Source organism: Muntiacus reevesi, chromosome 1, assembly GCF_963930625.1.
Source record: "Muntiacus reevesi chromosome 1, mMunRee1.1, whole genome shotgun sequence".
NCBI lineage: Eukaryota > Metazoa > Chordata > Mammalia > Artiodactyla > Cervidae > Muntiacus > Muntiacus reevesi.
In genome coordinates, this window is record NC_089249.1 from 129493835 (window position 1) to 129782177 (window position 288343).

Below are 288343 nucleotides of genomic sequence, written 5' to 3' on the forward strand. Positions count from 1 at the left end.
TGGTTAGAGCATTTAATCCATTTACATTTAATGTAATTATTGACATATATGTTCCTATTGCAATTTTCTTAATTGTTTGGAGTTGATTTTGTAGATCTTTTTTCTTCTTTTGTATTTCTTGACTATACAAGTCCCTTTAACATTTGTTGTAAAGCTGGTTTGGTGGTACTGAATTCTCTTAACTTTTGCTTGTCTGAAAAGCTTTTGAGTTCTCCATCAATTTTGAATGAGATCCTTGTCAGGTACAGTAATCTTGGTTGCAGAGTTTTCCCTTTCATTGCTTTAACTATATCCTGCCTTTCCCTTCTGGACTGCAGAGTTTCTGCTGAAAGATCAGCTGTTAAGTGTATGGGGTTTCCCTTGTATGTTACTTGTTGCTTCTCCCTTGCTGCTTTTAATATTCTTTCTTTTTGTTTAGTTGCATGTTTCTCCTTGAGTTTATCCTGTATGGGACTTTTCATGACTCTTGGACTTGTTTGACTATTTCCTTTTCCATGTTGGGGAAATTTTCAACTATAATCTCTTCACAAATTTTCTCATACCCTTTCTTTTTCTCTTCTTCTTCTGGGGCCTCTATAATTCAAATGTTGGTGCAGTTGACATGGTTCCAGATGTCTCTGAGACTGTCCTCAGCTCCTTTCACTCTTTTTACTTTTTTCTGCTCTTCAGAAGTTATGTCCACCATTTTATCTTCCAGCTTACTGATTCATTCTTGCCTCAGATATTGTACTATTGATTCCTTCTGCTGCTGCTGCTGCTGCTAAGTCGCGTCAGTCGTGTCCAACTCCGTGCGACCCCATAGACAGCAGCCTACCAGGCTCCGCCGTCCCTGGGATTCTCCAGGCAAGAACACTGGCGTGGGTTGCCATTTCCTTCTCCAATGCATGAAAGTGAAAAGTGAAAGTGAAGTTACTCAGTCGTGTCCGACTCCTAGCAACCCCATGGACTGCAGCCTACCGGGCTCCTCCGTCCATGGGATTTTCCAGGCAAGAGTACCGGAGTGGGGTGCCATTGCCTTCTCCAATTGATTCCTTCTAGAGTATTTTTAATTTCAGTAATTGTGTTGTCACTGTATGTTTATTCTTTAATTCTTCTAGGTCTTTCTTAATTGATTCTTGGATTTTCTCCATTTTGTTTTCAAGGTTTTGATCATCTTTACTATCATTATTCTGAATTCTTTTTCAGGTAGTTTGCCTATTTCCTCTTCATTTATTTGGACTCCTGTATTTCTAGTTTTTTCCTTGAAGAAGGTTGAATTCTTTCTTCCTTTTGGTTTCTGCCCTCCTGAGATTGGTCTTTTCACACAAACCAGTGGTTTGTGTGAGCTTTGTGAGATTTATGCTGAGTTTTTGTTTGTTTGTTTTTCCTCCGATGGGCAAGACTGAGTGAGGTGGTAATCCTGTCTGCTGATGATTTGGTTTGAATTTTTGTTCTGTTTGTTGTTTAGATGAGGTGTCCTGCACAGGGTGCTACTGGTGGTTGGGTGATGCCAGGTCTTGTATTCAGGTGGTTTCCTTTGTGCAGGTTATCACTATTTGATGCTCCCTAGGGTTAGTTCTAACTATTTGATACTACCTAGGGTTAGTTCTCTGGTAGGTAGTCTAGGGTCTTGGAATTACTGCTCCTACTCCAAAGGCTCACGGCTTGATCTCTGGTCAGGAACAAAGATTCCACAAGTGGTTTGTTATGGCATTAAGTGAGATTAAAACAAATATCCAAAAATGAGAAACCAAAGATGAACCCCAGACAAATGGCAGTTACAAAATCAGGCAGATAGTAATTTAAATAATGGAATATACATAAGTACATATATACCCATGAGCGAAGTGGAAGCAGTCCAACAAAAATGAAGTACAGTAGATGACCCAATGAACTAAGGAAATAAAAGATTATATTTACCAGTTAAGAACAAAACTAGCACTAACTGGAAAGCAAAACTAAAGCAAGGTGCCAAGTGGGGAATAAAGCAATGAATACAAAACCAACAAATATTTTGAGAGGAAAGGAATGAAAGAAAAGAAAGAATAGATATGCAAAGTTAAATAGAGGTAGATGAAGATTTATATACATTAGAGATTAACTGCAAAGTGAAAAGAACAGTAGGAAAAGCAAACAAAGGAATAAATGTAGAAAAATAATAATAGGTTTAAAAAATTAAAATTAAAAAAAGAGAGAGAAATAAAAAGGATAACTCCACAGAACTGCAAAAGCCTAACGTAGAGGCAGAGGTTTATGACAACAATAAAAAATGTGAATGAGAAAAAAAAAACAAAGAAAGCTCAAAAGCTTAATTGGATTTCTTAGTGCCAATAAAATCGACAGCTACAACAGAATGGAGGAAAAAGGGGGAGGGAAAAAAAAGAGAAAAATCCCAAAGAATCTACAGAACAAGTCAAAAAAATAATAATAAATGTTTTTCTTGAGTCACTGCTGTCAGAGTCCTTTGCCTTTCTGAGAGTCACAGCCACCTCCCCTCCCTAGGAGGCCCTCCAGCACTGTGCTGATCTCTGGACCTGCTGTGGAGGCAAATCAGATTCTAATCTGGCCCTACTCCTGTGTGTTCTTGCCTCCAGTGTCCACAGCTATCAGAGCTAGTGAGTTTTCTTTTGTGGGAGCTCTCAATGGCCTTTTATGTATTCAGTCGACATAGAATATGCTTAGTTGATTGTGTGGATTTAATCTGCAGCTTGTACAGCTGGTGGGAAGGCTTGGGTCTTCTTCCTTAGCCACACTGCCCCTGGGTTTCAATTGTGGTTTTATTTCCACCTCTGCATGTGGGTCGTCCACTGGGGTTTGCTCCTGAGGCTGCCCTGTAGGACTTGGGTTTGCCCCTGTGAGGGCCAGGTGTGGAGGTGGTGCAGTTGTTTGGGTTGCAGGGGTTCTGGCAGCACCAGGTACTCAGGGGGGATTGGCGACCAGGGCAGCAGGAAATATAGTGCTCTAGAAGGGTATGGCAACCAATAATCTTGCCTGGATAACCAACCGCCTATCTGACAGAGAAGTCTGGCAGGCCACAGTCTACAGGGTTGCAAAGAGTCGGACACAATGGAAGCGACCCTGCGTGTATCGACATAAGACTTTTTTTGCCCATGGCAGCTCTGCCCCAGTGAGAGGTGAGCATGAAGGTGGTGCAGCTGCTTGGCTTGCAGGGACCCTAGTGGTGCCAAGTGTGCAGGGACAAGGACTGCTTTTGCCCCAGGAGTTATGGTCCTAGGAGTGTCTTTTTTCAAGCCTCTTGTAGTTCGTGATCAGAAGGCCTATTTGGCCATTCCTTCTCTGTAGCTCTGCCCTTTCAGGCACTTAGAAGGTCCCTTGCCTGGGGTCCTTCTCTATTGTTTGGCTCATCAAGCACAGAGGACACCCCCCACCCCACCCCAGCCCCCACCCCCGCCCCGGCTGGAGTCCTGCTTTGTAGTTGAGTGCGTCAGGCATTTGATGGGCCAGCCTCTCTATTGTTCGGCTGCCCATGCTGGTGTGTGGGGGGAGAGAGGCCGGGTCGATGGCTCCACCCTCTAGGTGTAAATCAGCAGTATCACCCTGCTTCCATGGCTGCTGGCTTTCCTTTACAGGCATTTCCACCACAATTTCCTCCCTCACATCCCCTCAATCCATCACTCCGCAGTCAACAGCAGCCCTTGCCCTGGGATTGCTCCACAGTCTTTAAACTCCAGCTCCCATCCACTGTGCCTTCCAGAGGACCGGTGTCCCTGCCCAGGGTATGTATGACTGCAGCAAGGACTGTCTGATTTTCATCCCATTTAGACTGCCAGAGATCAGCTGTTTCACTCCTGACCTTAAATGTTTCTCCTCTGATTCACTCAGACAATTGCCCCACTGTGGGGATGGGACCCCTGCTTCAGTTCTCCCACCCGCCTAGGGCAGGTCCAGTCCTACTAACACTCCTGTTTTTCCCCCTAGCTCCTTCATCCTACCAAGCTTTGCATGGTTCTATATATTCTTTTCCACTGGTCAGTTACTCCTGCCGCTCCTAGCTGATGTTCTGCATGCATTTCTGTGTCTGAAGGTGTATTCCTGATGTATGTGTGGAGAGATATGTACTCCATGCCCACCTACTCTTCCATCATCTTGTTCCAAATTGATGCTTTTGAACTGTGGTGTTGGAGAAAACACTTGAGAGTCCCTTGGACTGCAAGGAGATCCAACCAGTCAATCCTGAAGGAAATCAGTCCTGAATATTCACTGGAAAGACTGATGCTGAAGCTGAAACTCCAACACTCTGGCCACCTGATGTGAAGAACTGACTCATGGGAAAAGACCCTGATCCTGGGAAAGGTTGAAGGCAGGAGGAGAAGGGGACGACAGAGGATGAGATGGTTGGATGGCATCACCAACTCAATGGACATGAAGTTTTGTAAGCTCCAGGAGTTGGTGATGGACAAGGAAGCCTTACATGCTGCAGTCCTTGGGGTTGCACAGAGTCGGACACGACTGAGCAACTGAACTGAACTGAGCAGAGCTAACTTTCAAACTCAAGTCTTCTCACCAATAGCCTATTATTTTTTTCTGCTGATTTTTTTTTCTGCAAGGAGTAACTCAAGTTATATTTTTATTTTAATGTTCTCTAGAACTGAATACTACTACTCTTTTCTACTCTTAATGCTGCCCTTCTATGAATTTTTAAAAATAGGTCTAATAAAAAATTAAATATATAAAAGTATAAGGGGAAAATTTAAGAGAAAGGAAGAAATCCACACATGGATGACTTCCAGAGTCCAGAGTTTTCACCTTAGGTTAACTAAAATCTGCCATAGTTTAGTTTAGCAGCTAAATTAGATTATCAGAAAGAACTTATCTAATTCGTCTCCTCCTCAGTGTAACTGTGTCTAGACCACCTGGTTCTTACAGTGTTTCATTGCTTTCCTCTGAGCATTCTTCCTTTCTGCCAAGTGTGGTCAATAGGAAGTTCCTTGTGTTGATTATCCTTAGCCAATAAACCAGTGAAACCTCAAACATCTTCCCTTTTTGGGAACAGTCACTGGATATTTCTAAGATACTAACAGAATCAAATGGAGGTAAAAGCATGAGAAAACTACCTGAAGGAAACAGAAAAGAGATGCTGAAACAGAGGTTGGGGTGGGGGCGTGTGGGATGAGGTGGAGGTGTGGGGGGCTGCTTGCTAGGTCTGAGAGATCTGGTTGGTAAGATCCATCCTAGAGCATTCTTGCTTTGCTAGCTTCTGTCCAAGGTGCTGCTGCTAATGTAGGCAGTACAATGTTTTGTTTTTGTAAATATTTGTTTACTTATTTATTGACCCTGGCAGTTCTCAGTTGTGGCAGACAGGATCTTGGTTGGGTCTGTGGAATCTTTCATTTCAGCACAGTTGTGCCGCAGGGCCTCAATTGCTCTGTGGCCTGTGGGATCTTAGTTCCCTGACCAGGGATCAAACCAGCATCCTCTGCATTGCAAGGTGGGTTCTCAAGCACTGGACCTCAAGGGATGTCCTGTCAGTACATTGTTTAATACACAGTGAGGTAGAGCCATGAGATCCGAGATTGAGGACAATAGTGAGCGTGGCACGTTCACATCATTCAGAATGGAGCACTGTTAGTACTTATGGGACCCATGGAGGGGCTGCTACTACTATGCTCTTTACTCTGCTGGAGCAAATGATTAGGACAGACTTTGTGGATCTAAAACGAGTTTCTTAATTAAGTTGGCATGTCTGTCTGACAGCCTTTGGGTCCTGAGAAGATTATCATCTGTGCAGCTTCTGTCTCTTCCACTATGTCTCAGACTCTTGGCTGCTGTCACTGTTCCTTTAAAATGCAATGTTTCTGCAAGTTTATAGACTTCAGGGCTCCGAAGCTTTATTGACCATCTGCCACTTTCACGCAATTAGTTTTGCCCTTTCTCTCTGATTTTAATCGTCCCAGTTTACAAAGTTCTTTACTAGTCATGTCTTTTGTTTTTTAATCAACCAACCCCCAAATGCTTACTGACATTCCTAGTGTGCCTGATGTACTGCTGGACACTTGCAGGGTGCATGCAAAAAAAAAAAAAAAAAAATCCACGGTGCCTCTTGTCCAGGTTGGGCTGCTCTTGCACAATATTTTTCCTCCTTTTTGCTGTGGTTTTCCTGTTACCTTCCACCTGGTTAGTACATTTAGATTTACTTATCTCAACTTTTGGACAAGTTGTGTTTAAAGAGTTGTGAGTTAATAAAGCAAAAGTTTTAACAACTTGGAAAGGAAGCTGAATTGGTATGGAAAAAATGAGCTTATTAATGGGACAGCACTATTATTTTTAATGCTTCCTACCATTGGATGGCTCCTGTTGTTGAGAAATGTGTTTAGTATTTTTTGGGTTGCTTGTTTACTTTGCAAATGAATCATTTATGTTTTTGTTGTTTGCTGAGCTCACTCCATCAGTTCTTCATGTTGTGTCTTCTTTGTAAGAAAGAAACTGTATTGAGATACTGTAACTTAAAATCACCTTTCCTGCAACTTGATGCACAGAATGCATTATCTGAAATGAAACAAAATCCTAGTATTTTTTAAATCTTAATATTTCATATTTCTTCTTAGAGTTCAAACCCCAAGCAAATCTCACAAAACCAGAAACCCATTTTCTACTGACTTGTCCTTCTCACTATCAGTGTAACCAAGACTCTTGTTACTGAGGACTATGCTATTAAAAAGTATGATAATGTATAGAATATTTAACACTATTCTAGGGGAAATTTTCAAAAGCACAGAGTGAGGGTCTCTTTGTTAATCTATTAATGTTCAGCTGTAGACTGAGAGTTGTTAGTTTTACACAGCCAATATGATAATCTTTAGAAGCAAAACAAGGTTCGGCATAGGAGACAGCAAAATAAATTCTCCAGCATCGTTATACAATGAGGTGTGTTAAAAATCTACTGTATTCTGAGAGGTGGTCCTAAACAGTTGCAAAGCCTTATTACTTCCAGAAGTGGAAAGAAAGTGATACATACCAAAGCCAAATTCAAATTCTTCAGGGACATATGGGCTTCCCAGCAAAGCAACACCTTTTCTAACCACTTGATGGTGTCTTTGCAGCTTATACTCTGAACAACACACCATAGGAAACTAATGGTGTTTTAAATGGAAAACAGCAGTTCATTAAGATTGGTTAATCGGTTCTTGGCAAAATTTCAACTTAATGGGTATGCAAGTGTATCTGTGTGTGCTCAGCAAGGCCTGTCCTGGGCTTTCTAATGGTATCACTCAGTATTATAAATGTACTTTGACAGCTAGTAAACAGACAAGTGAGTCCTGAGAACAGGGAGTGTGGAGCCTGTAGCAATTTCCAAAAGAGGAAGACAAATAGAGCCAGGTGTGTGTTAACACAGCAAACATTGAACTTTTCTGCTTCTCCATTCTTTAATGGAATATTAGTAACATAGCAAAATATGGTGCAAAACCTTCATTTAAAAAAAATCCTTAACTGATAAGCTAGGAATTTAGGATTAGGAATAAATTATTAAAATACACATTTTAAGGGAAATAACCCATGGTCAAATAATATTTCAGAGATATTAGCTTTGTTGCTCTGTGTTAGATCAATATTTCTATTGGCTACAGCTGACTTGGTAGAAGATTCATATAACAAGCAGACAGTCATCTTATTTAGTTCTACCAGCCATGGGAAACTACAGTAGGAGATGTTTATATTTCATTGTTTCCTCAGGAGGCTTGACCTTACTAAGCAGTTTGCTAAGTATTGCTTTATGGTGGGTTTATGAAATTGCTATATGTGGGAGAAATTACTATAGGTATTTATTCCATAGAGAGTACTATTGTTTTCTGCTCTCTTTTGGCCTGCCAGAATAATACATCTCACACCAGAGAATTTTTTGTTTCTAATCCTTACAAATTATGCATTTGAGGAAAGAACCAGGTTTTAATGTCAATGAGTGAAAGTAGCTTGAGTCTTGAGAATTTGTAGAGCAGAGAAAGTGGAAGGAACTCCCTGATCCCCTCTTTTTTTTAAAGCACATAAAGGCATCAGGAAGGAAAGAGAGCTGGTTTTCTGTTTAGTCCAAGTCTATAGCAGAAAGCTCTTTCTAGTGGAAAGAGCACTAGACCTAGAGTCAAAATGTAGGACCTAGAATTCCAGTGTAGGATGCTTGTTTGATTGTCTTCCTTCATGTTGAGATTCACGTCACCCTTGCCAGCTAAGGGAACAGATAATGCCTCACTCACAAGCTCAAGGTGTTACACAACTGCCAAGTATTCTAATAGCATCATAACATGTAAAACTTGCTCCACACTCAGAATCTGTTTCCATCCCTCCTATTTCTGTTAGGGGTATCAACATGTTCCCCAGCCAAACATCTCTAATTACTACAGCTGTGTGTAGTATCCCTTCATTTGGGATACTGATGATTTGACTAAAGTTTACTTTCTAAATTTTTATCTAGAAAAACATTTTGAAGTGAAACAAAGTGAGCTTGTCAAAAGGTAACAGTGTTTTCACTGGTTTTTTGTGCATCAATTCACTAAAGGCCTACTAAGTGTAAAACACTGTGCTCTGTATTTTGGGCAGCTGACTGAGGTCATGAACAAAGCCCCCCCTGGCCCTCAAGTGAGCTGACAGCCTTGTGAAGGTTCAGATGTGTTCATACCTAACCCTGATACGAAGCATGGCTCTTAGAACTGTTGGGTCACTCTAACGTGGGAACAACTCATAGCACTATCCATTCCAGAAAGGGCATTCACTTTTCCACATGTTGTCCAAATTTTACATCACATCACTCTGGGTACGAGCCCAGCCTTCTATTTAACACACACACACACACACACACACACATACACACACACACACCACCCCAAATTCTCTTTTGCCAAATGTTTCTTGAATTTAATAACTTTATTGAATACATGAGGAGGTCATAAAGTACCTTTCTTCTTGAATAAGCATTTTCATGATGATACATAATGGATATATCACACTTCAAATGGCTCACCAGAGTTCTTTTTTCCATAAACAAGTAAGTGTTCTTCTGAAGAGGAATTCTGGCAAATAAAATTTTTGCCTTCTTATCTCACAAGATTTTATGAGTTGTAGACAAGTTTTCCTAATAAAAACTTTTTTATACCTATACATTTTTCTTTTTCCTATTATATTTTGGTCACCCTTAGCAAGGCAGCAATGAACTAAGGACATACATGAAATGAATAACCAGCAGTTGGTCCTTCAAGAGCTGTATGCAAAATGGTGATCTTAATGAAAGAAGAGGGAAGCCTTAGTAAATTTCTTAGACCACTAGGGCACAATTGAGAACAGTAGTGAAACAGTGTCTTTATGAAGTCAGCAAAATGAACCACAGCACACCACAGTGCCGTGGCTTCCTATTGAAAGAAAAATTAAAATGAGATGAATAACTGGGCTGTCATCTATTAAGTGTTTGCACATATGGCTAATGGCCTACATTAAAATTCTAACCAATCTGTACACTTCTATAAACAGATTAAAAAGCAGCTCCTTTGTTTCTTTCTCAAGCTTGCAGTCCTTGGGTCAAATAGGATATCTTAAAGATGATGTTTGGATCCATTAAGCACCTGTAGGTTCATGAGTCCTAGGTCACCTGTACATATCATTCTGTCCATGCTAATTAAAATGATATAGAATGATTTTGTAATATTTTACATAGGTATATTTGTATATACTAATAGCATATGGTTCCCATTTTAAAGCTGTTTTACAGCAGGTAGTTGTTGTGTTTTGAAAGAATGATATTTGAAGTGGACCATACTGTGTTTGTTTTTTCTTTAAACATTTTAATGTGTATTGAGTATAGCAGATTAATAAGGTTGAGATAGTTTGGATAGCAAAGGAACTCAACCATACATATACATGTATCCATTTTCCCCCAGGACATGTTTTATTGTTACGAGTGAAATCAAAAGGGTAACACAAAGGCAGTAGGATAACTGAATAGGTAGAAGGTCAGTGAAATATACTAGGCCAATCTCTGACCACTGTTCAAATAAACAGAATAGCACAAGACTCTCTCAAACAAATGTTGCACAAAGAAAGCCTCCTATAAGAAGAACATAGTTTAGATACATTTTGTATGGAATAAGTCCTTTTGCCTAAAATTAAGCCTGAAGTCATCTCTTTTATTCTAATATCAGTTTATAATCTCCCAAGGCTACTGGTAAATTGTAATGCTATAGAGTGAATTAGCATTATAATGGCTAATTGTGAGTGTTTTGTTATGATTTGAAATGGACAGTACTATATTTAATGGCTTCCCTGGTGGCTCAGATGGTAAAGAATCCACCTGTAATGTGGGAGACGGGTTCGATCCCTGGGTTGAGAAGATCCCCTGGAAAAGGGCTGGGCAACCCACTCCAGTATTCTTGCCTGGAGAATCTCCATGGCAGGAGCCTGGTGGGCTACCGTCCACGGGGTCATAAAAAGTCAGACACAACTGAGCGACTAAGCATAGCCCAACACATACTATATTTGAAGGCTTCCCAGGTGGCACCAGTCATAAAAAACCCACCTGCCAATTCAGGAGACATAAGAGATGTGGATTCAATCCCTGGGTCGGGAAGGTCCCCTGGAGAAGGGCATGGCAACCCACTCCAGTATTCTTGCCTGGAGAATCCCGTGGACAGAGGAGCCTGGTGGGCTACATGTAGTCAATAGGGCTGCAAAGAGCTAGATGCGACTGAAGTGACTTAGCACACACACATGCATATTATATTTGAAAACCATCCTGCAAGTAAAATAAAACAACTTCCCTTCTGAAATAATAAAATTACACTAAATTCCAAAGAGATCATTTCCTAGATGTCTAAATGCTTGCTCTTTTCATTTTTGTGAAATCCACAAATTTAATCTGTAACTATTACCTAGTATGGCTTAGAATATGCAAGCTCTGGGTAAGAAACTTCTACGGTTATGGTATTTGGACACTCCAGCTGTGAGGGCTTGTAAAGTCTTCTACTTCATAGAGTATGGTAAATAAAAGCAAAGCTGAGGACAGAAATTTTAACCTTGGATATGCTTGCATTTTGTAGATTCCTTTGTATGCTAGTCTGTATAATTATCGAGATATAGTCACTGTTGAGAAAACAGTGTTTTAATGGTTAAAATTAAAACAGTGTTTAACAGTGTTTAAAAGTGTTTTAAACTTCTTTTAATTTATCAAAAGAAGTATTTCCTTTGATTGAGTAAAGAAAATTGTACACACCACAATAATCTGAAAACCTAGAGGTTCTAATCAAAGCATTCAAAACCTAAGAAATTAAGGAAACTATAGAGAAAATTTAATCAACCCCAGGATTTATATTTCTATGGATAGCCAGTAACTGTGCATTCTCATTTAAATTGACAGTTTCTGTTGTTTAATTAAGGTGTTTAGATGATTTGCTTTAATTACTAATAGCGTTGGGTTTAAACCCAGAATCTTGCTGGTTATTTTTATTTATTTCATCTCTCCTGTGTTCCGTTTTCCTTTTTCTTTCCTTCTTTCCTTTTCTTTATTTTAAATTTTTTATTGAAGGATAGTCAATTTAAAATATTGTGTTTCAGGTGTACAGCAAAATGATTTATAAATTCTTTTTACCATTTTTTAGATTCCATGGATAAGTGATATCATATATTTGTCTGTGTCTGAGGTAGTTCACTCAGTATGATAATCTCTAGATCTCTACTTACTTCTTCAAATGGCATTATTTCGTCCTTTTATTTTATAGCTGAGTAATATTCTATTGTATATAAATGTGTGTATATACACATGCATATACCACATCATCTTTATCAGCTGTTGATGGACATTTGGTTGTTTAGATGTCTTGACTATTATGAATATCGCTTCTGTGAACAGTGGAGCACATGTGTCTCTTTAATTAGAAAGTTTTTGTCTTTTCTGGATATATGCCCAAGGGTGCTGGAGCATATGGTGACTCTATTTTTAGGTTTTAAAGGACCCTCCATACTGTTCTCCATAGTGACTGCACCGATTTACCTTCCCACCAACTATGTAGGAGGGTTTCCTTTTCTCACACCCTTTCCAGCGTTTATTACGTGTTTGTAGACTTTTTACCAATGGCCATTCTGACTGGTGTGAAGTGATACTTTGTTGTAGTTTTAATTGGCATTTCTCTAATAATTAGTGATGTTGAGCATGTTTTCACGTGCTGCTTGGTCATTTGTATGTCTTCCCTGGAGAAATGTCTATTTAGATCTCTTGCCTATTTTTTGATTGGGTTGTTTGTTTGTTTTTTTAATTGAGCTGTATAAGCTGTTTGTGTATTTGGAAATTAAACCCTTGTTGGTCGCATCATTTGCAAATATTTTCTCCCATTCTGTAGGTTGTCTTTTTGTTGAGTTTATGGTTTCCTTTGTTGTGCAAAAGCTTTTAAGTTTAATTAGGTCCCATTTGTTTATTTTTGCTTTTATTTCCATTACTCTAGGAAATGGATCCAAAAAAATATTGTGATTTATGTCAAAGATTGTTCTCTGTTTCCCCCGAGGAGTTTTATAATGTCTAGTCTTACATGTGTCTTTAATTCGTTTTGGATTTAATTTTGTATTTGGTGTTAGAGAATGTTCTGATTTCATTCTTTTATCTGTAGCTATCCACTTTTTTTGGCACCAGTTATTGAAGAGTCTTCCCTTCTTTTGATTATTTTTGATTACTCCATTTTATTTCCAGAAATGATTTAACACTCCTATGTCTGCACCTTTGCCCCTTCCATGCCCTGTCGTGGGCAGCCACTCTAGTATATTTGCTGTAGGTCCTCAAATATGCATGTGTGCCTGGAGAGTCCCAGGGACAGAGGAGCCTGGTGGGCTGCTGTGGGGTCTCAGCGTTGGACACCACTGAAGCGACGCAGCAGCAGCAGCAGTAGCAACCTTGTAAATGAACTTTACATGCTCGTGTTTTTAAATTATGCAAATTACATCCTATAAAATACTTTAATACTTTATACACTTTAACATACTTAAAGTATATTTTATTTTTTTATTTTTTCTTTAAAGTATATTTTAAAAGACTTTAATATACTTCTTTTTTATTTTTAGTGGTTGCTCTAGGATTTACAGTATACATCTTTAACTTATGATAGTCTGCCTTCAGATGATCCTATATTAACACCACTCCATGATGAGTATAGGGATCTTACAGCAGTTTGTTTCCATCACCCTCCTCCTGTTGGTCTTATTGTCGCTAATGTGTTATAAATCCCACAAACACTGCTGTTATTTTTGCTTTAAACAGTCTGTGATCAAAAGATTAAAAATGAGAAAAATTTTTTGTATCTATCTATCTATCTATCTATCTATATATGCACACATATGTTGCTCCTTGTTCCTTTGCATAGATTTATTGTTTTTATCAGATATCATTTTCCTACTGTCTTCTCTAGAACTTCCTTTAACATAACATAAGGATCTGTAAAATGAACTCTTTCGCTTTTTGTTGGTCTGAAGTCTTTATTTCATCTTTATTTTTGAAAGATTTTCTTCTAGATATATAATTTCATGTTAACAGAACTCTTTTCCCTTCAGTGCTTTAAAGATGTTATTCATTGTCTTAGATCTCTGATGAAAAATCTCCTGTCATTCATTCTTATCTTTCATCCTCTGTACATATCTTTCTCTAGCTGTTCTTAAAATATTATTTTCTGTTTTGTTGTTTCTCATCAGTTTGTATATCATATTCTCTGGTGTGGTTTTCATGTTTATCTGCTTATGGTTTGTTGAGGTTCTAACTCTGTGGGCTGAGAGTTTTCATCAAATTTGAAAAAAATTCATTGGTTATTTCTTCAAATACTTTTCTATTCCTCTCTGCCTTAGTGGAACTCTAATTATGCATGTATCAGACTGCTTGATACTGTGGTTTTTTTTTTTTATATTCTGTTCAAAAATTTTATGCATCTCTGCTTTTCAAACTCTGATCTCAGTGGAATCACTGTGCTCCGTTTAGACTTCTTTCTCTAAGGGCTTTCCTGATGGCTCAGTGGTAAAAATCCGCCTGCCGGTGCAGGAGACACAGCTTCAATCCCCGGGTCAGAAAGATCCCCTGGAGAAGGGAACGACAACCCACTACAGTGTTCTTGCCTCAGGAATTCCATGGACAGAAGAGCCTGGCAGGTTACAGTCCATGGGATCACAAAATAGTTGGACTCAACTTAGCGTGTCCAACTAAACAACAACAGCTCTGAGCCGTAGCATGGACCTGTTTCCAAGTGGTGATCTGGAGCAACCGAAAGGCTCACCTGGTTTGTTTGCCTTCACTCAGAGATCAGAGTCCCATGCTCTGAAAACCATTGTTCTTTGATTTTTTGCTTTGTTTTTCCTACTTATATATGGCAAGAAGGCAATTCACACAGCAATTAATCCTTCACAGGCAGAAGTTCCCCCTGCTTTATTTTTGAACAATTCATAAAATTCTTTTAAAAAACTGATTTGTCATAGTAAAAATTAGAATATATGAGTATCATGAACAAACTGTATTGCATTTAGGGTAAAATCCAGCATGCTTTCTCTGACTTGGAGGCCCTGCATGATTTGGCCCCTTCTTTCCATTGTAGGTGTTCCTTTTACTACTCTTTCCTCCACTCAAACCCTCCAATGATACTAGCTTATTTTATCCCTCCAATCTACCATGCATGCTCTGGCAGGCTTCTCCCGATCATCTCTTGAGCACCTCTTTGTCATCATTTACATGCAGGCTTGAATGCCACTTGATCCTTTTTTTCTTTTTTCACACAACTCGTGTGTGTGAAAAAATTAGGTTTTCTTGTTGTATTGTGTCATAGTATCCTCTAGTTTTCCTTTACAGCACTGAACATAATTTTTAGTTATATTTTTATTTGTATGCTTTCCTTTTTATTTGGAGGATAATTGCTTTAAAGTGTTCTGTTGGGTCTGCTACACAACAGTGTGAATCAGCCATAAGTATATATATATATCCCCTTGCTTTTGCGCCTCCCTCCCTCCCACCCTGTATGCTTATTTTGAATTGTCCATCTGGCTGATAGACTGTAAGCTCCAAGAGGGCAGTGAACTGGCTATTCTGGGTATCTGTAGGATGCAGAGCCTGTATCCTATGCTCTGGCATGTAGTAGGTACTCAACAAATAATTGTTGGCTGGCTGTTGTGCAAACTGGGTAAGGGTGAATTCTGTACCATGCAGGATGTGGGATGACAAATAGGCTCATTCCTCTTTAATTCCAGTAAGATACTTAAGTGTCACAGCATCTCTACTTTGTTATTATAATGTCCTAAGAAGCTGGATATGAGGGCTAAAAGCAAAAGGAAATGTCACTTTTTGGTATTTCTGTGCTTTCTATATTTATTACTGTTAGTTACTGTAATCTTATGGTTTTAAAAGTATAGCACAGAAAATCTGCCATAAATGTTCTTTTACCTTTTCTCACTTTAAAATAAAGGCTATTGCTCTTAGTTATTATAAGACATTCTAATTACAGAAAATTTTGAGAGTAAAGAAAAGTTTTCTGAAAGTTTCCTTGTTATCTCTTAGTTTCCTTTGTTGCTTCATCAACCTCTTCCCATCTTTTTTTTTGGTGTGGGCTGAAGATTTTAGCCTTGACTTTCTTCTTCTCATTGGGACTCTTTCCTTAGACCCTTACCCTTGCCCTTAATTTCTCTTTCATATATGTATGTGTGTGTGGGTGGGTGGGGGTGTGTGTGTATATAAAATGTTTTTTTAGTGTGGTAATTGACATATGTGGGCTTCCCTGGTGGCTCAGCTGGTAAAGAATCCACTTAAAATGTGGGAGACCTGGGTTTGATCCCTGGGTTGGGAAGATCCCATGGAGGAGGAAACAGTTACCCACTCCAATATTCTGGCCTGGAGGATTCCACGGACTTCCATGGGGTCACAAAGAGTTGGACACAGCTGAGTGACTTTCACTTTCACTTTCTTTCAATTGACGTATGTACACTGCTGTGTATGAAGTAGATGGCTGGCCAGGGCCTACTGCATAGCACAGAGGAAAACAAGGAAGGTACAATCTGTTTGTAGGACACATATTAAGTTAATTTTAAAAGTTCATTCCAGTATACATTAGGTAAGACAAATGTATATTTTTAATCATAGTTTTTGCTCTAGACTCCAACCTCATGTATCCATTGGCAACTTGAGATCAAACCTGTGTCCAGAAACAAATGCATCATCAGTCTTCTAGACTGATTCCATGTCTATCTCAGTATCTGATGCAACCACCTGCCTTGCTGTCCAGTCTGCAAACATAGACCTTATCACGAGTCCCTCTTTCCCCTTCCTCATAGCTCTATCACTTTAACCAGTTCCGTCACTCTCACCAAATACCTTTGTCTCAGTCTTTGTCTCCATCTCCACTGGCTGAGCTATAATCATCTCTCACCTAGAAAGCTGCTCCAGTCCCTGACTGGTCTCTTTCATCATTCTTATTTCCTTTCTTTCATTCTGCACACTGCATCCAGACAAATCTTTGAAAAATACACATTTTAACCCTGTCCAGAACCGTTCAATGGTTTCTCACTGATGTCACAGTAAAGATAAAAAAAATCCTAGTCTATTAACCACATAAAGCCTCCACCCATTGCTCCTGTGCTTTCTCTTTTGCTCTTTTTATTCTTTGCAATTATGCTAGACTTTTTAAAAATTAATTCTTATTGAAGTATAGTTGACTTACAGTGTTGTGTTAGTTTCTGTTTTGTAACAAAGTGAATCAGTTATACACACACACACACACACACACACACACACACACACACATATAACCACTGTTTTTAGATTCTTTTCCCATATAGGCCATTACACAGTGTTGAGCAAAGTTCCTTGTGCTTACAGTAGGTTCTTACTAGTTACCTGTTTTATAAATGGTGGTGTGTATATGTCAGCACCAATCTTCCAGTTATCCTTCCTGCCCCTCTTTCCCCCTTGGTAACCACAAGTTTGCTTTCTACATCTGTGACTCCTGGTTTGTAAATAAGTTGATTTGTGACATTTTTGTAATAGATTGCACATATAAATGATATATTTCTTTTTCTCTGACTTACTTCACTCAGCATGACAGTCTCTAGGTCCATCCATGTTGCTGCAAATGGCATTATTTCATTCTTTATTATGACTGTAATATTCCATTGTATATGTATAGCACATTTTCTTTATCCTTTCCTCCATCGATGGACATTTAGGTTGCTTCAATGTCCTGGCTATTGTAAATAGTGCTGCAGTGAACATTGGGGTGTATGTATCTAGAATTTTATCAGGTCTTATAATCTGCATGCTCTCTCTTTCCTTATAGGTATTGTATATGCTGTTCCCTCAGCCTTAAACACTCATCCTCCTAAACTTTGGTCTGTTTAATTCCTGTCTATATTTCAGCATCTTAATATAAGCCTTCCTTGACTCTCAAATGGGTTTCCTTATTTCATGCTTTTAAGACACCTCACACCTCTTCTTTATGGCACCTCAAAACAATTGTAACGATTATTAACTTTGAGTTAGTTATGTCCTTCTCTTACTAGAATGTGAGCTTCCTGAAATCAAGGCTGTGCCTATCTTATTCTTCATTAACACTGGTGCCTAACATCCTGTTTTGAATAAAGTAGATAGAAAATATTTTTGGATGCAAAGATCCTTTGAAAAATTTCTGGCAAAAGAATCAGGGTTCCCTTCTAATTGCTGAGCTGTGTTATCTATATTTAAAATGGTGGCTCAATCAATTATCATAGATTGAGGACAAAGGATGCACTAAAACAGACATGGGAAAACTGGCTACATACAGTTGAAAAGTTTAGGAGAGTGTAACTTTGAGTTTATATAGAATGTCAGGGACTCTGTTTATTCCTAGCCATGAATGGTTTTTAGGCATGGGCAAAAGTGTATTACCTGAATCAACCTGCCAACTTGATAATGGAATAGAAATTAATAAAAAACATACCACTGGACATAGGTCACATTAACCTAGAGATCTGGCTAAGAATAAACTTTGTAATTTGCAGGCAGTAGACATTATTATGGGCTGTCTCTGCAGGATTCAGGATAGGCAGAAACTGTCCCAGATACCCATGCTTTGCAGGTTAAGTGTCTATAGTAGGGAGAAAGGAAGTTGTAGGACCTGAGAATTTTGTAACCTAGTTGAGCAATAAATATGTATTGAGTATCTTATATGTGCCAGGTACTAGTGATTCCATGGTGTTCTAGACAGGCATTAAATAAATATACAACATATACATTAAATAAATATACAACATATACAACAGAATATATAAATATTCTGTTTTTGGATAACAGAAAATTTATGTCAAGTGAAAGTCGCTCAGTTGTGTCCTACTCTTTGTGACCCCATGGACTCTACAGTCCATGGAATTCTCCAGGCCAGAATACTGGAGTGGGTAGCCTTTCCCTTCTCCTGGGGATCTTCCCAATCCAGGGGTCAAGCCCAGGTCTCCTGCCTTGCAGGCAGATTCTTTACCAGCTGAGCCACAAAAGAAGCTCAGGAATACTAGAGTGGGTAGCCTATCCCTTCTCAGAGGATCTTCCCAACCCAGGAATCGAACCAGGGTCTCCTGCATTGCAGGTGGATTCTTTACCAACTGAACTATCAGGGAAACCCTATGTTAAGTTTTATAAATATAACAGTCTAAGTGCACAAATTAATATAGCCTATAATAAGGGTATCAACCAAAGCTGTCTTGTGCTGGGTCTGTGGTCTGCTCAAGATTTATAGATGCACATAGTACTGTAAAAGGGGAAGAAGGCAGAATAACATGCTCTAAAATGTATATATTTGTGGATTTGATGATTATCAGGATTGTTAATTTCTATGTTGATACCAGAGGAGAAATTCTAGGAAAACATTTCTTGCTTATGGCTTGTCTGATGGAGACTTCTATTTCAGAGATAAGACTCAGTTTCAGTCTAAATGCCAGCTTTATTTTTTTTTATTCACTTTATTTTTTTTCCATTTATTTTTATTAGTTGGAAGCTAATTACTTTACAATATTGTAGTGGTTTTTGTCATACATTGACATGAATCAGCCATGGATTTACATGTATTCCCCATCCTGATCCCCCCTCCCACCTCCCTCTCCACCTGATCCCTCTGGGTCTTCCCAGTGCACCAGGGCCGAGCACTTGTCTCATGCATCCAGCTTGGGCTGGTGATCTGTTTCACCATAGATAATATACATGTTTCGATGCTGTTCTCTTGAAACATCCCACCCTTGCCTTTTCCCACAGAGTCCAAAGTCTGTTCTGTACATCTGTGTCTCTTTTTCTGTTTTGCATATAGGGTTATCGTTACCATCTTTCTAAATTCCATATATATGTGTTAGTATACTATATCGGTCTTTATCTTTCTGGCTTACTTCACTCTGTATGATGGGCTCGTTTCATCCATCTCATTAGAACTGATTCAAATGAATTCTTTTAATGGCTGAGTAGTATTCCATGGTGTATATGTACCACAGCTGCCTAATCCATTCGTCTGCTGATGGGCATCTAGGTTGCTTCCATGTCCTGGCTATTATAAAAAGTATACTTATCCCATTAGGTGATCTGTTTCACACTTGATAATATACATGTTGGGGAGGGAGGTGGGATGGGGGTTCAGGATGGGGAACACATGTAAATTCATGGCTGATTCATGTCAATGTATGGCAAAAACCACTACAATATTGTAAAATAATTAGGCTCCAACTAATAAAAATAAATGGAAAAAAAAAAAAAAAAAGAAGAATCCTCCTGCAATTTAGGAGAAATGGGTTTGATACCTGGATTGGGAAGATCCCCTGGAGATGCCCTGATCCAGTACTGTGGTCTGGAGAATTCCATGGACTGTATAGTTCATGGGGTTGCAAAGACACAACTGAGTGACTTTTCACCTTCACCTTCACCTATTTTGAACCTCTGTGGCAACAACAGCAACATTAAAGTATATCATTGTGATATGGCAGCTATTCAGAATAAATATGGGAAAATATCGCAGAAAATAAAAGTCCCAGAGTATATCTGTGCATATGTAATAACCTCTCTCTACTTATTTTTGTCTTCATTTTCCTCTTTCCTCTCCTTCCTTCCATTGTCATCCCAGCTGTCACACCAGAGTTTTCTTGTTTTTCACTGAGAATCATGGTTCTTTTCCCTTTTGTATTTGGTGATTGGATTCTGTTATGGGTCAATGACTGTTAAAGAGGGATGCCCTCACTTTCTTCTTTTGTGACTGTTTAATCCTTTTCTTATCTTTAGTCATCTTATACTCGGTAGCATATGCTTATTCAGCTTACACCCTTTTCTTGCACTGAAGAATGCTTGCACTGAAGTATGGCTGTTTTGCTTCTGACCTTTACATTGGGGGATATAATTGGACAGTCTCCAAAGGCAGATGAATCTATGTGAAGTGATCTTTAGACTAACCTTCAAATGTCTCTTGAAGGTTGGGAAATTGACTAGTATATTTTGGCACCAGGAGCATTTTCCTAATCTACTTCATGAGCCATACTGAGCTCTAACTGCTTCATTTGACTTGAGACCCTTTTCTTCTTCAACACTTTCTAAAGATGCTTAAGGTAATGGAATGGAATGAGTTAGGATTGTTGAGTACCATTTCTTTATCTAATTCGCTGTCTTTGTCATGGACCTGGGTAAGAGTCTGACATTGACTGTGCTTCTGGCATTCAGAAATGGGATACACCATTATGCCAGAAGTCCAATTTGAATCCCCCGAGTTACTAACTTCAGTATGCTGTACTTCAAACATCTTTGCCATGTCTTGTAATGGTGGCACCCTTATGTCCTGTTGTTGCTTCAAGAATTATAGAAACTTTTCATTCTCCCTGGACTGCAAACTATCAGGGGATAGAGACAGAGTCTTGCTATTTCTTAGTGACCCCTAATGCCACACTAGTAACATAGAGTAGGTGCTCAAGAAATTTTGGTTGAATGAATAAAAACAATACAAAAATTTTCCAGGCAAGAGTACTAGAGCGGGGTGACTTTGCCTTCTCCAAAAGCTGTTTTAATTTAAAGTAGTGTATAAATGTAACAAGCACCATTTCTAGAACCTCCCTCTCCCAAAACACAGCACAGAAATTTGTAGTCAGTGCTGTCAATTTTCCATAAACTTTTAAGCATCATTTTTGGGCTTGTGATTCTATATGTGGTTATTAGAAGTTGGGCAAAACCCGATTTTTTTTCTCTTACCTGCCCCTCACAGTCATTTGGACCTATTATACAGGCTGATATGGAAGGATATTGCATTTTTGCTCATTCAAAGGGTAGTGTTGATCTGGACAAATGAAGTGAATCCTAGAAGTATTTATTTAGGACGACATTGCTTGAGATGATACCACATAGATCTCGTTCATTCAGTGGATCTTTGTTATTATTTTTTTGAGGAGAAACAAAGGGATTTAAAAAAAAAAAAACATAAATGAGAAGAGACTATAGTAAAAGCTGGGAAACCTGACTTTCCTTATAAGTAGTTATGTGTGTGCACACGCAGGCATGTCTGATTCCTTTGCGGCCCAATAGACTGTAGTTTGCCAGGTTCCTCTGTCTGTGGAATTTTCCAGGAAAGAATACAGGAGCAGGTTGCCATTTCCTTCTCCAGGGAACCTTCCCGACCCAGGGATTGAATCCATGTCTCTTATGCCTCCTGCATTGGCAGGCAGGTTCTTTACCACTAGTACCACCTGGGAAGCCCCATATAGCAGGCAATTAATTGCATAAATGGTTCATAAATGGCATCATTACTGCCAAACCTGGCCTTTTCTTTATTTCCCCTTGTCTGCCATCTATCATCTGGGTATCACAGTTTCTACAAGGAATTTGTACTTTATGTTTTCTCTTAGGAGACATCATCTAAAAATGTAGTTACTATGAATATGGATAAATTACCTGATTTCTTTCTGCAACATGTATCATAACACTAATTCACAGTATAGCATTAAATGCATCTGTTAAGAGGGTTTACATTTTTTTTTTTTTTTTTTTGAGTAGAGTTGTCCTTTTCATTATAGGAGACTGGAATGCAAAAGTAGGAAGTCAAGAAACACTTGGAGTAACAGGCAAATTTGGCCTTGGCATACAGAGTGAAGCAGGGCAAAGGCTAATAGAGTTTTGCCAAGAGAATGCACTGGTCATAGCAAACACCCTCTTCCAACAACACAGGAGAAGACTCTATACATGGACATAACTAAATGGTCAACTCTGAAATCAGATTGATTATGTTCTTTGCAGCCAAAGATGAAGAAGCCCTATACAGTAGCAAAAACAAGACCAGAAGCTGACTATGGCTCAGACCATGAACTACCTATTGCCAAATTCAGACTTAAGTTGAAAAAAGTAGGGAAAACCACTAGACCCTTCAGGTATGACTTAAATCAAATCTCTAACGATTTTACAGTGAAAGTGAGGAATAGACTTAAGGGACTAGATTTGATAGACAGAGTGCCTAATGATCTATGGGCGGAGGTTCGTGACATTGTAGAGGAGATAGGGAGCAAGAAAATTCCCAAGAAAAAGAAATGCAAAAAAGCAAAATGGCTGTCTGAGTAGGCTTACAAATAGCTGTGAAAAGAAGAGAAGTCGAAAGCAAAGTAGAAAAGGAAAGATATACCCATTTGAATGCAAATTCGAAAGAATAGCAAGGAGAGATAAGAAAGCCTCCTTCAGTGATCAATGCAAAGAAATAGAGGAAAACAACAGAATGGGAAAGACTAGAGATATCTTCAAGAAAATTAGATATACCAAGGGAACATTTCATGCAAAGATGGGCTCAATAAAGGACAGACATTGCATGGACCTAACAGAAGCAGAAGATATTAAGAAGAGGTGGCAAGAATAACAGAAGAACTGTACAAAAAAGGTCTTCACAACCCAGATAATCACAATGGTGTGATCACTTACCTAGAGCCAGACATCCTGGAATATGATGTCAAGTAGGCCTTAAGAAACATTACTACTAACAAAGCTAGTGGAGAATGATGGAATACACAGAAGAACCGTACAAAAAAGATCTTCATGACCCAGATAATCATAATGGTGTGATCACTCACCTTGAGCCAGACATCCTGGAATGTGATGTCAAGTGGGCCTTAGGAAGCATCACTATGAACAAAGCTAGTGGAGGTGATGGAATTACCACCTTGAGCTATTTCAGATCCTGGAAGATGATGCTGTGAAAGTGCTGCAGTCAATATGTCAGCAAATTTGGAAAACTCAGCAGTGGCCACAGGATTGGAAAACGTCAGTTTTCATTCCAATCCCTAAGAAAGGCAGTGCCAAAGAATGCTTAAACTACCACACAATTACACTCATCTCACACGCTAGCAAAGTAATACTCAAAATTCTCCAAGCCAGGCTTCAACACTACATGAACTGTGCACTTCCAGATGTTCAAGCTGGATTCAGAAAAGGCAGAGGAACCAGAGATCAAATTGCCAACCTCTGCTGGATCATTGAAAACGTAAGAGAGTTCCAGAAAAACATTTATTTCTGCTTTATTGACTATGCCAAAGCCTTTGACTGTGTGGGTCATAATAAACTGTGGAAAATTCTTTAAGAGGTGGGAATACCAGACTACCCGACCTGCTTCTTGAGAAACCTGTATGCAGGTCAGGAAGCAACAGTTAGAACTGGACATGGAACAACAGACTGGTTCCAAATAGGAAAAGGAGTACGTCAAGGCTGTATATTGTCACCCTGCTTATTTGACTTATATGCAGAGTACATCATGAGAAATGCTGGGCTGTTTGAAGCACAAGCTGGAATCAAGATTGCTGGGAGAAATATCAATAACCTCAGATATGCAGATGATACCACCCTATTGCAGAAACTGAAGAGGAACTAAAAGCCTCTTGATGAAAGTGAAAGAAGACAGTGAAAAAGTTGGCTTAAAACTCACCATTCAGAAAACTAAAATCATGGCATCTGGTCCCATCACTTCATGGCAAATAGCTGGAGAAACATTGGCAGACTTTATTTTTGGGGGGCTCCAAAATCACTGCAGATCGTGACTGCAGCCATGAAATGAAAAGACACTTGCTTCTTGGAAGAAAAGTTATGACCAACCTAGATAGCATATTAAAAAGCAGAGACATTACTTTGTTAACAAGGGTCTGTCTAGTCAAGGATATGGTTTTTCCAGTGGTCATGTATGGATATGAGAGTTGCACTATAAAGAAAGCTGAACACCGAAGAATTGATGCTTTTGAACTGTGGTGTTGGAGAAGACTCTGGAGAGTCCCTTGGACTGCAAGTAGATCCAACCAGTCCATCCTAAAAGAAATCAGTCCTTAATGTTCATTGGAAGGACTGACGCTGACTGAAGCTGAAACTGCAGTACTTTGGCCACCTGATGCAACGAGCTGACATATTTGCAAAGACCCTGATGCTGGGAAATATTGAAGGCGAGAGGAGAAGGGCATGACAGAGGATGAGATGGTTGGGTAGCATCACCTACTCAGTGTACATGAGTTTGAGTAAACTGTGGGAGTTGGTGATGGACACGGAGTGTTGGCGTGCTGTAGGCCATGGGTCACAGAGTCGGAAACGGCTGAGCGACTGAACTGAACTGATAGTTGCTTTACAGTGTTGTGTTATTTGTATATATACTTCCCTCTTTTTTGAATTTCCTTCCCATTTTGGTCATCACAGAGCATTGAGTAGAGTTCCCTGTGCTATACAGTAGGTTCTCATAGCTGTATATTTTATACATAGTAGTGTAGAAAGGTCAATCTCATTCTCCCCATTCATCCCACTCCCCCCACTCCAAAGTGGGGCACATTATACCTGAATATCTGGAACAAGGATGGGTTAATTGAGAGCACTGAGAGATAGGAACAAGTTAAAAAGAAAAGTGAGTTTAAGAGTCTTGGAAAATTTATATTTGTCTGTCTGTATTTATGTGGAGGAACATGTTCAGCCTAGTGGTGAAAACTGGGAGACAATCAAAGTAGGTAAACACTGGAACAGCCTTGGGCCAGAGCTGCCTGGGGCATGATTATTAAAGGAGTGTCAGGGAGACTCCTGCTAGATAGGAATGTCAGTGACCATCTCTTGTGCTCTTGTGGTTTGGAAGGGATACCAGTGAGTATGTTTTGAGGTGCACTTATTTTCTTCATGCTTCAGGCTGTATAAAAAAATATTAGTGATATGCAAAATAATCTCTTGTTTATCAGTCATCTCTTCTTTTCATTCACCTATTTTATTTTCATGTGGCAGCATCTGTCGGAGCTCCTGATTTCTACAAGGAAGGACATTAGCATTCATCACCAAGTATCTGTTATGTGACAGGCACTATGGTGAGCATTTTATTATCACTGTTACTTACTCCTGACAACAACTGTGATGGAGCTTCCTCCCATTGTACAGACAAAAAAATAGACACAGCATGCCTGCCCCAGGCTGTCAAGGGAGTGAGGAGCAGTGTTGGGCTATGTCTGCATGCTGGCCATGCAGAAAGCAGGACTTGATGTAAAATAAAGTGTATTTTTTTTCAGGCTATGAATTTGCAAACTTTCCATCAAAACACCATTTCTAATTTCTAAAATGTAGTATTCATCTTTCTCTTCCTTATAACCATTCTGTAGCCTTTGATTTTGTAGACTTGGTTCATTTCTACCCTCATCCTTTTTTCTCTCTGCGTGATACTGTGTATGTATGGACCACATTTTCTGGCCCTTTCTTTTGACTTTCTCTGGGCCTTCCCTGACTCCACTATATTTTTCTTTAAATTGTGGCTACTTGTTGTAAGTTATTGTTGCTCACTCACTAAGTTGTGTCTGACTCTCTGCGACCCCATGGACTGTGGCCCCCCAAGCACGCCTGTCTTTCACAATGGAGCAATATGAGCAAACTCCTTCCTGAAGTTTGCTCATATTCATGTCCTTTGAGTCAGAGATGCCATCTAACCATCTCATCCTCTGCTGCCTCCTTATCCCTTTGCTTTCAGTGTTTCCCAGCGCCAGAGTCTTTTCCAATATGAGTCGGCTTTTTGCATTAGGTGGCCAAAATATTGGAGCTTCAGCTTCAGTAACTACTACTGTAAAAAAAAAAAAAGTTTACTGATGCACGGGATGATGATCTTTATTTTGTTCTAGTACCTAACCATGATGCCCTGAATACTGTTAACTTTTTGACTTTAGCAGCAGTTCTTTTTTTTGAAAAACATAAAATGTTACACATGATACCCAACAACCTCAGGTCCGCTCAGACCTTGGGTGCTCCAGCATATATTTCTACAAGGGTATAACCACGTGTGTCCATTTGCCCTCCCTTCCTGCTTCTCCAGTCCCAGCTCCTATCACTCAGCCTCTCACCCAATGTTCCCCAGCCATGCTGGCTTTGTTTTAGTTCCTCATAGCTGCCAAATTCCTTCCTATCATAGGCTCTTTGCCCACACTATGCCCTTTGCCAAGACTGCCAACCATCATGCTAGCTCTTACTCATCCTTTAAATTTTAGATTAGATATTGTCCTCACATCTGTACTTCTCCTTCATAGCATCTCTGATACCACATTTGCAAGTAAATTGTTACTGGTGTGTTTATTTGATTAAGGTCTTTCATCCTGAGACTTTACCAAACAACTCCAAGAGGGCAAGGATTCTCTTAGTCACCTAGGCAGCTTCAGTGCCTCGCCTAGTATTTGATACCCAGTGAAAGTGAAGTCTTTCAGTCATGTCCGACTCTTTGTGACCCTATGAACTGACAGGCTCATCCAGTCATGGGATTCTCCAGGCAGGAATACTGGAGTGGGTTGCCATTTCCTTCTCCAGGGGTTCTTCCCAGCACAAGGATCAAAACAGGGTCTCCCACACTGCAGGCAGATTCTTGATTCCCAGTAGGAGGTCAATAAGTGTTTGCTAATAATGAATAAATTAAGGAAGGAAGAGATGGGAATATCAGAACACCTGATCTGCCTCCTGAGAAATCTGTATGCAGGTCAAGAAGCAACAGTTAGAACTGGACGTGGAACAACAGACTGGTTCCAGGTAGGGAAAGGAGTATGTCAAGGCTGTATATTGTCACCCTTCTTGTTTAACTTATATGCAGAGTACATCATGAGAAATGCTGGGCTGGATGAAGCACAAGCTGGAATCAAGATTGCTGAGAGAAAGATCAATAACCTCAGATATGCAGATGACACCACCCTTATGGCAGAAAGTGAAGAACTAAAGAGCCTCTTGATGAAAGTGAAAGAGAGTGAAAAAGTTGGCTTAAAGCTCACCATTCAGAAAACTAAGATCATGGCATCTGGTCCCATCACTTCATGGCAAATAGATGGGGAATTAATGAAAACAGTGTTTAATTTTGGGGAGTTCTGCAGATTGTGACTGCAGTCATGAAATGAAAAGACACTTGCTCCTTGGAAGAAAAGTTATGACCAACCTAGACAGCATATTAAAAAAAAGTTATGACCAACCTAGACAGCATGTTAAAAAGCAGACACATTACTTCGCAAAACAAAGGTCCATCTAGTCAAAGCTCTGGTTTTTCCAGTATCATGTATGGATGTGAGAGTGGGACTATAAAGAAAGCTGAGTGCCAAAGGATTGATGCTTTTGAACTGTAGTGTTGGATGAGATTCTTGAGAGTCCCTTGGACTGCAAAGACATCTAACCAGTTCATCCTAAAGGATGGATATTCAGTCCTGAATATTCATTAGAAGGACTGATGCTGAAGCTGAAACTCCGATACTTTGACTACCTGATATGAAGAACTGACTCATTTTAAAATACCCTGATGCTGGGAAAGATTGAAGGCAGGAGGAGAAGGGGATAACAGAGAATGAGATGGCTGGATGGCATCACTGACTTGATAGACATGAGTTTGAGTAAACTCCAGGAGTTGGTGATAGACAGGGAAGCCTGGTGTGCTGCAGTCTATGGGTTCACAAAGAGTCAGACATGACTGAGCAACTGAGTTGAACTGAAGGAAGGAAGAGATTAATAAGCCTGTGGACATAGTTAGGCCCATACTCTGGGTCCTATGTTCTTTTTCAGCAAGGAGTTTATAGCTAGCCTCTTTTGCAAATGATGTAGGTTTAGCATCACATCCATCTTGGGCTCACAGACTCTCAGCTGTTTTTAGCAGGCTTCAGTGAAGCCAGGAGAGAATGAGAAATGAAATCAGCTACAGAAGCTGGCTCTGCGTGGGCAGCTTCCTGGTCCCTTGCAGTATACTGGGTGTGCTAAGCTCCGGCACAGTTTGGGTAGGCAGCAGGTTCGAGAGTATGTCTGATTTGGCAAGCAGGTCATCACAGTGGCAATTCCAGGCACCAGAAGATGTTGGAAATTCAGAGAAATGGCAACATTGTGGCTCTGGGTGTTCTGTCTGTTCAGACATATCCAAGCCAGGGAGTTAGAGCCCTGCGAGCAGGATTCTGTATTCAGAGCTGGCAGGAGTGAAGCAGGACCTGAGGGTCCCTGCCAGGTACATGAACATCTCCAGGAAAGGAGATGGAGCTCTGGGCAAAGCAACTAAGGCAGAAGCCCAGGTTTTCCCGTTGATTGTGGGAGAGCACAGGCAGCTGCCAGGAGGGCCTACAGTTCAAAGGTTTTCATAAGTGCCTGGATTCCTTCCTGGCATCTGGAGCCATAGGGGTGGACAGAAGGGTGAGTCTTACTGAAAAATGTCAGCCTGTGTGTTTAATTCCTGAGTGTTCTAACTAGTTGTGAATTATAGGTGCTGAAAATGGCCTCTGTGAGAAGGAACATGCACTGCTATTTAAATAGCTTGTTGTTGTTCAGTCATGTCTGACTTTTTGTGAACCCATGAACTGCAGCACGCCAGGCTTCCCTGTTGTTCACTGTCTCCCGGAGTTTGATCATACTCATGTCCATTGAGTCAGTGATGCCATCCAAACATCTTTCTTCTGTTGCTCCCTTCTCCTCCCACCCTCAATCTTTCCCAGCATCAGGGTCTTTTATAATGAGTTGGCTCTTCACATCATGTGGCCAAAGGATTGAAGTTTTAGCTTCAGCATTCATCCTTCCAGTGAATATTAAGGGTTGATTTCCTTTAGGAGTGACTGATTTGATCTCCTTGCTGTCCAAAGGATTCTCAAGAGTCTTCTCCAGCACCAATAGCTAACTCTTCTTTTAATGACAATAATTTTATTACTATCAGTCAGTTCAGTTGCTCAGTCATTTCTGACTCGACTCTTCGCTGCAGTCGAGACCCCATGGACTGAAGCACGCCAGGCCTCCCTGTCCATCACCAATGAATATTCTGAACTGATTTCCTTTAGGATGGACTAGTTGGATCTCCTTGCAGTCCAAGGGACTCTCAAAAGTCTCTTCCAACACCACAGTTCAAAAGCATCAATTTTTTGGTGCTCAACTTTCTTTATAGTTCAACTTTCACATTCATACATGACTACAGGAAAAACCCCAGCTTTGACTAGATGGACCTTTGTTGGCAAAGTAATGTCTCTGCTTTTTAATATGCTGTCTAGGTTGGTCATACCTTTTCTTCCAAGGAGCAAGTGTCTTTTAATTTCATGGCTGCAGTCACCATCTGCAGTGATTTTGGAGCCCCAAGCAATAAAGTCTGCCACTGTTTCCACTGTTTCTCTATCTATTTGCCATGAAGTGATGGGGCCAGATTCCATGATCTTAGTTTTTTGAATGTTGAGTTTTAAGCCAGCTTTTTCACTGTCCTCTTTCACTTTCATCAAGAGGCTCTTTACTACTTCTTCACTTTCTGTCATAAGGGTGGTGTCATCTGCTATTCTACTTATTATTCATCATTATTATCTTTTCCAAGTGAACACAGCTTATACATATTAACTTCCCCTTGACTCTTTATCACAACTCTGACTGTCAATGATTTTTTATTATTAGAACTTAGACCAAGTGTTGTCATTTCTGCCCACCAGGTTTACAGTGGGAATTCTTTTCAACAGCATTCATTAATGGGTTGGCAAATCTGATAAAGCACCAAAGAATGGAGTACTTATCAAAAGTATTTTGTTTAATATGTGTGTGGAATTATTTGAATGTTAAAGCCTTAGTAATGCTATCATTGTTCAAAATAGAGCTTGCTACCTTTTTTTCTTCCCCACAAATAACCCTAAATTTTACCTACCAAATTGAACTGGCTATGCTAATATGTATCATGTAGGACTTTCTGTGAAAGCAAAAGGCCATGTGTAACATGGCTAAAGTGTGGCTGCTAAATTTGAATTACATCTCTTTTCTCTATTCTGCATGTAGTTAATAAATATTTAATGCACATTAAGTTTCCAGGACTAATGTGCCTTCTAAGGAATAAGTATTAGCATAAAATGAAAAACAAAGTGCGTCATTTTTTGGTGCTGAATTTTGCAAGACTGTCTGTATATCATCCAAGGTGTACAAGGCATGGACAAAAATGGAAGAGTTAATAGCTTTATTTCCCACCCCCAAACCTCTTACCTCCAGCATTTTCATGCAGTTAAAAAAATTTTTTTTAACTGAAGTGTAGTTGATTTACAATGCTGTGTTAGTTTCTGGTGTAAAGCAAAGTGATTCAGTTAAATATATGTTATATATATTTTCAGATTCTTTCCCATTACAGGTTCTTACAAGCATGCGGGTTTTTTTACATTCAAAATGTTATTTATAAGATTTGTAGTAATGATTTTAAATTATTACCTATTCTATTTTATATCTAGTAGCTTGTGTCTCTTAATTCCCTTCCCCTACTTCTCCCCTCTTGCCATCCCCTTCCCCTCTGATAACTGCTAGTATGTTCTCTATATCTATGAGTTTCTGTTCTGGTTTGGTTACATTCATTGACATTTGTTTTATTTTTTGGATTTAAGTGAAAAAAATACAGTATGTGTCTTTCTCTGCATGTTTTTTTAATTCAAAATTTAGTGCTCTTTATCAGTGAATTCGGGTATTAAGTATCAGTTCACCAGTCCAACTGACTTTATTTTGTGTATTAAAATTTAAGGACTAGGATTTTTAGGGCAGGGAGAAATAGGTACGATCTCCTGAGACACCAACTGCTAAAAATAAAGATTTGTTTGCCCTTTGTGCTTTTTTCTAGGAGAACAACGACCAGACACTCACGCAGAGGGTGAGAAATATGGTAAGTCAGTCTGAGTGCCAAGTATTAAGTTTGTCTAAGAATACTTTATGACAGTCTATTGCAAATACATGATTCTTTCAAACTCTAGGAATGCCTAATATTTAGTTGATAAAGACTAATTGCTGCTGAAGACTTTTGGGGTTCTTTCATGTGGCTGATTTCTACCTCCTGAAGGAGTTCCCTCTCTTCAGAGTTATAAAAGAATCCCCGAGGAAGAACATCATATATCTACTATGTTTCCTGACCTCAGTTCATCCCATACATGTTGGTTTCTTCTGGTCCTTCTGTCCCAGTTTATGACTTTGACACATGTGTCTTATTTATATCTTTTCCTGATCAAGATCTCCACTATCAATCTTCTTGGATGTTTCATGACACCCTGAGTGTCTTAGCTAATCCTCTTCATTTTGTAACACCTGATTTGCTCTCAGCCCTTGATAGTCAAGTCTTGCTACCCCATGGTTGGACCAACAGCCTGGGTGTTATCACCTGGGAGTTTGTGAGGAATGCAGAATCTCAAGGCCTGCCCAAGACTGAATGAATCAGAATCTGCACTTTCACAGGATCCTCAGTGATTCATACAATTCAAAGTTTGAACCACACAGGCTTTAAGAATTGTTCTTCCTGTATGCACTCCCATTGCCCCTGAGAGCTACAGATAAGCACTTTTCTGCTGTGACTTCCAATATTACTTGGGTTCCAAATCATCAACTAAAAAGATGAGATATATGTACCTTCTTACTTCTATTCTCAAACCCACTTTTTGGACTCTTGTATACTTTAATTTTACCTGTGTAGATTCTATTGTTTATTATACTGTATAGCATTTTATAGTTCTCAAAGTTCCCTCACACAGATTTTATTTGATCACACATGATCCTATAAAGTGGAAAGGTAAGTAATATAATCTTTTGTAGGAACTATATTGTAAATTTCTAGTTATGATTTTCTAACCTTAGGTGGGGAAAAGATCTGTGTCAGCAGATATTTTTTTCCTACCTTACAGAAAAATAGAAGTCAAGCCTTTGGGGGCTACCAGAAATCAGTCAGTTATTCTGACTAAAAGTGTATCATAATTCAAAATCATGTTTTACTGCTCACTATGATCAGTTTGGAGAAACACATGACAACCCACTCCAGTATTCATGCCTGGAGAATCTCCATGGACAGAGGAACTTAGGAGGCTACAGTTCAAAGAGTTGCAGAGTTGGGCATGACTGAGCAACTAATCATGCATGTATGCATGATCAGAGTTACCTTTTCATTTGCAAACCTTGCTTGTGTTCTTAATTAAAATAAAGTAATTTGTGTCCATGCAAAATTTTAATAGAATTTTTAAATAAAAATAATATTCAATTCTTCAACCCTTTTTTATTAAAAATGAAGAAAAAACCCTTTAGGTACGTATTTATGTACCTATCTAGCATTGTTAGTTTTACTTTTCAGGATAATATCTACCTAATCTAATTTTACTTGGGTCAAATTATGTTTCCACAGTGTCAAAATGCCAGGGTTAAAATGTTCTGCTGTACTTTTATTTTATTTTTTTTTTAATTTTATTAGTTGGAGGCCAATCACTTTACAACATTTCAGTGGGTTTTGTCATACATTGACATGAATCAGCCATATAGTTACACGTATTCCCCATCCCGATCCCCCCTCCCACCTCCCTCCCCACCCGACTCCTCAGGGTCCTCCCAGTGCACCAGGCCCGAGCACCTGACTCATGTATCCCACCTGGGCTGGTGGTCCGTTTCACCATAGATAGTATACATGCTGATCTTTCAAAATATCCCACCCTCACATTCTCCCCCAGAGTTCAAAAGTCTGTTCTGTACTTCTGTGTCTCTTTTTCTGTTTTGCATATAGGGTTATCGCCACCATCTATCTAAATTCCGTATATATGTGTTAGTATACTGTAATGTTCTTTATCTTTCTGGCTTACTTCACTCTGTATAATGGGCTCCAGTTTCATCCATCTCATTAGAACTGATTCAAATGAATTCTTTTTAACGGCTGAGTAATATTCCATGGTGTATATGTACCACAGCTTCCTTATCCATTCATCTGCTGATGGGCATCTGGGTTGCTTCCATGTCCTGGCTATTATAAACAGTGCTGCGATGAACATTGGGGTGCACGTGTCTCTTTCAGATCTGGATTCCTCAGTGTGTATGCCCAGAAGTGGTATTGCTGGGTCATATGGCAGTTCTATTTCCAGTTTTTTAAGAAATCTCCACACTGTTTTCCATAGTGGCTGTACTAGTTTGCATTCCCACCAACAGTGTAAGAGGGTTCCCTTTTCTCCACACCCTCTCCAGCATTTATTGCTTGTAGACTTTTGGATAGCAGCCATCCTGACTGGCGTGTAATGGTACCTCATTGTGGTTTTGATTTGCATTTCTCTGATGATGAGTGATGTTGAGCATCTTTTCATGTGTTTGTTAGCCATCTGTATGTCTTCTTTGGAGAAATGTCTGTTTAGTTCTTTGGCCCATTTTTTGATTGGGTCGTTTATTTTTCTGGAATTGAGCTTCAGGAGTTGCTTGTATATTTTTGAGATTAATCCTTTGTCTGTTTCCTCATTTGTTATTATTTTCTCCCAATCTGAGGGCTGTCTTTTCACCTTACTTATAGTTTCCTTTGTTGTGCAAAAGCTTTTAATTTTCATTAGGTCCCATTTGTTTATTTTTGCTTTTATTTCCAATATTCTGGGAGGTGGGTCATAGAAGATCTTGCTGTGATTTATGTCAGAGAGTGTTTTGCCTATGTTCTCCTCTAGGAGTTTTATAGTTTCTGGTCTTACATTTAGATCTTTAATCCATTTTGAGTTGATTTTTGTGTATGGTGTTAGAAAGTGTTCTAGTTTTATTCTTTTACAAGTGGTTGACCAGTTTTCCCAGCACCACTTGTTAAAGAGATTGTCTTTTTTCCATTGTATATCCTTGCCTCCTTTGTCAAAGATGAGGTGTCCATAGGTTCGTGGATTTATCTCTGGGCTTTCTATTCTGTTCCATTGATCTATATTTCTGTCTTTGTGCCAGTACCATACTGTCTTGATGACTGTGGCTTTGTAGTAGAGTCTGAAGTCAGGCAGGTTGATTCCTCCAGTTCCATTCTTCTTTCTCAAGATTACTTTGGCTATTCGAGGTTTTTTGTATTTCCATACAAATTGTGAAATTATTTGTTCTAGTTCTGTGAAAAATACCGTTGGTAGCTTGATAGGGATTGCATTGAATCTATAGATTGCTTTGGGTAGAATAGCCATTTTGACAATATTGATTCTTCCAATCCATGAACACGGTATGTTTCTCCATCTGTTTGTGTCCTCTTTGATTTCTTTCATCAGTGTTTTATAGTTTTCTATGTATAGGTCTTTTGTTTCTTTAGGTAGATATACTCCTAAGTATTTTATTCTTTTTGTTGCAATGGTGAATGGTATTGTTTCCTTAATTTCTCTTTCTGTTTTTTCATTGTTAGTGTATAGGAATGCAAGGGATTTCTGTGTGTTAATTTTATATCCTGCAACTTTACTATATTCATTGATTAGCTCTAGTAATTTTCTGGAAGAGTCTTTAGGGTTTTCTATGTAGAGGATCATGTCATCTGCAAACAGCGAGAGTTTCACTTCTTCTTTTCCTATCTGGATTCCTTTTATGTCTTTTTCTGCTCTGATTGCTGTGGCCAAAACTTCCAACACTATGTTGAATAGTAGTGGTGAGAGTGGGCATCCTTGTCTTGTTCCTGATTTCAGAGGAAATACTTTCAATTTTTCACCATTGAGGGTGATACTTGCTGTGGGTTTGTCATATATAGCTTTTATTATGTTGAGGTATGTTCCTTCTATTCCTGCTTTCTGGAGAGTTTTAATCATAAATGAGTGTTGAATTTTGTCAAAGGCTTTCTCTGCATCTATTGAGATAATCATATGGTTTTTATCTTTCAATTTGTTAATGTGGTGTATTACGTTGATTGATTTGCGGATATTAAAGAATCCTTGCATTCCTGGGATAAAGCCCACTTGGTCATGGTGTATGATTTTTTTAATATGTTGTTGGATTCTGTTTGCTAGAATTTTGTTAAGGATTTTTGCATCTATGTTCATCAGTGATATTGGCCTGTAGTTTTCTTTTTTTGTGGCATCTTTGTCTGGTTTTGGAATTAGGGTGATGGTGGCCTCATAGAATGAGTTTGGAAGTTTACCTTTTGCAATTTTCTGGAAGAGTTTGAGTAAGATAGGTGTTAGCTCTTCTCTAAATTTTTGGTAGAATTCAGCTGTGAAGCCATCTGGTCCTGGGCTTTTGTTTGCTGGAAGATTTCTGATTACAGTTTCGATTTCCTTGCTTGTGATGACTCTGTTAAGATCTTCTATTTCTTCCTGGTTCAGTTTTGGAAAGTTATACTTTTCTAAGAATTTGTCCATTTCATCCAAGTTGTCCATTTTATTGGCATAGAGCTGCTGGTAGTAGTCTCTTATGATCCTTTGTATTTCAGTGTTGTCTGTTGTGATCTCACCCTTTTCATTTCTTATTTTGTTAATTTGGTTCTTCTCTCTTTGTTTCTTAATGAGTCTTGCTAATGGTTTGTCAATTTTGTTTATTTTTTCAAAAAACCAGCTTTTAGCTTTGTTGATTTTTGCTATGGTCTCTTTAGTTTCTTTCGCATTTATTTCTGCCCTAATTTTTAAGATTTCTTTCCTTTTGCTAACCCTGGGGTTCTTCATTTCTTCCTTCTCTAATTGCTTTAGGTGTAGAGTTAGGTTATTTATTTGGCTTTTTTCTTGTTTCTTGATGTGTGCCTGTAATGCTATGAACCTTGCCCTTAGCACTGCTTTTACAGTGTCCCATAGGTTTTGGGTTGTTGTGTTTTCATTTTCATTTATTTCTATACATACTTTGATTTCTTTTTTGATTTCTTCTATGATTTGTTGGTTATTCAGAAGCGTGTTATTTAGCCTCCATATGTTAGAATTTTTAACAATTTTTTTCCTGTAATTGAGATCTAATCTTACTGCACTGTGGTCAGAAAAGATGACTGGAATGATTTCAATTTTTTTGAATTTTCCAAGATCAGATTTATGGCCCAGGATGTGATCTATTCTGGAGAAGGTTCCGTGTGCACTTGAGAAAAAGGTGAAGTTGATTGTTTTGGGGTGAAATGTCCTATAGATATCAGTTAGGTCTAGCTGGTCCATTGTATCATTTAAGGTTTGTGTTTCCTTGTTGATTTTCTGTTTAGTTGATCTATCCATGGTTGTGAGTGGGGTATTAAAGTCTCCCACTATTATTGTGTTACTATTAATTTCCTCTTTCATACTCGTTAGTGTTTGCCGTACATATTGCGGTGCTCCTATGTTGGGTGCATATATATTTATAATTGTTATATCTTCTTCTTGGATTGATCCTTTGATCATTATGTAGTGTCCTTCTTTGTCTCTTTTCACATCCTTTATTTGGAAGTCTATTTTATCTGATATGAGTATTGCGACTCCTGCTTTCTTTTGGTCTCCGTTTGCGTGAAATATTTTTTTCCAGCCCTTCACTTTCAGTCTGTATGTGTCCCTTGTTTTGAGGTGGGTCTCTTGTAGACAGCATATGTAGGGGTCTTGTTTTTGTATCCATTCAGCCAATCTTTGTCTTTTGGTTGGGGCATTCAACCCATTTACATTTAAGGTAATTATTGATAGGTGTGGTCCCGTTGTCATTTACTTTGTTGTTTTGGGTTCACGTTTATACAACCTTTCTGCATTTCCTGTCTAGAGAAGATCCTTTAGCATTTGTTGAAGAGCTGGTTTGGTGGTGCTGAATTCTCTCAGCTTTTGCTTGTCTGTAAAGCTTTTGAATTCTCCTTCATATCTGAATGAGATCCTTGCTGGGTACAGTAATCTAGGTTGTAGGTTATTCTCTTTCATTACTTTCAGTATGTCCTGCCATTCCCTTCTGGCCTGGAGGGTTTCTATTGATAGATCAGCTGTTATCCTTATAGGAATCCCTTTGTGTGTTATTTGTTGTTTCTCCCTTGCTGCTTTTAGTATTTGTTCTTTGTGTTTGATCTTTGTTAATTTGATTAATATGTGTCTTGGGGTGTTTCGCCTTGGGTTTATCCTGTTTGGGACTCTCTGGGTTTCTTGGACTTGGGTGGCTATTTCCTTCCCCATTTTAGGGAAGTTCTCAGCTATTATCTCCTCGAGTATTTTCTCATGGCCTTTCTTTTTGTCTTCTTCTTCTGGGACTCCTATGATTCGAATGTTGGGGCGTTTCACATTGTCCCAGAGGTCCCTGAGGTTGTCCTCATTTCTTTTGATCCTTTTTTCTTTTTTCCTCTCTGCTTCATTTATTTCCACCATTTTATCTTCTACCTCACTTATCCTATCTTCTGTCTCCGTTATTCTACTCTTGGTTCCCTCCAGAGTGTTTTTGATCTCATTCATTGCATTATTCATTTTTAATTGACTCTTTTTTATTTCTTCTAGATCTTTATTAAACATTTCTTGCATCTTTTCAATCTTTGTCTCCAGGCTATTTATCTGTACCTCCATTTTGCTTTCAAGATTTTGGATCATTTTTATTATCATTATTCTAAATTCTTTTTCAGGTAGATTCCCTATCTCCTCCTCTTTTGTTTGACTTGGTGGGCTTTTTTCATGTTCCTTTACCTGTTGGGTATTTCTCTGCCTTTTCATCTTGTTTAGATTGCTGTGTCTGGAGTGGGCTTTCTGTATTCTGCAGGTCTGTGGTTCCTTTTATTGTGGAGGTTTTACCCAGTGGGTGGGGTTAGACGATTGGCTTGTCAAGGTTTCCTGATTAGCGAAGCTTGCGTCAGTGTTCTGGTGTGCGGATCTTGATTTCTTCTCTTTGGATAGCAATAGAGTGCCCAGTAATGAGTTTTGAGATGGGTCTATGTGTTAGGTGTGACCTTGGGCTGTCTGTATGTTGACGTTCAGGGCAATGTTCCTGCGTTGCTGGAGAATTTGCGTGGTATGTCGTGCTCTAAAACTTATTGGCTCTTGGGTGGTGGTTGGTTTCGGTGCAGGTATGGAGGCTTTTGGACGGTCACTTATTACTTAAAGATCCATGTAGTCAGGAGTTTTCTGGTGTTCTCAGGTTTTGGGCTTAAGTCTCCTGCTTCTGGATTTCAGTTTTATTCTTCCTGTAGTCTCAGGACTTCTCCAACTATACAGCACTGATAATAAAACTTCTATGTTAATGGTGGAAAGTTTCTCCCCCGTTAGGGATACCCAGAGAGGTTCACCGAGTTACATGGAGAAGAGGAGAGGGAGGAGGGAGATAGAGATGGGCAGGAGGAGAAAGAGGGGGACTCAAGAGGAGAGAGACAGATCTACGAAGTTGTCTGATCCCAGAGTGTTCTCCGTAGCCCAGATACCCACAAAGATTCACAGAATTGGATTGGGAAGAGAAGGGGAAAGGAGGAAATAGAGGTGTTCTGAGGTAGAAAACAGAGTCAAGATTGGGAGAGAATAATCAACACACTCGTGAATAAAAATGGGAGCTGAATATTGGATTCTTAAATGTTCACAATTTATATCATATACTGAAAAACAAAAATTAAAAATCTAGAGTAGAGGTTAGACTCTTAAAAATACTATATTAAAAATAAAATCTGCTGTACTTTTAATTGCTACATTTTTTTTCCTCAGTCAGGTTATCAGTGTTAGCTAGAGCTGTAACAATGGAAAATTATTGCTAAAGCAAGTTTGACTTCAAGTGGAAATTCCAGAAAGCCTAGAGGCATCTTGCAGGGAGCAAATGTAAATTCAAGGGCAAAGGACACATTTTCTTCAGGCAAAATGTGTCAAATTGACTTCTATCTTCCTGGGAAAGAGTTCTCTCCCTTACCTTGGAACTTTTATTTCACCTGGCAACCCAAGCTGGCTTCCTCTCTCTCCATAGCATTGAGTGCCTTTTGGCACAGAATATTGCAGTTAGCTACTCCACATCTATGTGAACAAGAGCCTTTGGAAGCAGGAACTGATTACAATATATGATTTCCTCACACTATTTAACAGGACACCCTTTATTTTAGTTTTTGATAACTTGGTTTAAGTAACTGAAATGTATATATTTTGCATTATTAATTCTTGAAATGGTTTGGATTTTGCAGGCCTACTCTTCCAAATTATTAATATTAAACATAGATAAAGGTGGCTATTCTGGAATGGCTTTCATTTTATTTCCCAAATGTCTTTTTAGTTTGGCATTTTCTTGAGAATCAGGAAGGCTGAATGTCATGGATTTTAGAATGCTACTTGAGTCTTTTGGCAGGTTGACATGACAACAACAGTAATAATAAAATATTTTCATAGCACTTACTATGTGCTGGATACTGTTCTAATTGCTTTACATATGTGAATTTACTTAATCTAGTCTTTGAGATTGGTTTCATTTCCCCCATTTTACAGTTGGGAAAACTGAGGCATAGAGAAGTTAAGTGACTTGAGAAAACCAGCACAGTAAAAGTCTGATACAAAGTGCATAAAGTTTTCTATTTTAGAAAAGACTTTGTAACTAAAAAAACCTTTTGATTTCCCCACCTTAGGAAATGAGGTGAGCCTGTAATTTTCCATTGACATATCCTTGTTGCCCATAAGTAGATAGAGAAGTTTGAAGTATTTGATAAAAGTGGATCCAACTGGAAAACTGAAGTGATTTCTCCACATGGGACTGAGACCACAGCCTCAGTCCTCTTTCCCAGCAGACTCTTTAGTTCAGGTCTTGTTTATTGCACATGCAGAGTATTCATTCATATAACCAACATAACTGGTCATACTATTAAGGAGTTCATGGGGACAAACTACATTCAGTCAAGATTTGTTAAACACTCTCTTTCTTATTACTTAAACAGGGAAATTACATTTTCCCTCCCATCCCTGTTCCTACCTGTCTCTGTCAGCACTGATTCCTTTCAATAGCTCCCCTCATTCTCACTCAGATCCCATGTCAAAGCTTCTCTTTTGAGTGGTGCTCAGCTTCCTGTTTGATCTCTGCAGGAAACCAAGGTTCATCTCTGAATTTCCGTTGAATGTTCTGACTACAACTGTATGTTGCAACCTCTAGAAGGGTTGCTCTGGTTTGAATGTTATTCCTTCTGTCCCCTCTGTACAGTTTATGAGACTGACTTTGGTTTTCTAGTGGTTCTACATTCTCTCTACTTTGGATCAGAGCAGTGTGGGTAGGCTGTATTCTGCATTTTCAACCTTTTGATTTTTGGCAGTTGTAGGCATTTTTATTCAACAAGCATTTATTCAGGATCCATCCATATGCCAGAGGTTTAGAGGCTGAAGGAGCCTTGAGGATCATCTTCAATATCTTCCTTTTATAGGTGAAGGGTCGAAGTTCAGAGGGTTTAAAGGGCTTCCCTCGGATTGTTAGTGCTGGGCCAGGATTAGACCCAGATCTTGGAATCTGTGCTCTCTCAACACCGTGGTTTTCAGCCTTTACACTTTTAATTTGAGGGATATGGTTATTCCTAGACTTCCATAATATTCTTAAATTTCCCCTAAAAGCTTAAAAATGTTAATAAGTATCTCCTTGCTTTTGTAACCAGATAGCTAGGATGCCTAATAAAGCAAAACTGATTGCAAAATTGGTCCAGATTCCTACCTTATGTTTTCAGAGATTCTTAATATATTTTTGAATATTACCAAGAATTCCCACTCATTTATTTCTCTACTTGTGTAACTTCATGTTTGCATTTTATCCCAGTTTAGTTTACTCTTGTAGGATAAGGTGAGAGCAAAGCGCATTAGCACAAGGACAAGAGGTAAGGAGTACTCACTCTATAAATTGCGTGGAAAAGGGCACCTTTAGGCATTTATAAGCACACATCCTTGAATATTTTTTAATGCTTGAGAATATTCTGATAAATATACTACCTGAGGCTAGTTGAAGAGATGAAAAAAGTAATAAAAGAGGGGAACTGTTTCAAGTAAAAGAAATTCCAATAAACAAATCCTTAAAACGTTATACTCTTCTTTCTAAAATAATGATTTTCAGATGTAGATAGGCATAAGTGTACATTACAGCCTATGCATCCAGAGAGCCCAGAAACTCTTTCCATTCTCCTAAAAATGAAGGAGACCCTACAATGTTCATTTTTGAGCTTGACATTCTTTTCCAGGTGACCAGGCCTGCCTTAACACTAGAGGGTGGAACATTGAGGAATATAATTTTTCCATTCATTGAAGGAAGCTCTTCAGTTAGAACCACCCTTAGCAGAAAAAAAAGCTAAGCTACTCAATTTAAACACAGAATAATAGCATCTTAGCAGCTCAGAACTTGCTGAGAAAACTGGATTGCTTAAATGGGAAAGTACAATTGAGGTTTGAGAATATGAGCTGGAAGCAGGACATGGCTAAGGAACTGGAAATCTTCAGCTGGAAACCTAGTTAACCTGTCCTTAGTGGCTCAGTTGCGCCTGACTCTTTGCAACCCCATGGCCTGTAGCCTGCCATGCTCCTCTGTCCACGGGATTCTCCAGGCCAGAATACTGGAGTGGGTTGCCAGGCCCTCCTCCAGGGGATCTTTCTGACCCAGGAATCAGACCTGGGTTTCCCGCATTCCAGGCGGATTCTTTACCATCTGAACCACCAGAGAAGCCCACGTTAATGTAATACTTATCAGATTATTTATTTTATATCAAAGTATATAAGTGGTAAGAAGACAGAAATGAATCACTCTTGCTTTCTTTGAATATTGTCCATAAAATCATAAGAATAAGAGAGATGCAAGCCGGCAAAGAAAATTTCCATTGAACTATAGTTTAGTATTGCTGACAGATTTTTTTTTCTTTTTTTCTTTTCCCATTTTTTTTTTATTAGTTGGAGGCTAATTATTTTATAATATTGTAGTGGTTTTTGTCATACACTGACATGAATCAGCCATGGATTTACATGTATTCCCCATCCTGATCCCCCTCCCACCTCCTTCTCTACCCGATCCAACTGGAGCCCATTATACAGAGTGAAGTAAGCCAGAAAGATAAAGACCAATACAGTATACTAACGCATATATGTGGAATTTAGAAAGATGGTAACGATAACCCTATATGCAAAACAGAAAAAGAGACACAGATGTACAGAACAGACTTTTGGACTCTGTGGGAGAAGGCAAGGGTGGGATGTTTTGAGAGAACAGCATCGAAACATGTATATTATCTAGGGTGAAACAGATCACCAGCCCAGGTTGGATGCATGAGACAAGTGCTCGGGCCTGTTGCTGACAGATTTTAATGTGTATCTGACTGGTTGGTACACTCCACATTCTGTACATAAACCTCTTTGTTATAGGGTAGATTGTGGGTAGAGTGTGGAAACAGTAAGCACAGGAAATGGTCTTACAGTTGCATATCCCTCAGGAAGCAGAATTCCTTTTAACAATAATAGATAATAATAAAAAATAATAATGAACTTCTTGGAATACATTTTCAGGATATTTGATTTTGAGCATTCAAAATACCAGTCTGTCCTGAATTTGTGAGTGTCGTGTGTGTGTGCATTGGTGTGTATGTGATGGCATGTGAGAAAGGGAGACCCAAAGTCAATTTTGTTATGATATCAAGGTACCTACTTAAAGTAGATTTTACAAACACATCTTCTAGAAAAACTGAGTTGGTGCCACCTAAGTCAGAACTCATTAGGACTACAGAACAAATAATTACTCAAGTCAGTGATTATGATAAGAACCTTGACCTGATTGGTCAGATGATCTTGTTAAATGTGATACTTAGCAGGAGGCCTTTTTAGTTTCTTGGTTACTCTGTAAGATAATTCTCATTAAAGCAACATTGCCTGATAATACTGACATTTTACTCAAATACCTGGGTCAGTGATACACTAGCCTAAATAAATATTCGAAAAATTGTTAGCTATTTGTTAAACTTTTATAAACCTAGTTAAATACTTTTCTGCAAATGTTTAAACCAATGTATTCCTTAAGCACAGGGAACATGATGTCAAGGTGCAATGCAAAAAATTTGGCTTTTTATATAATTAACATCTTAAAAGGAGTCTTAATTTTATGTATACCATTGGCACAGTAATCTCTATCGATACTTTAAATATACTAAATATGACATACATGCTTATACCAGTTTCCTCTTTGCTTCACATATTCACTGCATTTTTTTGTTTTGTTTTTAAAATAATTTACTGAAGTATAATAATTTATTGAAGTATAGTTGATTTACCAATGTGGTGTTGATTTCTGCTGTATGGCAAAATGATTCATATATATATATATATATATATACACACATTTTTTCCCATATTCTTGTCCATTATGGTTTATCACAGGATATTGAATATAGTTCCCTATGCTATACAGTAAGGCTTTGTTGTTTATTTATCCTATATATAATAGTTTGCATCTGCAACCCCAACGTCCCCCTCCACCCCTCCCCATTCCCCTTGGCAACCACAAGTCTATTCTCTATTTCTCTATTTACTGTATCTTGATTTACACCATTTCAAGCATTTTCCCCCCTAAATAATCTTTGGAGAACCTTGACTGCTCAAACTCTTATCTGTTTTCTGTTCTGCTCTTCTCTTTGAATGTTTACTAAGTACTTAAACTGTGAATCGGGTACAGTGTCTCATATGAAATAAAGTAGCTCATAGAGTAAAAAGCTTTCAAGGAAACAATTTAGAATTGTGGGTGGATGCGTGTATGTGTGTGTGTGTTTAAGAAGCAGAGAACTAGAAACGGATGAGTGTAAAAGTCATATTAAAATTTATTTATCTTGGCTGCACGGGCTTTTCTCTAGTTTCAGCAAGCAGGGGCTACTCTTTAGTTTCGCTGCGTGGGTTTCTCATTGCAGTGGCTTCTCTTGTGGGGCAAAGGCGCTAGGGCTCCGGGCTCAGCAGTTGCAGCTCCCTGGCCCTAGACCACAGACTCAGTAGTTATGGCACATGGGCTTAGCTGCTCCACAGCATGTGGGATCTTCCTGGACCAGGGATTGAACCCATGTCTCCTGAATCGGCAGGAGGATTCTTTACCACTGAGCCACCAGGCAAGCTCCAAAGTCATATTAAATTTTAAAGGCAAGTTTGTTTTCCTTAAAACTTCTGAAGTTCTGGAGTGGTTTTCTGGAAACGGTGTGTGACATTACATATTCAACCATACTTGTTGGTTTTTCTAATGAGATTTGAGAACAGAGTTAAATTCAAATTAGTAAGAAAGATAAAACTAGTTGATCTGAATAAATCTCTAAGCTAGCTATCACCATATTTACACAGTGATTCACTATTTCCTCAATACACTGAATTTCTCCATCCCAGATTTTCCTTTCTTTACCCACTGGGCCCAGGCTCTCATCAAATCTAGCTCAAAGGCCAACCCCTTAGTCTGAAGTCTTTCCTGGTATCTTCAGCAGAATGTGAATCGTCCTTCCTTCACTTTCCCAAGGCCTTTGTTATACCAGGCTTTGAGCACTCTTGGTATTGCTCCCGAATTACAGTATTGATGTGTTTCTACTTCTACACTGAGATTTCCTTCACAGAGGGACCTTTGTTTCTTATTCATCTTGAACCCCACAGTGGAAGTGCTCAAGTGAAATAAAATCAATTCTATTCAATACTTGGGCTTCCCAGGTGGCTCAGTGGTAGCGTATCTGCCTGCCAATGAAGGAAACACAAGAAATGTGGGTTCAATCCCTGGGTCAGGAAGATCCTGTGAAGGAGGGCATGGCAACCTCCAGTATTTATGCCTGGAGAATTCCATGGACAGAGGAGCCTGGTGGACTACAGTCCATGGGGCCACAAAGAGTTGGACATGACTGAGTGACTGAGTGCTAATTCAGTAGTCAGAGAAAAATATTCAGAGCTCAAAATCAATTTAAAGGGAAGTGTTTTTTTTTTTTGTCAGGACACATTATATTTTATGAGCACTGGGTCAGTATTCCAGGTTGCCTGAGCCTCCGAGTTCAGGAGGCTTTGGAGCTAAGCTATAAGTCACATTTGGTCATTTGGTGGCTGGAAGGGCACCAGATGCTAAGGCCAAGAGAGGAAGATGTAAAGGTAATCCTTTCCTTTCTCTCAAGTCTCACTAGTTAAGTAAAGGAAGGCAGAGTGAGTGGCATGGATATGGGAATTAAAATTGAGCTGGCCTGTTAGGAGGTCAGTGGGGAAGAAGAAGGACAATTTTTATTGAGGATCTATGATGTGTCAGACATGTTACACGTGGCATTTAAGGTAAAACTGTAATAATCATAATGCTTTCTCACATTTATGGAAATATCTCATACTTCTTATAAATCACTTCACATCATGATCTCACTTGATTTTTCAAGCCATGGCATAGGCAGTGTATCGATTGCATCCTTCCTTTTACAGAAACAAGGTATGAAAAGGCAAAATTTGTTCAAAGTTACTTACTGAGTCAGACGTAGGACTTGAATATAAACTTTGTTTTTCTATTTCTTGTTTGACTCCCTACTACATCTCTTTTATGTTATAAAACCAACAATGTAGTTTTTAATTGCTTTATACAGGTGTCTTTTAAATCAGTTAAGAACTTTTTATTTCTTCATATGCATCAACACTGGTTTTATTTTGGGAAATATTTTATTGTGGGAAATTTTGTTTATAAAACAGAATATCATAATTTAAAAGTTTTAACTAAATATATATTGCTAAATAAATAAGTACTTCTTCCTAATCTCTCACTTGTGACTCTAACCAATAACAGAGTGGGGAGGAATGAACATTAGGAAGTCGATATACCTGTAATAACCTATAATGGAAAAGAACCTGAAATATATATATATACCTGAATCACTTTGCAGTACATTTGTAAGTAACACAGCTTTGTAAATCAACTATACTTCAATAAAAAGAAGTAGGTATGTTTCAGAGGTACTGGGGGAGTATATCTCAGTCTTTGTCTACTGATTTTAAAGTTGGCCTATGTGGAAGAGGGCGTTCCCAGGTGGCTCAGTGGTAAAGAAACTGCCTGCCAGGCAAGAGATGCAGCTTCCATCCCTGGGTTGGGAAGATCCCCTGGGGAAGAAAGTGACCACTGACTCCAGTATTTTTGCTTGGAAATTCCAATAGATTTAGCTTGGCAGTCCGTGGGGTCACAAAAGAGTAGGACATGACTTAACAGCTAAACAACAGAAAAGTGGAAGACAGTAGCAGACTCTCATCATCTTGGCATAGAAAAGATGTCTGTCCAAAATTTCTTTTCACTTGAGAACATAGAGCTATCTAATAGACCTGAGTCAAAAGTAAACGTCTTAGAAATTATAGAGAGTTCCTGGAAGAGAAGACCTAGAAGGTTTTAATTAAGAACTCAAGAGTTGATTGGACCACTGGATGACCAATGGATTTTTTTGAGCTCTCTTAGCTACCAGAGAAGGAAATGGCAGCCTACTCCAGTATTCTTGCCCAGAGAATTCCATGGACAGAGGGGCCTGGCGGGCTATAGTCTATGGGGTCACAGGGAGTTGGACATGACTGAGTGACTAAACAGCTATCTACCTTAAATTAATTATCATTCCATTAATAGTAAAGCTCTGGGGATGATTGGAATTGGACTATAACCTGAGTTATCTTCAAAATGCCTAAAACACCCCCTTATGCACAGCTGTGCTGACCTCTACATGAAGCTGCTCTAAAGGGTGCCACCTCCATCCTCTAAGAGCCTTTTCCGATGGCACTGAGATAATCAGGTGAATTTAATGGCAAGTAGCAACTGCAGTGATTCTGCAGGTAGACTCTATGTATGTTCTTCAGAGGTAGAAACTTTAAAATCTCTCTAAAGTAATTCACTTATTTCAAAAAGTACTAATGGGAGAAAAGTTTGTATATTAATTTACAGGCCTTTGAGGCAAATAAATTGTAAAAGAAGAATCACCCTTAGAAGAGCGTGGCAAATCTTACCCTATATTATTTCTTTTATTTTTATTTTTAAATTGAAATATAATTGCTTTACAGAACTGTGTTGGATTCTGCCAAATATCAACATGAGTCAGCTATAGGTATACATATATCCCCCGCCTCTTGAATCTCCTCCCTTCCACCTTCCTACCCATCCCACCCCTCTTGGTTGTTGGAGAACCCTGGTTTAAATTATTATTTCTTCTTAATGAACCTGAAGCTGGAGTTTGCACCCACCCTTGGCTGCCTCAGCAGTAGGAAATGTCAGTTGGTAGGAATATCACTGAAATAAACCAAGTGACTAGAGAATGCTTGAGAACTGTACACATTCCCCCTGACTTGTGGATTCGTTTTCATTGTCTCCTCTCTAGAAGGCAAGTTTGAAATCTGGCAGGCAGTCAAGCTTTTAAAATCTGAAAGCATAGCACTTCTTAAGTCAGTTTTATGATGCGTTCTGGTCAATAGTTGCATGTGCAGCATTATGAAAAGCTGAACTGGCCTCAGTATATGTTAGAGAGTGGATAAAAAGTAGTGTCACAGAGAACTAAAAAGACAGCTCTAGGTGATATTCCATTATTTGTTCATAACAAATATTTAATCAGCAGCTGCTATGACTCAGAATTGCTGTTCAGAGTGGCAGGGCATATAGTAGTGAATAAAACAAAGCCCTTACCCTCTTAGAGCTTATATTCTAATGGAAAAGACAGACAATAAATAAAACAACTTTCTAAACTTGTCCAAAAGTGGTTCTACCAGTTTTCCTTCTCACTCACAGTGTATGAGATCTCATTATTCCTTGTCTTCTGTCAGCATCATATTATCAAGTTTTTTACTTTTTACAAGTGTTTTGGGGTTATATGGTTCTTTCTTTTTGTGGTTTTTGTTTATATCTGCCTTATTATTAATGAGATGGAATTGTTGTTAAATTGCTCAGTCATGTCCGACTCTTTGTGATCCCAAGGACTTAAGCACATCAGGCTTTCTTGTCCTTCACCATCGCATGGAGATTGCTCAAACTCATGTCCATCGAGTCAGTGATGCCATCCAGCCATCTCATCCTCTGTTATCCCCTCCTCCTCCTCCTTCAATCTTTCCCAGCTTTAGGGTCTTTTCTAATGAGTCAGCAATTTACATCAGGTGGCCAAAGTACTAGAGCTTCAGCATCAGTCCTTCCAATGAATATTCAGGACTGATTTCCTTTAGGATTGACTGACTGGACCTCCTTGCAGTCCAAGGGACTCACAAGAGTCTTCTCCAACACCACAGTTCAAAGGCATCAATCCTTTGGCGTTCAGCATTCCTTATGGTCCAACTCTCACATCCATACATGACCACTGGAAAAACCATAGCTTTGACTAGATGGACCTTTGTTGGCAAAGTAATGTCTCTGCTTTTTAATATGCTGTCTAGGTTTGTCATAGGTTTTTTTCCAAGGAACAAGTGTCTTTTAATTTCATGGCTACAGTCACCATCTGCAGTGATTTTGGAGCCCAAGAAAATAAAGTCTTCACTGTTTCCAGAATACTACTTTATTATTTATTGACCATTTTGATTTCTTCCTCTGAAGTCCCTATCCAAGCCCTTTGCTCACTTTTCCATGAAGTTTTTGGTTGGTCTTTTTCTCTTTGAACCATAGGATTTCTTTACATACTTTGAGTATTAGTAATTCAGTGTTATAGCATCCTCTGTGAATGTCTTATCCCACTTTTTAGTGAGTCTTTTGAAAACAGAATTTCTTACTTTTATTGTAGTTAAATTTATCATTTATTTCCCTTATATCTAGTCCTTTTTTTCCCTATTGTTCAATAAATCTCTCTGAGGCTTTATGATTTTGTCTTTCACTTTAAGTTTTTTCTATCTGGAATCAACTTTCATGTTTGATGTGAGGTAGCAGTCCAAAATGATTATTATTTTTTTCTTTGTGTATACCCATTGTTCTATCACATTTGTTGAAAAGAATGTACATCCATAGGGGTTTTATGACCCGTTTTATCATAGTATTTGATAAAATGCTGAGAAAGCATGTTAAAATATCCTACTATGTGAATTTGTCTTTTTTTTTTTTTTCTGGTAGTTCTACACAAGTACATTTAAAATTTCATTAATTTCATGTAATTGAAACTGTTACGGCATTCTGGTTAATTGAAACTTTTATCATTATGAAGTGACCCTCTTTATGCTAGTAATGCTTTTCACTGTAATTTCTGTTTTCAGAGACTACATACAGCTCCTTTCTTTTGGTTATGATTTATATGCCATATCTTTTTTCATCCTTTTACCTCAACTTTCATATATTCTTATTTTTGGATATGCATATAGCACATAGTTGGACTTTTTTTATCTAGTATGACAATTTTTATTTCTCACAGGCACATCTAGTCCATTTGTATTGAATGTAATTGTCAATATATTTGAGTTTATATATGTCTTTTCTGCTACAACAACATATCAGACTGGGTGGCTTAAACAACAGACATTTTTTTCTCACAATTCTGGTGGCTGGAAAGTCCAAGATCAAGGTGCTGGCTGCTTTGGTTCCTGGTGAGAGCCTTCATTCCGGCTTGACGATGTTTGCCTTCTCATTGTGTCTCCACATGGCAGAGAGAGTTGACTCTGGTCTGTCTTCCTCTTTTTGAATGCGTGCATGTCCAGTTGCTCAGTCATGTCTGACTGCGACCCTTGGACTGTAGCCTGCCAGTTTCCTCTGTCCATGGATTTCTCCAGGAAAGAATGGTGGAGTGGGTTGCCATTTCCTACTCCAGGGGATGTTCCCAACCCAGGGATCAAACCCATGTCTCCTGTGTCTCCTGCATTGGCAGGTGTATTCTTTACCACTGCACCACCTGGGAAGCTCGTTCCTCTTTTATGAGGACATTAATCCCATTGTGGTGGTCCTACCTTCATGGCTTCATCTGAGACCCTTCTTCTTGATATTGAGTGCTGGGACTTCAATATATGAATTTGAAGGAGGACACAAGGATTCAGTCCATTAGCAATATGCATCACCTTATATAGGCATACCCTACTTTTCAAAAGTTCACTTTGCACCTTTTTGCTTTTTATGACAGACCTATATTTGTATCTGTTTTCAGTAACTGAAAGATATAAGAAGATGGTTTTCACTTTTACAAAAAGAGATGAAAAGTGGAAATTCATTCAGCACTTGTCTTGCAGTGCACCTCTTGTAGAGGCAGCAGGCATTCTAGGCAGCAAGACTGGCACACCAGGCTCCTTCCCCAGTGTCTCAGCATCAAACTGCCACAGCTTTAAACTCTGCCTATGAGCATCAGGGCTTGATCTCAATTTATTTTGTGCATCTATTAGCAAGATGTATCCTATGGTAACTGCTTCTTTGCTTAATGCCATTTTGACTTACTAAAATTTTCATAGAAATGCTCTGCTTTTGGATAACAAGGGAAACCTGCATAGTACTTTTTCATTGCCTTAACTGTTCTATAAAGATTTTTTTCTCTTTCTTATCTGATTCTAGATAGGCTAATTTTTCTTATTCCATTTTCCTTCCTATAATATTTTCAAAGTAATGCTTACCAATTCTGCTTTTTAAAATATTATAGCATGCATACTCATTAAAATTTAAAATTCATTAATATTTTACTTCCTATTTACAGAATACAAAAAGTGTGCAATACTTCAAGTCTTGGATTACATTTTATAATTGTCATAATTTTCTCTTGTTTTATATAACCCCACCTACTCTATTATTGTTGCTTTCTATAGCCACTGATTGTTCTCCCTTCTTAGGTGTTTAGATTTCTTCTTTCATCAAAGACCTTCCATCTGATTTACTGTTTCTTCTTTCAGCAATATATATACCTAATATATTTCAGTGAGATGCTGCTAATGGCAAGCCTTCATGCTTTTTTTTCCTAAAAAGTGTCTCTATTTCACCCTTTCTTGGGGAACAGGACATAGGGACACTAGATGTCACAAGATGTAGGCTTCTCTGCTCTTTCATTGTCCCTCTCCATCATTTCTATTCTTTCTTTCTGGAAATCTGATTTGACATACAGTAAAACTTCTCACTCTGTACTCAGTGTATCAACTATACTTTACTGTTTTTTCATCCTTAGTTTCTTTGTGCTACATTCTAAATAATTTATTTTTACTTACTTTCTAGTGTGCCAATTGCCTCTACAGCTGTGTCTAATCTGATGTCAAACTTAGCTAAGTTTTACATTTCATTTACTGTATTTTCACTTCCAGATTTGATTTGACTCATTTTCAAATCTGCAGAATAATTTTGTATACTTTTTCACATTTAATTTCACACTTGTCTTTTTATTTATGAAAAACAGCATAGTTTTATAATCTGGGACTAATGATTTAAATGTTTAAAGACTTTATTAGCCAAATTTTGTTGTGTGTTGATTATCTAGGTTTTTTTTTGTGGTGTCTTGTTTCCTTATATAATTGGCTTTTTTAATTGTGAGGCGCCTGTTTCATTAGAAAATTATTTGTGAGAATTCTTAGAATAAAGATGAATTTGAACAGAAGTCTGTTATTGTCTATCAGTTTCTTAGGAACCCACGCAGATTAACTTCACGTACACTGCTAATTCAAATGAGAGTGTTATCACCCATTTTACTGCCCAGTGTCATGGTAACTTTTGAAGGGTAAGGTCCATTTTATTCTGAGGGTATAGTCCTTTGAAGTTCCAGCTTGGCAGAGGAACGATTTCCTATTTGACTTTCCTGCTCATCTTGAGCAGTCTCTGGCCTGGATCTTCTGTCCCCTCTGCTCCTTGAATTTGCTAAGTTGCTAAGTATCCTTGGGGTTATCATGACTTTAGTGGTATTGTCCTCTCTCAGGGTTCTCACTTTCGCTTTGATTTGAGCCTGGCATTTCTTCATTGTTTTGTCATCTCTCCAGTGCTCTAAAAATATTCTTTAAACTTTATATTCAGAATATTTAGTTGTTTTTATAGAAAGAGAGAAAGGAAAAACAATTGAACCCCTCATGCTTTTGGAATTGAAGCTAACAGACTTTCACTTCTAGATTTAATCTTCACAGTTTCATGTTTCTACTGTCATGGCATGTCGGGGCTCCCTTGGTGGCTCCGATGGTAAAGAATCTGCCTGCAATGTGGGAGAACTAGGGTTCAATCCTTCGGGAAGGGAATGGCTACCCACGCCAGTATTCTTGCCTGGAGAATCCCATGGACAAAGGAGCCTGGTGGGCTACAGTCCATGGGGTGTCAAAGAGTTGGACACAGCTGATTGACTAACACACATACACGATGTCTTGGCAGATTATTTAGTTGAGTTGTTGTCTTTCATGCTAGATTTCCCTTCCCTAGTTTTTTCACTCCCTTCTCTAAATCAGCACGGAATGTAAAAGAAATAATCCCCAAAGTTTTCTTTTGACATTGAACTTAAAATATGTTTACTCTCTTTGTGAGAAATCCATTCTAAGAGGAGAAAAAATTCATGAGCATTTCTGCCTCACATATGTTCTATAGAATTTGCAAGTATAAAAACCAGGCTATTTTATCTTTGACTTGATCCAAGGAGACAAGACTCCAGGAAGGAATGAGATAAGTCCCCAGGCATCCATTTCAAGTGAATATCTTGTTCTGTAACACACCCCCACCCACAGCACTAAGAAGAAAGAACATCAGTCTCTCTCTTTTGCTCTCTCTCTGAGTAGATTTAACAGTTTAGAGTGGATCATGAAGTAGGTTGTGTATCCCTGATGGCTGCTATTTCCCTGATGGTCATTATAAGTGACAAGTGTGACCAACCAGTTGGTTAAAAACCATAGTTTACCACAATTTTTCCTCAGTTGTCTTATAAGTAGAGGCTTCCACGTGATACAGATTCTAATGGTACACTCCATCTGCAGTTTTTATTTGTTGGTCATGATGCTTTGTGGGAAGAAATTATGCACTAAAACATGTCTTCAGCCCTACATTTGAGGCCCAGGAATAGGGATGTTTTTCCAGTGATTATTATCTTACATCTTCTTGAGTTGTAGTAAAAGTCAGAGTTGATAAGCAGTTTAATTTTGTTCTCATAAATAACCTCTGGGTGATATGAGGAAGTAGAAGAGATGTTATCACCAGCTACCAAAATGCTTTATGCACTTGTGATAAATTGACCAATTCTTGGTATTTTTCTTTAGTAGTGTTTATTCTTTAGTTCAACAGAAGTCTTTTACACAGTTATAGCTTTAAAGATAATTTTCTCCTTTTTTGTTTTACAAAAGTTAATGTTCATATTTATATAATGATGAAAACTATCATTTTCCCTAACCTTTATTCATTCACTGTGCTCTTGCCTGAACTCTGTAGATGGAAAGGCCAGATGAAGTCACTTATTTTTATTTTTAGGGTAAGTAAATATGCTCCTTGTTTCCTATCTCTGGTTGTGAAATTGTTCTTAGAGTTTCTTGGAGGTATGGGAATAGGGCTTGGTATGCTAATGAAATATATAACCTATGAAAACTGGAAGAAAATAAGGAGTTGCTTCAGTGTAATTAGAGTATGTTATTGGTCTTTTTTTTTTTAAGTGCCTCATGTTGAGCAATAAAATACAAATATGGCTAGAGAGAAATATTAGAAAACCCAAGCTGATAACCTTCAAACTCAATTCATGTTCTTGTTTGCTTCCAGACTGTTTTTAAATCAATATTGATTCATAATTTTATTTATTCTGAGAAGATGTGTGATTATCCAGTAATTCATGGGTGTTCTATAGCACAAATTCAGAGCTTTGTCACAGTAGTCAAGAAAAATCATTTTTTCAGAAGTACATTTCCATTGCCCCCTAACCGTGCATCTTTCAGCATTGCCTATAAAACTGGTCTATTAGGAAGCAGCCTGAGTGTTTTATGTATGTTTTCTTTTGCTTGCTCAGTGGACATGAGGTTGCTTTTTTTAGGTATTTCTCCTAAGGTTGACATTCAAACTGAATGTTAACAATTTGTGTTCATATAGGGCAGATTATTTCAAATGATGATGCAAGCTATTTAGAAACCAACCCTGTGGATTTAAAGTGAAAGTGAAAAAGTTGCTCAGTCGTGTCCGACTCTTTGCAACCCCATGGACTATACAATCCATGGAATTCTCCAGGCCAGAATACTAGAATGGGTAGCTTTTTCCTTTTCCAGGGGATCTTCCCAACCCATGGATCAAACCCAGGTCTCCCGCATTGCAGGTGGATTCTTTACTAGCTGAGCCCCAAGGGAAGCCCCCTAAAAAGAAATCTTTGAAAAAAAGATTAAAAAAAATTTTAAAGCAAGAGATTTGACATTACAGTGTTTTGTCATTCATGTGTTTAGGAAGTTTTTCAATATGGGGGAAGAACAACCATCAAAAGGCCATGATACCATAGTATTGTTTGGTTTAGATCAGTGCTGAAGAAGTCTTATTTGCATTTCCGTTCATCTTGCCTTGTCCAATGTGGGGTCAAGTTTCTGCTCCAGAGGAGTTTCTGGAAGGCACATCATTTTCTGCAAGGGCCATTGCCATCACGAGGTGGTGAAGCATGGTACTGTGCCCTTTCTTTCTCCCCTACCAACTGTACTCCTCTGCAGAGCTGCTGGAATTGCCTCATGTTCTCTCGTTGCTATAGTCTCAGTCAGGCACCTACCACCATCTTATGTCTGAAATATGACAGCTATCTTCGTGTTGGTTCCTCTGCCTTTGCTTTCTGTTTCCTCCGCATCATGCAGAAGCAGAAACATGTGACTATTGTGTTACTTTCCCGGAAGACTTGGGGGGCTCTGTAAATCCTGCAGCTCCTGGTGGTGTGCGTCATTCCCCTAATGCTCTCATGTTTCTTCCCCCAGATTCTCTCTTTGCTCTGGCTCAGCATGTGCTTTTGACCAGCTTTCCCAGGTGACACAAGATTCTATCCTTTAAGCGTGCTCAAAATTTCTTTCTTTCGAAAAGTGATTTCATAAATGTTACACCCAGCTTAGTCATTGAAAGCATTTAGAATTGTTGGTGTCACTTACAGTCAGGGTGACGATCCACCTAAGGGTGGGTTGCACTAGTTCTGCACAGATTGACTTACATTATAAAGGTGATTTACATATACTTTACTATTTTCCAGTTAGATGGTCATCCTGAAGGAAGAAATTGTTTCCTTCTTTTTTCATTTTGTACTTTTTGCTACTATCTATCACTTTATAAATGACAAAAATGGAACTTCAGAGAGAAAAAAAGCAATCTCTCAAGATCACACAGCTTGTAGTGGCAGAGATGACATTTGATGCCAGGTAATTTGACAGCAATTTTTACTCACCAGTGTGAGGTACTGTCTCTCTTACTTCCTTTGTTAGCTCCTACTGATCTTGACATTACAGAATGATAAATTAGTGTTAGTGATGGGGGAGTCATTTTTTTTTTTTTAATGTAAGTGTGTTTTTAGGAGTCTATTAACGTGCTTTTAATTCAAGTTGAAACCTGTCTAAAATAATTAGCTGTTGACTGTCAAGATTGATTTTCTATTTGTATTTTTATAACCTAAATTAAAATAGTTAGTGTTAGTTTCTCAGTCATGCCCAACTCTGCGACCTCATGGACTGTGGTCCACCAGACTTTTCGGTCCATGGAGTTCTTCATGCAAGTACACTGAAGCGGGTTGCCATTCCCTTCTCCAGGAAATCTTGTGACCCAGGGATTGAACCCAGTTCTCCCGCATTGCAGGCAGATACTTTACCACCTGAGCCACCAGGGAAGAGTTCACAATTACATTGACATTATTTTTAAACTTACTCTGTAGACATTTATTGAATGCCTATTTTGTATACACCAGGTACTGAAGCAGATAATAGCAATAGAGCAATCCCCAAAGCCTAGTTTCTGCCCTAAAGGAGCTATCAATCCAATAGGAAGAATAGTCATGTGGATTAGCTTCCTCTTGATGCTGTATTGACTTAGCACAAATGAGGTGGCTTAAAATCACACAGACTTATAATTCTGGAGGTCAGAAGTCCACAGTAGGTCTCAGTGGACTGAAATCAAGGTGTTGACAGGGCTGCATTATTTCCTAGAGGTTCTATGGGAAAGAAATCAGTCTTCTTAAATTTCCACCTTCTAGAGGTGGCTATGTTCCTTGACTCATCACTCACTTCAGTCTTCAAAGCCAGCAATGGCCAGTCAAGTTTTTCTCTTGTCACATTACTTTGATCTTGTTTCCGCTGTCACATCTCCTTTGACTCTTCTGTCTCCCCTTTCCCTATTTAAGGACTCTTGTGATTATACAAGGCTCAACTAGATAATCCAGGGTAATCTCTACGTCTTGTGATTTTCTACTTAACTAAATCTGCGAAATCCCTTTTGCCATGTAAGGTAACATAGTCACAAGTTTGGGGATTAGGACATGAGCATCTATCTACCACAGCATGTAAACCAACACCTTGTTGGTACAGTATACCATGTGCAACAATACAGTATACTGCGTGCAATAATAGAAATATATGTCTCAGAGATGAATGGAATTAGCTACCATGACGTAGGGACCAGTCAAAGTGGGCTCCACTTACTGGCATAGTGAGCAGTAGAATGTCTTTAGTCCTTGTCCTTCTTGACAATGAATGGGAAATTTGTGAGCAGAACTGTAGACTTCCTCTAACCATTGCCAAGGGAACAAAGAGGGGAAAGTCATATTATTCAGAGAGCACTGTATAAAATACAAGCTTCCGTGGTAGCTCAGCGGATAAAGAATCTGCCTGCAATGCAGGAGATCCCAGCTCAATTCCTGGGTTGGGAAGATCCACTGGAGAAGGGAAAGGCTACCCATCCCAGTATTCTTGGGCTTCCCTGGTGGCTCAGATGGTAAAGAATCCACCGTTCTTCCCCAGCTGAGTCACTTTTGGAGGGGAACCATAGCAGTTCAGAATTGCTAAAAGATCAAGTTTGAAGTGGGGAATGGTAGGAGGTGAGGCAGGTGATTGGGCCAGATTGAGACAGGCCATATGGGCTGTGAAATTTGAACATTGTCCACTAAGAAATGGCAAGGAATATGGCTCTTTGTCCTTCATTGAGACTTAGAGGGAAGGGAACTTTTCCTTTGATTAAATGACAGGGCCTCATTTATAGACACACCATCATACACATATTTGTAAAGTAAAACAAATATTTAATTATTCCCAATTCTCCACTGACTATTGTAGAATACTAAAATAAGACAAATTTGTACCACACTATTTTCCCACCCTTGTTGGAAAGCTATCCAATGTTGCTCATAATAGTTCTAAGTTCTCGGATACTTGTTTGCCCCACGTTAGTTCCCCCTTCACACTCTAAGTCACATTAGTTTCTCTGAAGGAGAACACCTGAAGGAATAACATTAAATGTCTGATTTTTGCTTTAAATAACTGATCAATGGTAGTTATATTGTCATTTTCTTTGAAAAACATTGCTTTTAAGAAAGAAAAGTGTCTGGGCATAATCAGCTGCTTTATCTTGCTGTTTTCATTTGACTGAGTCATGTGCAGTTGGCACCCATAAACTGAATTAATTACCTGGACTGTTTTTCATAATCTTCAGGAATTATTTCTAGTAAGAAAAAATTGCACTGTATGCCTGCAATATAAACTGTTAGCTATAATAACAAATGTGCAACTGTCTATAATGAATAATTTTTAGTGATTCTATTATCACAACAATTTTGGTGATCAGAGAGTCATAAGAACTGATGAAGCTTTTAAAATGATTACCTAATCTTAATTTCTTTTCTTTTCCTTTAAGTGAGAAATATGAATTGCACTTAATAGGCTGAGCTATGTGATAGTGAAGCATTATAGCTCTTTTTGCTTAGCTGGTCCCTCAGTCTGTTTATTCCAGAGCTGCAATTAGAGCACATGAGAGCCTCAGAAAAAGCAATACCCTGTATTGATTTCAGGAAATAAAAAATTTGCATGACAATACAGGTTCTGTCAGCACATGGGGCAGAGTGAAGTTATCACTTTCCAGCTGCTATTACTATATGAAATCAGCTAAATCTTATCATTTGACTGAGGTCTTAGTGTATTTGCAACTGAAATATAAGGCAGCCAGAAATTACAGTCAAAAAGTGTCAGCTTTTCAGAAAATTTGACAATAACATTTCATTTACACCGCAATCCAGTTTTTCACTTTGTAAGGTACAAATCACACAAAAATTGGAAGCCAGCCTAGACACTTTTAAACTAGTTTTGCCCATCTTTTTGAAAAAAGAATAATTACAGGATCAATATAAGTTTCCAACCTCTTTCAATATATTTCCTTCCCCACTCATCTATGAAATTTCTCTAAGGTCACTATTGAGAAATTTACGGCCAGGTAGCTCAGCAGAGGCTTTGGGGTCAGACTGAATGCCACCTCCGCCTCTTGTTAGATGACTGAGCTAGGGCAAATTAGTTGTGACTCAACTTCCTCATTTATAAAATGGAAGGATAACAGTGGCACACATCATAGAACATTGAGAGCATTAAATGACAAAATAAATATGCCAGTGCTATTGTATTGCATGGTTCAAGCAGGTACTATTCACATTGTGTTTGTGTAGAATTGTAAAAAATGATATGTGTGTGTAAAGCTCTTATAGCAGTTCCTGGTACAAAGGAGCATTCACTTAATAATAATATTTCTGTGGAATTTATAATCCTTCTTTCTTGAAATTCTTGAGTTTTCTTGAATGTCACTTTCTGCTTCTCTTCCTGTAGCTGTTATCTCTTACACTTAATTGTGTGTTTCCCAAATCTCATACATATCTAATGATTTGCTTTTCTCTCACTTCATTAGGCTTGGTCTGTTATGTACAGCTAGAATTAAGGACAGTGCATGAATGAAACTGTCATGCAGTTTAGGAGGTTAGGAATAAAATTCAGAATGAAATCAAGTGACCTCAGTTCAGTCGCTCAGTCGTTTGACTGTTTGTGACCTCATGGACTGTAGCACACCAGGCTTCCTTATCTGTCACCAACTCCTGTAGCCTGCTCAAACTCATGTCCATCAAGTCGGTGATGCCATCCAATCATCTCTTCCTCTATTGTCCCCTTCTTTTCCTGCCTTCAATCTTGCCCAGCTTCAGGGTGTTTTCCAATGAGTCAGTTCTTTGCATCAGGTGGCCAAAGTATTGCAGCTTCAGCTTCAGCATCAGTCCCTCCAATGAATATTCAGGACTGATTTCCTTTAGGATGGACTGGTTTGGTCTCCTTGAAGTCCAGGAGACTCTCAAGAGTTTCCTCCAAGAGCAAAGTTCAAAGGCATCAATTCCTTGGTTCTTAGTTTTCTTTATGGTCCAGTTCTCACATCCATACATGACAACTGGAAAAACCATAGCTTTGACTAGATGGATCTTTGTTGGCAAAGTCATATTTCTGCTTTTTACTATGCTGTCTTGGTTTGTCATAGCTTTTCTTCCAAGGAGCGAGCGTCTTTTAATTTCATGGCTGCAGTCACCATCTGCAGTGATTTTGGAGCCCAAGAAAATAAAGTTTCTCACTGTTTTCATTGTTTCCCCATCTATTTGCCATGAAGTGATTGGGACCAGATGCCATGATCTTAGTCTTTTGAATGTTGAGTTTTAAGCCAACTTTTTCACTCTCCTATTTCACTTTCATCAAGAGGCTCTTCAGTTCCTCTTTGCTTCTGCCATAAGGTTTGTGTCATCTGTGTATCTGAGGTTATTGATATTTCTCCCAGTAATCTTGATTCAAGATTGTGCTTCTTCCAGCCTGGCATTTCACATGATGTATTCTGCATATAAGTTAAATAAGCAGGGTGACAATATACAGCCTTGATGTACTCCTTTCCCAATTTGGAACCAGTCTGTTGTTCCATGTCCTGTTCTAACTGCTGCTTCTTGACTTGAATACAGATTTCTTAGGAGGCAGGTGAGGTGGTCTGGTATTCCCATCTCTTTGAAGAATTCTCCACTTTTGTGACCCACACTGTCAAGGCTTTGGTGTAGTCAGTAAAGCAGAAGTAGATGTTTTTCTGGAACTCTCTTGCTCTTTCTATGATCCAGCAGATGTTGGCAATTTGATCTCTTATTCCTCTGCCTTTTCTAAATCCAACTTGAACATCTTAAAGGTCTCAGTTCACATATTATTGAAGCCTGGCTTGGAGAATTTTGAGCATTACTTTGCTGGCGTGTGAGATGAGTGCAATCGTGTTGTAGTTTGATCATTCTTTGGTATTGGCTTTCTTTGGGATTGGAATGAAAACTGACCTTTTCCAGTCCTGTGGCCACTGCTAAATTTTCCAGATTCTCTCAAGTGACCTAGTGGTCTCCAAATCTGATTGTGCATCAGAATTATCTGATAGGACAAGTCTACCCTAGACCTTTGGAACTATAGTATTTGGTGTAGAGGGGCTAGATAAAATGGTTTTGGTATATTTTAGCTATTCAGCCAGTTTGGGGATGGAAATCTTGAACCAGCAAGAATATCAGCACTAGTGTTCATTATCCAAGTCAATGCACAGGGGCCTGAGTACTGGTGGAAAGTAGAGCCCAAGGTCAACCTCAGCCAGGAGGTGGAGAGACCTATCTGTTCATGACCCCCTCCTACTCCATGGCACCCTCTGCACATCTCTATCATGGCTCTTTGACACCAGTGCTGAAATTTTAGTCTTAAGCTTATATTTCTTATTTTCACTTGAGATTTGTGAAAGCAGACTCGGTCTCCAGAATTTTTCCTCAAATCCCTACCAACTTTTTACTGCAAGGATATAATAAATGTTGTTAAAATGAGTTGTTGAAACCTTAAGTCAGGTCAAGAGAGGGAGTGTATTAGTGGTGGTCTTTGGTTGCCTGAAACAGATGTGAACTAGCAAAAAGCAAGATAGAGGACTTCAGTATAAGGATATATAACATATGACACAAAACTCAACCCAGGTCTTGGGTAGGGACTGGAACAGAAAGGTGAAGTCCATGAAGATTTCCATCTTTGCTGCTTCTTATACATTGGCTTCAGTGATTTCTTTCTGAAAGCTTGCTTTCTCTGCTTCTCTGGTCTTCAAGCTTTACATTTTGCAGTTCTGATCTTTCACTGTCTATTTTAATTCTAACCCCTGGGATAGAGTGACCAGAAATGACTGGCCTAGTTTGGGTGTAATATCCAAACCAGATCCAGTCACTGATTGCCGGGAAACAGCTACAAGGGAGAAACTTGGCGGCTAGAGACCATGCCTGTGGATTAGAGAGGAAGTCAGTTCCCAGAGAAATGATGACTGGACACCCTGAAATGTATTTGTTGCCATGAGGCAGAGGCAGAGCAGGCAGTCAGAAAAGGAGAAGCTGACAACAGTGTCAGAACTGAAGTATTTACAGCTCTCTCAAACAGAAAGCGTTCTACTCACTCCCCCCAGAGTAGGAACCCATGCTGGCTTTGCAGGGTATGACCAAAGGCATCTGTTTTGCTTCACTGAGATAGGGCAGTGTGGCTCCCAGGTCCGTTATATACCATGTTGGTGACAGTGGGTACCTTGGCCTCTCTGTGTCTCGGTTTTTGCATATGTACAATGAGGCTAACAATAGTTTCTAATCTAACTAAAGAACACATTTATTTTTCAAAGTAAGCAAAATAATGCATGAGAGCACTTAGAACAGTGCTTAACATTTAATGATGGAAAATGTGTTAAGTATTATTGTTATTGTCATTATAATAACAGATCCTGATGTTCTTTATGGAATTTATTACTTTTAATGTGATAAAGTTATGAATTTCAAGTATTTATCTCAAGATTTGACCCAGACTTCAATTTCTTTTAAAAAACTTTTTATTGAAGTATATTTGATTTACAATGTTCTGTCAACCTCTGCTGTATAGCAAAATAACTCAGTTTTACACATACATACATTCATTTTTAAAATATTCTTTTTCATTATGGTTTATCCCAGGAGATTGGATGTAGTTTCCTGTGCTTTACAGTAGGACCTTGTTGTTAATCCATTCTAAATGTTATATCTTTTATCCCCCATCATCAAATTCCCAATTCATTCCTCTCCTTCTCCATAAGACTTCGGTTTCTTGATTTAAGTTGAACACTAGACTTTCAATTAGATGTCCCCATGAGCTGAATCAGCCTCATGCTCTTTTTCTCATAACAACTTTACAGTTTCTTCCACTTGCTAACGTTCCCAACTGTTTTAATAACATCAACCTTAAACTGAGGTAAAAGACCAAAAGTAACTGAGAATCACAATTTCTAGGTCTGAAATCTCTTTATTTGGACTTTTTTTGACATCTCTCTTTCACACTGTAAGTCTTACCACTCAAGTGCTTTTTATCTTTTTCATGTAATTCTAACTAAGAATAAATATACATAGGGGCTTACTAAGTGTCAACCACTGTTTTAAGCATTGTTACAAGTATTAATTCATTTAATCCTCATAACATCTTTATGGTGTAGATACTATTGTCATCCCCATTTATAGATATATGGGATTTCCTGTTGGCTCAGACAGTAAAGAATCTGCCTGCAACACGGGAGACTTGGGTTCAATCCCTGGGTTGGGAAGATCCCCTGGAGAAGGGAATGGCTACCCATTTCAGTATTCTTGCCTGGAGAATCCCATGGACAAAAGAGCCTGGAGGGCTATAGTCCATGGGGTCGCAAAGAGTTGGATATGACTCAGTGACTAACCCTTTACAGATATGGAAACTGAGACTCAGAGAAGTGGTATGATCTGTCTAGGGTCACAGCTAGTAAGTGACAGAGAATAGGCAGTCTGACTCCAAAACTGTTACTCCTAACCCCTAAGCCTCATGACTGCTCTGTGATGACGGATGAAACTCTCTTTCCGTTACTTCCACCACCATTTGGGGTGGGGCTCACATGACTTCACCTCTGTTATTGCAATAGGTTCCTAGTTGGTCCCCTTGACTTTGCACTTTGTGATAGCACTTATATACTGCCACTAGACTATTCCTTAATTAAGCCCTGCTTCTACCATGTCATTCCTTTGTTGAAAATCCTATGACCCAAGGTCCGTGACTGTCAATACCCAACCTGGAGCCCAAAGACGTGGGATGTAAATGTGCAGAATTTGTATCAGAAAGAGACCTGTCCCATTAAATGACAACTTGAAATAATGAAAGTAAACCTAAGGTTTATTCTAGAAGCTGAGGCCTAGCATTCCCCTATCCTGGGGGATCCCCAAAGTGTGTCCTGTAGCCACTGGCCCTTCTCAACTCTGAGCTCTGGGTATTTCCTCAGACAACTTGTGCTTGTGAACAACTAGCATCTGAAAAGTCAGATTAAAATTGCTACCAACCTTCCAAGTTACAAGAAAAACTCACATGAGATCTGGGAATGAAGTAACATTTAAAATCAGAATGGCTCATCTTCACGTGAGAAAGATGAAACTACTGTTTTTTTGCATTAAGTTATAGTTCTAGACAAAAAAAGAAATCCTTCTATGACTCCCTGTTGGCCTAGGATGTATAAAATACCTTCTGTTCCTCGTTTTTTAGGCTTTCTGTAGTCTGGTTCCATACTATCTATTTAGCTTTATGTTTTCCTCCTTCTGTCCGATTATCTAGGATTCTAATCAGGCTGATCTTTTCACCATCCATGTGCACTTGCTTTTCATTCCTAACTCTATGACGTCATGCTTGTCCATCTCAAGATACCGTGACTCTAGGAACTCTTCCTTAATAATCTCAACTGAATGTGACCTTTCCTTCCTTAGAATGCGCCTAATGCTTTCCTTGTACCCCCTCTAATGGTATCATATTCTGTCTTGTTTTCTATGACTTGTGGTCTTTTCTTATTTCTTTCCCTGCTCACCACTTTGTTAGCCTGTTGAAGAAAGAGGCTGTGTTTCACTAAGCCCTCTATTCCCTGCAGTGCTCCTTTCAATGCAGAGCACATAATGGGCGATCAATATGTAGTTACTGAATTTAACAGAATTCTAGTTTCATCCATTCAGAATGTTTCTCTTTTCCCTTTTATTTTGTTCTAATCTTTCACAAAAATCTCACTTCTTGAATGAAATGCTCTTGACTGCTCTAGTCCTCGATGAAACTTACTTTCTCAGAATTCTTGCAACACTTCAGGCTAGTACCATACAATTTAGTACTTTATTATTTTACACAGTCTATTCATTGCTTGTGTATTATAATACAAGACCTGATATATAAAGATTATCAAGAAATGTTTGTTGAATGAATTAATATGTCAATCTTGCCCACCAACTGTGAGGTCTCCAAGACAGGAAGCATCCTTATATATCTTCTGTATGCCCTCGGAGCTCTCAATGTATAACAGGTGCTTCATGAATACTTGCTGACTGACTGGCTCTTGGATTTCTGTTCCAAGTCTGTCCTCTCCTTCCTGTTGTTCTGCCCTCAGCCTGTGATTACACTGAAGAGGCTTTGGAGCCCTCAGGTCTAATTTCCCCGTTGAGTACAGGCTGAGTCAGATTGCTGACACACAGGCCTCTTTTTTCTAGACCCTTTTGAAATTCTGTCCTTAATTCAGGCCTTTTTATAGAGGAAGGGAGCAGGAATCCTTTGGTTGGGGGAGAAGAGTCAGGGGGTTGAGAATTGCAAAATATAAACCTTTGGCCAGAAATGATTTTACAGAACTTGTTACTGGGTGTACCCAGTACATGTGGGGGAAAAGGCCATTCTGTGTCTACTTTGTATTGTTTAAAGGCAAGGGTATGACAAAACCCACTACAATATTGTAAAGTAATTAGCCTCCAACTAATAAAAATTAGAAAAAAATAAAGGCAAGGGTAATATATGACAATTCATGTTACAACAGTGAATGACTAGGGCATTTCTTCAGATGGTATCAAGTCTGCCAGTAGATCTAAAAAATAATGATAAAAAGCAATAAAAATAACATTTGTATAGTAAAATATAATAATGATTTTTGCATAACATATAGCCAACATGGCAGAGACCCGTGGTGACTGGTATTCCAGTTTCTCAAAGGAAAGCTTCGTGTACTGAGAGGAAAGGGAGAGCTAAGATAAGCAGACATTTCTGTTACTCTGTGTCCCTCACAAGTACACAGCTATACTTGGAAATGGCAGATGGTAGAGTGCATTTTTTGCAGAGTGGAAGGGCTTCATGTTTTGCTCTCTTGGCTGTGATCTATGATGTTGCTGCTCAGAACAGTGAGAGATATGTACACAGTGTGCCTAAGAATGTGGTACTTAACAGCTCTTCCCAGACTTGCTTCTAGCTGGAGAGAGGGAAAATGATTGACAGCTGTATCCAAGGTATAACTGATGTTTCACTGGACCAAAGAATGAGTTCAACACTGCACTAAGCAGTGGACTGGCTAATATGTGAATTTTTCTTTATTCATATTTTATGTATATTTATTTGCCATTTCATTGGCTTACATGCTTAGAAAGTTCTTTATTTTAAATGCAGGTACTCCAAGGCCATATGATCCACATTTCAGAGGACCCGTTGTCAACAGGTAAGCAGTTCTTTTCTCTGGAATGCATATGTTAACAAACACAGAAAGCTATTTTTTAACATCATTTTCCGGTCAACAGAGAATTGTGTCTACTATGAGAAGGAAATGACTTATTTTTAGTGTAAATGTCCCCTTATTAATACAGGGTAAGTACAGGGAATAAATCTTCCCAGGAGTCATGAATATCCTCTCCTATTCAGCAAACTAACTGCATCAATTTATTAGACTGAAGAATTTGTGTTTCTTGAAAAGAGAAGCAAAAAACTGCTTTACAAGATTTAACCAGTTTGTAGAGAAGCAGACACATTCCAGTAGTTGTTTTATGCACCTGTTTACTCTGTGATTCACCACTGTAAATGCAGAGTTGCTATGCCAACTTCTTCCACACAGGGTATTTGTGCCACTCAGCCTCCCAAAGCAGAGAGCTTTCTCAGAGTCATCCATTCACCAATGCCATATGTACGCTTTAGGTTATTTTAAACTGCTCTAGGGAAATATCTGTTTGTCTCAAATGGTGTTTCTCCTGCAAGGTGGCATGGCATTTAAAAATTATCCAATAATTCACAGGCTTCTTTTATTATTATTTTCTACCCTCTATTCTCAGGTTTCCTGCTAATCAAAAAGGGAACTTGCAGGGTAGAATGGCTAAAAATGAAAAGGAGATTATGCTGTGGGTAGTTTTTTTTTTTTTTCTTTCTTAGCATTGACTTTGATTTCCGGCAGTTGCATGTCATAATAAACTGTGATGTGAAATAATGATCAGCGTCCTTATTTGCACTTGCCAGCATGTATATTAGCATTACTGTTATGTCTCTGTAATATCCTAGCTTTAAACAATTGTGTATCTAATTTATTCTAATTCTATAAGAAGCCAAGTCATTTGTTTGAGTCACTCATTCAAAGACGTACGTATGCCCTCTTTAGAGTAAGCCTGAAATCTCTCTCATTCTCTCCATGGTAACACCATGAATACATTTTATTGACCAGTGTACAAACAGCCTCATTTGATATGAAGGTTACTTTTATTGTACTTGCATTCATTTTATAGTAACTAATTTGTATGAATGGCATCTAGTTTATTGACCTCAAGGGACCTCTAGATATAATCCAGATTCAACAGTAGAAACAAAAACAATGATAATAAGGGAGCTATCAAATTTACACAGATGAAATACAGATTAGAGTTAATGCCTTTTCTAGCCATAGAGAAGAAAGCAGAGCTTGGTCTGACTGGCTGTGGGTGTGGGGAAGGAGGTTAAAATCTGTCTTCAGTTATTTAGAATGTACTGGTAGAACCAGGTAGTCCAGGTAAAGTCTAAAGCACTGTGATGATCACTGTGAGGAAAGTAATCTATTTTTACTAAAGGCCTTTTGTGATGTCTTAGCACCAAAAAGCCTTCAAAGGTGAAATAATCATTGTGTATACCTCCCCCTCCCCGTAATTCTCTTTTTTTTTCCTCTAATTCTTTAGTCTAAGAATGGAGAGAAGTATTGTAAAACCATGGGGGCTTAACTATAGAAAGACACAGTTTGCTCATTGGTAACTTTTTAGATACAGAGGTTTATAATGCATTTTCTGGGAAAATAGTTGAGGTGTTTCAAGAGCAAGTGAGAAACCCCACCTTCTTCACATTACCTCTGCATCAAGGCCAGCTTAAATAACATGTTACTTACATAATGTCAGTTTCTTTTTGAGAGATCCCAAGTCTTATCAGATATTCCAGCAGACCTTCACAGCACTGTCTGCTCACCATTCACCATGCTCTGTATACTTCTTCAGTTCACAAGAACATCATTTTGTGCCCAGTGATCACCCAACTGTAGTTGTTTGCAAGAGAAGTGAAGGAATGATGGTAATTCCATAGAAGATATTAGCTTAGTTTCTCATGTGTCCCCACCTACTTAAATAAGAGGGACTTCCTGGCTGACTCAGCGATAAAGAATCCACCTGCCAAGAGAAGAGTTTGATCCTGGGTCAAGAAGATCCCCCGGAGAAGGAAATGGCAACCCACTCTAGTATTCTTGCCTGGGAAATCCCATGGACAGAAGGAGCCTGGCGGGCTACAGTCCAAGGGGTCACCAAGAGTCAAACACGACTTAGTGACTAAACAACATTAACTAAGATAAGAGTTGGGCGTATATGGAAGCTAATGTCCCATAATGTTGACAACAAACAACAATTCTTGAAGAAATATTTATTTGGCTGCATTGATTGTGTTGCAGCACGCAGGCTTAGTTGCTTTGCAGTGTGTGGGATCTTAGTTCCCCAACCAGGTATCAAACCTGAGTCCCTATATTAGAGGGCAGATTCTTAACCACTAGACCTCCAGGGAAGTTCCACAAACAGTGTTTTTGATAGTCCCGTTTGGAAAGGTAGTTAACCAGTGCCTGTGCTTTGTCCCCTATAGTCAATGGAATTTTAGCACTGGAGTGAGGTTCTGAGATTTTTGTAAAAGTTTAAGGGATGTTTAGCAGTATTCTTGGCAGTACATTAGAGGGCAAAAATGAATGCACATAGAAAACAGAAATAAATCTCTTTTACAAGCTGCTACATGAGAAATTTCTCTTACAATTTTACAACTAAGAAAAATTTTCATTTAATGGAAAGTTGGTATACTTTCTTCTGTTATATAAAGAGAGCTGTAAGCTACTGTTTCTCCTTTTGTCCTGACTTGTAGAAAGCCCACTGATAATTTAATTTCAGTGCCAGCAACTACATTAGCCTTTGAGTCGAGCATTTCTTTTCAGGATTTTGAATTTCTATTTTAATAATGCTGTTGCATCCAGTTTTAAGTCATTTCACTAAGTCAGAATATTCATTCTTGAAAGAAGTAGCTTATAGGCAGGCAGGTAAATAGAAATGAAAACCTTGAATGCTCCATAATTGATTTTTTCCCTTCTCTATATACAAAGGAGATGAAAGACCTATGACTCATACTAATCAAATTGATAGGTTTCACAATGCTGAAAATAACCATTGTTATAAATGGTACAAATCTGTCTGGAATGTAATAAGATGTGCTTATTTTTACCTGAGGCACTGGGAAAAGGTTAAATTCACTATCATGAAGGGATTTAAGGAGAGACTGAAGGGCATTTATTATGAATGTTGTGAAGGGGATTCATTCATATAAAGGAGTTGCACTAATTGACCTCTGATTTCTTTCCAACCTTGAAACTCTATGACTCTGTGATTCAATATTTTTTATTATTGTAATTAGCATACAATATTATATTAGTTTCAGGTATACAACATAGTGATTTAATATTTTTATTCATTATGCTAGTTACCATCTGTCACCATGGAAAATTGTTAAAATATTATTGACTCTATTCCCTATGTATATATTATATTCCTGTGACTTATTTACAACTGGAGGTTTGTACCTTGTTAATTCCCTTCACCGTTTCTCTCTCCTCCCATGTCTCTCCCCTCTGGCAACTACCAGTTTGTTCTCTGTATTTATGAATCTGTTTCTGTTTTGTTTGTTCTTTTATTTTGTTTCTTAGATTCCACATATAAATGTAATCATATTGTATTTGTTTTTCTCTAACTTATTTCACTTAGCATAGCACCTTCTATGTCTATAATACTGTCACAAATGGTGAGATTCACTTTTTTATGGCTGAGTAATATTCCATTACACACATACACTATACCACACCATACCACATCTTCTTTATCCATTCATATAATGATGGATACTTAGGTTGATTCCATATCTTGAATATTGTAAATAGTACTGCAATGAACATAGGCTGCATATATCTTTTTGAACTAGTGTTTTCGTTTTTCTCAGATAAATACCTTGAAGTGGAATTGCTGAATCATATGGTACTTCTGTTTTTAGTTTTGTTTTTACATTTACTTCTTTGTTAATTTTTACTTTTGGCTGTGCTGGATCTTTGCTGCACACACACAGGCTTTCCCTAGCTTCAGCCTGAGGGGGCTGTCCTCTAGCTGCGCTGTGCAGGCTACTCATTACGGTGGCGTCTCTTGCTGTGGATCATGGGCTTTAGTAGTTGTGGCACATGGGCTCAGTAGTTGCAGCTTGCGGGCTCTAGAGTACTGGCTCCGTAGTTGTGGCACATGGGCTTAGTTGCCCCATGACATGTGGGATCTTTCGAGACCAGGGATTTAACCCATGTCCCCTCCATTAGCAGTTGAATACTTAACCACTGGGCCATCAGGGAAGCCCTATTTTTAGTTCTTAAAGAAACCTCCATACTATTTTCCAAAGTGCCTGTACTGATTTATATTTCCACTGATAGTTCACCAGGTTTCCCTTTTCTCATACATCCTTGCCAGTTTTTATTGTTTCCTGTCTTTTTGACAAAGCCATCCTGACAGGTGTAAGGTGATATCTCATTGTAGTTTTGATTTGCATTTTCCTGATGACTAATGATGTTGTGTATGTTTTCAGGTGCTTGTTGACCATCTGATTTTTTTGAGAAAATGTCCATTCAGGTCTTCTACTGATTTTTAAGTCAGGTTGTTTATTTTTTGATATTGAATAGTATGAGTTATTTATATATTTTGGATATCACATATATTGTTTGCAAATATCTTCTCCAATTTAGTAGGTGGCATTTTCATTTTGTTGGTGGTTTTCTTCATTGTGCAAAAACTCTTTACTTTGAACTAGTTGTATTACTTTTGCTTTTGTAGCCATGGGATATTTGGAGACATTGCTAAGACCAGCATCAAAGAGGTTACTGCTTATGTTTTCTTCTAGGAGTTTTATGTTTTCACATCTTTCATTTAAATTTTTAATCCATTTGAGTTTACTTTGTTTATGGTGTGAGGAAGTTGTCTAGTTGGATTCTTTTGCAATTAGTTATCTGGTTTTTCCAACACTATTTATTGAAGAGACTGTTTCTTTCCATTGTACATTCTTGCTTCCTTTATTGTAGGTTAATTGACCATATTAGAGTGGGTTTACTTCTGAGCTGTCTATTCTATTCCATTTATCTGTGTTTCAGCTTTTGTGCCAATATCATGCTGTTCTAGTGACTATAGCTTTGTAGTATAGTTTGAAATCAGGGACTGTAATACCTCCAACTTGGTTATTTCTCAAGATTGTTTTGGCTCTTTGGGGTCTTTTGTGATTCCATACAAATTTTAGAATTATTTTTTCTGGTTCTTTAAAAAATGCTATAGGTATTTCAAAACGGATTGCACTGAATCTATGGATTGCTTTGGGTAATATGGACATTTCAGCAATATTAATTCTTACAATCTATGAGCATAGAGTGTCTTTCCATTTATTTGTGTTATCTTCAATTTCTTTTATCAATGTCTTATAGTTCTCAGAGTAAAGATATTTTGCTTCCTATGTTAAATTTATTCCTAGGTATTTTATTTGTTGATGCAACATTGGGTGGATTGTTTTCTTCATTTCTAATATTTCATTCTTAGTATGCAGAAAAGCAACAAATTTCTGTCTATTAAACTTCTATCCTGCAACTTTACTGAACTCTTTAATTAGTTTTGATAGTGTTTTGGTGGAGTCTTAGTGTGTTCTATATGTAGTCATGTTATCTACAGATAGTGATAGTTTCATTGCTTCCCTTCTAATTTGAATGCCCTCTTCCCCTCTTTTAAAGTTTATTTATTTTAAATTGGAAGATAATTGCTTTATAATATTGTGTTGGTTTCTGTCATACATCAACAAAGATCAACCATAGGTGTATATATGTCCCCTCCCTCTTGAACCTCCCTCTCACCTCACACCCCATCCTACCCCTCTAGGTTGTTTTTTATTCCTTTTTCTTGTCTGGCTAGACTCCCCAATGCCATGTTGAATGAAAGTTGTGAATTGGGCATGCTTATCTTGATCTTAGAAGAAAATCTTCCATGCTTTTACTGTTAAGCATAAAGTCGGATGTGGATTTGTCATATGTATCTTCTATTATGTTGAGGTATGTTCCCTCTAGCCACACTTTGTTAAGAGTGTTTGTCATAAATGGATGTTGAATTTTGTCATTTTTTTCTTTCTTTATTAAGATGATCATATGACTTTCATCATTTATTTTGTTAATGTAGTGTCACATTGATTGCAGCTACTTAACCATCCTTCAATTCCTGGAATAAATTCTACTTTAATGCATTGTTGCATTCTGTTTGCTAAATTTTTTTGAGACTTTCTGCTTCTGTGCTCATCAGGGATATTTGTCTGTAATTTTCTCTGTGTTTGTGTGTCTGTCTGATTTTGGTTCAGGGTAACGCTGGATTCATAGAATAAATTCAAAAGTATTCCCTTTTCTTCAATATTCTGGAATAGTTTAAGAAAAATAGATAACTCTTCTTCAAATGTTTTGTAGAATTCCCCCGTGAAGCCATCTAGTACTGTGACCTTTGTTTGTTGAGAGTTACTTTTTAAATTACTGATTCAATATCATTATTAGTGATTGGTCTGTTCAAATTTTCTATTTATTCTGAAGATAGAGTCTTGGAAGTCTTGGAAGATTTTATGTTTCTAGGAATGTGTCTCTTTCTTCTAGGTTATCCGCTTAGATGGCATCTGGCAACTGTTTATAGGGCTTCCCTGGTGGCTCAGACAGTAAAGAATCTGCCTGTTCATAGTATTTTCCTATTGATTTTCTGTATGGATGATCTATTGGTGTAAGTAGAACTGTTATTGTATTCTTGTGTCTTTCTTTATATCTGTTTATATTTTGCTTTACATATTCAGGTGCTCCTTTGTTGGGTGTATAAATGTTATTATATGTTGTTGTTTTGACCCCTTTATCATTATTTAATGCCCATTTTGTTTCTAGTTAAAGTCTTTTATAAAAGTCTATTTCGTCTGATATGGGTATTACTCCCCCAACTTTCTTTTTCTTTCCATTTGCATGGAATATCTTTTTGTATCCCTTCACTTTCACCCTCTTTATGTCTTTAGAGCTGAGTTGAGTCCCCTGTAGCAACATATTAGATGAGTCTTTTTCTTAATGCATTAAGTTACCCTATATCTTTTGACTGGAGAATTTAATTCATTTGCATTTAAAGTAATTATTGGTAGGTATATATTAATTGCCGTTTTGTTAATTGTTTTCTGGTTGTTTTTGTAGTTCTTCTCTGTTCTCATCTTCTTCTCTTGGTTACTTCCCTATGGTTTTATGTATTCTTTTAGTGTTTTGTTTGGATTCCTTTCTCTTTATTGTTGTGTATCATTAAGTTTCTTGTTTAACCATGAGGTTTGTATACACCGACCTGAATACATGGTCATCTATTTTAAGCTGATATTCTTAAGTTTGATGCCATCTAAAAGCATTGCATTTTTACCTCCCCTCACATTTTATGTTTTTGACATCATATTTTAAATCTTTTAATTTTGAGTATCTTTTGGGCTGCTCATTGTGGTTGATTGCACTGCTTTTGCCTTTTAAAGCTAGCTTTTCAAGCAACTGATCTCATACCGTTTCTATATATTTGCCTTTACCAGTGAGGTTCTTTTTTCATATATTTAAACATTTCTATTGTGACCTTTTCCACTTAAAGGAAATCCTTTAGCATTTCTTGTAAGTTTGGTTTGGTGGTGATGAACTTTATTTTAGCTTGACTGGGAAACTCTTTATTTCTCTAATTCCGAATTCTGTAACTTTGCCGGATAGAGTGTTTTGAACTGTAATTATTTTTTCTTTCAGCACTTTACATATATCCTGCCATTCTCTTCTGATCTGTTAAGTGTCTGCTTACAAATCAGCTAATAGAAAAGAGAGTAAAAAAGTTGGCTTAAGGCTCAACATTCAGAAAACTAAGATCATGGCATCTGGTCCCATCACTTCATGTGAAATAGATGGAGAAACAGTGGAAACAGTGTCAGATTTTATTTTTTTGGGTTCTATAATCACTGCAGATGGTGATTGCAGCCATGAAATTGAAGGAGAGTTATGACCAAACTAGACAGCATATTAAAAAGCAGAGACATTACTTTGCCAACAAAGGTCCCTCTAATCAAGGCTATGGTTTTTCCAGTGGTCATGTATGGATGTGAGAGTTGGACTGTGAAGAAAACTGAGCGCCGAAGAATTGATGCTTTTGAATTGTGGTGTTGGAGAAGACTCTTGAGAGTCCCTTGGACTGCAAGGAGATCCAACCAGTCCATCCTAAAGGAGATCAGTCCTGGGTGTTCATTGGAAGGACTGATGCTGAAGCTGAAACTCCAGTCCTTTGGCCACCTCATGCCAAGAGTTGACTCATTTGAAAAGACCCTGATGCTGGAAGGGATTGCGGGCAGGTGGAGAAGGGGATGACAGAGGATGAGATGGCTGGATGGCATCACTGACTCGATGGGCATGAGTTTGAGTAAACTCTGGGAGTTGGTGATGGACAGGGAGGCCTGGCGTGCTGTGATTCATGGGGTCGCAAAGAGTCGGACACGACTGAGCGACTAAACTGAACTGAACTGAACTGAATAGCCTTATGGAATTTTCCTTGTATGGAATTGCTTGTTTTTCTCTTGCTGTCTTTGAGACTCTATCTTTTGCTTCCTGAATTATGATATATCTTGGTGTGAATCATTTTGGGTTCATCTTGTTTAGGACTCTCTAGGTTTCCTATACCTGACTGTCTCTTTCTTTCCCTAGAGTAGGGAAGTTTTTAGCCATTATGTTTTCAAACATATATTCTTCCCCTTTCTCTCTCTTATTTTTCTTGAACCTCTATAATGCAAATGTTAGCATGGTAGATGTTTCTCTAGAAGTCCCTTAAATTCCCTTTATTTAAAGAAAAAATCTTTCTTCTCTTTGCTTTTCTGATAGGATGGTTTCTGCTATTCTCTCTTCCACGTAGCTGATCTTCTCTTTTGTATTAGCTAATCTGCTATTGATTCCCTTTTTCAGTTATTGTATTCATCAGCTCTGATTGGTTCTGTCTTATACTTTCTAAGTCATCATCGAAAATCTCACTGTATTTCTCCATTTCTCTTCTAAGTATACTGAGCATCCTTATGACCATTTCTTTGTATTCTATGTCAGATAAAATATTTACCTCTGTTTCATTAGGATTTTCCCTAGTGTTTTATTTTGTTCTTTCACTGAGAAAATATTTCTCTGTTTCTTCATTTCGTTTGACTCTTGGCATTTGTTTCTATGAATTATGCAAAATAGCCACCTCTCCTCCTCTGAAGGAGTGGCCTTGTATGGGACTGTCTACTATGTAGACTGTTTGCACCTGCTAGCTTTGGCAGGCTCACTGGAGCTGGAGCAGGTGTGAGGTGGGTGAAATCTCAAGGTACATTGTGCCAAGTCTGCCTTGGCAGGTTGGCAGGAGTTAGGGTGGGCATGAGTTGAAGGCAATCCTGAAGCTGCCTTGGTGGAACAGCTAGAATAGGAGTAGGCTCTGGCTGGGAGCAGTCCCTGGGTATGCCATGTTGAGGCTATCTTGGTAGGATGGCGGGAGGTGGGTGGCTGTGGGCCATGGAGAGTTCTGGAGGTGATTCAAACAGTGGCCCTTGCCAGTTCCTCTCATATTAGAGAGAGTTCCAGTAGTTCTCTGCCAGTGTAGCAGGAGCTCTAAGGTTAGTAAATGGATTTCTTTCCATATAATCTAGGTGCCCTTTAAAGTAGTGTGTTTGTTGTTTTTATTTTATATTTTTACTGTGTCTCAGGGTGGAGGAATCTGCACTCAGATCCCTCAATAATATCTGCCCTTGTTGTAGGTCGTGTGGTCAAGGGTGAGATTTCTGTGTATAGTGTTTCTCTGTCTTTCCTACCAATTTCTATGTGGTCCTTCTATTTGTAGAGCTGTTCAATCAACCCTCAGGATGAGTTGCTTTGTATATAGGTGCACATTGGGTGTGTTCATGGGGGGAGATGAGTTCAGGACCTCTCTACTATATTGTCTTAGACCTCTTCCTGTCTTTATGATTCAACTTTTAATGCCAAAGCAGAGAAGGAAGAGTTCAGCTTCTGGGCTTTGTGATATATACATATAGCTCTGCTGATGCTCAACAAAACTTTTGTGATTTCTAAAGTGCCATTATTAGGTAGACAACTTCAATTATCGTGATAGCACAGTGCCCTCTCCTAAGTTTATGCAGTCCTCATGTACTTTTATTCTTTCTGAAGTAATCGGCATGTGTCTTGTCACTGTTGTTGTGGTTAAGTTGCTAAGTAGTGTCCAGCTTCTTTTGTGACGCCCTGGACTGTAGCCCACCAGGCTCCTCTGTCCATGGAATTTCTTAGGAACGAATACTGGAGTGGGTAGCCATTTCCTTCTTCAGGGGATCTTCCCAACCCAGGGATCGAACCTGTGTCTCCCGCGTTGGTAGGCAGATTCTTTACCACTGAGCCACTTGGGAAGCCCTCTTGTCACTGTAGAGGAACTTAAATGTCCTGAAGTGGAGTCCATCATCAAGGAAAAATGTGAGGAAAAGTTTATTGAAAAAAGCACACAAAGGTCAGTAAAAAATGTAGGTCCCAAGTTGTAAAAATGTCAGAGTTTCAGAATCATTTTGATTTATAAAACAGTTTGAAATAAAAACTCTATGTCTTATCACTCCTTTGAAGACTTTCAAGTAGTCTCAAGATGTGGAAGGAAATAAAAACAAATAGTTTCCCTGAATGGCTAATTCTTCAGAATGCAAATGTGAATTGAAGATGTGCTTTGACTTGGCATTTATTTGCCTCATTTTGATTGGAGCAAATGGTCTAATGTGATCAGTTATTTATCATTGTGACTCTAATCCACAGGAAGTTGTGGACTAATAGACATCTTTAAAATTCATGGCCTATCCCTTGTATTTCTCAATAAGTGAATTTGTTCTTTATTAATGTTTTTGCACTTTAAAGAGTCACCACCTACAAATTATTCCTAATAATGAAAATAATCAATCTAAAAGATAATATTAAACCTTGAAATCACTTTTAAATCAAAGGATTTAAAGAAAAGTATTCGTTAACTGTGTGCTTGTTATGTGTCAGGCAATGTACTGGGTGCTAGAAATACAAAGATGAACTGAGCAAAGTTCCTGTTCAACAGAGCTTGCAATCTAGTAGGAGAAGAAGATGATAAAAGGATAAATGTAATGAGTGCAATAACAGAGTTACCGACCCAGGCATGGGAAATGAAGAGTGTCTAGTGTGCTAGGAGTAGGGCGAGGTGAATCTGGAAAAACCTAAGAGGAGAGGTGACCCTTGAGCTGGTTCTTAAAGATATTCCAAGAAAAGTTGGCAGCACACCTCAGCATATAGAAACCTGAGAAAAACTGCCCTGAAAATTGTTTAGTGTATACCCAGTGTATGAAGTATCAGGATGAGGTGGAGAGAAATGATGCTGAAGAGGTAATAATGAGCAAAATCAACAAGCACTTATTCAATGTATCAGTGTGTTTGGTATTTCATTTTATAGACTCAGAAAAGACATTGAAGAATTTTAAGAAATTGACAATGAAATTTGTATTTTTAGAAGCTTTTGTTTAGGAAGCACTAGGAGAACACTGCTGTGTGCAAGATCTATATCCAGAACCAGGGACACAAATCTCCTAGAAATGCTCCTAAACTCTACAGTTTGTTCTTATTCTGTTGCCTATGTTTGTGTCATAGAGTGAGGGGAGAAGAGTGTTGTAATCAAAGCAAAGACTGCAATGTAGAAACATGTAAGTGGTGGTGACAGCTGGAGTCTAAACACTCCTATGATGGTATCTGGGTGCCCTGTGAGAAAAAGGGGGAGGATGCCACTGGGATCATCTTCCTCTTCCATGCCACTGTTGTTCCCTTCTCCTTTACCCTCAGTACCAGACAGTGTTTCTAACTCTTCCCTGCCCTCAATGTCTTACATCACTTCCCAGGAGATGACGTGTATTCTCCAGTGACTTGCTAGCTGGTCAGGTCCTCAGCGTGAATATTTTCTACAGCACCTGGAAAATTGCAGCTGCTGCTGGAGAGTCTAGGGCAAACTGACCACCTTGTATCTTTGAATGCCACCTGCATCTTTGGGATCAGTGGTTTGGAGGCTGGGCTGAGCAGGATGCAATGAATGTCTCAGGCAGCTGGAGGTCAGTGAGCCAGACTTCGTGGCAGAATTTTACCAAGCAGTGGCTGCTACAGCTGGTAAGAACAATAGGCATTAAAAATCAAAGAAGATAGTCAGAGCTAGTGGAGTCATGGCCACAACTTTACTGAGAGAACTTTGGATGTATCACTTAAAGATATGGGAATGGTGTCCATCTGAGCAAATCCAGATCAGCAGTCTGCCTCCTAGCTTACTTCTTTCCAAGAAATGTCAAACCATCAAAAATTTCAAGACTTCTTTTGCAACTATAACCAAAAGGAATCTACACATTATAACTCAAGTCTACTATTGGCCCATGGGATATCAGGGAGTACAAGGTCATGACCTTACTAAAGGTCATGTTTTTATAATTTAGCTGGATTGGGATGGTTGATTTCACTGTCATTACCAAACGTTGGCATAATTATGTGACATCCCCATTACCAACTTTCCTAGTGATGATTTAGTAAAATTATGGAAAAATAAGGAGACAGAGATGTTTGTTCCTCTACACTGATGTTTGTTTGAATCCAACAATACTTTTTCTAAAGTATATGTGAAATCTTTGGAACTGGTAGCAGATGCTCCTATCTTATAAGTGTTCTCTACGACAATTGAAGGGTTTATTTTTTATGTTAAAATAAAGAATGAATTTCGGGAAAGAAAGAATACTGCAGTGTAGTAAGGTAAACACTATGTAGATGTTCAGGTTGCAGTGGAAGCTCTGAGGAGAGAGTAAATCATGTGGAAGGGAGTGGCACTGCTTGCCTGATATGGCCATTCCTGAAGGGGACTGAAGGATGTATAAGAGTTTTTCTTTGTGTAGGAAAGGGCAAGGAGTAACCCAGAGATGTGTGTGGAGGAAGAGACTTTGCTTGACTCATGTTAGAGTATTACAAGTATTTACAGTAGTAGGAGGGAGAGTATGGTTGGGAGATAAATTTACTTAGGTTGCAAGAACCCAGATACTGAAGAGCATTGTATATTTGAAGGCATGGACTTTGACCTTTATTCTAAAGGACGTGAAATGAATGGCAAGCGTCTGCTCTTTTTTTAAAATTTTATTTTATATTGGAGTATAGTTGATTAACAATGCTGTGTTAGTTTCAGGTCAGGGGAGTTGCGTGGTTAGATTTGCTTCACTTGTCTCTATTTGTCATTTCTTGCTTTCTCCCCTTTGTCACATTCTCTCCAGTACAATTTTATTTACAGCTCTCCTCAAACTGATTTTGAAAAGGTCACCAATGACTGCCATCATGCCAAGTATAGTGGGCAACATCTTTTATTTTAATTTCCCAACAGCATTTGACAAAGGTGACTACTCTTGCCACTCTCATTTTTATTTTTTGAAGTATAGTTGATTTATAGTGTTGTGGCAATCTCTGCTGTGACTCAGTTATACATATATAAATACATTTTAAAAATATTTTTTCCATTATGGTTTATCATAGGATATTGAGTATAATTTCCTGTGCTATACATTAGAACTTTATTGTTTATTCATTCTAAATATAATAGTTTGTATCTACCAACCCCAAACTCTCCATTCATCCTCTCCTCTCCCAACACAACTTTGGCAACCACAAGTGTGTTCCCTATGTCTATGAATCTGTTTCTATTTTGCAGGTAGGTTTACTTGTACCATGTTTTAGAATCCACATATAAGTGATATCATATGGTATTTCTTTCTCTTTCTGACTTACTACACTTAGTATGATAATCTCTAGTTGAATCTATGTTGCTGCAATACTTCATTCTTTTTTATGGCTAAGTAGTATTCTGTTATCTATGTACCACATCTTCTTTGTCCATTCATCTGTTGATGGACATTTACATTGTTTTCATGTTTGGCTATCGTGAACAGTGCTGCTATGAAGATAGGGGTACATATATCTTTTTGAATTATAGTTTTTCCAGGTATGTTCTCAGGAGCAGGATTGCTAGATCATATGGTTATTCTATTTTTAGTTTTCTGAGGAACTTCCATACTAACTGCATGGATGATAAGTTGCTTCAGTCATGTCCAACTCTTTGGGACCCCATGGACTGTTTATAGCCTGCCAGCTTCCTCTGTTCATGGAATTCTCTAGGCCAGAATGTTGGAGTGGGTCACCATGGCCTCCTCCAGGAGATCTTCCCGACCCAGGGATCCAATCTACATCTCTTATGTCTTCTTCATTGCAGGAAGGTTCTTTACCTCTAGTGCCACCAGGGAAGCCCCCATATGGCTATACCAACTTGTATTCCCACCAACAATGTAGGAGCGTTCCTTTTTCTCCACACCCTCTCCAGCATTTGTTATTTGTAGACTTTTTAATGATAACCATCCTGACTGGTGTGACCACTCTTTCCTTTTTGAAATAGTCTTTTCTCTTGGTTTCCTTGACATCATATTCGCCTGATGCTTCTTGCACCTCATTGCTACTTCCTTTTTAGTCTCCTTTTCTGTGTCCTCAACCCTTGCTTGATCTCCACATATGAGAGTGCCTTGGTCCTCATCCTTCATTTTTCTCTAGTCTACTTTTACACTAGGTCAATGACTTTAAATATTATTTACATGTCAGTGACTCCCGAGCTTTATATCTCTAGCAATGAATCGTCCGTTGACCTCCATATTTCTTTATTCAACTGTCTATTTGACTTCTGTATTTGAATTCATGGTACTTAATCAAACTTAATTTGGCCAAACAAAACTCTTGTTTCATACTGGCACTTGAAAGCTCTAAAACCTCCTCCTTCAGTCTTTTCCATTTCAGAAAGTGACACCAGTATCCTCACCCTGTTACTCAAGTTACAGGTTCTTGGCTTCTGCTTCCCACCCTCCCCCCATTTCTCAGCAAGTCTTATTGGCTTTAGCTCCAAAATATGTCCCCAAAATACCTACTTCTTTTTTTACAGTCAGCATCATCCACAGCACCGTATATCCTACTTATACTTTAGCACTAGACTCTAGAATGATCTATTTTCTTTCCTTATTTTTCTATAATCCATTCTGCATAAGAAAACCTTAAGTGAGCTTTCAAATCATGAATTAATCATAACTCTTCTCCTTAATACATTTTCAATAGCTTTCCATACTATGTAAATTAAACTCAAACTCATGTCCTACAGGAGTGCCCTCTGTATGAGTCACTTATATCATCCTGTACCACTCTTCCTCCCTCTCATCCTCTTATTGTAGCCATGCTTACCTTCTTATTTCTTAAAGATTTTAAACTTGCAGCCATCCTGGGTGCACTGACTGAAATACTTTGAGCCCAGACCTTTGCATGAATAGCTACCTCTTGTCTTCCAGCTCTTAACTACCATTGCCCTAGAGCCCTTCATGACAACCCAGTCTTCTAGTCACTATTGACAACACCATTTAATTGTACTTTCTTTATAGTATTCATCACTCTTGAAAATTTCTTTATTCATTTTTTCTCACAATTAATATTCTGTCTAAAAGATCAGGTTTGTGAGCAGCAAGAACCTTGAATGTTTTGTTCATCAGTTATTCCCTATGGTTAGAAAAGTCCCTGACATATAATATGTGTCTGGTGAATGACTAAATGAACTATTATCCTAGTTTCCAAGCCAGGGATATCCTGGAGAGAAGAGAAACTAGTTGAAACAAAAGCAGGATACCATTTAGATGAATTTTCAGCTATCTAGCTGAAAAATGATTAAAACCTAGACAGAGGCAGTGGCTCTGGAAAATTAGAAATCTAAGAGGTAATAAGAAGGCAAAAATCTACAAGGCTTTAGGACTGATTGTATGCTGAGGATAGAAGAGAAGCTCTAGCATGACTGTACTAATAACTGGATGGATTACATTATATTCATGAAGGTAGGGAACACATGAGGAAGAGCAGAATGGTTGTGAAAAGCAGAGAAGATAGCTAATTTAGCTTTTGAAATGTTGAGTTTTGAAATGCCTATGGCCTCTCCAGGTAAGAGTATTCAATAGAGAGTCAGAAACTTCATATACTTATGAAGCTCTTTGAAATATTGATATATTTGTTTTATCTAAAAAAGTATCTAAATACAAGGGAAGATAGAAAGAATGTTAAGTCTAATAGAAAAACGTGTAAGTTTTCTCTTCTGAGAAATACTTCCTTATCCTCGTTGCTTTCAGAGTACTCTGTGTGGTTATAACACTGTGTTGTCATCAGTTGTTTGCTTGGCTAGCTCCTCAGTTAAGCCATGAGTTCTGCCAAGTAGAGCTGAATATAACAGATAATACAGGATAAATAGCAGTTTCAGTTATGTTGTTGTTGTTGTTCAGTTGCCAAGTCATGTTTGACTCTTTGCAACCCCATGGACTGCAGCATGCCAGGCTTCCCTGTCCTTCACTATCTCCCAGGGTTGGCTCAAACTCATATCCATTGAGTCAATGATACCATCCAACCATCTCATCCTCTGTCTACCCCTTCTTCTCCTGTCCTCAGTCTTTCCCAGCATCAGGATCTTTTCCAGCAAGTCAGCTCTTCACATCAGGTAGCCAAAGTATTGGAGCTTCAGGTTTAGCATCAGTCCTTCCAAGAATATTCAGAGTTGATTTCCTTTAGATTGACTGTTTTGATCTCCTTGCATGTTACATGCTCCCCCACCACCCTTCAAATTTCACAAATGACTTCCCACTGCCTAAAAGTTAACTCCAAATTCCTTAACATGATACTGAAATCTCGACACAAATTTGTCTTAAGTTACCTGACTAAACTATCTCTGGGGTTTCTAAACTTTTGAATGAACACTCTGTTGAGACAAACTAAGTCATGTGCATTTCTGCAGGGTCTGAAAATTGATTTTATCCGTGTTCTAGAATTGCTATAATTCAGGGATGATGATTAGTATTAACAAAGCTCACAAGAGACTGATGTAGAAAGCCAGAATGTTAATGCAATAATTTACATTGAGAAATTTAATTGCTGAGAAGGCCTGATGTTCCTGTTGGCCTGACCAGCACATTGCTCCCTTTAGGCAAACTACACAAGAAACCTAATTATCAAAAGGTTGCTGGGTGAATGTGTAGTCAGAAAAGGAAATTACATGAGTGGAATGGCTAATGGCACCAGGCTCTTCCAGCCTGACTGTCTATTGACAGAGCAGAATCTTCACATTGGATCCTTATTTCAATTTGTCTTAGTGCCCTGATCTGGAGGGTGCTCAGATGGGCAGACCTGTTTGAGCATCATGTGCAGTTCTCTTTAAATATGTTAATAGAGTCAAGAAGTTTGAAATCAAGGCTTGTTAGATTGGGAGGCTTAGTTTCATTGAGGTGACTGTGTGCATCAATCGTCTGTTGAGTCAGAGTTTAAGTTTCAGAAAACAGTATTATTTTCTCCACACTCACATTTTGGGGAAGTATCTCACTGACACCTCAAGCAGTAGTCTCTCTTGCTCCATGGACCTGCTCAGGACCTCCTCTGCCCTGAAGCCTCAGAATGCCTTCCCTCCACTGAAATCCTGCAGCTTTTACTATGGATGGTACATAATACAGCACTTAATACTTGTGACTGCTTTTTAGCTTTTGGTACTCATGTATTGCCTTATCATCTGATTTGTAATTCCTTGGAGGACAGAGATCTGCATTCAGTATGTGTGTAAGTAGGCAATGATGAGCCTCTTTCCTTTTTTTCTTCTTCTCAATATAGCTCCAGTTAGAGCACCTACTCTTTGGATGGCATTCTTGTACAAGGAAAGGGGTTATTTCTTCCATGGCTGTGCTTAAAAATGTCAAGGTTCTTTAATTTGCATCGTCTTTCAGATGAGTTTCCTGTTAAAAAATTAAACAAACAAATCCTTTCTACATGTCTGAGAAGATAGTGTATGACCTTTATTACACGGTGCCAATTGTAGCAATTTGGACTTTATTTTTTTCCAGACTTGGATCACAGGTCAAGCAAGTGGTCATAACATTTTAATGACTTTTCTCTGACACAAAAATAATAGAATAAACAGAATAAGCTGACTTTTTCCACTGGGACCTGTAAATCTTTGACCTGCTTTGACATAGCATATTCAGATCCACAGTCCATGCTGTGTACAGTGTCATGCCCTCTGTGGATACTTCATAAAAACTAATTGAATTGAAAAATAGTCTTAGATGTATTCCATAAGTTTTAGTAATTCAAATAGCTCAGAGAACTCTGACACTGTCTTCCTGTTACCCAAGCATCTTGTTTAGGAATTTGAACCCCTGTATCACACCAATGTCATCTGAAAATGGTGTAGGATTTGCATAACTTTAAATAGGCTAGAGTATTAATAATGACTTTAAAGTCCTGAAGTTTAAACCTATATGTAATGCTTCACTTCTCTGTAATGATTGGGCTCAAATGCTGTGGTCATTATCCAGCCTCTTGTGAGGGTCACCTTTCTACTTATCCATAGGATCTATGTCACATTTCTTCCTCCACAACCTTATTTTCTTTTATTTCTTCAACAAATATTTGTAATACACCTTACTCTATGATAAGAATTATGCTAGTTGGTAATAATACAAAGATAAGATGTCCTTGTCCTCAAAGAATTAGCATATAGTAGAAGAGATAGGCAGGGAAAAGAGTTTACTTCAATGTGGGAAGTACTGCCATGGAAGAGAGAAGGACCTCTCAGTGGATGCCTTATATGACTGCTCTTCCAAAGATTAATTTTTGTTTATTCTCACTCAGAAGTTATTGACTGATCATCTATTATGTGCCCTCTCTCCTCTGGGTATTAGAAATACAGTGATGAATAAGACAGGCCAGGTGTTGGTTCTCTTGAAAGGGGAAAGAGAAGGGGTAGATAACATCTGAGCAATGAAAATGACAGTTTCATAAGATGATAAGTATGAAGAAGAAAAAAAAGCAGAGGATGTGCTAGTACGTGGCCGGAGTATGAGTGGAAGCATTAATTTAGATTTGGTGGTCAGGGAAGACCTTTCTATGGAGGTGACGATGGAAATGAGACTTGAATGATAAAGAGTAGTCAGCCATGCGCAGATTGAAGACAGTGCATTTCAGACAGAGGAAGAACAAAATAAGGCAGGGATGAGCTTCTGTGCTCAAGGAGTAGAAAGAAGGCCTGTGTGAGCACAGCATGGTGGATGGGGGCAGGGAAGAGGGGAGGGAGTGTGGGTTGGTAGGAGAACCCCAAAAGTGCATTCTACTAAGTGCAATGGAAAAGCTATTTGAGGGTTTAGTAGGAGAGTAAGTTAGTCTAATACATTGTAAAAGCTCATTCTAACTACCGGAGAATGGCTTTTAAGAGTCCTAAAGCAGAAGCAAGATCAATAGGCAGATTTTGCAGTCATTGAAGTGAAGGAGTCAGTGATTGGGCCTAGGCTGGCAGTAGTGGAGATGGAGAGGTGTGAATAGATTCAGATATGTTCTGGTGGCTGTGTTTATTAACGTGAAAGGTGAGGGAAAGAAGTCAAACATAACTGCTGGACTTGTGACTAGCTGAAGCTCCAGTATTTTGGTCACTTGATGTGAAGAGCTGACTCATTGCATAAGACCCTGATGATGGGAAAGATGGAAGACAGGAAGAGAAGGGGATGATAGAGGATGAGATGGTTGGATAAGCATCATTGACTCAATGGACTTGAGTCTGAGCAAAAGGAGACAAAAGGAGACAGGGAGGTCTGGCGTGCTGCAGTCCATGGGGTCGCAAAGGGTCGGACCCAACTTAGTGACTGAACAACAAGATGTGTGACATGAACATTTGGGTGGATGACAATTCCCGTTCCTAAGAATGGAAAGTTTAGAGGAGGTACAGGTGTGTTGGTTCAGAAATCAAGACTTCTGTTTTGGCTCGTAGGTTTTAGGTGCAGAGTAGATATTCATGTAATGATGCTCTATGTGAGTCTGGAGATCAGTGAAGAATAAAATGAGAGTGGGAGGTTGAGAGTTGTTGGTCATAGTCATTTAGATAATATTAATATTTAAAGCCGAGTGTCTGGATAAGATCACTTAGGAGGGTAAAAAAAAGGCCCAAGGACAAAACTCTGGATTTGACAGCATTTGGAGGTCAAGCAGAGATGAAGGAGCAGGCAAAGGAACCCTCAGTGAGTTAGGAAAAGCCTAAAGGATGCAGTGTTGTAGAAATTAAGAGTGTTATAAGAGTTTGTTTTTTATTTACTTATTTTTAAAGTTGCCAACTGTGTTGACAGCTTTGAAAAGTCAGGCAAGATAAAGCCTGAGAAGCCACCACTGGATCTGTCAACATGAACATCATCAGAGACCTCATCCAAAGCAATCTCAGTGATGTCATGGGCACTCAGATCTGGCAAGGGAAAGTAAGTTAGAGACTGTGAGGTGAAAACCTGGAGGGGGCTTCTAGAGACAACTCTTTAAATAAGTTTTATCGGAGGGTGAGTGGAATTTGGGATCAAAGTAGAGTTTCTGAAGAGGAACGATTCTAGGACACAGTGGTGTGTGGAGCTGGAGATGATCCAGGACACTGGTAATGCAAGAGCAAGGGAAACCTTTGGACGTGAAGTCCTGAAGATAGACTCTACCGCAAAACTGGAGAGTCTGACCTTTGGTAGAAACAGGGGTTCCTAGTCCGTAGTACAAGATGGAAAGCAGGGAATAGACTAGAGATATTGAGTGCCAATAGTTTTGGTGATGAAGAGAGATTCTTACTGCTTGCTACAGGCAGGGATGGGCTGGTGTGGTGGTGGCGGTGGCAGGCCCAGGTGTATAAGGACTGAGAGGAGAAAGGATGAAACAATCGTTTTGGAAAGTGGAGAAGTGATCATACATATATGACTAATGCAGAATGTATACATGTATATTACCCATATTGTTGATTGTTGTTCAGTCACTAAGATCTATCTGACTCTTTGCAGCCCCATGGAGCTTCCCTGTCCTTCACTATCTCCCAGAGTTTGCTCAAATTCATATCCATTGAGTTGGCGATGCCATATAGAGAATATTATTCTAGTCTTAGAAAGATTTAAGAGAACCTGAGTATTGTTCTGATGTAGCATAAATATTTTTAGACACAGATACTGAGATAGCTGGAGTTGAGGGGTGGGGTGCCTCACATAGATGGAGGGTCTGCAATAGTATTCTGAAGGAACATGCTGTCAGATGAGACAGGAAAAGCGTGTATCATGCAAAGTGGATTTGGTTAACTAGATCAGAAAGCAGAAGCTAATATAAAATATAGCTGAAAAATAGAAGGGGCTGGATCTGGTGTGTGAAATATTGGCAGGATTTCATTTCAGTTATAATAGAGAGGGGAAAAAAAGAAGAGGTTTAGGCAGATTCTAGATCATACATTAATTTATTCCATCATTCATAACTCTTTTAACTGTTATACACTGTGGGGCATACAGAAATGAATAAGACACAGGTTGTAGTCTCAATACACTTGCAATTTAAACTACTAGCTCCAACAGAAAGCTACTTCTCAATAGAGATGTAAAAGCACAACTCAAGGGGCAGAGTAAAATGAATAATTATTCCTGATTAGAAGGATCAAGGAGTGTTTCTTGAGGGTATTATTTGAACTGGACTTTGCAGGAGTGGAATCAGAGAATGAAGAAGAAAATCAGACTCATGGAGGCATGTTGCAGATAGTTTCCCAGAACCAGATACTGAGATGGAGTTTGGGATCAAGCTATCTGGTGGGGAGTAACACCTGTGAAAAGAAGAGGAAGGAAGTAGAATTACATAGAAGGAGATGTCAAACTGTTATTAGACCCCACAAAACCACAGGCCACATTTTAGGGAACTCTGGAGCAAGGGTTGCCCTGATGAAGGGTCCAGAGTAACTTTGAAATGGCTGCACCTTTATGAGTCCATGTGACTCAGTCCCTGATTTGTGAGCTTCCCAGGAGGAGTGAAGTGGTAGAAGTGGACCCTGAAGATGCTGTCACCTAGAAACTGTCTGCAACCATATCCGCTGTAGCCATTAGCAGCTTCTTCCTTGAAGGGGAACCTGGGTGGTGCATCTTTGTGTGGAATATGGTGTGTAAGTGCATGGTATGTCCCCTCATGGCTCCAGAGGGGTTGGAACAGAGACTAGAGCAAAAGATCCTTGGGAAATAAAACCAGACAGATCGTTTGGGATTATGATTTGAAAGTCATGCATGAGCATTGGAACTTTTTTGCTCCTATGAGGATCTTAGGTCTATGTCATGCTCGAGTGCTCTGCTTTCAGGAACGAACTCCAGGCAGTGGATCTAGGGGAGCAGAACCTCTTAGAAATAATAGTTGCCATAAAGCAAGCTGCCTAATGAATTTGGTGGTGGGAAATGAAGGGTGGGGAAGACCACACACTATGTCCATTTTCATTTGGATCCCTTCTTCTTGGATAACAGTGTTTATGATGGTTCACTCAGCACAAACATCTAACCTTTCCCCTTCAATCACAGCTAAAATGTTTTGAGGGGACCCATATAGCTCCTCTTTTTGAAAAAGCTAAGACATACCTGTGTCAGAAGACTATATCAGCATGTATTTTTCAAGTATTTGGGGCTTTCCTGGTGGCTCATGTGGTAAAGAATCCTCCTGCAATGAAGGATACCTGGGTTCAGTCCCTGGGTTGGGAAGATCTCCTGGAGAAGGGAATGGCTGCCAACTCCAGTATTCTTGCCTGGAGGACTCCATGGACAGAGGAGCCTGGTGGGCTACAGTCCATGGGGTCACAAAGAGTGGGACACAACCGAGTGACTAAGACTCACTTTTCTTTTGTTCTTGTACTTAGGCTGTTTTGGCATTGAATGGATTTGTTTTCCATCCATCTCAGTCCATCATGACTGATAGTGAATTCTTTTGGCAGGGGAGTGGGTAGAGAGAGATTTTTCTATTTAAAAATTAGAGATAGTCTGTGTCCAGAAGGAGCAGGAGACCAATGAATTGGCTCAGTCAGGAAGTCAGGGTGGGTGGAAGGCAGCAGGGAGCTTGCAAGAATTTGGGCCCCAGGGTGTGGTGCCCTCTTGTGACTGGGCTGTAGAATGTGAAATGAGGACTCTGGGGACAATGTTAGTAGCAGCATCCCAATGTTGAATTTCTAAGTCTTTCAGAAACTAGCAGTGAAGCAGGTGACCAAGTCCAAATAGAAGCACAGAGGAAGTGAAAGTATAAAGATAGTATCAAGAAGCAGAAAGGCCAAGCCTGGAAGAATCATATTCATTCCCTAGCATGCCACTTTAACTGCTTCTTAATGTAATGACTGTGCAGGGCTTCACTGCCACAGTTATTTTCTAGTTAGACTCATGGAAAAATTACTGAAGAAATAATATCAGATTTTATCTGGATATTGTTATTTAGTTTAAATCTTTTCCAAGTTGTATATTAGTTTTCAAATGGTTATTTTGCTTGGTTAGTTAAATAAGGAATTATTATATACCTAGTATATGCAACTATCAGAAATGCCATCCTATTTTGGTCATGAAGCCGTCACTCAAGAAAGACCCTTCACTTGATATGAGTTTGCCCAAATTCCATATATAAAGTCTCAGAGAAAAGGAATAAGTTTTTTTTTTTTTTTTTTTTTTTAGGAATAACTTTTTATTGCTAGTCGTATAAACCCAAATGAGCAAACCTCACAGCTCTACATTTTTAAAGTCTAGGCATCATAAAATTAGACTAAAACCTAATAACACACATCTTATTGTCACTTTAAATTTATTTATTAAAAATTTATCAAAGATGTCTTTGTGTTTAATGACTTTTGGTCATATACATCACTTTACATGCTTTTGGTTCTGAATTCGGATCATTATGGAGTTTATTTCAAACTGGAAGTCAATTTATTTGGCCAATGTCTGTAAGAATCAATTTCTTCATGTTGGTAAAGTTGTGGCCCTGCAAATTATTATTTGTCTTATGTTTTTGGTAATTTGTTGTTTTATTCTTCACAGGATGCTTTTTGTCAGACACAGTAAAAAATAAAGTAAAGCTGAAAAATCAAAACAAAATAATATTTGCTAAAAATTTAAAGTAAAAAAATCCACACTAGTGCTTATTTCTTAATGTTTTCTTACTGAAAACACTATGTTGTACTGTACATTAACATTTTATAGGTCCCTCTAAATAGAATGGAAAGTTTGCTCCCTACGGTAGCGAAGGTACTGTTATTTTGCAGTTGTGTCTTTGATATCACAACTTGTTTTTTCAGATTTCAGGTATCAAAGTTACAACTGCATAAGCCATCTCCATATGCATTATCCATAATTTAGTTTTGTACTGTTCAATGAAAGAGGAAATGAATCTCCGTCTCCTCCTTCCTGAAAAATGTTTGATTTCCTGTCTCATTACCATGCATTCCTCCCTGAAACACTGATTTTGATGTTTGTGTGTAATATTTGTGCTGATTTTATGAACTTATTCAATGTTCTTGGTTTCCCTAAACTAGCTTTGATAATGTTGATGTATTATTTATTGATTCTGAGGTCTATTTAGGATTAGTAGACCATGTCTGTTTTCTTAAATGTCTGTGATATCTGTATCATTTACAATTCAGTTGCAGAGTTAATCCTAACACACATAAACTTTAGCGAGTTGTTTGGTACTTAACCATGATGATGATTGTAAGAGCAATAAGATTTCCAGTTATAGAAGAAAGAGCTCAGTTAAATGCTAAATATCAGATTTAATGTATGAGAAAGCTTTTGAAGTACCTGAAAAGATGGGTAAGATGTGAATTTTTAAAAGAAAAGGACAAAGTATTCCAAGTTAAAAAATATCCAGAATAAAGACAAGGAGTCTTTAGTACATGAAATACTGTCCTAATGATAGGGCTTCAGTTCTTCTAGCTTTCCTGAATGAATGTTTATCTGTCTATCTCAATGTGAATGTATTTTCAGTTCAGATCAGTCACTCAGTTGTGTTTGGCTCTTTGTGACCCCAAGGACTGTAGCATGCCAGTCTTCCCTGTCCATTACCAACTCCCGGAGCCTACTCAAACTCATGTCCATTGCATCGGTGATGCCATCCAACCATCTCATCCTCTGTTGTCCCCTTCTCCTCCTGCTTTTAATCTTTCCCAACATCAGGATCTTTTCCAATGAGTAGGTTCTTCTCACCAGGTGGCCAAATTATTGGAGTTTCAGCCTCAGCATCAATCCTTCCAATGAATATTCGGGACTGATTTCCTTTAGGATGGACTGGTTGGATCTCCTTGCAGTCCAAGGGACTCTCAAGAGTCTTCTCCAACACCACAGTTCAAAAGCATCAATTCTTCAATGCTTACCTTTCTTTATAGTTCAACTCTAACATCCATATATGACTACTGGAAAAACCAAAGCTTTGACTAGACGAACCTTTGTTGGCAAAGTAATGTCTCTGCTTCTTAGTATGCTGTCTAGTTTGGTCAGAGTTTTTGTTCCAAGGAACAAGTATCTTTTAATTTCATGGCTATAGTCACTATCTGCAGTGATTTTGGAGCCCAAAAAATAAATTCATTTTTTGGGGGGTTCCATAAATGAATGTATATTACGTATATGAATATATATGCATGTTTGAGCCCATTTGCAGTTAGAAATTGGGCCCAACTATTGATGAAACAACTTGTTTAATTGGGTTGTTCCCCCTTTGCACTGGTCCAGTTCTTCTGCTGGGTTGATCATATTGAATAATTGTCTTCATATTGAGAAGATATAGTTTCAGCATTCTTGATGAGGAACACAGTAATTTCTTCTCAGTATTTCTGATTAACCTTTGTTGCCCAAGTGTGCCAAAACATGAGAAGTCTTTTGGCCACAACCCTTGGCCTGAGACCTAAGTTTTATCATTTTGTTTTTAAATGTGTTTATTTTTAACTGAAAGATAATTGGTTTATAATATTGTGTTGGTTTCTGTCATACGTCAACATGAATCAGCCATAGGTATATATATGCCCCCTCCCTCCCACCCCATTGCATCCTTCTTTGTTGTCGCAGAGCCCCAGTGTAAGTTCCATGAGTCATACGGCAAATTCCCACTGCATATCTCTTTTACATATGGTAGCGTATATGTTTCCACTAAGTTTTAGTTCCCTTAAAAATCAGAAGTCAGTATGACACATGCTGAATGGGTTTGACATCCCTGAGAATGTTTGGAGTAAAATAAAAATATGTTATTTACTAGTTATATTAGCCAGTGTTTTGTTTTAACTAATTTATTCATTTATTTAATTAGGCAATACATGGGGATTGGGTAAATGATTCAAATAGTACAGAAACGGCATAGAGTACGTAGTCCCTCAGAATCCTGCCTTTGAGATTCAAATTGTGTATCCTTTCAAATAAATGCATGCATTGAAATGTATTACATTTGTGTATATATATTAATATGTACACATATATTTGATATCCCTCTTTATAAATAAAAGTAAGCTATAATAGCATTCTATACACACAATATGTTTATAAATCAGTTCATCAGTATATATAGAGCAGTCATAGGAGTTTGAAAAGAGGTCTTGAAAACATATAACTCAAAATTTTATTGTTAGTCATACAATTTGAAGAAATATGTCTTCAATACCCTTCTCTGTCTTCTACTCACATATAAAGGTCGAGGTCACATGTTCCCTTTCTAATTCTTATTCTTAGTTATTCTCTGGCAGAATCTATTTCTCTCTCGTCTGTGTTCTCTAAATAATTTGTATATTATATATACTATGTTTATGACCCTCATAATATTAAAGGTTTTTTGTTTACTTGTTCTATTTTTATCCATGAATAGATAGTGAGTTCCTTTAAACTCTTCTTTTTCTGGATCTTCATTCTCTGGTACAGTCTGGTATGGAATAGGTACTCAATAAATATTTGATTTTTTTTTAAGTGTTAGATCCTTAACTTTCATTGCTGATAGAATCCATATTTTCCCCTCATTGTTGTTGTTCTTTGGTATTTGACTTGAATACTTATCTCCCAGTGATAACTTTCTTAAACCATGGAGCAGGAAAAGAATTAGGTTGAAAAATAAAACAAATATGTCACCTGGAAATATTTATTCAGTACCCCTTTTATAAATTTTTATGAGAAAAATAAATGATCCTTTGCATTCTGTATTAACAATTGCTGAAGAAAGGCTGATAATTGCCAAAATAAATCTATAGCTCTCAGCCTGAAGCAATTACTCGTAGATGTGTTTGCATATACACTTCTTGAACCTGCTCCATGATATATGCACACATTTGTGTTCTGCTCACAAAGATGCTTCATGTCATTACTTCTGAAATCTTCATGTTTGGCTTAGTCAAGCAGACTTCTTTAATAGCATCATGGATTTTGTTGCCATGCTGTAAGACTATAGTGCTATATATTCATTTATCTATGCTCTGTTCATTTATATCATCTTCCCTCGCTTGTAATATTTAATAGAACTTTTGGTGTAAATGCAGATAATTGAAAGCATTATTTTTTATTTGTTCACATTATGGAGCTTTTGGTTCTATTTGAAACATCCTTACTGAACGCATGAGCATTTTTCTTCATTTTGCTTTGAAGATCATTTAAGACTCATCTTTAAACTGCCTCATTATGTCTTTCAGAAATACAGTTCTCGTTTAACAACTAATCAGGAAATTCAAAGTATTTGAAATATGTTAGGAAAAGCAGATGTTTGCTATTTAAAGTACTGCAGATGATTGTTATTTCTTTTTCTAGTCAAAAGACGTTCATATCCACTAAATAAATGTATTGTCTTGAAGTGTGCTTCCTTCTGTGTCACAGTGGAGGGAAGTCTTCACTGCTAGAGTAAGAAATGAAACTGTTCTGCTAATGTTCTGCTTAACTATTCATTTTGCACAGTAGGAAAGCTGGGGTTGGGAAAACATCAGTAAATTTCACTCTTCTCAGCCTAACAGGAAAAATAGACAATGGAAACGGCAGTTGTTGGCTGGTTGCTTTGAAATACTGGCATGCTGAATGAGTTCAATAGTTTTTTTTTTTTTTAATCCAAAATAAGCTTAGCTGATTTTGCAGAAAACTGAACCTTATGCATAAACATAGATGTTAACATGTTAAGCAACTGAGCTAAAGACACCAAATCTAAGGGCGCAGAAGTAAAAGTAGGAAGAATTGTTTAAACATATAATTACACATTGAATTCAACTATAGAATTGAAAAGATTTAGTATCATTTAATAGTTTCATTGAAACAATCATAATAATTATCCATGTACTTTTAGAAAAACTTTAGAGTTTATTTGGTTCAGCATTCTATTTTGGGATTGCAGGCCTGGATACATGGAAAGGCTTATCCAAAATTGCCTGATGATTTGGTGGCACAGTTGGGGTTTGAATCCAGGTCTCCAGGTTATGAGTCTAGAATTCTTCTATATTTCTCTGACATGCAGTAAATATGCTGTTTTTAATTTCATGGCAGTATTTTGCTTGATATTCTGTTTTGGTGGGAGAAGCAAGCTGAGAGAAAGAGGAAAACCATATTTGTGGAAAAAATGAAGGAAGAAGAAAAAGTGAGACTGGCTGGCAAATAAGGAGGAACTTGGGGGTAGCAAAAACATCTATTGGGGAATGTTTTTGGTTTCTGGAATATGGTGTATGGTATGTCTTCTTTTTTGCTTCCCCTGAACTTCTCAGCAAACATCTGTTCCTCAATTCCACTGTAGAGTTGGATCGCTTTTGATGGACTTGACTGAAATGCTGAGGATAACCTCTAAATGGATGAGGTCAAGAGCCCAGACTGTCACGTGGAAGACTGTCACACATTTATTCATGGGATTATGTGACTAAAGTCTCTTCTCTAAACTGTGAACTGTACAAGAATAAGCCATGGATCTCTTGTTCACCATTGTATCTTTAATATAATGTATATGTATATATGTAATATATGCACCATAAAATTTTGCAATCTGTTAGGACACAGAATATGACTTCTTTGCAAAGGATGTATATCAGGCACTTGATCTTCTGGACAGTGTAATCTCAGGCTAACTCTACAAGGTATTTATTCCTAACTGCCAGCATAGATTAGGGAGTTGAAAATTCGGAACAGCATGTCACTATCCAAGGGCACACAACTCATTAGTGACAGTGCTGGCACATTGAAAGAATGTTAGGGCTATCTGACTTCAAATGTCATGGCCAGGGGACAGTTCAAGATGACAGTGTAGGAAGACCCTGGACTCACTCCTCCATAGAAACACTGAAGCTATACCTACCTAGAGCAGTTTCTCCTAGAGAAGAACTGAGGGCTGATTGAACAACTTCTGTGCAACAACAATAAAGGGACCACGTAGAGTTGGATAGGAAAAACAGACATGTCACATTGACAGGAGCGACACACCCAACACAGTGATCTGCAGTAGAGAAGGGTGACACTGAGGGGCCCCATGCGTGTACTTACACCCTCTGGGGCATAGTGAAAAGACATGATTTAAAGGGTGCCTAGACCATTCTTTGGAGGAAATACATTTACTAAGTCTAGAGTGTCTGCCAAATGGGCAGGGAACTGCACAAACCCTCTCCAGGGTTAGAGGTCCTGGAAAGTGTCATTTTTTTTGGTTTGTTTTTTGATTTCTTCATCTTGATTATGAGATGGGAACATGATCTAAGCATTCTGGCCATCTGCCAGGACTGCCCCAGCCCACATCAACTTTATGCTCCCCTCGCCCCACCACCACCCACACCACCAAGGTGGACCCTGCCCCATACTTGTGCTTACCCCAGCTCTAGCTTTCCTGCTAGGTCAGCCCTGGTGCAGAGCACCACGGAACAGCCCCAATGTGTACCTACTCCAAATCCAGCCAGCCTGCCAGTCAAAGCTGCCTGGCATATTGTTTACACAGAAGATTCCCTTATATAAGTCCATGCTAATAAAACCAGGAGAGGTTCCTGTTTTGCCTAATTCATTGAAACAGTCACTGAGAGTCAAACAACATGAGGAGGCAGAGGGATATGTTCTAAACAAAAGAGCAAAATGGAACTCCAGAACAAACATGTTTAAACAGACAAGTAATTTACTTGATAAAGAGTTCAAAGAAATGGTCATAAAGATGCCCACCAAGCTCAGAAGAATGGAGGAACACAGCGAAACTTCAACAAAGAGGTGGAAAATATAAGAAAGAACCAATAATAGTTGAAGAATAAAATAAAAAATACACTTGGTAGAATCATAGCAGATTAGATGATACAGAAGAATGGATCAGCAATTGGGATATCAATACAATTGGGATACACAATTGGGATACAATTGGGATATCACCCAATCAAGACAGCAAAAAGAAAAAAATTTAAGATTAGGATAGTTTAAGGGGCTTCTGTGACAACATCAAGCATTCCAAAATTTGCAGCTCTAGGGTCCCATAAGAAGAGAGCAAGGGACAGAAAATTTATTTGAAGAAGTAGTGGCTGAAAACTTCCCTCATCTGGGGAAGGAAATAGATATCCAGGTCTAGGAAGCATAGAGAGTTCAGAGCAAAATGAATCCAAAGAGATCCACACCAAAACATATTACAATGGAAAAACTTAGAATTTTAGAGATGACAAAAGAAAAAAAGTTACATCAGCTAATACTTCAGCAGAAACTTTGGGGTCCAAAGGCCCACAGATAATATATTCAAAGTGCAGAGAATATTCTGACAAGGCTACTTAGAATTGAAGGAGACATAAAGAGTCTCCCAGGGAAGCAAAACTTAAGAGTTCATCACCACTAAACTGGCCTTACAAGAAATGTTAAAGGTTGTTTTTTGAACAGAAAATAAAGGTCATAACCAGAAATAAGAAAATATGTGAAAGAAAAAACTGTCTCTGGTGAAGGCGGTAAGAAGGTGTCTCTAGTTAAGGCACCAGATCAGCAATTTATAAAGCTAATATGAAGGTACAATCAATTATACCTACAGTAAGTAGTAAAGGGATATGCAAAAAGATGTAATTATGATTAAGAGACATGAAATGTGGGAGGGGTAGTAAAAATGTAGTGCTCTAGGAATTTATTCAAAATGTATTAATTATAGGTTTAAAATAAACTGATGTGTGTGTCTATATGTACACATTTTTAATCTATATAATAGATATTACTCAGCCATATAAAGGAATGAAGACATGCCATTTGTGATAACACGTATAGACCTAGAAGAAGTTACACTAAATGAATGTTATATAGAGAAAGATAGATACTATATACTTTTCACTTATATGTGGAATCTAAAAAATAAAACAAATGACAAAATGTAGCAAAACAGAAGCAGGGTCATAGATATAGAAAATATAATGTGCTTGTGCTTAGTCACCGAGTCGTGTCCGACTCTTTGCGACCCCTTGGACTGTACCCCGCCAGGCTCCTCTGTCCATTAGGGATTCTCCAGGCAAGAATGCTGGAGTGGGTTGCCGAGCCCTCCTCCATGGGATCTTCTCAATCCAGGGATCAAACCCAGGTCTCCCGCATTGCAGGCGGATTCTCTGCTGTCTGAGCCAGCAGGGAAGCCCAGAGAACATAACACTGAGTTCTAATTTTCATTTTCTCCTGTATGTTTATGATATGTTCATATTTCTTTGTCTTTTGCCTTACTTAGCAATTCAACAATGATAAATAAGCATAGTTGCTTAGAATTCCAGCCTCATTTTCGGAAACAAGGTCATGTGTCACTAGCTTATTTGTGTTGCCCCAACCTTTTACCAGAAGGCTCTTAAGGGATTTGTGAATTAAATCTTTGAGCGTATTTGAGAAGCTTGCCTGATAATTGGACAGAAAGAGACCCTCAAGTACAAGGTCACCTAACCCAAACCATTATTTAGGTCACATACAGCTCTAATGTTAAGCAGTTAGGAAGACATTCATATAATTAAATGATCCATAGTATCTAATGAACATCCATTTGTCATTCAAAATATTGCTCCCTTCAGGGGAAGGTGACAACCATTAATATTCAGCCCTTTGAGCTATAACTTAGAGATGACGTTATATCCTTAGGCACATAGAATGGTTTCGACCTCCTTCAGCTTACAAGAAAAAAAGGTATACAATCTTTGACTTTTTCTTTGGTTGTGCTGCCTTTGTTCTTTTCATGCAAATTAATGTCATATTGTATTCAGTCTCTAAAGACTTATCACAGAATTTTGATATTTGCTACAGGGCAAATGAATTATAAAATCATGTTTTTAAAATATCTTTCATTTCTAGGTTTTGCATGAAGAATTCCCTTGTCTTTTATTGTTCATTTTACTTTCTATGGATTTCTTTGATTGCTTTTATGGATTTTTTTTTTTTTTTTTTTGCTAGTCAGATATAGCTTGACAGCATTCTCTGGTATTTTTTCAAAGATAAATTTCTTTTTGAGCGTTCTGGTGGATAGCTTTTACTAAATTTAAATATAAGCATCTATAAACTTTTATAAACCCTATTACACTTGAGACTTAGATGCCATACATTCTTGACTTTCCAGCATATTTGAATTCCAAATAATAAATTTTTGTTTTATGTTTAAAGTAATTATCTTTTCCTTAGACTGGAAGGGTCTAAAACCTTTGAAAAAGATCAGAGTAAAAAGTAGTACAGGGGAGGGAATTTGGGAAGTGGAAGAGAGTATGTTTTCCAACTCAAGTGAAAAAGCCAGGTACTTAACATAGTAACTAGGAAGATGAAATAAGAAAACTTTGAAGTATTTTCTACCTTTAATTAATTTACTTTATCTTCTGTTTCCTTTAAGACTATCTTCTTTCTTTTTCTAGGATACATTATTATTTTTGTTATATTTTATAACAAAGGCTTGTTATATTTTAAAGCCTTCCACTGATCTTCTCGTGACACGTAATGATTTTACCTTCTATTCCCTATGATCCATGCTAATGTAAGAAAGCTAAGATATGCATGATCTAAACAGTTCCAGACGAGACACATTATTAGCGTTAAACATACACACCTTTGTCTCCTTGCCAGAAGGATGATAGCAGGGAGGCATGGTTACACTGGTGGCTGAGCTCTGTTGGGAACTTTAGAATGACCTTCAGGAGAATAAAGCGTAGATTTTAGGTCTTGACCTAAGGCCCTTTTCCCATCCAAGTACTAACCAGGCCTGACCCTGCTTAACACCCGAGATCAGACGAGATCGGGCGCGTTCAGGATGTTATGGCTAAGGTCCTTTTCTTTCACTCCTTTTAGAAGAATTGGCAATGACTTAAATAAATCAATAATAAAAATTTTAATAAGACTAAGGATTTTCTTGACCTCTTAGTATCACCTCTGAGAAAGTAGAGAGGCTCCATGCTGCACATAAAATCAAACTAAAACTGTTTAATAACAAATTTCAAGAAACCTATGAGTCTGGGATTAGGTTTATAAATTTTTCTATCATTTGAGTTGAAATGGCCTCTAGGACAAATGCTATATCCTGTCTGCTACTTTTATATTCGGAGAGGATGTATTTGACTACGGATTGGGAGTAGAGAGGGGAAGGAGAGATTACATTTCCAATTCGTACAAATATTAATGCATCCCAAAGCACACAGAAGTCTCTGCAGAATCATATGGAGCTAAATAAAAATCAACATAATGTACTGTTTACCAGCCTAGCATCTAAATGTCAGCTTGGCTCGATTTTTATGGGGGCCTTCTTATATGATAGTCTTGTGCTTTTGTCAACTGAACACACACCTCTGAAGATTTTCAGATCCAGAAAGGCCTTGAAAATATGAGATGGGGAGATGTGTGTTGGGGGATGAGATTTGGACTGGATACTTGGAATGAAGAATGCTAAACCCAACTTTGGATACTGGTGCTGAAGAATAAGAAGCAGGCTTTTGTCCTTCACTTTATTCTGGTGCTCACCTCTCCATCTCAGACAGCTGCCAAGAATACCAAGGAGACAGTACAATGTGGGAGCCACAGAGACTGATGGTGGCCAAAAAAGCTCTGGACCAAAAATAAAGCTTAGACTAGAATATTCAAGAGACAGCCAAGGGTGATGCTTCTGCATCAAAAGTCAGAGGTCAGCGTACTTAACCTGACATTTGTCTGGCATTCTTTTGTCTCTTCCAGGGTTTTATTTATCTTGAGATTCAAGGACATGAAGCCTCAGGTCACTATATGAAACGCATATGTGCCTGTCATGGAACACCATTTCACTATGACTCATTTATCTGTGGTTTTGAATAAAACAAACCAGGTCATCTTGTTTCAAATTAAATATATACTCACAAAAGTCAAATGTTTAAGCATATATTTTTACCTTTAGTCTATGTGGGAGGTTTAAGTGACCTCCTTTGGCAACATTTTTAGAGAACTTTACGTATAAAAAGTGCTTCCCTAGGAGCTCAGTTGGTAAAGAATCTGCCTGCAATGCAGGAAACCTCAGTTTGATTCCTGAGCCAGGAAGTACCCTAGAGAAGGGATAGGCTACCCACTCCAGTATTCTTCAGCTTACCTGGTGGCTCAGATGGTAAAGAATCCACCTGCAATGCGGGAGACCTGGGTTCAATCCCTGGATTGGGAAGATCTCCTAGAGGAGAGCCTGACAACCCACTCTAGTGTTCTTGCCTGGAGAATCCCTATGGACAGAGGAGCCTGGCGGGCTACAGTCCCTGAAGTCACAAAGAGCTGGACCTGACAGAGCAAGTGAGCACACAGTACAGCATGAATAAAAAGGCTCGCCACACCTAAACTGAGCAGGTTCTATTCTGTCACTTCACTATGAGAAATGCTACTTACCTGTTAATATGGACTAAATGTTTGTGTTTCTCCAAAATGCATATGATGAAGTCCTACCTCCACTATGATATTTGAAGATGTGAGGCCTTTGGAGGTATCAGGTTCAGAGAACATTATTAGGATAAATTCCTCATGATGGGCTTAGGGCCTTTATAAAAAAGGGACAGACCTCTCTCCCTCCTTCTCTTCTCTCTCTCTCTCTCTGCCATGTGAGGATACTGCAAGAAGGCAGCTATCTGCAAGTGAGGGAGAGAGTGCTCACCAGACCCTGACTGTGCTGGAACTATGACTGCAGACTTCCCAGCCTCCAGAATGAGAAGTAAATGCCTGGGGTTTCAATCATGCCAGCTGTCTTATTTTGTTATAGCATCCTGAGCTGAGACACCTGGGATGCTCACTTTGTTCACCAGGATAGTGTTCTTAAGGATAGGTTGTTGTTGTTCACTTGCTAAATCATGCCCTACTCTTTGTGGCCCCATGGACTGTAGCATACCAGGCTTCCCTGTCCTTCACTATCTCCTGGAGTTTGCTCAAATTCCTGTCAATTGAGTCAGTGACGCCATCCAACCATCTCATCCTCTGTTGCCCCCTCCTCCTCCTGCCCTCAATCTTTCCCAGCATCAGGGTGATGGATGCATCTCCCTTGCTTAACAATCTATTCTTAATTGTGTGTGAAAGGCATTTTGTGACAACCATAGAATCATTAGTTGAGAATAAATGACTGAACACAACTAAGGAATTTACTGTGTATAATTTTCCAACTAATTTTTATCAATTTCAGCAACCAGTAATATGTAGGCATCAGAATCATCCCCAGATGCCTGTCACTAACAGGTGGGGGAAGTTGTTGAGGGACAAATCTGTCCTCGTTCTGGTTTGAGTCCTTCTAACGTCTAAGCCCTGCTGTGGCCTTGGTCCCTCCTGGATTTCCCAGTGATCTGCTTATGATCTGAACACCCTGTCTGTATCTAGATTAGTCCAAGCTAAGTAGACATCTTCCTGTTATCAGAGGTGATTGAAAAATTGGAACATTTACAGTCTCTCAGTCTAAAATCATACTTTTTGAATATCTAATATTATAGTCCTATATAAAGTCCAGTATTTAAACTACAAACAGGCTTTATCTCTTATTTCTATTGCTCTTGGGATTTTAATCACTAATTCTACAAACTGGTAAAATTCTGGAGGTGCAACTTCTTTAAACATCAATAGGCTTTGCAAAAATGCCTGCTAAATAAAATGCCTCCTGCACATTTTGCAACTTCTGTAAATGTCCTCCATGCATTTTCAGAGAGAGGTTTCATTGATTCTCATGGGTTTTGGTGGGTAGAAAATAATTTTGGTTTGAATGTTAGAATTTGCTTAAGAATTATTTACCTTGTGGCTGCTGCCTTTGTTAGCTGCTTGTGGAGTTTTGTCAGATGAACATTATACATCTGCTTTCATGTGGGTTACATGTGCATAGCAGGGCTCATAGTGGCCATATGCTCTGGTAGTGTATAATCATTTCTTTCATAGCCATATTAAATCCATCTGGTAAGATAAAATCCACAGTCAGTTGGAAGAAAAGGGGGAAGGTGATATAAGAAGAGGAAAGAGGCATTCTATGATATATTAAATCATAATACCAACATTCCTCCCAAATTTAACCAAAAAAATTTATCAGCTCCTTTGTGTACCAAGTTCAGAGGGAAATTTAGTCTCTCATTCAACAAATATTTATTAACTCCTATTTAGACATTAGGGATTCCCTGGTAGCTCAGATGGTAAAGAATCTACCTGCAATACAGGAGACCCCAGTTTGATTCCTGGGTCAGGAAGATCCCCTGGAGAAGGGTAGGCTACCCACTCCAGTATTCTTGGGCTTCCATGGTGGCTCAGCTGGTAAAGAATTTGCCTGCAATGCTGGAGACCTGGGTTTGATCCCTGGGTTGGGAAGAGCTCCTGGAGAAGGGAATGGCATACTAGAAGTAAAGATACAGAGATACTTAAGTCCTAGGTTCTACTCTCTACTTTCCCATATACCAGTGGCAGAGACAAGTATGTACAAATAATTAAAGCTGTGGCAGAGATGTGACAGCATGGTCCAGGAACACGGTGGAGAGACCAGTTCTTTAACCTACTGTGGTCAATGATTGCTTACCAAAGGAGACAAGGTTTAAGCTGGGTCTTGATATTTTAACAGGTAGTAAGTGGTGAAAAGAGTATTCCTGTCAGAGACAAAAGGAGACAATGTTTAAACTGGATCTTGATGTTTTGACAGGTAGTAAGGGGTGAAAGAGTATTCCTGGCAGAGACAAAAGGCGTTCTTAGTTAAGTTGTATGAAATTGTCATTTTTATGTCAAAATAGTTAAATATCAGCAATTTCATATGGTTCAACCAAATACAAAGCCACTAAGATTTGAGAGAGCAAAGATTATTTGTGGGTGTGAATGGACGGTAGAAAGTAATTTTTAGCAGTTTAGTACGGGCCAGATTATGGAGTTTGGACTTTATTTTGTAAGCAGTTGAGAATCTTAAAAGGTTCTGACCAATGGATTTATATGTCAAATTCTGTATTTTGCAAAGTGTGGGTGATGGGTGAGAGAGAGCACAGTGCTGTTTGGAGTCTGTGGTATCCGTCCAGATAAGAGATAATGAGGCTTCAACCTAGGCAGTGGCAGAGAGATTGTAGAAAAAGAAACAGAACATCGTAGATGGAGAATTTTAGAACTTGTCAATCAAACAGATATGGAGAATGAGAAAGGAGTCGAGAATGGCAGGATTTGTAGTTTTAGTGATAGAGTGGGTGGTAGACAGAAATAGGTAAGGAAAAGAGCAAATTTTTAGACCTCTGGGAGCAATAGATAGTAAATTTGATTTTGGATCATTGAATTTAAAAGTAAGGGGCTAGCATTTGGGAGAAAATTAAGGCTGCTCATTGCTGATGCCTTAGAAACCATGATATAGATGAAATTCCCTCAGATGAGCAGGTAAAATTGAAAGATGAGCTGGATCCCGAGAGAGCCCTGAGATTATGCCAATATTGAGATGAGGGGCTTCCCAAGTGGCTCTAGTGGGTAAAGAACCCACCTGCCAAGCCCCAAGACACAGGTTCAATCCCAGAGTGGGGAAGATCCCTTGGAAAAGGAAATGGCAATCCACTCGTTTTCTTACCTAGACAATCCTATGGACAGAGGAGGCTGGTGGGCTACAGTCCATGGGGTTGCAAAGAGTCAGATGTGACATAGCGACTCAAATAGCAACAACAAAGAGACTTGCCAGATAGACAAGATAGAACCTAGATTCCCAGACTGTGATTCTCAAGGCACTTTGTTGCCTCGTGGAGTAAGCCTAGCCTGAAGACAGACCACATTTTGAGACACTTCCCCTCCGTTTGCAGCATGAGACCAGGAAAATGACTAAAAGCTGCAGGTCAGTTACTTGCTTCTTCTAGAAAAGCTCTTCATGAACACAAACTAAAATGAAGCAATCATATTAATTTGCTGTCTAAGTTTTAGATAAATTTGAAATTCTGAAAAGCTACCATTGAGCCCTATAGAAAGTGATGATCAAGAGTCGGGGATGGTTCAGAGTTATTTGATGATTGCCTTAGATGGTCTTAAGAGTCCCAGTTATCTTTCCAAGTATTTTCATTTGTTAAGGTGAACCCAAGTCCTTTTTGTGTCCAGCACATTTCATTTTAGCCTTTTAAGTCTTTTGGCAATATCTCAGCTGCTGTGATTGCTGCTACTGTAACCCCTGTGTCGATTAAAATCTGAAAACAGGCTGCTTCTCCACACACACTCTGGCACATTTATCCAGTCACTAAAAGATGAAGGAAGAGTGAAACTGAAAATCTTCCAGTTTTTTGAACAATCAACTACTGAACACTGCAGCTTTCACAGCCAAATATGAATGATGATTCTGGCATGCTTGCTGCTATCCAGTGTTAATTGCAGTAGATTGGAGGTTGTCCTAACTGTGACCTTCTGGGACTAGGCTGCACAGACTTGGAGACTTGGTAGATTCGCCAAGTGTGTTAATAGGAGAGACAGAAAGAGACATGTTGGGTCTGTTGAGTGGTTTGTAGGCAGCTGGCAGACAATAGTTGTATTAGAAAGGAAATAACAAGTGTTTTAAGAGGGGAACAATAGATACAAAAAACAGATGTCCTTAAACTTTGTTCCTGTACACAACCTTTATTATTTGACCATTAAAATTGCTTAAACTATAAAGTAAAAGTAGAGACATTAAATTTCAATTAATTTAATAACCACTACTCCTCATTATCTCCTTTCACAGATTATGAAATACTACCTTTATAATTGGATGCGTCTATCTGCTTTATGATTTTCTTCAAAATCAAAGTTTCAGAACTTTCTTATGGATGACCTTTATATATTTTCTTTTCCTTTCCTTATACCACAATGGTTCTTCCTCTGCATTTTTTTCCTTTAAAAAATTGTTCATTTTATTTTTGGATGTACTGGATCTTTTTGGATGCACCCATTGCTCTGTGTGGGCGTTCTCCAGTTGCAGTGAGTGGGGCCTACTCTCTAGTTGCAGTGCATGGGCTTCTTACTGCAGTGGCCTCTCCTGTTGTGGAGCACAGGCTCTAGGCAGATAGGCTCAGGAGTTGCGGTGCATGGGCTTAGTTGCCCCAAGATGTGGAATCTTCCTGGACCAGAGGTTGAACCCATGTCCCCTTCACTTGCTTGCAAACTCTTAAGCACTGGACCACCAGGGAAGTCCTATGCATTTTTATTGATCCTGTTTCTCTGATTTCTTCTCTTTCCTTTTTCGTTTTCATCCTTTACTTTGGTTCTTCTGATTTTAATTAGGGGCCCTACTCCTTCCTCTCCTTTTTTTTCTTCCCTAAATCTCTTTTCATGTTATTTTTCCTCTCGATTTTGTCTTGTCTTCAGTTGTCACTTTTTGCTTCACATCCTTGTCCTTTACCCTGTCTTTGCTCGCTTACACATAGTTGGCAAGAGCTAGAAACAACACGATTCAATAACTTGTCCCATGACTTGTTAATAATCGACATCCACATCTAAAAGCATTCAAGGCCAGCTGTCTCTTGATGTGGCCTTTGGAGGTTAAAACCAACAATAGAGCAACACTTTATGTCCATTACAGAAAAGACAGATGTCACCTAACCACATTCACACCACAAAATGAAAAATAAGATCTTTGGTCTCCCAAAGCTCAGAGAAAATACATTTGTATCAAGTTGATACAATAAAAAAGAGGAACAGAGTGCTTTGAAGACCATAGGAGAGATAAATATAAGGTTTGATGCTCAAAGATTTGTGAGCATCCTTTCTCCCTCTGTGTTCGAAACTGTTAGGGAGAAATTCATTCACATCTATTTCAGTCCATGAAGAATCTTTGTGGAACTGTAAACTCTCTTCATGCTGTGGCATTTATCCTCACAGTATCCTGGCGACCCAGGAAAACAGATGTGCGTGGGAGGCCGGTGATGCTGTGAAGCAGAACTGGCTGTGGTTTCATTCTCTTCTGTCTTGCCACTGCTCTATTTCAGCCCTCGTTTCCCTAACTCTCATCCTTCTGCATTCACCACATACTTTATTCCAATTCATCCTCCATTCTAGTGCCAAATATATGTAACTAAGATTCTGCTTTTGATTTATTAGTCCTCTATTGAAGAACTTTCAGTCAAAAATGAGCTGAAATTGTAGTCAGTAGTTACCTAATTTGTAAAATGATGTGTTAGTAACAGCTCTTGTGTCAACTTTGCAGAGGTGTTTTAATGATCCAAATGAGATAATATATGCCCAAATGAGTCATAAACCATCAAATCCTTAAACATAAGATACTGTAACTGTGGATTTCCCTGATGGATATGTTCAAACTGAGGACTGGTCAGTCATTCTGCTGTACCAACCTCCTCTTGTATTGCTGCTATCTCCCTTTTCCTCTATGTTTTGTTCATACTGACCATCTGTCAGATCACAGGGCAACCCTGGTCTCTCCTGCCCTCAGGATCTTTGCATTTGTTGTTTCTTCTGCTTAATAAATAACTCCCACCACCTCTTTATTTCTTCAGTCCAGCTTTATTGGGATATAATTGATATATGACATTGTCTAAGTTACACTTAAAGGTTATAAAATGATTAGCTAACACTTCCATCCTATCTCGTGATTACAATTTCTTTCTTGTGGTGAGAACATTTAGGACTAGTCTCTTAGAAACTTTGAAGTATATAATACAGTGTTGTTGACTTTAATCCCTAGGCTGTTCATTAGATCTCCAGAACATTTTTATTTTCTAGCTGCAAGTTTATACTTTTTGACCAACATTTCCCTATTCTTTTACCCCCAAACCCTCAGTTGGTTTCTAAGAGTTCACCATTTTTAGATAAATAAGTGATATCATGTAGTATCTGTTGTACACTACCGATAAAGGACAGAAATGGTATGGACCTAACAGAAGCAGAAGATATTAAGAAGATGTGGCAAGAATACACAGAAGAACTGTACAAAAAAGATCTTCATGACCCAGATAATCACGATGGTGTGATCACTCACCGAGAGCAAAACATCCTGGAGTGTGAAGTCAAGTGGGTCTTGGGAAGCATCACTATGAACAAAGCTAGTGGAGGTGATGGAATTCCAGTTGAGACTATTTCAAATCCTGAAAGATGATGCTGTGAAAGTACTGCACTCAATATGCCAGCAAATTTGGAAAACTCAGCAGTGGCCACAGGACTGGAAAAGGTCAGTTTTCATTCCAATCCCAAAGAAAGGCAATGCCAAAGAATGCTCAAACTACTGCACAATTGCACTCAATTCACACACTAGTAAAGTAATGCTCAAAATTCTCCAAGCCAGGCTTCAGCAATACGTGAACCATGAACTTCCAGATGTTCAAGCTGGTTTTAGAAAAGGCAGAGGAACCAGAGATCAAATTGCCAACATCCGCTGGATCATTGAAAAATTAAGAGAGTTCCAGAAAGACATCTATTTCTGCTTTATTGACTATGCCAAAGTCTTTGACTGTGTGGACCACAATAAACTGTGGAAAATTCTGAAAGAGATGGGAATACCAGACCACCTGACCTGCCTCTTGAGAAACCTGTATGCAGGTCAGGAAGCAACAGTTAATACTGGACATGGATAAATTACAAAGTACTCATAGCCTTTAACACAGTACTTAATAAAATAGTCATCAGTAACTTAAAAAAAAAAAAAAAAAAAAAACTGAACATGGAAAAACAGACTGGTTCCAAGTAGGAAAAGGAGTACATCAAGGCTGTATATTGTCACCCTGCTTATTTAACTTCTATGCAGAGTACATCATAAGAAACGCTGGGCTGGAAGAAACACAAGCTGGAATCAAGATTGCTGAGAGAAATATTAATAACCTCAGATATGCAGATGACACCACCCTTATGGCAGAAAGTGAAGACGAACTAAAAAGCCTCTTGATGAAAATGAAAGAGGAGAATGAAAATGTTGGCTTAAGGCTCAACATTCAGAAAACTAAGATCATGGCATCTGGTCCCATCACTTCATGGGAAATATATGGGGAAACAGTGGAAACAGTGGCTGACTTTATTTTTGGGGGGCTCCAAAATCACTGCAGATGGTGATTGCAACCATGAAATTAAAAGACGTTTACTCCTTGTAAGGAAAGTTATGACCAACCTAGACAGCATATTAAAAAACAGAGACATTACTTTGCCAACAAAGGTCTGTCTAGTCAAGGCTATGGTTTTTCCAATAATCATGTATAGATGTGAGAGTTGGACTATAAAGAAAGCTGAGTGCAGAAGAATTGATGCTTTTGAACTGTGGTGTTGGAGAAGACTCTTGAGAGTCCCTTGGAATGCAAGGAGATCCAACCAGTCCATCCTAAAAGAGATCAGTCCTGGGTGTTCATTGGAAACACTGATGTTGACACTGATACTCCAATACGTTGGCCACCTGATGTGAAGAGTTGACTCATTGGAAAAGACGCTGATGCTGGGAGGGGTTGGGGGCAGGAAGAGAAGGGGCCGACAGAGGATGAGATGACTGGATGGCATCACCGACTTGATGGACATGAGTTTGGGTAAACTCCGGGAGTTGGTGATGAACAGGAGGCCTGGCATGCTGCGATTCATGGGTTTGTGCAGAGTCAGACATGACAGAGCAACTGAACTGAACTGAACTGATCTGACAGTATTAGTTCTACACTACTCACTTAGCATGACATCCTCAAGCTCCATCCATTAGGTAACAAATGGCAGGTTTTCCTTCTTTCTAATGGCTGAATATGTTCCACTGTATAAAATTATACCATATCTTCATTCATTTGTCAACAGATAGATTGTTTCCATGTATGAAAACTTCACTACATACATACTTTTCTAGTATGACTGATACTGCAGTGAACTTGGCAGTGCAGATATTTTTTCAAGATCCTGTTTCATTTCCTTTGGATTTATACCCCCAAGTGAGATTGTCAAATCATATGGTAGTTCTATTTTTAATATTTTGAAGAACATCCATACTGTTTTCCACAGTGGCTGTACCAATTTACATCCCCATCAGTAGTGCACAAGGATTCCTTTCCTCCAAATTCTTTTCTTTTTTTTTTTTTCCAAATTCTTGGCAACACTTATATTTTAACTTTTTGACGGTAATCATTCTAATAGGTGTAAGGCGGTAAATTCACTGTGGTTTTGGTTTGCATTTGCTTGACAATTAATAATGTTGAACACTTTTTCACATACATGTTGGCCATCTTTATATCTTCTTTGAAAAAATGTCTACTTAGATCCTCTGCTCATTTTTAATTGGGTTGTTTGGATTCGCTTTTGAATTGTATGAGTTTCTTTATATTTTTTGGATGCCAACCCATGCTTGATGTATGATTTGCAAATATTGTCTCCCATTCTGTATGTTGCCTTTTCACCTTGCTGATGGTTTCACTTGTTGTGGTGAAGCTTTTCAGTGTGATATAGTCCCACTTATTTTTGCCTCTGTTGCTTGTGCTTTTGATGTTATATCTTAAAAATTGTCGCTGAAGCCAAGGTCAAGAAGCCATTTTCCTTATTTCTTTTAGAGTTCTATAATTTCAAGACCTACATTTAAGTTTTTAATCCATTTTGAGTTAATTTTTGTGCGTGGTGTAAGGTAGGGGTCAAATTTTTGTTTGTTTGTGGCTATTTCATTTTCACAACACCATTCATTGAAGAGGCTTTTTTCTCATTGTGTGATATTGGCTCCCTTATCAATTGTTTGTTGACCATTGATTGGGGGTGGTTATTTCTGGGCTCTCAATTATGCTCCGTTTATGTATGTGTCTGTATGCCAGTACCATACTGTTTTGAATACTATAGCTTTATAGTAGCATAGTTTGACATCAGGAAGTAAATTCCTCCAGCTTTGTTCTTTCTCAAGATTGTTTTGGTTATTCAGTCTTTTTTGGTTCCATGTGAATTTTAATCAAAAAGCATGCCACCCAACAATCTTTTCAGAGTTCTTCCTACTCTTTCATAGTGTCCTTATTATACTCTTTTCTAATATCATGTTTATTTCCTTCCTAGCACTTATGTCACTACCATAAATCTGTCATTATCTTATTTGTTGACCTTTACTTATTTATGGCTAGTTTACCATATTAAATTGTAGATTTCATGAGAGAAGGTACTGTATTTGTCTGGTTCACTGTTGTATTTGTAGTATGTACTGTAGTACCTGGTACAGAATAGGTGCCAATAGATATTTTGAAAATAAAATAATGAGTTTATTTCTTTTGAGTCTGTGACATTAACTGATCTTTTTTTAACTTTTTAATATCTTTAATTTTTTTCATTTATTCTTATTAGTTGGAGGCTAATTACTTTACAATATTGATGATCTGTTATAATTTCTACTGAAAAAGAATTCCAACTAACCTGACCTCTTTCTCATTTCCATCAGCCATGCACTTAATTTTGCATCATTGTTCTTGTACTTCCTTTTGCCTAGAATGGACCTCTCTTACCAACCAGTCAAAAATCTCCATAATTAAGAATTTTATTCATCCCTTGTAATTAAAGTGTCTCCTATATTCTAACTCACACTGAGCTTTTTCTACTCTAACCATCTAGATTCTTCCTAATTGTAGTACTTACTTTTACTTCTACATTTTAGACAGTATTTATTTTTAATGTTAATCTTTTAGATGTTTTTTTTCTTTTTTATACCATGAAACTAGAGTATTTAAGGGCTAGAGTCATATTCTTTTTTTTTTGGCTTTATGTCTCCTTCCTCCTCCAACAGTTTTGACTTATGTCCTCATGCTGTACTCCACGCCGCCCCCCCGTCCCCACCCCCGCCATATACACACACATATACATATCTTACCTTAGTAGCAAATAGTAGACACTTAACAAATAGCTATTGGAAAAATTGATAGGGAGGTTTTTGAAACTCTGAGGAAGAAGGACTTATATCAGGGGGAAAATATGGGTCCTCCATTTTTATCTCAGAATGATGGGAAAGAGGATAGTAGTAAGAACTGAGACCCATTATGTATATATTGTAATACTTTGTTATATTAAAAAGACAGTTCCTGGACAGAATTGCCTAATGTCTTCCAGACTTATTATTAAGATACCATTCTGAGTATCTCTTGTTGAAATGAAAGAGACTTATTGGTATAGTTTGTGATATATTTTATGTATAATGATATTTTTAAAATATATTAACTTAACAGAAACATTTATTTCAATATTTAGCTTAGGACAACTGTGAATTCATACATTTACTATGGCTGGATTTAAATTTCAGTCTCCCACTGAACACAACTGTCAAGAATTATTTAATTTATTTAATATAAAATGTAAAATTATTCAGAAATAAGATGTTGTAACTTCCTATTTTACTGTTATCAGTTCTAGAATATGCTAACCTGGGAAATGAATCTCATTTTGACTACTTGAATTCTGTGAGAATATTCAATATTCAGTTTTCATATGTTATTATAAAACATGTTATATAAAACATATATTTTAAAATATGTTCTTATAAAACATTTAATATTTAATATTGATAGTCACAGAGAAAAACATTCTTTGGTGTAATCCATTTGGGTTGTCTAAAAATTATTGGAATAGGAAAGCCTTATTATTTTTATGATTGTTTAAATGAATCTCACTAGCAACCATGGTATATTCTGTAATTTGCCTCCCTGAACATCCATTCCATACCATCCTCTGCCTTGTCTCCTTTACTGTAGAAGTGGAAAAGTCAAACAGTCAATTTTCCTAACCACTTTTCAGGCAGGAATGGTCATGAGACACAGTTCAAGCCTGTGAGCTCAAGGGAAAGTCTTCTAGGAGGGACCTTCTTTTCTAAATAATAAGACAAAGCTTTATTGAAGAGATATACAGGTGTCTTCAGTACAGCAGTCAACTTGTGATATGAGGTACAAACATGATGATAAATCCTTACAAGCTGCAGATGAGAGGGGGCAGAAAAAGGAAATGAGTTCCTTAGGTCGCTAATGGCATCACTGAATGACGAGACACTAGCTCAGGACTTCCAATTGCAGAACTTCTTGTGTGAAACAAATTCTTTGCAATTTAAGCCACTGTTTCTGGCATAAATTTTCTGGTGTTTGCAACTGAACACATTTTAAACTGATACAGTTAGGTTCAGATTTCTTTTGGATTACACATAGACTGTATTTAGTAAGTGCAAAGCAATAAACATTTAGAAAACATTGCTTTATCTTAAACCCTAAAAAGTTTAATGAAGTCCCCTTTAAAATTAATAGCAATCACCCTGTTCTTGGGCTTCCCTGCTGGCTCAGATGGTAAAGAGTCTGCCTTTAGTGTGGGAGACCCAGAATCCATTCCTGAGTCCGGAAGATCCCCTGGAGAAGGAAATAGCAACCCACTCCAGTATACTTGCCTGGAAAATCCCATGGATGGAGAAGCCTGCCAGGTTAAAGTTCATGGGGTTGCAAAGACTCGGACACAACTGAGTGACTTCATTCATTCACTCACTCACTCACCCTATTCTTATTAGTAATGCTGTGTTGTAGAATAAACAGCTTATAGAATAAAATGTACTAGCAGATATTTACAGAAAAGAATGAGCAATTCATGTAGTACTTCAGGCTCTAGATAAATGGTTGGAATTTCCCTTTTTGCTGAATAATTTGAGAACAGAGGGACACAGCAGTTTTATACATTTTAAAAATGTCTACAATGTACTAATGTCTGATGTTCAAGTAACACTTTCACTCATTCATTCACTGGACACATATTGAATATCTGGGCTTCTTTGCTTTGGACATGTAATGAAAACTACCATCTCTTATTATACCATCTCACAAATTGTTAATTTTCTTCCTAAAGTCAGCAGACCTCCCATTTCAAAGTAAAAATTACCAACAACATACTAGTATAGTGATACCAGATATAATTTAAACCCAAGATGTCATGTTGTGTTTGTCTTCCTTTAAAAGCTGAAATTATTGCCAAAACAAATTCTAAGTTAAAAAAAATGCTTATGATGGGAGAAACCTTGTTTTCTACATGTATGATGTAAATCATTAATGGCCAAAATTCAATCTTTCAATCAAGATAAATAGGTAAATTTATATCATAGTTAAGGATTTTACTTGTGGAATGTGTCTAATGACTTTATATCTGTATAGTTTATAGTTTAATTTCTAGTACATTAAGTTTATTTTGTTTCCTACTGTATTAATTTTAATGGTTAATAGTTGATGTTACTTCCCAGGTTATTTCTGTTTCTCAGATATGCCAAATCAATACTCAAATGATTTTCTCTTATAAAAATTGTTTTTGATTAGAGAAATATATATGTTTGATGCACAGTTTAAGTTACAAAAGGGTATGCAGTAAAAATTAGGTCTGCCTCATCTCTTCCCAGACACACAGTCCCCCTTCTTAATGTACCTACTCTTTCCAGCTCCTTGTATCAGTTAGTTCAGTCACTCAGTCGTGTCTGATTCTTTGTGACCCCATGGACTGCAGCACGCCAGGCTTCCCTGTCCATCACCAACTCCTGGAGTTTACTCAAACTCATGTTCATTAGTTGGTGATGCCATCCAACCTGTCATCCTCTGTCATCCCCTTCTCCTGCATTCAATCTTTTCTAGCATCTGTGTCTTTTCCAATGAGTCAGTACTTCGCATCAGGTGGCCAAAATATTGGAGTTTCAGCTTCAGCCTCAGCCCTTCCAATGAATATTCAGGACTGGTTTCCTTTAGGATTGACTGGTTGTATCTCCTTGCAGTCCAAGGGACTCTCAAGAGTCTTATCCAACACCACAGTTAGATTCCTTGATAGTCTTACCTAAAATTATTTAAAATTTATTCTTTTATCTAATGGACACTTGAATGATTATAAATATAAAATGTTTTTTGACTGAGGTAATTGCCTTGCTAAATTAATTTCCAAAACTAAATTTTCATTTCATGTTCCAAAAGCACTAGGGTAACTATAGGACAATCTGCTTAAAATTAGTATAGATAGCTAATAAACTATGTTTTGTAGTAGTGTTCACTTTACATTCTAAGTAGAGGCAAAGCTCTAAGATCACCACTGAATACATATTATTTTAAGGAAAATAAAAAAGGATTTTTATTATCCAGATTTGCTAAATAGATATAAAGAAAATGACAAAAGAGAGACATACCATCAAATCAGAGAGACTTGATGAGTGAAGGTTAAAAGGCCAACTCTGTTTTCACATATGCAGTGATTCAAACAAGAAGCAGGGGTCTGTGTCTTATAAAGTTGGTGAGATGTTCGTTACTACGAAACAAAGGTCTGATCTGTAAGAAGTTTATTGAGGCATTTATGGATGTGAATTTTCAATTCCATTCCCATTTAGAAATGTTTGATCAATAAGAAAGATTAATCAGAAGACAGTCTGTCACAGACTTTTTAGTAACTATTTTTGCTTAAAGGCAATAAAAATATGTTTTGAAATTTAGTCAATAATGATCAAGAAAAAAGTTAAAGAGCAGAAGATCAGTTTTTAAGCTTATTTTGAGGGGATCAGTAAGAAATTTGCATAATAAAATAAGGCAGCAATCTATTTATAATTGTCAAATACAATCTATGTGTCAGATTTTTGTTTCTATTATAAACACAATTTGTGCTCATTATGACAGTTTTGAAAAAAAGAGAAAAAGCAAAGGAAAAAAAAATCACATAAAATCATACCACCTTGAGATAGTGGCTGCTAGCCTTTTATTGTATACTTTTTTATATTATTAAGCATTTACATATATATTTATATATCTATACATATATTACACATATATTTTATAACCTATTTTTCTCAATATGTTATGACCATATTTTCATATAATTATTATTCTAAAAGTTGTTTCCAAATTTTCTTTAAACAGTGTTTTAAATCCTTATAAATTAATTCTTGCTTCTTCGATACATGTTTCCATGCTATAAATTACTAGAAACGAAATTACTAGATCAGAGGGCACATAATTTTCTGACGTGCCCATCATCTGTAGGTATCTTTTTTCATTATTAAAATTTTGGGTGACAAACAGTAATCTTTTCATTTTAAGATGTAGGCCTTTGATTATTAAAAATATTAACTGTTTATCAGGTTATTTAAGGAAGTATGATTTAAAAAATAATTTAATAGCAGAATTTTTGTAGCTATCCCAGTCATGAGAACTTTCAGAAGTTCACTGTTTAAACAAATATTTTTGAGCACCTACTCTGTGTTTCTGTGTAGAAGGATGCTAATCTATTCAAAGAAGATTAAAGAGCATTTTAAATGGATATATGTGCGTTCTCAGTCACTAAGTTGTGTCTGACTCTTTTGTGACCCCATGGACTGTAGCCTGCCAGGCTCCTCTGTCCATGGGGTTTCCCAAACAAGAATACTGGAGTGGGTAGCCATTTCTTCCTCCAGACTGTTACGGAGTCTCCGTAAACTTTTGGACCAATTCCCAAGGCTGTTCTAAGCTGGTTCTCCTAGGACCTCTTTGATGATACCAGTTGTACTGTGGGCAATAACTATGATTTGTGTTCACTTTACTAGTGATTTTCTGAGTGATTTCCTCTCACTGACACATTCTTAACTATAATGCAGGTCTTACAAAGATGATGACTAATATAGTAAGATCAATTTTGTCTGACCTTATTCCATTTTAAACAAAAGAGACATTTATATAGACATCACTTAAGCTTCTGTATTTAAAAATGAAGTTTTATTTCCCCTTTACAGATAGAAAATATAAATTATAACCAGTTAAAGCTACTGTCTAAAGACATTGGAAACCCAAGTGCAAACAATATAGGAGAAATAGAGGATAGGGGAAGCTTTTATCCAAAAGAACTAAATAATGCAGGTACAATACTGAAATATCATCTTAAATATTCTAATCAATTCAAAAGAAATTACCAGTATCATTGTATGATTTCTTAGGGTGTTATGCTATTTGGTATATTTCATTTTCAGCAACAATTTAACATGTACTAAAAAATGATAGTCCCATAAAACTAACACTCTCTTCTCAATGACTGGGTGTCAAAATTATCGTTTAAAGTAAATATAACTGTAAAGTCATTCTTAATTTTTTTTTTAAAAAAATGAAAACGCTGGTATTTAGCTTGAGCACCTGAAAATATGAGTTCATGTGATTAAAAGCTCATTGTGCCTTCCTATTTTCTGATTATGTAACAGTGTAATTCTTCAAGATAATTTTTAACATTTTATCATGCTTGTAGAAATGGCTGGTGTAATTTGCTTATTTCTAAAACCTCAGCTTTCACACACACACCCAAATGGTATATATGGTATTTTCTAAAGCTGTGGGAATAGAACAGTAGAGAAGTTTTAGACAGTATGTCTGGGAAAAAAGAGAAGCCAGAGGGAAAGGGGAAGGTTACAGTTAACTCCTTCAAAGACAACTCTTAGAAAATGCTCTTATCACCAATTACTAGATTCTCCATTAATAGTGAAGAGTGGAAGGATAGAAGAATTTTTTAACTTACACAGAACTGTACCTCACATAGCTTCCCAAATGTTTTGAGTTTGCTGACTAAGCATCATTTAGCTTGATTTAATTCAAGCCACATTTTGCAGTTTGCCAAGTATCTCGGTGGAGCTTAGAGAATGGCCCCCAAATTAACTGTCTTTTAATAAAGCCTCTGGGAAGTGAAGCAACCGTTCAATTTTCTGGAACAGACTTCTGCAGTAAGAAACTGAGAGGTAATGGATGACTTAATGGCATCATGCAGGTGCCAACTGAACCACAGAGGAGAAGTGCTTCTCAACTGTGGATTTTCAATGCAGCCATGTCAGATTTCAGAATTCAGACTGAATTCATGGGCAGTGGACAGTCCCTAACCTGACTCATTAGGCATGAATGGATAATCTGTCAGAGAAAAATGACTTTTAAGACCTCCATTCTTGCTCTAATGCTTGGTATTAATGACCTTTCAGGATGGTTGATATCATTGAAATTTCAGCTGTCACAAAGAAAACTAGTAAATGAATCAGTTTCTGAATGAAGATAGAAAGCTGTCCCTGAAAAAAAGAGGCAGAATGACAGTTGTAGGAAAGAAGAACTAGTGTGGAACTGAAGTGTAAACTTAAGAAACAAAACTCTCTTATTACCTCTGGATTGAATTTAATTTTTTTATGATTTATTTTATTGGAGATTGAAATGTCTAGGTAGCAGACTGAAGCTTAACCCAAAAATTAAATCCTTAGACACATATTCACTATATAGGCCTTATCCCCTTCCAGAAAAGAAGATCTGAAATTTGAAATGCAGCACTTTGAGTTTCACCAGAGCCTGCTTATGATGTATTAGCCTGTCAGTTACAGGTGTGTCTTACTAATCATTTGTAGGACATAGATTGCAATTTGTCTATAACACACAACACTCTGCGCTTAACTGGTGCTGTAAAAGGCCATTATGGCCTAGATCAGAGGTCAGCAAACCTTTTCTATAAAAATCTAGGTAGTAAATTCTAGGCTGTGCAGGCCGGATGGTTTCTGTTGTGACTACTCAGCTATTGTGGCACAAAAGTAGGCATAGATAATATGTGTGTGTGTGTGTGTGTGTGTGTGCATGTAGCTATTTTAAAAAAATCTGTATTTATGGACACTGAGATTTGAATTTTGTATAATTCTTATAACACAAAATACTCTTGATTTTTAAAACTATTTTTTAAAAGTAAAAACCATTCTTAGCTCACAAAAAGCTCTACAAAAGCTGGGAGCAGGTCAGATTTGGCCCATGGGCTGTAGTTTGCACCCCCATCTAGATTATAATTGGCTTCCCTGATGTCTCAGCAGTAAAGAATCCACCTAAAGTGCAGGATATTCAGTGGATGTGGGTTTGATCCCTGGGTTGGGAAGATCCCTTGGAGAAAGAAATGGCTACCCATTCCAGTGTTCTTGTCTGGAGAATTCCTTGGCCAGAGGAGCCTGGCGGACTATAGTCCATGGTGCCACAAAGAGTCAGACATGACTGAGTGAAAGCATGCAGGCACTAGATTATAATAGTTAAAAGATAATTGCCTTAAAGATGTACAAAGTGTGAGTCTACAGAGCTGAGAAGGATCTCTTAGCTGAAAACTGCATGAAGGTGACATTTTAACTTATTTGAAAGTTGGGATTTTAATTTTCTTAGCTGAAACAAATTTTTGCATTTAAAATCACTTATTTAATACCCATATTAAGCTTGTTCATAGCAAAATTTTAAATTCAATAGCACATGACCTTGAACAAATACATTCCTGTATACTGAAACCTTGCAGTGATTATTATGTCTTCCATGCTGTTTTATTTTTCTAATTGTGGTAAGAACACTTAATGTAAGACCTACCCTCTTAACAGAATATTAAGTACCCAATACAGTGATGTTAAAAATATATACACAACGTACTACAGACCTTTGGAACTTACTCGTCTTGCATAATCAAAACATAGAACCATTGAATAAGAACTCCCCATTTGCCCCTCACCCCTGTCCCTGGCAGCCATCATTCTACTTTCTGTTTCTATGAATTTGACTATTTTAGACATCTCAAATTAGTTGGAATTCTACAGTTATTTGTCTCTCAGTGGTTGGCTTATTTCACTTAGCATAAGGTCCTGTCCTCTAGGTTTATTCATGTTGTCCAAAAGAGTTGAAATCAGAACCTCAAATGTGTATCTGCAAGTTCACTGCATGTTGTCCAAAAGAATTGAAATCAGGATCTCAAATAGGTATCTGAATGTTCACTGCAACATAACTCATGACAGACAAGATATGGAAATAATTAAATGTTCATTGACAGATGAACAGGTTAAAAAAGTATGGCATATACATACAATGGAATGTTATTCAGCCCCAGAAAATGAAGAGAATCCTACTAAATGAAGAATGGAATTTTAATAGATGGGGTAGTTCCAGACTGGAGTGCTTTTGATAGTAAAAGTGAGCATTGTTGATTGTTATTCCAGGATAATAGGTATAAATCCTGGCTATTTCATGCAAATTGGGACATATTGTATCCTAGTAGAATGAGTCTTAAAGCAACCATGAGCAGAGAACCCTGATTGTTGTCAAGGGAGAGTTCATTATGTATGCAGTGAATGAAAAAGTCCAAGTTGGTTGAAGCACAGGAGATGAATAGGGGGAGAAAAACTAGAAAGGTAGTCTGGGACTTGAACTAGGATTGGAGTTGTATTTTCTTAAACATAAAGCTAAGACATTTGGAAATCATTAAACAAGCAGTGGAGAAGCGTGGCAATTTTTAAAATAATAAAGTGACTTTGTTTGCTCTCAGTGATGTCAGTGATGTGCAGAATGAATTGGATCAGGCAGAGACTACATGCAGGAGCCCAATAAAGGGACCACAGCAGCAGTTAGAAGAGAGAATGAGAGAACGTGGACTGAATCCAGGCAACAGGAATAGAAAGGAAGGCGTGGATGAAAGACACATCAGAAAGAAGGAGTCAAGAGAACTTATTAATTGAATATAAAAAAAAGATCAGCTAAGAAAAAGAGAAAGTCAAAGGAAATGCCCAAGAGTTTAAGTTGAGGTGACTATAGGCATTCTATACTTGTAGGTTAGAATTAGGAAGGAAAGGGAGGTCTACAAATGAGTATAGAACTGGGATCCTATTCTTAACTGTAATTTGGAAAAATACATATAAGATAGCAATGGTACATTTGTAGTTTAACTTTTGAAAATACTTTTATGCCAGGAGTATTTTGACTAACTCTGAGTGTGAGCAACTTGTTTTGAAAAAGGAGGGTAAGGGAGATGGTTGAGGTATATTTCTCTGTAAAATATTCTTTCTATCTTCTTTCTAGGATTCAGTGGGATGTAACCATTTTTAGATTAGTACACTGGTTCTTAGTTTATACTTACTGTAAAAGTGAACCCAACTGAGGAAAATGTACAGCTATGACAGACCTCTAACTAGAATATGATTCAGAATGATTTTAAACCACGAGCTTGTATCACCCAGTTACCTCAATACCTATCTTAAGAGTCTTCAAAATTATCCGAACTAAGTACTTGGTTTTTTAAAAAAAAAAAAAAGCAACAACTCCTTTTTCACAGAACATTGGGATTGTAAAGATGCCTTGAAATCAAAGAAAGAAACAATGATGACACTTTATAACTTCTAAAATTTGAATTAAGCTTTTGCTGTGTTGCTGACTCCCAAAAATGGTGCCCAAGCAATATTTTATATGTTTTATATTCAATTTTCCAATAATTTTCTAAGCAGTGACTTTTTTCCAGCAGGGAATATGGAGAGAAATAAGAAGTGAAAAGAAATAGATGTCTCTCTCTCTCACACACACACCCCTAATTTTAAAAGAAAAAAAAATTTAAACAACAAAGGAAATGAAATCACTAGAGGAAAATTTCAGAAATAAGGATTTTTAATTTAGAAAAACTTTCCTACTTTTTGAAACTCTTGAATTCTTCAAACTGTTCTACTTTGTTCAATGTTCTTCCGTGTTTAAATACTATGACATTAGCAAGTCTGGCCATGGTGTGTGGTATGGTCTGCTGTTTCTCTAAGGCAGTGGTCCAGAAAAGGAAAGTAGATTTGAATACATTATCTTGCCTGGTCCCAGAATAGAATCCCCAGACATCTCAGGGTGTGAATTACTGAGAAATGTTATTATCCCTCTCTGGTGGAGACTAGACTGCTAGGAGAGTGGATAGAGAGTGTTGTGTGGGTGCACAGTAGCCCCTGGTGCTGGGACATGTTCTTGGTACAAAAAAGAAAGAGAAATCATAGTATAAACCCCCCTTGCTGTTGTTATAAAACCCCCTATAGACCAAAACTGTGATTGATGCCATTCATCAGGACCAGTAGCCAAGCACTGTGGGTTTTATTTCTTAGAAATTTCCTTTTGGGCTCTGCTTCTTTCCTTGTGCCTTATTTTTTTTTTAATTGGTAAGTTTCTTTTACTCATCTTTCTAGTATGTTTACCTCTTCCTGTGCTGACTACATAATATAAATAGAAAACATTATAATGCTATATAATAGTCATTATAAACATGCATTGTAATGTATATTATCTATGATGTAACCATGTAGATACAAACATATCATACATATAATATTACAGAACACTGGCCAACCTGGCTGGTGCTTCTGACTCTCTCCTTGGTAGTTGTGATTACACTCAAGGGCTTTGACAACTTCAAGATTTCTAATGAAAGCTTATCAGTGTTCTAGTTTTCTCTTCCTTCGTTCTTTGCCTGCAGGCGTGCCTTCTTAGGTGTCATAGTATTTAGCAACTGCCCTGAGAGGATGAGAACTGATCTTGAGTAGGATGTGTCAAAATGCAAATAAACCAGATCCTTTCCTCACCCTCTAGCAGGTTTTGCCTTCAATGATTGTTTAACAAAGAAATCTAGATTATCTTTTTTTTTCTCTCTCTCTCTTTTTATTATTCTCGTAGTTCCTGGGTTGAAATTGGATTTAAACAAGTAATGGTTTTTTTCTGAATTGACTACGATTCGCTTTCTCTATGATGGATCCATTTCCTGTTGTGAGGTGGAGTAATAAGGATGTGTGTGGAGTTTTCAATATGGCTAATTGGAGTCTTTCTAGAAAGTTATAATCATATTAGGATAATGACTAAGTGAAAAAGATTGGGCATAGGAGACTTAGATGTTTGTCTGCCTCTGCAACTGCTCTCTCATGGACCTTATATAAGGCAACTTACCTCACTACCCTGAAAATCCCAAAGGTAGGAAACTCACAAACTTGTGTAAGTGAAAGCAGTAAAAGTATAACAGGGCTTTATCAATATACAAGGTAGTACTGTGTCTGTTACTGTACAATTATTATTCATTATTATTGATATTACCACCACTAAAAATAGAATGTAACTTCATCCTGTCTATGCTGAAAGATTGGAACATATCCATCTAACCCCTAGAACAAGAAGTTTTTGCTATGAAAATTCTCATGTGCATCTTTTAATCCTGTCAAAGGCATTGATCTATCTCTTTCCTGATAGAGTCTTCATTAAGTTTCAACAATGATTGTATTTTTTCTTACTTTTAAGACAAGTTTTGACCTTCTAGACCCCTTACATGCTGAACAAAATTTAATATTCGAAATAGGAAATACTTTAGATGAAAACCTGAGTTTCCCTAGTGGATACTGGTTTGACTTGTGATCCTTAGAAAATTACCATGTCTCTCTGAGCCAAATTTTCTCTAAATCTCATTTCACAATATCCAGCTTACAGAATAGCTAGAAAATTACAGTTTAGAGCACTTCATTTCGTAATGCATTATAGACATTGTTGTTTGAATAGTTGCAACTCTGTTCCTCATAGAAAGCTTATGTAGTCAATCCTTTATTTAATCAGAGTACCCTTTATATGTGCACGTAGAAAGATAATGGAGAGAGAGAGGAGTGGAAATGGCTATTTTTTTTTTATTATGTCATGTACTGGGAAGCATGAAGGAGAAAATTATAAAATCAAATAGCTTAAATTATAATTTCAAATAAAAGAATTTTTGATGTTAGTGTACTCTAACTTCTAAAAAATTTTACAAATAAAGAATCAAGAGAATAAATGCTGACAGCTTTGGAGGAACTTCTTTAATCACAGAGCCATAACCACTCTCTGCTGTTTAAGTCTTTGATTGCATAAATACATCTGATCTACCTTTTAGAACTATTAAGTATAAAAAAAGCATATCACTGTTGTTATTATCTTTTGTGTGTTCAGTTACTCAGGTGTGTCTGACTCTTTGCAATCCCATGGACTGTTGTCTGCCTGGCTCCTCTGTCCATGGGACTTTTCAGGCAAGAATAATGGAGTGGGTTGCCATTTCCTTCTCCAGGGAATATTCCCAACCCAGGGATCAAACCCAGGTGATCTGCATTGCAGGCAGATTCTTTACCGTCTAAGCCACCAGGGAAGCCCAATTATTTTTTTATGTCTTCCTATGTATTTTTTTGCAGTAAACATTAGTCATTTTGTATCCCTTTTAATTCTTCCCCTTCCCCCTGCCCGCCTTCTAATACCATCACCTTGGGGATTAGGTTTCAACACAAGGACTTGGGGGAGACACGTTTAGTCCATTAGAGGGAGGAAAACGGATGCTATGTTAGTCTTCTCAGGATCCTTTTAATTCACTGTTCCTCTTCATCTTTAGGAGTTGTACAGATGTGCTGTGCTGCATGATCTTCATGCTGTTCATTATGGCCTACATTCTTTTAGGACTTGCAGGTGAGTAAGAACAGGTATAGAAGATATTTAACTTTTACTATTTACATGACTAAGTCAATGTCACATTTTTAACATTAATCATTCCAAATTCCTTCTTATTATTGATTACTGTCTTTTCTGGTGGGAGTATACCTCACCAGAACTCATTGGGTAGGAGATGCAATGAAAAATAAACACAAAGCAGTTTATTCAAAGACAAGTCTCTAAATTACTTAGATAGATAAAATTATACAAAAGAAAGAAAAACCCTTATAGTTGCTTTTTAATCATTTTTACTTTTGAAATTTTATTAAGCAGCTAATTAGATTCACAATATTATTTACTAATTAGAGTTAGAGACTCTTGATAAAAGTGAAAAAGGAGAGTGAGAAAGCTGGTTTAAAACTCAACATAAAGAAAACTAATATCATGGCATCCAGTCCCATCACTTCATGGCAAGTAGATAGGGAAACAATGAAAACAGTGACAGACTTTATTTTCTTGGGCTCCTAAATCACTTCAGATGGTGACTGCAGCCATGAAATTAAAAGATGCTTGCTCCTTGGAAGAAAAGCTATGACTGACCTAGACTGCATATTAAAAAGCAGAGACATTACTTTGCTGACAAAGGTCCATCTAGTCAAAGCTATGGTTTTTCCAGTAATAATGTATGGATATGAGAGTTGGACTATAAAGAAAGCTGAACACCAAAGAATTGATGCTTTTAAATTGTGGTGTTGGAGAAGACTCTTAAGAGTCCCTTGGACAGCAAGGAGATCAAACCAGTCAATCCTAAAGGAAATCAGTCCTGAATATCCACTGGAAGGACTGATGTTAAAGCTGAAACTCCAATACTTTGGCCACCTGATGTGAAGAACTGACTTGTTTGAAAAGAAAAGACCCTGATGCTGGGAAAGATTGAAGGTAGGAGGAGAAGGGATGACAGAAGATGAGATGGTTGGATGGCATCACCGACTCGATGGACATGAGTTTGAGCAAGCTCTGGGAGTTGGTGATGGACAGGGAGGCCTGGTGTGCTGCAGTCCATGGGGTCACAAAGAGTCAGACACAATTGAGCAACTGAACTGAATAAGGTTCATGTTACTGTTTACCAATTAGAATTAGAACCTAGATAAGTCTAAGTAACATATTACCTTTTCTTTTTATAAGCAAATTATAAAGAAGGAACAATTACTAAGTATTTTACCAAATAGTTTCTTGGCATATAAGAAGTCCTATTGTCTTTGCTTACCAGAAAAAGATAGCCTGGGGTTCATTGTTAGATTAAAGGTTTTGCTATGGAAGTGAAAATAAAGAGGACAAATAAAGTCTTTGTTTAGGTTTATTTTTTTTTTTTATAAAAAAAAAGACTACCAAAAGGGATTAATCAGTATGGCAGAGTAAGAGGACATGAAGCTCACCTCCCCCAACAAACACATCAAAATATATGTACGTGTGGGACAATTTTCACTGGAAACTGGTAGAAAGACTCCAAGGCTGTTAAGATACACACATAATTGGGTAGGAAGGGGGAAAAAAGGCAATCAGGGCAGGTCGTGTGCTCCTGGGAGCGGACCTCAGAGGACAAGAAAGATCACACAGGTGGACACTCCTGTGAAAATGAGCAATGAGGACCACAGATTGAGCACCCCTGTCCTGGGTTTCTATACAGAGGAGACAAGCCCTCTTTGCTGGTTGCAGGACTGCTGGGGTAACAGGATGGCTGTGGGAAGCCTGGACTACAGCTGTGAGGAGCACTCATGCTAGCTTGCCCCTGAGGCAGGGTGGAGAGAGACATGCTCTAGTGGCTACTGGGTTTCCCATAACTTCCTTAGCATGCACACAAGCTGAGCAAAGGCTTTGGTCCTTCTCATTCCACATCACAATGTATCATTGGATCTGGAGCAGCAATGAGTGGGTAGAAGACTCGACTGTGGTGTGCAGAGATGACCTAGTCCCTGGGCATACCCTGGGTGAGAGGGTGGCAGCCACTACTGAGCTTACTCAAGCAATACCATCTCAAGTAGCTCTCAGGTCTCGGACAGCAGTGGCTCCACCACAGCTTATCCTCAATCATGTGCCAAGTGTCCATGTGGCCCAGTGATGTGGTTCAACAAAAGGGTGAGAACGGTGGAGGCTGAGGACAGTGACGTGCTGTGAGGGACAAAGGGGGACTTGCACATCAGGTCGTGTCTGAGCCGAGAAAAGGAAACAGTCGTAGGTGCCTTCACAGGCAGTGTGTCCGAGCTAGCTGGGACCTCCATCTGCAGACAATGTGAGCAGAGAGCCCTCACAAGCCCCACTTGCCTCAGCGCTTCCCCACTCTAGGCCAAAGGTCCCAGTGCAGACAGAGGGGAAGACAGACTGAAAGGGAACAGGACCAGCTTGGCCTCAAGCCTCAGGGTGTCAGCTCCAGCAGCTTGGGCTCAGACCCCACCCCTGATTGGGCATCGATAGCCACTCAGCAGAGAGAAAGTTCTGCCTCACACTGGGCTCCAGCTCTAACCCCTCCATCTCTAGTTTCATGGCTGCAGTCACTATCCATAGTGATTTTGGAGCCCAAGAAAATAAAATCTACCACTGCTTCCACTTTTTCCCCTTTTATTTGCTATGGAGCGATGGGACTGGATCTTAGTTTTTTGAATGTTGAGTTTCAAGCCATCTTTTTCAGTCTTCTCTTTCACCTTCATCAAGAGGCTCTTTAGTTTCTCTTCATTTTCTGCCATTAGAGTGGTATCATCTGCATATGTGAGGTTATAGATATTTCTCCTGGAAATCTTTATTCCAGCTTGTGATTCATCCAGCCCAGCATTTTGCTTGATGTACTCTGTATATAAGTTAAATAAGCAGGGTGACAATAGACAGTCTTGTCGTACTCCTTTCCCAATTTTGAACCAGTCCATTGTTCCACGTCTAGTTCTAACTGTTGCTTCGTAACTCACATACAGGCTTCTTAGGAGACAGGTAAGGTGGTCTGGTATTCCTATCTCTTTAAGAATGTTCCACAGTTTGTTGTGATCCACACAGTCTGTCTTTAGTGTAGTCAATGAAGAAGAAATGCATGTTTTTCTGGAATTCCTTTGCTTTCTGTAGGACCCAATGAATGTTAACAATTTGATCTCTGGTTGTTCTGCCTTTTCTAAACCCATCTGGAAGTTGTCTGGAGCATCTGGAAGTTCTTGTTCACGTACTGTTGGAACCTAGTTTGAAGGATTTTGAGCATAACTTTACTAGCATGTGAAATAAGCATAATTGTAAGATAGTTCGAACATTCTTTGGCATTGCCCTTCTTTGAGACTGGGATGAAAACTGACCTTTTCCAGTCTTGTGGCCACTGCTGAGTTTTCCAAATTTGTTGACATATTGAGCGCAACACTTTAACAGCATCATCTTATAGGATTTGAAATAGTTCAGCTGGAATTCTATCACCTCCACTAGCTTTGTTTCTAGTAATGCTTCCCAAGGCCCACTTGACTTCACACTCCAGGGTGTCTGCCTCTAGATGAGTGACTACACCATCACGGTTATCTGGATCACTGAGGCCTTTCTTGTATAGTTCTTCTATGTATTCTTGACACCACTTTTTAATCTCTTCTGCCTCTGTTAGGTCCTTACTGTTTCTATCCTTTATCATGCCCATCCTTGCATGAAATGTATCCTTAATATCTCCAATTTTCTTGAAAGATCTCTACCTTTCCCATTCTATTGTTTTCTCTTATTTCTTTGCATTGTTCACTTAAGAGGGCCTTCATATTGCTCTTTGCTATTCTCTGGAACTCTGCATGTAGTTGGGTATATCATTCCTTTTCTCCCTTGCTTTTCACTTCTCTTCTTTCCCCACCTATTTGTAAAGCCCTCTCAGACAACCACTTTGCCTTCTTGCATTTCTTTATCTTTGGGATGATTTTGGTCTCCACCTCCTGTACAATGTTACAAACCTCTGTCCATAGTTCTTCAGGCACTCTGTCTATCGGATCTAATCCCTTGAATCTATTTGTAACTACCACTGTATAATCATAAGGGATTTTATTTAGATCATACCTGAATTTCCTAGTGTTTTCCCCTACTTTCTTCAATTTAAACCTGAATTTTGCAATGAGTTGATGATCTGAGCCACTGTTAACTCCAGGTCTTGTTTTTACTGACTGTATAGAGCTTCTCCATCTTTGGCTGCAAAGAACATAATCAATCTAATTTTGGTATTGACCATTTGGTGATGTCCATGTTTAGAGTCTTCTCTTGTGTTGTTGGAAGAGGCTGTTTGCTATGACCAGTGTGTTCTCTTGACAAAACTAAGTTAGCCTTTGTTCTACTTCATTTTGAACTCTAAGTGCAAACTTGCATGTTACTCCAGGTATCTCTTGACTTTCTACTTTTACATTCCAGCATCCTATGATGAAAAGGACAGCTTTTTTTTTTTTTTTTTTTTTTTTTTGGTGTTAGTTCTAGAAGGTCTTGTAGGTTCACAGAACTGGTCAATCAACTTCAGGTTCTTCAGCATCAGTGGTTGGGACATAGACTTGGATTACTGTGATCTTAAATGGTTTGCCTTAGAATGAACTGAGATCATTTTGTCATTTTTGAGATTGCACTCAAGTACTACATTTTGGACTCTTTTGTAGAGGGTCCCAAACATGATGAACCTAAAATAGACCCACATCAAGACATATCATAATTCAAATGACAGAAGTCAAAAGTAAGAGAGAATGTTAAAGGCAGCAACAAAAAACAAACAGTCATATGCAAGGGAATTTAGGCTGTCAGCTGGTTTCTCCACAGAAACTTTTCAGGCCAGAAGGAAGTGGCATGATATGTACAGAATGCTGAAGGGAAAATCCTGCAACATAAAATACTCTAACCAGCAAGATTATCATTTTTAAAAAAGAAATGTTAAAGGCTCTTCTCTAGTGGAAAAGAAGTAAGAATCTTAAAGACAAAAATCTCTCTAGGAAAGGTAAAAAATAATAAAGACTGATGACCAACCACTTACATAAGCCAACAGGAAGTCTAAAAGACAGACAATTCTAAAGCGACTATAACTATTATAAACAGTTAAGAGATAAATTTGACCTTGGAGAACAGAATGAAGCAGGGCAAAGACTAATTGATTTTTGCCAAGAAAACACACTGGTCACAGCAAAGACCCTCTTCCAACAACACAAGAGAAGACTCTACACATGGACATCACCAGATAGTCAACAATGAAATCAGATTGACTATATTCTTTGCTGCCAAAGATGGAGAATCTCTATACAGTCAGCAAAAACAAGACCCAGAGCTGACTGTGGCTCAGATCATGAACTCCTTATTGCTAAATTCAGGCATAAATTGAAGAAAGTAGGGAAAACCCCTAGACCATTCAGGTATGACCTAAATCAAATCTCTTACAATTATATAGAGGAAGTGAGAAATAGATTCAAGGGATCAGATCTGATAGACAGAGAGCCTGAAGAACTATGGACAGAGGTTCGGGACATTGTACAGGAGGCAGTGATCAAGACCATCCCCAAGGAAAAGAAATGCAAAAAGGCAAAATGGTTGTCTGAGGAAGCCTTTCAAATAGCTGAGAAAAGAAGAGAAGCGAAAGGCAAAAGAGAAAAGGAAAGACATACCCATTTGAATGCAGAGTTCCAAAGAATAGCAAGGAGAGATAAGAAAGCCTTCCTCAGTGATCATTGCAAAGATATAGAGGAAAACAATAGAATGGGAAAGACCAGAGATCTCTTCAAGAAAATTAGAGATACCAAGGGAACATTTCATGCAAAGATAGGCACAATAAAGGACAGAAATGGTATGGACCTAACAGAAGCAGAAGATATTAAAAAGAGGTAGCAAGAATACACAGAACTATACAAGAAAGATCTTCATGACCCAGATAGCCAAGATGGTGTGATCACTCACCTAGTGCCAGACATCCTGAAATGCGAAGTCAAGTGGATGCATCACCACGAACAAAGCTAGTGGAATTCCAGTTGAGCTAATTCAAACCCTAAAAGATGATTCTGTGAAAGTGCTGCACTCAATATGCCAGCAAATTTGGAAAACTCAGCAGTGGCCACAAGACTCGCAAAAGTCAGTTTTCCTTTCAATCCCAAAGAAAGGCAATGACAAAGAATATTCAAACTACCTCACAATTGCACTCATCTCACATTCTAGTAAAGAAATGCTCAAAATTCTCCAAGCCAGGCTTCAACAGTACATGAACTGTGAACTTTCTGATGTTAAGGCTGGATTTAGAAAAGGCAGAGGAACCAGAGGGCAAACTGCCAACATCCGCTGGATCATTGAAAAAGCAAGAGAGTTCCAGAAAAACATCTTTTTCTGCTTTATTGACTATGCCAAAGCCTTTGACTGTGTGGATCACCATAAACTGTGGGAAAGTCTTAAAGAGATAGGAATACCAGAACACCTGACCTGCCTCCTGAGAAATCTGTTTGTAGGTCAAGAAGCAACAGTTAGAACTGGACATGGAACAACAGACTGGTTCCAAATAGGAAAAGAAGGCTGTATATTGTAACCCTGCTTATTTAACTTATATGCAGAGTACATCATGTGAAATGCTGGGCTGGGTGAAGCACAAGCTGAAATCAAGATTGCTGGGAGGAAATATCAATAACCTCAGATATGCAGATGACACCACCCTTATGGCAGAAAGTAAAGAAGAACTAGAGAGCCTGTTGATGAAAGTGAAAGAGGAGGGTGAAAAAGTTGGCTTAAAACTCAACATTCAGAAAACGAAGATCATGGCATCTGGTCCCATCATGTCATGGCAAATAGATGGGGGAAAATGTAAACAGTGGCAGACTTTATTTTTTGGGCTCCAAAATCACTGCAGATGGTGACTGCAGCCGTGAAATTAAAAGATGCTTACTCCTTGTAAGAAAAGTTATGACCAATCTAGACAACATATTAAAAAGCAGAGACATTACATTGCTAACAAAGGTACATCTAGTCAAAACTGTGGTTTTTCCAGTAGTCATGTATGGATGTCAGAGTTGGACTATAAAGAAAGCTGAATGCTGAAAAATTGATGTTTTTGCACTGTGGTGTTGGAGAATAGTTTTGAGAGTCCCTTGGACTGCAAGGAGATACAACCAGTCAATCCTAAAGGAGATCAGTCCTGAGTGTTCATTGGAAGGACTGATGCTGAAGCTGAAACTCCAATATTTTGGCTACCTGATGCAAAGAACTGACTCATTTGAAAAGACCCTTATGCTGGGAAAGATTGAAGGCAGGAGGAGAAGGGGACGACAGAGGATGAGATGGCTGGATGGCATCACTGACTCAGTGGACATTAGTTTGAGTAAACTCCGGGAGTTGGTGATGGACAGGGAGGTCTGGCGTGCTGCAGTGCATGGTGTCTCAGAGTTGGACATGACTGAGTGCTGAACTGAACTCAAGAGATAAACATGAAGATGTAAAATATGACATCATAAGCACAAAATGTGGGTGGAGCAGTGAAAAATGTTGATATTTTAGAATGTACTTGATCTTAAATGCCTACCAATTTAAAATAAGTTGATATTATTATAGATCAACATGTATGAACCACATAGTAAGCACAAATCAAAAATCTGTAATAGTTCCACAAAAATTAAAAGGAATGGAACACTCACATACTAATAAAGAAGATCACCAAACCCCAAGAGAAGAAACAAAATGAAGAAATATGAACAGAGAATAACTATAAAAACTGGAGAACAAGTAATAAAATGGCTATATGTACACACCTATCAATAATTACTTTAAATAGGGTTTGGGATGCGGAGGGTGGTGGGAGGGGGGATCAGGATGGGGAACACATGTAAATCCATGGCTGATTCATGTCCATGTAAGGCAAGAACCACTACAATATTGTAAAGTAATTAGCCTCCAACTGATAAAACTAAATGAAAAAAAAAAAAGTCAATTAACTAAGTACTCCCATTAGAAGACACAGGGTGGCTGACTGGATTTTTAAGAAGATCCTTCTGTGCGCTGTCTGTAGGAGATTCGTTTTAGAGACTGAAAGGCCAGCAAGGGAAAAAATATTTCATACAAATAGAAATGGCAAGATAGTGTGGGTAATAATTTTCATACTGGAAAAAATGACTTAGAAACAAAGGCTATATCAAACAACAAAGAAGGGTATTATGTAATGAAAAAAGTCTCAATATAGGAAGAAGATATTGTTAACATATGTGCACCCAACCCAGGAGTGCCTAAATATATAAAGTAAATACTGTCCTGTATAAAAAGAAAAATTGATAATAACAAAATGATAGTAGGAAACTTTAACATCCCACTGATACCAATGGATCATCCAAACAAAAAATAAATAAGGAAGCAATGTCTTAAATGACACAGTAGAGCATCTAGACTTAATTGATATCTAGAGGACATTTCATCCAAAACAGTAGAACATTCTTTGCAAGTGCACACGGAATTTTCCCCAGGATGGATCACATTCTATGCCACAAAACAAGCCTCAACAAATTTAGGAGGATATAAATTATACCAAGCATTTATTTTAACCATAACAGTATGAAATTAGAAATTAATTACATAAATAAAAATGGGAAAAGAACAGATATGTGGAGGCTAAGCAACATGCTACCAAAAAGCCAATGGGTCAATGAAAAAACTCAGAGAGGACATCAGAAAATACCTCGAGACAAATGAAAATGGAAATACAACCTTCAAAAATCTATAGGGTGCAGTTAAAGCAATTCTATGAAGAAAAATCTCAAACAACTTAACCTACCACCTAAAGGAATTAGTAAAAGAAGAGTAAACAGAACCCAAAGTCAGTGGAAGGAAGGAAATATTAAAGAACAGAGAGGAATGAATAAAATAGAAATTTGTAAATCAGCTATACTTTGATTAAAAAAAAACTACCAAAGGAACTGGTGTGAATATTTTCTGTAAAAAAATTTCACCATTGCCTATAAATAGTATCACTTTATTGCCAAAGACTTATGTCCTATCCCTTCGATGTTGACTTAGGAAACTTTACTGTATTATTATTATTAGGGTAGGGAATGTAAAGTCAGATGATAACTTCTAGTAAAAATAATTAATGCCTAGACTTAATGTGTATGGATTGTATCAGCACTAAAAAGGCAGTGGTGCACCTGACCTGCCTCTTGAGAAACCTGTATGCAGGTCAGGAAGCAACAGTTAGAACTGGACATGGAACAACAGACTGGTTCCAAGTAGGAAAAGGAGTACATCAAGGCTGTATATTGTCACCCTGCTTATTATATGCAGAGTACATCATGAGAAATACTGAACTGGAGGAAGCTCAAGCTGGAATCAAGATTGCCAGAAAAAATATCAATAACCTCAGATATGCAGATGACACCACCCTTATGGCAGAAAGTGAAGAGTAACTAAAAAGTCTCTTGATGAAAGTGAATGAGGAAAGTGAAAAAGTTGGCTTAAAACTCAACATTCAGAAAACTAAGATCATGGCATCTGGTCCCATCACTTCATGGCAGATAGATGGGGAAACAGTGGAAACTGGCTGACTTTATTTTTGGGGGCTCCAAAATCACTGCAGATGGCTGCAGCCATGAAATTAAAAGATGTTTACTCCTTGAAAGGAAAGTTTTGACCAACCTAGACAGCATATTAAAAAGCAGAGACATTACTTTGTCAACGAAGGTCCATCTAGTCAAGGCTATGGTTTTTCCAGTCGTCATGTATGGATGTGAGAGTTGAACTATAAAGAAAGCTGAGCTCTGAAGAATGGATGCTTTTGAACTATGGTGTTGGAGAAGACTCTTGAGAGTCCCTTGGACTGCAAGGAGATCCAACCAGTCCATCCTAAAGGAGATCAGTCCTGGGTGTTCATTGGAAGGACTGATGCTGAAGCTGAAACTCCAATACTTTGGCCACCTAATGTGAAGAGCTGACTCATTTGAAAAGACCATGATGCTGGGAAAGATTGAGGGCAGAAGGAGAAGGGGACGACAGAGGATGAGATGGTTGGATGGCATCACCGACTCAATGGACATGGGTTTGGGTGGACTCCAGGAGTTGGTGATGGACAGGGAGGCCTGGCATGCTGCACTTCATGGGGTCGCAAAGAGTTGGACACGACTGAGCAACTGAACTGAACTGATTTAGAGACAATGGAAAATATTCTTATCTGTTCTTCAGTTTTATCTTCCAATAAAGAGAAATACTTTGAGAACAGTATTTGAAAGTAATTTCCAAAAGATCATCTGAGTAATACTGTGCAAGAGCTACACATAACTGGAGAATGTAAAAAAAAAAATATGGCAGGAAGATAGGGAAAGAGAGAAGAACCAAGGAATATAAACCACAAAACCAAATAATGTGCTGTACGTTCTTCAGAAGATTCCTTTGGTATTTCTTTAATGAATCCTAATCTGTAAACATTGATGTAGTAATAGCACTGTATACAGGAGAAGGATATGGCAATCCACTCCTGTATTCTTGCTGGACAGTGCTGCCTGACAGCCTATAGTCTATAGGGTCTGCAAAGAGTCGAACATGACTAAAGTGACTTAGCATGCATGCATGCAAGTACAATACATAAATGAATAAACTGAATATTAAAATGAGGTGAATTTTCTTATTATACAACTAATAGAACTTTAGCATCTCCAAGTTTGGGACACGTTTGTCAGTGTCATATTTTTGTTTGTTTTCACTTTTTGTCATACAGTTGAAATATGTTGTATGAGGGAAAAGTTTTGGAGTCAAGCAGATCTAGGGCTTTCTCATATGGTTTGGTGGATTAAGCTACTTTCTTAATCTCAGTTTTCTCATCTGTAAAATAGGGAAACACTAGCTACTTTGGAGGGCTGTTATGAGGAGTAAATGAAATAATATCCAGCTATGCCAATAATGCTTCATAATAGTACAAGGCAGTATTTCATTTGCTACCATTGCATAATCTAGTTGTTCCAAATTTTAATAAATTGCTTTTAAAGGTAATTTACTATATTGTTTCTATAGCAACCCATGATTTTTGTTATTAAAGTTTGAATGCATGCAGGAACTTCAGAAAGATCTCTTACTGTGTCTGAAATCTTTCCCTTAGGAGACCTTATGTCATAATTGAGTTTCTCCTCTCCATCTCAGAGCCAGTCTCTTGTAATCCATGGAGAAATGCCCTCTGTCCTTATCTAGAGCTGGGAATGCCACTGCCACTCTCTCCCTTGTCAGCACAGTAGGACGAACAGTAGAATGTGTACTGTTATTTCCTCTGAAACAAGAGGACATTTGCCTTTTTCTTTAAGATCTCCAGATTCAGTGTGTAAATGCCTTAACTTACACAGGGAAATTGGGATACAAGTGTTCCTCAGTGAAAAATTGTGTTCAATATTGGATTTAGTGCTTCCTCTAAATTAATCCTTATGCCACTAATTAAAATGTTCTTCAGTTGCTAAGTTGTGTCCAACTCTTTGAGACCTCATGTACTGCAGCACACCAGGCTTCCTTGTCCTTCATTATCTCCCAGAGTTTTCTCAAACTCATGGCCGTTGAGTCAGTGATGCCATCCAACCATCTCATTCTCTGTCACCTCCTTCTCCTCCTGCCCTCAGTCTTTCCCAGCATCATGGTGTTTTCCAGTGAGTCGGTTCTTAAAAGTCATTCTAACCTGTTTCTAAGACGAGTTTAACTTTTCTAATATTGGTCTAAAAGAAGAATGAAGGAAAATGCTTGGCAGATGTTAATAGAAATATTAAGTGTTTTTTTTTTAACATGAAAGAATCTACACCTTCACTTGACGAAAGTTAAAGCTGTCAGTTTTACTGTTGTGTTGTCAGTAGTTTTGCTTCTTGTGTTAGATCAAGACCCTCTTAGGCTTATCTTTCATCCTTGTATTTTTTATAAGGAATGTTACCATGAAAGAGACATGTTTCTTATAAACTGTTCCAAGGGAAAACAAACAACAAAACTGTTCTTTTCCCTGGATGTAGAATATGGTCAGCTAGGGTAACACTTGGATGCAACAAAGGTGCTTGACATTTGACTGATGAAAGGCAGAACCTCTGTTCAAGTGGGTAAAGTGGAGTCTGGGTAGATGATAATCAAATCTCCTTGAAAGATCAAACTAACATTTATGATAATAGCCCTCTTTTGTCCTCTTTCACTGATGGGTGCTGTTCAATTATGGCACTAACTGGAAAAAAGAGTAGGAATATTTATTATGCAAATTGTTCTTGCTATCCTTGTGCTAACATTATGTATACAATAATAGCACAATTTTAACATTGAATAATTTTTTCTTTCTTTTCAAATGGATTTCCAATTGAAAGAGTTAGTTTTTCATTGTTGTGTTTACATGGGAAGCACTTATAGTTAGTGTTCAAAGCTTCTTTTTGGTTTTCTTTTTTAATCTTCCTCAGGAATAATTAATTATTCATATTAGTTGAGAAGACAGAAAAGTAAATTAATGTGAACAAGCCTAGGCTCTGTCACTATCCTGTAAGAAACCAAGGCAACATGGAGATGACATATAGAGGTGTCCTAGTCACTCGGCTGGGTGAGCTCCTGCAGGTAGATAGTGTTTACTGTCAGCCTGCAGGCTTTTCAGATGATTAAAGCTCACTCAACATTTGACTGCATGGGAGACCTCCAAGGGGCTTAGCTGAGCCTTCCCCAAATTCCTAACTCCTAAAATCCTGAGCAATATAAAATTGTTGTATTAAGCCAGTGGGCTTGAGGGTGCAAAAATAGATAAAACAAAATCTGATACCCAGAAGTGGGATGCTGGCTTAACAAAATCTAAAATGTGGGCATTCATTTTGGAGAACAGGTGGTGTTCAGAAACCTAGTGAATTTTGAGGTTGTTGATGAAAGTTTGATGGCAAATGAGGACATGTAATTGGAAACAGGAGGAAAAGGAACTTTGCTATGTAGCGGTTAAAGTTTGGCAACACTGTTGCCAATGGTGATATGGAAAGAAGGAAATACACCTAATGAATTCAGTGATCTAGCTAAGGAGACCATCCTTAAGAGATGAACCAGTCCTGAAGAGCCTCATCTACCCTTGGACCTGACTTAGGTGATGATATTCAGACCTTGAGTCTGAGCCTGATATGGTAACTGGATGAGGTTTCTGGGGACCCTGGGAGAGTGAAAGTGTATTTGATTGTGGAGGGAATGTAAAAATTTTGCGTAGTTTTAACACGTGGTTGCAAGCTCTTTGCCACTCCTTTCATCAAGTGGTGGAGTCTTCATTCCTGCCCATTGAATTTAGTGAAGTTAGGGATTTATTCTCTAATAGAGAATGAACCAAGCCAAAATACAGCAGTAAAGGGCTTTGATGTGTAGATAATTTATAGATCCGGGCAAAAGATTAAAGGAAGCCATCGTGGATTGACTGGGAACGGTAGGACTGAAAGTACCACGGATAGAAAGAAGGAGGTTTACATAATACAGTCTTAAATCCTCCAAGGAAGAGTTTTCATGTTCAGTCGCTCAGTTGTGTCTGACTCTTTGCAACCCCATGAACTTTAGTCCTCCAGGCTCCTCCGTTCATGGGATTTTTCTGGCAAGAATACTGGAGTGGGTTGCCATTTCCTCCTCCAGGCAATCTCCCTGACCCAGGGCTCGAACCCACATCCCCCACCTCTCCTCCATTGGCAGGTGGATTCTACCAGTGAGCCATCTGGGAAACCCTCATGGGATGAGGTGGAGAAGAAACAAAATAGCTGAATTAATAATCAAATATGGACTTCCCTGGTGGCTCAGTGGTGGAGAACCCACCTGCTAATGCAAGAGATGTTGGTTCGATCCCTGGGTGGGAAGATCCTGTGGAGAAGGAAATGGCAATCCTCTCCACTATTCTTGCCTGGGAAATCCCATGAAGAGAGGAGCCTGGTGGGCTACAGTCCACTGGGTCACAATGAGTTGGACACAATTTAGTGATTAAGCATGCATGCATAGTCAAACTTGATCCTATCATTTCTAGTATTAAAGTATATGTTTATTGTCTTAGGGTAACAATACAGTCACATGTCTACTTTTCCATTCATTTCTTAATGAAATCCAGCATTATATTCTCTACTCTGACCTGGACTACCCTGAAATGCCAAGGAGAGGTCAGTCGTGTTTCCATTTTCTTGTTGGAGAGAGAAATCTTATAGTCGACTGGTGTTCTGATGTTTGGTTGGTGCCATTTGAGATAATTTCTTAGTGAATTGCTTATCTGGATCCTTCCACTCATAGTGGTTTCCTATGCTAGGACCCAAGACTATAGTTTTTCACTTGTTAGGCCATGGTCAGCCATTCTCCTGAGAATTCAGTCCCTACTCTTAGACCCTTCTGTCAAGTCTAGGACACCAGCCCTGTCTCTACCCTCATGGAAAGTCCCCCTTTGGGGTATTTGTATTCCTTTTGGCCTACAGATATGGTTCAGGGTCGATTTATTCTGTCCTAAAGTGAAATCTCAAGGAGAAAAATTTAGTTCTTGTCCCTTCTCTTTCTTAAAACTAATTAGCCTTTCTTTCCCAAGGGATATGAGGGTGGGAGAAATCATATTTTCATAACTGAGAGGTCCCTCAGGTGAACTTTTGACAAATAAAATAATTCCAAGGTGACTTCTTGCTTTTGTCTATGCACAGAAGCCATGGGCAATCTCTCTTACTAATAAAGAAATAAGCAAATATAATTATAAAGCTTATGCTACAGACTCATCCCTTTATAGTTTGTGTGATTGCTGGTGTGAACCTATTATTCATTGTAAGTGAACATTGGTGATGAAAAGTGAATATGACAGGAAGTCACACTGTACCTTTACTCTACTTTGGAACTAAATTGAGCCTGCCTTTCAGAACACAGCTTGGAAACATTGTTTTAGCAAAATTACTTTTTTCCCTGAAAAAGGTAAAAAAGTTAAATAATTCCAGTTCGATTATCTTTAAAATTATTCTAGTAAACTTTTCTTAATGAAAAATTTATTGTATTTGTAAATAACCAGAACCAGTATTAAATGTCCTTTTGCATCCTTGATAAATATATAGATGTTTACAGATCAAACTATATACCTATACATTACTTTGGAAGTCTTCATTTTAAAAGGAACGCACTTAGTTTTGACTGTTACTCGAACAGAATTTTTTTGATGTTGTGTGAGATTTTTCCTGCTTGTTATATTTTGTTGAGTGCACGGGTCCCAGAAGATCTCAAGTGGAATATTGTTAGCATGAGAGAGACTGATTTATGCTCAAGGACATGACCCTAAACTCACTATTGGATGGAAGATGCCACCTATGAAATGAGAAACAACATTTTTCTTACCCAGGCAACTGGAGACAGGGCTGCTTCCAAAAATGTTCCTCCAGCAGCAGTGTCATCAACACAGATTTTCAAATTCGGTATCATGTGTCCTATTACCTGCTTCATTGCATTTGTAAATTGCTTGTGTTAAAAAGCCATAAGCACAATTTGGCAGGCCTGTTCCTCACATATTAAAACAGTTAAAATGTACCTTTAAGGGATACAAAGTAATGATTTGAAAGCCAAAATTCCCAACCAGCAAGTGTTGAGGGAATGCCTTAGCTGCCCCAAACAGATTTGCAGTTAATTTTTAAGTGTCAGTGCAAGCAGTTGGTCTAATCACATTTTCTCCTTGACAGAGGACTTTGCAATGACTGCAACTTCTGACTCAACCCCAGAGCACAGCAGAACATGCTTGGCAAATGTTTGGAGATAAGAGAAAATATTAGATAATAATACTTGCTCCTGAAACTTCAGTAAGATACCTTGCCTTGATCATGAGTGAAAGGATAATTTGCCTGAATAAAGTTTTCACCCATCTCTTACCAGTCTTTGCTACCCTGCTGTGAATTACCCAAATAGGAGAAGTTCATAAATAATTCCCCTTCTACTCTTTCTCTCTCTCCCCGCTCCCAACATGGATAAAGATGTATGTATCAGCTACACTTAAAGGATTTTTAAAAATTTATTTCTAAATGTTATGTGGCAGCCTGGATGGAAGGGAAGTCTGGTGGAAATTGGATGCATTTGTGTGTATATGTATATGTGTGTATATACACATATACATACATACATATATATATGTGTGTGTATATATATATATATATATATATATATATATATATGGCTGAGTCCATTTGCTATCCACCTGAAACTATCATAACGCTGTTAATCAGCTATACTCCAATGGAAGATTAAAAGTTGTTTTTTTTTAATGGCAAGAAAATTAATGGGGAGAGATGGTTTTTCCTGATTTTTATTGATTTCTATGTGACATTGTCATTTGATTTTATTCACCACTATAATCCAGCTTAATTCTGGAGCCTGTGCTGTTAGTCACCATGCTATACTGCATTTTATTTAACAAAGAAGATGATTGAGGATTCTTTAAGTAAAAAAGGTTACTGAGGGAGAGGCCAGACCAGAACCCCATGATACTCTCCTAAATGCTTTCTATCACTCCTTCCTCTCTCATCTAATTCCACAGAGTTGGGCTTAAAACAGAGAGTGTAAGAGGAATAAAGTAAAAAGCAGGTCTTATTTTGCAGCAATAATTATGAAAAATCTGAGAGCTGCAGTCTTGTTCCGTGAGACCGAGTGTACATTCACTTTGCTGCAGTGTCATTGTTTACATTCACTGATCATTTGCAAAATTAGCCTCTATTATGTACCCTTTAGAGAGAGGAGCATATTCTTTATAATAATCCACACCTACTAGTACAGATTTGGGTTTTTTTTTTTCAGTCAATGTGTGTACTATAGAGTAAATAAAATTGTGTCAGTATCTCATTCTTTGGGCTTTTTTTTTTTGTCCAGGAAGACCTCAAAGGATTTCATAGATCTCTCCAAAAACTATTTACTAGTAGATATTAATAATGAAGATTACACATAGCATTTTCAGATAAAATAAATTGCATCAGTTTTCAGGAGCAGTGAAAAACTCTTCCTTGACATAAAGCAGTGACTTCCTGTTATAGAACCATAATTAAACTAGTAAACACCAAAATGAGTGGTACTGAATGTGCGGTGACTGTGCATTTTTCAAGGAAAATAGGAAGAGAAGGACCCACTTGAACAGAGCTTCTCCTGTGGGTTGCACGTCTGGCACTGACAGTCTTGTTATGCTGTAACAATCTCCCTATAGTTCATTATGTAGAATAACCTAAGATACTGCCTCTCCATCCCTATCTTGGACCATGGTCCAGCCCATGTGTGCACCACACTGGTCTTCTTTCCATTCCCAGTACCCACCTTGCCCCTCCCCTCACAGGGCCTTTGTCCCTGTGTCCCTCTCCTGAAGTCTCTTTGTACCTCTGTTCATTTTTCAGACCCCTGGTTCTGTATTACTTCACAGGGACATCATCCCTGACTTCCCCCATTCAGTCATCTGCCCCTATGAATCGCTCTCTTTGTACTATGTATTGCTCCTTTCTAGTGCTTGTCAGAATTGAAATGTCATGTTTGTGTGAGTAAGGCATTAAGATCTATTGCCCCCGGTAGACTGTAGGACCTGAGAGAGCAGGGACCTTTATATACTCAGCATCTAGCATATTGCTGCCAGGTAGCAGACACCCAGAAAACATTTGTAGAGTGAATAGAGAAAAGAATGAACAGATGTTTCTGTTTTCATTGTTTCCAACCACTTTAGTGTGGATCAAAACCTTGTAAAGAGTAGTAGACTAACATCTATTTAACTAGAAAGAAAAGCATATTAATGTATTAATAGCAAGCATAGAGTCAGACCTGCTAATACAGAAGAACGATAAAGAGGGGCTTCCTTGGTGGCTCGGTGGTGAAGAAGCCTCCTGCCGAAGCAGGACACCCGGGTTTGATCCCTGATCCTGGAGGATCCCAGGTACCGTGGAGCAACTAAGCCCATGTGCCGCAACTCTTGATCCTGTCCTCTAGAGCCCATGAGCCACAATTGCTGAAGCCCGTGTGCCCTAGAGCCTGGGCGCCGCAACAATGAGAAGCCTGCACGCTGCATCTAGAGAGTAGCCCCCACTCTGTAAAACTGGAGAAAGCCCTCAAGCAGCCATGAAGACCCAGAGTAGCCAAAAATAAATAATAAATAAATATTTAAAAAAAGAAAAAGATGTTTTTCTTTTTATCTAGTTTTATCTCTTGGTTCTTTGGTGGTTTTTCTATTTTCCTTCAATTCTACATATTATTATTAGTTACAAATATGCCTTAAATATATGCTTTTCCCCATCTTTTACTTCTTTCTTTCTCTCATCCCTTCCATTTTAGAGACTCTTAAATTTAGAATATGTGTGTTTCTGTTCTTTTCTTTTGCTGTCCTATGTGGCAGTAAATTCTGACAAAAGAGGCTGAAAACATTATATCTCTGGTAGTTTTTGGTTTGTTTTTAATGGAGTCCTGAATGTCTTGCTGAATATATCTAAAGTTTCACCCATGAGTAGGCTGGTCACTTATTCAGAATATAGACAGGGCATTTTTCCTATTCCCCTTGATTTCTTCTCTATCCACCTCTTTACCCTGCTCTGTCCCCTGAGAAGCTGGCATTCATGATGGCATCAATAGGCTCTCTTGTCCACTGACTCCCAACTTGGTTTGCCCTGGGCAGGGGACAGGTATCAACAGTAGATTGGACAGACTTCTCTGGTGGTTCAGAGGCTAAGATTCTTCACTTCCAGTGCAGGGGATGCAGGTTTGATCCCTGATTAGGGGAACTAAGATCCCACATGCAACACAGCTCAGCCAAAAAATCAACATAAAACAAACAAAACACCAGTAGATAGGAGTGTAACAGAAATGGCTTAATGGAACTTATTCCTCTGACTCTCTTGCTGGTAGGTCACCACAGGTGAGCTTCACCTCTCTACATTAAGACCCAAGTCCAGTTAGACAACTCTTTCCATTTGGCTTCTCTCTCTGGATTTGGGGAACTCCTTCCTCCTTTGCCCTTTCAGGTCTAGAGGTAACAATGATTCTATTGTAGCTAGCCTCTGGGTTCTGAACCAACTCTTCTTCTTTTCCTCAACTCTGCTCATACCTTTGTAAATATTTCTTTACTGAACTTGCTGCAATTCTCTCATGTGAGTATAACATCTATTTGCTGCTAGGATTCTTCTATATTCTAGAAAACAGCAGCCCAACCTTGAAAGATATTGCTTCCTAGGTGGCGTATTAACTGGGTCTTCTGTAGGGTATTTTGTTCCATAAGGCTGGCTATTCTGGTTGGTTGAGTTGAGTGTTGGTCATTCACTCCTGACAAATTTGTCACACAAGCATTGCTCTGATCCAGGTCAGTGTAAATAAAAGTCTGTGTTATCCAAAATCCACATACAGTCTTCATTCCTTTTGTCATGATTACTTTTTCATAAACATCATTGAACAAGTACTTTTCCATCTGGTTATTATAAACTGTCTCTATAGAGGGGTCTAAGCAGCCACATGAGACTTAAGTATCTTCATATTCTGAGTGCATTCGGAGGTCAATACTTCTAATATTTCTTAAGCTTTCTTGCCATTGGTTGTCCAATATTTTTTCTTTTCCAGTTTGTGATAATGTGGTCAAACCATTGGCCTCTGTCTGTGAATAGATAAGCGATTCAGTTCATGTCTTCTTTCAGTCAAAGTAGATAATCAGAAAAATGCCTCCTGATCAGTGCCAACAGATCCTCCATAACCATCTGTAAATATGATTTGATTTTTTTCTTTAGTTAAATAATCATAGGGACCTTTCCATGAGCCATGGGTATGTGTTGAAACTATGCCTCAGGAGTCAACACAATATTATATTGAGCAATTTTCTTATGTAACTCCCTTGTGCCTTCATGACCTTCTCCAGCATTATATGGATATAGCACTTCTACTCAATAATGGAGTGCTATTGGGCACAGCCAACTTTAGGCTTGATGGATAAGATAACATTCAGTTCCCTGATGGGTTTCTCATGTCATTAGGTGATTATTCAAGGTTCAGAAGCAACCTCTCAAAAGAAGAACAGTTATTTGCTAAAAGGATATGAATTCTCTCCAAAATCATAGGAACCTCTGTGGTCCTTTAATAGACATTTGCCACAGTTGACATGTAACATCCTGCTCTCTGACGGATATTTTAAGTACCGTTGAGTCCTCTCTGCCATACAGACCTAGTGGCAGACCTGCTAGTACAGTAACCTAGATTATCTCAAAAGCACTTTATTTCTTGGGGCAACCATTAAATGCTGTGCCTCTTTTTTTAATAACAGACAGTGCAAGGTACAGCAGCTTATCATTTACTTTGGAGGAATATCACTACCTGACCCTCAGTTCTTCACTGAAAGCAATGCTTATGTGACAAATTTGTCAGGAGTGGATGACCAACACTCATGAGATTTATCTCCCGTCCATTAGCACATATATGTCTCTGTAAGACATCTGGATTGCATGCCATCCAGTACTCACCAGATCTTATGAGCATGATGCCATCAGTGTAAGGGATTTGTGTGGTATCCTGTGAAGTAAGATATTGTTCAAACCCTGCAGACTAAACTGTGACAAAGAGCTAGGGGGTCATATAACTTTGAGGGGAGACACTGAGGATGCAGCACTATCCCTACCAGGTGAAAGCAAATGCTCCTGGTGTTTTATACTTACTGGGAAAGCTTTTGTGAAAGCTTTTGTTATTAATAGATCAGTTGCAGCATCCAAGCTGACAGAAGCTGCTTTGATTTACTCTAGTGAAGAGACTACAACTTTAACAGTAGCTAAAATTAAGGCCATGACTTGGTTAAGCTTAAGCAAATCCATGATCATTCTTCAGAAACCATTTTCCGTCTTTACTGGCCAAACAGGGTGATATATAGTTTCCTTAGGGAGAATGTGCTAATTATTAATTAGTGTTATACTAAGTATGAATGTATTCATCTCTATATTTTCAGAGTCTTTATGTGCCTATCACATAGTAAGGCCAAATGAATGAATGAATGATAGTTAATAGGAATTTGATGACTGACAATTCAGTATGGATGAATGAATGGGAGTTTGACTGTATTCAGGACTGTTACTTTAAGATAAAGCTTTTTGTGTTAACTCTTTAAAAAGAAGTAAGGTAAATAGGTATCAGATACTGTATGATTGGTTAAATAGGCCCTAAGGAATATTGTAAATCAAGTTGCAGGCTCCACGTATTAAATCATATAGTGAAACAACAAAAAATAATTAAATCCTAGCTGTCAGAGCTATGAGTTTAAAACATGACAAAACAAATCAAATAGAAAATAAAATTTAAGTATTGTGAATATTTAGGTGGAAGGAGAGGAAGATTTAACTGCTTCCTTTAAGTATATAAAAGACTTTAGAAGCTATATGGGAGTTAATTATCCATTGCTGCATAGGAAATTACTCCCAAACTTGGCAAGGTAAAATAAACATTCTTTAAATTAAAAAAAATTTTTTTTTTTTAATTTTATTGCTTTTAAGCCATGTCGGATCTTTGTGGCTGCACAAGCTTTCTCTACTTACAGCAAGTGGGGGCGACTTTCAAGGTGTGGTGTGCAGGCTTCTCTTTGGGGTGGCTTCTTCTGTTGTGGAGCTCTGGCACTAGAGCACAGGCTCAGTAGTTGGATGCACGGGGCTCAGTTGCCCTGTGGCATGTGGAATCTTCCCAGACCAGGGATCAAACCCATGTTTCTTGCATTGGCAAGCAGATTGTTAACCACTCAGTCACCAGAAAATCCCTCAAATAAACATTTCTTATCTCACAGTTTCTGTGGTCAGAAATTGGAAATAGCTTAAAGTTGGGTAGCTCTAGCTCTGAGTTCTTCATGAATTAGCAGTCAAGATGTAAGCCAAAGTCACAATCAGCTGAAGGCTTGACCGTGGTCAGGGATTAGCCTTCTAGATGGTTCCCTTGCATGGATGTTAGCAGGAAGCTTCAGTTCTCACTGACTACTGACAGTAAAGTGGGCTTTATCTGTAGGACTGTCTGAGTGTCCTCATGTCATGTCATATGGCTTCCTGTAGAGCTACTGATCTAAAGGGAGAGAGGGAGAGCAAAGAGAAAGCTGCATTGCTTTCATGACCTATTCTTGGAAGTCACCAAATGTTATTCTGTCACATTCTAGTCACTAGAAGCAGTCACTAAGTTTAGTCCACACTCAAGGGATAGGACATTAAGCACCACTATCTGAAAGAAAAATGTCAAATAATTTATAGACATATTTGAAAGCCACTGTTCATGGTGATCTGCAGCCATGAAATTACAAGACACTTGCTCCTTGGAAGAAAAGCTATAACCAACCATGACAGCATAATAAAAAGTAGAGACATTACTTTGCTGACAAAGGTCCATTTAGTCAAAGCTATGGTTTTTCCAGTAGTCATGTATGGATGTGAGAATTGGACTATAAAGAAAGGTGAGTGCTGGAGAATTGATGCTTTTGAACTGTGGTGTTAGAGAAGACTCTTGAGAGTCTTCTCCCGAGAAGATATCTATATCTAGAAGACAAAACTAGTCAATCCTAAAGGAAATCAGTCCTGGGTGTTCATTGGAAGGACTGATGCTGAAGCTGAAACTCCCATACTTTGGCAACCTGATTCAAAGAACTGACTCATTTGAAAAGACCCTGATGCTAGTAAAGACTGAAGGCAGGAGGAAAAGGGGACAACAGAGGATGAGATGGTTGGATGGCATCGCCGACTCAATGAACATGAGTTTGAGCAAATTTTGGGAGTTGGTGATGGACAGGGAAGCCTGGTGTGCTGCAGTCCATGAGGTCACAAAGAGTTGGACATGACTGAGAAACTAAACTGAATTGAACTGATATATGTGATCAGCTGAATAAAAGTAAATGAATGGGATATATGTATACATGTAGCTGATTGACTTTACTGTACAGCAGAAAACTAACACAACATTGTAAAACAACTGCTGCTGCTGCTAAGTCGCTTCAGTCGTGTCTGACTCTGTGCGACCCCATAGACAGCAGTCCACCAGGCTTCTCTGTCCATGGGATTTTCCAGGCAGGAGTACTGGAGTGGGTTGCCATTTCTTTCTCCTTGTAAAACAACTACTCACCTATAAAATTTAATTTAAAAGAGAAAATGAGATTATTCAGGTCTTCTGGCTATTTCTTTCTTTTTTTTTTTTAAATATTATTTTATTAGTTGGAGGCCAATCACTTCACAACATTTCAGTGGGTTTTGTCATACATTGACATGAATCAGCCATATAGTTACACGTATTCCCCATCCCGATCCCCCCTCCCACCTCCCTCTCCACCCGACTCCTCAGGGTCCTCCCAGTGCACCAGGCCCGAGCACTTGACTCATGCATCCCACCTGGGCTGGTGGTCTGTTTCACCATAGATAATATACATGCTGTTCTTTCAAAACATCCCACCCTCACGTTCTCCCCCAGAGTTCAAAAGTCTGTTCTGTACTTCTGTGTCTCTTTTTCTGTTTTGCATATAGGGTTATCGCTACCATCTATCTAAATTCCGTATATATGTGTTAGTATACTGTAATGTTCTTTATCTTTCTGGCTTACTTCACTCTGTATAATGGGCTCCAGTTTCATCCATCTCATTAGAACTGATTCAAATGAATTCTTTTTAACGGCTGAATAATATTCCATGGTGTATATGTACCACAGCTTCCTTATCCATTCATCTGCTGATGGGCATCTGGGTTGCTTCCATGTCCTGGCTATTATAAACAGTACTCTCCAACATAAATCACAGCAAGATCTTCTATGACCCACCTCCCAGAATATTGGAAATAAAAGCAAAAATAAACAAATGGGACCTAATGAAAATTAAAAGCTTTTGCACAACAAAGGAAACTATAAGTAAGGTGAAAAGACAGCCCTCAGATTGGGAGAAAATAATAACAAATGAGGAAACAGACAAAGGATTAATCTCAAAAATATACAAGCAACTCCTGAAGCTCAATTCCAGAAAAATAAACGACCCAATCAAAAAATGGGCCAAAGAACTAAACAGACATTTCTCCAAAGAAGACATACAGATGGCTAACAAACACATGAAAAGATGCTCAACATCACTCATCATCAGAGAAATGCAAATCAAAACCACAATGAGGTACCATTACACGCCAGTCAGGATGGCTGCTATCCAAAAGTCTACAAGCAATAAATGCTGGAGAGGGTGTGGAGAAAAGGGAACCCTCTGGCTATTTCTTAATCAAGTTGTTGGGTTTTTTATGTTAAGTTGTAGGAGCTGTTTATAGAATTTGGACGTTAACCCCTTCTTTGCCATATCATTTGCAAATATTTTCTCCAGTTCATTAGGTTATGTTTTGATTTTGTTCCCTGTTTCCTTTGCTGTGCAAAAGCTTTTAGTTTAATTAGGTCCCATTTATTTATTTTATTTTTTTGCTTTAGGAGACAGATCCAAAGTTTTGTTACTTTTTTTTTGTCAAGGACTATTCACCCTGTTTTCTTCTAGGACTTTTATGGTTTCCAATCTTACATTGGAATTCAATGTCCATTCCAATCTTACATAGCAGGGAGGGAACACAGCTCCACCCATCAACAGAAAATTGGACTTAAGTTTTACTGAGCATGGCCCTGCCCATCAGAACAAGACCCAGTTTCCCCCTCAGTAAGTCTCTCCCATCAGGAAGCTTCCAAAAGCCTCTTATCCTTCTCCATTAGAGGGCCTACAGCCTGAAAACCACAATCACAGAAAACTAAACAGTCTGATCACATGGACCACAGCCTTGTCTAACTCAATGAAACTATAAGCCATGCTGTGTGGGGCCACCCAAGATGGTCAGGTCATGGTGGAGAGGTCTGACAAAATGTGGTCCACTGGAGAAGGGAATGGCAAACCACTTCAGTATTCTTGCCTTGAGAACCCCATGAATAGTATGAGAAGGCAAAAAGATAAGACACTGAAAGATGAACTCCCTAGGTTGGTAGGTGCCCAATATGCTACTGGAGATTAGCAGAGAAGTAACTCCAGAAAGAATGAAGAGAGAGAGCCAAAACAAAAACAACACCCAATTTGGATGTGACTGGTGATAGAAGAAAGGTCCAATGCTGTAAAGAGCAATATTGCATGGGAACGTGGAATGTTAGGTCCATGAATTGAGGCAACTTGGAAGTGGTCAGACAGGAGATGGCAAGAGTGAAGGTTGACATTTTAGGAATCAGCAAACTAAAATGGACTGGAATAGGTGAATTTAACTCAGATGGCCATTATATCTACTACTTTGGGTAAGAATCCCTTAAAAGAAATGGAGTAGTCATTATAGTCAAGAAAAAAATCTTAAATGCAGTTCTTGGATGCAATTTCAAAAACAACAGAATGATCTTTGTTTGTTGCCAAGGCAAACCATTCAATATCATAATAATCCAAGTCTATGACCCAACCAGTAATGTTAAAGAAGCTAAAGTTGCATGGTTCTATGAAGACCTACAAAATCTTTTAGAACTAACACCCAAAAAAGATGCCCTTTTCATTATAGGGGACTGGAATGCTAAAGTAGGAAGTTAAGAAACACCTGGAGTAACAGGCAAATTTGGCCTTGGAGTACAGAATGAAGCAGGGCAAAGGCTAACAGAGCTTTGCCAAGAGAACTCACTGACCATAACAAACACCCTTTTCCAACAACACAAGAGAAGACTCTACACATGGACATCACCAGATGGTCAATACCAAAATCAGGTTGATTATATTCTATGCAGCCAAAGATAGAAAAGTTCTGTAGAGTCAGCAAAAGCAAGACCGAGAGCTGACTGTGCTTCATTATCATGAACTCCTTATTGCCAAATTCAGACTTAAACTGAAGAAAGTAGGGAAAACTATTAGACCAGTCAGGTATGACCTAAATCAAATCCCTTACGATTATACAGTAGAAGTGACAAATAGATTCAAGGGATTAGATCTGATATACAGAGTTCCTGAAGAACTATGGACAGAGGTTTGTGACATTGTACAGGAGGCAGTGATCAACACCATCCCCAAGAAAAAGAAATGCAAAAAGGCAGAATGGTTGTCTGAGGAGGCCTTGCAAACAGATATGAAAAGAAGAGAAGCAAAAGGCAAAGGTGAAAAGGAAAGATATACCCATTTGAATGCTGAATTCCAAAGAATAGCAAGAAAAAATAAGAAAGCCTTCCTCAGTGATCATTGCAAAGAAATAGAGGGAAAAATAGAATGGGAAAGACCAGAGATCTCTTCAAGAAAATTAGAGATACCAAGGGTACATTTCATGCAAAGATGGGCACAATAAAGGACAGGAATGGTATGGATCTAACAGAAGCAGAAGATAGTAAGAAGAGGTGGCAAGAATACACAGAAGAACTGTACAAAAAAGATCTTCATGGCCCAGATAATTAGGATGGTATGATCACTCACTTAGAGCCAGACATCCTGGAATGTTGAAGTCAAATGGCCTTCAAACAAAGTTACTGGAGGTGATGGAATTCCAGTTGAACTATTTCAGATCCTAAAAGATGATGCTGTGAAAGTGCTGCACTTAGTATGCCAGTGAATTTGGAAAACTCAGCAGTGGCCACAAGACTCAAAAAGGTCAGTTTTCCTTTCAACCCCAAAGAAAGGCAAGGCCAAAGAATGATCAAACTACCTCACAATTGTACTCATCTCACACTCTAGCAAAGAAATGCTCAAAATTTTTCAAGCTAGGCTTCAACAGTACATGAACCATGAACTTCCAGATGTTCAACCTGATTTTAGAAAAGGCAGAGGAACCAGAGATCAAATTGCCAACATCTGTTGGATCATCGAAAAAGCAAGAGTTCCAGAAAAATATCTACTTCTTCTTTGTTGACTGTGCCAAAGGCTTAGACTCTGTGGATCACTACAAACTGTGGAAAATTCCTAAAGAGATGGGAATACCAGACCACCTGACCTGCCTCCTGAGAAATCTGTATGCAAGTCAAGAAGCAACAGTTAGAACTGGAAATGGAACAACAGACTGGTTCCAAATCGGGAAAGGAATACGTCAAGGCTGTATATTGTCACCCCACTTATTTAAGTTCTATGCAGAGTACATCATAAGAAACCTTGAGCTAAATGAAGCACAAGCTGGAATCAAGGTTTCCAGGAGAAATATCAATAACCTCAGATATGCAGATGGCACTACCCTATGGCAGAAAGTGAAAAAGAACTAAAGCACCTCTTGATGAAAGTGAAAGAGGAGAGTGAAAAAGTTGGCTTAAAGCTCAACATTCAGAAAACTAAGATCATGGCATCTGGTCCCATCACTTCATGGCAAATAGATGGGGAAAAAATGGAAACAGTGGCAGACTTTATTTTTGGGGGGGCTCCAAAATCACTGCAGATGATGCCTGCAGTCCTGAAATTAAAAGACGTTTACTCCTTGGAAGAAATGTTATGACCAACCAAGACAGCATATTAAACAGCAGAGACATTACTTTGCCAACAAAGGTCCACCTAGTCAAGACTATGGTCTTTTCAGTAGTCATGTATGGATGTGAAGCTAAGCACAGAATATTTGATGCTTTTGAACTGTGGTGTTGGAGAAGACTCTTGAGAGTCCCTTGGACTGCAAGGAGATCCAGTCAGTCCATCCTAAAGGCAATCAGTCCTCTGAGTGTTCATTAGAGGGATTGATGCTGAAGCTGAAACTCCAATACTTTGGCCCATGATGTGAAGAACTGACTCATTTGAAAAGATTTGGATGTTGGGAAAGATTGAAGGCAGAAGGAGAACCGGACGACAGAGGATGAGATAGTTGGATGGCATCACCGACTCAATTGGCATGAGTTTGGGTAAACTCCAGGAGTCGGTAATGCACAGGGAGGCCTGGCGTGCTGCAGTCCATGGGGTCACAAGAAGTTACATGTGAGCATTTGCACATTGTTATGGATACTGTTTAATTTTAAATTAACTTTTAATTTATCATTTACATTACAGTTAGTATACTTTATTGTTTTTAACAGAATTTGTGGTAGATAAGTAATGTTTTATAAATATTATTTCAAGATTTTATAAAAGGAGCACTGTCAAATATTTGTTATAAAAGGATGTGTTGAGTATGATGGGATTGACAGGGACTCACATAGCCATGATGCTATGGCACTATTAATTACCTTATATGAGAAGTCCTGATGTTTGTGGGGAAATATTCTAAAACAGATCTATCCTGGAGAAACTCAAGCGAGTCATATGTGTAATGTTAAATTTCCTAGGAGCTACATTTAAGGGAGTAAAAAGAAACAGATGAAATTAGTTATAACATTATACCTTTTAAAATTAACCATAACCAAATATTATAATTTCAAATATAATCAAAATAAATAGTATTAATAAGATATTTACATTATTTTGTGTTTTTTTATACTGTCTTTAAAATCTGAGATATATTTCACAGTTATAGTATTTCTCGCTTCAGATAAGCCACATTTGTGTGTGAAGTAGACATATGTGGTTAGTAACTCTCCATATTGGAAAGCACAGGTCTAGAATTTCCGTAAATAGAGAAATTCCAAAAAGGGAGTAATGTGAAAAGCCCCTTGCTTTACTAAGGGACAGAATAAGTGCTACTGAATATTTCCTTTTCCCCTCTCTTTTTGTTCCCCACCATATTCCCCCAGTGAAAGTGTGGAGAGATGAGGACTTAATGAAGAAGACCAAGAGAACTAGAGGGACTTCCCTCGTAATCCAATGGATAAGACTTTGCCTTCCAATTCAGGGGCTGCAGGTTTGATCCCTGGTCAGCAAGCTAAGATCCTGTATGCCTAACAGCCAAAACACCAAAGCATACAACAAGCAATATTGTAATAAATTCAATAAAGACTTAAAGAAAGAGAGAGAGAACGAGATACCCTTGATTGAGGTGACTTGTCTGAACTGACCCTTGCAACTTTCAGCTCAAAGTCTTGATGTTCTAGCTCAAAAAGAGCATCTGCAGCAACACTTCTGTGCTAGAGGCTGCATGGAGTGACGTAGCAGGCACTTAGTAATTTAAAACTACAAAATCAAGGAAAACTCTTCCCTTGACACTTCCATCTTCATCTTTCCCTCCATCGTCCCTGGGCATCAGATGCCTGTCAGCCAGATGCTTTCTCCTGCCAAGTACAAAGCTCTTTTGTACAGATGGCAGAGGCACCAAAATTACCTGTGTTATCTCCTTTCCTACCATATGTGTCTAACATACAGCTGATCCTCATTATGCTGATATCTTGTTGTTTCCCACTGTTAACAAGCTCTTTCCTAATCTACCATTTAGTAGGCAGCAGTATAGCGACTATAATCTAATGTTTAAAGCATGAGCCCTAGAGAGCAACACTCCTGAGTTCACACCCTGTTTATGCTGCTTAAAACCTGAGTGATCTTAAGAAGTAAATAAAACCCTGAGCTGCAAATAATATCTGAAGTGAAAATAATGTCCACTTCACAGGCTATTGTGAGCCTCAAATTTGAAATGGATGTAATATGTTTAGCATGATACTTGATATATGTAAGCGTTTAATAAATTGAAGCCTCTTATTATGACACTGTTTCATCAATCTATAATTCCTTCCCTACTCCTGGTCACCTTCCCGGTTCCTTCTCAAATCCTAGTCATTTCCCAGTCTTTCCCAGGTCCCACCTCATCTCCAAGTCTTCTATAGACCTTATTCTCTCATTTTCATGGCTTTGTTGAGAACTCTGACATAAGCTAAACTGGTATTGGCTTCTAGTACAGGACACACAGAGGTCATTTAATAATTTCTTTAACTGGATGACTGATGATGACAAAAAAAGCAAACAAATGATTGCAGGTGTTAGCACAACCCCTCAACCTTCAGTCCTTCTAAGCTTGCTTGCCGCTATGGCGGACAGTTTCCTCATGCCCACTGACATGGCGGCATGGGCTGACGTTCTTCTCTGCGGTTCCTGAGAAGGTCCCCGGCAGCACGGAGTCACCTCCCTCACGACATGATCCCACTCATTAACATGCCCTTTATTGATTTTGCTCCCTTCGCTGTCTCACTCTCTTTACCTTCACTTAACTAAAATCACGTTGCAAATTAGCTGCCTGCATCAGTGTTTGGTTTCCATGAAACCCAAATAAGACAGGAACTTGCATTACTAGGTCCACATTGTATGCCTAGTACCACTTAGGCATTCCACTTTATCTCCTTTCATATTCTCAACATTCTTTGGGATTGGGTATTATTATAACCATTTTTAGTAACAGATTAGAAAGCCAAGACTAAAACATTTCAGTGACTTTTTCAGGGTCATAAAAATATTAAGCAGCAAATGTTGCAATCCAAATGCTTCTTTCAATTCAGTTCAGTCACTCCGTCGTGTCTGACTCTAAGACCCCATGGACTGCAGCACACCATGCTTTCCTGTCCATCTCCAACTCCCAGAGCTTGCTCAAACTCTTGTCCACTGAGTCAGTGATGCCATCCAACCAGCTCATCCTGAAGTGAAGAACTGACTCATTGGAAAAGACCCTGATGCTGGGAAAGTTTGAAGGCAGGAGGAAAAGGGGATATCAGAGGAAATGCTTCTTTAGGTGCCCATTTTGAATTAAGCATATGAAAAAGGACTAAAACATTTGGGGATAAATTTTAAAGAAATATATTACAGAAAATAGAGTTTGTAAAATTAGATCTCTTAGATATCTGACAAACTAAGATATAAAAACAGAATTTAATAAAAGTGTCTAGAGACATTGTACATTGAACACTTAGTTGTCATTTAAATGCCTTATTTATAATCCACTTTCTTTATTCTGGGAAATGAAGATGGGAGAAAACTGCCTGAATGAGTCAGATTTTATAAGAAGGTATTTAGAAGATGAAACTGATTTAGCCTCTATGACACTGGAGAAAGAATTAGACAATGGAGACTTTTCTGGGTGCTTGGAGACTAAAAGGAAAGGCTTGGATGGATGATAAAAATTGAGAAAAATTTCTTTTCCGTATTAAAATTCTCATTCAGAATTGATTTATTTTTATCTTTCCAAGTCACACAGGCCATGCATATATGAGTGATTGAATTGTAACATGAACTGTCAAATCCATTAAATGTGGGTAAGGAGATAGCTGGGCAAATGTTAAAGGAAGCAAAGGACAAAGAGAGAGGTTTTCCACATGCAGAGGCAAACGTTAGGTGACCAATGCATCTTCCAAATTTTTAGGAACTGAATTTTTTTAACTTTTTATTTTATATTGGGAGTATAACTGATAAAAATGTTGTGATGGTTTCAGGTGAGCAGCAAAGAAACTCAGCCATACATATACATGGTTTCCATCTCCCACAAACTCCTGTGCCACATCAAAGTGTTAGTTGCTCAGTCGTATCTGACTCCTTGCGACCTCATGGATGATAGCATGCTAGCCTCCTCTGTCCATGGGATTCTCTAGGCAAGGCTACTGGAGTGGGTAGCCATTGCCTTCTCCAGGGGATCTTCCCAACCCGGGGAAGTCCCTAAGGAGATAGAAAGTGGCTCAGATGGTAAAGAACCTGCCTGCAATGTGGGAAACCTGAGTTTGATCCCTGGGTTGGAAGATCTCCTAGACAATGGAATGGCTGCCCACTCCAATATTCTTGCCTGGAGAATTCCATGACAGAGGAGCCTGATGGACTACAGTCCGTGGGGGTCACACAGAGTTGTACATGACTGAACGACTAACACTTTCACTTTCAGGTTGCCCCACAGAATTGCATTATTGAATTAGAGGAATTATAAGTATTCAGTTAGAATTAGAGTACCTCCCAATTTAGCTACCATGGATTACTTTTTGTGGTTCTCTAATATAGCTGGCAAGTGTCTAATTCTTAGAAAATAAGGATGATGAATTTATATGACCCTACCTGGCATCTTCAGAAAAACAGAATCAAGTCTTCAATTTCATTAAGTTTGAAAACACTGGATATTTATAGGCAGTTTGAGATTATCAGACAAACTGTATACTGAATTTTTATTTTGTGTTACTTCTAAAGTTGCTACTGTTTGCCTTTACAGTGTCATAACAGATCATAAAGAACTAGCCAATTTGAACTGGGCATTATAGTTTCATTTCTTGAAATTTTGAAATGGTCTTCATTTATGTATAACCTAAAGAGTTACATCATAGCATTTACTGTAGATTTATTAGCTCTGAAATCATTTCATTTTGAGCCCTAGCAAAAGTGACTTCTTGCCAACCAAGCATTTGTAGTGTGCCCTCTAATTCACATTTTAATAAATTTCATTTTCTAAGTGTGTTACCTCATGCTTTGGCTACAACCCAGATGAATCCTGAGAGAATAAGAAATGTGCTTTCTGACTGATTCATCCGTATTTTATCTTGCTTTTCATTAAGAAATTACTCTTTGAAGAAAATCAATAATCTTTTGTGACTGAGGGGAGAGGTTAGTGTGTTGCAGTGGTGCATTCTAATTTCTCAGATCAGACTGCCTTTAGCCAGCTGTTGCTGATTGTTTTGTCTTTTCTTGTTCCTACAGCCTGGGTCAATGGTGACCCCAGAAGAGTGGCCTATCCTACAGACAGCCAGGGCTACTTTTGTGGCCAGAAGGGCACCCCCAATGAGTGAGTATGGCTACCTTGCTTTGTCTGATTTCACTGTCTAAGCTGGATGTAGAAATCACTTTTGCATTAGTCCTACTTAAGACTTCGTAAGAGGACTGAAATTCATAAAATAGGGCTTCCATCCTCTTTTCCCGAGAGACAGTTTATAAACAGGTGGGATTTGATTTAGACAAGATGTCATCGTTCTGCAGAATTTTATTAAAGTGCATGAAGACCCTGATTAGTAAAAAATATAATTGTGATGGATAAATTGGACCAGTGAACTTTATGAGAAGTCATATTTTAAAATGCTATGAAATGAGCTGCTATTGGAAGGCTGAGATCTGAGTAGCTGCTAAAAAGCTACACGGTACAGTAGCTAGAATTGTTTTTGTCAGTGTCTGCAGATAAACCATTCCACCTTTCAAAGTGAAGGGCACATCTTGAATGTCTTCAATGAGTGGCAGGTGGGCTTTTCAAGACAACTAGCTTGCTACTGACAATGACCCTGAAACTGAAACAAACAGGAAATAATCTTCCATCAAATTCCTTTCTAATGTTAATCATAACAGAAGTTTTCATTGCTGAAGGTAAGTTTTCTATTTCTTCATCATAAAGAAAAAACAAAACAGAAACCCACATTTTTAGAAAAAAAAATTCTTCCTTCTCATTGGTCCTTTGCTTTTTTTTTTTTTTTTAAGTTTATTGGTTTTTTTTTTTTTTTCATTTATTTTTATTAGTTGGAGGCTAATTACTTTACAACATTGTAGTGGTTTTGCCATACATTGACATGAATCAGCCATGGATTTACATGTGTTCCCCATCCTGAACCCCTCTCCCACCTCCCTCCCCATCCCATCCCTCTGGGTCATCCCAGTGCACCAGCCCTAAGCACTTGTCTCATGCATCCAACCTGGGCTGGTGATCTGTTTCACTCTTGATAATCTACATGTTTCATTGGTCCTTTTCTTTTCCAGTAATACCTAAGTTTTTACACGATCTCCTGGTTCTTCATAACCAATTCAATTTCTATAAAAGTTGGTAATGAAAGGGTGAAAAAACCAAAGGAACAACAGCTCTCTCTACCACCAGGAACAGCAAAAACAAGGCTCAGAGTATTTCTCTTTGTTCCCATGTCACCCAATGATAACTGTAGAGCATATTATTCCCAGATATAAAACAGATTTAAAAAATAAGATTAGAAAATTGTTAACAAATTACAGGGTAGAAATATTATGGACAATTAAGAGAAACCAGAAATTTGGGTGAGGTTGAATGACATGATTAAATCCTTATTCATGTCAGGTTGAGTTTACGATATGTAAGTTGATGTCCACAAAGGTCCTCATTGCCTATCAGAGACAACTAAATTCTCAGCCAGGGTGGTAATTCTTAGCCTCAGTAACTCAAAAAATTCTAGACATTGCCAACAAAACCTTCATACTATGAAGGACAAAGAAAGCACCGGGTGGTAGAAAGATCATACAGATCTCTAAATCGCTAGTTCTTTAAAATAGGCTATCTTTAAAAGGGCTTCTGTAACAGTGTTTCCTGGACTTAAGCCAATGACCCACTTATTTTCAACAAAAATGGGATACCACAAATTTCAGTATATTAAAGATCATTCAGAGACAATCCTAGAGTAACACAGATATGTTCTTTAAAATATTATTTGTAATAACAATATATTGGAAACTCTGCAGATATCTAATAATATGTGGAAGGTAGTAAATTGTGGCCTTTGTACTTAATAAAATATAATGGAGCCATTAAAAATCTGTATTTATAATTTTAAGAATTGATTATGTTAATTTTCTTCAGAGATTCTGGATTTTCTCCTTATTGCCAAATTCAGGATTAAATTGAAGAAAGTAGGGAAAACCACTAGACCATTCAGGTATTACTTAAATCAAATCCCTTATGATTATACAGTGAAAGTAACAAATAGATTCAGGGGATTATATCTGATAGAAAGAGTGCCTGAAGAACTATGGACAGAGGTACATAAAAACATTGTACAAGAGGCAGTGATCAAAACCATCCTCAAGAAAAGGAAATGTAAAAAAGGCAAAATGATTGTCTGAGTAGGCCTTACAAATAGCTGAGAAAAGAAAAGACACAAAAGGCCAAGGAGAAAAGGAAAGACATACCCATTTGAATGCAGAATTCCAAACAATAGCAAGGAGAGATAAGAAAGCTTTCCTCGGTGTTCAATACAAGGAAATAGAGGAAAACAATAGAATGGGAAAGACTAGAGATCTCTTCAAGAAAATTAGAGATATTAAGGGAACATTTCATGCAAAGATGGGCACAATGAAGGACAAAAATGGTATGGACCTAATAGAAGCAGAAGATATTAAGAAGAGTTGGCAAGAATACACAGAAGTACTATACAAGTAAGATCTTCATGACCCAGATGGCCAAGATGGTGTAATCACTCACCTAGTGCCAGACATCCTGGAATGCAAGGTTAAGTGGGCCTTAGGAAGCATCACTATGAAAAAGTTAGTAGAGGTGATGGAATTCAGTTCAGTTCAGTTTTAGTCGTTCAGTTGTGTCCGACTCTTTGAGAACCCATGAACCGCAGCACGCCAGGCCTCCCTGTCCATCACCAACTCCCGGAGTCCACCCAAACCCATGTCCATTGAGTCAGTGATGCCATCCAACCATCTCATCCCTTCTCCTTCTGCCGTCAATCTTTCTCAGCATCAGGGTCTTTTCAAATGATTCAGCTCTTCGCATCAGGTGGCCAAAGTATTGGAGTTTCAGCTTCAACATCAGTCCTTCCAATGAACACTCAGGGCTGAAATCCTTTAGGATGGACTGGTTAGATCTCCTTGAATTCCAAGAGACTCTCAAGAGTCTTCTCCAACACCGCATTTCAAAAGCATCAATTCTTAGGTGCTCAGCTTTCTGTATAGTCCAACTCACTCTTCCATACATGACAACTGGAAAAACCATAGCCTTGACTAGTTGGACCTTTGTTGACAAAGTAATGTCTCTGCTTAATATACTATCTAGATTGGTCATAAGTTTCCTTCCAAGGAGTAAACATCTTTTAATTCCTTGGCTGCAATCACCATCTGCAGTGATTTTGGAGTGCAAGAAAATACATTATTTCCCCATCTATTGCCATGAAATAATGGGACCGGATGCCATGACCTTAGTTTTCTGAATGTTGAGCTTTAAGCCAAGTTTTTCACTCTCCTCTTTCACTTTCATCAAGAGGTTCTTTAGTTCTTCTTCACTTTCTGCCATAAGGCTGGTGTCATCTGTGTATCTAAGGTTATTGATATTTCTCCCAGCAATCTTGATTCTAGATTGTGCTTCTTCCAGTCCAGTGATTCTCATGATGTACTCTGCATATAAGTTAAATAAGCAGGGTGACAACATACAGCCTTGATATACTCCTTTCCTATTTGGAACCAGTCTGTTGTTCCATGTCCAGTTCTAACTGTTGCTTCCTGACCTGCATACAGGTTTCTCAAGAGGCAGGTCTGGTGGTCTGGTATTCCTATCTCTTTCAGAATTTTCCACAGTTTATTGTGACCCACACAGTCAAAGGCTTTGGCATAGTCAATAAAGCAGAAGTAGATGTTTTTCTGGAACTCTCTTGCTTTCTCAATGATCCAGTGGATGTTGGCAATTTGATCTCTGGTTCCTCTGCCTTTTCTAAAACCAGCTTGAACATCTGGAAGTTTATGGTTCACATATTGCTGAATCCTAGCTTGGAGAATTTTGAGCATTACTTTACTAGCATGTGAGATAAGTGCAATTGTGAGGTAGTTTGACATTCTTTGGCATTGCCGTTCTTTGGGATTGGAATGAAGATTGGCCTTTTCCAGTCCTGTGGCTACTGCTGAATTTTCCAAATTTGCTGACATATTGAGTGCAGCACTTTCACTATGAAGACCTACAAGACCTTCTAGAACTAACACACAAAAAAGATGTCCCTTAGTAGGGGACTGGATTGCAAAAGTAGGAAGTCAAGAAACACCTGGAATAGTAGGCAAATTTTGCCTTGGAGTACAGAATGAAGCAGGGCAAAGGCTAAAGAGTCTTCCAAGAGAACGCACTGGTCATAGCACCCACCCTCTTCCAACAACACAAAAGAAGACTCTACACATGGACATCACGTGATGCTCAACACCAAAATCAGATTGATTATATTCTTTGCAGCCAAAGGTGGAGAAGCTCTATGCAGTCAGCAAAAACAAGACTAGGAGCTGACTCTGGCTCAGATCATGAACTCCTTATTGCCATATTCAGACTGAAATTGAAGAAACTGGGGAAAACCAGTTCAGACCATTCAGGTAATACCTAAATCAAATCCTTTATGACTATATAGTGGAAGTGAGAAATAGATTTAAGGGACTAGATCTGATAGACAGAGTGCCTGATGAACTATGGACGGAGGTTCATGACATTTTACAGGAGACAGGAATCAAGACCATCCCCAAGAAAAAGAAATGCAAAAAAGCAAAATGGCTGTCTGAGGAGGCCTTACAAATAGCAGTGAAAGGAAGAGAAGTGAAAAGCAAAGGAGAAAGGGAAAGATATTCCTATTTGAATGCAGAGTTCCAAAGAATAGCAAGGAGAGATAAGAAAGCCTTCCTCAGGGATCAGTGCAAAGAAATAGAAGAAAACAATAGAATGGGAAAGACTAGAGATCTCTTCATGAAAATTAGAGATACCAAGGGAAGATTTCATGCAAAGATGGGCACAATAAAGGACAGAAATGGTATGGACCTAACAGAAGCAGAAGATATTAAGAAGAGGTGGCAAGAATACACAGAAGAACTGTACAAAAAAGATCTTCACGACCCAGATAATCACAAAGGTGTTATTGCTCACCTAGAGCCAGACATCCTGGAATATGAAGTCAAATGGGCCTTAGAAAGTATCCCTATGAACAAAGCTAGTGGAGGTTATGGAATTCCAGTTGAGTTATTTCAAATCCTGAAAGATGATGCTATGAAAGTGTTGTAATCTATATGTCAGCAAATTTGGAAAACTCAGCAGTGGCCACAGGACTGGAAAAGGTCAATCTTCATTCCAATCCCAAAGAAAGGCTATGTCAAAGAATGCTCAAACTACCTCACAATTGCACTTATCTCACATGCTAGTAAAATAATGCTCAAAATTCTCCAAGCTAGGCTTCAGCAATTCATGAACCATAAATTTCCAGATGTTCAAGCTGTGTTTAGAAAAGGCAGAGGAACCAGAGATCAAATTGCCAACATCCACTGGATCATCGAGAAAGCAAGAGAGTTCCAGAAAAGCATCTACTTCTGCTTTATTGACTATGCCAAAGCCTTTTACTGTGTGGATCACCAAAAACTGGAAAATTCTGAAAGAGATGGGAATATCAGACCACCTGACCTGCCTCTTGAGAAACCTGTATGCAGGTCAGGAAGCAACAGTTAGAACTGGAATTGGAACAACAGACTGGTTCCAAATCGTCAAGGCTGTATGTTGTCACCCTGCTTATTTAACTTATATGCAGAGTACATCATGAGAAACACTGGGATGGATGAAGCAGAAGTTGTATTCAAGATTGCTGGGAGAAATATCAACCTTAGACATGCAGATGACACCACCATTATGGCAGAAAGTGAAGAAGAACTAAGGAGCCTCTTCATGAATGTGAAAGAGGAGAGTGAAAAAGTTGGTTTATAGCTCAACATTCAGAAAACTAAGGTCATGGCATCTGATCCCATCACTTCATGGCAAATAGACAGGGAAACAATGGAAACAGTGACATAGTTTATGTTTTGGGGCTCCAAAATCACTGCAGATGGTGTCGCAGTCTTGAAATTAAAAGATGTTTGCTCCTTGCAAGAAAAAGTATGACCAATCTAGACAGCATATTAAAAAGCAGAGACATTAGTTTGCCAACGAAGGTCCGTCTAGTCAAGGCTATGGTTTTTCCAGTAGTCGTGTATGGATGTGAGAGTTGGACTGTAAGGACCGGTGAGTACTGAAAAATTGATGCTTTTGAACTGTGGTGTTGGCGAAGACTCTCGAGAGTCCCTTGGATTGCAAGGAGATCCAACCAGTCCATCCTAAAGGAAATCAGTCCTGAATGTTCATTGGAAGGACCAATGCTGAAGCTGAAACTCCAATACCTGGTATGAAGAACTGACTCGTTTGAAAAGACTCTGATGCTGGGAAAGATTGAAGGCGGGAGGAGAAGGGGACGGCAGAGGATGAGATGGTTGGATGGCATCACTGACTCAATGGACATGGGTTTGGGTGGACTTTGGGGGTTGTTGATGAATGGGAGGCCTGGCATGCTGCAGTCCCTAGGGTTGCAAAGAGCTGGATATGACTGACTGAACTGAACTGAACTATATTAATTTTCTTCATAGTCTGGATTTTGTTTCATGATTATGATTGCTTTCCTCCTGAAAATAACATTTAGTTATATTTCTCCAGGATCTATGGATTATGAGAAGTTATTAATTGCTAATACACTTGTAATTTGTTTTTGTATATGGAATGAAGTAGGAATCAAACTTCCTTTTTTTTCAGTTGTAAAGCCATCGATCTTAGAATAATTTGTTGAAAACTATGTTGTTTGTCCTAATTTCTGATAACACTGTTATCACTTGGTAATAATTGATATATATGTTTCTGAACCATCTATGCTTTTCAGTATACATGTTTTAAGCCTCCGAATGTTTTAATTCTTATATAAATGTGTATTAATTTGAACAATTAACAGGTTGTTTCAAATGTTTATGAGATTTTTTAGTACTTAATGAAAATATTTCTGAAAATATCACATTTCAGTCATAAAACAGTATGGAATTATCATAAAACTAGCCAGAAAAAAATAAATACCTTTAAAAATATATATTTTGAATGTGATAAGAGGGGATTTCAAGTCAGTACCAAAAGAATGTATTGTTAAATAAGTGGTACTGAATTAACTGAAATGTTATTCATAAATATAAAATAAAACTGGATATTTATTGCATACCTTATGCCAAAATGAATACTGAAACTTGGAAATTTAAATATAAAATATACAACCAAAAAAGTAACAGAAGAAAATGTAGAAGTAGGTTTATAGAATAATGGGGAAAACAACTTTTTCTAAACTTGACACCAAAGGCAGAAAACGTAACAAAAATGTTAAAGTATATTATGACACAATGTAAACCCACTTTAACCTACAAAGTGGTATACAAAGTTAAAAGATTAGAAATTCAGGAAAAATGTTTTTCAACATATATATCTGACAATGGGTCAATAGCTTTATTATATGAACTACTTTTACAAAATCAGAAAAGGAAAAGAGGACAATTCAGTATAGAAGTTGGAAAAAGTATTAAAAAGAAAATAACATGATATAATAACCAATAATAATAGAAAGTGCTGTTCAATCACAGTTTTAAAAGAAATGAAAATTAATAGATATTGTTGTTGTTCAGTCACTAAGTTGTGTTCAGGACATTGTGACCCCATGAACTGCAGCACACCAGGCTCCTCTGTCCTTCACTGTTCACAGAGTTTGCTCAAATTCATGTCCATTGAATCGGTGATGTTATTTAACCATCTCATCCTCTTCAGCCCTCTACTCCTTTTGCCTTCAATATTTCCCAGCATCAGAGTCTTTTCCAGTGAGTCAGATCTTTGCATCAAGTGGCCAAAATACTGGAGCTTCAGCTTCAGCATCAGTCCTTCCAGTGAATATTCAGGGTTGATTTCCTCTAGGATTGACTGGTTTGATCTCCTTGCAGTTCAAGGAACTCTCAAGATTCTTCTCCAGCACCACAATTCAAAAGTATCAATAACTGTTCAGCCTTTATGGTCCAGCTCTTATATCCATACATGACTACTGGAAAAACCATAACTTGGACTATATGGGCTTTTATTGGTAAAGTGATATCTCTGCTTTTTAATACACTGTCTAGGTTTGTCATAGCTTTCCTTCCAAGGAACAAGTGTCTTTTAATTTCATGGCTGCAGTCACCATCCACAGTGATTTTGGAACCCAAGAAAATAAAATCTCTAACTGCTTCTGCTGTTTTCCCTTCTATGGCCATGAAGTGATGGGACAAGATGCCATGATATTAGTTTTTGAATGTTGAGTTTTAAGACAGCTTTTTTTACTGTCCTCTTTCACCCTCATCAAGAATCTCTTTAGTTCCTCTTCACTTTCTGCCATTAGAGTGACATCATCTGCATATCTGAGGTTGTTGATAATTCCTGGCAATCTTTATTCCAGCTTGTGATTCATCCAGCTTGGCATTTCAAATGAAGTACTTTGCATAGAAGTTAAACAAGCAGGGTGACAATATACAGCCTTGTCATACTCCTTTCCCAATTTTGAAGCAGTCTGTTGTTCCATGTCTGGTTCTAACTGTTGCTTCTTGGCCTGCATACAGGTTTCTCCAGAGACAGGTAAAGTGATATGGTCTCTTAAGAATTTGCCACAGTTTGTTGTGATCCACTGTCAAAGGCTTTTGCATAGTCAATGAAACAGAAGTAGATGTTTTCTGGAATCCCCTTGCTTTCACCATGACCCAGCAAATGGCATTTTGATCTCTGGTTCCCCTGCCTATTTGAAACCCAGCATGTACATCTCAGTGGTCTTGGTTCACATACTGCTGAAGGCTAGCTTGATGGATTTTGAGCATAACCTTAGTAGCTTGTGAAATGAGTGTAATTGTATGTGGTTTGAACATTCTATGTCATTGCTCTTCTTTGGATTAAAATGAAAACTGACCTTTTCCAGGCTGGTGGCCACTATTGAGTTTTCCAAATTTGCTGACATGGTGAGTGCAGCACGTTAGTAGCAGCATCTTCTAGGATTTGAAATAGCTCAGCTGGAATTCCATCACCTCCACTAACTTTGTAGTAATGCTTCCTAAGGCCCACTTGACTCCAGGATGAAGCTGTCAAATTAAAAAGATTAAAATTTCCAGGGTTGACCAAAGCCTGGGGAAGAATTCAAATTTTCTACTGGTTTTGGTGAACTATGATAAGATTTATTACAGTTTATCAATTGTTTATCAAATTTGTATATTCTTTTTGATTCAGCATTTTTTCTCCTGGAAACTTACCTAATGGAAATTTACATAAACTTTCCTAATGTTAACATACTATGAAATAGTAATAATAAAATGGAAACAGCTAAATGTCTATTAAACTCTAAGGTTTCCACACAGCAAAGGAAATCATCAACAAAATGAAAAAGCAGGCTATGGAATGGGATAAAATGTTGGATTGGCCAAAAAATTCATTTGGGTTTTTCTGGAATATCTTACAGAAAAACCTGGATGTTTTAGACAACCCATTATTTATGGATCATACATCTGATGAGGGTTTAGTGACAAAATTTATAAAGAATCCATGTAATTCAATAGCAAAAAAGCAGTGAAACAAATGATTAAAAATTTAGCAGAGGATCTAAATAGAAATTTTTCCAAAAGAGACATACAGATGCCCAACAGCTAAATGAAAATGTGCTCAACATCACTAATTATCAGCATATCAAACCATGAGTTATCATCTGATTAAAATGGCTATCATCAAAAAGACAAGAGAAAACAAGTGCTGGTAAGTATGTGGAGAAAAGGGAACCCTTGTGGATTTTTGGTGGGAATGTAAAATTTTGCAACCACTATAGGAAACAGTATGAAGAGCCGCAATAATTAAAAATAGAAGTACCACGTGATCCAACAATTCCACTTGGTACCTATCTAAAAGAAATCAAATCATTATCTTGAATAGATATCTGCACCCCCTTGTTCACTGAAGCAGTGCTGCTTACAATAGCCAAGTCTTAGAAACAACCTGTCATTGGATCAGTATATAGATAAAGAAAATGTGATTTTATGCAAATAAAGAAACAATTTAAAAAATCAGTCATAAAAAGAAGGAAATCTTGCCATTTGTGACAAGATAGATGGACCCTTTGGGCATTATGCTATGTGTTGTCAAGAAAAAATGAAGTCATAAAAACAAAAAAGATTGATGGTTGCCAGAAGTGGGAGGTCTGGGTGTAGGAAAGGGGTTTAGGTGGTCAAAGGGTGCAAATTTCCAGTTAGAAGTTTCTAGGGATATATGTACAGCAGAGGATGAGATGATTGGCATCATCAATTCAATGGACATGAATTTGAGCAAATTCCGGGAGATAGTGGAGGACAGAAGAGCCTGGTATGTTGCAGTCCATGAGGTTGCAAACAGCTGGACGTGATTTAGTGACTGAGCAACAATGACAGTGCGCAACGTGGACTTCCCAGGTGCCGCAGGAATAAAGAATCTGCCTGCCAGTGCAGCAGATGCAAGAGACATGGGTTCAATCCTTAGGTTGGGAAGGTCCCCTGAAGTAGGAAATGGCAACCCACTCCGCTGTTCTTGACTGGAAAATTCCATGGCAGAGGGGCCTAGTGGGCTGCAGTCCATGGGATTGCAGAGAGTTGGACACTACTGAGCAAACACACAGTGTACAGCATGGAGACGTCATAGATGTAAACTAAACTTATTGTGGTAGTTATTTTTCAATATATACATGTATTAAATCATTATGCTATATACCTTAAACTAATACAGTGTTACATGTCAAGCATATCTCAATAAAACTGGAAAAAAATAAAGTAGGATCTAGACAAAAAAAGAAATCCATGGATTTCAATCTAGTATGGTACAGTATGCTGGCTAAAGAATAAAGTATAATGCCTACAATTCCATCTGAAACATTACATTTACCCCCACTTTCTCTAGTTACTTTCTGGCACAAGAACCTAATTTAATGCCTTGGGTACTTGGGTACTACATGAATTTATTGTGATTATTGATTTTACTTGTTTATCTTCCTCTTCTAGAGTCAAAGTTCTTTGACATCAGGGATGCTCTTTTTTGTTTTGCTCTTATATCCACACTTCATTGTAGTCGGTACCTGGTATATTCATTGTTAAATGAATCATAATAAAGGGGTGGCACAAATAGGACACTGATTTGCTCCCAAGATGAAGATTAGTGCAAAGTTCTTATCAGATACTCATATCAGGATTGCTAAGTAGGTGTCATTATTTCACTCTGATTTTCAAAATTTGGAAGCAAATTCAGATAGGTTAAAATATGCATTCAGGGTCAACTGACTACTAAGTGGCAAAAGTAGCATTTTCTAATCCCAAATTCTGCGCTGTTTAGGTTGCACATTGATAGAGTTGCAGTGAAATTGGTTTTCCATGTTCCATATTTAATCCATGTTCCGTGTTTAACTTGACATTCAGATTTCTAATTCTTCCCTCATTCTCTGTTGATTGCATAGTTCTTAGGATCAGTTCAGTTCAGTGATTCAGTCATGTCCAACTCTTTGCGACCCCATGAACTGCAGCACCCAGGCCTCCCGGTCCATCACCAACTCCCGGAGTTCACCCAAACTCATGTCCATTGAGTCGGTGATGCCATCCAACCATCCCATCCTCTGTTGTCCCCTTCTTCTCCTGCCCTCAATCTTCCCCAGAATCAGGGTCTTTTCAAATGAGTCAGCTCTTCACATGAGGTGACCAAAGTACTGGAATTTCAGCTTCAGCATCAGTCCTTCCAATGAGCACTCAGGACTGATCTCCTTTAGGATGGACTGGTTAGATCTCCTTGCAGTTCAAGGGACTCTCAAGAGTCTCCTCCAACACCACATCAATTCTTCGGTGCTCAGCTTTCTTTAGAGTCCAACTCTCACATCCATACATGACTACTGGAAAAACCATAGCCTTGACTAGATGGACCTTTGTTGACAACGTAATGTCTCTGCTTTTTAATATGTTATCTAGGTTGGTCATAACTTTCCTTTCAAGGAGTAAGCGTCTTTTAATTTCATGGCTGTAATAACCATCTGCAGTGATTTTGGAGCCCCAAAACATAAAGTATTTCACTGTTTCCACTGTTTCCCCATCTATTTGCCATGAAGTAATGGGACCGGATGCCATGACCTTAGTTTTCTGAATGTTGAGCTTTAAGCCAACTTTTTCACTCTCCTCTTTCACTTTCATCAAGAGGCTCTTTAGTTTTTCTTCACTTTCTGCCATAAGGGTGGTGTCATCTGCATATCTGAGGTTATTGATATTTCTCCTGGCAATCTTGACTCCAGCTTGTGCTTCATCCAGCCCAATGATTCTCATGATGTACTCTGCACATAAGTTAAATAAGCAGGGTGACAATATACAGCTTTTACGTACTCCTTTTCCTATTTGGAACCAGTCTGTTGTTCCATGTCCAGTTCTAACTGTTGCTTCCTGACCTGCATACAGGTTTCTCAGGAGGTAGGTCAGGTGGTCTGGCATTCCCATCTCTTTAAGAATTTCCCACAGTTTTTGGCGATCCACACAGTCAAAGGTTTTAGCATAGTCAATAAGGCAGAAATAGATGTTTTTCTGGAACTCTCTTGTGTTTTCAATAATCTAACCGATGTTGCAATTTGATCTCTGGTTCCTCTGCCTTTTCTAAACATCTGGAAGTTTACGGTTCATGTATTGCTGAAGCCTGGCTTGGAGAATTTTGAGCATTACTTTAGTAGCGTGTGAGATGAGTGCAATTTTGCGGTAGCTTGAGCATTCTTTGGCATTGCCTTTCTTTGGGTCAGCAGTCCCTTAATTAATTGCAGTGTCATAGGGCATTTAAATATCTGAGACCATTATTGCTAAATAGTTCCTTAAGTAATTAGCCCAGACCCAAATTAAACAAAAGTTGTATTATGTTATTTTTTATTTATTTTTGAAGCAAAAGTGATTTCATATGAGAACAGGAACACATGGGACAACCCACATTGTCCAAATAAATACACCTGATTTCAGAAAAAACACATATTACCTTGAATTCAGACCATGATGAAAGCCAGGAGAATACTGTCCGTCCATGATGATGTATAATGAATGAAACATCATTCTTTGTGTGTGTGCTTGAAGCAGACACCAAACATTGTTTTAACCTCCTCTTCTTTTCCCTCCTCCACCAAAAAGTAAATAGACCAAGCAGAAAAAAAGTACCATTAAATTACAAATAAATGTGTGTGTATGTATGTTCATTTGCAGATGAAATGGATCTTTGTTACGATGTGTATGTAAGCAGTTTAGACACTCGGAACAGTTGGGTCCAGGACATACTTGTTAGACTGTAACAGAACATTTGTACTCATTAATTTCTTGATTTACTTACAGCACCCCTTTGATTCTCAACTCTCAAAAACATGCCTTCTAACTGAGCTTAAAATTCCATGCTCAGAGATGGTGCAACAGTGTTTGGGATAGAATTTGTTGGTTCTGTGCTTCGTTTATCCATGCCTAACCAAAATGATTTCAAGGGAAACACTGGGGGTTTTCTAAAATGCCAAAAGAGATAAACTCTAAGTGAAAGGGGGTGCTTTTTTGATGTGTGTGACTTTCTCTGCCTTTCGGGTTGCAGGGAAGTTATTCATGATACTTGGGTATAATCTTTTTCTTTGCAATTTCTACTAAATTGCAAGAACTTGATTGGTTTTGATGCCACCTTCTGGCTACTGCAAAAACGTCAGCTTATAAAATTTGGATTGAAAACACTTTGAACACTGTCTGATATACAGCCCAGTTGCCAAATTAGACAGACTGAAATACCCATCCACCTAATATGAACTTCAGAAAGGGAAACAGGAAAGATTAAGAGGACAAAACTTCCATTTAAATTTTGCATTAATTTGACATCTAAGTGAAAGAATAACTTTATCTGCAATTCACTGAAGAAACCCTTACAAAGTGGCAAAGAGGTCTACAAATCTGTTTGAACATTCAACAAGCCCAGATTTGCCACTTGATTTAGTTTTTAAAATCTGTATCAAAATAATATATGCCTGGGAAAGTAAACCAAGCAATAATGAAGAGCTTATAATAAAGGCAATAAAAGCAATGGTCTCCTATCTTAAGACTCCTTACCCCCAGTTTCATTCCACAAGATAATTTCTCCACTTTCTGGTTGCTTTATACACTTCAGGATGCTATGACAGAAGACCATAGAGTAAGCTTGTAAACAACAAAAACTGACTTCTCACAGTTCTGGGGATTGGAAGTTCATGATCAGGTGTCAGCTTGGCTCTTGCTGAGGGTCCATTCCCTGGTTTGACATCTTTATTATGCATCCTCAAATGGAGGAAAGTATTAGAGAGATCTCTGGGTCTCCTTTATAAGTGCACTGATCCCATTTATGAGGCCTATACCCCCCTGACCTAAGGACCTGCAAAAGCCCCATCTCCTAATAACCATCACGTTGGGGGGTTGACTTTAACATATGACTTTGGTGGGGGGGACAAATACTGGTTTTAGTTCTTCTGGAAGTTTTTTGCATAACTTTGAATCATATTCTTATTCTTTCATTTCATGCTGTATTAATTTTAGATAGTATCCATTGATAGCCTGCTATGAATAATGGAAGATTTAACTCATGTACTTTATGTTTTCTTAATCTTCCATGTTTGATAGTTAAATTATTACCTTTAGATTTTCTTATAGTTACTTTCATGACTTTACATAGTATGCTGATTCTCTATTGCTTGTTCCACTAACTTTTGTCAGTCTTGACTCCTCTTTATGTAAGAAGAGCGTATTATCCCCACTACCATTCTCCATCTTTCTTTTCCATTCCTCTTTCTACTTTCTTTTTTTTTTTTTAATTTTTATTGGAGTATAGTTGATTTGCAATGATATATTAGTTTCAGGTATACAGGGAAGTGAATCAGTGACACACACACACACACACACACACACACACATTCTTTTTAGGCTCTTTTCCCACATAGCCCATTGCAGAGAGTTGAGTAAATTTCCCTGTGCTATGCAATGTGTTTATTAGTTATCTGGTTTATAAACAGTAGTGTGTATATATCAATCCCAATCTCCCAATTTATCCCTTCTTCCCCCTATCATCTGGTAACCATAAGTTTGTTTTCTACATCTGTATCTCTATTTCTGTTTTGTAGATAAATTCATTTGTACCCTTTCTTAAAATTCCACATATAAGTGATATCATATATAGTATTTTATTTCTCTGTTTGACTTCCTTTACTCAATATGAGAATCTCTGGGTCCATCTATATAGCTACAAATGGCATTATTTCATTCTTTTTATGGCTGAGTAATATTCCGCTGTATACATACACCACATCTTCTTTATCTGTTCCTCTGTTGATGTACATTTAGGTTGCTTATTATCGTGGTTAATGTGACTAGTGCTGCTGGGAACATTCCTCTTTCTATGTTTACCCTTTACCTGATTGAGTTTGTAATAAAATTCAATTCTGCAACTTCATCAGAATTGTTCATATACTGTTGGTAAATTGACTCTAAAAGTTTTGGAAATAAGACTTGTACTTTGTAATAGCTATTTAAAGTTTATTCACTGTCTGGCCATTCCATTTTCATTTCTATTGTGTCCCTGATATCAAAGCCAAATTTTACACTTTATTTGCAGCTTAGCATCATTCTACATTTTAGTGTATTTTGACTTAGAGCAATGACATTCTTGTATAATGTTTTATTTGCCAGCAAGTTTTCTCGAACAGTCTCTAACAGGACAGCAGTTTTTCTACCTTTCCAACCCCACTAGTTTTTAAGGGCTCCCTCTTCTCTGAACACCTGCCTTGCAGTTTCTGCTTTTTGTTCCACTCAGCACCAGGCAAATTTTAGGCTCAATGCATAGCTTTAATTCTGAGACTTATCTACCTCATTAGATTGGACCCTGCTGCTAGACGTAGCAAATAAAAGAATGCTCAGTTAACTTTAGATTTCAGATAAACAAGTATTTTTTTTTTAGCCTAAATTTGTGCCATGAACTGTTTTCTATATCCCAACTTGTCTTCTTTCTTTGTTGACACTCTTGTTTTGATGGAGAACATTCTTGACTGTCTTCCTAAGACAAGAAAGCATAGAAAGATAAATCCTTGGAATTGTTTTTCTTCTCTCTCTTTGCAATTGATTGATGGTCGAGCTTTAGAGATGTAGCTTGAAAGACAATTCCTGTCAGAAATTTTAAGATGTTATTCTGTTGTTTTTGGCATCCAGTCTGTCTAATGTTAGTCTGACTCACATACCTTGTGGTGAAATCATTTTTTCTGTTTTGAAATATTTTTCCTTTGGGAAAGAATTTAAAATTATTTATTTATTATTATTTATTTATTTATTGTGGTGTTCTGAAATCTCACAATTCAATGTAGGTCTTACTTTAAAAAAAAATCGTTTTGTCTAGTTTTTGATGGGTCCTTTAATTCTAAAGAACTGTGACTCATCACCTCTGAGAAATTTTCTTCAGTTATTTCTTTGCTATTTTCATTCTTTCCATTTTATTGGTTGTCTTTTTGGAACTCTGTTATTTGTAACTTGGACCTCCTTGATTAGTCTCAGTACCTTTTTTTTTCCCCCTTATATTTTCCATTTATGACTTTTTATTCTGTATTCTAGAAGATTTTGTCAAGTTTTTTCCAATTCTGCTTTTGATTTTTAGATTTTGTTAATCATATTTTTAGTCTCTTAAAGCCCTCTTGTTTTCTAATTGTTTATAATAACATAGTATTTTTATTTATGAATAATCTGATTCTCTATGAAAGTATGAATCTCTCTGAAAATACTGTTTTTTAAAGGTCCCTTCTGAGTTATTTTTATTTTGTCCAGCATTACTTTTTTGTTTGTTTATTTTAGTCTTTAATTTTCTGATTTCTCTTAAATTCCTGATGCTACTTGGTAATCCATTTTTACTATAGAAAGAATTGGGTCACTTATTTGAATTTGCTCAGCTGCTGTGTCACTGGGTCAGTTTTCCCAAGGAGACCTTTGCCTAGTATGGGATAGGAACACTGTACTAGCTATTAGATTTCATTACCACATGAACTGGTAGGAAGCTGACTGTCAGACACTGACTTTTAAAATGCCAGAATATGAAGGATTGTAGACTGGGGTATCCAATTTCACAAAGGCCCTTGCTATCATTCGACAAAAGAGGGCTTTGTTTTTGCCTGTTTTTCCTAGATCCTAGAAGTCTTAAGTATAGGACTATGGGGGGAGCACAGAGGTACTGATTTGTACTGTAGACTTGTGTATAAACCTTTAATTAATCTTCTCACTTTTGGCCACATTTCTCACTCTCAACTTTTGAGTCCAGAATGTATCATGCTTTCCAACAGGCATGATACCCTTTTTGTAGCTTTTCTATAGTGCATTCATCACTCAACACACTCTCATATGCTCTTCATCTTCCAGAAATTATTGACCTCTTGTACAATTGTGAGCAAATCCCATCCTGCCCATCCTTAGGTGGTATGGCAGTGTTTATTCCTTTCTGTATTTTTATTCTTTTATTTCCATGTGTCTCAGGAAGGAAAAGAGATGGGCTTAAGTGCATCTTACATCATCTTGAACCAGTAGTTTGTAGTTGCTTCTATTTTATTGTTTCATGGTGGAAATATAATTCAAGTTAAATAATGAGTTACTTCCTTAATCACTTTTGCAGAATTATTCCTCTACAATGATTATCATTTGGCTTCCCTGATGCCTCAGATGGTAAAGAATGGTCCTGCAATGCAGGAGGCCCAGGTTCCATACCTGGGTTGGAAAGATCCCCTGGAGAAGGAAGTGACTAGCCACTCCAATATTCTTGCCTGCAACATCAAATGGACAGAGGAGCCTGGCGGGCTATACAGTTCATGGGGTCACAGATTTGTATGTAAGGAATCTGAGGACCACTGGCATTTAAGGATATCAGGCAGGCTTTGACAGAATGAGTACAGATGTGTGCAAAAAACTAAGAAGGATTCTAAGATACTGAGAAACTTATTCTGAAATTGATCTCATTCATTCTGTAACATCTGATGAATGCCTGGAATGGGCCAAGTACTAGGCTAAGTGTTGGCAAAGTAGATGGATATAAACATGAATAAGGTACAAACTTTACCCTTGAGGATTGCATAATCTGGTGAATAACTTGAGTGTATGCATCATTTTGCAGTGTATAAGTCAGTTTTACCTATGGTGGACTCTTGACACTTGCTGATTTACCATTCAGTCTTTTAACTACTCCTAAGGGACTCCAGGACTGATCTCCTTTATGATGGACTGAGATCAGTCCTGGGTGTTCGTTGGAAGGACTGATGCTGAAGTTGAAACTCCAATGCTTTGGCCACCTCATGCAAAGAGTTGACTCATTGGAAAAGACTCTGATGCTGGGAGGGATTGGGGGCAGGAGGAGAAGGGGATAAAGAGGATGAGATGGCTGGATGGCATCACCAACTCGATGGGCATGAGTTTGAGTAAACTCCGGGAGTTGGTAATGGACAGGGAGGCCTGGTGTGCTGCGATTCATGGAGTCACATAGAGTCAGACACAACTGAGTGACTGAACTGAACTGAACTGAAGGGACTCCAGTGATCCATGACATGCAATAATTTATTCATTCACTTAGGTACAAATTTGAGTCACATGCACCATGAGACTGTGTAGAATGTATAGCTGCCTGTGTGATGAAAGAGCCAAATTCATTCTTGTGGAAGCTTTAAGTAGCCTTGTGCATACTGTGCATGCATTTATAGCCAGATTCTTGAACTATCAGAACTCGATGGGATTACAAGCATGAAGTGGGTTTATTTCCCCCTAATCATTGCCTTTAATAATGTTCTTTCAAATATCTTTTCTTCTTGTTTTGGCTTCTTGGGTATCTTCCATAGCTTTCTTAACACTTTCTGTTAAAAAGTTCAGTGTAGTCCAATTTAAAATTTGAACCTATCTCTTCCAATTCCCCAGCTCAGGTTTGAATTCTGTAGGGGAACTTAAGAGTGGGAAAGAGGGCCTGTTTTGTTATTTTCCTTCTCATCCCTCCCTCCTGGTTTTAGCTCTTTATATTGTGACATATAGAAGGAGAAAGAGTGTCTGTTACTTTCCTGGCCCTAGTCCCGCATGGTTGTTGCTACTGAGGCTAAGACATAACTGACTACCCATAAACTCTCTCCTTGACAAAGCCTGGCTCTCTCATGGTGTGCAAGTGGAAATTCTCTGGGGAAGTCCTTACTGACTAGTCTTTTGATCTGAGAAATCAATTTTGGCTTTCTCTCCACCAAACCCCTTCAGCTCCATCCCTGGCGATTCATCTCCAGTCTCGTATCAGGCGATGTACCACCAGGAAGGTGCAAGTCCATTTCCTTGGCTCCATACCCTCCCATGACAGGCCGCTTCAGTGCTGTCCTCTCTCTGCACCAGTGGTTTATTTCCTCTCTCTTGTGGTTTCTGGGTCTCACATTTTTCTGCTAAAATGGGCAGAGGGCTGTAGTAAGTCTGCCACAGAAAGCAGTATCCAGCTGGAAACTGCGAAGCTGGTCTGCCCTTCCCATGTCCGTGTCTGCTCAGTCACTTCAGTCACGTCTGACTCTGAGACCCTGTGGTAGCCCGCCATACCATCCCAGCTCTAGCCTGGGACTGTAGCTTGCCAGGCTCCTCTGTCCATGGGATTCTTCAGGCAAGAATACTGGAGTGGGTTTCCATATACTCCTCCAGGAGATCTTCCCAACCCCAGGATCGAATGCGAATCTCTTATGTCTTTGGCATTGACAGGTGGGTTCTTTACCTCTAGAACCAACTGGGATACCCTCTGTCTCTGTGAGAGATTCTCTCAGAGCCTGTGTGGTTGAAACCCAGAAGAAAGAATCCACCCTTTCAATGAGGAGGGGAGGAAAAATCCTCTGAACTCTGATGACTATATCCTGCCAACTCCACTGTCTCCAATCACCTCCCTCACTCATCTTTTGCTTATGTAGACATGAGCAAGAGGCAGCAGAAGTGATGCAAGGATCTGGCCCACATTTTCTGTGGAGGGCTTTTTTTGTTTCTAGATTCAGATCCAACTTGGTGATTGTGAGTCAGCAGGAAAAATATAACTCAACAGCCTGTTATACATTTTATGCTGTCTATGTAGTCATGTTAACTGGGGACTTTACAAGGCTCTGGAAATATTCCTCTTGAATGTATATGGCTATGTTCTCTCAAGATATTGTTTGTAGACCACCTGTATCTGAATCAATGGGGGATCACAGGGGGAAATGTGAATTCCTAGTGTCTAGGCTCTGAAAGATTGAGAAGGAGTCAGGAATCACAGTTTTCAACAAACACCCCAAGGTTCACTGATGCATACTAAAGTTAGACAGCCATTTGTCTTGAGCCCACCACACATTTCCTATGTCCTCCCAACACCACTGTTCAGCAGGTCAGGTCAGGCTGGTATTATCCCCATTTTACTGGTGAGGAAATTGAGATTTAAAGGAGAAACATGGCTTGCCAAATGGTAAATTCATCACTATTGCTAGCAAAGTGTGATGCGTGTGTGTGTGTGTGTGTGTTAGTCACTCAGTCGTGTCCGACTCTTTGTGACCCCATGGACTGTAGCCTGCCAGGCTCCTCTGTCCATGGAATTCTCCAGACAAGAATTACTGGAGTGGGTTGCCATTTCCTTCTCTGGGGGAATCTTCCTGACCCAGTGATTGAACCCAAGTCTCCAGCACTGCAGGCAGATTCTTTACCATCTGAGCCACCAGGGAAGATCCCCAATAATAAATGTCAAGTTATCCCACCACTATGCCCCTGAACATAATTTTAAACAGAAAGAAAATATAACTAAATTTATCTTTTGTCAGATCACTGAAATAATACATGTTTATCTCATGAAACCCATAAAATACAAATTATCTAAACAAATATAATGCCATCATTCAGATATAATCATTTGTTTCTGTGTATAATGTGTTATAACTGTTTTTGCAAAATTAAATCATATTTTGGTACTCTTTAGTAATCTGCTTCCTAAATTCATCCATTAAATATTTTTCAACATTATTTTCAATGGCAGTATAGTCCTTTACTTTATGGATGTGGAGTTCTTTATTGAACCAATTCCCTGTTGATGGACAATTTGATTATTTTGACTTTTTACTATTACCAAAAGCTACTTTAAATGTTAGGCTACTTGACAGGGATTTGGGGAATATATTGCAACTTCCTAGAGGAAATGAAGCAGATTTTTAAAGGTCATGTTATATAAAAGTATACCCGATGATATGAAATGACATGAAATATTTCCACAGTCACTAAAAATATTATGTTGTTTTTTTAGGAACAAGTCCATTTTGTTTTACTTTAACCTGCTCACCTGTACCAGTCCCTCCGTGGTGGTAAACCTACAGTGCCCTACCACACAGGTAAGGCAAAAAATATGCCTCACTGGTTTTAGCAATTTTGAACATTCTTGGATGACAGAACTGAGAAACTCTATTTGAATTCTGGATGTGTGTGATTAATGACGAATTTATGGAAGGTGACAAGACAAAAGTATAATCTCATGTTTGTTCATATACAATAAAAACAGAGATTAATCATTTAGTATCCCTAGGAACCTCATTGATTATCTTGTCCAACCACCTATTTTTATAAGTGAATAAACTGCAGTATAGAGAAGTGGAGATATTTTTCTCAAGATTAGTATTAGGAAGAATAAAGCCATCTATTGTAACTAATAAACTTCAGTTTTTCAGTGACTGAACACAGTAGTGTCTTTTTGGTCATGTAATAGTGTAAGGTGGTGTTTGTTGTCATTGGGCAGCTCTCCTCCTGGCTCCTTTCATCTGGTGACTCCGTCATCCCTTAAGGCCTCAGCAGCAGCAGCAGCATCCTGTTGCCAGAAGGAGGCAAAAGGCTGAATAAAGCACCCCTGCTCTTAAAAGCCTTGGGTCAGTTGGGTCACACATTGTATTTCTACCCAAATACCATAAACTTATAAGTTTTAAATGTTCAACCTGAGATGCAAGAAGGAAGGAAAGAAGGAATAAAGCAATGTAATTGTGGACTGAGCAGTCTTTTGTGTACCATGAAGAAATGAAACAAGAGGACCAGATATCAATGGGCAGTTCATTTTGTCTTCTATAGTCTATCCATCTGTCCTCTAGAGGACCCTTCTTCCCAAGGGAGACAACTCAGAGCCCTGTGTGGTACTGGACTTCAACCCACAGCCTAGGACCTATGGATGATGGATAGTCTCTCCATCAGGTCTTGACACTAACGCACAAAGGGGAACAGGTCTAGGGAAGTTGGAGCACAAACTCCCGTTCAGAAAGGAAGGAGGTGTAAGTACACAGTGGTCTTTAGTGCATAGCACGAGAACAGTCTTTTATTCTCTTTGAATTGTATTCTCTGAAGGAAGTTCCTTATCTGTCATCCTGTAATCCATCGCTTAACAAACTGGAAGGTTATTTCCTGTCTGTCAACCTCAGGCCATACCACTGCTGAACCCTGGAAATATGCCCTCTTAGAGGCCACGTGGCTTTGAAACTCTCTTCCTGTTGTACAAGTTTATCATGTCAAAGATTATTTTAACAGTCAAAGGCCTTTTCAGGTTAGGTCATGAATTTAGCAGTACAACTACCTCAAAAACTCAGTAGGATTTTGACTTATATGCTTCCTCTTGGTTCCTTGTGCAAGTAAACCACAGCCAAAGGTCTTCTCTAGAACTAAAATCTGCTAGCTTTCCTCCTCATGTCCCTCAAAGACTTTTGATATCTTATTTCCTGCTGAGATTTAAGCCATCTTGGGGTGTTAACATCTTAGTTCTGTGACCACCTCTACCACAGAACCTTGTTTTTATCACAACCACTCACCCCCAAGGTCAAATCCTTGATCTTGTCAGTACCAATAATCACCACCCTTAATTTCAAACATCATACTGTCTAATCATTTCAGTCCCTCTAATATTTCAACTCCAGTTATTCTTCTACCTCACTGGGACCTACAAACCACTGACCTGGTGCCCTTCAAAGTTTCCTCAGTTCTATCATGTTTCCATCTCCTTCTTTATATGATTTAAAGTTCATGGTTCCTCTTGAAAATCACTCCTTTGTAGAACTCTCATACATTATTTGTGGGAATGTAAATTGGTGCAGCAGGAATGGAAAACAGTATGGAGGTTTCTTAAAAAACTAAAGATAGAACTACCATGTGGTTCAGCAATTCCACTCCTGAGTATAAATCCAGAGAAAACTCTTAATTTGAGAAGATACATGCTCCTCAGTGTTCATAGCAGCACTATTTACAATAACCAGCACATGCAAGCAACCTAAATTTATTAACAGGTGAATGGTTAAAGAGGATGTGGTACCTATACACAATGGAATATGACTAGGCCATAAAAAGAATGAAATACTGCCACTTGCAGCAACTTGGAGGGCATTTCTTAAGTGAAATAAGTCAGACAGAGAAAGACAAATACTGTATGATATCATTTATATGAGGAGTCTGAAAAATGATACAGATGAATTTATTTACAAATCAGAAACAAACTCACAGACATAGAAAACAAATTTATGGTTGTCAAAGAGGAAGGGAGAAGAGAGATAAATTATGAGTTTGGTACTAGCAGATATATACTACTATATATAAAATAGATAAACAGGGTTCTATATAGACAGGTTCCTGTTTAGTACAGGGAACTATATTCAATATCTTTTAATAAAGTATAATGGAAAAGTATATATATGTGTATATATATACATATATGTATATATATATATATATATATATATGTATGTGTGTGTGTGTGTGTATATATATATATTCACTTTGCTGTACACCAGTCAAAGTAAAACCAACACCCAGTTGTGGATGTGACTGGTGATTGAAGCAAAGTTTGATGTTATAAAGAGCAATATTGCATAGAAACCTGAAATGTTAGGTCCATGAATCAAGGCAAATTGAAAGTGGTCAAACAGGAGATGGCAAGAGTGAACATCGACATTTTAGGAATCAGTGAACTAAAATGGACTGGAATGGGTGAATTTAACTCAGATTACCATTATATCTACTACTGTGGGGCAAAAATTCCTTAAAGAAATAGAGTAGCCATCATAGTCAACAAAAGAGTCCAAAATGCAGTACTTGGAGGCAATCTTAAAAACAACAGAATGATCTCTGTTCGTTTCCAAGGCAAACCATTCAATATCATGGTAATCCAAGCCTATGCCCTGACCAGTAATGCTGAAGAAGCTAAAGTTGAACGGTTCTATAAGGACCTACAAGACCTTCTAGAACTTACACACACACAAAAATGTCATTTTCAATATAGACAACTGGAATACAAAAGTAGGAAGTCAAGAAACACCTGGAGTAACAGGCAAATTTGGCCTTGGAGTACAGAATGAAGCAGGGCAAAGGCTAATAGATCTTTGCCAAGAGAACGCACTGGTCATAGGGCACACCCTCTTCCAACAACACACGAGAATACTCTATACATGGACGTCACCAGATGGTCAACACCGAAATCAGATTGATTATATTCTTTGCAGCCAAAGATGGAGAATCTCTATACAGTCAGCAAAAAATAGACCGGGAGCTGATTGGCTCAGATCATGAACTCCTTATTGCCAAATTCAGACTTAAACCAAAGAAAGTAGGGGAAACCACTAGACCATTCAGGTATGACCTAAATCAAATCCCTTATGATTATACAGTGGAAGTAAGGAATAGATTTAAGGGATCAGATCTGATAGACAGAGTGCCTGAAGAACTATGGATGGAGGTTCATGACATTGTACAGGAGGCAGTGATCAAGACCATCCCCAGGAAAAAGAAAAGCAAAAAGGCAAAATGGTTGTCTGAAGAGGCCTTGCAAACAGCTATGAAAAGAAGAGAAGCGAAAGGCAAAGGAGACAAGGAAAGATATACCCATTCGAATGCAAAATTCCAAAGAATAGCCAGGAGAGATAAGAAAGCCTTCCTCAGTGATCAATGCAAAGAAATAGAGGAAAACAATAGAATGGGAAAGACTAGGGATCTCTTCAAGAAAATTAGAGATACCGAGGGAACATTTAATGTGAAGATGGGCTCAATAAAGGACATAAATGGTATGGAACTAACAGAAACAGAAGATATTAAGAAGAGATGGCAAGAATACACAGAAGAACTGTACAAAAAAGATCTTCATGACCCAGATAATCATGATGGTGTGATCACGCACCTAGAGCCAGACATCCTGGAATGTGAAGTCAAGTGGGCCTTAGGAAGCATCACTATGAACAAAGTTAGTGGAGCTGATGGAATTCCAGTTGAGCTATTTCAAATCCTAAAAGATGATGCTGTGAAAGTGCTGCACTCAATAGGCCAGCAAATTTGGAAAACTCGGCAGTGGCCACAAGACTCGAAAAAGTCAGTTTTCCTTTCAACCCCAAAGAAAGGCAATGCCAAGGAATGATCAAACTACCACACAATTGTACTCATCTCACACGCTAGCAAAGTAATGCTCAAAATTCTCCAGGTCAGGTTTCAACAATACATGGACCATGAACTTCCAGATGTTCAAGCTAGATTTAGAAAAGGCAGGGGAACCAGAGGTCAAGAGGTTGGAATACCAGACCACCCAACCTGCCTCCTGAGAAATCTGTGTGCAGGTCAAGAAGCAACAGTTAGAACTAGACATGGAACAGTGGACTGGTTCCAAATTGGGGAAGGAGTACATCAAGGCTGTATATTGTCACCCTGCTTATTTGACTTATATGCAGAGCACATCATGAGAAATGCTGGGCTGGATGAAGTACAAGCTGGACTGGATGAGGCACAAGCTTGATGCTGGGAGAAATATCAATAACCTCAGCTATGCAGATGACATCACCCTTATGGCAGAAAGCGAAGAACTAAAGATCCTCTTGATGAAAGTGAAACAGGAGAGTGAAAACGTTGGCTTAAAACTCAACATTCAGAAAACTAAGATCATGGCATCTGGTCCCATCACTTCATGGGAAATAGATGGGGAAACAGTGGAAACAGTGACATACTTTATGTTTTGGGGCTCCAAAATCAGTGCAGATGGTGACTGCAGCCATGTAATTAAAAGATCTTGCTCCTTTGAAGAAAAGTTATGATGAACATTGTCTAGCATATTAAAAAGCAGAGACATTATTTTGCCACCCGGGGTCCATTTAGTCAAAGCTATGATTTTCCAACAGTCATGTATGGATGTGAGAGTTGAACTATAAAGAAAGGTGAGCACCAAAGAATTGATGCTTTTGAACTGTGGTGTTGGAGAAGACTCTTGAGAGTCCCTTGAACTACAAGGAGATCCAACCAGTTAATCCTAAAAGAAATCAGTCCTGAATATTCATTGGAAAGACTGATGCTGAAGCTGAAACTCAATAGTTTGGCGACCTGATGGGAAGAACTGACTCATCTGAAAAGACCCTAATGCTGGGAAAGTTTGAAGGTACGAGGAGAAGGGGATAACAGAGGATGAGATGGTTGGATGGCATCACCGACTCAGTGGACATGAGTTTGAGTGGACTCCCGGAGTTGGTGATGGACAGGGAGGCCTGGTATGCTGCAGTCCATGGGGTCGCAAAGAGTTGGACATGATTTAGCAGCTGAACTAAAGTGTACACCAGAAACTAACAACATTGTAAAACAACTATACTTCAATAAAATTTTGAAAAGAATTTTTTTTTTTTTTTTTTTTTTTAATGTTTCCACGCTTTATTTGTACTGGTAAAATGTCATTCAAGACAAGTAGACTGTGATAAGTTTTACATATGGAACATAATACCATGAGCAACCACTAAAATGTAACAATATATACCCTTAACACAATGTAGATAAATCACAATGGAGTTCAATGCTGCAGTAAGATTAGCTTTCTGATAAAAAAGTAAATACTTTTGGATTAATTCATCAGATACTTTGCTAGTAGTTTCCATCTTCTCTCAGGTACTTTGTTTTTTTTTTTTTTTTTTTTTTTTTAATATTATTTTATTAGTTGGAGGCCAATCACTTTACAACATTTCAGTGGGTTTTGTCATACATTGACATGAATCAGCCATATAGTTACATGTATTCCCCATCCCGATCCCCCCTCCCACCTCCCTCCCCACCCGACTCCTCAGGGTCCTCCCAGTGCACCAGGCCCGAGCACCTGACTCATGTATCCCACCTGGGCTGGTGGTCCGTTTCACCATAGATAATATACATGCTGTTCTTTCAAAACATCCCACCCTCACGTTCTCCCCCAGAGTTCAAAAGTCTGTTCTGTATTTCTGTGGAGGAATCAACCTGCCTGACTTCAGACTCTACTACAAAGCCACAGTCATCAAGACAGTATGGTACTGGCACAAAGACAGAAATATAGATCAATGGAACAGAATAGAAAGCCCAGAGATAAATCCACGAACCTATGGACAGCTTATCTTTGACAAAGGAGGCAAGGATATACAATGGAAAAAAGACAATCTCTTTAACAAGTGGTGCTGGGAAAACTGGTTAAACACTTGTAAAAGAATGAAACTAGAACACTTCCTAACACCATACACAAAAATAAACTCAAAATGGATTAAAGATCTAAATGTAAGACCAGAAACTATAAAACTCCTAGAGGAGAACATAGGCAAAACACTCTCCGACATAAATCACAGCAAGATCTTCTATGACCCACCTCCCAGAATATTGGAAATAAAAGCAAAAATAAACAAATGGGACTTAATGAAAATTAAAAGCTTTTGCACAACAAAGGAAACTATAAGTAAGGTGAAAAGACAGCCCTCAGATTGGGAGAAAATAATAACAAATGAGGAAACAGACAAAGGATTAATCTCAAAAATATACAAGCAACTCCTGAAGCTCAATTCCAGAAAAATAAACGACCCAATCAAAAAATGGGCCAAAGAACTAAACAGACATTTCTCCAAAGAAGACATACAGATGGCTAACAAACACATGAAAAGATGCTCAACATCACTCATCATCAGAGAAATGCAAATCAAAACCACAATGAGGTACCATTACACGCCAGTCAGGATGGCTGCTATCCAAAAGTCTACAAGCAATAAATGCTGGAGAGGGTGTGGAGAAAAGGGAACCCTCTTACACTGTTGGTGGGAATGCAAACTAGTACAGCCACTATGGAAAACAGTGTGGAGATTTCTTAAAAAACTGGAAATAGAACTGCCATATGACCCAGCAATACCACTTCTGGGCATACACACTGAGGAATCCAGATCTGAAAGAGACACGTGCACCCCAATGTTCATCGCAGCACTGTTTATAATAGCCAGGACATGGAAGCAACCTAGATGCCCATCAGCAGATGAATGGATAAGGAAGCTGTGGTACATATACACCATGGAATATTACTCAGCCGTTAAAAAGAATTCATTTGAATCAGTTCTAATGAGATGGATGAAACTGGAGCCCATTATACAGAGTGAAGTAAGTCAGAAAGATAAAGAACATTACAGTATACTAACACATATATACGGAATTTAGATAGATGGTGGCGATAACCCTATATGCAAAACAGAAAAAGAGACACAGAAATACAGAACAGACTTTTGAAAAGAATTTTTAAATCACTTCCTTATATAGACCCTCAATTCTTTCCCCCCCTCTCGTTTAGTTGTACTTCCCTGGCAAAAACTCTTTAATGACTAAATGCAGCTTTCTACCTACTCCGTGCCTCAACCTAGGCAGTAATGTGTTCTTGCAGAAAACACACACAGCAGTCCATTAAATTGAGGACCTCCAACCTCAAGGGGGCCCTCAATGCTGTCCCTCAATCACACAAGAGACCCTTTGTTTATTCACTAGCTACTCTGCTAGAAACCAATTTCACACCTTTTCCTCTCACCTCAAACCTTCAAGCCCTACTTCCCAGTCTCTCTCAACCTTTGACTTGGCTTCCTATTTCACTGTGAAAATATCAGCATTCAGAAGACAACTTTTACAGGTTCCCACACTGACCTTCCTGCCATTATCTCTGTTCATATATTTACTCTGCCTTCCCTGCTCTTCTCTGGAGGGACAGCCTGTGCGCCCAAGGCCAGACCATCTGCTTGTGCATTAGATCTTATCCTCACTCACAAACTCCAGTACACAACTCCAGAAATCTTCCTTTTTTTTTATTACCATTTTCCTTCTCTACTAAATCATCCCCATGAGTAGAAAAACATGCTGTTATTTCTTCCACATTAAAAAGTTTTCTCCTTGATCCCATATCCCCTTCCAGTTACTGCTTCATGACTTTGTGCCTCTTTTTTTTTTTTTTTTTTTTTTTTTTGTAAAATTCCTCAAAAGAATAATTTATATCTGATGTGTCTGAATCCTTTCTTACTTGCATTCAGGCTTTTATTCTTACTCCATTTTCTCCAAATGATACCATTGATCTCCATATATTTAAACCAATGGTCGATTCTCTATCCATATTTACTTGATCCAACAGTATTGTTTAATCAATCCCTCTTCCTTAAAGTACTTTCTTCACTTGGCTCCTAGGACATAACATTCTCTTTCCTCTTAATTCTCTGGATCCTCCTTCTCAGTATTCTTTGATGGTTTCTGCTCATCTTCCCAGCAGCTTGTAAACACTGGAGTTTCCTCCTCCATCAGGCTTAGTGAAGTGAATTCGCTCAGTCATGTCTGACTCTTTGCGACCCCGTGGACTGTAGGGAGTTTCCTCCTCCATCAGGCTTAGTGAAGTGAATTCGCTCAGTCATGTCTGACTCTTTGCGACCCCGTGGACTGTAGGGAGTTTCCTCATCCATCAGGCTTAGTGAAGTGAAGTCGCTCAGTCATATCTGACTCTTTGCGACCCCGTGGACTGTAGCCTACCAGGCTCCTCCGTCCATGGGATTCTCGAGGCAAGAATACTGAAGTGGATTATCATTTCCTTCTCAGGCTTAGCCCTCTTCAAAATATATATTTACCCCTTTGGTGATCACACCTAGTCTTTTGGTTTTACTACCATCTATATACCGCCCTTTCTAGTTTATATATGCATATCCCCAGGACTCCAGTTCTTTCTATCCAACCACCTATGTCATGTCTCTACATGGATATTTAGTTGGCATCTCAGATTTAACATGTCCAAAGTCAACCCCTGAAAGTCTCTGACTTTATCCCTAAAATTGTTCCCCCACCCACAACAGTCTTTTCTTTTTCAGTTAAGGCCAACTCTAAATACCATGGAATCATCCTTGATCCCTCATCTCTTGTACTCATATTTGAGCTGTGAGCTAATTCCTCTGGTCTCCATTCAAAATCTACCCAGGACCAAATTACTTTTAACCATCTCCTCCTCTTTTCAAGGAGCCGGTGTATTGTTTCAGTGACCCCTGACTGGTCTCTCTGCCTCTGTTCTTGGCCCTGCCTCCAGCCCCTTAGTCTGTTCTCCACCCAGCAGCCAGCGTGATCCTGTTAAATACCAGTCACATTATATCCCTCATTTGCTCAGGCCCCTTTCCCTCAGTAGCTTCCCAGGTTGCTCATATTAAAAGCCGAAGTCCTAACAGTGTCCTCCAGGGTCCTTCACTGCATGCCTGCCTCTGACCACGTTGGCTCTGTGTCTCCCTCTGCTCACTGCACTCAGGTCACAGTGACCATCCATTGTCTTCAGAGGATCCACAGAAGCACCTAGACTTCGCTGTTCTCCCTGCCTAGCCTTCTCTTTCTCCAGATGACTACAGTTTGATCACTTGTCTTCTTCAAGTCTTCCTCAAATATTACCTTTTCAGTGAGACCTCCCTTGACTACCTGTGTAAAGTTAGGATCCCATCCTGGATCCTTTCATCATCTGGCCTTCTTTCTAGCCTTATTTTTCTCTGTAACAACTTCTACCATCTTGGGTGCTAAGTCACTCAGTAGTGTCCGACTCTTTGCTTCCCCATGGACTGTAGGCTGCCAGGCTCCTCTGTTGATGGGATTCTCCAGGCAAGAATACTTACAGCAAACAATTTAACTTATTTGTTGTTACCCATCTCTTCCTACTAGAATGTAAACTGCTTGAGGGTAGGGATTTCTATCTCTTTTGTTCACTGCTGTGACCCCAGTGCCTAGAACAGGCTCAGAGTGGGTGATTGATAAATATTTGTTGAATTAAAGAGTAAACGAATGATAGAAGTAAGTGATGAGAGAAGTCAATGATGAGAGAATTACTATTTTACTATTGCCAGTCTAGAAATTTTTCCACTATACTATACAAATCCATCATTCTATGATGAAACAAAAAATCCTTCCACACTATGCTTTTTGTTAAACATTTCAGTTACTAGATCCTTTCTTCATTAGAACTGTACTGTTTTAACCTTCAGTGTAACTTTCTCTTCTGTTCACCAAATCCTAATTTATATTAGAGTGTTTAATTGCATATGAACAGAATATGTAAAAATAATGATGAAGAACTATATTCAAGGTGCCCCTTTGTGGTTATACAAAGAATCAGAACTGAGTCAGAATATATATCAGCTGCCAATAATGCAGAATTGCTCTCAGTCTGCCAGGTAATAATGTATCTACTGATCCAAGCCATATTTTTATGCATTATGTTTTCTATTAACTGCAGCATGGTCGAAACATGTGTCATAAGCATTTAAAGGACAAACCTTGATCAATTAGGATATCCAACCTCAATGCGACCTTCATTTTTGGCTAATTATATGTTGATTGCTACTAATCAGCATTGTATTTATAGTGAACAAACAGTTCTGATGGAGAGTAAAGAGCAGTTGCTATATTGTTTTTTAACAGCTTCTTTATGTTTGGAATGAAATTTGATGTGAGTCTCTTTAACAAAACATTTTTTAACATTTAAATTACTTTCTTTTATATGTTGCACGTTTGCTTAGTTGCTCAGCTGTGTCTGACTCTTTGAGAACCCCATGGACTATAGCCTGTGGGTTCCTCTGTCCATGGGATTTTTTCAGGCAAGAATACTGGAGTGGGTTGCCACTTCCTCCTCCAGGGGATCTTCCCAACCCAAGGATTGAACTGACATCTCCTGCATCTCCTGCATTGGCAGGCAGATTCTTTACCACTGAGCCACCTCGGAAGTCCACATGTTGCATACATACTTTTATGTGTGTAGTATACTTTGTATGTGTGTGTTTATAAATGCAGAAATCATCATGGCCTCAGCTCAGTAGTTCCTACCATCATTTAAAGACAGTGAAGGCATTAATACATTCAGTTTTTACTTTATAAATCCATTTAAGTGTATCAAACAATGGGCTAGTTCAGTTATCTTCCAGAGCCTTATAAGTAAATTGCCAAAGTGTAAATGTCTGTGAGTTAGCTCCAAACATGTTAATGGTTTTTTTCAGCTTAACTCCAATCAGAGTAAACTTTGGACATTTGTATTGACAATGACCTCAGTCTTCTTCCCCCAAATGTGAGCATGTTGGATGCTGTGAATGTCCGTCAACAGTTCTTCAGTTTTCATAGAAAGATGCCTGTGAGACTTTCACTATTTCCTCTAGATGTGCATGAATGTGTGTATGTACTTGTGTGTGTGTGTGTGTGTGTGTATGTGTGCACAAGTGTGTAGGAGAGACTAAGAAACAGAAAATACATCTGGAGGTGTGAACATGGAGTTGGGTTGTTTACCTTTTAGAAACTTCTAAAAGAAGTTAGAATGCTGCTGCTACAAAACAATTAGCTATGAGATTTGAGGTACCCATTTAGTTATCCGCCTACTACCTTAGCTGTGGTGTTGCAACCAAAAGTCCTCATGTAGCAGAAACATGACCAAAAGATAGGAAAGCGATATCAGCTTAGCAGCTGTGTTTTTACCTAATTACCAGTGGGGGCTGAGCTACAATCTGGCCAGTGAAAATAGTTACCACAGTACAGTAGGGAGATGGAGCAAGTCAGAGCTGAGAGGGCTTCCATAAGGAGGAACTGAAGGCAGAGGAGAGAATGATCAAGAACTGACTGCAACTCTCATGACATCATGTGATCGTTGGTTTTTTATTACTTACAAAAGCAAAACAGAGTGCCTCCTCCCTGACTGTGTTTTATCTCTGTGGAGTTACTAATTGGATTGCAGTCACTCCAGAGTAGCTCTGTGGACTAGCACAGTGATCTGACTTGGCATTAATAGGCCCCTAAAGTTCATTAAAGATAATTGCATCAGTGACCTCTCTGCCCACATTTGACTGGTGTTGCTAAAAGACAATAATAATGATTGATTACCACAAATAGCCATATTTTTTGTTAGTTTCTTATGTTATAAACCCCCAATTATGTTCTGAGAATTCACTGGTTTTGATAGTTCTTAGTGGCATAAGTTATCAATGTTTAGAGCATTTTTAATTACCATTCTATCCATACATAGAAAAGAAAGCTAGATTCTAACCCTGAAAATTTATAAACTACACAGGCAAAATTAATCTTGGATTAAACTCTTATCTACTAATTCAAAAAATCATTAAAAATTTCATTAAAAGTTTATCTCTGTCCTGTGGATGATGTCACATCTACAAGTGATAAGATTGCACACACACACACATGAACACCCATAAAACTGGTAAAAACTGAATAAGGTTAGTGGATTGTAACAATACCAGTTTCCTGGTTGTGATATTGTGCTGTGGTTATGCGAATTATTACCACTGGCCAAAACTGGGTGAAAGGTGCATGGAGTTTATTATTTTTACAGATGTGTGAAGATCTACAACTATATCAAATCAGAAGTTAAAAATAATTTTGTCATTGTATAGTATCTTATTGTTTTAATAGCACATTAGCATCCAAGGGCAAGGAGTAGAGGTTGATAGCTGGTACATGAAATTTAATTTTTTACAATATGTTTAGAAAATTGACTTAAGTTTCTTAAATGGAAAATGGCGCTTTGCTTTTTTATTGTGATGGGTAATTTAGAAGTCTAACCTTGTAGATAATTCCTTGGTTTGTTCAATTCAATTCAGTTCCTGCCACTGTGTTTCTTTATTTCACAGATCTGTGTCTCCAAGTGCCCAGAAAGATTTTTAACTTACATGGAAATACAATTTAAGTACAAAAATGACAGTAAATACTGGACATATTACAGCCAGTTCTGCCGGACTACTTTTCTTAAGCCTGTGGAGGTATGTGTGTTTAAGCTTAAAAGGAGAGAAGAATTTATATTGTTTCAATCTCAAGTGTAATGTATTTGTAACTGAACAAGCTCCAAATTTTTCTAGGAAATTATTACTAGTGTTACCATTTCATTAAAGCACAAATGCACATGTATATACAAACATAACACAATTTAGAGCATATCATTTTGTAGACTTGGGGTATTATACAGGACTATTAGGTCTGGTAAGTTAGTATCAACTATTTCCTGACACCAACAGATTCTCCACTTGGATGGATTTTTTTGCTGTCAAGAGCTAGGAGCTGAATGTCATTTGTGGTCACCATTTCATTAATGTGGTGATAAAGCTCCATGGCTATGGAGTGACAAGAACTTTACTTCCAAACCTGGTTTGATAATTATTCATTTGAAAAAAAATCCCCAAACACTACCTAGACTTAAGATTTATAAGGGAATTCTAAAGCCTTATTACGTTAATTAGTTGTGATGGCTTCTAAATTAGAGGAGATATCATTTTTCCAGGAAAAAATAAAAGCATTAGACTGAGGATATAACTAAGACAAAGATACACACCTTCAAAGATATACCTTGGTTTCAGCATGTCTGACTTATTATTGTTGATTCAACTGAATTACAGTTAGGATATTTAAGAGTGTTTGTCAAACAAGTATGTGTGTATGATAGTCTTACAATTACTCTTACTAGGGGAGTAATTTGGAATAAGGAAATTATTAGGGAATTGAATTTTTAAAGGACATAATTTATATATTGAGTAAGATGTATCATCACATAGTCTTTGAAATGTTAACACACTCTTCCTTCAATTTTAGACTCTCTCACAAGTTTTACTGGATAATGATTGTCCATCAGCGATTTATCCAAGCAAACCTTGTAAGTGGTTATTATTTTACCTCAGAAACACATGATCTACCTAGAAGTTAGTTAATTCAGTTCACTTATTTTACAATTGACAAAACTGAGGCTGAGAATAGTCCTATGACTGGCCCAGAGTCCCAGAGTTAATTGAGAAGAAAGCCAAAGCTACAAAGCCCATTCTTCTGACTCCAGCCTAGGGTGTTCCCCAGGAGCTTGGTGAGGTTTTAGGTTTGGTGGCATAAACACACACAGAAAAGTTTGAAAATTGAATATTAAAAGTTCAGTCAGTTTGATTCTTTGCTACTCTAAGAACACACATGAGTCACATACAGACATACCCTAACACACCTACCCCTGAATTCAGCCAAAAAATTTGTTGGAAAATTGATTGGGGATTGAGAATGGGGTATATATTTGTCTTTATAATTTAAAACATGAAATACTTATATGTCTCCTGAATGAACTGACATTGTATGTCTTTACAATTTATAAACTTAAACCCTGTTTAGGAGAAAATGAGATAATCACTCATTTTCCTTTTTTAAGGATATAATTCTAACTACAGATAAAAAACTTTACATAAAGATGTCCATCACAATGTTATTCAAAACAACCAAAAGAAGAAAAAAAGAAAAGGAAATATTCTAATATCCAAGAGCAAGAATATGCTGAAATAAATTATGATGCATTTATTAAATGAAATATTTTAGAATTTTTGCATATGATAATATTGTTTGTTACAATTTTAAATAAAATAAAATATACTATATACATTGTAATGACAAGCATGTAAGAATGAAAATTAATAAACAACAATATATTCAAAGAAAAAGATTGAAGAGAAATATGCCAAAATATTAAGTAATTAGCTGGAATCAAGATTGATGGGAGAAATATCAATAACCTCAGATATGCAGATGACACCACACTTATGGCAGAAAGTGAAGAGGAACTAAAAAGCCTCTTGATGAAAGTGAAAGAGGAGAGTAAAAAAGTTGACTTAAAACTCAGCATTCAGAAAACTAAGGTCATGGCAGCTGGTCCCATCACTTTATGGCAAATAGATGGGGAAACAGTGACAGACTTTATTGATTTGGGCTCCAAAATCACTGCAGATGGTGACTGCAACCATGGAATTAAAAGATGCTTGCTCCTTGGAAGAAAAGTTATGACCAACCTAGACAGCATATTAAAAAGCAGAAACATTACTTTGCCAACAAAGGTCCATCTAGTCAAAGCTATGGTTTTTCCAGTGGTCATGTATGGATGTGAGAGTTGGACTATAAGAAAACTGAATTGCCAAAGAACTGATGCTTTTGAACTGTGGTGTTGGAGAAGACTCTTTGAGAGTCCCTTGGACTCAAGGAGATCCAACCAGTCCATCCTAAAGGAAATCAGTCCTGAATATTCATTGGAAGGAGTGTTACTGAAGCTGAAACTCCAATACTTTGGCTACCTGATGTGAAGAACTGACTCGTTTGAAAAGACCCTGATGCTGGGAAAGATTGAAGGCAGGAGGAGAACGGGATGACAAAGGATGAGATGGTTGGATGGCATCACTGACTCAATGGACGTGAGTTTGAGTAAGCTCTGGGAGTTGGTGATGGACAGGGAGGCCTGGTGTGCTGCAGTCCGTGGGGTAACAAAGAGTCGGACACCAGTGAGCAACTAAACTGAGCTTATTTTGGAGATAGCAAAACTATAGCCATTTTCTGTCTTCTTTTTCTTTTTTTTCTTTTTTCTTCTCTGTTTTTCCACAAGGAGTACATATTTCTTTTAAAATGGAAGAAAAATCATAGTCATCAGTTTCAGTAGAAAGTCAGGTACCATTGAGTTAGCAACCATCAAACACAATGTCTTACATGCTCCCATCATTCTTCTCTGGATCTTTATTAAAGACCCTCCATCAAAATTGTGGGTCTGGCAAGCAACTGCATTTAACCAGGATTCCCTGAGAAATAGTGTCTGTAGTTAAGAACAGTGTTACAGATTTTTATGCAAAAGGGTAAAAATGAATCATTAGTCACGGAAGATACATTAGGTATATAAGATATAGTCCCTGCCTTTACAATTATAGTTTATTTAGATCACACAATATAAAATGTACTTTGGGGATGTTGTTTAGTTTCTAAGTCATGTCTGACTCTTTTGCAACTCCATGGACTGTTGCCCATCAGGTTCCTTTGTCCATGGAATTCTCCAGGCCAGAATACTGCAGTAGGTAGCCTTTCCCTTCTCCAGGGGATCTTCCCAACCCAGGGATCAAACCCAGGTCTCCCGCATTGTAGGTGGATTCTTTACCAACCGTGTCATCAGGGAGTCCAAGAATACTGGAATGGGTTGCCATTTCCTTCTCCAGGGGATCTTCCTGACCCTGGGATCAAAGCTATATCTCCTGCATTGCCAGGCAGATTCTTTACCAGTGAGCCACCAGGAAGCCCATGTGGGGACACAGAAATGAATAAGGCACAGTCCTTCAAAGTCTAGTGAAGGAAACATTGAAATCGATTTGTATCCCCCCAATAGGGAATTAAATATAGTACTTGAACCAATGTTAGGCAGCTAAAAAAATTCACTCATTAAAGATTTTATAAATGGAAATAAGTAATAATAAAAGAAAGAAACAAGAGACAATATCTCATTTCTGTATAGTTAATAACTCTCAACAAAAAAATGTATACAGAGGAAAGACTGAAAGGAAATGCACCAAAATGTTAATATAGTTCACTGTAGCTTGTAAAACTCTGTACAGCTTTGTATCTTGTTTCACGAATTTTTCTCTAGTTTCCAAAAATATAATGAGCATATTTAGTAATTAAAGGTAACAGACTAGATGAGTTACTGTCCAGAAATACTACATAAAACAAGTTTGGGAGGTTCTGTATGTGGGATCAGGCATATTGAAGAAGCAAAAAGAAGAGGAGTAAACAAAAAGGCAGAAGAGGGGGTAGGAGAGAACTGGGGCCTGTGAACCAAGGGAAGAGAGTTATAAAGGGCAGGGCTGGTCTCCTGTGTCAGAGACTCATTCAACAGAAAAATTAACTCATCCAACAGCAAAGATTTACTGAGTTCCGTTCTGTCCCAAGCACTGTGCTAGGTAATGGGCTCCAGCAGGATGAAGAGTAAAAAGTATTTAGAAGTTTTGGCCATTAGGGGGTCATTGTGATCACTGGGAGGACAGTTTCCATGGCGAGGTGGAGGCAGAAATATGGTTGAATTGAGAGGGAATAGAATCATCTGGTAGAGACTATGTCAGATTTGCCAGGGAAGAGCAGGACAGAGAGGATACTGAAGCAGTCATCCCTATTGCAGATGCTACGGAAGATGAAGGTGAGTAGACAAACTGATTTTAAAAGTCAGGAAAAGCTTTATGAAGACATAGTTCTTTCTCTATATCAACTGCTTTCATATTTTCAGGTTTAAATGCCATATCAACCCCTGCAAGTCTGTAATACTTCTTGTAAAAAAAAACATAAAGATAAACCATTCCTGATTCCTCCTCTTTCTTCCTGTAATATTGAGGTTTTAACACATTTTTAGTAATAGAGATTTGTAGAGAAGCAAAGATTCTGTTGACTTAAAAACAAGTACATAAAAGATTGAATGGCAAACTCTCAGAAATCATGCTAGTTGACAAAGTATGGGCCATTTTTGATGGCTTTATATTTCTACTTCCAGCCGCTCTAAAAAACTGGTAAATGAAAAAGCTGGAAGAGAGACAAATTATTAACATTTTATAAATAAAAATTTGGTTATCTTAGTAGCCTAAAGTTTGAGCTGATGCTTATTTCTCAAAGAATTATTCACTAAACTCTGGTTTTCAAGGTTTCACTCAAGGAATGTCTTAAGAATTTTTTAAAAAATAACAAAACTAAATTCATCTAATACAAGTAAATATAGCCTTTTTATTAAGATGTGTTTAGTATGAGAGCAAGGTTGTCAGTATTATTCTTATAAAACCTGTGCTATATGTCCTGCTTATGGTTAGTTAATGAATATACCATGTATGAAATAATCAAGTTTAAATGTAGCTTCAGATTATGATTATATTTCCCTCCCATGTCTGTCTTAGAATCATCAAAAAATCTGATTATCAAGTAATGGGCAGTTATCTATACTGAGCAAGCTATATAGTGTCTAGCAAGCAACCATTTGATTATAAACAACAGAAAGTTGAAGAAAGAGAGGACATCGTAAAGAAAGAAAAGTGATTATCATAATTTTAATTTATTTTTACAGTTCTCCAGAGATGTTTCCCAGACTTCTCTACTAAAAATGGCACTATAACAGTAGGAAATAAGACAGTGTTTGATGATGGAAGTGGAAAGACAAGAAATGCTGCAGAACTCAGAATAGCTGCAAAGTATGTTGATCACATCCCCATTTTCAATTTTGATGCACCTCTTTATTATCCCTGAACTAAAGTTTTGTTAGGTTAAGCATTATAGAGGAAGAATTATGTGTTATTCTGAAATATTCATGTCACTGTGGATTGGAGAAATTGGTATGTGTTCATTAAGAAAACCAAAGGAAAAAGCAGAGTGAATTTGAAAGAGCAATTATGTTTTTCAAAATGGTTAAGTCTTTCATCATCAACAGGTACATAAATGAGACATCAGGAAACATATTGAAACACCTTAATATAATTTACTTTTGAATGAACATAATTTTAAAAACCCACGATTTTTTAAAGCATCATTTTTAAAAAAAAAAAATGACTGAAATGATAAAACTGCCAGCTATTTTAAATGGAAGGGAGTCTTAAGAAAGGTGAAACAACCATGATGCTGCTGTGCTGGTTACTGTGTTGAACTTCTTTTACTATTTACAGTGAAGTAAATTTTCTGTTTCTCTTGGCTGTATGCATCGTGGTGTTCCACGTTATTTGGAAATATAATTTTCTCATGCACACAGATGTGTGTATACAAATATAAACACAGAGTATCATTGCACAGCTCAGTTGTTGAATTTAAAATAAAAAATATATTGCAAAAATGTATTGTTCTAATAGTACAATTCCATTGATAAAGTTTTGAAGTAAGCACATGTGTGCTAAGTTGCTTCAGTCGTGTCCGACTCTTTGCGACCCCATGGACTGTAGCCTGCCAGGTTCCTCTGTCCATGGGATTCTCCAGGCACGAATACTGGAGTGGGTCGCCATGCCCACCTTCAGGGAATCTTCCTAATATAGGGATCGAACTCACATCTCTTGTGTCTCCTTCACTGGCAGGCAGGTTCTTCACTAGTGCCACCTGGGAAGCCCAACTAAATTAAAATTACACTATGATGCATATATATATATATGGTACAACTAAGAAAACTGGGAAATTATAATCACAAAAGTCAAAATTATGGTTCTTTTAGGGGAAGGGAAAGGTATTGTAATCGGAGCACATGGGGGGGAAGGGATGGCCATGTTGTACTTACCAAGTGTGTTCACTTTGATAACCCACCCAGCTAGATGCTAAGGATTTGTGTACTTTTCTGCTGTGTGTGCCTTCTGCTACAGAGTGTCAGAAGATTAAGAAGGGGAAATTAAGTATCATATTCACTCTTAGATCTATGGATTTTATAAGTTAGAAGCTGATCTTATTTAAATTCATGTCTTATAGTGAGGTCTCTGCAACACTGAGGGCATGTTGCATATGTTGGAAAAAAGATATGTTTACCACTCTTGAAAGCAATGCTTCCTCTGTGCGTACCTGTAGCTACCTTTGTAGGTTCACCAAAGTGACACCTCATGTATTATTGTGGCTAGCAAAAGGGTCACTAGCGATAAATGGTTTCTAAAAATATGCTTAGAACATCAGCTTCCAAGTCCCTTTTATCGTAACAAGAACATTTCTCTTTAGTGGTAGTCAAAAAATAATTGATTTTTTTTTCTTCTTTGAATTCAGTGGTATCAATAAAGCCCTTGATGCAAGGGCAATTGGAGTGAAGGTGTTTGAAGACTATGCAACAACATGGTATTGGATTCTCATGTAAGTGAAAGCATAAGTGTTTCGTCTCCAGCCCCATTCTGAGTTGATCTTTGTAGAATTTCTTTCATCAAATTTCCCATTCATATTCATGAATGAGAGATTGACTCAGATTTCAGTTCCTGCCAGTTTCTTTTTCAGACAGAGTGAAGAGCCCAAACTATTTGGAAATCTGCCCAATATTAGCAAAAAGTTATAAGAATGTAAATTTTAATTTTACTCATTAAATTACTAGTAAGAGTATTCATATATTTCAAGTCCCATGGGGGCTCACTGTGGTGTGTGTGCGCCTTTCACTACATATAAAATTTGTCCTTCCCTTGATCTCCAAAGGATCATTCTTATTTTTTAATGCAGCCCTTCCATATAACATTTGTTATCATCATGATCAAACTAACTGTACTTATGAAAAGCTGAAAAAGATATATGAAAGGAGGAAGAGGTCTTAAATTTTCAGACATAAGATTTGCATTCTTAAACATAAAGGAAAATATAGTCAGTCCTCCAGAGCAGGTACATGTGTTTGATATCTCTAAGGCTGTCATTACTATCTGGCTTTTGTGTCACCTTCTTGTACCTTAAGTACCTTAAAGGCATCTATGATTCCCTAGTAATCAAAGAATAAAGTGGAAACTTCTTCATATACTTACAAGAACTCTTATAACCTATCGAACTTACTTTCCCAGATTTATCTCCATCCATGTTTCTTGATTAACCCTATATTCTAAACACGGCAAATAGCATACCCATTCTCAGACCATCACACCCTTGTGTTTTTGCACATTCTATTCTCTTTCCTAGAATATCTGCCATTGTGCCCTGGGAAACTTCATCTCATTATTTAAAATTAGCTTTTGTGTCACTTACGATATCTTCTTAACTTCCCTAGATATAGTAAATTACTTGCACCTTTGTGTTCCTCATTCATTGTGTGTGTGTGTGTGTGTGTGTGTGTGTGTACATACATATTTGTAAACACACATATCTATCTTCTGTATAGCACTTACCATCTTGTATTTTATTTACCCGTCTCTTTCCCTCTGATAAACTATGAACTCTTACTATGGTAACTATGTCTAACTTGTCTTTGTTTTCCAGAGTCCTAATACAGTTCTTGGACTGTAGAGATACATAGAAAATGTGGGTTTAAGAAACAGTTACAGAAGTACTAGGGGGACAAGATAGATATATTTAAGTAAGGTGCTTAATAAAGTCAAAATTGTATTGTGTGTAAAATACTAGGGAGTAGTTTTTAGAGCTGGAGAAGGCAACGGCACCCCACTCCAGTACTCTTACCTGGAAAATCCCATGGACGGAGGAGCCTGGTGGGCTGCCGTCTATGGGGTCGCGCAGAGTCGGACACGACTGAGCGACTTTATTTTCACTTTTCACTTTCATGCATTAGAGAAGGAAATGGCAACCCACTCCAGTGTTCTTGCCTGGAGAATCCCAGGGACGGGGGAGCCTGGTGGGCTGCCGTCTATGGGGTCGCACAGAGTCGGACACGACTGAAGCGACTTAGCAGCAGCAGAGGCAGTTTTTAGAGCTCTAAAACTAGATAGTTTTATGAGGTTTTACATTGTTTCGCTTTGTCTTAAACAGAGTAATTATTTTCAGCCTGTGTTTCAGGATATATCTCCATGGCAGAGAGTGTAGTTTATACTTGATAGGAAACTGGTGTCCCTATTGTCAGACCTGAATATCACTAGATAATTTCTCTCTCTTCTTTATTTTGGCTTTTCTACTCTCACCTGAGAAAGGTATAATTTATAACAGATTCTCCCGTCCTCCTCACACACTCTGAAATAGTCTCTACCCAGGGACTAAACACTAGAGCATAAACACCTCCCTTTATTATCAGCTCTCTGTTCTCATCTGTCTCATGCATATAAAGCCAAACACTGACATGCTGGGACTTAGTGTACTCAGAATTTTTTTATGTGGGAATTAAAAACACAAGTAGTCAAGAACTATAGCTTTTATTTTTCCCCTCTGATCTTGTTTTTAAATTTTTATTTTATTTATTTTTATTTTTGACTGCACTGGGTCTTGGTTACTGCACAGGCTTTTCTCTAGTTGCAGCAAGTGGGAGCTTCTCACTGCGATGGCTTCTCTCGTTGCCCACCACAGGCTCTAGGGCGAGGGCTTCAGTAGTTGCAGCTCTGGGGCGCTAGAACACAGGCTCAATAGTTGATGGCACATGGACTTAGCAGCTCCGTGGCATGTGGGATCTTCCCAGACCAGGGATTGAACCTGTGTCTCCTGTATTGACAGGAGGATTCTTTACCACTGAGCCACCAGGGAAGCCTCCCACCCCCTGCCCCAATATATTTTTTTAATAACCCTCTTGTCCTATGCTATAGAATAAGTTTTCAATCAGACTGCATATTTCAGCATTAAAGTATCTGTGGTTTGCTTCTAAATTAAAAGCCCAGGCTCTGTAAGACTGTGCACTGAGAAGGTACTCTGGTACATGCTGTCATCTATACAGTGACATTATTATTAATAGTTTCTTCTTAAAGATAACATCTGAAGACAATAAGCTCAGTAACTGTGCCAGGCTGTCTGTTGCTATTTGGAAACTTGCAGATATCACCAGTGGTGTCAGGTCTTAATAGAGACATCAGCCAAATTTCCAATTTTAGTGAGTTCTCTTTGATGAAATCACTTAGAAAAATCCAATATGACTTTAACCTGGATATATAGTGGGGTTGGGAAGAAGTACCTCCAGTACTCAATCAAACCCCAGGAAGAAATTAAACGAAGGAAAATAGTCATGCTCTTGATTGCTTGATTAAGTCACATGGCCCAGGAGACAGAGAGGCCTTATCCTGGCTCCAGATAATGGCCCACAGATAGCTGGGGATCTGAAATAAGTGTCTGGTGATGTTAGACATCACAAACGATTAGAGATAATTAGACCAGAATGATAATGGCTACAAAACTATGGATTCAGGAACTGTGTAGGACAATTATTTTGCTTGTCTTTCTGCCCTAAGATTGTTCTCTTACTGCTAGTTATATCACATACGGTTTTCATTAGCGACCAGGTATATAGAGCAGCAATAACATCTCATGGATATGCTTTGTAGCTTATCACTTGGTACATAAGTATGAAGGAAAAAAATAGGAATGCAGCATATGGGAATTGTGATTTTTTCCTGAAACAACTATGGACACAGAATTTGCATTTACCAGCTGCTGCACCGAAAATGATTCATGTATCAAGTTCTGATGATACTATTGTTTCCCTTGAACGTCGTAACAGAAAGAATTGCTTATACTTTTCAATATCATAAATGTTTCTACAGTCTGATGAAATAATCAAGAATTCTTTTGAGTAGAAATAAGTGTTGTCTTGCTATGTTTGTTATGCTTGGCACACTGGCCCGCTATGTTTGTTGTGCCTTTTATCCTCCAGTGGCCTGACTATTGCCATGCTCCTGAGCTGGATGTTTGTGATGCTTCTGAGGTTTACAGCTGGATTGCTTTTCTGGATCTTCACCTTTGGTGTGATTGGAATCATAGCTTATGGTAGGTATCCACCTGTCTTAAAATCACCAAAAATATCATCATAATAATCTTTTTCTTTTCAGTTGCCATTGTCAATTACCAGAAAGCATTTTACTTCCAGTAAATTTAATCCTTCTTTACTGTCTTCCTAAAGGTGTTATACTGAGAAAAATTACTTAATTCTGCATACAGTGTCTCTGTTACATTTTTCTTCTTTATCCTGGGGGGGAAAAGTGCTATCAAAATATTCTGCTCTTTTTCTCTACAGTCTTTGGTCTCATATCTCATGAGTATTAAGAAGGAGGTGAAAAGAATCCCATTTAAGTTAATGAAAACTATTTCAGACAATTTCTTTTAGTCTTTTAACTTTTTATCTGATCAAAGGCCCAGGTCTGCATAGTTATAGATGTGTGATCGATCTATTTTTCTCTTTCAACTTAGGACTTTTAATCCAGGTACTGTCACACACTTTAATAATTGGCCAGTACTCCATAATGGGCCATCACCCTCTAGAGGCAAGTATTCTGAATTACACTTATTGGATGGAGAGTTACTTTACTTTTGGTTGAGCTCTAATTATTAACTCAGTTCTGCCAAATGTAATACAGGTGAAATTCGAACATTAAAAAAAAAAAAAAACGGGCTTCCCTGTTGGCTCAGATGGTAAAGAGTCTGCCTACAATGCAGAAGACCTGGGTTTGATCCCTGAGTTGGGAAGATCCTCTGGAGAAGGAAATGGTTACACATTCCAGTATTCATGCCTGGAGAATTCTATGGACAGAGGAGCCTGGCGGGCTACAGTCCAAGGGGTCACAAAGAATCAGTGAACAGTTAAGCCCTTATTCTCAGTCTTTTAATAAACATATGAGCCAGTATATGAATGTTTGAGAGGTTTCTATTCAAAAGAATGATTTTCGTATAGCACCATTTACATCAACAATGAGACTTTTATAGTCAGAGATACCAAAATAACACTGTCTTGTTTCTGTCACCCAAAGAAGAAGAGCTTTACACATATCAGTATAAGAATGTAGAATACCCAAAATCTATAGTTAGCTTGAGTTCCAATCCTGTCTCCATAATGTAACTGGAGGACTTGGAAAAGTTTCTGAATGATTATAAGACTCAGTTTCCTCATCCATATCATCAACACAATAATGTTATCTCCATTATACCATTACTGTGAGAATTAAATGAGACGATGAATATAAAGCTCTTAGAACAATCCCTGAAACACAGTCAGTACTCAGTATGTCTTGGGTTATTGTTATTATCCTGCTCGTTATCCTCACTGAGCTTCTCAACAGTTGTTTAGGTGACTCCATGTATCATTCTTTATCTCTTCATGTTGTGCAGCTGCCCATGAATCTCATGAAGGAATATAAGAATTGCTGTCTCCTAATCTGAAACTCCCAAGAAAACTTTTTGTCAAAAAGCCTTTGTTTTCTTCCTCGGAGCTCAAAGTGTCCCCTGCCCTTTTCTGTCTTAGAGTTTGGGCATGTGAACATTTCTCATTGATTATAACAAATTAAGAGTTACATAGGGGATAGCCATGTAATACCATGGTTATAAATATCTATTTAGAATTTGGAAAAAGCACAGTTCTCTGCAAGTACATAGTTCTCTATTTCATAGTTTCCTCAACAGTATAACAGGAATCTCAGTGTTAAATAAATAATGTATATAGAGTACTTAGAGAGCCGCCATAATAATTGTTCAATAAATGGTATTTATTATTTTCTTATTATGTAGGAATATTATTAAGGAAAGAGGACTTGAAGCCCAGGGAACATACTTTTAATGACAAACACACACTAGGACAGGAATAAGATAGGAATAGAAAAATAAATTGGAAAATAACTGCTGAGACTTTCACATCCACCAGTGTGAAGGAACTAAATAATCTGAAGGGTCCTTTTGCTATGAAATGATGGCATATTATATTGTATTGTTTTATTTATTTTTTTCATGAGCTTACTAGAAATGAAGTATCCCAGAAAGGAAAACCATTTTCAACCCACAAGCTAAAAAGTGGGGAACTGAGCAGGAGGCACATGTGAGATTACGGGTAGATCATACCAGTGCTACACCCAGGAGACTCAGAGCCAGCAGAGGGGTAGAGGGTCAGGCCGGAAACTCCTGGAGTAGGTCCTGGATCCTGGAAAACACATGAAGTGACCCTAGTGTGGTAGTACCCTGTGCTTGCCAGTAGAAATAAATATGAATCCCCTCTAGATGGAAGCACCTGCTCAAATCACCAGGTTTCAACAGGTTAAAGTGAACAATGTATGAGTTGCAATCAAAGATTTCCAAACACATAAGGAAATGGTCTTTAAAAAGAAACAAAAGAAACGATAAACCTCAGATTGAGGTCACTAGGAAATTCAGATATGGACTGATACAGAACATGAATTAATGTTTAAGAATTTAAAATGCAATTAAAAAATAAGAAATCATCAAAAATATTCAGGCATACATGAAGATGAACCAAATAGAACTTTTCAAAACAAACAATAAAGTGTTATATTCAAAATTAAATAAGTTAAATAGTAAAATAGATAATTAATGAACTGAAAGATGAAATTCTGAATTAATTACTCAGAATACAGCAGAATGTGAACTAAGGACAAAATATGATTCTATATTTAAGAGAGATACAGAACAGATTGAGAAGGGCCTAACATGTATCAGCATATTTGAAAGGTATCGAGTGAGAATTTTCTAGAAATGATGAAAGATATAAACTCACAGATACAGGAAGCTCTACCAAGAAGAATAAGGGAAGTAACATCTATATCTAGTCATACATTTTTTCATTTATTCATTCAACAAATATCAGTTGTGCAGCTGCTGTGTATAGACACTATTCTAGGCTCTTGAGAAAGAACAGTAAACAAAAAGACAGAAGTTCTAACTCTCTTAATGCTCATAAACTAAGCCTATTAGAAGGTGATACTTGCCACAGAAAAAAGAAACAATAGACAGATGAAGGGGGATTGAGAGTACCATGGTAGGGCAAGGAGTACAAATTGCAGTATCAGTAGGGTAGGCATTTTTGAGAGGAGATCCGAGAAAACACTTGAAGGAGAAAATGGGATTAGCCCCTGGAGATAACAGGAGAAGTTCCAGACAGTAAGTACAGTTAGAGCCAAGTCTTAAAGATGGGAGCATGTCGAAGAAACGGTTAGAATGCTTGCATGGATGAGTGTACCAAATAAAGGGGAGAATGGGAGATGAGGAATTTCTGGAGGGCCAGAGACTTAGATTATTTTTACTCTGAGTGAAATAGGGAGACAAGGTAGGGTGTTGAGCAGAGGAGAGATGTGGAATGATCATGACTTTAGTCCCTGGTGGCTCAGACAGAATCTGCCTGCAAGGAGACCTGGGCTCAGTCCCTGGGTCAGGAAGATCCCCTGGAGAAGGAAATGGCAACCCACTCCAGTATTCTTGCCTGGAGAATCCCTTGGATGGAGGATCCTGGCAGGCTGCAGTCCCTAGGGTCACACAGAATTGAATACAACTGAGGTGACTTAGCATTCACACATGAGACAGGAAAGGTTTGAGTGGAACAAGCTTAGTTTAGAAAGGGGATTGATCAGAAGTGTAATTTTGAATGTGTGGAGTTCCAGATGTTTATTAGGCATTAAGATGGAGATGTCATATAGGCAGTTGAATATACAGTTGAATGTACAGAGTTAGAAAATTAGCCTAAATAAATATATTTAGGAATCAGGATTATTAGAGCCATGAGAATGGCTGAGATCACCAAGAAATTAGGTGTAGGTAGAGATGTGGATCAAAGACTGAGTTCAGAGGCCCTGCAACATTAAGAGGTCAGAGAGAAGAGAATGGAACAGCAAAGACAACTGAGGAGAAATGGGTCTTTGAAAACTAAAAGGATGTGACATTATAGAAGCCAAGTTTAAAAAAAAAAAAATGAAGGGGGTGATAAACCATGTCAAATGGGGCAAATAGGTCAAGAAAGATAAGAACTGAGAATAGACTTTGATACATAAATATGGCAAGATCATTGGTAATCTTATTAGGGTAGTTTTGGTAGCATAATGAGGAAGAAAAGCCTAATTAGAGTGGATTGAGGGAGGATTGGAGGAGAGGAATTATAGACAGACAATATACAGGGCTATTTGGAGAGTTTTATTGCGATGAGGGACAAGAAATTGGGCAGTGGATGGGGTAAGACTGTCAAAAATAGATTTTCTTTTGTTTTACTCTTTAAGGTGGGAGAAAGGAAAATATGCTTGTATATTGTTTGGAATGATACATTAGAGAGCAAGAAATTAATGATGTAAAAGAAAGAAATTGTGAAAGTTCAGAATACCAAAGACAAAATATTATAAAAATGATCAGAGAGAAAAGACAGATTGCATACAAAAGAGCAGTTAAGCTGAAGACTTTTTGACAGCAAGAAAAGGGGCAAAATAATACCTTCAAAGAGCTAAGGAAAAAATAACAGTCAGCCTATAGCTGACCCTCCCCGGGTGTGCAGTACTGTGGGCTTCTACTGGAATTTGGTCAGATAAAAATTTCAGGACATTTTTTCCTGAGTATACCACTATCAGGAGTTCCCAAGTGACTCAGACAGTAAAGTGTCTGCCTATAATGTGGGAGACCAGGGTTCAGTCCCTGGGTCGGGAAGATCCCTGGAGAAGGAAATGGCACCCCACTCCAGTACTCTTGCCTGGAGAATCCCATGGACAGAGGAGCCTGGTCGGCTACAGTCCATGGGGTCACAAAGAGTCAGACACGACTGAGTGACTTCACTTCACTTTACATAGCTGTACACTCAGCAAAACTATCTTCCAAGAATGAGAGTAACATTGAAGGTATTTTAAGATAAGTAAAAACTAGAGTTTACAAGTAGACATATATTAATACTAGAGGGAAAAAAGATTCCACAAAAATGTATGAGACGCAAGAATGAATGGTGAGCAAAGAAAATTGGTAAATGTGTAGGTAGGGCTTCCCTGGTGACCCAGACAGTAAAGAATTCCCCTGCAATGCAGGAGACCTGGGTTCAATCCCTGGGTTGGGAAGATCCCCTGGAGGAGGGCATGGCAACCCACTCCAGTATTCTTGCCTGGAAAATCCCCATGGACAGAGGTGCCTGGTGGGCTATAGTTCGTGGGGGTCACAAAGAGTTGAACATGACTGAGGGACTAACAGCACAGCACAGAACTTAAGAAACTTTGTACAAAATAATGATAATATCCAATTTTTTGAGGTATAACTGTACATAAGTAAAATACAGAGGAATAATCAGACTGGGATGATTATTGACTAATGTAAGGTTCTTATATTTCCTGGGCTGACTTTAGACTTGGTTAGTAAGTACACAGTCAATTGTCAAGAGTAATTTATTCTAAAAATATAGTAGATATCTCCAAACCAGTAAAGAGGGAAAACAGAATATAAGTTAAGAAACAAAACTGATCGGTTTTTAAAGGACAAGAATTGGAAGTGTTGATACAAAGTGGAACAGGAAATACAAAAACAAAGATGGTTGAAACAAAAGTAAATATAGCAATACATTAAATATATTAAGCTCACCAATTAGAATACAGAGATTATCAGGTCAGATTAAAATATAAACATACAAACTGGAGCTGTGTTCTTTATAGAAGTTACAAAAACATAAGGAAATTGGAAGTTTGAAAGTGAAGGGATAGAGAAAATACTGTATTCCTAGGTATCTTCCCAGAGATACTTTATGTATGCATAAGAAAATACATATATTGTCCTTACTTCTTATATGAATTATAGAATATTTTATATAATTTTTATAATCTTATAAATTTTATAATTTTGTACTTCTTTTTTTCATTTAACAAAGCATCTAGTGATCATTCACTATCACTAGAGACTTTCTCCTTTTTATATGGAAATACAGTATTCTACTGTGTAAATACACTATAATATTTTTAACCAGTTATTACTGATAGACATTAAAGTTGTTTCTAATTAAAAGGACATTTAAAGTCGGGTGTTGCCGTGGTCATCCAACAAAATACTGAAAAAATTTATATTGAATATGATAGCACATTTAGACTGTTGGATGCACATAAAATATTTAATGTGTAAATGGGAATCTTTCCTTTGTAAAAATGACCATGCTAATCAATTTCATGTAGATGTGTGTTTATATTTCAGAAAATAACATTTTATATTAGTCTACTTTTCTCTCTTTTTCAAGGAATATGGCGCTGTTACCTAGAATACAGCCGTCTTCAGGAACATCCAGGTTCTCAGTTAAATGTATATACCATTGGGATTCAGACTGACATAAGCATGTACTTTCGCCTGAAACAAACATGGTTCGCACTTAGTGAGTGGATTTTAAAAACTTGCTTTGTTAAAATTGTAATAACAAGAAAGCATCTTTTTGTCCAAAGAAAACTTGTGTTGGTATAACTTGTTAAATACATCTATTGCTAACATCATTAAAATAAGTGTCTATAATACTACTAGTCATAGTAAATGGAAAGTCATTGAGGGGAATTTATTATATAATCTAAGAAAATGTTACTGTACAATGATCTCAAGCTATTTGCCTTCAACTTAACATGAGTCAGATATAGACATTTATAGCCATTAATCTAATATCTAAGAGAGATATTTTAAAAGGAAAAAATGCTTGATATTTCAAACTTGCATTTAAAAACAGAAAAAGAGAAAAGAAAATGAAGAAACAAGTTTTTCATGACAGGACTTTTAATCTACTTGTTATAGAATTGGAATAATAAGTAATTTTTGCAAATTTACATTTTTTAGTGTTTATTTAGATTGAGTTAGTTTAAAATTTGCATTTTTTAGTGTTTATTTAGATTGAGTTAGTTAAAGGTAATGTTAACAGAATTTTGAAAGGTAGATGATTTCAAAGATGGCTTTAATAGTTTTTATTACACTATTCCTTGTTCTTTACAGAGATTCATGTTCTTTAATCAATATTTTAAAAATGATCTCTAATTACATGGTGCTTTAAAAAAAAAATTCATCTTCCTATATTGTTGAAGTTAGAGAGCCAGACAAGATAAGTTTGAGGAAGCCTGGTAAGGAGCCCAGACAGCCTAAGAGGAGGCAGTATCCTGGAGAGCATCATGATTCCAGAATGGATCCCTTAACATAAATCTGAAAACTTAATTTTGCCACTTCACCCAGAAGTCATTTGGGTGGCTTTTAGAGACAGGCTCACAGCATGTCACCATGACTGGTGACATGACCTACCCCGGCTGCATGGAAGCCCCCACCAGATTCCTGTGTCAGCCATATTCAGTGTTTCTCTGTTCCTTGGATAGTGCTAGCTCAAAATGCCAAATTCTTGCTCTTTGGGTTCCCATTTCTAGCTCTCATGCAGCTAATTCCCTTCAATAATATAACACATTAGTTTTTTCAAATATATTTCAGAAGAATTTCATTGATAGCCATTTCTTTCTTTCTTTTTTATTCTTACTATAAAAATCAAGCATCTTGGGACTTATATCCTCATCCCTTTCCCTGAATTTGAGTGACTCTATATCCATCAGCAGTCCACATACTGTTACCTATCATTTCTGAAGATGACAAATCTCATCCATTATGTATTGAAATCTCTAGTTTTACTCTCAGGTGGATGTTAGTTACAGGTTCTATGGTCATCCTGCTGCTGTCTTTTAAGGATCTTCGACGCAAAATCTTTGAGATGATAGAATCTGCCATTAGAAAAGTTAAGAGAGGTACTTTGAGGAAAATGCAGAGCTTGCTTTTATTTTCAAGTCTAGGAATACTTATCTTTCCTCAAATGAGTGTTAACTTTCATAATCCATTATGAAATAATATCAGACATTATTTGCTCTGTGCTTATAATTCTCAGTGCCAGTGACAAGGGTATACATGTGAAATTATACTTATTGACAGAAACACTAAAAATATGTGGAGTAATGCACATAAAAATTATCATTTTATGAGTCTTGGATTGTATTAGAAGATGGTTCTATTCTCATTTCTATTAATTATCCCAGCCTCCTTGATAAAGTTAGATTTATACCAGCTTCTCTGTAGGGTCTCAAAAAATATGTTTCTATTGTTTGCTTTTATTTAAACAAAAGGAGGGAATATATAAGTTCAAAAGGGTGCTAAATTTCTTTAATAAAACCATTTACAATAATATAATTTTGTAAAGGTACAAATTTAATATGCAATGTTCTTTTTCAATGCAATTTGAAACATAAAGTGACTGATACAGTTTATATCCTTAAGTTTATCCAAAGAAGATAATGATTTTAGCTTAATATGGCTACACTCCACAGTTTTGGGCTCAGTGTAGCTTTAAAAGAATCAGTTATGCATAAAAACATAAATACACAGTTGAAATAAAAGAAGATGTAGCAGGGAGATGTTATATTACTGAGAACCTCCCGCATCTCTGGGTTAACTGGTTTCTCCTCACTTGGAGATACTAACTGAGGTATGATAAACATCTGAATCTTAGTGGTATAACAATAGAATAAAATAATGAGTGTCCTCTGATTGGAAGTGTTCAGACATGAGCAGAATAACTAGCAGGAACGTTGTAGAGTGGGTCCTTTCATGGGTAGGAATTTAACTTTTATTAAGTTTCTTTCATGATTTCAGAATCTGTTATTAGTCATACTATATTCCTTAATTTAGACTCCACATCTTTTCACTTTTTAACATCTCTGAGGTCAGAATGCATTTTATAATCAATAGACAGACATTTAATAAAGGATTTTTTACTTTTCCTCAAAGGTTATTACTAAATTAAAGGTATGTCATAGAATTGAGGAAATGTAATAATTAGGGCTGTTCGGCTTCAAGTAAAAACAAATAAAGTTGGAGGCAAGGCAGAGGCATTTATTCTAAGAACAGAGAAGTGTCTCACCAAACTCAAAATAGCAGAAAAGCAGCTGGACTTCCAAGTGGACCTGGATCTAGGAAACAAAAATCCAAAATGGAACCAAGATTCCCTCTATTTGCTCTCTTTCTTTACACTCGTACACTTTATTCTTTCTTTGCAGGTTCACTTACTTTACATAAATATGGTTTTGACACAGTTAATGTGTATAACTCTTAGTTCAAGAGGCATGCAAATGTCAGTTCAAAACTAAACTAGACCTAAAGGAGTGGATTGAGGGGTGAGAGGAAGGCTCACGAGGGAGGGGTTATATGTATACTTACAGTGATTCACAATGTACAGAAAAAAAAACTGAACTAGATTCCTTTAATTTGAATTCTCAGACTTTTATTACACAGCTTGGGTTGGCATTAGACTGATTTTATCAAGGCAGTCATGATGGGTGGGGTCACAAACTAAAAATGTGGTATCCCAGAGCCCCACCCTGTCCGTCAGCAAGATCAATTAAGAGGCATTGTGAGCCTGGCAGCAGCTCAAAAACTTTGTTCTGTAAAGATTCTCTTACTCAAAGAAGTTTACAAGTGAAAACATCTAAAATAGAGTTGTCTAAAGCAGCCCTTCTTTTTCTTCTATGCCTATTTTCTCATTTCTACAAGTGGTGTGAAATGTTTCCATAGATAAAATGATGCCTGTCCAACACAGTTGTTTAAATTCTAGCTAAAATTTTTAATCCAGAATTTTTTTTAAAGCATTTCTCAGAGGTTTTAAAAGTGAATTTCTAAAACTGGTATCTTTGGAGAGGTAGCACTGCTTAAATTATGAAGTGTCAGAGCTGGCAGAAATCATCATGAAGATCAGTCTAATGTTTGCAGAGAAAGTTTGCTCTTTGGGTTGATTTGCATTGCACACTAATATTTTTTTCCTGTTTGAAGTGGTAATACTCTGCCTCCTTGAACTGTTCATCATCCTCATGCTGATCTTCCTCAGGGACCGAATCCGTATCTCCATCGCCCTGCTGAAGGAGGGGAGCAAGTAAGGCCTTGATGGAGAGACTCGCATAATGTATATCCGTCATTCATATCAGTCACTGCTTATTTGTAGATGCCCCAGACTCTTTTCCCTTTAAGATGGCTTGTTAAATCTGCTTACCATTCAAGAAAACTTGTTTAAGTTCAGACTTTGCCACATATTAAAAAGTTCACACTAACAAGTCTTTCAAAATCCCCAAACATCAATTATCTTATCTTAGAGCAAAATAAAGCTAAAACCTGTGTAGTCTATGCACTAACACTATTTTAAAACACCAAATATTTGTTAGGAGGATAGCTTATGTGAAAGTAAGTGATAAAGTGCTAATAAAAGTTAGTTATATTATATGTGTATTACTCCCATGCTGAGTCATATGTTAATACTGATGGTTGATATCATTTGCAGAACTGTAGATCACTGTAATTCTATAAAGTCAATTATGTGCTCGTGCTAGTTGTGTATAAGTAACAAAATTTGCCAGTAGACAGAGTAATTGGTCTTAGCAGCACCAGACTATAGGTTTTTGTATCTATAGCTCTCAATTCAAGAACATTGTATACCCAGAGTCATTTTTATTTTAAAATGCTATAAAATAAACACAATTTTTCATAAAATTCAGGCTGTGAGGTAATAACACCTACAGTTTCTAAACTATTCCAAAAAGTCACTTGAAGATAATACATTAAACTTTTGAATAATGCATGGAAACAACAAAGAAAGTATTACTAAAAGCCAACAGATCATGTTCTTTGTTAAGAACAATGGAAACTGGGTTGTTAATGACCAAGGACCAAATTATTTTAAATAGTCTTTAAGGATTGTTTTAACAAAATCGTCATCTGTAATAATAATAGTGCCACCTAGAGCCAGTGTTTGAAATAGTTAACAAGCAGTTTGCTAAATTAAATCTGTCCTTCCCACAATAACTGAAGCCCTGTCATTAGCCACTGAAAGCTACTGATTTGCTGGGTTATTCCTTAAATAATATGATATTGTACAATTCACTTTTCTAACTGCTATGCCTCTAAATGTGTGTGTTAAAGGGCAGTTACTACTGTGACAGATTAAAGATTTTTTTTTTCAAAGGAAAATAAGAGCTCGAACAAATTGGCGTGAGAATACAGGGTAATCATAGGGATGCCCAGTATTTCACTCACATCAGTGTCTGGAGGAAAGAGAGGACAGCATGGTCTAAAGAGTGAGGTGGAGAAGGTAACAAATGAAAAAACGAATCTAAGATGCGTCAGTGTGGGAACCCCCTGGTGGTCCAGTGGTCAGGGCTCTGCGCTTCCACTGTAGCGGGCAAGGGTTCCCGCAGCCAGCCCAGGAACTGGGATTATGCATGCCCCATGACGTGGCTGAAGAAAAAGATGTGTCAATGCATTTGGAGTAGAAATAGCTCTATTGTAGTTCTCAGTGGCTCTATCAAACAACATAGAGTTAATTTAGCGTCACATGCTAAAAAATTATTCAAAAGTAGTTAGTAATAGAGTAAAATGTGAATATTTTAGAAAGCATATCTTAGGAGGAAATATCAAACTACTTATTTATCCTGGAAAATGAAGAGTTACTTAAAGGGCTGCTGTATGGAAAAGGTGGTCATTTCTTCTCCCAGAAGGTAGTGGATGTGAATTACATGCAGGAGAAGAACTCCCTAATACTTTGGTTGTTCAGAAAATAGAATAAGCTGTGTCATATGAGACTAAGGAACATGTCCTGAAGACAATTCAGAAGGGATTCTTGAATTAGAGATGGATTCTCACATTTGATCAGATGATTGTCAAGATCCTCTGCAATTTTAAATGTCTAAACAAAAGGGAGAAATACCATGATTATAATGCATCAAGTCTTTCTGAGATAGACAGAAATAACCAAAGAGGAGAAGGTTTGGAGAACTTTTGGCAGGAATCAAACATAAGCACTGAAAGAATGCTATTAACTTAATAAATAAATAAAAATTAAAACCAACTATGAATACACCAGCAAAAAAGAGTCAGTGGTTATTACCACTGTTCTTTGAATGAATTCAGTCTAGTTCTAAAAGATGAAATTTTTTTAAGATGAAATTTTAATTGAGAAATTGTAACTGTATCATTTTGAATTTCAACTATTTGTTTTATTTCAGAGCCATTGGATACATCCCTAGTACTTTAATTTATCCAGCTATAACTTTCTTTTTCCTCTCAGTCTGCATTTCCTACTGGGTTGTGGTAGCACTGTATCCTTTGGTAATTGACCTCTTTAAACCTCAGGTCCACACTATTACTCAGAAGCTGGGAGTTTATATACCTTTCCATCCTGGAAAGTCTAGAAACATCCTAAAGATATAATTGAAATGATGATGATGATGATGGTGATGACTGCTAAGTTTTAAAAAGTGAACCAATTGAATTTCCCCTCAAATAGGTCATATGGTAGATTTTGTTTTATTTTATCTACACATATGGCACTTCTCCTTTGCAATACCTATTTAAAAAAACCACTCTTTTATATTTGATTGCTTTTAAGGGGCCACCCAGTGTAGCTGACCCATGTTATATTACTCTGGGTCTTAAAATGAATGAATTATTAGATTATAAGTTTTTTGAAATTAGTCTTTCAGTACACTTTTGAGTTATCCACACATTATTTTCTTGTCCATTTATTTTCAATCTACCAGCAAATAATTTAACCTTAATAGAGTTCACTCAGTTACTTGGCTACATCAGGGGCACCTGTATACAAAGTCATAGCCCCACAGGGGCAATGTGAACATGAAAATAAAACCTGTGACCCAGTGGTAAGTAAAAGAAACTCTTTTATTTACTTTAATAAAGAACTCTGCTACATGTCATCCAACAACTGTTGTAGGAATGATCCTGTAATAGAGACCCTGTGCACTGATGAGGATCACTGTAGAGATGGGGAGAGGGAGTCAGGTGTTGGCTGAAGAGGACGGAAAACAGTGGGCACAACAGAGAGAAAACGCTGCTACTGCCTGAGCTCCCTTGTCTTATGCCTAAGAAGCGTGTGCAGTCAACAACCACACTAATAAATGTGAAAGTACAGTGGATGCAGACTAATGAACATGTAATGGTAAAATGAGATGCTTTTCCATAGCTCATGAAAGAACTGTAAAAAGTGATGCGTTATAGCAAATAGAAATAACAGCAGAAGCTAATAGAAGAAGAGCAGGACAAGCAGTTGGGGGCTACACAAGACAAGGCAGGGAAGGCATGATCTTGGAATAGTATTATTATATTATCCTTGTTGGTTTCTTTTTTCTGAGTGCAGGGTTTTAATACAACTGAAATTGCCAAAGCTTGCCCTGGGGCTCAGTGTCACTTTGCTTTCTATGGTGGAAAGAGCCTATATCATCAATACATCACTACCTTCCAGTTACTCAATCTATTCGTCTTTCTCTGGCTAATAAACTTTGTCATTGCATTGGGTCAGTGTGCCCTTGCTGGTGCCTTTGCTTCTTATTATTGGGCCTTGAAAAAACCTGATGACATCCCACCCTATCCACTTTTTACTGCATTTGGACGAGCCATAAGGTAAGTTTCACATTGAACACTATCTTCCCAGTTATGTTTAGTGTGCTTATAATTAAAGTGGCAAAGTACTTGAGGTCAGAGGTATAATTCAAGATTCATGAATGTCCATTGGCTTTGTCTGGTTTCATAGCCATGATTTTATTTTTAACTCCTACCAATGCCAATCCTTCTAAAAGGTTACTGGAGTGAAGAAGTAGGGGAGGTCACTAAGTTAAAGATTAAGGATGAACTTGTCTCTCTTTCTTCAGTGCTCAGCTCAAACATAAAACCAATATTAAATGATAGGCTATCAGTATCATTTTTGTAGATGAAGTACACAATGGATGTATATGGTTTAAGGGCCTCTATGGAGACCTTTGTCAATCTGAATAAGAGAGTAGAAGTTATTTTCTATTGACCCTTTTACCCTTTAGTTAATAAAAATTAACTAACATCCTTTTAGTTCTTAGTAAAAATATTTTAACCTTTATTCTCATTTTATCTTTGTCCAGATATCACACAGGATCCCTAGCATTTGGATCTTTAATTCTTGCAATAATTCAAATGTTCAGATTAATCCTAGAATACATGGACAAACGTCTTCAAAGTAAGATTCTACAATTCATCTTTTCTCAGACTTCCTGACTTCTGTAAATAGAGTAGAGTGGATCAGGGGTTGGGGGAACATAATGACTGTAACTTGGATGCAGTAATAGGGATGTATGTGGTCAGATTGGGGAGATGTTTAGAAGGAAAAGGCAACAGGACTTGTTGAGGGATTGAATACGGTGGGGGTGGGGATAGGAGCAGTGGTAGAGAAAAAGTGTGTGATACTGAAAGCCGCTCATTTGTGTCTGACTCTTTGTGACCCCATGGACTGTAGCCTACCAGGCTCCTCTGTCCATGGGATTCTTCAGGCAAGAATACTGGAGTGGGCTGCCATTTCCTTCTCCAAAAGTGTGTGATGTTACTTACTAAAGTATGGAAGCCAGGAGAAACACAATTCAAAGAAGAGATTAAAATTTGTGTTTTTCACCTGTTAATATTGAGAAGCATGGTGGAGATGTCAGGCAGTTCTAAGTCTAGAGCTCAAGACAGGGCAGACTTAAAATATCAATTGTGGATGTCATTTGCTCACACATGACACATACAGTTTATAAAAACATAAGCTGTTTAGAATGTACTTTAAAATATTTTATTAATTGTCAAAATAATCTTGAAACAGAACAACCAAGTTGGAAAACATACAGTTCCTGATTTCAAAACTAAATACAAAGCTACAGTAATCAATACAGTGTGGCACTGGTATAACGACAGACATATAGATCTGAGATAGACTAGAGAGCCCTAAAATAAATGCTCACAAAAAGACTGTTTGATGTGGAAGAGTTTCTCTCAACTTATGTAACAAAGAAAACCGGATATCTACATGCAAAAGAATGAACCCGTGCCTCACATCATATACATGAATTAACTCAAAATGGATCAAAGACAAACATAAAAGCTAAAACTATAAAAGTCTTAGAAGAAAGCATAGGAGTAAATCTTCTTAACTTTGGATTTTATGATGATGTCTTAGATATGATACTAAAAACACAGGGAACAAAAGAAAAAACAGATAAATTCCACTTCATCAATATTTTTTAAATGCTTGTACATCAAAGAACACTATCAAGAAAGTAAAAATACAATGCACAGAATGGAAGAAAATACTTGCAAGTCATATACCAGATAAGCAACTAATATTTAGAATGTATAAATAACTCCTGCAACTCAAAAATAAATAACCTAATTCAATATGGGCAAAGGATTTGTTAAGTAAATTTTTTTTCAGCTTGAGGTATAATTGACAAATAAAATTGTATTTTTTAAGTGTACAAATGATGATTTAATGCATATATACATTGTGAAAGGATCCCCACATTTAAGATGGGACATTTTTTCCCTTTTTTGGTGAGAATGCTTAGGTTCTACTCTCCTAGCGAATTTCAATATACAATGCAGTATTATCAACTGTAGTCATGTTTTACATTATATCGTAAAACTTTATTCATCTTACAGCTAAAAGTTTACCAGCCTCTCCCAATTTCTTCCATGCCCAGCATGTGATAACCACCATTCCATTCAGTTTATATGCATTACAACTTTTCCCCCATGTATAAGCAATACCATGCATATTTGTTTTTGTCTGGCTTACCTCTCTTAGCATAATGCCCTTCAGGTTCATCCATGTTATTGCAAAGGTAAGATTTCTTTCTTTTTTATGGCTGAATAATATTCCATTGTGTATATTTACTATACTTTATTGATTGATGTACCTAATAACGCTTAGGTTGTTTCCATACATTGGATACTGTAAATAATGCTGCAATGAACACTGGAGTGCAATTATCTCTTCAAGATAGTGATTTTGTTTCCTTCAATTATATATCCAGAATTAGAATTGCTGGATCATATGGTAGTCCTATTTTTAATTTCTTAAGGGACCTCCATACTGTTTTCCATAGTGGATGCATCAATTAACATTCTTACCAACAGTGTACAGGGTTCCCTTTTCTCTACATTCTTACCAGTACTTGTTATCTCTTGTATTTTTGATAACAGATATGTGACCAGGTATGAGGTGATATCTCATTGAGGTTTTGATTTGCATATCTCTGATATAAGTAATGTTGGACACCTTTTCATGTACCTATTGGCCACTTGTATGTATTCTTTGAAACATCTATTCTGGTTCTTTACACATGTTTAATTGGGTTATTTGGGTTTTTTTTTTTTTTTTTTTTTTTTTTTTTTTTTTTTTTTTTGCTGTTGAATTCTCTAAAGTCTTTGTATATTTTGAATATTAACCCTTTGTCATATGAGTTTTGCAAATATTTCTCCCATTCAGTAGGTTGCCTTTTCATTTTTTTTTATGGTTTTCTTGCTGTGCAGAAGCTATTTAGTTTAATGTAGCCTACTTGTTTAGTTTTGCTTTTGTTGCATTTGCCTTTTATGGATGTAAAATCTAAAAAGTCATTGCCAAGGCCAAAGTCAAGGAAATTACCACCATGAAATCTTGTAGGATTTTATGGTTTCAGGTTTTCCATTCAAGTGTTTAATCCATTTTGCATTGATTATTCTGTGTGGTGTAAGATAAGTGTCTAATTTCATTCTTTTGCATGTGGTTATCTGTTTTTCCTAACACCATTTATTAAAGAAACTGTTTTTTTCTCATTGTATATTCTTGACTTTTTGTCAAAAATTGACCATAGATGCATGGGTTATTTCTGGGCTCTCTATTTTTTATGCGAGTACCATACTGTTTTGATTACTTTAACTTTGCAAAAGAATTTGAAACCAGAAAGTATAAGGCCTTTAGCCTTGTTACTCTTTCTTAATTGCTTTGGTTATTTGGATTTCTTGTGATGTTATAATATTTTAGGATTGCTTTTCCTGTTTCTGTGAAAAAAAGCATTGAAATTTTATTAGGGATTGCATGAAAGTTTTAGATTCCTTTGGGTACTGTACACATTCTGTGCTGTGTGCTTAGTCACTCAGTCAGGTCCGACTCTTTGCGACCCCATGGACTGTAGCCCATCAGGCTCCTCTGTCCACGGGGATTCTCCAGGCAAGAATACTGGAGTGGGTTGCCATGCCCTCCTCCAGGGGATCTTCCCAACCCTGGGATCAAACCCAGGTCTCCCACATTGCAGACAGATTCTTTACTGTCTAAGCCACCAGGGAAGCCCAAGAATAACATTTCAAGTGTACATTAAATTACATTTTAAATTATATTTTAACAATATTCATTCTTTCAATGCATGAACATGGAATATTTTCAGCTTATTTGTTTCTTCATTCTTTTTTGTCAATAGCTCACAATTTTTAATACACAAGTATTTCTCTTCATTTACATTTATTTCTAGTTATTTTATTGTTTTGATGTAATTGTAAATGAAGCTGTGCTCAATTTCTAATTCCAATAATTAGTTGTTGGTGTACAAAAAACAACCGATTTTTGTATATTGATTTCATTACCTGAAACTCTACTGATTTCATGTACTAGCTTTAATTGTTTTTTGGTGGAGACTGTAGAGTTTTCTTATGTAATACCATTGATCTGCAAACAGAGACAATCTTCTTCCTTTCTGATTTGAATACCATTTATTTGTTTTACTTGCCTAATAGTTCTGAGTCTTCCAAGTTCTAAACTGAAAAAATGTGGCATTAGTGGGCATCCTTGTCTTGTACCTATTATCAGGGGAAAAGCTTTCAGCTTTTTACCATTGAGTATGATGTTAGCTGTGGGCTTGTAAGAAATGGTCTTGGTTATGTTCAAGCCTTCTATAACCAGTATACTAAGAGATTTTATTACAAAAGGAAGTTGAGTTCTGTCAAGTAATTTTTCTGCATCTATTGAGATAAACATATGATTTTTCACCTTCGTTTTGTTAATGTTCAGTTCAGTTCAGTCGCTCAGTCGTGTCCAACTCTTTGCAAGCCCATGAACCACAGCATGCCAGGCCTCCCTGCCCATCACCAACTCCCGGAGTCCAACCAAACCCATGTCCATTGAGTCTGTGATGCCATCCAGCCATCTCATCCTCTGTCATCCGCTTCTCCTCCTGCCTTCAATCTTTCCCAGCATCAGGGTCTTTTCAAATGAGTCAGCTCTTCACATCAGGTGGCCAAAGTATTGGACTTTCAGTTTCAACATCAATCCTTCCAATGAACAGCCAGGACTGATCTCCTTTAGGATGAATTGGTTGGGTCTCCTTGCAATCCAAGGGACTCCCAAGAGTCTTCTCCAACACTGCAGTTCTAAAGCATCAATTCTTCAGAGCTCAGCTTTCTTTATAGTCCAACTCTCACATCCATACATGACTACTGGAAAAACCATAGCCTTGACTAGATGGACCTTTGTTGGCAAAGTAATGTCTCTGTTTTTTAATATACTGTCTAGATTAGTCATAACTTTCCTTCTAAGGAGTAAGTGTCTTAATTTCATGGCTGCAATCCCATCTGCAGTGATTTTGGAGCCCCCCAAAATAAAGTCAGCCACTGTTTTCACTGTTTCCCCATCTATTTGCCATGAAGTGATGGGACCAGATGCCATGATCTTAATTTTTGGAAAGTTGAGTTTTAAGCCAATGTTTTCACTCTCCTCTTTCACTTTCCTCAAGACGCTCTTTAGTTCTTCTTCACTTTCTGCCATAAGGGTGGTGTCATCTGCGTATCTGAGGTTATTGATATTTCTCCCGGCAATCTTGATTCCAGCTTTTGCTTCATCCAGCCCAGCATTTCTCGTGATATACTCTGCATATAAGTTAAATAAGCAGGGTAACAATATACAGCCTTGATGTACTCCTTTTCCTATTTGGAACCAGTCTATTGTTCCATGTCCAGTTCTAACTGTTGCTTCCTGACCTGTATACAGATTTCTCAAGAGGCAGGTCAGGTGGTCTGGTATCCCCATCTCTTTCAGAATTTTCCACAATTTATTGTGATCCACACAGTCAAAGGCTTTGGCATAGTCAATAAAGAATAAATAGATGTTTTTGGTAATGTGGACCATATTATTAATTTGCATATGTTGAACCATCCTTGCATGCTGGTATTAATCCTACTTGATTTTGGCATGTGATTCTTCTAATTTCATATTGAATTCAATTTGCTAATATTTTGTTAAGGATCTTTGCATTTATATTTATCAGGGATACTGGCCTATAATTTTCTTTTCTTGCAGTGCCCTTGTGTGGGTTTGGTATCAGGGTCATGCTAGCCTCATAAAATGAGTTTGTAAATGTCCTTTCCACTTCCGTTGTTTGAGTTTGAGAAGAGTTATATTTATATTAATTCTTCTTTGAATGTTTGGTAAAATTTCACCAGTGAAGCCACTTGATCCTGGACTTTGCTTTGTTGGGAGGTTTTTGATTACTGATTCCAAATCTTTGCTAGGAGTTGATCTGTTCAGATTTTCTACTCCTTCATGATTCAGTTCAGCAAGTTATATGTTTCTAGGAATTTATTCACTTCGTCTAGGTAGTCACATTTGTTGGTGTAAAATAGTAGCCATATGTAGTAGTAGTCATATGTAGTCAGTTATGATCCTTTATGTATGTTATCAGTCATAATGTTTCCTGTTTCATTTCTGAATTTATTAATATTTAAGCCTTCTCTCCTTTTTTCTCAATTAGTCTAGTGAAGGGTTTGTCAATTCTGTGTTTGCAGAAACAAGCTGGTATTTTCATATATCTTTTTGATTGCTTTTTCAGTCTCTTTCATTTATTTCCAGTCTGAGCTTTACTATTTCCTTTCTTATACTAACTTTGTACTTAGTTTCTTCTTTTTTTCTAATTCCTTGAGGTGTGAAGTTAGTTTTTCTGATACCTTTTTAAATAACATAGGTGTTTATTGCTGTGAACTTACCTCTTAGAACTGCTTTGCTGCATTCTGTATGTTTTGATGTGTTATGTTTCTATTTTCCTTTGTTTCAAGTTGCTCTTTGATTTCACTTTTGATTTATTCTTTCACCTCTTGATTATTCAGTGGCATGTTGTTTGATCTCCACACATTAGTGAATTTTCCAGTTTTCTTCTTGTAATTGACCTCTAGTTTCATACTATTGTCTTTAGAAAAGAGGCTTAATATGATTTCAGACATCTTGCATTTATTAATACTTATTTTGTGACTTACATGATCTATCCTGGAGAATGCTCCATGTATACTTGAGAAGAATGTGTATTCTTCTGTGGTTGAATGGAAAGTACTATAAATGTTAAGTCCATCTTAACATTAGTTAATATGTACTGAAGTCCAGTGCTCCCTTTTTGATTTTCTATCTGGACAACCCATTGTTAAAAAGGGAATTTTGAAAATCTATGCTATTATTATATTGCTAAATATTTCTTCCTTCATATCTATTTATATCTACTTTATATATTCAGGTGCTCCAATGTTAGGTGCATAAATATTTATAATTTCTATCTACTCTTGATAAACAGATCCTGTTTTAATTGTATAATGAACTTTGTACCACAACAAACTGTGGAAAATTCTTAAAGAGATGGGAATACCAGACCACCTGAGCTGCCTCTTGAGAAATCTGTATGCAGGTCAAGAAGCAACAGTTAAAACTGGACATGGAACAATAGACTGGTTCCAAATAGGGAAAGAAGTACGTCAAGGCTGTATGTTGTCATCCTGCTTATTTAACTTATACGCAGAGTACATCATGAGAAATGCTGGGCTGGAGGAAGCACAAGCTGGAATCAAGATTGCTGGGAGAAATATCAATAGCCTCAGATATGCAGATGACACCACCCTTATGGCAGAAAGTGAAGAAGAACTAAAGAGCGTCTTGAGGAAAGTGAAAGAGGAGAGTGAAAACGTTGGCTTAAAGCTTAACATTCAGAAAATTAAGATCATGGCATCTGGTCCCATCACTTCATGGTGAATAGATGGGGAGACAGTGGAAACAGTGACAGACTTTATTTACTTATTTTTTTGGCTCCAAAATCACTGCAGATAGTGATTGCAGCCATGAAATTAAAAGATGCTTACTCCTTGGAAGAAAAGTTATGACCAACATAGACAGCATATTAAAAAGCAGAGACTACTTTGTCAACAAAGGTCCATCTAGTCAAGGCTATGGTTTTTCCAGTGGTCATGTATGGATGTGAGATTTGGACTATAAAAAAAAGCTGAGAGTCGAAAAATTGATGCTTTAAAACTGTGGTGTTGGAGAAGATTCTTGAGAGTCCCTTGGACTGCAAGGAGATCTAACCTGTCCACCCTAAAGGAGATCAGACCTGAATATTCATTGGAAGGACTGATGCTGAAGCTGAAACTCCAATACTTTGGTCACCTGATGTGAAGAGCTGACTCATTTGAAAAGACCCTGATGCTGAGAAAGATTGAAGGTGGGAGGAGAAGGGGATGACAGAGGATGAGATAGTTGGATGGCATCACTGACTCAATGGACATGAGTTTGAGTGGACTCCAGGGGGAGGCCTGGCGTACTGCAGTCCATGGGGTCGCAAAGAGTTGGACACAACTGAGAGACTGAACTGAACTGAATTGAATGAGCTTTGTGCCTTGTTTCAGGTTTTGGCTTAAAGTCTATTTTGACTGATACAAATATAGGTACACCTGGTTTCTTTTGACTTCCATTTTCATGGAAAAATCTTTTTCTAATCTTTCAGTTTTGGTCTCAGTATGTCTTTAAAGGTGAAATGAGGCTCCTGTAGGTAGCATATACTTGAATCTTTTTAAAAATTTTCATTCAGCCATTCTGTCTTTTGATTGGAAAATTTAGTTCATTTACATAGTTGTAATTATTGCAAGTTATAGACTTACTTTCTTCTATCTTGTTAACTCTTGTCTGGCTGTTTTAAAGTTTTTTGGTTTTTCTTCTCTTTCTTTGTGATTTTATCATTTTATATAGTGGTATCTTTTGATTCCTTTCTTGTGTCTACTATAGGATTTTGCACTGTGGTTATTGTGAGGCTTATGTAAATTATCTTATAGTTATAATAACTAAAGGAGAAGGAAATAGTAACCCACTCCAGTATTCTTGCCTGGAAAATTCCATGGACAGAGGAACCTGGAGGGCTACAGTCCATGTGATTACAAAGAGTCAGCCACGACTGAGCACATCAGCAGTATAATAACCAAATACCTTATAGTTAAAATATCTTATAGCTGATAACAATTCTTTTCAAAAAAGAAAATATATCTTATAGCTGATAACAAGTGAATTAGTAACGCATACAAAAATTCTACATTTTTATATCCCCTATGCACATATATTTTATGCTACAATGCTTTTGATATCACAGTTTACATCTTTTTATGTTGTGGATCCATTAACAAGCTGTGTAGTTATACATTAAAAAGTCCTTTTAATACTTTGCCTTTAACCTTTATACTATAGTTCTAAGTGATTTACCAGTACCATTAAAATTTTAGACCATTTTGAATTTAAGTGTATATTTACCTTTACTGTGAGTTTTATGCTTTCATATATTTTCATGTTACTAATTAGCATCCTTTTGTTTCAGCTTAAAGAACTCCCTTTAATATTTCTTGTAAGGCTGGTCTACTGGTGATGAACTCTTAGCTTTTGCCTGTCTGGAAAACTCTTACCTCTCCTTCAATGCTGAAGGATAACTTTGCCACATAGATTGCCTCTTGGTTGGCAGATTTTCCTTTCAACTCTTTTAATATATTCTACTTCATTCTGGCCTGCAAAGTTTCTGCTGAAAAATATGTTTATATTCTTATGGGGATTTCCTTGTATATTAAGAAGTTCCTTCCTTTCTGCTGCCTTTACCTGACTTTTGAAAATTAACTCTATGTGATTCAATGTAGATCTCTTTAGATTGGTATTCTTTAAACTTTCTGGATCTGGATGTGTTTGTCCAGGCTAGTGAAATTTTCAGTCATTATTTCTTTGTATGTGTTTTCTGCCCCTTTTTGTTCTCTCTTCTTCCTCTGGGACCTCTGTAATATATATAATGGTCTGCTTGATGGTGTCACATTAATCTCTTATAACTTCATGCTTTCTCTAAGTGGATAAACCCCATTGCATTGTCTTTGAATTCATTGCTCCTTTCTTTCACTAGATCTAGTATGCTGTTGAATTCCTTTGTTTAATTTTTCAGTCCAATTTTGTAATTTTGAGCTCTATAAATTCTGTTTTGAATTTTAGAAATTTTCTGTCTCTTTATTGAAATTCTCATTTTGTTCATGCATTGCTCCCTGACCATGGTAAGCATCTTCTCGACCATTATTTTGAATTCTGTATTGGGTAAGTCAATGATCTCTGTTTCCTAAATGCCAGTTTTGGAAATATATCTTGTTTGTTTATTTGGAACATATTCCTTCGTTCCTTCATTTTTTTCTTGACTCTCTTTATTTGTTTCTGCGCATTAGATAAAGCAGCCATCTTTCCCAATTTGACAGACTAGTCTCATATAGGAGATGAGCTTCATTAATCAGCCCAGCCCAAGCTTCTTCTTCTCTCAAATCTTTGTGATTGTCTTAACCATCATAGTTAAGTAGCTCTTAGTAGTTGAAAGTGTAACTAGACCTGTCGGTGTCCCAAAGGGAAGGGTCACAGTCAGAACCTAGACAAGGCTGATTAGAAGCTAAATCCTCAGACATCAGCTGGAAAAGTATGTAGTTAAGCCCCTTTCAGGGAGAAACTAGGAGGGAAGCTTTTGCCTGCTTCCTCAGCACTCAGCCAGGATGTATAGTCATGGTAATGGTTAGTGGTGGTAGGGCACTCCTTAACCATTTAAAAACTGATTCTTTGTTTTCTACAGTCCTGTGAGACTCATAAGTGCAAGCCCTATCTAGAGCTACACAAAGCTGGGTCACCAGGCATGTGTACAAGCTCCTTCCAAAAAGAAGTTGGTGACCTGCTCCCCCGAGCTCCTTGTAGGACCACAGGTAGATCTAGAGTGTGCAAATTAGAAATTCAACTTTTAGGCAGAATGTGGTAAAATATGCACTCAGTCCCTTCCCAGGAAAAGACTGGAAGATGGGCATTTTTGCTTGCTCTTTGCTAGTCTCTGTGATTGCTTATAGTTGTTTCTAGTCCCATAGAACTTGTGGGCATAAGCCCCTTTGGCTTCAGAGCTAAATATTTTGGGGGTCGTCTCTTGAGTGGGAATCTTGAAAGTTGGAATCCTTGATGTGCTGCTCAAACCCTTTACTCCTCAGGGAGAAGCTGAGAGTTGGGGGTATTGTCCTGGAGTATGGCATTGTGCCAGGGGTAGGGTTTATGGTGAGTGTGTCTCAGCTTTTCCTACAATTTCACTGTTAGATTTTTTTAGTTGCCTGATGTGAAGGAGTTACTCAGTTTGTTTCTGGATTTCTCTCAGAGGAAATTGCTCCAAGTGTTGCTATACATTTGGTGTATCTGTGGGAGGAGGGAAGTTCAGGAGCCTCCTTGTTACCATCTTTGTCCCTCCTGCAAATGATTTGCATAAATATCTCTCTGAAGAAAGTATATAAGTGGTAAATAAATATATGAAAGAATGCTCAATATTTGTCATTGTGGAAATGCAAATCAAAAACATAATGAGCTTCATACCCAATAGAATACCCAATACCCAACTTCATACCCAATAGAATGGCTACTATCAAAAAATGAAAAATAATATGTTTGTAGGTTGAGGATAAATTGGAACACCTGTGTATTTCTGGTAGGAATGTAAAGTCATATTGCCACTGTGGAAAACAGTATGGTGATTCTTTAAAAAGTTAAAAATATGACTGCCATATGATCCAGCATTTCCACTTCTAGATATATACTCAAAAAGTTTGAAAGCAGGGACTCAAATAAACACTTGGGCACCAATATTCATAGCAGCATTATTCACAACAGCCAAAAGATAGAAACAACACAAGTTTCCAATAACAGATTTAAAAAAATGACAAAATTGTTTGTGTGTGTGTGTGTGTATATATATATACATACACATATATACACACAAATATATACACATATACACACACACACACACACATACATACGTACAACAGAATATTATTCAGCTCTAAAAATAAATGTAATAGATGGATCCTCATAACTTAATGTTAAGTGAAATAAGTAAGACACAAAAGGTCAAATATTGTAAGATTCTGCTTATATAAGGTATCCAGAAGAGGCAAATTCATACAGACAGAAGTATGATAGAGGTTACCAGGGACATGGAGGAGGGGAGAATGAGGAGCTATTGTTTTAATGGGTACAGAGTTTCTATGAGATGATGAAAAGTTCTGGAAATTGATAGTGATGGCAGTTTCACAGTACTATGAGTGTACTTAATGCTACTGTGTTGTACACTTAAAAGTGGTTAAAATGGTAAATTATATATATATTTTTTATTACAGTTAAATAAAAAATCCCATTTAAAATTTTGCTATTATTTATTTTTATTCATAGAGTCTACAAATCATTAATAAGTTTAAATATCTCCTTCTCATAGAGGCCCAGAGCAACATTTCTAAATTCCTAAAATGCTGCCTGAGATGCTGTTTCTGGTGTTTGGAAAAAGCAGTAAAGTTTTTGAACAGAAATGCCTATGTTATGGTAAGTAGATTATTTTTATTTACTAAACTTCTTTGCAAACCTGAATTTCATGTCTACATTTCCATCTCAAAAGCACTTGTACATCAAACAGTTGAATTTATCACTATGTTGACACAAGAATTTGTGAATCCAATGCATGATTCAGGATTATGCTTTCCTAGCTGAGATAGTAACTTAACTGTACTTCATTATTACCTTCAATACCTTTATGAAGAGGGAAAATATTATTTCCCTTGTGTGTGTGTACCCTCAGTCGTGTCTGACTCTTTGCAACCCCATGGACTGTAGCCCTCCAGGCTCCTCTGTCCATGGAATACTCCAGTCAAGAATACTGAAATGAGTTGCCACTTCCCCTTCCAGGGGATCTTCCCGACCCAGAGAGCAAACCTGTATTTCCTGCATTGGCAGGCAGATTCTTTACCTCTGCACTACCTGGGAAGCCCATTATTTCCCTTAGAAATATAAAATGTGCTAGATTGAAAATAATATTATTTGTCTTTGACATACTTTCACGGGAGGGAAGCTTAATTAGTCTAGATTTCACGATGAAAAGAAAATATTCTTCTAATTCTGAAATTTACACACTTTAAATGAAGGATCTGTTTCTTTTTATGATTCTTATTTTGAAATGTGTGGGAATTGATAATATAACTGAATTTGTTACTTATTTCCAATAGGAATATGGAGGCTTCTAAAGAGTTTTTTTTTTTAAATAGGGGATCCAAAAATATTGTTCTAAAATTTAGCAACTACAACCTTATTAACACTTGATTATCACAGTGATTTAGGGTCTGATGGTGTGATTCAAATAGTTATGGATATTCAAAGAGTCATTTATATAACTCCAGTGAGAATATTTTATTGAGCCTCTTAATCAATAAAGCAAGTGTGTATTGGAAGGCATAGGGTTTCCTGGGAGTAATTTTTAATGTGAATGCTACAACATTTAACCTATTCAGCAATACATAGCCAAAACCCTTCAAAGACAAGCTGTGACCAGGGATTTGAGAAGACCTACCTCTGTTTAAAGGTTCCCATGGAATTAAGTGAAAATAGCAACTGAAAATATACCTTATTGTCAATGACTCTGAGAGTTGTGCAGAGTTGAGGATACATGGTTCCCAAGCCTCCCATGAGCCCAAAGGTTGGAAAGATGAATGAGAGTAACTGAATGGGTGACAGAGAATTAATTAATGTTCCTGTCATTGGATTGTCTGTTGGCCTTGTTAAGTTATCAGAATAATATCAACTGTCTTCCTCAGATGGCAATATACGGCAAAAACTTCTGCAAGTCAGCAAGAGATGCTTTCAATCTGCTGATGAGAAATATTTTAAAGTAAGTAAGCAGGTTGAGCATTGCAGTGGATGGTTTGGTGAATCTTGAGCATTCATACTTCACATGTTGGTGGTTTTATTAGACATGAATCTTCTCTTTTATGTTAAAAGATTTAAATCTTCTCCTACACACCTTTAATTTCTTTGTATGTCTTTGAACTGTTGCTCCCATCATCCATCTATACCTTTATACCCACTGGCACTTACTCATCTTTATTATACCCTATGCTCAAGAAATTCCCCCACACAAATATTATCATCACGTTTCCGACTTTTCCTTCCTCCCAAAATTGACAGTCTGAGTGAACAAAATCAGAGAACCAATGCAGCCATCCTCAGGATGCAGGGTGTCTATAGTCCTCAAATTAGTGAGAGAGGCTGACACCACCAATAGCTCCTGACATCCCTATAATGCCATTTTCTGTTTAGTTCCTTATAATTAAGTCAGAATTTCATGCCTGGGTTCCTTCATTTCTTGCATTTAATAAATGCTAAGTAAGATTTCAGCAAAGACACATCAAAATGAATATTTACTTTCATAAATTTCTAGTAATAAATCTAAGTTAAACACAAAATTATACTTTTTTTTTCTGATTCTCAGAATTGCAGTTATGGATAGAGTGACAGACTTTGTACTAATCCTGGGGAAGATTCTAGTTGCTGGGTGTATAGGTAAGTAGTAATAATAATAACAATAACAACAACAATGAAGTTTCGAAAAAATTTAACAGGTGCTTAGAAAAACTTCTTTATGACAAAATGCTATATTCCTTTGCTCCAGGTGTCCTGGCCTTTCTACTTTTCACCGAAAGACTCCCAGTGATTATAGAAGGACCAACATCTTTAAATTACTACTGGGTACCTTTGCTGGTAAGAGCTGATAGTAAGTTTGAGCTGCTGCAATAAAAATACCATAGACTGGGTGTGGCTTAAACAATAGGGGTTTATTCATCACAGTTTTGAAAACTGAGAAGTCCAAGATCAAGGTGCCCACAGATTCAGTCCCTAGTCAGAGCTTCCTTCCTAATTTGCAAAAGCATACCTTCTTGCTATATCCTAACAAGGCAGAAACAGAGATCCTCTCTCATCTTCTCTTATAAGGGCACTAACCATTCACGAGGTCTCCATCCTTGTTTCCTCATTGCCTCCCAAAGGTCCCACCCCCAGATGCCATCACACTGGGGATTGGGTTTCCATGTAGGAATTTTGAGGGGACACAATTCATTCCATAGCTGCTGGGTAATACTGACTTTGATTTATGAGAGATGGCAAAGTAAAAGAAAAAAAAAGAAAAGAAATAGGAGAAATAATGATAGCTAACATGATTAGTCTTACTTTGTGCCCAGCCTCATTCTGCTGTGGAGCTTGGGTTCCTTGGAAGCAACCCCTGAGACAGGATTGCAAGCAGAGGGCTTATTATGAAGTGCTCTCTGGGGATACACCGGAAAGGAAGAGAGGAGGACAGGGCTGGGCAAAAAAAGAAGCTGATCCGTGCTGCCATTACAGTTGAAGCTTCAGACATAATTATAGGAATTTCTGACACGGGGCTAGGTCTCTATACACTGCATCAGGCAGCCATTGGCAAGGGTTGCCCTCTGAATGACAGTGTAACCTTGAGTGCGGCGGTTCCCTGCGAAAGCAAGTCCTGTGGAGCAAAACAGCTGAGTCATCAGCTGCCTGCCTACATTCCCAACAACTGGGGGATAGATGTGGCAACTGGAGAGGACCTGGAGGGAACCCTGTGGGATCTTTTACAGTATATTATTAATAACTCACTCAATCCGTGTGTCATAAACACCATTGTTACATTCTCTGCTTCCCCGCCAACAATCTTCCATAGGAAGCACAGAGAGATAAGTGACTTGAGTGAGTGCCTGAGCTGTGATTAAACTTAGGCAGTGTGTGCTCTTAACTCCTATGCTCTGGGCTTCCCCGGTGGTCCAGTAGTTAAGAGTCTACCTGCTGGGCCTTCCTGGTGGCTCAGTGGTTAAAAAAAAAAAATCTACCTGCCAATGCGGGAGACATGGATTCAATCCCTGATCTGGAAAGATTCCACATGCCACGGGGCAGCCAAGCCGGTGAGCCACAACTGTGGAAGCTCATGCACCTAAAACCTGCACCCTGCAAGACGAGAAGCCACCCCAGTGAGAAGCCCCACTACAGTTGGAAAGTAGCCCCCACTTGTCATAACTAGAGAAAGCCCACATGCAGCAATGAGGACATAGCACAGCCAAAAATAAATGAATATTTTAAAAAGAATAAGATTATTCCATGAAAATATGAAACAAAACAAAAAACTGTGCTTTACTGCCTCAGTATGCAGGATCCTAGATCTGGGATGCTTTTGGTAGACATTAGGGATAGTGAAAAGAAAATTGGCAAATAATCTGGTACATTTTGTTTAAATCTCAGTTCAAATACACTCAAAAACATTATCTTTGAATCTTTTACATTTCTATATTGAAATCTTTTCCGTCAAAGAGTACTTCAAAGCTTCCTTATCATGATTTCATTTAAAACTGTATTATTGTTCTTTTGGACAAATTTACAACATCTTCATTCTTTTCTCTACTCATTTACAGACAGTGATTGTTGGATCTTACATAATTGCACATGGATTCTTCAGCGTCTATGCAATGTGTATTGAAACAATTTTCATCTGCTTCTGTAAGTTTTCAGTATGTGTGCTTTCCCTCTTCAGTGGATAACCGAAAGATGAAAAGGTTTACACCCATGTCTTTAGCTGGCTGTGGATTTGCTATGACCTGGCTACAACTGCAAAACAGTGTTTATATGGAAAGGGACACTGTCTAAATAGATTCTTTTTAAAACTTAAGAGCTGAGAGATGGTATTTGCAAAGCACAGGAGAGTCAGGCATCATGGCATGGTGTTAGCATGAAATTGTTTTTTAATTTCTGAAAATGTTTTCAAATTTATAGTCATGATTGGCTTCTGTTATGTTTCATTAACAACTGAAGACTTAACTGGGCTTTGAGGCTGGGCTTCGGGGACTCTTGAGAAGATCCATTATAGTTTCTGATAAAGCCAAGCTGGCAATGATTTCAAAGATACATAGAGCCAATTCACACTAGGTAACACAATGACAGATAGATAGGATTAGTAGGGAGGCGTGTCTTGGAAATGTTTAGATCAACTCTGATGCTTGTCGTTAAAATATTTCATTAGGGCTTTCATCACTGACTTCTGCACTGTGCCTCTATGGAGCCTGTGCTACTCACATACACAGACCGGGTATGTTTTCTATTAGTACCTCACCTTACAAGTCCTGGGGACTCTAGTGCCATCAGGAGCTTGATCTGTTGTCACCTTCAGCCTAGATAAAGTAAGGTCAACAGATGAAAGAACAGAGCTTGTTAGCCTTACAGCTAATACCCTCTGAGAGATTATTTCTCTGGCACATTGCTCTTAAGAGGAGCAGAGAAAACATTCTATTACAGGGCATTACTGAGTGACCCACCTGTATAAAATGAACAGTTTAGTGGGTTTTTTTTGTATAACTCATAGCACCAACTGCATGCTGGGGTCAGGAGAGGAGATAATGTATATGTGTGTGTGTATATATATATATGTATGTCTGTGTGTACCACCTGCAATGTAGAAGACCTGGGTTCGAACCCTGAGTTGGGAAGATCCCCTAGAGCAGGGCATGGCATCTGCTCATGGTGCTCATGGCGCCCACCCTAGTATTCTTGCCTGGAGAATCCCATGGACAGAGACGCCTACAGTCCCTGGGGTCATAAGGAGTCGGACACAACTGAGTGACTCAGCACACAAACACGTATATATATACACACACATATACGTATATATATTTCATAGGGAGTGATAGTGAAGGAAAAAATCTTCTAGAAAACGGTTGGACCTCTTTTTCCTTTCTGAACATTTACAAATCAATTTTCAACAACTGGACAAAGAGATCAGGAGAACTTTGTGCACAAGTGAGCTCTTCCTTCAGCTCTAAATGGAACTGGAATGTTTAATCTTTTCCTAGCACCTCAGTGGTTTGTCAGGAAAGCCATCTACAAAATATCACATGAATAAACTTCAGCTCAGGTATGAGATGGAAGAAGGAACACAGGAATAAGGTAGCTTAAGACAAAGAAGAGACAGACCTTTCAAATGTTCAGAGATCTTTCATCTCAAATGCTAATTATGGGAGCCAAACTGGAAGAGCCCACTGGGATCTTCCCCATTTTTGTAACTGCGAAGTTTTCTCAAAATGTATCCCAGGAAATGTCTAGAACCTACCAGTTTCCAGTCTTTGGAAGCTTTGGCAAGTCTCGTGGATTTTAATTTTGACAGTGGATTCTAAATTTGAGAATGAAGAAATGTTTTGCACTCGTCTATATTACTATATTCCACTCATCTATATTGCCAAGTTCTTAAAAATCAGGTATAATTTCAGCCTTGTTCAAAACATCGTGTGTTGAATGTGAACTTTTTTTTTTATATTCTTGTCATTGATAATAAAGAACAAGAGAAACTAAATTGTGTTTCTCTTCCCTCTCCAGCTGTTACTTTGGGCAACATCTAACTTTGGAAAATATTCTCCTTAAATGATATTCCAAACCAAATTCTGATTGTGTGGAACTGTACCTTTTGTTGTTGTTGTTGTTATTTCTGCATACCTCTTTATACCTATTATCTTGACTGCCAGAAAACTGGTATATTTAAAAATGTGAACCACTTGCAAATACTCTACTCTATAGAAACATAGCATCCTTTCAACATTACAAAGAAATGAGAATTCTGATCCCAAGATAGGTGAAAACAATACTTGTAGATGATTATCATCATTATTATGTGATTGATACTGAAGTTCCTACCCATTCCTCAAAAGTAATAATGATATAAACATATAATATGTGACATAGAAATATGATTAAGGAAAAAAGAACAAAAATGTTCAGCATCTATGATGTTTCCTCCTTAGCTTTTCATTTTGTAGCTGAGGAAAGTCACTGTGAAATCCACTGTAAAAATCTGATAAACCAATAATCCAACCATTCCTAAGAGAGTATGGTGAAAAATAACTTAGATATATTCTAAGTGATTATGCTTTATGGTTTTATATAATATTTCTTATCCTTTATTTCATAATAAAGACTAAAAATAATATAATATTTTAATATACTAGTAAAAACAGAATCAAGTTGCATTTATATATTTGTTGAGATATTATCAGTTGTGAATTATATGTATCTGCAAGAAATTTAATTCTATGTAAACTTCTCCTTGCTTCTCAGCATCATCCTGATCCTTTCCCCCAACCAACCAGTAGATGTGTGCTCAGTGAATACCCATCATCTTACTATTAGCCTAAGCAAAGCTATATAGCAAAGGAATATAAACTCACGTATTACAGAAGTCAGAAGACATGGCATTAACTTTTGAATGTAATCTGAGGCAAACTGCAAGGATTTAGGACAGGGCACCTTTTAGTTAGCAGCGTGAGATCTGAAGTAGGTGTCTAGAAACTGGGTCCTCACCTCATCCAGATTGCCCCAGAGCTTTCAACTTTAGGAGAATCATTTCACATCCCTGGGTCTCAGTTTCTTCCTCTGGAACATTAGGGTGTGAATTACCATTAAGAGCAACTTTGAACTCTGAAATTCAGTTATTCTCCACATGTATCATGCCACACGTTTTATTCAACTTCATCTCAGAGGATAGGGCCTTTATGAACCTTTATGAACTGAACAGTTGCAGAATTTAAAGATAACACCTTTGAAAGGACATAAAAGATCTTTTAACCTTTAAACTATCAAAATAAACCTCTTTGGGAGTGGGTGGGATTTACAAAGTTTTAGTGCTTCCTGGCAGAAGTTGAAGCTGCTACCTTTGACTAGCATTGGCTACTTAACTGCACTAATTTGTCTTATATTTGACTTTCTAACACTGCTTTCTCTGGTTTTTCCCTGTTCAACTCTCCAAATTCTAAAATGCATATAATTATTCTGCCGCTGCTTGCTGCTTTTGCCTGCTTTGGCTGCTGCATATACAGGTGAAGATCTGGAAAGAAATGATGGATCAACAGAAAAACCCTACTTCATAACCCCTACCCTGCACGGAATTCTGAACAAGAAGCAACTAGTTCCCCAGAAGCAGAAAAAGTAGAAAAGCTCCAAACAGTGCCATTCACTTTTAAGTAGAAGTTTTGTAAATTAGATCATTTGTATTGGAAAATGATGCTTTTAAGTAATGTGAAATTTCAGCACCTATTCCTGAAAAGCAAGAACCTGGTACCATCTGAGGTATCAGGCAGTTTGACAGTAGCCCCTGTGAACTAGGATACTTTATAGACTGTGGTTCTAACTGAAGAGCAAGGTGTAAATGTCACATGTTTTCTTAAAGTCTATAGCTGAAAGTGTTTCCAAACTTTTATAACCTGGCATGCTGTTTTCCATTGCGGCACTTTGATGATCTTTCTTTTTACAAATGTATATTTGTAAAAGATATTCAGGAAACTTTTGAAAGCACTATAAATATTTAATCAATTAGCCATAAACAGGTTGATTTGTAGTTAACCAGCATATGGTACTAAATTTGTAAATGTGGTGCTATGGTTATATTTATACTGTTCAAGCAAGTGGACAACATCCTAAACTGTGATTAAACTTATATTAATGGTTCCCTGGGAAGTATATTTCAGAAAGTGATTCAAGACCATAATGAATATATAGACGGTAAGGTTATACAGGTTCCACAGAGAGCATGACTAGGTAAAAATCACCATGGAACCTTCATAGGCCATTTTGTTGTCATGAAATTAAAGTTGAATCTGAGTTCTGGAATATCATTTTTAATCATATGAACCTGAGGTCACCATGAAAATATTCTGAGCAGAACTGAGATGGCCACATAACTCGTACCCTTTGTCTGTAACCCAAATAGAGATGAATCTTTATGCCTACCATATAGAAAATGGGTATGGATATGTTTCAGAAGAGTGATTAAATCTTTTATGAGCATGCCTGTTTTTCTAGATTAAAGAGGTCATGTGGGTTTGTTCTATAAAAGGTTTAATTTTAGCTTAACTTTCAGTGAAAAAAGAGAAAAGATAAGTAAGACTTCAGATTTTACCCTAAGGAAACATTAGCCCTCCATAGGTACCTCAGCTGGTACCTTTACAAGGGGCATACTGTGGATTAGGAGATCTCTTCCTGAAGGGTTCAGGAGGGAAATTATTCTTCCACCTCTGCTGACCAGACCAACAAACCAGGCTCTGGCAGCCATGCCTTAGTCTTTTGCATGGCAGAGCAAAGCATGAATCAGACACCCACATACCTTGTCTATCCATCTCCTGTGTACAAGAGCATAAGATATGGCGAACAGTGTGAAAATGTACCCCAAAGGGGTCCTGGGTCAACAGTGTCCTTTTGGCTTTTACACTAAGCTTGTATATAAGGATTATTTATGTCTTGACAAAAAGGAGCATGATCTGGATATAATCCATGTATCCAAGAAGAGAGTCAGAAATGTATTATTGTGTTATAAATTCACATGACTAGTAATTTATTTAACGACCCTGAAGTGTGGGGTCACTGACTTCCTACCAGCTTAATAGCAAAAAGCCAATGAATATGGGAGAGTTTCAAAATATGGGTCCTTATATGGCCCCCATCTTATTCTTGGCTTACTTTCTTGAGATGATTGTAATCAAAAGTATCATTCGGCTTCATATCTTGGCAAAAGCCTTCTTCACTCCCATGCTCCTTGAAGTATAATTCAGAGAAGAGTGATAACCTGTATTTCTAGATAGTTGTTATTATTATTTTATTCAATAATATACATGGATGAGAGGGGATTTTGGGGAGAATGGATACATGTATATGTGTGGCTGAGTCCCTCATCTGTGTGCCTGAAACAATCACAAAATTGTTAATTGGCTATACTCCAATTTAAAATTAAAAATTAAAAAAAATTAAAAAGAAATAATACAAGGTTCACAACAAAAATCTAGTCAAATAGTTACCTCTATCTTAAGTGTTGAAAATTATAAGGGATAAGTCCCCTTTTAGGAGAAGTTGAAAAACTCATAATGATAAAACAATATTTAATTTTCTGTGTATGTATCAGAATCACTCTGAGAATTTGTTATAAATATTGCTATGTGTGCTCCCCACCCCCAGAGACTCTGCTGTAAGTATTTTGGTGTGGGGGCAGCTTGTGAATTATTAAAAAGTTCTCTAGTGATTCTGATGCACATAAAAGTTGGGAAATCACTTAAATAAAATATAAATTAATGTCTGGGAAATCAGGTGCTTATTTTCTTCTTATATTCTTGGCTGTTCTAGGAATTAGAAAATTATGAAAGACAAAGGAGATTCATTTGGAGATTGCTAGTAATCATAAGTTCTATTTTTAGATTCTTGGTACTAGATGGGACCCATGTATTAAATGCTTAACATTAAAACTGCTGATTAAACCAGAAGACTCGCCACAGTGAAAGTATTCATTGAACAGTATGGAGATACATTCTAAACTTGACTATAAGAATATAACCCTTGGGTGCAAAAATCATAGGAAAAGGAATGTTGTTTGGTTCAATATTTCTTAATAATTTTTTAATAATTAGAAAGCTCTAAGTAGAGAAGTTTTAATCCATATTATGTGCTTAATCTAGTTAGAAAAATATTTTTCATTAATTACCTCTGTGTAATTGAAATATTTAGAGAAAAAAGGGTGTTGTTTTTGAGAAAAATTTGGAAGCCACTTAGAAAGAAATTAAATAACAGTGAAAAAAATGGAGTAAATGGAGCAATACGTCTCAAAATTTGCGGTTCAAGGATTTGAAATGTACTGAAAATTTATGAATCTTTTTAGAAAATGAGACTGCTTAAATTGTTGCTTGAAACACAAAAGCAATTTTGAATTAATACAGTAAGTTAGAAGGCAAATTCAATACATAATACATAATACAATACGTAATACAAATTCAATACATAATTTAGGAATGTGAAGGTGAATTTAGAAATTCCTCATACATCTCCTGATTTTCGTATAATTACGCTTACTATCTAAAAAAAGAGAAAACTTGTTTTCTCAATCGTGCAGCTGAGAGGCAGGTGCTATTGGCAGAATCAGACCTGGGACACAGAATGAGATAGTATCTTATTGACATAATAACAAGGGCTGGTTGTTTTCTCATAGTTGTGTTTACAGTAACGTTGATGCCAGACTGCTGTTTTTTTAAAATAACATTTTGAACTGCGGTAAAGCAAGCACACAGCAGATGGCGATGTCACTTCTCTTACAGCCACGCTTTGATATTTACCCTGTACCGTTCTTCCTCCTAGTGGAAGATTTAGAGAGAAACGATGGTTCTGCTGAAAGACCCTATTACATGAGTCAGTCTCTGATGAAGATTATGAACAAGCGAAATGTAGACACCAAGAAGCAGTAGAAGTGCAAACTCGGGTCGTCCTGCAGCGGCGTCACCTTGCCTCCTCTCCTGGGTCTGCGCTGCGCTCCTCTCCAAGTGCTCTGTGTACGGAACCCTGTATTCACGACCTTGTTGGCTTTGATTTGCATGTTTTATACCAAAGCTTATACTGTAATATGTGAAGCCATCAGAAGTCGCAAGGGAATTGTTAATAACACGGAACATTTTTTATACTAAGATCTTCTGTTTGGTAATTCATTTTTAAAGAGAGTGGTTTGGATGTTTTGAAAATACTAGTGAATATGTTAATATTGTTTTAAATATTAGATTGAAAATGATACATTATTTAAACTAATAGCTCCTAATATATTTTAAAAATTACAACTAAAAGACTTCTGCAGGGAAAATTGGTAAGCAAAGTGAAAGAGAAGATTTTAAAGTTTTCCCCACTCCCATTTGACAGCAAATCCGTAAAAGGAGCACTCCACTCCAGATTTTGCTCTAAGTATAGACTGTTTCCTATTAAACAAACTGTCAGTCATCCAGCCTTTACTACTTCATCCTCTCTGACAAAGTGCCTTACTGGCTGTTTAATATCACCCAGCTTTTGTGGGCAAGTTTACAAACATTGTTTAACAAAAAAATCCTGCAATGTTTAGTGATTAAAACAAGTCTTCTTGCATTTGTTTTCCTCTTAGCTTACTGGTTGGAAACCATTTGTCATTTCACTATGTTTGATAGTCTCACTATATAGCTACATTTTGCAGCAAAAACAATTTCCCTTGCGCCTAGTGGACGCTCATGAATGTGTACTACACACAAGAAAAAAATCTGAAAGGACACTTGTTAGGTTTGTTTGTTTTTTTTACGAAAAATGAATTTAAAATGTAATCTTTTCTATGATAGATCTTTGAAAATAAAATAGGTTTAAGACTACATTTATCAGTGTTTTACACAGATCGGAAAGGGAAACTTTAAGAAATCACAAAGGGAAACTTTACCCCCAGAAAGGGTGCTCACAGATACCGTGTACTGAATAGTCCCAATAGTCCCATTTTAAATGATTTATTGTCCATGAGTGTACTAAGTATGTTATTTCCATTCTCTAACTTTTGATACGAACTAATCAGTTTACTTACGATACTTACTTTTTATTGTGCTAATATGAACAGGAACATAATTTCTAATTCAGTTTTAGGTAATTTTATTAGTACTGCTAACTTGAAAGAAAATGAATTTGGTTTGTTACTCAGTGTTACAGAAAGAGTCCATAAAACAGTTACCCTAAGGGAATGTCAATCACACAGTGATAAGTTGTGAAAGCTTTGAGAATCAGCTGTGTAAGTTACTAGCAGTTTATCTACTATCATATTTAACTGTGACTTTGGATATTCTTTTATGCCAAAAGCAAATTCACATGAGCACATGACAGTCTGAGCTCTGTAATCGGTGTGCTTCTGCTGTGCAGAAATATTAGGGACCTATTGTCTAAATAGCTTTGATAACTGAAGTGTTTAATATTTACTGAGATACATTGTTACTCATTGTTTTAAATGTTTTTTTCTTCTAATAAAGATTTAGATAAGAAAAAAACTCTGCATTTTCATTTCTTTAAGCTAGGAAAACACACCTACTAGGACAAGATTTCCTCGGTGTCAAAAATCTAGATTTCTTTTAAAATCTAGATTTATCTTTAAAATGGTTTTTCACTTTTTCCTAGCTGTGGATTGATAGCCAAAGCAAATAACTGAAGGTGATAATTTATGCAAAGTCAGTCAGTCAAAGATAAATGGAGAAGAAATGGATTTTTTTTTCAACCCAAACAATGGCCTAAATTAGTTAGTTTTTTAATTTGCCAAAGGTTTTCTCAGTCCCTCTTTTGGTTTTGGCCAGTTTCATAAAAAGCAAATCTCATCAGTTTAAAGACAGTGATAAGTTTACATAGTGTAAAGAATGTGAACACAAATTAACAATAGTTTTCTTAGGTGAGATTAAACATCACTATCACTGGTTTAGCTCAAGCTAAAAATTTTCTTAGGTTCAGATATTCCTTATCAAATGTATGAGTCTATTCTGAAATTGAATTATATATTAAATCTTCAAACTTAATTTTTCTTTAAAATTTAATGGGTTTCTTTAAATGAAAACAGAAAATAATATTGCAGTTCTCAGGGTTATTTTAAAATGCCCTGTATTTAATAACATGTTTGTTAATATATTAATGGTTCTTTTATCTTAAAAAAAATGCCATTTGATTTCCAAAAGAAATCCAAATCTTGTTTTATAATAATAACTCCCACTTTTAGATGATAAAGTACTGATCATATATGTAAATAAATTGTTTGAAATTGGACTGTGATTGATTTGGTTTTACTATGTGCCTAGAAAGTTTAAAAAGACATTGTGACTCCACACAGTAAATTCACACTATTAAAAGTTCTGTGGGATCATCAGGTATAATGCAGTTATTATTTAAACTAATATTGGGAAGCAGACTGCATGCAACAATTCCTTATTTTCTTTTACTGTATAGCTGACCAGCACTCATTCCAATATATGTTCTTTCACTTTTACAAGTGGCGTCTCAGGAAATTGCTCTTAAACTCTAACCAGGCATAGCAATTATCTTCAGTATTATCTGGTTCTGGACTGAGGAACATGCTTTATAAATCAGTCTTTGTTGGCATGCGATATGGGGACAAAACTGAACTAAAATCATTATTGCAGACCATGGGTATGAAATTGTGTCCTGACATTTTTTTCCAGTTTCTTGCAAATATTATTCTTAGATGTTTGCAAATGTTTGTGTTTTAAAATATAAGAATACAATTCAATAAATCATTGATGAAATACCTTACCAATATAGTAGGAATAAATTACTTCTCCAAAGTTACTTCTCATATGTTTCTAGTCTTGGTGCTAAAATGGATGTTGACAACTTCTCAGAACCTAACTGAGTTGCATCCAGTCCTTAGTGAATCAATCATAACTCCAAAACAAAGCCAACCCCCATTAAAACAAATAAATTCATTTACTCATGAAAACTGAGTATCACTTTATGCAAGCCTTGGACATTAGGATGATGTCACAGTCACAGACCCTCTTAAAATATATCAGGCCAAACCGAACTGTTCTCTTCTCCCCATTTATGACTTTCCAATTGCTTAAAATGAAACAGCCAAAATAGTATATAAACTGGCAATATCTTCTCTAATGGTTTCTGTGCTGGGAAGAATGAGGGCTGTTATGTGACACATTTAAAAGCAATCAATTCAATTTTACTATTTGAAGTCACTATTTTTTTTAACACCTCAGATCTTTTTTTCCAGTCCTTCTTTCTACTGTATGATTCAGAATAAGCAAATGGAAAAAACAATCGTGTGAATGAAGTAAAATGCCCATCTACTGCTGACTTAAAAATATGGACATCTTCATATTCTGGCCCTTTACTATACATGGTACTAAGAGCATTGCATTTTAACAAAGATGGGAGAGGTTTATCAAATGAGAAGATGGTTCCATTCTGCATATAAATTAAAGTGAGCCTGGACTTAACTCATTGTTAGATTAATCTTGAAATCTCCATATTCTTCCACCCAAATGGAAGGGTGAATATGTGTCTGCAGTGAACAGAAAGAAGCAAATTAAGGTAAAATGTTGGGGAAAGCACTGGTGTCCAAAAAGAGAACAGGAAAAGGTGAGGATACATAAAAATATACCTCTAACAGCATCTAAGAGGGCAATGTTATAGAGAGTGGGGTGCCTTCTGAAGGCAATTCAGAAATCTATTCAAAAAAGGAAACTAACAGATTTGAAGTCAGTAATTTAAAATATTTTTCAGCTTTCCAGTAGCTGAGCTATTTTAAATCATAAAAATGATGCTGTTAAAGTGTTGCACTCAACATGCCAGCAAATTTGGAAAACCCACCAGTGGCCACAGGACTCAAGAAGGTCAGTTTTCATTCCAATGTCAAAGAAAGTTCAAACTACCATACAATTCTGCTCATTTCACATGCTAGCAAGGTAATGCTCAAAATCCTTTAAGCTCTGCTTCAACAGTACATGAACTGAGAACTTCCAGGTGTACAAGCTGGATTTAGAAAAGCCAGAGGAACCAGAGATCAAATTGCCAACATTCACTGGGTCATAGACAAAACAAGGGAATTCCAGAAAAACATCTGCTTAATTGACTTCGCTAAAGCCATTGACTGTGTGGATCACATCAAACTGGAAAATTCTTAGATATGGGAATACCAGACCACCTTACCTGTCTCCTGAGAAACCTGTATGCAAGTCAAGAAGCAATAGTTACTGGACATGAAACAACAGACTGGTCTAAATTGGGAAAGGAGTACAACAAGTCTATATATTATCACCCTGCTTATTTAACTTATATGCAAAATACATCAAGCAAAATACCAGGCTGGATGAATCGCAAGATGGAATCAAGATTGCTGGGAGAATATCAACAACCTTGGATATGCAGATGATACCACTCTAATGGTAGAAAATGAAGAAGAACTAAAGAGCCTCTTGATTTGGGTGAAAGAGGAGAGTGAAAAAGTCAGCTTAAAATTCAACATTCAAAAACTAAGATCACGCCATTTGGTCCAATCACTTCATGGCAAATAGATGGGGGGAAAGTGGAAGCAATGACAGATTTTACTTTCTTATGCTCCACAATCACTGCAAATGGTGACTGTAGCCATGAATTTAAAAGACATTTGCTCCTTGGAAGAAAAGCTATGACAAACCTAGACAGCATATTAAGAAGCAGAGACATCACTTCACCAACAAAGGTCCATATAGTCAAAGTTATGGTTTTTCCAGTAGTCATGTACAGATGTGAGAGTTGGACCATAAAGAAGGCTGAGTGCCAAAGAACTGATACTTTTAAACTGTGGTGCTGGAGAAGACTCTTGAGTGTCCCTTGGACTGCAAGGAGATCCAATCAATCAATCCTGAAGGAAATCAACCCTGAATACTCATTGGAAAGACTGATGCTGGAGCTGAAGCTCCAATACTTTGGCCATCTGATGCAAAGAGTCAACTCACTGGAAAAGACCCTGATGTTGGGAAAGATCAAGGGCTGAAAGAGAAGGAGACAACAGAGGATGAGATGATTGGATGGCATCACCAAATCAATGGACATGGATTTGCGCAAACTCTGGGAGATAGTGAAGGACAGGGAGGCCTGGCGTGATGCATTCCATGGGATCACAAAGAGTTAGACATGACTTAGCAACTGAACAAGAACAACAAGTAAACAGTATTGAAGCAGACTATGCTAAAATAAAACTATCACATAGATTTATTTAGTCCAAACAAAAAGGAATGATATTCCAACATGATTTATGATTAAGGGATTAAAAAACATCTGTCTGGGGAAGATATAAAAATGGCAGAATATGAGGATAGAGAATTCACCCCCTACCACTCCATGAACCCATCAGAAATACATCTACATGTGGGAGAAATTCTCACTGAAAACTAGTGGGAAACTGGCAGAAGAATACTGTACAACCAAGCCTGTAAAAAAAGATCTACATGGAATCTTGTAGGAAATGAAGACATCATTCTGGGACCTGTGCTCTTTAGAGGGAACTGAGAAGGGGGAGATTACAGGGCAGAGATCATTCCTAAGGAATAAGTGGTTAAAACCTCATACTGGGCACCCCAACCCTGGGATCAGACACTGGGAAGATGAGTCCCCTTGACTGGGTGGAGACCAGAGGGACTAACAGGAAGGCTGTGAGAAGCCAATTCATGAGCAGCGTGCAGATACCTTCCTCCCAAAACAGGGCAGAGAATGCAGACGGAAGCTGCATGGGACACTGGCTGTTTTCTCCCAATGATTGGTGTGAGCCCCAGCCTGAACTGAGCACCCACTCCGGATCTACTTGCTTCATGACACAGCTCTACCCTAGGAGAGCTGCTTGTGGCTTAGGTGAGATCTCAGCTGTGAGGCACGGAAGTGACTCAGGCCTGGCACAGCATCTGAGTAGGGTGGGGGCAGCCACTACTGGTGCTGACGCAGGCATAGCACCATAGGAAGATCAGAGGTCTTCCAAGTCTCTGCACCTGGGGCTGACACAGCCCGCACCCTGAGCCATGCCAAGCACCGCAGCATCCCCACTGGATCTACAGCACAATTCCTCCCTAGCACTAGAGTGAGTGCTGTGGTGGCCAAGAGAACTCAGTCATGGGGGACAAAGGTAGGCAGGCCCAGACAGGCGTTCACGTGGGCCAGGGCAGCCATCATGGTGCTTACACAGGCCGAGCATCAGAAGCAGTCTAGGTTACTGGCTGGCTAGGGCCAATGTAGCTTGTGAGTGCCCAGACCAGTCCCCCCTGTCACACCACTACTCCCCTCTGGGGCCAAAGTGAAGGTTCTGAAAGTGGGGAGAGCACACACTTAGAAGGAATGGGGTCAACTCAGACCTGAACCTCAGGGCTTCTGTTCCAGCACCTTGGGATCTACCTCCAGCCCCAGCAGGGTGGTGCTGACCGCTGAGCAGAGGATAAGTCCTGACTCTGACCTGGATCTGGCCAGCGTCTCACCGTCTCCAGCCCTGAAAGTGAAAGTGAAGTCGCTCAGTTGTGTTCAACTCTTTGAGACCCTATCGACTGTAGCCTGCCAGGCTCCCCCATCCATGGGATTTTCCAGGCAAGAATACTGGAGTGGGTTGTCATTTTCTTCTCCAGGGGATCTTCCCGACCCAGGGATCGAACTCACATTTCCCACATTGCAGGCGGACTCTTTACCCTCTGAGCCACCAAGGAATCCCATCTCCAGCCCTGCCTTCTACCAAAGTGAAAGCTGCCAGCACACACTGGGGGAAAACATAACTCATGCTCATATCAGATCCTGTTCTCCCTCCAAAACAATGGAGCACACCTAAACTGTATTAGGGAAGCTCCCACACAAGGACACTCCTTCAAGACTGCAGTTGGTAACTAACTCTTTCGCCTAAGTTCATAGAGACAGAGGAATTTGTTTTAACTGAAAGAATAAGAGAAAAACCCAGGAAAACAAAGTAATAAAACAGAAATAAACAATTGACCAGATAGAGTTCAAAGCATTACTAAAAAAAAAAAAAAAAAAAATGCTAACCAAATTTGGGAGAAGAATATATGAATACCATGAGAATTTTAACAAGGAACTAGAAAATATAAAAAAAAGATCTAGTCAGAACTGAAGAATAACTGAAACGAAAAAGACACTAGAAGGAATTAACAGCAGACAAGGTGAGACAAAAGAATGCACCAGTGATCTGGAAGATGGAATAATGGAATTCACCCAATCAGAACAACAAAAAAAAATGAGAATAGTTTAAGGGACTTATAGGACAAAATCAAGTATATTAACATTCACATTATAGGGTCCTGAAAATGAAAGAGAGAGAAAAATGGGTCAAGATGCCTTTGATGAAATTATGGCAGAAAACAACCTGAACCTGACATAGGAGGCCTATCCAGGTACCACAATCACAGAGGGTCTTAAACAAGATGAACCCAAACAAATGCACACCAAGATATATCATAATTGTGTACTTAGTCACTCAGTTGTGTACAACCCTTTGTGACCCCATGGGCTGTAGCCTGCCAAGCTCCTCTATCCGTGTGATTTTCCAAGCAATAATACTGGAGTGGGTGGCCATTTGCTTCTCCAAGGGGAACTTCTCGACCCAGGAATTGAACCCTCATCTCCTGCACTGGCAGGTGGATTCTTCACTGAGCCACCCAGGTAGCCCATACAATGCTATATTACTCGGCCAAAAAAAATGAACTCCTGCTATTTGCAGCAATATGGATGGACATAGAGAATATTATACTTAGTGAAGTAAGTTAGACAAATATTACATGACATTACCTATATGTGGAATCTAAAAAATAATACAAATGAAACTATATATAAACAAAACAGAAATAGGCTCATAAACACAGTAAACAAACATGTTTACCAAAGTTAAGAGGGAGTGGGGAAGGACAAATAAGAAGTATGGGATTAAGAGAAATACGTAAAATAGATAGGCAACAGTGATTTACTGTATACTGCAGGGAATTATACCCAGTATAATAATGTGTGTGTGTGTATCCTATAATAGAATACAATCTGCAAAAAGACTAAAGTGAAACTGAGTCAGTCATAGCCGACTCTTTATGATTCATTGGACTGTACAGTCCGTGGAATTCTCCAGGCCAGAATACTGGAGTGGGTAGCCTTTCCCTTCTCCAGGGGATCTTCCCAAACCAGGGATCAAACCCAGGTCTTCTGCATTGCAGGCAGATTCTTTACCAGCTGAGCCACAAGGGAAGCAAAAAGACTAAGTCATCATGCTATTCACCTGAAAGAAACACAACATTGTAAATAAACTCAACTTCAGATTTTTAAAATCATATAATCATCTCAATAGATGAAATAAAAGCATTTGGCAAAACTCAGCATCCAATCATGATTAAGAACTCTCATCAAAGCTGGGACAAAAGAGATAAATCTTAATATAATTAAGGCAAACCCACAGCTAATATTATATTCACCAGTGAAAGTTGAAAGCTATTCCTATAGAATCAGGTACAAGACAAGGATGCCCACTCTCATCATTTCTATTTAACATAGCATTGCAAGTTCTAGACATAGCAATCAGAGAAAAAAAAGAAATAAAATGCATCCAAATTGGGAGGGAAGAACTAATAAATTAATTCAGTGAAGTTGCACTGAATTATATAAGATTAACATATATAAATTTGTTGCTTTTCTATATATAAATATAAAATATTGTGGGCCTTAGGAAGCATTACTACAAACAAAGCTAGTAGAGGTGATGGAAATTCAGCAGAGCTATTTCAAATCCTAATAGATGATGCTGTTAAAGTGCTGCACTCAATATATCAGCAAATTTGGAAAATTTAGCAGTGTCCAGAGGACTGGCAAAAGTCAGTTTTTCATTCCAGTTTCAAGGAAGGGCAATGCCAAACAATGTTCAAACTACCAAATTCTCTAAGATAGGCTTCAACAGAAAGTGAAGTGAGAACTTCCAGATGCTAAAGCAGGATTTAGAAAAGGCAGAGGAACCAGAGATCAAATTGCCACCATCTGCTGAATCATAGAAAAAGCAAAAGAATTCCAGAAGAATATCTACTATTGCTTAATTGAGTATTCTAAAGCTTTTGACTGTGTGGATCACAACAAACTGGAAAATTCTTAAAGAGATAAGAATACTAGACCAACTTATCTGCTTCCTGAGAAATCTGTATGTGGGTCAAGAAGCAACAGTTAGAACCAGACCAGGAAAAACAGACTGTTTCCAAATTGGGAAAAGAGTACATTAAAGCTGTATACTGTCACTCTGCTTATTTAACTTATATGCAGAGTACATCATGTCATGAGGTTGAATCAAAATTGCTGGGAAAAATATCAATATCATCCGATAAGCAGATGATACCACTCTTATGGAAAAAAGCAAAGAGGAACTAAAGAGCTCCTTGATGAGGGTGAAAGAGGAGAGTGAAAAAGCTGGCTTAAAACTCAACATTCAAAAAACTAAGATCATGGCATCTAGTCCCACCACTTCAGGGCAAATAGAAGGGAAATAATGGAAACACTAACAGACTTTATTTTCTTGGGCTCCAAAATCACTGCAGATGGGAACTTCAGCCATGAAAAGAAGCTTGCTCCTTGGAAGAAAAACTGTGATGAACCTAGACAACTTATTAAAAATCAGAGACATTGCTTTGCCAACAAAGGTCCATAGTCAAAGCTATGGTTTTTCCAGGAGCCATGTACGGATGTGAGAGTTGGACTATAAAGAAAGCTGACCACCTAAGAATTGATGCTTTTGAACTGTGGTGTTGGAGAAGACTCTTGGGAGTCCCCTGGACTGCAAGGAGATCAAACCAGTCCATCCTAAAGGAAATCAGTCCTGAATATTCATTAGAAGGACTGATGCTGAGGCTGAAGCTCCAATACTTTGGTCACCTGATGCGAAGAACTGACTTATTACAAAAGACCCTGATTCTGGGTAAGATTGAAGGTGAGAGAAGGGGATGGCGGAGGATGAGATGGTTGGATGAAATCACTGACTCAATGGTCATGAGTCTGAGAACTGGTGATGGACAGGGAAGCCTGGTGTGCTGCAGCCCATGGGGTCACAAAGAGTAGGACATGACTGAGTGACTGAATCAAATTGAACCAGACAACTGCACTCATTTCACATGCTAATAAGGTTATGCTCAAAATCCTTCAAGCTAGGCTTCAGCAGTATGTGAAAAGAGAACTTCCAGATGCATAAGCTGGGTTTAGAAAATGCAGAGGAACCAGAGATCAAGTTGTTAACATTCATTGGATCATAGAGAAAGCAAAGGGGTTCCAGTAAATTATCTACTTCATTGTCTACACTGAAGACTTTGACTGTGTGGGTCACAACAAACTTTGGAAAATTATTAAAGAGATGGGAATACCAAACCACCTTACCTATCTCCTGAGAAACTTACATGTAAGTCAAGAAGCAGCAGTTAGAACTGGACATGGGACAACTGACTGGTTCAAAATTGAGAAAGGAATATGACAAGGCTATATATTGCACTCTGCTTATTTAACTTATATACAGAGTACATCATGTGAAATGCCAGACTGGATGAATCACAAGCTAGGATTGAGATTGCCAGGAGACATAAATTACTTTAGATATGTAGATGATACCACTCTAATGGCAGAAAATGAAGGGAAACTAAATAGCCTCTTGGTGAGGGTGAAAGAGGAGAGTGAAAAAGCTTGCTTAAAACTCAGCATTCAAAAACTAAGTACATGGCATCCAGTCCCATCACTTCATGGCAAACAAATAGGGAAAAAGTGGAAATAGAGACAGATTTTATTTTATTGGGCTCCATAATCACTCTGGATAGCGACTACAGCCATGAAATGAAAAGAAGCTTGCTCCTTGGAATAAAAGCTATGAGAAACCTAGACAGCATATTAAAAAGCAGAGATGTTACTTTGTTGACAAAGGTCTGTATAGTCAAAGCTATGGTTTTCCAGTAGTCATGTATGGATATGAGAGCTGAACCATAAAGAAGGCTGAGCACCAAAGAACTGATGCTTTTGAACTGTGGTGTTGGAGAAGACTCCTGAGAGTCCCTTGGACTGCAAGGAGATCAAACCAGTCCATCCTAAAGGAAATCAGTTCTGAATATTCATTGGAAGGACAGATGCTGAAGCTGGAGCTCCAGTACTTTGGCCACCTGATGCAAAAAGCTGACTCACTGGAGAAGACCCTGTTGCTGGGAAACATTGAAGGAAAGTGTTGAAGAGGAGAACATAGGATGAGATGTTTAGATAGCATCACTGACTCAATGGACACGAGTTTGAGCAAATTCTGGGAGATAGTGGAGGACAGGGAAGCTTGGTGTGGTAGTCCATGGGGTATTCCATGGGGTATTCCACGGGGTCACAATGAGTCAGACACAACTCAGCGACTGAACAACAATAAAATATCAGGAAGAGAAAGCAGAAAATTCGATTTAAAACTGCATCAAAAAGAATAAAATACGTTGGAATAAATTTAACCAAGAAGGTAAAAAATTTCTACAGAAAAGTATAAAACACTGATGAAGGAATTTGAAAATGATACAAAAAAATAATACACATATTAATCAAACTAACAAAGACTAAACACAAAGAAAGAATATTAAAAGCAGCAAGGGAGAAGCAACAAGTAGTATACAAGGGAAACCCCATACACTTAACAGCTGATCTTTCAGCAGAAACTCTGCAGGCCAGAAGGGAATGGCAGGATATATTTAAAGCACTGAAAGGGAAAAATCTACAACCAAGATTACTATATCCAGCAAGGATCTCATTCAAAATTGATGGAAAAATCAAAAACTTTTCAGACAAGCAAAAGTTAAGAGAATTCAGCACCACCAAGCTAGCTTTATGCCAAACGTTAAAGGGATTTCTATAGTCAAGAAATCCAAAGAACAAAAAATCTACAAAATCAACCCTAAACAATTATGAAAATGGCAATAAGAACATATATATCAATAATTACTAAATGATAAATGAATTAAATAAATATTAAATAAATAATAATTAAATAAATGAATTAAATAAATAATTAATGGATTAAATGCTCCAACCAAAAGGCACAGACTGGCTGAATGGACACAAAACAAGACCCATATACATGTTGTCTAAATAAATCTACTTCAGACATAAAAACACATAAAGACTGAAAGTGAGAGGATGGAAAAATATATTCTATGCAAATGGGAAGCAAAAGAAAGCTGGAGTAGCAATCCTCATATCAGACAAAATAGACCCTAAAATAAAGAATATTACAAGAGATAAGGAAGGACACTACATAATGATCAAGGAATCAATTCAAGAAGAAGACATACAATTGTAAATATCTATACACCCAACACAGGAGCACCTCAATACATAAGACAAACACTAACAGACATAAAAGGAGAAACTGAGTAGGAGACTTTAACACCCCACTCACACCAATGGACAGATCATCAAAAAAGAAAATTAATATGGAAACACAAGTCTTACATTAGATGAGATGGATCTCATTGATATCTTCAGGACATTCCATCCAAATGCAGAAGAATACACCTTCTTCTCAAGTGCACATGGAACATTCTCCAGGATAAACCACATCTTGGGTCACAAATCAAACCTCAGTAAATTTAAGAAAACTGAAATTGTATCAAGCATCTTCTCTGACCACAATGCTATGAGACTAAATCTCAATTACCAAAAAAAAAAGTGTAAGAAACACAAACACATGCAGATTAAACAACACGTTTCTAAATAACCAACAGGTTACTGAAGAAATCCAAAGAGAAATAAAAAAATTTCTAGAAACAAATGACAATGAAAACATGACAACTCAATACCTATGGGACACAGCAAAAGCAGTTCTAAGAGGGAAGTTTATAGCAATACAATCCTACTTCAAGAAACAAGAAAAACATCGAATAGACAACCTAACTTTACACCTAAAACAACTGGAAAAAGAACAACAACAAAAAAAAAACCATAATAAGTAGAAGGAAAGAAATCATAAAGATCTAAGCAGAAATAAATGAAAAAGAAATGAAAGAAACAATAGTAAAGATTAATAAAACTAAAAGCTGATGCTTTGAGAAGATAAATAAAATTGATAAACCTTTATCCAGACTCATAAAGAAAAAAAGAGAGAAAAATCAAATCAACAAAATTAGAAATGAAAAAGGAGAGGTTACAACAGACAAAGCAGAAATACAAAGGATTATAAGAGACTATTATAAACAACTATATGGCAATAAAATGGATAACCTGGACAAAATGGATAGATTTTTAGAAAAGTTCAATCTTCCTAGACTGAACCAGGAAGAAATAGAAATTATGAACAACCCAATTACAAGCACTGAAATTGAAGCTGTGATCAAAAATCTCCTGAAAAACAAAAGCACAGGACCATATGGCTTCACAGGAGAATTCTATCAATCATTTAGAGAAGAGCTAATGCCTATCCTTCTAAAACTCTTTCAAAAAGTTGCAGAGAAAGGAACATTTCCAAACTCATTCTATGAAGCCACCATCACCTTGATACCAAAACCAGACAAAGACAACACAAAAAAAGAAAACTATAGGCGAATATCATTGATGAACATAGATGCAATAATCCTCAACCAAATTTTTGCAAACAGAATTCAGCAACACATCAAAAAGCTCCTACATTGAATCTATAGATTGCTTTGGGTAGTATAGCCATTTTGACAATATTGGTTCTTCCAATCCATGAACACGGTATGTTTCTCCATCTGTTTGTATCCTCTTTGATTTCTTTCATCAGTGCTTTATAGTTTTCTATGTATAGGTCTTTTGTTTCTTTAGGGAGATATACTCCTAAGTATTTTAAGGGTGGGGCGTTTCTAGAGAACAGCATCGAAACAAGTATATTATCAATAGTGAAACAGATCACCAGCCCAGGTTGGATGCATGAGACAAGTGCTCGGGACTGGTGCACTGGGAAGACCCAGAGGGATGGGATGGAGAGGGAGGTGGGAGGGGGGATCGGGATGGGGAATACATGTAAATCCATGGCTGATTCATGTCAATGTATGACAAAAACCACTACATATTGTAAAGCAATTTGCCTCCAACTAATAAAAATAAATGGGGGGGGAAAAAAAAAGCTCATACACCATGATCAAGTTGGGTTTATTTCAGGAATGCAAGGATTCTTCAATATAAGCAAATCAATCGATGTGATACACCATATCAACAAATTGAGATATAAAAACCATATGATCATCTCAGTAAATGCATAAAAAACCTTTGACAAAATTCAGCACCTATTTATGATTAAAACTCTTCAAACAATAGGCATAGAAGGAACCTACCTCAACATAGTAAAGGCTATATATGATAAGCCTACAGCAAACATTATTCTCAATGGTGAAAAACTGAAAGCATTCCCCCTAAGATCAGGAACAAGACAAGGGTGTCCACTTTCACCACTATTATTCAACATAGTTCTGAAGTCCTAGCTAAGCACTCAGAGAAGAAAAAGAAATAAAAAGAATCCAGATTGGAAAAGAAGTAAAGCTCTCACTGTTTGCAGATGACATGATAACTGTACATAGAAAACCCTAAAGATAGTATCACAAAATTGCTAGAGCTAACCAGTGAATTACAAAAAGTGGTAGGATACAAAATCAATACACAGAAATCACTTGCAATTCTATATACTAACAATGAAAAATCAGAAAGAGAAATTAAGGAATCATTTCCATTCACTGTTGCAACAAAAAGAATTAAATATCTAGAAATAAACTTACCTAAGGAGACAAAAGAACTGTATGCAGAAAATGATAAGACATTAATGAAAGAAATCAAAGACATCATAAACAGATGGAGAGATATTCCATGTTCCTAGGTAGGAAGAATCAGTATTACAAAATGACTATACTACCAAACACAACCTACAGATTCAATGTGATCCCTATAAAATTATCAATGACATTTTTCACAGAACTAGAACAAAAAATTTCATAATTCATATGGAAACACAAAAGAGCCTGAATAGCCAAAGCAGTCTTGAGAAAGAAGAATGGAGCTGGAGGAATCAACCTTCCTGACTTCAGATTATACTACAAAGCTACAGTCATCAAGACAGCATGGTACTGGCACAAAAACAGAAATATAGACCAATGGAACAAGATAGAAAGTCCATAAATAAACCCATGCACTTATGGGTACCTAATTTTTTACAAAGGAGGTAAAAATATACAATGGGGCAAAGACAGCCTCTTCAATCAATGGTGCTGGGAAAACTGGACAGCTACATGTAAGAGAATGAAATTAGAACACTGCCTAACACCATACACAAAGATAAACTCAAAATGGATTAAAAACCTAAATGTAAGGCCAGAAACTATAAAACTCCTAGAGGAAAACATAGGCAAAACACTCGATGACATAAATCAAAGCAAGATCTTCTATGATCCACTACCTAGAGTAACAGAAATAAAAACCAAAGTAAACAAGTGGGGCCTGATTAAACTTAAAAGCTTTTGCACAGCAAGGAAAACTATAAGTAAGGTGAAAAGACAACCCTCAGACTGGGAGAAAATAACGGCAAATGAAACAACTGACAAAGGATTAGTTTCCAAAATATACATGCAGTCCATAGAACTCAATATCAGAAAAACAACCCAATCAAAAAGTGGGAAAAAGACCTAAACAGACATTTCTCCAAAGACGACATACAGATGGCTAACAAAGACATGAAAAGATGCTCAATATTGCTCATTATTAGAGAAATGCAAATCAAAACTGCAATGAGATATCACATCACACCAGTCAGAATGGCCATCATCAAAAAGTCTACAAACAATAAATGCTGGAGAGGGTGTGGAGAAAAGGGAATGTTCTTGCACTGTTGGTGGGAATGTAAATTGATACAGCCACTATGGGAGACAGTATGGAGATTTCTTTAAAAAATTAGGAATAAAACCATCATATGACCCAGCAATCCCACTCCTAGGCATATACCCTGAGGAAACAAAAATTGAAAAAGACACATGTATCCCATTGTTCATTGGAGTACTATTTACAATAGCTATAACATGGAAGCAACCTAGATGTCCGTCGACAGATGAATGAATAAAGAAGCTGTGGTACATATACACAAAGGAATACTACTCAGACATGAAAAGGAACTCATTTGAGTCAGTTCTGATGATGTGGATGACCCTAGAATCTAACATACAGAGTGAAGTAAGTCAGAAAGAGAAATATAAATATCATCTTCTAATGCATATATACAGAATCTAGAAAAATGGTACTGAAGAATTTATTTACAGGGCAGCAATGGAGAAACAGACATAGAAAATAGGCTTATGGACACAGGGAGAGGGAAGGAGAGGGTGAGATGTATGGAAAGAGTGACTTGGAAACATACATTACCATATGTAAATAGATAGCCAATGGGAATTTGCTCTATGGCTCAGGAAACTCAAATAGGGGTTCTGCATCAACCTAGAGGGGTGAGATGGGGAGGGAGATGGGAGGGAGGTTCAAAAGGGAGGGGATATACACATACTATGGCTGATTCATGTTGAGGTTTGACAGAAAACAACAAAAGTCTGTAAAGCAACTATCCTTCAAAGAAAAAAAATTTTTTTAATGTTAAAAATGAAACCTAATCAAACTTGGGCTTCCCCAATGGCTCAGCATGTAAAGAATCTGCCTGCAGTGCAGAAGACACAGGAGACTCAGGTTCCATCCCTGGGTTGGGAAGATCTGGAGAAGGCGATGACAACCCACTCCAGTATTCTTGCCTGGAAAATCCTACGGACAGAGGAACCTGATGGGCTACAGTCCATGGGGTCTCAAGGAGTTGGACACGACTGAGCAACTAACACTTCTAATCAAACTTAAAAACTTTTGCATAGCAAAGGAACCATTGACAAAACTAAAAGACAGCCTATTTGACAGAAAATATTTGCAAATGATATGGCAAACAAGGGGTTAATACCCAGAATATATAAACAGCCCACCTAATTCAATATCAAAAAAGTAAACAACCCAATCAAAAAAATGGACAGAAGTCCTCAACATACATTCAGTCACACAGATGGCTAACAGGCACAAGAAAAGATCCTCAACATTGTTAATAGAAAAATGCAAATAAAAATAACAATATCACTTAACACCTATCAAAATGGCTTTCATTAAAAAGTATTCAAATTATAAATGTTAGTTAGGATGTCCACATCCTAACTAAGGAAAGGAAATCTTGTACCCTATAGGTGGGAATGTAAACTGGTGCAGTCACTGTGGAAAACATTACAGAAGTTCCTTAAAAAATTAAAAACAACCCCCCAAAAAAAAAAAAATTAAAAACAGAACTACGACATAATCCAGCAATTCCACTACTGGGTGTATATCTGGAAAAACCTAAAAGACTAATGTGAAAAGATACATGCACCCCAATGTTCATAGCAGCGCTACTTACAACAGCAAAACATGGAAGCAATCTAGGTGTCAATCGACAGATGAATGATAAAGAAGATGTAGTATATGTACGATGGATACTACTCAGCTGTAAAAAGAATGAAACTGTGCCATTTGTACCAATATGGATAGACCTGAGGGTATTAGCTAGTAGTTGCTCAGTCATGTCCAACTCTTTGCGATCCTTTTGACTATTGCCCTCTAGGCTCCTATGTCTGTGGGATTTCCCAGGCAAAAATACCACAGTAGAATGCCCTTCTCCAGGGGATCTTCCTGACCCAGAGATTGAACCCAGGTCTCCTGCAATGCAGGCAGATTATTTACCCTTTGAACTGCATGGCAAGCATATCATGCTAAGTGAAATAAGTCGGACAGAGAGAAATATCATATAACTTATATGATATAACTTACATGTGGAATGTAAAAAATTAAACAAATTGTATATGGCAAAAAAGAAACAGACTCACAAACATAGAAAACATAGTTACTAGTGGGGAAAGGGGAGGGACAAGATAGGGGTATGGAATTAAGGAATACAAATTACTGTGTATTAAATAGATAAGCAACAAGAATATATTGTATGGCACTATACAATACAGCCATTGTTTTGTAATAAATGTAAATAGACTATAAGCTATAGAAATACTGAATTAACTATGGTGTACCACTGAAACTAATCTAAACTGTAAATCAACTACACCTTGATTAGAAATATTTTTTCAAAAAGGAAACATTTGCCCTTCTTTTAAGTGTTTTTGCATGTCAGTCAAAGCTTTGCTGTCTTGATGAGCTCATGTATTTCTTACTTTTTGCTTACGACTATTAAGATCCATTCACTTTTGAACTTTTTTCAGTTCCTAATCAGTTTTGGGTGGCCATAAAAGAGAGAAGAAAGGAATGACTAGAAATCATTTTATGCCATGTCATTTAAATACTTATAGTATTTATTTCAACTCACCAGATAAACTGATGAATAATTCAGATGAAATGACGAATAGAATCATTTTGCCATCTATAATATGAAACCTGAAATATCCATTTCAGTCTCTTTTTTTTCCTCATTTTCCCTTGCTTATAAGAAATCAAGGCTCTAATAGGTCTTTGGGAGGAAATGGAGGCATGAGAAGTAAATGATAATGAAGACCCTAACTGCAGCTTGGTTTGCACTATATGGAGGGGCACAGGTTGAAGGAGTGGGTTCTGAACCCACACTAGGGCAGAAGGAAAGTGACAGAACACAGGAGCAGAGAGAGCATAAAGGCATTAGGTTGGGTTTTTGAACCAGATCAGGTAAGTCTTGATTTCAAGTCACCCTGTTATTGTGTGACCATGGGTAAAGTATTGAACTATTCTAAGGTTCTGCTTTTCTGCTCAAGACTGAACTTCTTCTGCTCAGGACTGAAACTAACCTTCTCCTCACAATGCCACCAAGAAGAGGATATGAGAGCTTACGTTTTCTGTGTTTTAGGACCTGGTAAACAGAGACCTGGTAGCCATTAACAGTGTGTTCTCTCGGCTGAGGACTATTGGTGCCCTTGATGGTTTGATTTTACTCCCCTGCTATGCTGCAGGCAGCTAAAGTGGGCCTCTCAGAGAAGCCAGTAAAGCACATGTATGCTAGAAGTGGGATCCCCTTCCCACCACCACTCTCACGCCAGGCCAGGGTCAATGTCTTCAGAACATGGATGGCTCTCATTCCTTTCTTGGAGCTTCATTCCAAATCCCATGTAAGATTTCTTTCGCAAAGCTGGAATTCTTGGGGCACACATGACAGACCCCCTTTTGAACAGCCAAGGAAATTCCACCAATGTTTCAGTTCTGATTTATACTTCCTATTACCTTCTTTTATTTTAAATTCTGGCAATAAACCACATGTGAGAAGTTGGGAAACTATATGGCATTTCTACAGTCCCTTAACCTTTACTTGTTCTCTAAGTAATTCTGAAAACTAAATAACATTTAAATTCAATTTTGCACAACCGGAGCATTGGAGCCTTCAAAATTTAAGCCCATGGATTTGCACTTTCTATTTCTGAGTGGTAGCTTTTCTCTGCAGACCTTGCTCTACAAGTCTGTGTATGTCTGTTAAAAGATTTCTTTCCTTTTGCATCCTACGCTAGTTTTCCAGGCAGGAAGCCTTGGATAAACTGCAGGCTTTAGGCCTTTCTTGAAGACTGTTTCGGCCTCTATGAGGCTTCCTGTTTTCCTGAGACAGAACAAGATGGTTCTACCAATCTTAAATAAAATCAGCAGAGAAACCATACTTAAAGTAGCAAGTATTCCCTTTCTTTTGGTGGGTCCTAATTAGTTTTGGGTGGCCATAAAAGAAAGAAGAAAGGAATGGCTAGAAATCATTCTAGACCATGTCATTTAAATACTTACAGTATTTATTTCAACTCACCAGGTAATCTGAAGAATAATTTAGGTGAAATGATGAACAGAAACATGTTGCCATCTATAATATGAAACCTAAAATATCACTGTGTTTTGGTAGGTGGGGTCAAGAGAAATCAAACTAGTAAAAGATTTTAGGAATTACACAGTTATTTATTTATTTTTTCGTTTGCTTGGAGTATGGGGATATTTTCAGATTGCTAATTTAGCATTTGTGATAAAAAGAGATAGAGAATATCTGAGCACACAGTATGTTTCTCAGCTTATACAAAAAGTAGATGTTAAGATAAAGGAACAAAAGCTTGGTACAAAATATGCTAAACTTTAACAATATTCTTGTGTTTTCCTAATTTATTACATTTAAATGAAATGATTTACCTATTTTGAAAAACGAAGTTTTATTTCTGCTGCTATTCAGATCTCCTTTTCAAAATAATTTTGGTTTGCTCCTGACACAGTTTGCCATCCTTCTGGTGGCTGTTTTGCATATGTTTGTCTTGGGCATATAAATTGCTCTTGAACTGTTTTTCCCAAATGTGGGCCATTATGTAATAGTCACTCTCAAATGGTACTTGATGGAATTTAAAAGCAGAAAATAAACCACAAGTAGGGAGGACCCTTGATAGGCCCTGACTGCCTCAAAGCACTGTACCTGCAACGTTACAGAGGTGCAGATGCCTGTGCGTCAGGAAGGTGGGACGGTGTGTGTGCCCAGCACACAGCAGAGTACACAATAAGCGCCCATGTATGGAAACTATCTTAGAAACAGGAAAACAATCTCTATCTCCTTATAAGACCCTGAGCCAGATACCAAAATTACCTTAATATGAAGAACAGAAACAAGAGCTGATCCAAAATATTTCCCATTACATTCTGCTATATTTCCCCAAGCCACTGAATGCCCTCATCAGGTTCACAACATGCTGATACCGAAGGGAAGACCTCTTGGAGATACAACCTTCAAAAAGAAGATTCACAACTCTGGCAGAGCAAGCTATTTGGCTGCCATTTGTTCCCCAGCCAGCTTTTAGCTGAATTTACATTAAAGTGGGCCATGTTCATTTCACTCAAGCTCCAGAGAATTGGATTTCCTGCCAGTACCACCCAGTCAGTCCCTGAAGAAGCAGCTGCTTGATCCATGCTGTGCTTCCATCTGTGCAGAATGGCTCCAAGAATTTTTCCCACCTGAGACTGACCATTTGACTATCAACCACCTATGAGGTGTCCCAGTCCATCAAGACCCCGGAGTACTGACAATGGTACTCACAGGTGCAAAGGCACGCTAATAGATTCTGTCTCCAGATTTTCTCTCAGATTTGGGAAAAAATCAACTTGATTAGTTATTAAGCTCTTTCTGGATGGGTGGTAGTGTGGAAGGTTTAAAAGTATAGTAGCTTGTCCCTGCTCTACTCTTTCTCTTTGGAGTGATCATACAAATGCCCCATTACTTACGTATTGCCCCCATTAGACTGTGAGCATCATGAGGGCACAGACTCTGTCTTATTCTCAACTGTATCTGAGGCCTGTCATATAGTAGGTGCTCATTAAATGCTTCTTTAATAAGTGAATGAGTTAGGTGAGGTCTTCAAGTAGGTAGGACTTACATGGTCTTTTGGAAGGATATTGAAGGTAGGCATAAGATACTGAAAAAAAAGAAAGATATTAAAAATATCAGGAAATGGGAATTCTGAATGGGGGGTGGATAGGAAGAAAAACGAGTCCCACATTTTGAATATCAATTTGTACACTGTTGAGGCAAGAGCAGCAGGCAATTTTTGATGGGTGACTATAGCTGGGGCTTGATATATAGTATATCAAATGTTTGAGGCAGGGGGACAATGGAAGCTCCAGAAGTAGATACCATCTCAAAGAAAAGGTAGGAACCAGGAGTCATGAAGGCTGGGGAAGGTCCTTAGTGGGTGTCCTTAAGGACAGAGCAAAAAGATTCAGAGATCAGAAGAGAGAGAGAGAGAGATACCAAAAGATGGAATAAGAATACCTTTATCCTCTAAGGTTAAAGACCATTTTCTTCTCCTCCCTCTCATTCTACCAGCTGATGGGGTCCCTTGCTATTCACCATCAGATAGAGTCATCCCTTGAGAAAGGGCTCAGGGGCATGGAGCATAATCCACAGCTTTTGCTGTGTTCTCTTTGACAAGTTACTTCACCTCTCTGAAACTCAACTTTTTCCTCTATAAAATTGGGGTGATACCTGCCTCTTGCAATTGGGGTGGTAATGTCCAAATTTAATGTGATGTATCATCTAAAGCACCAAACAGCACCTGACACATGACAAAGGAGATACATATACATATATATATATATATTTTTTTTTTTTTTTAATTTTTTTTGGCCCATTTAGCACTTAGCCCTAGACTCAGAAGACTTACGTTGAAGGCCTCTCTCTGGCACTAAGGGCTTCCCTGGTAGCTCAGACAGTAAAGAGTCTGCTTACAGTGCAGGAAACCTGGGTTCAATTCCTGGGTCGGGGAGATCCCCTGGAGGACATGGCAACCCACTCCAGTATTCTTGCCTGGAGAACCCCTTGGACAGAGGAGCCTGGTGGGCTATAGTCCATGGTGTTGCAGAGAGTTGAACACAGCTGAGTGACTAACATTTTCACTTTCTCTGGCACTAAGCTCGTGTGTGACCATGGGCCTCAGTTTCCTCATTAAGGAAGACATGAAGGAATGAGTAGGCCTATCTCTAAACTTCCTTCAAGTGCTAAAATTCTCTAGTTCTCAGATTATAAAGAGGAATGTTTGGGAATCACATATTTAAGATTTTTAACAATGTAATTGCTCAGGAGAGGCAGAAGTCATGAACCAACCAGTCACCACTTAGCTTGGTGATTAGCTATGACACTTTCTGATCTTCCTCACTCGGGCCTCGGATGTGTCTGTGAGACAATTCCCAAGCGAGTCACTCATGAGTGAATGGAGGGGTTTAAGTCCATGAGAGAAACTCCCTGTTTTCCTTTGAGGAACCGTAAAGTCAGTGTGCAGCCTCAGATGGAGACACTGGGGTGAATAATGAATGCACAGGTGGTGGCTATAAATGCTGGAAAGGGAGGCTATCAAATGCAGAGATGGAATTACATTGAAAGCACATTTCTAGACAAATCTTCATGGTGTTTGTTTAATAACTATGCTATCTCCAGAGCTATAGGCTTTCAGAACATAATAATTATGTCACGGGCCAGACTTGCAGCTTCTCTTGTCTCAGACTCTGCCTCAGTCAGGGACCCAAGCAACTCCTGGTGGAAGCCGTCAGCAGCAAATTGCACACCCCCTCCATTCCACCACGTCAATACCACCAGAGAGCAAGGACCTTCAGGATACTGCCTGATTCTGTGGACCCTGTCACAGCTTTCACTTGTGGTTTTACACAGAGGCAGCCCTCAGCAAATGTTGGGTAAATGAATGAAAGGTGGGAGGGATCCCCCAAAAGAGAGTCTAATGTTAGTTGTTCAGTTGTGTCTCTTTTCCACACCATCATGGACTGCAGCTAGCCAGGCCCCTCTATCCATGGGGATTCTCTAGGCAAGAATACTGGAGTGGATTGCCATTCCTTTCTCCAGGGGATCTTCCTGACCCAGGAATTGAACCTGTGTCTCCTGCATTACAGGCAGACTCTTTACCATCTGAGTCACCCAGGGAAGCCCCAAAAGTCCTAATCACTCTCAATAATAGCTAACAGATCAATGCTGTACAAAGCTATTTAATCCTTTTTTGAATTTGTTTCCTACTTTCAGCCTATATGAATGTGGATAATTAGCGATGGAATGCTTCTGTTCACTTGTTCTAAACAGTTCATTCTTGCTATGAAACATTTCCTAAAGGAACCCTGGGTCAGATGGGAGAAGTGACAGATGCATAAATGTAAATAAAAAAAAAAAAAAGCACCACGGACATTTAAAAGGGAGGATGACTTTCAGGGAAATGGAAATGTTTCGAGGACTGAGTGGTACTTGTGTTAGATCTTTAAGGAGTTATAAGATCTTGAGTAACAGAAAAAAATAAAAGGAGGAAGATGGCCAAGTATAAAACCTGAGCAAGGCATGAAGGTAGAATGCAAAAACACATTCTGAAAGCAACTAGTTAGATTAAATGTAGACTAGTTAGACAAATTAGATTAAAGGTAGGCTAGGGATTGTAGGGATGGGGTCACACAGAGTCGGACACGACTGAAGTGACTTAGCAGCAGTAGCAGGGATTGTCGGAGTTAAGATAGAAACACAGATTGAAGTTTAATTGTGAAGAGTTTTATTTACTATCAAATTATGAAAGTCATAATATTTTAGCAAGGAAGACCAGGATCAAAGTTTAGGAGTACTAATCTGAAAACTGAATTAGGAAGGAAAACATCTGCACTTCAGGGCTCTCACTAGAAGACTACTTGCCTTGCTTTGGAAAGTGTGGTAGGGGACCAGCAGTTTTGGCACCTGGGAACTTGCTACAAATGTGGAATCTTTGGCTGTCCCAGACCTACAGAATCCAAATCTTCATGTGCATTAAAATATAAGACCAACTCGTCCAAGGAGGGCAGAGAAGAGTCTGAACACAGGAGGCTGCTCAAAGATGACAGGGAGGCGATAGGGAAGAGAGATGTGGAGAGGCAATGCATCTCAGGACAGCCAGGACATATGAAACTTTGCACTGGGACTGAGAGGATGGTGGGGTCATTCTCACGAATGTCAGGAGGAAAAGGATGCAGGGTGCATGAGATGACAGGAAAGGAGAAAACCTGCCTTCACATCTAGAAGTCAAGGAGCCTTCAGGGAGCATCCAGGTAGAGATGCCCAGAAGGCATTTGGAGAAGCGATTAGATCACATGCAAAGTCCTCTTGTACTTTGCATCAGTACCAAAAACATTCAAATAAGAAATGTAACAAAACACCTAAGGTGCTGGCATTGAATAAGATTTCACAACTCAAAGGAAACACAGGTGTTATATAGTTCAGTCCTCTCCTGTGAGAGTAGGAATTGTGAGCCCAGGAAGTGAAAGTGACTTTGATAGGTGACTCAGGAAAAAAAACTCAGCTAGATGGTCAGGGAGTTACGTGACTCCCAAGACAAGGCTATCCCACTTCACTGCTATTCTAGTAATAGAGGCCTCGGGAACCAGGAATAGAGGAACTGGGCTCAAGGAAGTTGTGCTAGAAATCATGAAAGAATCAATGGAAGTCTCAGAAAATGGCTCAGCAAGTAAACTTCAGGAATTTTATAAATAAGTCTTTTTGCATGGGCCATTAACCTTGATCGGGTTTCAGGGTTATTTCAGAATATACTTAGTATTGGCATAGCAAGACCAGTTCTAATCTGGAATGTTTTTTATATGACAACCATATTAGCTAGCATTTTTATAGACTCACTATGCACCAGGCACTTTTCCAAGTACCTTACATATATATTATCTCTCTTACTACAACTAGCATGAAAGAGGCACTAATCATTTTCCACATGGAGAAACTGAGGCATAAATAAATAACCCACTTGACGTCACACTGCTAGTTACTGGTGGAGGTAGGATTTAAGCAAGCAATACTTTTTTATTTTTGTATTGGAAGATTAGTCATATGTATTTTTCCTCCTTTTCATGTAAAATGATAGATCTTTCTGTGAGAACCAGTTCTAACCCTGCACAGAGACTGTAGAGCTAACAGAAGAGCTTGGCTTAGGGTAATGCATTAGTCTATATCCTCTTTGACTAATCCTCGTGCAGTTTTGATCTAATGCTGGCTTCTAACCAATGATTTTAGTCCACTTCCATATCCTTTTTAATGCTTTTCAGTTTCATTATCTTTAGGTCATGTCTAATGACTATCCTAATGAGTTTGCCTCTCAATGTCTTTTAGTAATAGGAGGCAAGAAAAGACACTGCTTCTATTGTTTTCAAAGGATGAAGCCTTCTTACTGGGTTTTCCCTTTTCAACTTTGGGTCTGGGGTATTTGCCCAATGAAGTCCAGTTTCCTTAGATAGAAACCAGGGGCACTGGCTAAGGTTAGCTCCCTTTCTCCATCCAGAGGAAGATGCTTCCAGCATGCCACCTGCACCTCCTTTGTAGCATCATTTGGGAAAACGTGCTCTGATTGTGTTTCCCTTGGAAGATGCTGGCACAGCTCCTCTGAAATAAATTCTCCCAGCTGGAGGGAGCCTGGGCTGAGGGCGGGGTACAGAGGCAGAGGCTGTCTCATGGAGACCTTCATTAATGGCCTTGTGAGTTGCCCTGATTTTTCCACATGTCTGACCAAGTCAATTTCCTGTCTGGATCTCTTTTCTTCTTGTCAAATCCCAACTTTTCTGCTCTTCATTCTTGGCCTGGCTGGAAGGGTGATTAATTTTAATTTTTTTTTTTTTTTTGCTTGAAATGTACCAAGTGTTTGCCTTCTGGAATGGAGTCCAGAGTAGTGTCAGGGAAGGGCTCAAAGTTTAATCTACTCCAAATGATAAAACTGAAAGTCTATTTTCTGTCCTCTTTCCCTCTCAGTTCTTTTCTTTCAGTAAAAAGAATTTTTAATATAAGTTTTAAAATTTGCATAAAATAAAATCAACCTTTTAAATGTATGATTCTATGAATTTTAAAAAATGTGTAAAGACATGTAATTGTCATCATAATCGGTTCTTTTCTTTTTTTAAAATCCAAATCACTGAACAAAATATTAAGTAAACATGTTAATACCTCATATAACTCAGTTGAACTATTATTAGTGCAAGACTTGGTGACTTTTTTTTCCTAAAGAGGATTATGTTATTCATTAAGACATTTTAAACATTGCAGTGCTTTGTTTATCTCTAAGAGAAACTTCCAGTTCTTGAATATACAAATATAAATGAACAAGATCAACATTTTCATGGTCTAATACAATTGATTCCACCAAGTGTATCTTTAAATTTCTTTTTTACCTTTGGATTAGCATGAATAATGTTTTGATGGTTTATCTTAAAGAACTGATTTTGTTACTTCATTTGAGCAGTTATTTATTTAGGGCAGGATAAATAAATGATATCTAGTTGAGAAATGATATTTACATCTCAAAGTGGAGAGCAATGTTGTGAAAACATAATAAGCAGAGGGACATGAATGGAGTCAAGCTTGACTATCACTTCAAATCACAATTTCCAGATGTGGGAAAAAGTCATAATCATGTGAGAATGTGGCTAAAGGGAACAATCTGTCTGCAGCTTTGTGTTCAGAGCCAAAAGTATAGGAAGAAAACAAAGAATCTACTTAATGGAGAATAATCGTATGATCCTTAATGACAAAACAGAGCAAAAGTCAATTTAGACAGTCTTGACTTATTTTTGAGTAAAAATATTTTTTTAATCTTTTTATTGAAGAGGTTTTTCATACTCCATCCATTTCTCTGTCTGGCCTCTCATTCTTCAACATCCAGCTGAAAGGAATCCTTCCCTGAAAAGTCTTTCTCATTCCCCAGAGTGAAGCTACTAGTCTTGGCTGTGTTCAGCTAAACATCTCCTAGGGTGGGTGTGCGCTCAGTGGCTCAGGTGTGTTTGACTCTTTGCAACCCTATGGACTGTAGCCTGCCAGGCTCCTCTGTCCACGAGATTTTCCAGGCAAAAGAATATTGGAGTGGGTTGCCATTTCCTTCTCCAGGGGATCTCCCCAGCCCAGGGATCGAACCCACACCTTCTGCATCTCCTGAACTGGCAGACAGATTTCTTACCTCTGAGCCACCTGGGAAGCCTCAACATCTCCTACAGCATTGACCTTTTTGTGTCACAAACACCTGGTTTTTTAAATTTTATTTTATTAATAATTTATTGTCAGTAAGAAAGACTGGTTAATGGTAGTTTTTAAGTCTGTCTTCCTCCTACGGTTGTGAATTCCATGTCACATTCACCCTTATTTTGATAGGGGCCTAGCAAGGAGCTCACTTGTTAATGAGTGAAAAGTAAATGGATAAATATCATTGAGCAGTTGGTTAAATGGTCAGTATTCAAACCCATTCAGCAATGTTACCTAGCACAGAAAATGTGCTAAAGATATAATGATGAACAAAAACACCCTCAGAGAACTTACAATCTGATGAGGGAGAATAATAATAATAAATATCATCAATTTAGAGAGGATGCTTTTTCTTAATTGATAGAATGCATTTTAAATTAAGTCAGTTATTATAGTTCCATTATTATTTTTATTATACTATTAATATTTGATATTACTGTGATGAGACTTTAGTTTCAGCAAAGGACTGTTAACTATGACATCAATCAACATAACTAGAAAATATATGAGCATTTATTTTTTCACAGCAAAGGAAACCATAAGAAAGATTAAAAGACAACCCTCAGAATGGAAGAAAATATTGGCAAACAAAGCAACTGACAAAGGATTAATCTACAAAATATACAAAAAGCTTATGTAGCTCAATATCAGAAAAACAAACAACCCAATTTAAAAAATGGGCAGAAGACCTAAATAGACATTTTTTCAAAGAAGACATACAGATGGCCCATAAACATATGAAAAGATGCTCAACATCACTCATTAGTAGAGAAATGAAAATCAAAACTACAATGAGGTATCACCTCACACCAGTCAGAATCAGTTCAGTTCAGTCACTCAGTCATGTCCAACTTCTGGCAAACCCATGGACTGGAGCAAGACAGGCCTCCCAACTCCTGGAGGTTACTCAAACCCATGTCCATTGAGTTGGTGATGACATCCAACCATCTCATCCTCTGTGGTCCCCTTCTCCTCCTGTCTTCAATCTTTCCCAGCATCACAGTCTTTTCAAATGAGTCAGTTCTTCACATCAGGTGGCCAAAGTATTGGAGTTTCAGCTTCAGAATCAATCCTTCCAATGAATATTCAGGACTGATTTCCTTTAGGATGGACTGGATGTCCAAGGGACTCTCAAGAGTCTTCTCCAACATCACAGTTCAAAAGAATCAATTCTTTGGTGCTCAGCTTTCTTTATAGTTCAACTCTCACATCCATACATGACTACTGGAAAAACCATAGCTTTGACTAGATGGACCTTGTTGGCAAAGTAATGTCTCTGTTTTTTAATATGCTGTCTAGGTTGGCCATAACTTTTCTTCCAAGGAGCAAGCATCTTTTAATTTCACAGCTGCAATCACCATCTACAGTGATTTTGGAGCCCCCCAAAATAAAGTCTGTCACTGTTTCCATCGTTTTCCCATCTATTTGCCATGACGTGGTGGGACCAGATGCTATGATCTTAGTTTTCTGAATGTTGAGTTTTAAGCCAACGTTTTCACTCTCCTCTTTCACTTTCATCAAGAGGCTCTTTAGTTCTTCTTCGCTTTCTGTCATAAGGGTGGTGTCATCTGCGTATCTGAGGCTATTGGTATTTCTCCCAACAATCTTGATTCCAGCTTGAGCTTCATCCAGCCCAGAGTTTCTCATGATATACACTGCATATAAGTTAAATAAGCAGGGTGACAATATACAGCCTTGATGTACTCCCTTTCTGACTTGGAACCAGTCTATTGTTCCATATCCAGTTCTAACTATTGCTTCCTGACCTGCATACAGATTTTTCATGAGGCAGGTCAGGTGGTCTGGTATTCCCATCTCTTTCAGAATTTTCCACAGTTTGTTGTGATCCACACAGTCAAAGGCTTTGGTATAGTCAATTAAGCAGAAGTAGATGTTGTTCTGGAACTCTCTTGCTTTTTCGATGATCCAATGGATGTTGGCAATTTGATTTCTGGTTCCTCTGCCTTTTCTAAATCCAGCTTGAACATCTGGAAGTTCACGCTTCACGAACTGTTAAAGCCTGGCTTGGAGAATTTTGTGCATTACTTTGCTAGAATGTGAGATGAGTGCAATTGTGCAGTAGTTTGAGCATTCTCCAGTATTGCCTTTCTTTGAGATTGGAATGAAAACTGACTACAGGACTGGAAAAGGTCAGTTTTCAATCCAGTCCCAGTCAGAACAGACATCATGAAAAATTCCACAAATAAGAGAGACTGTGGAGAGAAAGGAACCCTCCTACATTGTTTGTGGGAATGTAAATTGGTACAATCACTACAGAGAACAGTATGGAGGTTCATTTAAAGACTGAAAACAGAACTACCACATGACCCAACAGCATGATCCAGTGGTGTATGCCACTCCTTGGCATACACCCAGAGAAACCATAATTCAAAAAGATATACACATCCCAATATTCATTCCAGCACTATTTACAATAGCCAGGACATGGAAGCAACCTAAATGTACACTGACAGAGGAATGGATGAAAAAGATATGGTATATGTATACAATGGAATATTAGTCAGCCACTAAAAGGAATGAAAATTGTGCCATTTGCAGAGACGTGGTTTGACTTAAAGACTGTCATACAGAGTGAAGTACGTCCAAAAGAGAAAAATAGATATCACGTATTAATGCATATATGTGGAATCTAGAAAACTGGTGCAGATAAACTCATCTGCAAAGCAGAAATAGAGACACTGGGATAGAATATATGGATACCAAGGGGGAAAGAGGGGGTAGGATGGAGTGCAAGATTGGGATTGGCATATATACTCTATGTATAAAATAGATTACTAATGAGAACAGACAGTACAGTCCAGGAAACTCTACTCAATGCTCTGCTGTGACCTAAATGGCAAGGAAACCCAAGGAAGAGGAGATATATGTATACATGTGGCAAATTCAGTTTATTGTACAGCAGAAATTAATACAACATTGTAAAGCAACTATACTCCAATAAAAGAAAAATGAAAATATATGAGTGTTCTTATATCTTAGGTTTTCTTATTTAAGTTACTAACATATATAAACACACAGCTACATGTAATTTTCCTTTTATATATATATATATATATTATATATATATGTATAATATTGTGTGTGTCAGTTGCTCAGGAGTGTCCGACTCTATGTGACCCCCATGGACTATGTAGCCTGCTAGGCTCCTCTGTCCATGGAATGCTCCAGGCAAGAATACAGGAGTAGGTTGCCATTCCCTTCTCCTGGGGATCTTTCTGACCCAGGGACTGAACCTGGGTCTCCTGCATTGCATGTAGATACTTTACTATCTGAGCCATATTACTGGAATCTAACAAAGAAAATGATGATCTTAATTCATAGATGATGTTAATAGTTCTAACTCCAGATCTACCAATAAACAACTCTGTATCCTTAAATATTAAGAAGCCTCTCTCTTGTATAAAGAACTCTGAAAGGGACATTGTGAGAACTAGATAATAACTGCAAAACCTAATAAATCAATGATGTTGCAAATTTCAGACACATTGTACAATTCCAGTAAAGGAAGATTTACTGAGTACTTCCTCTGTTAGGCACACTGGCCCAACTAACATCATTAGGGGATCTGAGAAGAAGATCTGTCCTTTATTGTGCCCATCTTTTCATGAAACGTTCCCTTGGTATCTCTAATTTTTTTGAGGAGATCTCTAGTCTTTCCCATTCTACTGTTATCCTCTCTTTCTTTGCACTGATCACTGAGGAAGGCTTTCTTATCTCTCCTTGCTATTCTTTCGAACTCTGTATTCAAATGGGTATATATTTTCTTTTCTCAGCTATTTGTAAGGCCTCCACAGACAACCATTTTGTCCTTTTGCATTTCTTTTTCTTAGGGATGGTCTTGATCACTGCCTCCTGTACAATGTCATGAATCTCTGTCCATAGTTCTTCAGGCATTCTGTCTATCAGATCTAATCCCTTGAATCTATTTGTCACTTCCACTGTATAATCATAAGGGATTTGATTTAGGTCACACATTAGTGGTCTAGTATCTTTCCCTACTTCATCCAACTTAAGTCTGAATTTGGCAATAAGGAGTTTATGATCTGAGCCACAGTCAGCTCTCAGTCTTGTTCTTGCTGACTATATAGAGCTTCTCCATCTTTGGATGCAAAGAATATAACCAATCTGATTTCAGTAATGACCATCTGGTGATGTCCATGTGCAGAGCCTTGTGTTGTTGGAAGAGGGTGTTTGCAATGCTGGTTCTCTTGGCAAAACTCTGTTAGCCTTGGCCCTGCTTCATTTTGTACTCCAAGACCATATATGCCTCTCACTTCAGGTATCTCTTGATTTTCTACTTTTGCATTCCAGTCCCCTATGATGAAAAGGGCATCTTTTTTGGATGTTAGTTTTAGAAGGTCTTCACAGAACCATTCAACTTCAGCTTCTTCAGCATTACTATTTGGGGCACAGACTTGGATTACTGTGATACTGAATGGTTTGCCATGGAAAGATGGGCACAATAAAGGACAGAAATGGTATGGACCTAACAAAGCAGAAGATATTAAGAAGAGGAGGCAACAACACACAAAAGAATTATACAAAAAAGATCTTCATGACTCAGGTAACCACGAGGGTGTGATCACTCACCTAGGGCCAGACATCCTGGAATGCTAAATCAAGTGGTCCTTAGGAAGCATCACTAAGAACAAAGCTAGTTGGAGGTGATGGAATTCCAGTTGAGCTATTTCAAATCCTAAAAGATGATGCTGTGAAAGTGCTGCACTCAATATGCCAGCAAATCTGGAAAATTCAGCAGTGGTTACAGGACTGGAAAAGGTCAGTTTTCATCTCAATTCCAAAGTAAGGCAATGCCAAAGAATGTTCAAACTACTGCACAATTGCACTTATCTCACACACTAGCAAAGTAAAGCTCAAAATTCTCCAAGTCAGGCTTCAACAGTATGTAAACCATGAACTTCCAGATGTTCAAGATGGATTTAGAAAAGGCAGAGAAACCAGGGATCAAAATGTCAACTTCTGTTGAATCACAGAAAAAGCAAGAGAGTTCCAGAAAAACATCTACTTCTCCTTTATTGACTATACCAAAGCCTGTGACTGTGTGGATCACAACAAACTGTGGAAAATTCTGAAAGAGATGGGAATACCAGACCACCTGACCTGTCTCATGAAAAATCTGTATGCAGGTCAAGAAGCAACAGTTAGAACTGGATATGGAACAAGAGACTGGTTCCAGATCAGAAAAGCAGTATATCAAGGCTGTATATTGTCACCCTGCTTATTTAACTTATATGCAGAGTACATCATGAGAGATGCCAGGCTGGATGAAACTCAAGCTGGAATCTATAACCTGGGAGAATCAAGCTGGGAGAAATATCAATAGCCTCAGATACGCAGATGACACCACCCTTATGGCAGAAAGCGAAGAAGAACTAAAGAGCCTCTTGATGAAAGTGAAAGAGGAGAGTGAAAACGTTGGCTTAAAACTCAACATTCAGAAAACTAAGATCATAGCATCTGGTCCCACCACGTCATGGCAAATAGATGGGAAAACGATGGAAACAGTGACAGACTTTATTTTGGGGGGCTTCAAAATCACTGCAGATGGTGACTGTAGCCATGAAATTAAAAAATGCTTGCTCCTTGGAAGAAAAGTTATGGCCAACCTAGACAGCATATTAAAAAGCAGAGACATTACTTTGCCAACAAAGATCCATCTAATCAAAGCTATGGTTTTTCCAGTAGTCATGTATGGATGTGAGAGTTGGACTATAAAGAAAGCTGAGCGCCGAAGAATTGATGCTTTTCAACTGTGGTGTTGGAGAAGACTCTTGAGAGTCCCTTGGACTGCAAGGAGATCAAATCAGTCAATCCTAAAGGAAATCAGTCCTGAATATTCATTGGAAGGATTGATTCTGAAGCTGAAACTCCAATACTTTGGCCACCTGATGTGAAGAACTGACTCATTGGAAAAGACCCTAATGCTGGGAAAGATTGAAGGTGGGAGGAGAAGGGGACAACAGAGGATAAGATGGTTGGATGGCATCATCTGCTCGATGGACATGAGTTTGAGTAAGCGTCGGGAGTTGGTGATGGACAGGGAAACCTGGAACGCTGTGATTCATGGGATGGCAAAGAGTCAGACACAACTGAGCAACTGTATTGAACTGACTGAGAAGATGATCTACTTTGTAGACAGAGAATAACAAGTTTATTCTAGATTCTTCTATCCATTAATTCTAGTTTCACTGCACCTTACTTGGGAGAAAGAGGAGAGTGGCGGGAAACTCCAAATGACACTTAGCTTTACATTTTATTCTTTGAATTTTTGTGGGAGAATTTTGGGATACATCTTGATGTTATCCACAGTGTCCATGGCAGATAATGTGAGTAGCTTAATTCGAGTTAGGAATCTCTACCACAGTTACATTTAGAGGAAATTATAACTCATTCTCAAGGCTTTAAGAAACTTTTATTTTGAGAATACATCATATAGAAAAGTCATCAGCAACAGAGGGTAAATGAGGCTTTCTAACAGGCCATTAGTAGACAAGGAAGACCTCTCAGGGGAGTTGCAGCGGGGAGAAAAAACAAAGTTGAATCACTGGAGGGCCTTTCACTTGTATTTTTGTTATAATCTGGAATTTGGCACTAAATTAAATTTACGTGAATGTAATTATTCAAAAAAAAGGGGGGGTGGTTCCCTGGTGGCTCAGATGATAAAGAATCTCTCTGCAGTGCAAAAGACTTGGGTTCAATCACTGGGTTGGGACAATTCCCTGGAGAAGGGAATGGCAACCCACCCCTGTATTCTTGTCTGGAGAATTCCATGGACAGGATCCTGGCAGGCCACAGTTCATTGGGTTGCAAAGAGTCAGACAAGATCTCATACCATTTATCCTACAAATTCCAGTGAAATTTGAAAATCTCTGGAAGGTTGGAGTATGATGGCCTTGACAATGAAAATTTGCCTTTGATACTTCATCCACAAATTGCATTGTACACACCAGCTGCATGTGCCACTTGTACTGGGATCAATAGAATGAGCTGCTAGTTCATTCCTCTTCACTTTAAGGCTTGAATTATATATTTTTGATAATATTTTTATAAATTAATGGCTTTCTTGGCTGCTCAGCTCATTGAAATTTTGATGGTAAACAATCTCTTTTGAAACTTGATTAAATATAAGAAAACAAGAGAAAAGAAAGCACCATAATTTGTATGATACAGTAATTTGGTATTTTGTTTCCTTCATCTCAAGGAAGAAGAAACCTGCTCATGTCTTGATAATGCCATTTATCTATCAGATGGTGCAGGCAGGAGTCAGCTGTTTCCCATAAAGACATCTTGGGAAACAGCAATGGTGCTGTCTACACTGGCAGATGCTATCTGACATCATTTCTGGAGGGTAGTTCCTGTTGAAATGTTGCAGGAGGGTTTTCTAAAGAACAGGCCAAGATGTCAAGAATGGTTAGTGCTGATACATGCCAAAGTCAATGCAAAATGAGTAGAGAGGAAAGTAAAATCCTCTTTGAAGGAGGAAAGAAAGATTCTGAAGGTGGTGAGAAGCAGGCAATGTTCACAGGGCATTGAAAGGGGGATTGGTAAAACTGTCTAGTACTGGGGGCTGAAAGTTGGAACCTATGGCCACAGGCACTGGTACCCAGATCTTAGCCAGTGTTTTTATAACAGAGGATAGGGAATCTTAGCTCAGTGATGGAAGCAAGAGAAAGCAAAACTCAGAAGTCCTCACCTGCTTGGAGCTGGGTCACTCTACCTTGATTGATCTTCCACTGAAGAACATTAAGAATTCTTCTCACAGTCACCAAGATGGAATAAAGCCTCCACACATGCAGTGTTGGACCTAGGCCGGGGCTCCAAATGGATGAGGGGCAAGTCAAATGGCAGCAGTTCCAGGGGAGGGGGCCCAGAGTAGAGGGAAGCTCTGTTCCACAAGAAAGGATCATGGAGACAAGGAGCAAGCCTCAGTCAAATGTGTTCAGATCTGTCATGTGGAAAGTCTTGGTCTGTGTGTTCCTGAAGGGTGGGCTTGAATCCATAAGGAAAAGTCACGAAGAGTATAATTCATCTGAAGATAAATAAAGCCAATATGTTGGATAAGCCAACTGTGGGGGTATAAACACAGACAAAGGCTCACTTTTTCTCACACTGTCTCTTTAAACCTTCTCTTTGAGTGCAGTCTTTCCTTTTCCTGGATGAGAACTGGGGCAAGCCCATGACTTTCTGTTTTCTCTTAAGTAAAAGAAAGTTCTGCAACTACTTAGACATGAACATGTTCATGGACACGAACGTGAGCAAGCTCTGGGAGACGGTGGAGGACAGGGAAGCCTGGCATGCTGCAGTCCACGGGGTTGCAAAGAGTCAGACACAACTTAGCAACTGAACAGCACAACCACATAGCTACTTAAAGTAAAAAACATAGCCTCAAGCCAGATGACACAGATACTCAAGAGGGTGGCCCTTCTCAGCTTCTTATTGCTTCTCCTCTCCCAGTTTGCTTACTGTGACTTCTGACCTTTCCAGGTAGAGGCAAAGGAAGGAAGAAGAGATAAGTAGAGAAGGAAATGTACTTGGTGTCTCTGTAATGTGGTCTCATGTCTGCAGTTCTTTGACCTGGATGAATGCAAGCTAGTCTGATGGTGACTTTCTGGTATGACCTTAAAAAATTTTCCTCCAGTCTCTCTTCTACTGAGGCTTCAGTGCCCTTTGGGTGACCACTAAACAAGATCTAAGAAAACTCCTACTAGGGCTTGCTTTTATATATTCAGAATTGGGAAGTACAAGCCCTGGCCAGAAGTTGGCCAAGCAGTTCTCTCTCTTCATCCTGCCTTGGTTCCCTGTCCCCACCAAGGAGAGAAGGCAAGCATCCAGCTCTCCAAATGAAGTCTCTTGCCCTTGAATTGAGATAGTAGTAAGAAAGGGACTCTCCAACCTTTGCCCCACAAGATCATTTCCAATCTCCAGCAGCTTGACTCTTTTATCGCATCCTACATATTGCAGATAAGTCTTCTATTGGGTTGACCAAAAAGTTTGTTTGGGTTTTTCTGTAAGATGTTTTGTGTGTGTATGCACTCAATCACTCAGTTGTATATGACTCTTTGTGACCCTATGGACTGTAACTTGCCAGGTTTCTCTGTCTGCGGATTTCCCAGGCAAGAATACTAGAGGAGGTAGTCATTCCCTTCACCAGGGAATCTTCCTGACCCAGGGGTTGAACCAGGGTCTCCAGAATTGCAGGCAGATTCTGTATTGTCTGAGCAACCAGGGAAGCCCAAGATATTATGGGAAAAACTCAAAAGAACTTTTTAGCCACACCCAAAACAATTTCTCTGTCATAGTGGTCTGTCTCATTTTGGAATTTGGTGTTTATTGTCAACAGAAAGTGAAATAGGAAGAGTTCCATGTTAATACCCTCTTATCCAAAGGAGGACTTTTTCACATAAACAGCACACTATTTCTCATGCTGAGCCGGGACTGTAGGTGCAGACAAGAGGACTGTCTCACTTGGTGCTCTGGCTCCTCCACCCTCACGTCAACTGGAGCAGCTCCACTATTATGTTCCTCATATATTGAGTTTTTGTGTAAGATTTCACTGTGTGGTGTTAAGTCGCTCAGTCATGTCCAACTCTCTGCGACCCCATGGACAAACTCCTCTGTCCATGGGATTCTCCAGGCAAGAATACTGGAGTGGGCTGCCATGCCCCCTTCCACAGAAGATTTCAATGACTTCAGCCATATAAAATGCGGTTTGTGCAGTAAAAATGCCTTAAGTGGTGACATTCACTCACTTGCCTACTCTAGTTCAGTTCAGTCGTGCAGTCATGTCCAACTCATTGTGACCCCAAGGACTGCAGCATGCCACACTTCCCTGTCTATCACCAACTCCTAGAGCCTGCTCAAACTCATGTCCCTTGAATCAGTGATGCCATCCAACCATCTCATCCTCTGTCATTGCCTTCTCCTCCTGCCTTCAATCTTTCCCAGCATCAGGGTCTTTCCCAAAGAGTCAGTTCTTCACATCAGGTGGCCAAAGTATTGGAGTTTCAACTTCAGCATCAGTCCTTCCAATGAACACCCAGGACTGATCTCCTTTAGGATGGACTGGTTGGCTCTCCTTGTAGCCCAAGAGACTCTCAAGAGTCTTCTCCAACACCACAGTTCAAAAGCATCAATTCTTCACTGCTCGGCTTTCTTGCCTACTCTAAGCAAGATAACAATCTAGGCAGATTTACCCTGACCGAGGCATCCAGAACTACTGTAATGGTTAACCAGCAGATTTTAATTCCAGCGAAAGTGAAAGAAAGTGTGTCACTCAGTTGTGTCAGACTTTGCGACCCCAGGGACTGTAGCCCACCAGGCTCCTCAGTCCATGGAATTCTACAGGCAAGAATACTGGAGTGGGTAGCCATTCCCTTCTCCAGGGGATCTTCCCAACCCAGCAAATGAACCCAGGTCTCCTGCACTGCAGGCAGATTCTTTACCATCTGAGCTACAAGGGAATTCCAGTGAAAAATGCCTCTTTTTTGTTCAGCCATTTACTCACTGGAGGAATTTAGGTGAGTAACTGAAATTGTGTATATCTCAATTTTCTCATCTGTTAAATACCAGTTAGTACTGTTTTGAGTCCTATATGTCAAGTGCCTGATGTGATAATCACAATCATTGTTGAGACTCAGAGCATCACAGCTGTATGGCCTCTCAAAGCTGCCTTGGAAGATACTGTGCAATGCCCCCATGGTTACATCGGCTACTACATCATCAGTTTGAAGAACTTTGCTCTGATGATGGCTGTGTCAAGAGGACACAATGTCCTCTCAAACCATTTCCTTCTACTCTCTAAGTGAAAAGTTTAAACATCTCGGAGTTTCCTTGGAGCTTTTACTATGGGTACCAGTATAAAAAGCCCATCTGGGCAGCTGAACCTAAATATAAATTTGAGGAAACCTTATTACTGGATAATCCTAGAAATGTCCTCCCCAATCTGAATATAGACATGACACAAGGCACTGGAAAGAAGCTTTATGATAATGGAAGAATGAACAAACATTATGTAATTCTGCTTGGAAATTGCAGTCACCTCTAGTCTACTAACTTCTAATATCTCTTAGTGTTCATTGAGAATTCTTCCCAATATCACAATTTCCAGATGAAGGATGGATTCTGTGATGGTTAATTTTATTCATCAACTTTTCTAGGCTATGGTGCTGGTTTTTTGGTTCAATGTTGTTGTGAAAATATTTTTACATGTGATTATCATTTAATCAGTAGACTTTAAATAAAGCAGATAACCCTCCATAATGTGGTGGGCCTCATCTAATAAATTGAAGGCCTTAAGAGCAAAAACTGATATTTCCTGTAAAAGAAAAAATTCAGTCTCAGGACTGCAACACAGAAACCCTGCCTCAGTTTCTAGACTGCCTGCCCTGCCCTGAAGATTTCAGACTCAAGTCTGCAATATCAACTCTTAAATTTCCAAACTGCTGGCTTCTGCTATAGATTTCAGACTTTCCAGCCTCCACAATCATGTATGCAAGTTTCTTAAAATAATTCTTGCTATGTATCTCTATATATCCTACTGGCTGTTTCTCTGAAGAACCCTGACAAAGATTCCATCTTGGTACTCCTTATAGTGTCCACCAAGCACAGGGTTGAACTGAATTTTCTTAAATGGGTTGGCTATTCCTTGAACATGAACTAGAGTATAAGTGGCCACAAGATTGAGCTCTATGTGGAAAATCACTGCTCTAAGCTTGACTTTGCCCTGCCACTTACTACTGTACGAAGCTCATCTTTTGCGCTCAGCCCTGCAACCTTCTTAGCAACGCAGCACATTTACCTAGGTCATTTCCTCTGACACTACCTGTGGTATCTAAGTGCATTGAACTCTTTGTGGTAGAAGTCTCAGTGGCTGCAGACCAACTGATGGGATCCATGAAATTCTGCCTGTTCACAATGGTTGCCAAGAGGGGACAGGTGACAAGTTAAAAGTGCAGGAAAATTAATGCCACATATGACAGATGTTGATAAGAAGTCTGCAAATCAACTGCATGCTCTCTCTCTTCATGATGGGATTCAGTGGTTCTGCATGGATGTCCAGACTCTCCAAAGAATCACATGTGACCAAGCAGACAGCTCTGAAGAAAAGGTCACAGTAATGCACCACTTTGAATATGCTTCCCCTCTGTCCTTGCCTATTCCTTCTTTCCCTACATTTGTGATTCCCTGGAATTGTATCCCACTCCCCAATAATGTTGACATATAAGTTTTGCTTCCTAAAGATCTGGGTGAAGACTGTGTGACTTTGGTGAATCACTTGACTCATCTAAGTTCCAAGTCCCTTGTCTTTAATGTGGAAACAGGAAGAGTATTTCCTTCAGGACTGTTTTGAGGATCGTGTAATATAATGCACAGATCTTGGGGATGCATTTGATAAATGACAACTATAGCACTATGTACAAACCTAGACAGCATATTAAAAGCCAGAGACATCAATTTGCCGACAAAGGTCCACATAGTCAAAGCTACGGTTTTTCTACCAGTCATGTATAGTTGTGAGAGTTGGACCACATAGAAAGCTGAGTGCTGAAGAATTGATGCTTTTGAACTGTGGTGTTGGATAAGATTCTTGACAGTCCCTTGGAATACAAGATTAAACCAATCCATCCTAAAGGAAATCAGCCCTGAATATTCATTGGAAGGACTGATGCTGAAGCTGAAACTCCAATACTTTGGCCATCTGATGCGAAGAGCCAACTCACTGGAAAAGACCCTGATGCTGGGAAAGATGGAGGGCAGGAGGAGAAGGGGGTGACAGGATGAGATGGTTGGATGGCATCACTGACTCGATGGGCATGAGTTTGAGCAAACTCTGGGAGATAATGTAGGCCAGGGAAGCCTGGTGTGTTGCAGTCCAAGGGTTGCAGAGAGTAGGACACAACTGAAAAATAACAACATAGCTTTTGCTGCCTCATGCAGCATATGTACAGGAGCAGCCCCACATCAGGGAGGGCTATAGCTTTCCAGTGCCACCTGTGACTGAGGGGCCCATTCTGTCTAATTCTGGAGCTTATTACTAGGAAGCCTGTTGCTGTGGCAAACATAAGCCAAATTCTCTAATGATAGCAGAGAAGAATACCCCTTCCCTAAGGGCAGCTGGCTCCCAAGGGAAAACCATTCCCAGTACTTCTCCTAACTTCATTTGTCTAGTCTTGATTTCTGTAGTGGAGGAGTAAATGGTGGGGCAATTGGACAGAAGAGTGTAGAAAAGTTCCTTCACATAAAAACCAGGAATGGTTTTCTTGGAGGGTTGTATCAGGAATGGTGAAGATATTCTATCTGCTACCAAGCAGTGTAGCACTTTCTCAAGTCCTACTTTGAATATGGAGTTGTTGGCGGTAAAGCTGGGGGGATTTCTTTAGATGAAATGTCTTTTATTCTGAGATAGGAAACAGGGTAGATTTTGAGGCTGATTTTTCATGGCTGGAGTGCAGAGTTAGAGGCAGGAGCTGGCTCTAGGCAGGTAGTCTTGGGAAAAATGGCTTTAGGTTGTATGTGTGTATGAGTGAGAGAGAAACAGAGGGAGAGGGGGAAGAGAGAAAATGCATAAAATAGAGAAGCCACAGAACAAAGCATATGAAATGATTGAGAACCTGGGTTTATGGGGGCAAGGCGAGTCTACAATGTACCCAGAGTGGGGCATCAGAAGAGGCATCTTCCCCTCTATACCGCGAGAAGCCCAGCTGCACCAGGGACAGAAGTAGGGGCCTGATGCCACTGCCTTTCTTCAGTGTCCAGGGGCCGTGCTGGGCTTCAGGACTGCCAGGCTGGGGGAAGGGGTTAATGACCAAACCAATAGACCATCAGTGTTTCCGTGGCGTCAGAATTCACCACAGCCAAAACAATGGGAGTTTTCAACCAAACAAAAACTGTTCTCTCTCCAGAGCCATACTAATAGAAAACTCCTTAGGCTGAGGAAATATAACTGAGATTCTAGAAGCTACCATGATAGAAAGAAGGACACACCTGTTGTAGTTAGGATGAGGTCTTAGAGTTATTTGAGTAGAATATTTAAAAGATCAGGTCCTTTTTTTGAATTCCCTGAATTGGTAAGTTAAGATGGCTTCTTCTTTACACCTCAGTATTTTAGAGACAGGATAACATAATGATTAAGAATATATATTCTGAGGCTAGATTGCCTGGATTTAAATTTGGGTTCTATCACTTACAAGCACTGTGAGTGAGGCTCCAGTCTCCTCAAAGGTGAAATCAGGATGGTAATAACTAACTCATGGGATGCAGGGAGGATTGAAGAAAGTTCCCACCTATGGTGTCTGGCACCTAATAAATATTCACTAAATATCAGGTAGCAACTTCTTTTTCTTTTTTTTTTTTTGGTTGTGCCTCATGGCATGTGGGATCTTAGTTCCTGACCAGGGAATGAATCCATACCCCTTGCAATGGGAACACAGAGTCTTAACCACTGGACTGGTGGGGAATTCTCTGTCAGGTAGTAATATTGTCTTGGTTTTTTTCCTGAGCGATCTTGTTTTCCCCAGGGGAAATGGAAGCTCCCAAAAGGCTCCCAGAAAAGACTGAGCATGCTCACAATCAACTCTTAATGATGGAGCTCCTTGTTCAAAAGAAAGAGACTGAGCTAAAAAGAAACAGATGCCAGAATTCAAGGTTTGCTATTAGGGTTTCCAGCTGAGGGCTATTTTGAGGTAGAGAAGATGGTGTCATGAAGACCTGGAAGCAGCTCAGTGATCCCACAGAAGCCTCATTTGCAAGCACATCATTTAGCAGAACCTGGATGTTTCTCTGAGAATCATGTGGGAGCCTCAAACTAGATAATTTTTGTTTCCATCTCTAAGGAGAAGCTGGAAAGGAGAGGAATTTGGATTCAGAGCAAAATGAGGGTATTCAATGACATGATCTCTAAAGACTGTTCCAGCATTCTGTAGGCACGGTGTCTGCAAGCATGACAAAAAGTAGTTAGATTAAAAAATATTCAAGGCCGGGAATTCAGGCAGATGCTCAGGAAATTATGTTCCCACCAAATTCCTGCTGAGTCTCAGAATACCTCAGGAAGGGAAATGATGGGACTTTCATACATGGAGTTACAGGGGGAAAAAATGAAGCACATAAAGTTGGGGGGAAAACTTACACCAGCAGAGACAGGCTTTTTTTATCTAGCCAGTCTCTCCTTATTTCACCATGGCTAAAAGTTAAGTTCTGTCAAAGGAAACCTTAAAAGAATTTGGATGGACAAGTTCACCAGTAGCTACAATGAAATTATCTCCTATTCTGTTTTGAAATCTCCCATTTGAGCAATAGCTTAGGCCCAGGATTACAAAATAATTCATGAAATATTTGGATAGCCAAAAAATTCATTTGGGTTTTTTCCATACGCTGTTGCAGACAAACCCGAACAAACTTTTTGGCCAATCGCATGCGACTGTCAGAAGATCTTAGGACTAATATAATGGTCCCTTGTGTCTCTAAAAAGCAGTCCACGACAAACAGTTGTGATATGCAGTATAGTTTGTGCATTGTAAGGTAATGAAATTAGACTGCAAAACTCCATTTGATGGATAGGGATATTAAAAAGGAATTAAAGCACTGCTGCAAGAGAGGCATTCTTGTGCTCCAGGAGATGAAAGATAGGGAAGCTTTGGCAAGTCCAGGGATGAGACAAGCAGCTGCTGAACAAATCTCTTTGCTATTATTCTACCAGAGCATCCCTAAAGTTTCTAGTCCAGGATCTTCTGCCCTACACAAACACCAATCATTCTGCCAAGATGTTGGCTCGACATCCAATGCAGGAGCTGAAGCCACTCTATTAGGCCCATCAGCAAAGCTTCAGCCTTACCAGGCTCATTCTCTCTTAGCCATTCAGCCCCTAATGGCTTTGTTACCCTGCTTATCATTCTTTCTTTGGAGAAAAGAAGAGAAAGGAAGAGAAATCTTAGAAGGTGTCAACTGAAATCTGAGACAAGACAGCAGTCTTTCTCTAGTGCCGTCTTTCTGTGTGCGTGCTAAGTCGCTTCAGTAGTGTCCGACGTTTGCAACCCTGTGGACCACGGCCACCAGGCTCCTCTGTTCATGGGATTCTCCAGGCAAGTATGCTAGAGTGGGTTGCCATGCCCTCCTCCAGGGGATCTTCCTGACCCAGCGATCGAACCCAGGTCTCTTACGTCTCCTGCATTGCAGGCAGATTCTTCACCACCTGAGCCACCTAGGAAGCCTTTCTACTTACACCAAACTTCACCATCTTAAACGCACAGCACAATTCAAAAAAGTCAAAGCACTCATGTGATGATTCCAGCTTGGGCAATGTTTTCTTGAGGCACAGAGAACATGCTTGTTAACACTGATTCACTTTATCTCCAGTTGTCAGCCTCTCTGGGAAAGAGATTCTCATGTGACAATGACCACCAACAACATCAAGTATACTGGTTCCTTACCATTTTGGAAGAAGTGGTTATACCCATATAAGTTAGCACACCAGATAGAGAAAATTTACCACGCACCACCCCCCCCCCCCCAAGTAAAAACCAGGCCCTGCCTCTTGGTCACTTAGTAACTCAGATTTCCTACCTGAAAATTACAAAACTAGGCACAAGTCAGTGTCTCTGTGACTCGCCAAAATGTCTGAATATTTGAAAATATGCGGATGTGGGGTACCAAGTGCATTCATCCAGAGGACTGACTCACATTCTGGCAACTGGGGAATGCCAAATAGCATCTTGGTCAAAGATTTCACAGAACTCTAAAAAGTCAGCAAGAGGAATTTTTGGTGTAAACAAAGCAGACCCAATCGGTTCTAATTTTTTGAGCCCCCAGAGCTGATTTAGCTGTGTGTCTTGGTTGGTTTGCTCCCAGGACATCTGCCTCACTTCCTCAACCTTTACTGTAACACATGTGGTGAAGAAAAAAAAAATCTAAAAACTGGGTTCAAATACCAGCCTCCTAGGAAAGTTTTTTGGCCACCTCAACTGCATCATCGATAAAGCGGGAATGAGAATAGTTTACCCTGTACTGTTGTTGCGAGGACTAAACATAATGTTCTTTAAGCTGCCCCTCACAGCAGACTCTCCATAAATAAAAAGTAGCTTACTAAGGGCTACTGTAAATTAACACCCACAGAGGCAGAAGCACTCATCAGGAAACTGCTCCTTAAGTCCCTCTTACTGTCCCAGGGTTTCTCAAAAGTGTGATCTCTGACCATGTGCTGCAGAATCCCTCAAGATGCAAGATGCAGATAAAAGAGATTTCTGGTCCTGATCCCAGATGCGGCTAACTGGAATCCCTTGGAATGGTCATTTCTGATGCCTCCTTAGTCTTCAGATGACTGTCTAGTATGATAAAATTTGAGAACCACTGAATTAGCACACTAGTTAAAGCAGATGATTTCTTTTAGTCATGGGTTTGTAAAGAACTCGATGAGTTGTAAGTTTCAATGATTTTAAAGCACTCTGCATTTCCTGACTCCTGAGGGCCTTTCTAATCTCTGAAAGATTAGATAATATGGTTAATTGGGGGAACTTAAAAACTAGTCAAGATAGTTTGGAGGGAAGCTTTTTATTTTTTCTTGACTTACTTGTTAACTGAATAATTCTGGACTATTATTTAGGCCCAATAGGCAGCATTTACCCAATTCCCTGGGCTATTAAACACAATTTTATATTATTTGCTCATTTAGCTTGCTTAATAAAATCCTAATTATGTAGCAGATGCCTGGTCTAAAATCCACTTGCTCTGAGACTCAATAGTACAAAAGGACTAGGACCACTGAAGTCTTGAACTTACAGTTGCACAGAGAAAAATTATACCATGGGCTGGTATGCATCCATGTTAGCGTGAAGGTGAGAGTCTGAAGAGCAAATACTAGCCCCTTCTTTGGCAATGAACAGGGTGGCCCTGAAGTATCTGCTGAAAAAGCAAAAACAGAGTTGGCAGAGCTGCGAGTCTACCAGTGTTCCTCTAGCAGTGACACCAGGGAAGCACCACGAACCCTGAAAAGTGAGCCAATTTCACTGGCAAAGACCAGGAGCTGCCCTCCAGCATTAGCGAAGCCTTTATTAAATGGGCCCCACAGCTAAGTGGTGATATGGAGAACTTGGAGAAGAGCCACAAAAAGCAATCAGGATCAGTCAGGCTTCAGAGGAATGCATTCTTTGAGGGTTTGGTGATAGAGTCGTGGGCTGGGAGGGAAGCCGTACTGGAGAGGTGAACAGTGCATTTAGATGGTGAAGTGATAGTTTGGAGTGTAAATATTTCTGCTACTAAGAAGATCAAAAGGAACTGATCAAAGGATCAGTTCTTCTTATTAAGAAAATTAGGGTGGACTTCTGCAGAAATTGGGCTTGAAATTGAAGATCTGGTGGTGAGGAAGAGGGTTACTGTTTTAGGGTGTTAGGGGAAACCTACTGCTGCTTTCCCATTTGGGAGCACCCTCTCTCCTTCACCCCCACCCTGCCTCACTCCTCACTCCAGGAGCCACCACCCATTCTTGATCTAGGGCCAACGATATGCCAGACATGGGGCTAACTGCTTTATATTTCCTATATCGTTTAATCTTCACGGTAAAGCTGCAGGGAGTCGGGTGGTGATCTCATCTATAGAAGAGAAAACAGGATCCATGAGATTAAGCAACTTTCTCAGAGTCATATGGTCAGAAAGTGGCAGACCTGGTATATATTGTTACAAAACTCTTAAGCACAATTTTGTCACATCTGCTTGCCCACAGCCCAGGAGGCCAGTGTGGCTGGAAGTGAGCGAGCAAGTGGGGCAAGGATTGGAAATAAGGTTAAAAAGTGATGGGGTGGGGATGGCCACCTGATAATTATCCTCCAAGGCTCTGGATATCCATGGAGGATACTGGATTTTCTTCTGAATATGAAAGGAAGCCACTGGAGGGTTTTGAGCAGAGAAGCACTAATCTGGGTCTTAAATAGATCTGTAGGTTAGGGGGGAAAGGGCAAAAACCTGGAAAATAGTTGTGTATGTATTTTAACAGTCCAGATGTGAGATGGTGGCTTGCACTAGATGTGAGTGGTGAGGACACAGGGAAGTGAGTGGATTCTAGAGACAGTTCAAGGGTAAAAGTATGTGATGAATTGGTAGGTGATATCCCCAAGGTCACATATAGGTAGTAAGGCTGCACTAGGCTGGGGTTGGAACAAGGCTCTGACACCAAACCCAGCAATCTTTCTCCAACTACAGGGAGCCATGCCACTCATTCCTGAGAAAGGGATATTCTGAACCTGAGGGCAAAAATACGGTTTCTAGCATGTAAAACTCATGACTGAGTTGTGCATGCGTTTTGTCTCCTGTGTGTATCCTACATGTCCATAGCTCTTCACTCCACATACGAAAACAAGAGGAGAGTTGACAGCAGATTATCCAGAACACAGATTAAAAAACAATTCTGAACCCTCTGTCCAAATGTTTTAACCTACTATGAAGACTACTAGAGCAAGGCCAGCTGAAGCTTAGTATAGCTACTAAGGGCATGAAAGAGAAAAAGTGTGAAAATCGCGAAGTCACGTCTGACTCTGTGACTGTAGCCTGCCAGGCTCCTCTGTCCATGGAATTCTCCAGGCAAGAATACTGGAGTGGTTTGCCATTCCCTTCTCCAGGGGATCTTCCCGACCCAGGGATCTTACCCGAGTCTCCTGCATTGCAGGTAGATTCTTTCCCATCTGAGCCTATGGTGAAAGGTAAGTTTTATGCTTTAAGCTGTAGCAGGTACAGGAAGGGAGGAGCCACTTAACAGAAACGACTCTGCGGCCACATTTACACAGCAAAAGCCAAGTGGAAGACAGCAATTACTCTGTAACTACAGGCTGGGGGGTCAGTCTGGGCAACTCCGATAAAAACATGTGCTTTGGATGACTTCTGCTGCCCGAATTACCTGATAATGGCCCAACTATCTGCTTTACTTAGTTGAAGAGAACAAGAAACAGGTACATGTGAGTCAGGGACCTTCCCTGGGCCATGGTGCAGCCCAGGCTGAGGAGCCAGCAGGGGAAGCCTGTCCCCAGAAGCCCGCCTCAACCAGGCAGATGTAGTGAATCCTTGATAAAGAGCTTGCTCTGTCAGTGCCCTTTGCTAGCTTCTAAAGATCTTAAGATGTCATTACTCTGATGTTTCTCAAAGTCTAGTCTTGAGAAGAAGTTGAGAAAGAATATCTAAGATAAAATGTGTGAAGTTTAGAGATACTTTGAGGAAATGATGCGAACAGAGAGGGGGCAACTGACCCACACTGGGAGGGGGTGTGGAAAAGACAGAGAAGGCTTCCTGGAGGAGATGATGCCTGGGAGGGGTCCTGCAAGAGGAACAGTTAGTAGCAAGTAAAAGAGAAAGAGAAGGGAGAGGGAAGGCTAATGTGAAGGCTGGTGGCATTTTTCTTCTCTAATGATAAGAGTTTATCCCCAAAATAATATGTAATAGATCCTATTCAGGATTTGGGCTTCCCTGGTGACTCAGACGGTAAAGAATCTGCCTGCAATGCAGGAGACACCAGCTTGATTCCGTGTGTCGGGAAGATCCCCTGGAGAAGGGAATGGCTACCCACTCCAGTATACTTGCCTGGAGAATTCCATGGACAGAGGAGCCTGGTGGGCTACAGTTTATGGGGTTGTAAAGAGTCAGATATGACTGAGCCACTAACACTTCACTTCACTTTTCTATTCAGGCCTTACTATGCACCAGACACCTTGCTAAGCACTTCCTGGCATTGTCTTATTGACTCTTTATAATAACCACTTGGGAATAGCACTATTATTATTCTATTTTATGCACAAGGCACAGAACAGTTTAATAATTTGGCCACAGTCATGCCAGTAGTAGGGTGTGGCAAAACCAGGATTTCAAGCTATATGACTTCAAAGTCTTTGCAATGCTTTCCTCTGTCCTGATTTTGTCTGTTAATATGGTTTCTGTAGTTCTGGGTGAGGCAGGCAGTTTCCACACAAGCCCATGAGATCAGAATACACTCCTGTTTCATTGAGGCCAGAAGTCTGCTCTCAGGGAAGAACTCTAGCAGCAAGTGACACAGAGACGTAGCAACTTTGCCTCTGATCTGCTGTTCCTGAGCTGGTTCGGCTCCACCTCAACTCTGCCCTCTTTGCTGCCTGGCACCTCGTCCCCCTGCCCTATGTGAGCTCGGGATGCTGCTCAGAACCTATGAAGTCCCTGCAGACTGGGGCAGCCTTCACTTAGTTTCACCACAGTCTCTCTCCTTCCATCCTACTGAGAACAAGGGTGGGACCTATGTCTTTGTGAGAATTTTCCTGGTTCTTCTCTCACCTTCCTCCCATTACTGATCTCCTGCAAGTGCCATGCTCAGCTTAGGAGTCTGTGAAGCCGTCTTTGCCCATCGAGGCTCCTGACACATGTTTTGATCATTGTCATAAAAAGCGCCAGACCATGTTCTGAAAGATAAATGATGAACTAAGAATTGTACGTGGTCTCGCTTGGAGGAGTTTCAACCAAAGATGAAATTCTGTGGGTCAGAACTATGCTGGCAATGTAGCAGACTTCTTCCAGTGCATTGCAAAGAAATGAGCTAATAACTAGTAGTGGTTCTCTAGAGACTTTACCCTTGTTTCAGGAAATAAATATTTTGAAATTGAATTTGTAGCCATGATTTCCATTTTCAAGTATAGCGTCATCATTCCTTTAGGTTTAAAAAATATTTTTTCAAATATTTATATCACCTCTGCAAGATAAACTATACAGAGATTTTATCTACCCAAATTAAAGAAGGTGACACCTCTATTTGCCTGAGAAGCTTTCTAAGATGAAGAAGGGAGTTCCTATGGACAGCGAATAGATGGTCTGTGATAAGAGAAAAACTACTTGAGAACATGGAATTCATTACCAGTATAGATGCTCCACCTCTGACTTTATTTAAGGAAATGGATGGAGCACTCTCCTCCTGGGGTTGCTTAGGCTTGGGCAATGCTTGCCAGACTTCTGATGTTCCAACAGCCCAGCATCGGTCTGCCTGATCCCCTGCCATCAGCCCCACCCTACAAAATTAATAGATCATGTTTTTACCATGTTTTTCCATTTATCATATCATGCTAAGTCTCATACAAAAACCTTCCTTTGACTGTTGAGGAAACTGGTGACCAGGGAGGCTAAAATCCTTGTTCTACAGTTCACTGGTGTCAGAAACTGCTAAAACCAGGTGTCCCACACTTTATACTGTGTGTGTGTGTGTGTGTGTGCATGCACTTAGTGACGTCCGACTCTTTGCGGCCCTGTGGACTGCAGCCCGCCAGGCTCCTCTGTCCGTGGAATTTTCCAAGCAAAAATACTGGGGCGGGTTGTCATCTCCTACTTCAGGGTATCTTCCCAACCCAGGGATTGAACTTGCATCACCTACACTGGCAGGTGAGCTCTTTACTGCTAGCGCCACTTGGGAAGTCTGGCATCTTATACTAAGTGGTGTAAAAAGAATATAAGATGCAAAAGGCATTTAAAAGATATTTGATGAAGGAAGAATATTTTCAGAATTTAAAAAGAGTTCTTTTGGAATTTGAAGTTATTTTAGGATGCTCAAGCATGAGTATCATGCCCATTATTTTCCTACAAACCTCATTCAATCAACTGAGCATTTACCACATTACACTGGGAATGCAATGGGAAAACAAGTCCCTCCCAGGACTCGCTCTCACTTACTTCTTAGCATCCTCTCTCTCTCACACACACACACCACCCACCCCTGAACTCTGCTCTCAGTCCCCACCAAGTACAGAACTTGGTAGATCCTCAGCAAGTATTGCTGATACAACTAGGAGAGTGTTTCTTGCAGGCGTCTTTACATCCTCTGAAAGTCTATCTTCTTTGAATTTGTTTATGAAGCTCAAGCAAATGAGAGTCACTTACAAACTTATTCTGAGATCTCTACAGAGTTATAGAAATAATCTGATGCTCTGGAGAACTCTTGCATATTAAAAACCAAAGACCTAATTATGTTAATCAAAGTTTCTTAAATTTTAGCTTCCCTGTCTGTTGAATGGGGGACATGATGCTGTACAGAAAAGCATCTGAAAAGCATGAAGGGCTTTGCAAAAAATAAAAATAAAATAAAAAAATAAAATCATCAGTGAATCTAATAAAATGTTATAAAGACTTCCAGGTGCTTCAGTAAAATGATGTCAATAAATGATACCTCAGCTGAACAAATCCTATGGGATGCTCACTTAGCCATGGACGCAGAACAATTGAAGGAAGAAAGGTCACAGAAATGGTTGCTTGTGTTTACCTTTACTCCTTTTGCAAGAAAATAGGTCTCCAAAATGTAAATTAAAATCTCTTATCAAGTAATAAATAAGGCTTTAAAATTATCTTTATGACTCTCTTGGAAAAATAATTGGTATTAGCTCCACTAGTAGGCAAGATAGACAAGTGCTCTGGAAAACATCTCAAAGACTGCTAGTGGAGATGTAAATTAGTGCAGCATTCTGGGAACAATTGATGAATTTCAGGAGTCTTAAAACTATTCATGCACATCTGGTGCTGGGGCTGGTGCTCGGCTACTTAATCACATCCGGTTGACCTCTGAGACCCCACGGACTGTAGCCCCCAGGCTTCTCTGTCCATGGGATTCTCCAGGCAAGAATACTGGAGTGGGTTGCCATTGCCTTCTCCAGGGGATCTTCCTGACCCAGGGATCAAACCTGCATCTCCTTCATTGGCAGATGGATTCTTCGCCTCTTGCCAAGCTCAAGCAATATGGTGGGCTGTGTATCAATTATAATGATGCTGTAGATGAGTATGGTACTTTGAAATATGATTATCATATTAAAAGGGAAAAACAGGCTATAAAATAGTTTTCACTGTGCAATTGAATCCAAGCAGATAAGTATTAGACAGTATCCAGAGTATTTCTTTTGAATTCAGATCTATTCCTTCTCTAAAAATTTGGTTGTATTTCAAAAGAGCGAAATGAAATACCACTAATTTTAGTTCCTTTATCTCCTGGAATGGAGACGATTTAGAAATTTTCCTGGGCCAATACACTTTTGGTATTTAGTGTACTGCAATCCAAATGACTTCTAAATAATAGAATCATTTCTTTCATAACAGGTAAAGTCCTTCAAGCCATAACACAGTCCTGAGATCTCATTTAGTCTCATAATGCTACTGGAGTAATTATATACATAATTTACCAACTCAAGAAATACTACAGCTGTAAGATCTCAAATGCTTATAACAATTTTAAAAGCATGAACTGTAATCCTAACAATACTTATTATGAGATACTCAAAACACATGTACTTACAACTTAAAGTAATGTGGAATTTTAAGACTGATATTTGCATAATGCATAATTACTGTTAAAGCTATACTGTCTTACAATCACTTAAAGGAGTATTGACTTAGTATGACTTCAATTTTAATGTCTGAATTGGTGGTTCAATTGATTTGCAGAGCAAAAAAGTTATCTTTACCCTTATGAATCTCTGAATACTGAAGAGATAACCTATTTGTTACCCAGGTTTTTATTAGTCCAACAATAAAAAGTCTTCCTCCAAACCTCACAAAAGTCATTTGATCACCCTCTAATTTCAAGCAAATAGATATTGTGCCTACATGCTCACACTGAGTATTACTAACATGGATATACTTCAATTCTTCCCTAAAGTTATAAAAGTAGCATCTCTGACTTCCATTAACAGAAATGAAAACATAGTCATAATGTTTGTATCACATGCAAAAAATGTTTTAGTACTTTCATATCTATCCCATTTTTATTGTTAGCAACTTCATATGCTGGATCTATAAGTCTCATTATTTTGACAACTTTGAACTTCTCTGTTATGGAAATTTTACTTCAACTTTGAGCATTCATCTTTGGAACTAAAAATGGTGGTGATGTGGCTCATAAAATTTCTCTGAGCATTGTGAGCAAAGAAAAAAAGACAAAAGAGAGAGAAGGAACACTCACAATCAAGCACCTTCCAAGCTAACTGGTGCCAATTACATGCAGCTGGGAAGTGGAAGAAGCCGCTACAGCACAGAGGTTGGCTAGACTACAAGAGCTTTCTTCCACATGTGGTAAAGGAAAGCTGACCTCGCCACGTGGTGCCTGGGACAGGTAGACAAGAACCCAGGAGATTAGCATCGATTTCACAAGATCAGATACGGGG

At 38.3% G+C, this 288343-nt stretch overlaps 1 protein-coding gene and 1 pseudogene across 1 annotated transcript; both read left to right on the forward strand.

Annotated features, from left to right (window-relative positions):
- The first annotated feature begins 77007 nt into the window (after positions 1-77007).
- On the forward strand, positions 77008-77406 carry LOC136148302 (uncharacterized protein C14orf119 homolog; annotated as a pseudogene).
- A 45139-nt stretch (positions 77407-122545) lies between these two features.
- On the forward strand, positions 122546-235727 carry SLC44A5 (solute carrier family 44 member 5). Its single transcript, XM_065928313.1, has 20 exons — positions 122546-122615; positions 154963-155047; positions 176150-176234; positions 188787-188915; positions 189739-189799; positions 194024-194147; positions 195682-195765; positions 199184-199296; positions 205487-205618; positions 209077-209176; positions 211299-211391; positions 211865-211952; positions 212447-212709; positions 213201-213295; positions 224670-224773; positions 226036-226109; positions 226710-226780; positions 226890-226978; positions 228691-228775; positions 235430-235727. The coding sequence occupies exons 1-20, from the start codon at positions 122567-122569 to the stop codon at positions 235534-235536; spliced, it is 2031 nt and encodes a 676-aa protein (XP_065784385.1). The 5' UTR covers positions 122546-122566; the 3' UTR covers positions 235537-235727.
- Positions 235728-288343: the final 52616 nt, after the last annotated feature.

Excerpts from the sequence above, each read along its gene's own strand:
- SLC44A5 (XM_065928313.1), top strand. The coding sequence starts at position 122,567 with ATGATCTTCATGCTGTTCATTATGGCCTACATTCTTTTAGGACTTGCA. Across the intron at positions 176,235-188,786 it reads TACAGTGCCCTACCACACAG|ATCTGTGTCTCCAAGTGCCC; the intron begins GTAAGGCAAAAA and ends TTTATTTCACAG. Across the intron at positions 199,297-205,486 it reads GATTGGAATCATAGCTTATG|GAATATGGCGCTGTTACCTA; the intron begins GTAGGTATCCAC and ends CTCTTTTTCAAG.